This window comes from Phycodurus eques, chromosome 7 (assembly GCF_024500275.1).
Source record: "Phycodurus eques isolate BA_2022a chromosome 7, UOR_Pequ_1.1, whole genome shotgun sequence".
In the NCBI taxonomy this organism is placed as follows: domain Eukaryota; kingdom Metazoa; phylum Chordata; class Actinopteri; order Syngnathiformes; family Syngnathidae; genus Phycodurus; species Phycodurus eques.
In genome coordinates, this window is record NC_084531.1 from 20,939,332 (window position 1) to 21,154,064 (window position 214,733).

General features: G+C 41.2%; 5 protein-coding genes across 14 annotated transcripts; 4 read left to right on the top strand and 1 right to left on the bottom strand.

Annotated features, from left to right (window-relative positions):
• The first annotated feature begins 52,790 nt into the window (after positions 1-52,790).
• ccnl1a (cyclin L1a) lies at positions 52,791-62,983 on the top strand. Of its 4 annotated transcripts, XM_061681048.1 has the most exons (10): positions 52,797-53,102; positions 53,310-53,384; positions 53,676-53,785; positions 56,335-56,455; positions 56,565-56,629; positions 60,006-60,105; positions 60,182-60,286; positions 60,527-60,780; positions 61,586-61,684; positions 61,766-62,983. In XM_061681048.1, the coding sequence occupies exons 1-10, from the start codon at positions 52,863-52,865 to the stop codon at positions 62,205-62,207; spliced, it is 1,611 nt and encodes a 536-aa protein (XP_061537032.1). In that variant the 5' UTR covers positions 52,797-52,862; the 3' UTR covers positions 62,208-62,983. The 4 variants fall into 4 exon arrangements, with proteins under 4 accessions (XP_061537034.1, XP_061537033.1, XP_061537032.1 ...); XM_061681052.1 differs by lacking the exons at positions 52,797-53,102; positions 53,310-53,384; positions 53,676-53,785 and adding an exon at positions 55,164-55,203; XM_061681050.1 differs by lacking the exons at positions 60,182-60,286; positions 60,527-60,780; positions 61,586-61,684; positions 61,766-62,983 and adding an exon at positions 57,028-57,041 and having other exon boundaries at positions 52,791-53,102; positions 60,006-60,096.
• A 4,458-nt stretch (positions 62,984-67,441) lies between these two features.
• On the bottom strand, positions 67,442-159,859 carry veph1 (ventricular zone expressed PH domain-containing 1). 6 transcript variants are annotated; one of them, XM_061682407.1, is made up of 16 exons: positions 159,741-159,859; positions 147,361-147,532; positions 146,961-147,099; positions 146,412-146,630; positions 138,334-138,508; positions 113,619-113,782; positions 111,362-111,571; positions 107,063-107,283; positions 105,167-105,361; positions 102,523-102,905; positions 99,109-99,248; positions 98,829-98,963; positions 89,125-89,242; positions 72,394-72,530; positions 69,227-69,280; positions 67,442-69,135 (listed from the first exon to the last, which is right to left on the bottom strand). In XM_061682407.1, exons 3-16 carry the CDS (start codon positions 147,096-147,098, stop codon positions 68,953-68,955), a joined length of 2,472 nt encoding a protein of 823 aa, XP_061538391.1. In that variant the 5' UTR covers position 147,099; positions 147,361-147,532; positions 159,741-159,859; the 3' UTR covers positions 67,442-68,952. The 6 variants fall into 6 exon arrangements, with proteins under 6 accessions (XP_061538391.1, XP_061538390.1, XP_061538389.1 ...); XM_061682406.1 differs by having other exon boundaries at positions 146,961-147,105; XM_061682405.1 differs by having other exon boundaries at positions 146,961-147,532.
• On the top strand, positions 123,035-132,424 carry ptx3a (pentraxin 3, long a). The gene is made up of 4 exons (XM_061682129.1): positions 123,035-123,339; positions 126,507-126,666; positions 126,881-127,305; positions 130,311-132,424. Exons 1-4 carry the CDS (start codon positions 123,201-123,203, stop codon positions 130,976-130,978), a joined length of 1,392 nt encoding a protein of 463 aa, XP_061538113.1. The 5' UTR covers positions 123,035-123,200; the 3' UTR covers positions 130,979-132,424.
• A 1,504-nt stretch (positions 159,860-161,363) lies between the features above and the next one.
• LOC133405186 (lysosomal amino acid transporter 1 homolog) lies at positions 161,364-173,887 on the top strand. Its single transcript, XM_061681935.1, has 7 exons — positions 161,364-161,960; positions 164,391-164,520; positions 166,472-166,559; positions 167,736-167,845; positions 168,732-168,833; positions 170,921-171,106; positions 171,310-173,887. Exons 1-7 carry the CDS (start codon positions 161,767-161,769, stop codon positions 171,433-171,435), a joined length of 936 nt encoding a protein of 311 aa, XP_061537919.1. The 5' UTR covers positions 161,364-161,766; the 3' UTR covers positions 171,436-173,887.
• Positions 173,888-175,958: 2,071 nt separating this feature from the next.
• LOC133405388 (Golgi integral membrane protein 4-like) lies at positions 175,959-200,928 on the top strand. Of its 2 annotated transcripts, none has more exons than XM_061682270.1 (16): positions 175,959-176,541; positions 185,415-185,489; positions 185,676-185,725; positions 185,924-185,977; positions 186,069-186,219; positions 188,072-188,154; positions 188,490-188,573; positions 192,950-193,114; positions 193,187-193,468; positions 193,698-193,963; positions 194,135-194,211; positions 194,294-194,346; positions 196,973-197,188; positions 197,352-197,420; positions 199,116-199,208; positions 200,078-200,928. In XM_061682270.1, exons 1-16 carry the CDS (start codon positions 176,355-176,357, stop codon positions 200,195-200,197), a joined length of 2,025 nt encoding a protein of 674 aa, XP_061538254.1. In that variant the 5' UTR covers positions 175,959-176,354; the 3' UTR covers positions 200,198-200,928. The 2 variants fall into 2 exon arrangements, with proteins under 2 accessions (XP_061538254.1, XP_061538256.1); XM_061682272.1 differs by having other exon boundaries at positions 193,701-193,963.
• Positions 200,929-214,733: the final 13,805 nt, after the last annotated feature.

The window sequence follows — 214,733 nt, forward strand, 5'->3', positions numbered from 1 at the left end:
CATAAAAAAATGTGTGTGAGCATGTACAAACACACACATACGCAAACACACACATGCATGCACAAACACAAGCAAACACCTTGGGGTGAATTTGATGAGACGCTTGCGAGTGTGAGAGGCAGACTAAATCTACAACAAGTGATGGATGACAAATAGAGAAGTACTCACATGTAACCGGTAAGTAGAGCAAATTACGAACGCTCTCACAGTTTGATTGAATTTTCTGGTTTCCACGAGCAACGGAAGAAACAGCTCACGACGGTCTGCACAGTCTCCACCTCTGTTTGAATGCAGCATGTTAGGTATTCGGTATCAAACAGCCACACACATGCGGTGAGTGTGTGTCTTAGATCATTGGCTTTAAACCAACTTTCACACAGGGAAACTAAGTGCATCAATGTGGTCGGATGTTATTTTCCATGCAGACCGGCGTCCCCCCCAGCGGAGAGCAAAGCAGCGGCTCGAGCACCCACTTTTTTGGGGACGGTGTCGTTTGCAGGGCTCCTTTTGCTGCCTCAGCAATGGTTGCTCAACGTTGCCGTGGGGCCCATGACAACAAGATAAACACAACAGTGTAATCTGTGTTTGCTGTTGACATACACACAATTGCCAATATCACGTTGAAACATAGCAACGGATCCATACAAATGAAACACAGAGACTGATCGCTTCTTTGAATTTTATTTCAGGGTGACCTTCTGCAGGATAACCAGGTTACAAAATAACACGCGATCAAAACATCCAATTTACTTTTCATCTTTCATAAAAATATTTGACCTGTCATGTGAGCTTTTTAGATATACTGTAATGTGCACGTGTGGGTGTTAATTTGCCTGTGTATGGGTGGGGTGAGGCAAGTAGATGGTGCAGATCAAAACAGTCTTAAATCACACACACATGCACGCCCACACCAGCGCAGCAGAGGACACTTTGATATGTGGAAGTGAGGAAGCTTTTATGTCTCTTTTTAATGGCGACAGAAAATGCCACGAGACACACACAAACACACACTTTATCATCACTAAAGCAATTTCCGGGAAATTTATCGCAACCACCTTTTGCCAATTCTCAACCATGCCCTATACCTGGCCCTCAACTTAAACTCTGATCCCAAAAGATTTCTCACTCCATAGTGCGGCTCTACTGCAGTTCAGTAGCTTTTCCTTGAGTGTTGCTGTTGCGGTTCTAACACTTTTTTTTTTTTTTTCGGATTTAAGGATTTTTGTCCAAACCTTTGGTACAATTCCCAATTATACGACCAACTTGAGTGGTGTTCAACTTTATAGCTTGCTATGTTGTAAAAAGTTAAGCTCATACAAAATACAAATACAACTTAACAAAGCTACTTTGAGCAACAGACACAAATGATGATGAAAAGTTTGTGGCTCAACAAGATGAATTATACAATAGAAAAATTCTTATGTGAAACGCAATTGGTGTTAATGGCTTTAAACTTTTCATTTAGCTGTTGATGCATGTGGTTAATCGGACAAGGAGCAGATGGGTGTGCCAAAATTTCAGGGTCAACCAAATTACAATGACGTTAAGGGGTATCGTAATTTAGCACAGATGTAAAAGCATAATAACCAGATGTCATGACACGCATTTTGTACTCAGCTTTGTGCTGAAGATAAGCCTTCCAAAGGAGTTAATCTTTGCAGTTTAAGATGCAGCACAAAACTTAAAACATGTGCACATACAAAACTTTCAAAAATTCCTCCAGTCTCCCAGGGAAGAAAACAATTTCACCCGATTGGCCTCCTTAACTGTGAGGCTTGTCATGCCAGTGTTGTTGATGTGTGAGCGTGACTTGGTGTGTGCACATAACATTTCTTGTGTGACTGTGTGTGTGTATGCTTGACATGTTCCGATGAGGCAGCTGATTTGGGCTGCTGGTAGGGGGTACTCTAATCTGGCACGCACTCACTGGCACTGCGCTACCTAGTTATTCCACAGACTGCCACTGCCTTGGGAACAGGAGCTCAAACTCACAAAGCACAGATTTTCAGACAAATACACGCACATGCATTCATGCAAATATCCCCCCCCCACACACACACACACACTTCTCGAGGCAGTGATCTTTCTGATCTCGCTTTCGGACCGGTGGGGACAGATGGGTGAACAGTGGGAGTCTGGGCTGCCATCACTTGAAAAGCAAAGGCATGCACGCACAAATACACACATTTTAAACTCACTCACACAGACACACACACACACACACACACACACACGCTCACAGGCCAGACTCGGTCAGAAAGTGGCAAACATACAAACAGACAGGCTGTGATGCTCACGCAGGGTAAAACTTGCTCAGTCTCCATCTTTTATACGCAGACATTCACTCTCATAGGGACACAACATCAGTTAAGCCTTTGTTGCACGCATACTTATTTTGTTGTAAACACGTGGTCAGAGTCCAACATGGCCTTTAATTCACACGGCTTCACACATGCACACAAACACGGGATTACTAGAAACACGCACAAATGCTCAAGCCGTTCTCACCCCTGACTAGCTCGATGCACTTCCCTCTACAATATGTATAGCTAGTACATTTTTCTACAGAATACAAATTCATGATAACCTTCTCAAAATTTAGAGCGATGGGTTTATTTGCAAGAAAAAGTACTGTATGCAAATCTTTTGGAATTACTTGGATTTTTGCATAAATTGCTCAAAAAAGGAGATTGGCGATTCATCCAAGTCACAACAATAGATAAACACGGTTTTATTAAACGAATACAGTACCACCAAAACAATCATATGTTTTCATGTTTTTTACTGAACACAACATGTAAAGATCACAGGGTGGAAGAAGTATGTGAAACTTTAGATTTAATAACTGGTGTTGAGCCTCCTTTGGCAACAACAACAACCTCAACCAAATGTTACCTGCAGTTGCAGATCAGAGCTGTACAACGGTCAGGAGAAAGTTTGGACCGTTTACAAAAGAATTTTGAGTTGAGCAATAGTCTTGAGATCTCTGGTATATCTATCTCTATTGACGTCATGCCACAACAACTAAATCGGATTGTTGTCAGGACTCAACAATCTTGAGTACTGTTTGGACAGTATTCAAGGCACTGCAGAAGTCAAAGAACATGACTCTCACAGTACCCCCGCTACAACCCAGCTGTGAGTGAGCAGCAGATACATTACAGCACATCATCTGCAGAGGGTCCAGAGCAGCAGAGCTTTAGCCATGGTCGTAGGTGGGGCGGAACCAGTCTCTCCATTACCTTTATGACATGTGACATCCATCAATGCAACATTCCTGTCATCATTGCGCTCAGGTAATGTGGCTTTCTTCGGTAGCGGTACGAGACAGGATGTTTTCCATAGCACTGGCACCTTAGCCTGCATCAGACTCAGGTTAAAGATCTGACGTAGGATGCCATATTGTAATGTAGTTTTATACTGTGCTCTACTATGCTGATTTTATATATTGTATTACTGTTTGATGTAGTTATATCATATTGATGATTTGTATACATTTTTTTGTGATGATTATTCTTTTTTTTGTGCAAGCACAACCAGGGACAAAGGTTGAAAACTAGCATTAGCTATAAACCCTTTGCACAGCGCATCAGTTGCATATTTTGTTCTGTAACTATGTTCAACTGTATCATCCCTACTCAAATAAAGTCTATTCATTAATTCATATTCAAATTTAAATCAATCACATTGTGGATTATGAGAAACACAAATCAAGTCAAGAGGAAAGCACCCTACCTCTTTATATGAATTACTTTTGATCTTGAATTAACATCACATTTATTTGCAATTATTGTCTTCTTTTAATAATTAAAGTCAGCCATATGCTCGTTTTACCTCATGGGAGTAGTGTCATTACATTTTGATTTAGTTTGTTCTCATGACTGAATTTTCCACATGCCTCTTCTCACCCACATTCTTCCGCATTCTTCTTCCTCAACAGCCTGACAATAACCACGTTTGCAAAAGAGGAGGTGCAACGGGTACTTGGAAATCAAACACAGCAATGTGAATCTCTTAGGATAGAATATACTGAAAATAATAGTACAATGGCGAAAACAGGATGCAGGAAGAGAAATAATGGATTGGCCAGTATAGCGTTTGTATGTTTAGCCTATATAGATGGTTACATGTTAAATATCTTTATTAAATTTGACACATTAACAAACCTTGCCATGGGAAATATGCCTGGTTGTACTTTTAAAAACAATAATTATCTGTTCAAAAGGATACCAACCTGCCACAAAATGTATTAGTATGTATTATAACATGGAAATACAATATTTAAGGTTAGTAACCTGACATATAAATACTGTCATATGTACAGTGTATAGATTTTTTTTTGTGCTGATTATTTAGAATATTTAAGTCTACAATGTCTGCAATGTTATATTATTTGCCTAATTATTTTGGTTAAACATGAAATAATGTTGAGAAGTAGGCGGCTCAAAGCCCATATAAATGGGAGGTTTGTGCGAAGAAGAACATTTGGCATAAAAACTGTGGCAAAAAGCAACGGTTCCACCCTAGGATGCATTATTTCTCAACATTATTTCCTATTGGAATGTTGTTGTTGTTGTTGTTGTTTTTTTTACCCCAAATACAGTAGAACATCGACAAGTGTCAACTTATAGATTGTGTTTGATCTTTGAGGTTCCACAGTTCAGTAATACCCGGAATGTCACTCAGCAGAGCACATAAGTCATCCAAGGCCAACCTGGATGATTTATTTTATTTTTATTTTTAAGTGTGTTACCAGCATAACAAAAATAAAGCCCAGGACTGCATACCTCGGAGTGTTCCTTGACCATGATAGGAAGGTAGTGAACAAATCAGACATCACTCTGCTCAATGACAATAAAAGACTGAGTGGAATAAAATTGGTAAAAAAAAAGAGAATTCTGTTGACTTGACATTGATATCCAGATACTGACAAATGCAAAGACAGGAAAGTAAAGGAGAAGAGACGTGGAGGTAATTTGTGAGGGAGGGGATCAGGGTGTCAACACTGACAGCTGCTAAATAGTTATAAAACATGAATTTTGCAAACACTTGGCTCTTTAATATCTTGACAGATCTGGCCCATATTTGCTCCTGCATTTGGTACTGTCAAGCCTCGTGATTTATGTTGTCTGACATCATAAAACTGGCTCTCGTGACGAGATGTGCCCATGTTCTCCTCCACTTAACACGCATGCACACAAGCTCGCGCCCATTTTCGTCTCGTCTGAAGCAGCCTTCATTTTTGATCACCTTAAACCACAAACTCTGAATAAGAAAGAAGCACTCAACCTTGCTGAGGTCTCCAAAACGGTCGCCTCAGCTTGCACGCGAGACAAAGCCATGTTCAGAATATTCCTGAGCATGCAGCCCTCTGGGTATTTGTGCAAGCGTGTACACCTGTGTGACTTGTGTGCGCGCTTCAACACATTAATTCCTATATGTGTGTGTGTGTGTGTGTGTACATGCATGAAGGAAACTGTGCAGTATGTTCTTAGCTGTGTGTTCCTTCAAATGAGGCCTGAGAATAACAGAATGTTCTCTTCCAGTACTGACTTTTGCAAACTCGAAGTGTGTGTGTGTGTGTGTGTGTGTGTTTGTGTCTAAACTAAGTGAGTGATCTTTCCTGTTTCACAGGAGGCATTTTATCATAACCAAGACACAAATAATAATAATGTAAACCAAAAGTATGTTTATTTTCCGCATACGTACAGTACATTACCTTTATTTTATTTTTTTACTTAATATAAATTTAAAAAATGCTACATGTGCCTTGGAATGGACTGGCTATCAGTCCAGGGTGTATCCGGCCTTTCGCCAAAAGTCAGCTGGGATAAGCGCCAGCTCACCTGCGACCCTTGTGAGGATAAGTTACGGCTGTCATCCAAGCCAGCCGATGTCCCTGTGAGATCTGACACTTAGCTGCCCTCTTTCTTCCGCTAAGCAGGAAAGCAGTGAGGAGGTGCTGTACCCCGTAACGCAGCAACGTTTCACCATACTTAAGTTTGTTTGTAAAATATAAAGTTAACAGACACAAGTAACTCCAACAGGGCATGGACTGAATCATAAACAACAAAAATGGCTGAAACGACCATGACACAATGCGGTGTGACGGCACATTGCTTTCCGCCCCGCTTCTTAGTTATGATTGGGTAGTAAACAGCCTATCATAATTTGTCATGTCACGCAACGGTAAGGGCCACAGCTAAGCGACGTGCTTACGTAGTGGCCATGTTGGTGGCGGCAACGTTCCCATCGGACGGAATGCATGTACATTTAAAATGAGTCATTTCTCAACTGATTTTCATGAAGTCTGCTTTTTTTTGTCAACGTCAAAGCGTGTGCTATTAATAAATTCAATTTGGAAAAAATAACCCAAACATATTTTTACCTGTGAAAGGTTCTGTGAAAGAGTGTTCCTTTATTGTATTTGTACAACATTGTGTGCAACCGAATGGAGCACAATGTGAATGTTATTTCACTTTTCTTGCACTTCCACACACATTGAATGTGCTGACACTTTGCCCGCACTAGCTCTGCGTTGCTGTCGGCACGCAGCTCAATAGGGGCATGTCATATCTCCCTGTTCTTCATACTGTATCTATGGTAAGGGAAGAGAGTTGAGCGGGAGAGGGTAGGAACGAGTGTGAAAACTATTTTGAGCAACTATGTGGAGAAAAACTGGAGAAAGAATTAACTTTTACACAACATATGATTCTGAGTTCTTGCAACAACAACAAAAAAACCACATACAAGACACACAAAACATGTTCTTGTGTGCCTTGAAACACTCTAGCATAGGAAGAAGTTGACGCTGCAATTCCCCAGCAGCATTGTATAAATATTTGCTAAGAATAATGTTGTTGTTTTTAATTGTCACGTGTTAATTAGTCCCTAGTAGTAGTAGTAGTAGACGTTATGTGTGTATTACTGTTCATACAATGTTGGTATATTTAATCAAGCACTGTGAGTGAGTGTCGTGTTGTCACTCAGTTGTATGAATTCTTGGCCAGAGACCATTGATACTACTTTGAAATAAGGATCTTCTTCATCACACAAGCGTTGGTGCTCATTATTTGCCTTTACATGTTTGTCCTTGTGGCACATATCTGATGCCATATTTATCTGGAGATTTATGCAGCCTTCCAGCCTTCCGTAACAAAAGTGTGTGTGTGTTGTCGTGGTCATTATGAATCTGCGGGGGGATGTGTGTGTCCTGTCCCCAGTACCATCTCTGCCCATGTTCAATAATATACAAAAATGCAACATACAGTAACAAAACCAACTGTGCAATGTACATCACCTGGAGTAGTTCAGAATCAATATTTATCTACCTACCTGACAAAAACATGAAAACATAAAGAAAATAATACTCACCAGGGATGCTGATTATTAAATGTATCAGTTTGTGCAGAGCGGTACGTATGAGTTTTGCTAGCCGAAGTTGGCAGTAAACTCTACCCTGACCAACCAGGGCCAGCAAGCTGACTGTGGCAGGATGAATTAGAAATCTGACTGGTTAAAGAAACAATCCCATTACTAATATAGTTTACGTTATATCTACCAGCACTACAGTTTATAAAGGCCCTGGGCAGAATAGATGGCAGACATGGCAGCACATTGAAGCTGAAATCTGATTGGACCAAAAATCCAACATATTGTGGACTGAATGCAGTGCAACAAAAAGAAACGCTACGAGATAAAGATAATGGACCGTTGGGAATAAACGACTACAATTTTGAGAGAAAAAAAAGAATTTACTCTAAGTTGGTAATGTACAGTAGGTTTGCAAATTTCATCATTGTGGGACTAATAAGAGGTTATTTTAGGTCAGTGCTTCTGATAGCGTTTAGGCCAGCAGAGAAAACCTTGCTGTCCCTGACGACCGCCACGGTCAAAGATCCAATCCCCTCTGTAGACAGTCAACTCTGGGTACATCAACAAACATTGAAAATATTTATTGGTTGTTGTTCCTCAAACTGCAGCCACAGACTATACCGCCCCCTTTGGATGAATGATTTGACATCACTATTCATAAAGGGCCAGTTGTCATGCTGTTTTTCCACGCCGTAATGTTTTGAAACGGGGATAGACAATCAAGATCATATTTTGCTAATATGAGTCTGACAGATACATGCATGTCTGAATTGTGTGGCCATAGCAGCCATTTACTCTGAATGATGCTGATTTCAATGAAATATCAATGCATTGTTCGCTCTTATGAAGTAGGTATCATACTTCTTTACAAACCGAAATCAACGTGCAAGGCTTGAGTCGTAACTTGACACTTGTTTAAAAAAAAAAAAGAGATGTCTCAGTTGGCTTATATTTTACAATTATAGTACAAATTGTTAGGACTGTCGCTTGAGTGTATCATGGGTAAAACTTGAGAAAAGAAAAGAGACTGCTGTTTCTTACTTACAGAGGCATTTTGTCACAGAATATACTGTGGCCCGAGGGAACAGTAACCTGTCTTCTGCTCTTAAACACATCACAAACTCCATTGGAGCAACTCAGGATTAAGACCGCTTTGCAAAGAATGTGTTAAGGATTTGGCCCAAGAATTCCTATTGCTTTCTGCAGTTTTTCATAGCGCGACCTCAAATGTATAATGTTGTCAATCTAGCGTTAATTGGTAGCCTAGCGACACAAATTCCTCTTTGCATAACAGAAGCCACAAGGTGTCCGTAATTGTATACCACCTCAAACAGCATTAGTATTGCCTTTTTACTAAGAAATATACAAATCTGTTTTCAAAAATTATACTTAGTGTGTTTTTAATTGCAAATGTATGTGTTTATGTGGGCGGCACGGTGGCCGACTGGTTAGAGCGTCAGCCTCACAGTTCTGAGGACCCGGGTTCAATCCCTCGCCCCGACTGTGTGGAGTTTGCATGTTCTCCCTGTGCCTGCGTGGGTTTTCTCTGGGCACTCCGGTTTCCTCCCACATCCCAAAAAAACATGCATTAATTGGAGACTCTAAATTGCCCGTAGGCATGACTGTGAGTGTGAATGGTTGTCTGTTTGTATGTGCCCTGCGATTGGCTGGCAACCAGTTCAGGGTGTACCCTGCCTCCTGCCCGATGACAGCTGAGATAGGCTCCAGCGCGCCTGCGACCCTACTGAGGATAAGCGGCTCAGAAAATGGATGGATGTGTTTATGTGTTACAGACGTGTGCGTGAAGCAGCAGGAGGCCCTACGAGGGACTCGTTCTGCACTTCTTGTTTTGTGGTTGTGAGTTCACAAATGTCCGGGGTTTTCTTAACCACCTTACAGGGGCTTGGCAGACCTTCAGGTCGCTACTGTTCTCGGGTAAGACTATGTCATCATCTTCAATTAAAAAGCCAGAGCACGCACGAAACATTATAGATGTTTAAATCTGTTTTATTTTTGTCAGTTTTTATTCAGACATTTAGTATTTGTTTTTTTATTTGATTATCAACATATTTATCTAGGCGGCACGGTGGATGACTGGTTAGACATGTTCTCCCCCGTGCCTGCGTGGGTTTTCTCCGGGCACTCCGGTTTCCTCCCACATCCCAAAAACATGCATGAATTGGAGACTCTAAATTGCCTGTAGGTGTGAATGTGAGTGCGAATGGTTGTTTGTTTGTATGTGCCCTGCGATTGGCTGGCAACCAGTTCAGGGTGTACCCTGCCTCCTGCCCGATGTTAGCTGGAATAGGTTCCAGCACACCCGCGACCCTTGTGAGGAGAAGCGGCTCAGAAAATGGATGGATATTTATCTATCTTCAGTCCTACCCCGCTTCAAAGTGGTTCATCCTTCACTCCCGCTATAGCGGGGATTTTGAAGCGATCGTACCTTATGGGTTTTTACAGTACTTTCCGGACAGCACGACTTGAAGAAAATAATTAAAAAGAGAAGAGAAGGTCCTCAAGCATCAGTATGTTGTTGTTCCCACAGAACAGAGAGAACTGTTTGTACGTGTTGCTTTCTGTTCCGCGTGTGTTAAAGTAGAAGATGTTGGAAGGTTTATAAATATTATTACATTTATGCTACTTTCCTTTAGCCTGTCTAATACCTTTAAATGTGTTTGAAGCGTGTGAAAGAGAAAATTTGTCTGTATTATTTATTTTGACATGCAAACTTCTGGTCCTTTCATATTTGAAAACATGTTGAATGACATGGCGGGGGATAATTCGTCAATGGGTTGCAGTGCATCACTTCAGTGATGTAATTACTTACACAGATTGGCCATTGTGTGCATCAGCTATGATGCCATGCTCTTCCAGCATCCAGGTATGGTCAAGCTAAATCAGGGGTGTCAAACTCATTTTTGTCTCGGGCCATGTAGTTATGATTTCCCTCAGAGGGCCATTAGAACAGTGAAACCATATAAATGTTTCATCACCAAATCATATTATTACCATGACAAAACAAATTGAGGGATAACTAGTTTTGAAATCTGGCCCCATAAAAATGATGTGGCGGGCCACCTATGAGCTAAATAAATAGATAAATGGATAGATAGACAGACAGATAGTTCAGTGGTCAGTGCACTCGACTTCCAACCGGAAAGGGATGGGTTTGAGCCCAAGTGGGGCAGTTCTAGATTTATTGACACAAAATCTTCACAACATTATGCCAGGACTCATGTGGTCATGTAATTTTAGCATTTTCTTGCATCCAGTGCTCCGGTTTCCTCCCACATCCCCAATAAAACATACATGGTAGGTTAATTGAAGTCTCTAAATTGCCCGTAGGTTTGACTGTGAGTGCAAATGGTTGTTTGTTTATGTGTGCCCTGCGATTGGTTGGCAACCAGTTCAGGGTGTACCCCGCCTCCTGCCCGATGATAGCTGGGATAGGCTCCAGCACTCCCACGACCCTTGTGAGGATGAGATGCTCAGAAAATGGGTGGATGGATGGATGTATCCAATGCACACAGTTAAGCCAAACGTTTCCTGAACCAACAAAAAAATTACTCATCAGTCTAGACAGCATCTTAATCAAAAATTGGGTCATCATTTAACTTTTGAAGCCATTCGTCTGGATACTGCAAATGACAATCTGAACAGCTTCTATTAATCCATGAATGAAATGAGGAATGGAATGATACTGTTGCATATAATGGCGGAAACATCTTAAAATGTTCAGAGAAACTGATAAATATCTTGATGACTTGGGTTTTCGTAGGGAATTGTCTAACTCAGTTCTTAAGTGTTCATTTATTTATTTTTGGGGTCCACAGCACAGCCTGTTTCTTCCAATAGTTATTAATCCTAGCATTAGTCTTTCTTGTGGGTGGTTGGTGGCCCATAAATTACAGCCATTACTCTGCAAACTTCAGTAATGTTGTCTGATTTAGCCACCAATCTCACAAATAGAAAATTTCTTCAAGATTAGCTGAGCATGCGCAATAGCTAAACAGATTCAGATTTTTTTTTTAACAATAAAAATTACATACACTGTTAAGCATATTAAGACAAACAATAACAATAAAATATGACAAACAAGTGAGTCAGAAATTCTGCTCCACCCTGTATAATATATGAGCAATGTGTGAGTTTTAATTATTTACTTCATTAAAGTTCATAATGTCGTTTTGTTGTTGACAGCCTGAAAAAGAGCCAACCTTCAGCTGACCTCATGGTCTTCTTTTCTGCTGCATGTTCTGAACAGCTGCCAAGTGTGTGTGCGTGTGTGTGTGTGTGTGTGTGTGTGTGTGCGTGTGTGTGTTTGGTAGTGTAGGATCATGTTTTCTGTGGCGTATCCTATTATGTAATTTAACATTCTTGTTGTAGCCTCCCACAAAGTCAGCATAATTATGGTTGGTCAAGGCATTGTTGGGCGAGTTTAGTGTGGAAGAATGTAACTAGAACACACACAGACCTAACCGCATACCCATCAAACACATTTGGGATGAACTTGAACACAGATTGTGAGCCAGGCCGGTCATCCAACACCAGGAATCTCACAAATATTTTTGTCGTCAATTGACGAGAATTTCACACTACAAAATGTTGTGGAAAGGTGTCTCTGAAGAGTGGAAGCTCTTATAACTGCATAGCTGGCACCTACTCCATGTTTTCTTTAATTATTTATTTCCTAAGCGTTATTGCCAGATATCCCAATACGTTTGGTGAATTGGTACTAATTTTCAGCTGTAACTCATTGTACTACTAGTGTATTTACCTTAAAGGAGCTGTGTAAATCATTTATTTTTTTCCCCACTCAGAGGAATAATATCTACCATCTGTCTACACTATGTATCATGTTGCTACATTACTAAGTTGCTTTTCTTTAAAAAAAACAATCATGCAGTCAACTGTTGGCTCAAATGTCCTGATATTGATCAACCACGCATACACCCTTGTCAGTCAACCCATGAGTCTAACCTGATATGGGTGTTTTGGGTTATGGGTGTTGTCAAACGGCAATACCTGTAATATCAGTTTTGTGTGCCATCATAAGAAAGGTGAGGACTATAGCAAAAATGCAGTGGGAACTTGGCTCATGTGAACAGATGCTGTCGTCGGTAATCAGGCGGAGTACAAGAGGGTGGAGGCACCTTGCAGGTTGTGGAATTTACAGAAGATTTATAAAGTAACGTAATGAAAAACCTAATTCTATTTTGAAAAATACATCAGCGGACGAGTAGCACATCCCAAATTAAAAGTGATGAACAGAGTGTTAATACTGTCATTTTTGGCAGATTTTTGGAGTGAGGACAGATGGATGACGTTGAAAGCCCATGGCAGTAGCGTGACTAACGGTGTATGAATCCTTGGTTGTGTGTATGTGTGCGTGACCCATCCCTGAACTGTTGCCATCTGCCAACACTTTGGCCTATCCTTAAACTATATGGTATCTATGTCCTTAAAAGCCATCTTCGTGCGTGCGTGTGTGTGTGTGTGTGTGCGTGCGTGTGTGTGTGCGTGTGTTTATAGTGGCAACAGTATCTCAAAACATTTAATGATGCCAGAAAACTTAAAGCAGCAAATCATTTACGTTCACTTTCACCAGAAGTCTGTATCTGTCTCTGTTCATATTTTGCTGTCCATCTGGCTGCCTTGATAGCCCAAAATCAACACTTGTGAAAGCAACATTATTCTTGACTATCTAACAGTGGTCCTAGCTCCTCCAGGTGTCTAAAATCTGTTTCTGAAGGGACTTTCCTAATGAGTCTACGGTTGAAGCACTTACAGCACCGTGAGAGAGAGCAGACACCCAAAAGTGATGACAATTGCTGGTACAGTTTGTGTGTCCTTTACAGTAACTGTGAACCTTAAGGTAATGCAATCAGATTATATTGTGACAGCAAAACTAGAGTTCTTTTCAAGTATAAATTTAGTACGAGAATACAAATACTTGTGTAGCTTTCTTTTTTTTCTTTTTTTAATTTTTTTTTTTTTTTTTTGTCCTGTTCGGCTGTTAGGTCAAGCAGAATGGAAAATCTGTATCCCTCTAATGCCGGCACAGTTTTATTGTGTTAAAGTGGAGTTTTTAAGATTCCGCTGTGGTATTATAATTGAGGTTTATTGAGAACCAGACGGCGGCACGGTGGCAGACTGGTTAGAGCATCTGCCTCAGAGTTCTGAGGTCCGGGGTTCAATCCCCAGCCCCGCCTGTGTGGAGTTTGCATGTTCTCCCCGTGCCTGCGTGGGTTTTCTCCGGGCACTCCGGTTTCCTCCCACATCCCGAAAACATGCATTAATTGGAGACTCTAAATTGCCCGTAGGTGTGACTGTGAATGCGAATGGTTGTTTGTTTGTATGTGCCCTGCGATTGGCTGGCAACCAGTTCAGGGTGTACCCCGCCTCCTGCCCGATGACAGCTGGGATAAGCTCCAGCACGGCGCGAACCTAGTGAGGAGAAGCGGCTCAGAAAATGGATGGATGTCTATGGCCAAAACATGCCATGAAGTATATAGGACACCCTTGTTTGTTAGCCTCCTTTATTCCAAATGAAAAAAAAAAGAAATTATTGAGACCAAGGTAAATCATGTGAATGTTTTTCCACCATTAATGTGACCTATAACTTCTACAACTCAACTGAAAAAAAAAATTATTTAGAGGGTGGAAGCAAAAATAACTGAGGTAATGTGTTTGCAGAAGTGTGCAGAAGTGTGCACACCCTCTTATATATATATAACTGAGGATGTGGTTTTGGTTAGAATTAACTAATCACATTTAAACACAACTGCTACCATATACATTTGCCTCTGATTAATCCCAGGTTGAGGTCATACTAATGGTGGATATATATTTTTAAATATGATTAATCTTAATCCCTTGTTTTTATATCACAAAAATCTGACATTTGAGCATTGGTGTGTTTATGTGTCTATACATAACATACTTTGACACATCAAAGAAGTATTGATGAGAAAGCCAGACTGGCTGGTTTGCTTTTATTGTAAAGTATTATTGTGCCATAAAGTATTTAGAGACTGAATTCTGTTTTTGTGGGTATTAATGAGTATTTCTGCGGGTACATTGTCCTGCTTTTTGTGTTTGTGTGTGTATTTTGCTTCACCCTGAAGAAGTCTGTCATGTCACAGTGACCAGAAAGCAATTACCATTGCTGCTGTGAGGAGGGCCTTGTTGGCGCCCCTATGCCTGCAGGGAAGGTGAACAAGCCACATTGAAAGAAATGAGAGAGATTAAAGGGAAACAAAGCTATGGTTACGTGTGAGAGGAAAGAGGGAAATAAATACAGAGACATGGTGAACTTAGGAACCATAGGGAGGAAAGTACCGAGGGATGGCGAAGTAAAAGACATGGAAAGAGAGCATGTCAGTTTGACATTGAAGACTCTATAAAGGCAGTGTGCCCTTACCCCGCTGAAGGACCCTCACACACACAATGCTCACAGTAGACACACACACACTCACACTGGCTTGGAAAACAAATACTTACCCACAGTGCACCGTTTACCACCGACTGTCTTTCGTAACAATAAATAAATAGCGGAAACAACCACCTGTTTGGATGCTTTTGCTAAAGTACTACTTGCTCATAGCCTTGGACCAAGTTAATTGAAAGTTCACTTCCAAACTGACCCTCTGCTGTGATGTTCTGACCTCATGAGGTAACAAACACGACTGAAAGCCAACTGTTCGCCCTGCAGCAAAGATCACTCAGATCTGAGTGAGAAATAACAGGATGTCTTTGCAATGTGACCGGACTATGGACTGAATGTTCTGGTCGGGCTCGCTGAACACGCACTGTGTATGCAGAGAAGAGTTTTTCTATCATGTTGACAGTGTTTGGCAAGTTTCTCCCAAAAGTGTTACTTTGAATGACTGGAGGTTTTGTGAGAGCTTTTCCTGGTAGCCTCCAAATGAGTTCCACTTAATAAGGGGGCCAATCTCCACCAAATTCATCCCTCCATTTTCTGAGCCACTTCTCCTCACTAGGGTCGCGGGCGTGCTGGAGCCTATCCCAGCTGTCATCGGGCAGGAGCCAGGGTACACCCTGAACTGGTTGCCAGCCAATCACAGGGCACATACAAACAAACAACCATGCGCACTCACATTCACACCTCCGGGCAATTTAGAGTCTCCAATTAATGCATGTTTTTGGGATATGGGAGGAAACCGGAGTGCCCGGAGAAAACCCACGCAGGCACGGGGAGAACATGCAAACTCCACACAGGCGGGGCTGGGGATTGAACCCGGGTCCTCAGAACTGTAAGGCTGACGCTCTAACCAGTCGCCCACCGTGTCACCTCCACCAAATTCAATATACAAAATACAATTTCACAGAATGTCAAAAGGCTTTTTGGCGACATCTAAAGTGCATGTCTTCCATGCTGCTGCTAATAGACAGAGACAAAACAACTGGAAAAAACATAACCTCTTTTGCTGGGGTAATAATGATCATATGATACCACTGCCATTGACTTATAAATGGCAACTATTACATCTGTAGATTACAAACATGAATAAAATGTACACACCTGAAAAATAAATATTGTTAGACATTTCATTAAAAAAAATTTTTTTTTAAAAAGTGGGAGGTGAGTAGTCTGATTTGGGTTCTGGAGTCATGCTCCACTTGATACATCGTAGTCATACACCAGCTGTGAATCATTATTCGCTCAATACTAGTTGATTAGCTTACCTGAATCAGGTGACACTCTGTGAAAGCAGCGATTGGCTCCTGTCTCTTGACCTCTACAATGAGATTCGTCCAGTGGGAACTTACTGCGACGTTGACTCATTTCTGCTGTAGCGCTGATTGTACCGGATATTGGAAAAAAATACCAGCCTCTGACATTAGTGTCGCGTCCACATTGAACTGCTCTTGGTACACGCTATTTTATTATGCCCCCGACTTCCAAGCAGCGGAGATAAAAGTTGTCTTTGCATCCGGTGCCAATGTGTTGTAACACGCTGAGCATCGCCTCCATAGTAGCAAATACACTTCACTTCTTACCATGCTTCTAGTAAAAGTGTCACGAAGGGAGGACGAGGAGTGGCTAGGCAAAGACGATGTAAAAGTCATGCTAATTGCTAAGCTATCGTAACAAGCATTCGCAAAAAATCAAAATAAGTGATTTGGTGAAACAATACACTTGTCACATAAGTCTGGCTGAAAGTATGAACAACAACAGAACAAGCCAATTTAAACATTTAAACATTTAGAGATATCAATAAAAAAAATAATACACATTCACACATGATGCCACGTCTGAACCGGAAATTAATTGGTACGTCACTGCACATGTCACTTCAGAATGTGGGCAGGTTAAAAGTATATAGTATATAGTATACAGAAAAGTATATAGTATAATACTTTAGACCACTGCTACACTACGGTAAAAAACGCATACCTCGTGCAGCCCTGGGCTCGTCTGATCACTGCTTAATTCACTTAATACCGACGTACAGGCAAGAACTTAAATGTGCGAAGCCTACAGTGAAAACAGTCAAAAAGTGGACCAATCAAGCCAAGATGGAACTTCAAAGCTGTTTAGACTGCACAGACTGGAGTGTCTTTGAAAATTCAGCTGGCAGCCTGGATGAATATACGGACACTGTCACATCCTATATCAGTTTCTGTGAAGAGGTTTGTGTACCAACAAAATCATTTCGGACATTCAACAACAACAAGCCGTGGTTCACTGCTAAACTTAAGCAGCTTCGCCAAGCTAAGGAAGATGCATATCAGAGCGGGGACAGGGCCCTGTATAATCGAGCTAGAAACCAGCTTACTGAAGAAATTAACATTGCAAAGAGGATCTATGCAGCAAAGTTGGAAAAACAGTTTAGCGCGAACGACCCTAAATCAGTCTGGCATGCATTCCAATCGCTGACTAATTACAAGCGACGATCCCCCCAAGCTGAGAACAATAGCACACTAGCCAACGATTTGAATACCTTCTACTACAGATTTGAAAAGGACAGTTTCACACCACACACCCACCCGGCCGCACCCGTGACCACAACCACACCTCTGACTTCTGCGTTAACCATCCATGAACAGGATGTGAGACGCATCTTCAAACAACAGAAGATTAACAAAGCGGCAGGCCCGGACCACGTGTCCGTATCCTGCCTCAAAGTCTGCGCGGACCAGCTCCCTCCAGTCTTCACTCAGATCTTCAACAGATCTTTGGAAATAAGCGAAGTTCCATCCTGTTTCAAACGCTCCACCATCATTCCAGTCCCCAAGAAACCTGCAATCTCTGGTCTGAATGACTACAGGCCTGTCACTTTGACATCTGTGGTCATGAAGTCCTTTGAACGTCTCGTGCTGGGCCACCTCAAGAGTGTCACAGGTCCCCTGCTGGACCCCCTGCAGTTTGCCTACCAAGCGAACAGGTCTGCGGATGATGCAGTCAACATGGGACTGCACTTCATCCTAGAACACCTCGACAGTGCAGGGACCTACGCGAGGATCCTGTTCGTGGATTTCAGCTCAGCGTTCAACACCATCATCCCTGAACTCCTTTCAACCAAGCTTCTCCAGCTCAGCGTCTCACCTGCCATCTGCCAGTGGATTTACAGCTTTCTGACGGGCAGGACACAGCAGGTGAGGCTGGGGGAGGCCACCTCATCCACACACAGCATCAGCACTGGGGCGCCCCAAGGTTGTGTCCTCTCTCCGCTGCTCTTCTCTCTCTACACGAACGACTGCACCTCAGCGAACCCGACTGTCAAGCTCCTGAAGTTTGCAGATGACACCACTGTCATCGGCCTCATCAAGGACGGTGACGAGTCTGCATATCGACAGGAAGCGGAGCGGCTGGAGCTGTGGTGCGGCCGACACAAACTGGAGCTGAACATGCTCAAGACTGTAGAGATGATCATGGATTTCAGGAGGCATCCTTCGCCACAGCTCCCCCTCACGTTGTCCAGCTGCCTTGTGTCAACCGTCGAGACCTTCAAGTTCCTGGGAATTACAATCTCTCAGGACCTGAAGTGGGCGACCAACATCAACTCCGTCCTCAAAAAGGCCCAGCAGAGGATGCACTTCCTGCGGCTTCTGAGAAAGCACGGCCTGCCACCGGAGCTGCTGAGACAGTTCCACACAGCGGTCATCGAATCAGTCCTGTGTTCTTCCATCACAGTCTGGTTTGGTGCTGCTACAAAAAAGGACAAACTCCGACTGCAACGGACAATCAAAACTGCTGAAAGGATTGTCGGTACCCCCCTACCCACCATTGAGGACTTGCACGCTGCCAGAACTTGAGTTCGTTGTCACATTTCTGTGGGGCCAATTATGTATTACTCGTGCACTCACTGTGGTTGTCTCGCCATGCTGCACTATTTCCATATACTGGCCACTCATGCCAGAGTAGCATCTGCTCCATTTGCACACTGATTGAGGAGTATCTGTAACATTTGCACAACCAACATTGTCCCAGATGATCGCACTACTCGCCATTTTGAACCGCATACACTCCTTGAAGTCTCAGCGCCCTTTGCACAATGGTCATTGCACCGGACTATTGCAATATCAGTCATTTGAACTGCTCTAAGTGCTAGAGGACTCTGCATCTTTTTGCACAATTGTTTTTTGTCAATGTCTTCATGTCTCCAAAGTGTTCTGTAAATTGACTGTCTGTTGTACAAGAGCGGCTCCAACTACCGGAGACAAATTCCTTGTGTGTTTTGGACATACTTGGCAAGTAAAGATGATTCTGATTCTGATTCTGATTCTAATTCTGATTATTATTATTATTAATGATAAATGTTTCTAATATAAGATCAACTTTATTAGTCCCACAATGCTCAAATTTGCATTGTTTCAGCAGTAATTGTGGATATACACAGGAAATATAAATATGTAATATAAATAGCATGCAAGAGAAGACGTAATTACATTTCTTCTTCTTACATGTACTTCTTGTACGTGTGCAAGAAGTACATTGCACAAAATAGAAACCAAAACCATTGTCCATCCATCCATCCATTTTCTGAGCCGCTTCTCCTCACTCGGGTCGCGGGCGTGCTGGAGCCTATCCCAGCTGTCATCGGGCAGGAGATGGGGTACACCCTGAACTGGTTGCCAGCCAATCACAGGGCACATACAAACAAACAACCATTAGCGCTCACATTCACACCTACGGACAATTTAGAGTTGTCAATTAACCTACCATGCATGTTTTTGGGATGTGGAAGAAAACCGGATTGCCCGGAGAAAACTCACACAGGCATGGAGAGAACATGCAAACTCTACACAGGCGGGGCCAGGATTTGAACCCCAGTCCTCAGAACTGTGAGGCAGACGCTCTAACCAATCGACCACCGTGCCGCCCAAAACTAGCACCCTCCATCCATCAACATACATGTGTCCGTTGGTGAATGCAAATATCGGTCAGTAGCTATAATTGAATTATATATTTTCTCACGGTAATGAAATTGATTACAATGACATAAATTTAGAAATTACATTTTGTCATCTCATTAAATGTAATAATTACTGACTCGTCAACACTGATTATATGTTGGTTGGTATTATATTGCCTTATGTGCACAGACCTAGAAAGAAATGCATATTATCTTTGTTGAAATAAAGCAAAACAAATTTGCAGAAAAATGTCAAATTATTTTTCTTCTAATTATGTTATGAGTGTATGTTTTTTTTAAGTACAATACTATAGAATATATGCAAATATGTTTGTTTTGGCCAGAAAATATTGGCGTGACTGTTCAGGCTTGGAACTTGAGTGCGTTTCGCTTGCGTGATGTGCACTTCTGCCTGAAGCTGCAGTAAATCCAGTGGAGGCTGACAAGTTGTTGGCCTCACACAAAGCCTAAATGTTGCCGTTAAGCATTTCTCCCAGGTCTTTTTTTTATATACATTTATTTAGTGGCCTGGAAACCAGTTATGCAAAGTACAATGTCAGGGGGGATATTTTACACCAGATAACAAATTAGCTTTTAAAATACTATACATGAGCCCTGTACAAGCATTCAATTAATTTACTCAGCATCATAGTTCTATCAAATGTTTTGTTGGAATATTTCTGTCCTTCAGTGACAAATTGGGAAGTCAGCATCAGGAAGAAACAGTAGCAGCACAGCAGCTACACAACAACAAAGCCTGTCAGACTGTGGTGCGTGTTGTGTTTCGTGGTTTCCCCTCACACTCCCCTCTTCCCCGCACGCTCCCCTCCTTCTACTACCAGCCTCTCCTCCTTTCAGCAAGCTCTCGTCAGCCTCTTCCGGCCTGCTGCTTGTCTTCGCTCCTCTTCCTCACCTTTTGTTTGGTTTGCTTTCATGTTCCTATCTGAAACCTCAGTCTGTCTATTTTGTGCCTGCCTCCATGCTTCGTGTTTGATTTCAGCTGCCTTGTGCCTCTCTTGCAAACAGTTTCTTTCGGTGTCAGCTTTCCTCCTTCGCTCAAGTGTGAAGTAACAATGCCATTGAAAAGTCTGCTTGCTGTACCTGTCAGTCTCTTTCTTCTCTGTCCTCTGTCACTCTGTAAATCATGTGGCATAAAAGCCTCTGGTGACAAGTTTGGTTTTGAGCCAATGTAACCTATATGTTTGTGTGTGTGTGTGTGTGTGTGTGTGTAGGTGTGTGTGTGTGGTGTACGTGTGTGTGTGCGCGCGTGTGTGTTTGAAAGCAGTGCTGAGAGACAAGTTGGCGCATTGCAGCGTGGAATTTCAGAAGGTGAGCGAAGAGAAGCAGCATCTAACTAAGCAGCTGACGTAAGTGTGTACAGAATGTGGTAACGCACAGACTCTCTCATTCACATGAAAAAACATGCACACTTACACAGTTGGTAGCACAGGTGGATCGCAGTATGGGGAATGTGCTGGGTGAAGACCAGGTCATCCCACTGTATACCTTTCCTCAACCAATCAGATGTTTCATATTTCCTTACTTGCCCTGCCTGAACCAGGAAATATTCATATTCTCAGAATTTCTAAGCTGCACCACCTTGAAACCCTCACACAAAGATCTAGCTGAGGGTTTAAAGTTTGATGGGGAAATATACCCCTGTGGCCTTAGAAAATATGCTTCTGCTGATTTATTGCTATGCAAACACATTTTAATGCCCTGACATGCAGATTGAAATAAGAAGACAAACTTAAACTAGAAATCCTGGACCGCTTCATAATGAGAGCTGTCTATTATTTTAGTTGCTGTGATTACTACTGAAACAACACATAGTAGCCCCAGCTCATGTTCCTTATTAATGGCTAAACAATCTCACACTTGGTGAATTCTGCTTCACAATTCCTCCAAGAAGTGAAGGATGATTTCTTTTGAGTCGAAAATGTGATGCAGCACCAATCTGCACCACTACACACGGCAACCACAATAAAGAATATATTTTTGATTAATACTTCGCTGACGGTGTCAATACAAACCTAACATTACAATCTTTGTAAAGAAAGATTAGAGCTTACAGCTCTTATATTGGATATATTTATGTAAAAGTGATCATAATGTGGTTGCTCAGTGCAGCTCATATCTAGAATTTATGATGGTCCAAATTGAGTAGCAATTACATTATAAATGTTCTCACTTGGTATACAAAAAGAACAAAAACAAAAGAAATAACTGATTCTACATGGATACAAAAATTGACTTTATGCAGTATGCTCTCAACTGCTCTTTGAAATACTAGATACTATAAAGTGTTTGACAGACATTTGGAAATGTCCTGAACTATAATAAATAAATCCATCCATTTTCTGAGCCGCTTCTCCTCACTAGGATCGCGGGCGTGCTGGAGCCTATCCCAGCTATCATCGGGCAATTTAGAGTTGTCAATTAATCTACCATGTATGTTTTTGGGATGTGGGAGGAAACCAAAGTGCCCGGAGAAAACCCACGCAGGCACGGGGAGAACATGCAAACTCCTCACAGGCGGGGCCGGGGATAGAACCCAGGTCCCCAGAACTGTGAGGTAGACGCTCTAACCAGTCGCCCACCGTGCCGCCTCATAAATAAATAAATTAATTAATTAAAACAAATACATTAATTTGTACATATATCCCACATTCTCACACACACAGACTGTTTTCAGTCTTGTTTTAGCATTCATAATAATTGAAATGTCAGCCCCTTCAAAAGTGCACTCACAGACACTGGCAAAGAGCCACGGTGGGAGATATTCACTCACACAAACATCCTCCTACATAGTGGGGGAGTAGATGTAAAATGTTACCTCTATCTGCTTATCAAAGCATTAAAGGACTACTTGACCTGACCGACTACAGATGAAGCACTCATTTGGTCACTAATGTTTCCTCCCTCTCCCACTTTAAGTTCACCATCACCTCCTTCTTCTCTCCTACAATTTGTGAATTGTAAGAAAGGTTTTCTGTATTCCTTATCATATTTATTTTCATTCAGGGAGAGGATGTTACACAGGATTTATTTATAGTTCTTGACTATGCACGGCGGCACGGTGGACGACTGGTGAGAGCATCAGCCTCACAGTTCTGAGGACCCGGGTTCAATTCCCGGCCCCGCCTGTGTGGAGTTTGCATGTTCTCCCCATGCCTGCGTAGGTTTTCTCCGGGCACTCCGGTTTCCTCCCACATCCCAAAAACATGCATTAATTGGAGACTCTAAATTGCCCGTAGGTGTGACTGTGAGTACGAATGGTTGTTTGTTTGTATGTGCCCTGCGATTGGCTGGCAACCAGTTCAGGGTGTACCCGCCTCCTGCCCGATGACAGCTGGGATAGGCTCCAGCACGCCCGCGACCCGAGTGAGGAGAAGCGGCTCAGAAAATGGATGGATGGATGGATGGATGACTATGCACATGTATGCCGTTTTGTACGACTTGTATTGTCAGAATGAGTGGTTTTTTCTGTTCTTTCACAATGGAAGATCTAGTTAGACATCTATTATAAAACACACTTATTGTTTAGTTTAAATGTTTTTTTTTCTGTTTCTGTCTTGGATGAGATCAGATTGGACAGTGTATCCTTGTTTCAGAGTACTTGGTGCTTTCTAAAATGGAATACAAATGTAATCAATGTACAGTGGAACTGGCTGTGTGTGTGTGTGTGTGTGTGTGTGTGTGTGTGTGTGTGTGTGTGTGTGTGTGTGTGTGTGTGTGTGTGTGTGGAATGTGCACGCATGTACATCCAAGGGAGGGATCAGAATCTCAGACTGAGAGGATGGTGGGGAGGTTTGCAGCCTCACGCAACCCACCCAGACATATGGACATATGCTATTGGGAGAATCAGCCTTAAGGCCATGTTACATCTTGTGGTCTATGTAGAGGAGGATAAGGAGTGGGTGCACTCAAGTCTGAGACAGTAATTGCATGATAAGGAGTGCATGTGCACGTGAGTGTGAGGACAGCGCCTGGTCCATGTGAGTAGCTCAGCAACCTAATCTCTATATAACAGCACTGTGTACAATATTGAATTTGTGGATTTCTTGAATCCTACTGACCCAATATAGATTACAGCACAACAGTCCATCGAACAACAGTACAGTACTCTGAGGTCCAACACGTTCCGGGACATACTATTTGCGCATAAGCATCTGGACCAAAGCATCTGGAGCAAAAATGCATTGATTGGTTCTTCCTTGGCCCATGCTCCACCACTACAATCTGAATATCTGACATGAAACACTGCAGATACAACCTCCTTGGATGAGGTAATTATTCCTTGATCTGACCCATGTGTGGCAGCCAGTCATGCAAAGTCTAGACTGAAGTCCAGATGGGATGTCTGAGTTGATCGGCTCACCCTGCTTTCACTGTCCGGTTAATACTGATTGGTTACCTGCTTACCAGCCATCGGTGTACGACTGCGTGTGCAGTTTGAAGCCTTACAACCACACTATTCATCACATCAGTCCCGCAGATTCCAAAAAACTTTGAATCCCTGTCAAGATCCCAAAACAAAAGGGGCCACATTGTTTGTGTGTAAGATGTGTTGCCTCGACAACTACCCACCCTTCGACTTCCACCTCCATCAAACATCAGATTTCCCCACCTGTTGCGTTGCTGTGGCGCCAGCCCATTGCCTTGGAAACGCATGCACACATATTTGAGGGGCAGTCTAAGGACAGCGAGCAGCAGCTGTGGAATTTCTCTGATCCTGCATGCAATCTGATCAGCGTGCCAGCGAGCCACTCAAGGGCAATTTGTTTTGTCATGACCACATATACCATGCTTACTCCTCCCTCGCTCGCTTTGTCTCTCTCTCTCTCACACACACACACACACACACACACACACACAGTCATACACTCATCCTTTTCCGTAATTTGTTTTATTCATTCACCTGAATCTTGTATTTGTAGCATGCGTGCAGCTAGTGTGCGCTTGAGCCTCACGCATAATTTGATGATCATCTTTGAACGTAGCTAATGCTACTCACCACAAAACAGCTTTTAGTGGTAATGGATGGCTGCAAATCTTACTGATTTTATTAAAGCATTAGTCAACAGATGAGTATGTCATTAGCAATCCTCTTCTAAGGCCTGGGTGAAATTTTTGTCAGGGAGCTTCCTCGCGTGTATGTGCACATATATCCGATTGGCAGGAGACCATAGCTCATTGTTTCATCAGAAGATGAAGAAAGACGTGGGTCATTCAGCACAGGAGAAGACCAGATTGAACTAATGGATTAGTGGGGGTGGAGGGATGGATACTCATAGAGTGAGATGAGAGATGAAAGAGAAGATGATGAATGAGTGAAGGTCAAGGGAGCAAGAGCAAAGGATAGATGTGATTGATGTGATACAGCATGTTTTCATGAGGACGACGCACACTGACTGTCTGCTTGGCCATGTGCGCTCATGTGTGCGTTTGAGTGTGCTGTGTCTACCACTGGGACTGACTGTTGCATGAAACACCCTATAATCTATTTGTGTGATCTACCACACAAAGACCTGAGCCACAATTCTTGATTGAGACAGATGTGCTACCCACACGCTCCAGCAGGCCACCCCTCACCCCAAGAATATTTATAGTGGAACCTCTGAGGTCAAATATAATCCGTTCTGGAATGTTGGTCGATCAGAAACTATTTTTGCCAAAGGAAATACAGTACCGGAATTACTAATAATCCATTCCAGAGCCAAACTGCCCCAACGTAAGATAATCAAAAACCTTTACATTATTACTTGTTATACAATACAAATAAAAATTAACCACTGTTAATATTAAGAGCTAAACACACAACTTTAATGGTTTGTAATATTGATTGACGAACCCAGAAGTCTATTATGTTGTATTAGCTCTAGCGACAGTGCTCATGTTACTGTTCAAAATTGTGTACAAACAAACAAAAAAATCCTTGTCTCCGTATGCTTATGTCTTCGTCGGTTAACAAATGCTTACTGCTCCTTTAACCCTAACCATATCCATTCGTCAACAACAATCTGCACACCTGTGTGTCTCACGTTTATGAGAAATTCCTCAACTGGATCTAATTACATAGATATTTTTCTTCCCCTTCTCTGATTTCGACAGAGAAGACAGTGTGAAGATAAATGTTTGATTCCTGTGTGCATATGTCATCCACAACAGCTGATGAGCTGTTTTTACAGCAAACCTATAGTTGCAGATATGCGTCTTTCTGCAAACTATAATTTGAGCGACGCTTGCTGTCACTCTGCGATCACGCATGCTAGATTTATCGTGGCCCTAAATTAAATGTGGCATAACCATCAAATGTCTTCACTGAGGCTGGCACTCTGATTCAGTTTTTTGGCACATTCATTTTTTTCATCATGTGTACTAGAGAATATAATATCCTTAGCAAAGCTGGGTAGTTGTAACAAGCTACATTTACTCTGTTTTTAAGTCATTTTGGTGACAAATAAATTATGCTTGTCAGAGTAGTTTTAATGCAACATACTTTTTGAATATTGTTAACAAGAACCACCACTTTTAATATTGCTTGCACAATCTATTTATTTTGGTTTGTCCAAGAGACTTCACATGAAACTGTTTCACCAACCCAATGTTCACGGGCTCCAAACCAATCAAATGGAGCCAGGCAGTCACACAAACGCCCACACCGAAACCAAGTTTTTGAAGTGACTCTTCTACATGAAGCATAGCATGGCAGATCTATGGTTACCAGTGTTGTTCCTATTTTGGTTTGGTTTTTTTGGTTTTTTCGAACAAGTTCATTTTCATTCAAGAGTGCCAGGTTTTGTTCGGGACTTCCAGAAGAAAACACGGCTTAACACGTTATATCATACCGTATGTCGGGGGACAAACGCTGTATTTGGGAAAGCATTCAGTGGGGCCTCGGCCGCCCTTCATGTTTACGTCGTAGCTGGGTGTAAATGGAAGATTACTAGGAAAATTATTATTTGTATCAGAATGCTTGAGTTAAAACACTGTACGATCACACTGTCTTTTTTTATTGTAAGAAAAGATAAGAGGAAATATTTTGTTAATATATATATATATATATATACATGTAGTTATTAACGTCCTTTAATCATCGTTCCTGTCATACTGTGTAGTGTGGTTTTTTTTTTTTTGTTGTTTGTCTTTTTGCACATTAAGGACAGAAGCCCTTTTTTTTTTTTTTTTTTTTTTAATTCCTCATTAAAAAAAATATATATCATTCAATCAACACGTTTTTCCTCATGTTTTTGAGATTATAGGGTGAAAGCTGCAGCTGGCCACTAGTGTGGACTGAATGGGTGGCAACGATGGGGAAATAAAAATGCTAGTATTTTGAGAGTAATCTCCGAGAGCAAACAAAAAAGAACACCTACCTACCGCATATCATGCACTCTTATCTTTGTCTGCCTAAACATGGCCACATTTCAGCCTACAAGAAGTCCAATTCGAACTTGTACTGTTTCACGAGTGTAAACAAAGAAAGTTAATTTAAGACCCTTTCATTGGGCTGAACCTTTACTTTTACTTGATTCATATTATTCTAAAATAACAGTATTCTTCCTCCTAAGTCAACTTTACCCATCAGTGACTCCCTCATGGCGTGTAGCTTAATGATAATAATCATGTTTTTATTTATCCTAACCTTAATACGGCCTGTGATAATATCACATAACTATTTCCTGATCATGTTTCCGCTCGTCTATTTTTTACTGGGTACACCCAATAACTACAAACACAAAAATACTTGTTGCTGTTCCAGCACTGCTCTTCGCTCTTAATTGTACTTTGAAGGCAACATGGCCTCATAGAATTGCAGGTAATACAGAGCAGACTTAAAGCATACCAGTCACCCTTTAGGTAATCCTCCCGGATTTTTCTTTTAATTGCATTTTCTCGTAATTGGATCATCCCTTTTTAAGGATCTCTCGGGACATTTGTTTTTTACTCATCAAAACCGAAAGAGACGAGAGTTGGAAAGGGGCCCAGACGTATATTGTCATTTTTCGAAAGCAAACACCTTGATTTTGATAGTCAAATAAAATTTGTTGTTATTGGAGCAAATTTGGGTATTGGATTTCCCAGTTTTTAAGTCACTACCAGGGCATGTCCTGTTTGCTGAAGATGAGACCATGGAACAGGAAACTCATGTTTGTTCTCCATTTGTACTGTGGCAACCAAGTCTTTTCCCCTTTGCTTAATCAAAATGCATAAGCAGCTGTGACATACGGTATGGTCACATGGGACACACTAGCCATGTACTCATTTGTTTTTATATAGATGTCGGCTTTACTCCTAAATAAGCAGAACATTTGGCTTATCTATATTAACAGTAGCTGTGATATGACAGGTGGGAAGGAAAAAAAAAGAAAGAGATGCAAATGGGTTCAAGATGACACACAGGGAACAAAGCAAGGAAGAGGAAGACTGATAACTGGTGCCAGGCAGCTGTGAGTGTATCTCTGCGACTGCCAATTGTCAGACAAGATTACATGGGACTACAACTGAAACTTTCATGTTAATTTACAGAATGGAAAACAAAGTGACGCATTTGATCCAGTTCAGTGGAGTAAAAGGTACAAATCACTGCACGTATGAAGAGGATGGACTGCGAAAACACGCTGTGTGTTTGTGACCTCAGACATGCAGGCGCCCTCACTCCATATCCTCATTGCGTGTGGCTGCAAGGTCATAGGGCTAGACAGCCAGCTACACACATACACACACACACACACACACACACACACAAACACACACAAACAACAAACACATTAACTGATCATGTCGCCCGAGAGGGGATTCGAGTGGGGAAGCCAACATTGTTAGAGGGTAAGGGTGAAGTCTCTCTAGTCCACATATTGTCATGGCACGCAGAATTTGAGTTCAAACTGATTTGCAATTTACTTTCTCAAGAGCGAGGCAGCAGCTGCACATAAAAGAAAAACACAGGCGCGCACATGCACGCACCACATTCACTTTTCATTTTCACCACTAAGAGGATCTTAAAATCGCTCACGGAAATTGCTTTGCACGGCACTCATCCATCATAGATGTTCATCACAAAAACAGAAGAAATATTGTCATGTGCAATGCTTTGTTGAACTTTTTGTTGTTCCCAGTGGGGAATTTCAAAATGAAGTTTGATATATCCTACATTCAGATGTAGTTGTTGGAGTGATCGTTGAAGTTCCGGCTCAAGTATTTTTGAATGACCCTTGTAAATTCTGAACATGGTTTGCATGCCAAAGAGAGTCTGAAAGATGTCTCCTCCTCAGACCAAGTCAGAACATCGTTCGGAGGAGGTCAAACACACTGATAAACCTTTGTTTTTGTTTTTAAATATGCCACACACAAAAAAAATGCAAATAAAACCTCTTCCAGAGCATTTTTATATCATATTTATTCTTTAACTGTACAGGTTTTAACATTATTAACTGTCATGCAATTGGAGAGTAAAGTTAACCACTTTCTATATTTATACTTAAATAATAAAACGGTCACTATTGAATGACCAATGATGACAGCATAATCCGAACGTGACTCCCGGCACACGCAGTTGTCATATAAATGTAAGAACTATAAAACAAACAATAAAATAAAACTCTTCCTCAACTTTGATCATAATACACAGTGTGTATGTTGATGCTGGAGTTTTATTACTGTTTTGAATTCAAGTATGCTTGCTTGGTCATGGAACTTGTGGCGTGTATTCTCTTCACACGTTCTTTTAACACCACTTATGTTAAGGGCGTTCCTTCTTTTAGATTAAATGTCAAAAACTGGCAAACACGCACAGACCAAATCTTTGATGTTTTATTAAATGAACACTTGAGAGATATACTGACCATTGGTTTGGAAGTTTTGCGAGACTTAGTGGCGTAGTTTTCTGAAATATTTTTGTTCAAATTCTGAATATATTATTTATGTTGATGCTTATCTTGAGTTTACTGAGCCAACAGAAGGATCGAGTGAAAACTGAGAGGCTCAGGCTGAGCAATACTGTATTGTTCACTTTGTTTCTCCAGGGAGCAGACACAACAGAAAGAGCAGCTGCACCAGAAAGACGAGTCCGAGAGGGAGTACAAAGAAAAGCCGATCAGGTATATATTTGCCCTCTCTCCTGTCATGTGTCAAATGATTTATTTCCCTTGGTCTCTTGTCTCCTAATTTCCTACAAACTAATTAGATCCCTGTCTTTTCCCCTGCAAATCATCTGCTTCCTCTACTTCAACGCGTCTCTTCATCTCCTTCCTCGCAGAGAGATGGGGGTGGAAAAGGAGGTGCTTTAGGGGGCGGGGGGTTCAAAGTCAGCCGAGATCAACTCTTGGATCACTGAAGGAGATCATGGCCTCTATGAAGTGCCAGTGAGAAGTGAGTCCTCTGTGAGGCGTGCGCAACAGATGGAGGCACTTCTTTAGTTGGCATAGAGTCATGTTTCTCACACTCCACTGTGCACAGATGCGTGCACGTCAATAAGCAGAGAGCGCCACACCGGCTATGCAAGGAGACACACATCGACCCACATGTGTGCACCCATTCAGAGTCTCTCATCTTTCTGCAGGCGTTGAAGGGATGTGAGCTGTTATATTTGTTCACATGGTATCTTCAGCTATTCTTTTTTTCTAAGCCACTGGAAGCCTGGTGTGTTCAATTAAACTGATTTATTTCTCCACTCAGCAGTCCATGATGCCTCCCCACCCTCATCTGGCATCCTACACAGAGTAACATGTGATAATACTCTACACTGATGGAACAAAGGCTTTAAGAACAGAGGAAGCGGCCCCCTATAGTTGAGCTAATTTAAAGCTGCACAGCACGATTCATCAAAATCCTAGATTCTGTTTTCAACCCTGGTAGCAAAAACGCAGATTCATTACATCTCAAATGGATGGATGGATGTCAAAATAAAACTCAGCACTCTATTAGTCAAACAAACAAATAACATTGATGAGCTGAATTGGATAGTTTATGTATGGACAATAGTTTTGTTTTCTATTTTGTAAAATGCACTTCCTGTACACGTACAAGATGTAAGAAGAAATGTAATTACGTCTTCTCTTGCATGCTAGCTATATTACATTTATATATGTTTAGGCGGCGCGGTGCACGACTGGTTAGAGTGTCTGCCTCACAGTTCTGAGGAGCGGGGTTCAATCCCCGGTCCCGCCTGTGTGGAGTTTGCATGTTCTCCCCGTGGCTGCGTGGGTTTTCTCCGGGCACTCCGGTTTCCTCCCACATCCCAAAAACATGCATTAATTGGGGACTCTAAATTGCCTGGAGGTGTGAATGTGCGTGCGAATGGTTGTTTGTTTGTATGTGCCCTGCGATTGGCTGGCAACCAGTTCAGGGTGTACCCCGCCTCCTGCCCGATGACAGCTGGGATAGGCTCCAGCACTCAGAAAATGGATGGATGTTTTATTTATATTTCTTTTATCCACAATTGCTGCTGAAACGATGCAAATTTCCACATTGTGGGACTAATAAAGGGTATCTTATCTTATAGTACAAATATTTAATACAATAAATACATAAATACAAATATACAATATATTTTTTTGAACCTGCCCACGTTCTGAAGGGAGGTGTGCATTGACGTACTAATTCATTTCTGGTTCAGACGTGGCACCCTGTGTGGGCGTGTATTATTTTATATGTATTATGTTTACATATTTATATATGTTTATTATATTTATATATATTTGTATATTTTTCAATTATTATTTATTTATTATATATTTATTTATGTGTTAATTGGCTTGTTATGTTGATGTTCAAAGTTGGTTACTCTCCGTGAAAACGCGGTTCCAGCCATGCCTATGTGACAAGTGTATTGTTTAACCAAATCACTTATTTCGATGTTCTGCGACGGCTTGTAACGATAGCTTAGCAATTAGCATAGCTTTGAAATCGTCTTTGCCTCTCCACTCGTCGTCCTCTCTCCGTGACACTTTTGTAAGAAGCATGATAAGAAGTAGCTCATTCGCTACCGTGGAGGTGATGATCAGTGACTTAGAATGCATTGACATCAGATGCAAAAAGAACTTTCGCCTCTGCAGCTTGGCAGCCATGTGGCGTAATAAAATAGCGTGCACCAGGCAGCTGTTCAATGTGGATGCACCCGTAATGTCAGATTTCTTTCTCTTTCTTTCTTTCTCTTTCTTTCTTTCTTTTTCTTTCTTTCTTTCATTCTTTCTTTCTTTCTTTCTTTCTTTCTTTCTTTCTTTCTTTCTTTCTGGATTTGTGATTTTATTTTTTCTAATATCCAGAACAATCAGTGTTACGCCTGCAACGAGTCAATGTTCAGTGATTTCCGTAACAAAATACGGAAGTTTCGCAACATTTGGCAGCTCTGCATATGTGTGTGCACAATCATTCATTGATACAGTGCAACTGGCACAAAGTTGAAAACACACATTGCAATAAATAGAAAAACATCGAGAGTAATATAATATAAACATTGACATGGTCAAACGTGGCTAAATAAAAGGTCAGGAATATGTGCGCTTTTCCATCTCTGCTGTCGCGTGTGATGTTAAGGAAGACTCTAAAAAGCTCAGGTATGAATGTGATTGTGAATGGTTGTCTGCCTCTTTGTGGAAATCCAGTGACTGACAGCTTGAATAGGCGTCACCTTCCCCTTGACCCTTAACAGATAAGCCATATAAAAGTACAGTATAAAAACCTTAGTAAATGGAAATGAACGAATGATTTTGGCACTTATTTTGTTGTTGGTCTCTTGGGCGATTGAGGTGAAAGGTCGAGATTGCCGGTCAGGTCGTATATGTTTATGGAGCCTTGCAGCTTCTTCTGACTTTATTGGATCTATTTTCTTCTCATGTCAGAACAAGAACTCTTGATTTTGAATCATGTCTAAATGATAAATGTTTGGGATTTGGGGTCAGATTAGTAGGTACATGCTTTTGTTCTTGGCAAGGTGTTTTTTTTTTTTTTTTTGCTTTATGTCAAAAGTATCTCTTCATTTTATATACTATCTGGCACAAAAAATGTGTTGTTGTAAATCAGCGACACGTAACATGCAAATTCCTGCTCGGGATGCCTGGAAGATGGTGAGAGTATTTTTAACTAAAATTTTAATTATCTTCCTTGTCCGCATCGTTTCTCAATTACAAGCTTGTGAGATGAGTCACAGAGTATGAAACGATATCATCGGTGATTCTTTTTAATTGATGATTCATAACAAATTAAGACTACACATAATTGCCCCTTAGAATTTTGTGGTTAAAACGTGGACATCATTTGCAGTGCAGTCATCCCTCGTTGTCTGTGCTCACACAAAAATGTAATTATCATAAAGCGGAAAAATAGAATGTGCCTCTTGATGAGGTGGCAGCCCCACACACACACTACACACTTGCCTGCCCTTAAAAGCAGCCTGCCGTGTGAGCAAATGAGAGAGTGCTCCCAGATTTTCCCATCATTCCTCCCTATAATCCCCCCAGACCTCCTTCTGAGGGCTGAATTTGCACGATTGCACTCCTCGGAGGGTCAAACACACGCACAGACGCACATGCAAACACAAACACATGCATGCTTGCAGGCTTGACAGTTTGTTTTGTATATTGCTCTTCCTGACATCTACTTTTTTTTTTTAAACAGAATTATATGTTGTAACAGTTCATGTTATGAAGCGAACAAATACACACAAACTTGGTCTGCAGTAGTTTGCTACATTAACAAAAGCAGTCAAAATCCTCACTCAAGAGGATTTTTTTTTTAACTGCAAAAACCTTCAAGTCTCAGCTTTCGTCACACGAATCACAACACACAAGAGTGTGATTATCTCAGTTATGTCCAGAGGTGGGTAGTAACGCGTTACATCTACTCTCTTATTTAAGTAACTTGCCCTTGGGATACATTATACACGTCAGAGTACTTTTAATTCAACATACTTTTAACTTTCTGTCAAATTGGCAAATACGCACAGCGAGCCTTGCAGTTGCACACAAATCAGAATTCGCCGGCATTTGCCACTGCCACAGATGCAGTGACTACGGAAATAGAGCCCAGAGTCTCCGCACCCCCACACAGAAGCAAGGTTTTCAAAGTGACATGTTTACGGTACATGAAGCATGGCAGAAAAAAAGCCGAACACAGCTGACCTCACATTAAATCTATGTTTACCTTACAGACAAAGAAAAAGAATAGCTATTTCGTGTGCTGTCATCTGTGTCTGCCTAAAAATGTCCGCCTTTCAGCCTACAAGTACTCCACCTCGAACTTGAGAAAACGTGTTACGGTTTTCTATGTTACCTCTGCCTGTTGAGCCTTGTGCTGTTTCAAGTGTAAATAAATAAAGTTAATGTAAGGCCACTTCTTGTGGTTGAACTTGCCTTTGTTTGTGTTACTTTATAAAGATTTTATTTATTGTTGTTTTTGTTAAAGTGGCATTTTTGAGCATGTATCTGAAGTTGCACATTCCTATTTTAGATTTTTGCCTATTTGACGTTCATGCTGTGATTTCAAAAAAATAATACATCAGAAGTGACTCACCATTTACTCAGTACATGACTATTTTTTTTACTGATGTACCGTAATTTCTTGTGTGTAATGCGCATTTTTCCCCCCAAAAAATTGTCAAAAGTCAATAGTGCGCATTATACATAGGTAGAGGAGCAAATGGGAAAAACTTGCACATTTTATGAATCTATGCCAGCATCTAGTGGTTATGAAAAAGCTGTACACTTTTATTCCAAAATGCCACCGACACCTAGAGGTTGCGGAAAAGGTGTACACTTTCATTCTAATATGCCACCGCCACCCAGTGGTTATAAAAAGGTGTAGCCTACACTTTCATTCCAATATGACATGGGTAGATATGACTGCATATATGTAGAGTTGTACTCATAAGTTTAAATACCGTGGCAGAATTTGTGAAATATTTATTTATTTATTTTTAAATATGACTGAACACAACAATCCTTAAATTTCTTCATGGTTATGTTTTGTTTAATGATAATGCTTTTCTGAAATGCTTGACTATTTAATTTGTCCCGCCTGTTTGGAGTTTGCATGTTCTCTCCATGCCTGCGTGGGTTTTCCCCGGCTACTCCGGTTTCCTCCCACGTCCCAAAACATGCGTGGTAGGTTGATTCAAGACTTGCCCTTAGGTCTGAATGTGAGTGCGAATGGTTGTTTGTTTATATGTGCCCTGCGGTGTACCCCGCCGCTGGAGTGGATAATATGTCTGCCCCAACTTCGAAGCAATGGAATGTAGATGCTGCTCTTTGTCATACTTAAGGTTATGTTGTCCTCTGAGAGATGCACACGTGTGTACACAAACAGGAGGGTACTCACCTTCTCCTGGAGGTGTGCTCATATTCTTAAGTGCAAGCTGTTGATTGACGCTGAAGTAGAATTGGAACATCCAGTTCCGATATGAACCTAATCAAGGCTATTGTCCAGATATGATGCTGACATGCATTTGCAGCATTTTCTGATTTTACTCATCTCAAATGAACTCATCTGCTTCGATAATAGCATTTCTTAATTGATAAGATTTAACATCTTAACTCCATCTGTCACTTTGTTTTGTTATTTCTCAGCTGTTTTATTTTAAGCTTCCACTTTTCCTGTTTCCCAAACTAGATTTGGCAGGGTTTTTGTTGCCTATTCATTTGTGCAAAAATTGACTCTCTGAAAGGATCATCAAAAATAGGAGCATGTATGAATATTATCAACTACATGAAGTGACTTCTGAAGCCGGATGTACATGTTGTTTGGTCTCATGTGGGTATCTTAAGGCACTTCGTGCAGCTCAGTAATGGTTTTAAAAACAGATGGAAGTCGTATCAAGCGAGGGAATTGGTTATTTACTCCTGCGGCAGTTGCTATTTGAGCCTGGTTTCAAATGTTACTATTGACCTGATGCCACATTCTTTCTCCCGCCATAGCACATTTAAACTATTCTTATTTTATCTTGTTAGTTTATTTAAATCAGTTGTTATCTATGGTACCTTGGGTATTTTCAAGTAAGTAATTTGTACTGCATAATCCTTTAAGAATAAGACACCTGAATGAGTAAATGTATTTATTTTCTGGGACATGTTGACATAGTCTCAGGGAAGAGCCAAGACCAAGATGGAGCAGGACCACATACAGCAGCTGTCATAGAAGGTAATGCTTACACACACCTGCAATATTGGGAAGACAAGGTTCAAGACAATTCACTCGGGTGCTTTTTGACCCATGTTTAAAATTTTTACCCATTAGAAATGAAGTAAGGGAAACAGAAATAATCCAGGATAGAGTCCAACTGTTGCAGTGTAGAATATTACTTGAGTAAAAATCTTAAAGTATTAGGTATATTGCGTGCCTGGCTGTAGACGGACACGACTATTCTTCTGCTTTGTACTCCGCAGTTTAGGCATTAAGTCAAGGAAACATTTTTTTTCTAATTTTGTCCTGTAGGAACGAGTAATGAGGATGTTTAGGAGAAATGTTTTGGGGTAAAAGTATACAGTTTATACTGGAAGTGTAGTTGAGTAAAAGTGAAAGTTGTCAGAAATTTAAATAAAGATGTAAAGTACAGATAAGAAATGTGAAAATTCTGTTTAAGTACAGTACATTACAAGACCGCATTTTAACATCCTTGAGGGTGATATAAATATAAATGTACAACTATGCACTATAATGAATAACCCACTGTTAATATTGATGTATAATCTCTCATAATAATAAAAAGATCATAATATTCAGTCTGTAATGAAAAGGGGTAATGCAAGAAAGACAAATGCACAATGCTAAGAAAATTACTATTTTTTTTAACTGAACCTTAATCTAGTGAGGCAATGGAGAACATTCACATTTGCAATGCTGATCAGGCATGTTGCATGTTGCAGTACATCTCAAACATCTAATTTTTTAAACATCCATCCATCCATTTTCTGAGCCGCTTCTCCTCACTAGGGTCGCGGGCATGCTGGAGCATATCCCAGCTGTCATCGGGCAGGAGGCAGGGTACACCCTGAACTGGTTGCCAGCCAATCGCAGGGCACATAGAAACAAACAACCATTCGCACTCACAGTCATGCCTACGGGCAATTTAGAGTCTCCAATTCATGCATGTTTTTGGGATGTGGGAGGAAACCGGAGTGCCCGGAGAAAACCCACGCAGGCACGGGGAGAACATGCAAACTCCACACAGGCGGGGCCGGGGATTGAACCCGGGTCCTCAGAACTGTGAGGCTGACGCTTTCGGTGTAGGTGAAGAGGCTGATGTTAATGTTTTTTAAACATTATTTTTAAATTATTTTTAAATGTCAAACAAGTGTAAAAATAAATTAACCACTTTAAAACTTAATACACAAAAAGGAACCCCTACAGTCAAGCTGAAGTTTTACTGCTTTGAATCTACTTCTCTTAACTTGCTGTGTATATTCTTCTCATGTTATTCTTTTGATGAGGTTGAATATAAAAAAAAGCACTCCAACATAATGCATTGTATGTGGATAATCCATACTAAATATGGATTGTATATGGATAATCCATAATCCATACATCCATACTAATACTTTATAGTTATAGTTACTCACAGGCCCAGCTTTGAGACTGAGGAAGTAAACCTTTGAGTCTATTGAGAAGATATTTGATATAAACGCTGCATTTGGCAATTGATTTAGCGCGGCCACGGCCGACATTCACGGCAGGCACGTCGCACTAGCGTGAGAACGTGAGGTGCGTTCAGGGACAGTGTAAATGAGAATGAATTTGTTCTTTGGTGGTTTATTTTGTAATACAGTGCATAACTGTAAAATTGATTACTAGGAAAATTATTTCTATCTGAATTATTTAGTTAAAACTCTGTACGATCACATTGTCATGATATAGAAATTATTTTGTTTTGTAATATAAGAATAAGTGGAACGTTTTTATTCTGTAATAAATGAAATCAGCATTTAAAAACAATATTTTAAGTTCACTTGGTGTCACAATACAATTGTATACATTTTGACTGGACACTGAAGCAGGCGGAGGCTGGTGAGGTTTGTGGAGAATGGTTTACTGAGAAGGGATTCAGAGTTGGACCCCTGAGGCATAATGGCGGACCGTCGAGACAGGGGACGTGCGGGAGGCTTGACGGCGTAGAGCACGGAAGGAGCACTGAGGTCAGAAAAATTGCGAGAACTGCCGTATCTTACGTGCGAGTTGAGAGTCGACAGTGGAGTACTGGATCTGGCAGGCTTAAATGCAGGTGATGATGAAGGCTGGCTGACAATAGCTGCGCGTCCGAGGTGGTGCTGATTACTGGGAAGAGAGAGAGAGGGGGCGAGAGGGACGCAAAGCGCCACCCAAGCTCCGACAAAGGAACTGCAGACACTTGACACTTGACACTTGGGTTATATTTGTCTGATATTTACATTTCTTTGATGATCTTAAACATTAAAGTGGCAAAACAATCCAAAAATATAAGAATTTGAGAAGGGGGCCAATACTTTTTCAAGGCACTATAGTTCATTTTTGGAATTGTGAACTTAGTTCAAAATTTGGAATTATAAACCATGAACTGTACTAGTTCATTTTTGGAACGGTGAACTGAACTTTTAGCTAGTTTGCGTACAAAATGAACTTTACCAACAAAAGGGACAATCTTGATTTACACTATGTAGATCATTTTTACGCTATAGAGTCAGACCTACTCAGAGGTGGGTAGTAATGCGTTACATTACCCCGTAGCATTTACTCAAGTAAAATTTTCGATAAGCTGTACTTGTCAGAGTACGTTCAATGCACCGTACTTTTTACTGTTACTTAAGTATTTATGTGAAGAAGGATCGATACTTTTATTCCGTTACAATAATTGACATGCCGTTCGCTACTTTTATTTGTCCATTCTTGCATGTGCGCGTTTATTTTTAGACTCCATCTTCGACTTCCGCATAGGGCGCCGTTGTACCAATCCAACGTAATCACTAATGTCATTTGACTCCAATTCAGACGACACTGGGCAGTCACATGACCGCGCACGTAGCCTTTGCGAGCCAATCAAAATGACTCATTTTGGGGGGGAAAAACAGCTGCGTGAGTGTGTTTACTTTACGGACTCCAAAAAACAACAACTTTGTCATGCGGCTCTTAAATTGTGACTTCCCAAACTTGAATATTTCAGCCCACTTCTAACTTGAGAAAACACCTTGCGATAAATTGCAGATGTTTCTATTGTCTTGGCAGTGGATATGGCAACATTAGCCCTATCCTGTGGTGCCGCACACACACACAATCACTAAGTCTGGTCAGCAAACAGCTTCTTCATGAAGTCATTTTAGTGAATAAAGCAAATCATGTTTCTGTAGGGCCCAATGCATGTGTTGCTGGTTTTTGGGGCAGTTAAACATTGAAATGGTGGCAGGTGTGTGTCGACTCCCATATATTATTATTATTTTATTTTATTTGGATGTTCATGCTCTGATTTAAAAAAAAAAAATTCTGAAGTTACTCACAATTTACTCTTTACTTGAGTCAGTTTTTTCATTGAGTACTTTGTTACTTTTACTTTCAAGTAAATATTTGGATTTTTTACTTTTACTTGAGTCATATTATTCTAAAGTAACAGTACTCTTACTTGAGTACAATATTCGGTTACTCTACCCACCTCTGGACCTACTGTACACCCACACCCAAAACTGATCTGCCTTCCATTAGTCGAACATTATAGATGCCTTTTCTTTCACTGCCAAAAATCATTGAGGTGGTTTTATATCCCAACTAAGAGTTCAAATATAACTTACAAATGTTAGAGACTGAGAATAAAGCAGAGCAACACTGCCAGTTGGGACCATTTGTTTTGACGTGGAACCATAATTAGAGTGGTTCTGCATAAAACAGCAAAGTGTGTATAATTCAGCTCTCACTTGGCTTTCAAATGACCTTGATTAAGCTGCACAAACACATTTCACCGCACAGACAACCCACTTTGTCATGAAATATTTCGGTCCAGGTGATCAAAGGGAAACTAAACACAATTGTCAGATAGATTTAAAAAAGAAAGAAAGAAAACATTGACAGACCTATGTCATCATCATCTCTGACATGAATAACATATAAAGTTTATCCCGGGGGCCATTTATTGTGTCAAGTTATTGTTCAATCTGGGTTTCCTGGCCTACACCCATGGAACAGGAAGTGGTCACTCGGGTACCATTTTTAAACACACCCAGCAGCTGTATATACACATACACGCACACGAGAGCGAGAGAGAGAGCTGTATATACACATTCACACACACGAGAAAGAGAGAGAGAGAGTTAGGATATAAGAACACACAAATTAACCATGCTGCTCACACGCACATTCTCCACATAAAGGGGAAGTGTTGTTTTCTCTTTTGATGCAACTCACGCAAACAGAGCCTTTTTAAACGGTGTCACAAAACCGCAAGCATAACACACTCACTTGCGCGTGCAAAAACTCACACGCTTGTCTTTGTCATTTTTCCTTGACACCCACTCCCGCTATTCTTTTTTGTCACACTTGCATGCATGTACAGTAAATGTGCAAACACAGATGAACAAACGCACAAAGCATCCACAGCCAAATTGGCAGCTTGACTGGTTTTGACTTGCTTTTCAAGATGAGGGCTATATCTTGACATTTGCCTTTCCAAACATCATATGGCTCAGTTTTGATTAGGACTGTCAAATGTTACCCAAAACTGATGATTGTTCCAAAGCATTTTTACAAGGTCAGTCACTCATTATTTATATAATAGGCTATTAAAATAAGGCCACCGGTCTGCCTTGTTTGTTTGTTGTTTTTGCTTTTGTGACATCCTGTTATAACTTCCTGTTTACGTTCCCACAAAGCCTAGAGGCTGTGTGAAAGCTGTTTTTTCCTAAAATCAATAAAAACGGTGTTGGCGATGTGAATGACCAGAATGAATTACATACTACCGGCCTGCCATTCATGTGTTTGGACACGCCGGTGCTGTGGAAAAAAAGTGAGACTCGACAAAATCTGAGACCGGGACGTTTCCAGCAGGCTATCTAGGGGGCGATGTCGGCCATGGCCTGCGTTTGAGAGGTCAACAGCCAAAGAGAAGAAGAATACTTGAGTCAGTACTTGTGTTAAAAGTGTAAACTTGAGCTATTGAAAACTTATGCGTTGGCATTGATGAATTGCTAAATCATCAGTCGCACACACACAAAACGCACACACTCTTTCTCTTTTAATGCACATACACAACCATAGAAATTATACATTAAGAATATTTTTTGTCTTTAAATGGCTTTATATAAAATAGTAAGTGATTATAGATTATTTATTGAAATTGGAAAACATTAACAATTATAGAGGTACGGTGGACGACTGGTTAGATCGTCTGCCTCACAGTTCTGAGGACCGGGGTTCAATCCCCAGCCCCGCCTGTGTGGATTTTGCATGTTCTCCCCGTGCCTGCGTGGGTTTTCTCCGAGCACTCCGGTTTCCTCCCACATCCCAAAAACATGCATGGTAGGTTAATTGAAAACTCTAAATTGCCCGTAGGTGTGAATGTGAGTGTGAATGGTTGTTTGTTTGTATGTGCCCTGCGATTGGCTGGCAACCAGTTCAGGGTGTACCCCGCCTCCTGCCCGATGATAGCTGGGATTGGCTCCAGCACTCCCGCGACCCTTGTGAGGAGAAGCGGCTCAGGAAATGGATGGATGGATGGATGGATAACATTTATAGATTATATTTTTAATGGCTAGAAATATTAACGGTTTTATCTTTATATAGACATATAGTTAAATATTAACGATTATATATCTTTAAATGGTTATATACTGTATAACGATTATAGAATATAAATGACTATATTTATCTCCACGCACAGACACATATCTACTGTATATGTGTATCTATCTATGTATATGGCCATTTAAAGATTAAATTATTAAGCGTTAATGTATTTTTTTCTATAGTTATGTGCTGTATATGCATTAAAAGAGAAAGTGTATGTGTTTGTCTGTGTGTGACTGATAGAGGAAAAGAGTAATTTCCACATTTAGCAATTTATTAATGCATACACGCAGGTTATCAATAGCTCAAGTTTACACTTTAGTGTAAATATGATTACTGGGATTGCCATATAGTTTCGAGGCAGGACACACAGGATGTAACGACCATCCATCATGTGACCATCCCAAATATGTATCACATTTGTACAAAATATAAAAAAAGAGGTTTGTTATGGTTAGGTTTAGGACTAGGGTTGGGGCATAAAGCAGTTTAGGAAGAGTTTAGGTTAGGATTAGGGTGGGTTAGGGTGAGTGGGAAACCTATTAACACCATCCTGCCTAAGTCACATACTTGTTTCCCATCTGGCAGCAGTAGGGCATTCTACAGGGATACAACAGCCAATCATAGTGCAGCAGCGCATGTAATGTTGGCGCAGTGGTTGTCCTGCCTTTGCGAATCCTAATACCGCCCCCTGGATAGCCTGCTGGAAACGTCCTTGTTTCAGATTTTGTCGTTTCTCACTTTTTTCGACAACACCGGCAACTGTCAGAGGCGGGTATAGTAGCCAAATATTTTACTCAAGTAATAGTACTGTTACTATAGAATAATAGGACTCAAGTAAAAGTAAAACAAATAGTCCTCCAAATAATGACTTGAGTAAGAGTAAGAAAGTAAGTAAGTAAAAAACTACTCAAGTACTGAGTAACTAGTGAGTACCTTAAATTTTAAATAAATAAAATTTATTTTTTAAATCTAATAGAATGAAATAAATAAAATATGAAGGTGCAAATTCAGATATTGCTGAACAATATCACCTAATCCAAAACATAAGACACCTTTGTTTTTATAAAACAAAATCTTTGTAAAAAATAAAAAATAAAAAAAATATGGCAAATCCAGCCCCAAGGAATGGTCTAATGCTATATTTTTTTCTACTTTTTTTTCTAACAGCACAATATGACTTGGACTTGACGTTTAACATGTTGCCTTCTTGGCCAGGTCACCATTGCAAAAGAGATGGTATGTTTTAACTGGTCTTTCACTTGGTAAAGTAATGTTTAAATAAAATAAATAAAAATACATCTGGTTGCACAATGATGCACTCCCTCTTATAAATGGCATGTGGCTGTGTTCAGATTAAGTAACAGATCATATTCAAACTCATGTTCAATGGGAGTCCACACACACTTGCCACCATTTCAGTTTTTAAGTGGAAAAAACCACAACACATGCATAGGGGCTTACAGGAACATTATTTACTCTATCCACTAAAATGACTGAATGAAGAGGCTGTTTGCTGACCAGACTTATTGATAAAGTGTGTGTGTTTGTGCGTGTGTGTGAGAGAGAGAGAGAGAGAGAGAGAGAACAGAACGTACCCAAGAAGATGCTAATCACAGTGGATTGGAGCAACAGCGCCCGACGCAGAAGTCGACAACAAAAGTTTAACAATAGCTCGCTCACGCAATTATTGATAAATGAAAGTAGCGAGCGGCATGTACATTATTGTAACGGAGTAAAATTAATGTTTCTCCTTAACACAAATACTCGAGTAAAAGTAAATAGTATACTTCAGAGTATACTACTCTGACAAGTACAATTTATCCAAAATGTTACTTCAGTAAATATAATGGAGTAAATATGGCACGTTCTTACCCACCTTTGGCAACTGCGGTTGAGCTTTTGTCATTGTGTAGTTGACTGCGGCCCTGGAACAGGAGCTTGCCAAGAATACACTGCGGCTGCAGGAGGAGAGAGAGGAGCTTCACAAAGAGGCAGAACTAGAGCTGACAATCCACAGGGAGAAGAACCAGCTGTTGCTCCGACAGTACAAGCAAGACAGCACACCACTTAAGCACGAGATGAAAATCAATATCTCATATTCTTGTAAATGGAATTATAAGAATCTATTATTGTTCATTTTCTCGTTGTAATACTGTATCTACTTACAGCTTTGTTTTGAGAAAGACACTTGTTTTATTTCACAACATATTTTGGGGTTTAATGACTTTCTTTTCCCATGTTGTGTTTCTGTTCACTACCTGGCTGATCACTAATGTCCTTGTGTGATGCGGATTTGTGCAATAAATGTTCGACTGTGTCAATGAAATGCCCATAGCAAAGGCACACTGCCATTGTGTTTGTACCAAGGGAATAAAATGGGGGAAAAGATGCAGGAAAAGAGAAAAGGTTGAGCCACAAAGACCCTGGACACAACACAAAATGAAACCTTGAAAAGTGGACTAGAGAACAATGAAGCAAAACACACACAAGACACTGCTGGGAAATATGTGTTTTTGGACACTCTTCTGGTATTTATTTGAAGTGCATGGGAAATACTCTGGTAAAAATATTTGTCTTTTACATTGAAAGGTTTTAATCATTAAACAATCGAGACGGGTGTTAATTCATTACCAAGTCTCACACAAAGCACTGAACATGCATCGACTAGTTATACTTTCTAGTGCACATTTTGCCTGTTCATATACCTGTATATTTTTGCCAGCCAGCCACACATACACATACATAATACTAGCCAAAGCTGGCAAATGTAAGAAAAAAACAAACATTGTTTCTATGTCCCGCTCGATGAGAAAGAGAGGCATCTGCGAGCAGTGCGGGAGGAGCTGCTGGAGGAGAAAAAGAGTGGCGAGGAAAAGAGAAGGACACTTGGTGAGGAGAGGAGGAGGCTGGAGGAGGTGATGCTTCAGGAGCTACAGCGTTCCAAACGGCAGGTGGCACTACAGCTGAGTCAAGCTCATACAGAATTGCAGCAGATGGCAGAGAGAAATACTGAACTACTTAAAGAGGTTGTTAAAAAAAAGTCAGTCAAAACAAAAACCTAGACTCCGGTTGTGGAAAGTGGAATGTGAGAGTATGTGAATTTTCAACGACTCCCCTCCCCCATTGCCGTCTTTCTCAGTCTGGCTGCCCCAATAGGTCAATCTGTCTGGGGAGAAGATCCCTGACCTTTAACCGCACAATGACATCACCAAAGGCACATGACACGCGAGACAAGACAAACATCAGAACTTGTCTCTGGCTGTGTGTCTTGTGCATGTGAGCATCTGTACGGAAGCATCTGTACATATGAGTTGATTAGTTTATATGACCGGAGTTTGGCATGCACTTGTGCGTTGCCACTGGAATGTGTTTTACAGTGTTGGATAAAAAGCCGTCTGCGTGCGACTTCTATCTAATAGCCCTGTAATCCCGCTCTCACTTGGAGCCCCTAATGATGGCTGTCTCTGCGTACAGCTCGGCTGGCATGCACAAGATCACACACGTAACACATGGCTGGATGTTCGGCACAGGCAGGAAGGAACCTCGCACCCCGCAGCCAAATGCAAGTGTGCCAAATGACGCAAGTGCATCTATGCAGTAACTACATACAATGGTTTTACGTGTGACATGCTGCACATGGTTTTTGTGGGATATAAACTGCACATAGTAACACACGCACATATGCGGAGAATTACAGGGCGATTAAATAAAACCATGCAAAGAGAGTGCATTCTCATGTACTGTATAGTGTTACACTGCACCATTGGGAGTCCCCTCAAAGCTACGAGCAGATGTTGACATATGGTCAAGTTTATATGCTCTATGCACACGAACATACACATCCACACAAAAACTGACTGATTGACGAGTAAAACACTGCCATGCTGCATCATGTGTGATCTCATTATTTCTCATTATTTCAAAGTTTGTACAAGCGTGGCACACAAACTAACTTTTGTGCATATTTTACAGCAAATGATGCAAAATGGTAATCCACGACCAACAGGTAATTCCAAATAAATCAATAATGTCTGACTGCATACAGCAAAGGATATTACTCAACACAAGAGCAGTACCAACAATATTGACTACTCAATAATTAGTGTGGTTTCCATAGCAATGACAGAGACCTTCTTGACTTTATTGAACGTCAGTCCAATGTACAATTGTAACTTATCCTTGCTTTACACATGCATACAGTACAGTGCATTGGACTCTTTGTCAAGACCATTCAAAAGTCATGTTTGTAATTAAACAAGCCAGTGAGCAGCGTTTATGGCTATGTCTCCTATTGCTTTGAAACACATGTAGCGTTATGAGAAAAATATGACATGTAGAAACATTTTTATCTCTGACAAGCTGTCACTTGATGAATTTTAGTTTGTAATCACACTTGATTTAGTGAGAGAAGCTTTGTGACTCCCAATTTGAAGATATAAACAAAATGGTGTTTATTCCAAGTTGTTTTCTTCTTGCCAACCCACTGTAATTATGGAGAGAGTTCGTTGCATACGTAGACGCTTCACTGGTGACCTTATGAAAAGTCTCCACGAAATCATGGACAAGCGTGTTCTATAAGTTTGTTTGATGAATATTTTGCAGTACCTCGCGTGGACGGTGTGCAATGAGTACAATTACAAAAACTGGGCAAAAGTCTCAGTTTTTATCCAATGAGATAATGATGTTGATTTTAATTTTACCGAGAAGGGATTCCAGATACCCAGAAACAAAAAAATGATTTCATCACGAATGACAAATTTCTCATAGGACTCAGGCATATTCTCTCTCTCTACACATACTCTGGTAAAAGAAACTTCTCCATTCAGTGTGTGCTCCTTTGAGAAATGCAAATTCTTAGACATAATCTGTGTGGTTTTCACAAATAACTTAGACACTCACTTTTAATTAAAACATTTTTTTTTTTTTGGATTGACACACATCAAGTCCATCACCTTCATCGGACAGCACTTAAAATATCGGTATCCCTGTTCTGTACCAAACTACTAAAGGTTAATTGAAGTCATTTTTCTCATGTAGAGACATTAAAATTTGGAAGTTTAACCTGAACCAGTGTAATCTTTTGACCTCCGCCAAGGTGTGTGTGCAACGTCTTGTCACTCTACCAGTTTTTGATCATTCAACCTGGAATTGTTGATGGACATATGTTCATGCAAGGTTGTTCCCATTAAATTTTATTATTAACGTGTGTATCAAAATTTTAATACACACATTAACTATATTATGTATAAAAATGTATCAACATGATTTAAATCTCTATTCTATTTAAATGTCTGTACACTGGAAAAAAATGCAATTCGTGTGTACAGTCAAAAGCTATGTTAGGCAGATTTATACAAATTTCATGTAAGTTGTGCATGCAATAGCATCTTGTCCAATTGAACAAGTTTAGAAGCATATACCTGTGTATCTTTTGGTCCCTTGCATTCAAAAGCAATTTGGGATATGAGTGAAATTGATTGAATGATATTATCAAACTTTTCACTCATTTATTTTGCAAGTGACAAAAGTTATTTATTTCATTCTTCCACCAATCTACAGGTGACGCTGCTCCGAGAAACAGTAAGATGAGGATGTCAGGAGAGACTGCATGAAGCTCAGCAGGATCTTCGTGAGCTGCGGAACCTTGCATTTCAACCCTCTGGGTCTACTTCACCTGCACAAACCTCACATGGGAAAAACCATTCCTCTCTTTTCTACATCTCTCGCGCCTCAACTCATCTGAACAAACTGCGGACGCCTCCCCCTCGCGTAGACAAAAATGAAAGACACGCACGTCGACATGGTAGCGTGGGGAAGAGGGCATGTGGCCCAGGCTAAAACTGAACAGCGCAGCGAGTGGCATCAAGCACAAGATGTGTTTGGCGAAGGGCTGGTCGCATTGGAGCTAGTCACAATGTAACTGATGGACATTTGTAGAGTGAGTCACACATCCACAGTAAACATCATGAGGCCTGGAGTGGAGGAGCATGATGTCCCATACCACCTGTGGGCACAAACAAGACAGAAAAAGACATACCTCACATTGAATGCATTGTGTGTTATTGATATCATTCACACTGACTAAGGCCTTTCCTTCCCTGATATTCCTCTCCTTCTTCTCCCATTACATTTGGGATGAATTGAAAGACGGGTGTGAAGAAAGTATATGTGTACATGTGTGTGTGTGAAGGAACTCATTTCTCTTCTCCCTGGCACACATGGAAGCCTTTTGGTTTTCATTCCCTGCGATCTCACTTTTCCACTGCAGCTGGGAGACAGTGCATGGATGGGAGGAGAGGAGGGACGAGAATGATTTTGTCCACTCACTCCCTCGTCTGTGTGGCAGAGTGTCGATCAGCCTGGACCACATTGATTACAGGATGGTGGGAGATTTTGTTCCATTAAATAATAAATAAAATAATATATAATTATATAATGCAACATTATATAACATTATATAATATAATGAAAGGTAATGAAAGAAATGAAACCATTACACTTTTTAATCTGGGGAGATCTTTTTCTGTTGGTTGAACCACCATGTAATTTTCTTTTTAACTAATTTGTAATACATTGTACTTCCTCACAGTTCTGAGGTTCGGGGTTCTAATCTCAGCCTTCCTGTGTGGAGTTTAGGTGTTTTTTTCTTTCTCTGGGTACTCCAGCTTGCTTCTACATCTCCTAATATGCATGCTGTCTTATAAACATATAAAAAGACTTTACAAAGTAACTTGTCTACAGGTGTGAATGTGAGTGAATGTGCATGGTTGTTTGTCTATTTGTGCCCAACAACGATTGACTACCATTTGCGCCGTGTCACCAAGAAGCAGAAGTGCAAAACATATGAATTGTCATGCACAAAATTCCAATTAGGGCCACTTGATGTTACAAAGTTAGCTTTGATGTAAACGTAAAAGTAATCAACCTTGAGCATGACCAGCTCATAGTTGACAAAATTGTACTCAAGGCCCGCACAGTAACTTCCAAGTGTTTTTCTTTTTTTTTTTTTAATAGGGTTTATGTACCTTAGTAGTAGATTTATTTCATCAGTCGGGAAGTTATAAATGAGCAACTAAGCATGCAACTTGCAGTGATGTTTTAACATGATTCTGCTCTGGCACCAGAAATGTATCCCCTCAAAAATTGCTATGAGAGAGCACAGAGGCTTCCATTAACACACACCATTTTATCTTTGCCAAGCACATACACTCACTGGAAATGTGTCAATATGCTTTTAATCTATTTGGTTCACTATCCCGCCGGTGGTGCTGTTAAAAGGCAGTTCTTTCAGTTTCATGTCTAACGCTTGTATTTTTTATCTGATCTCTCTTAGCACTGACTGACTGATTTAAAATTACATTGTTTTCCCCTAGTATAAATGTTTCTCGGCACTACACCAGGGACACTTTTCGACCAACCGTCAACCTTTGGCAAATTGTTGCTCTTTGATGACGAACCCTATAGTGTTTCTTAATCCAGTACTTTATCTTTTATGGCATTTTCCTTTTGGCATGGCTGATTTGTATAGCCCTTGAATTTGTGTCCTTCCTGGTGTGTGCGTGTTAGAGCCCCATGGCGAGTTTGTGACTGATCCATTATGATCTCCTTTAAACAAATTTTTTTGTATGTGTACACACCACATAAGGTTCTGCTACATACAATATCTTTGGATCTCCCCTTAGCGTTAATCTTTTTCAACTTGAAGAAATCATACGTTGAAAATGTGATCTGCTTAGGGTATTTACCATAGCAGGCCAGGCACACACGCATCTCCCTAGAGAATTTGTGCAAGTTGCTTGTAAACACACACACGACAGGGAGTGGTGTGCGTGTGTGTATGTATAACTAAGCCCTTGTTCGTCACTGGGTGTCCCTGAACGCTTTCCTCCTGCGTCGTTATGGTCATACCGGAATTCTGCCATCCCGTAAGCCCTCCCACACCCTATAATTAAAGTCACCCGGGCAACGGCAGGAAGAATGCTCAGTATTCTTGTTGTCGTGGTAACTGCTTGAGTGCGAGAGTGGGAGGCGCTGGTTGTAGGTGTTGGTTAATGATGGGTACAATGAGGCCTCAGTCTGCCACCTCATGTGGTGTGCTAATGAAACAGATATGTGTGTGTGTGTGTGTGTGTGTGTGTGTGTGTGTGTGTGTGTGTGTGTGTGTGTGTGTGTGTGTGTGTGTGTGTGTGTGTGTGTGTGTTATTCCACGTACCCCCTTTGCATGATTAGGACTCTCACAATGCCCTCAAACATACACAATAATGGACATCATGGTAACTGATAGCCCTATCACAACCATCCACTGCCTCACCTCAAATGGTCAATGGTTGTTTTCAAACATACTAAACATAGGCACATAATGACTATATCTGGCAAAATTACATGCAAAATAAAATAGCTTTAACTAGTTGATGTTGATGTTTTCTCTAGATTCGGCTTTGAAGCAAAGCAAAGAAAATTTATATAACGCATTTGATACACGAGGTAACGCAATGTGCTTCACCTGATCAGAAGCAGTTTAAAAATACAGAGAAAAATAACAAGCTGCTTAAAAACATTTTTAAAAAAGAGAACAAATAAAATTTAATACAACAGAGTGCAGGAAAAATCATCCATCCTCCATCCATCCATTTTCTTTAACCGCTGATCCTCACGGGGGTCGCGGGGAAAAATCATTTAAAAGTGGAAATGTTCTAAAACGCATGAGGAAAAAAAGAAGAGTTTTTAATTTGGATTTAAAGACATTGACACTTGGGGCTGACTTCAATTCTATTGGCAATTTATTCCATTTGCCTGCAGCATAGCAGTTAAAAGCTGCCTCAATTTATTCCATTTGCTTTGGAATCTGTGCTTCGTTATCTGATCTGAGTTGGTAGATCTCGGAGCCCTACTGGACTTATATTCCATTGGTGTGTCTTTAATGTATTGAGGACTTAAACCATTTAGTGTTTTTTAGACCAGTAGCAGAATGTTAAAGTCTATTCTAAACATGACTGGGAGCCAGTGGAGAGACATTAGAATTGGAGTAATATGTTACGGTCTTTGTTCTGGTCAGAACCTGAGCTGCAGCATTCTGAATGAGCTTTAGCTGTTTAATGCTCTTTTAGGGGAGTCCAGTCAGAAGACCATTACAATAGTCAAGCCTACTTGAGATAAAAGCATGGATGAGGTTCTCCTGGTCTGCTTGGCACATGTAAGCCTTCACTTTGGATATGTTCTTCAGCTGGTAGAAGGCTTGTTTTAGTGATTGATTTGATATGACTGTTGAAAGTCAGGTCAGAGTCTATCAAAACACCAAGGTTTGCGGACTTGGTCCGTGGTCTTTAAAGAGACTGACTCCAGGTATTTTCTAACAGCAATCCTGTTTTCTTTACTGCAAAAAACAATTATCTCGTGTGTGTGTGTGTGTGTGTGTGTGTGTGTGTGTGTGTGTGTGTGTGTGTGTGTGTGTGTGTGTGTGTGTGTGTGTGTGTGTGTGTGTAGTGTGTGGTTTGATTGAAGAACGTTTTGGCTCATACAGTTATTTATGTTTCAGACAGTGACACAACACCTCGATTGAACTGAACCGAATGCTGAGAAAGGTCAAATGGGATTCCCCCCCACCCCATGCTATTGTCAACATGAATGTTAAAGTCTCCTGTTATGACAAAATAGTTGTAGTCAATACAGATCACTGACAGAAGTGCTGAAAATTCCTCCATACATTTTCCATTGTCCCCTTGAGGTCTATAAATTATTAAAACACTAACCTTTGCATCATTCAAAAGAGCTCAAATCACCCAGTATAATTTCTTAACATTTTTATTTTATGGAGCTTTCAATTAACCTAATGTATGACATTTTTTAAATGAATGAATAAAAAAAGATTACCTGGAGAAACCCTATGTAAACACACGGGAAGCCGAGATTCTAACCCGGAACATCAGAACTGTGAGGCAGACGTGCTGAACCACCAGTGTAACGTGCTGAAATTACTGCAGTCATTGTGATTTCAAATGGTGTCCAATGCTCTAAAACGGGTCGCTAGTTCCCTCTCCAGTCTGTCCGGGACTACTGCAACGCCTTGGGTTAAACAACGTACAGAATATCATACTGTGTTGATCATTTCAGCAGCTAAATCGAACGTTTCATCAGATCATTTGAATACAAACTCGTAGTAGTAATGATACTGAATGAATAATGCCGAAGATATAAACTGTGAAAAATTAATACAATTGTGACGGACAAAATTATAAAATGTTTGTGTGCGTGAGAGAGAGAGAGAGAGAGAGAGAGAGAGAGAGAGAGAGAGAGTGAGCGAATGAGAGAGAGAGAACGCATAGGCGGCGGATGGATATGTTCCAGAAGTAAAGAGTAAAAAGTCTGGAACTTCCCGTAATTTACGTCACTTGAGCAGTTGGGACTTCCGCTTCCTCGTGGTTAAACTTTGTACATTAAGTACAGTGTAAGTGTAAAAAATTTTCCCAGGGTCCATTGTGCTGAGGGCAAAACGAGTGTTTCGGTCATTACGTACTATTCTGTGCTGCTGTTGAGAAATCAAGTTTAAGTCTTTAGACGCATCATAAATGGCGGAATTACGTGATTAAAACCTTTTTTGACAGTGTTGTGTAGGCTACAAGATCTTCAGAATCCTTGCGATAAATTGAAATTAGAATTTTAAAATTAAAAAAATAATAATAATAGAAGAGAATGATCGTTCCCTATGAAATACTGTACAGGCCAAAAATAAAAATTCTCACACCGAGAAAACCAAACAAAAAAGAAAAACAGCAACAAAAGAAATAATCACACAAACCAGAAGAACTTTCACCCCCCCCCCCCCCCCAAAAAAAAAAAAAAGCTCACACAGGAGCGTCCCAAAAATGATTTTATCCATTCGTTTTCTTATCCTCACTCGGGTCGTGGGAGCCTATCCCAGCTGCCTACCACGCATGTTTTTGGGAACAAAACCGGAGTGCCCGGAGAAAACCCACCCGGGCACGCGGTGAACATGCAAACTCCACACAGACTGGGCAGGGATTTGAACCCCGGTCTCAGAACTGCGAGGCAGATGTGCTAACCAGTCGTTCACCGTGCCGGTGAATTGTTTTATTTAACAAAATAATAAAACACTTAAAACACTTAAATGATATTTTTACCCTTTCCTGTATATGCTCTTATACCAACTAGTTTCGCGAAGTACCTTTCATTGTACTTTCTATCGATCGTTCCTGAAGTGGCGAAACTACTTTTTCTCTCGGATGTGCACCAACGTCTGCGCCCAAGAAGCTTTGTGACGTCACATCAGAGTTCGACCGGCGCTGTGTTCCGTTGTCGAGCTGCCTGATTGCTGCCGCCGTTGGGTTTTTTTTTCCCCGAAGGAAGATGGCCGCAGGTCCCCTTTCGGTGTCTTCAACCGCGTCAACAAACAACGATGGCATCCTCATTGGTGACAAACTTTACTCCGAAGTGTACCTTACGATCGACAACTCTCTCATCCCCGAGGAAAGGCTCTCTCCGACACCGTCAATGCTCGACGGCCTCGACCTCCACACGGAAACCGACATACGCATACTGGGATGTGAGCTCATTCAGTCGGCGGGAATTCTTCTCCGTTTGCCGCAGGTGAATAGCCTTAACATTTTGTTCAGGAGTCCAACCGGCCAATGTTTAGTGTGTTAGTTGTCAAGCAAACGCGGCACGGCCTGCTAGCTTTTACCTAGCTTGCTACGTCGCTGGCGTGGGTGAATCAAAATGGCGACCTTCCATTGTGCTCTTTCGAAGTAAAACCCAATTTAGAAAAATAATAATAATGTGTTGTGTTTTCAACAGGTGGCGATGGCGACGGGGCAGGTGCTTTTTCATCGTTTCTTTTACTCCAAGTCCTTCGTCAAGCATAGTTTTGAGGTAAGTTACGTTCCGTCTGGTGATGGCCTTTCGTGCCGTATCATGCGAGCGGAACGTTGGCCTAACGTCGGCGGGCGCCATGTTAAGACGCCTTCAAACGCAGCCTACTTTAACCTATTCTCTTTGTGAATAATTTCCACTACGTGTTATTAAAAATACTGTTATCATCTACATTTGCTTAAAATTGACGGCACCATTGTGTCGTTTTCATATTAGACCCCTTTTCTGGTCTTACTGCCTTGTTTTTCTACGACCCCCTTCTTGCAAACGTTTGCTTCATTTTGCATTTAGATTGTTGCAATGGCTTGTATTACCTTGGCCTCCAAGATTGAAGAAGCACCCAGGCGATTACGAGATGTCATCAACGTTTTCCATCACCTGAAGCAGATCCGAGTCAAAAAGTAAGCGTCATAATTTTAACTGGACACAGCCCCCTTGTACTATCATTTCATATTTTCTTTCATATAAGTATTTCTTTCCCGTTGACAATGTTTCAGTGTATTTGATTTCATGAGGAATTGTTATCTGATTGTGTTTTTTTTTCTGCAAAAGTGCCCTTCTGTTTAACAATGTACTCGTACACTAATTTTAAACATTTCAGTTTTCTCTCTCACTGGTATTTCACAAGTGTACATAGAGGAAACTTTTTAGTAGCAACGTGACAAGTAGCTGCCATCTATGTGGAATTAACAGATAAAACATGGAATCACTTCAAATTATTCTAAAATCCTCTATAGCAAATACATTCCTGAAAAAAAACTTAAGTACATGACATGCTGCCCACACTGGTCATCTTACAAATAATGTTACATTTGTGCTATTTAAATCAAGTTATAGGGCAAGCAAGGCCGTTTTGAAATACAAAGAGACCAGGGCGGCAAAGTAGTCAAGGAGGCCAATAATCAACATTTGCAGTCAGTATTAATTTTGCAGTAACAGGGAAAATGTTTTCGAGTTTTGAAAAAATAAAAAATCCTAACACTTAGGCTAAATTACTTTAAGCTTACGTTTATTAAACAGCTTTTCAGATTTGCAACATGTTAGGGATTTTTTTCCTTTTTTATTTTATTTTTTAAATTTTATTTAAAAAGACTGACATCTTTGTTTTAAAATTCTAACAAAACGTGAAAATGTTGTGTCAAAATGCTAATATAATTGGCCCGTCCGTTGTTTGAAACAGTTATTCTGACTCTTAGTCTTGGAGAACTCCTCAGAATTTCGGCCCATGCGACCATATTGGTGGATATTTTTAACTGAAACATTTAGTTGGAGAAGGGGTTCCCCGAGTAGAAGACAAATTGAAACTGTCGAGATAAAGTGAGAAATAATCGTGTTTAATGTTTTACTCTCGTCTTTTGTGGGTTTGTTTAGTAATTTTATCTATATATATATATATTTTTGGGACCATATTTTCTATAGGCTATATCACACTAAAATGTTCCCTAAAAAGGTCATCGTTTTTGGACACACAAACATGCGCACAACATTTTTTTCGCTGGAAACCTCATTGGATTTTCTAAATTCTTGGTGTGTTGTACTCAAGTTGAAGTGGCCATTCCAACCAGACTCAGCATTTTTGACAAACGTGTCATTTTTGGGAAATCTTGTCACGTTGTTATTTTGAGTTTTGGCTACCCTCCTAAATGTGTTAGCGTTTTTAAATTGGAGAACTGCTTTGGCAGTGTGAGCATTTAAATTTGAATAGAAGTCTGTTCATGGTAATACTATAAGACCTTGGCATTAACTTGGCTTCTTTTTTCCCTTGCAACCAACTAACAGCGACCAGCTACATTTACCGCAGCCTGGGTGATGTGGAATGGTACGTAAGATGAAGCAGTCGGCATGGCAACCATGATCCAAGGGGGCCTATCTCCTCGCCCAGGCCCCTTCCTGTGGGAAACGCCCGTGGTCTGCGCCACCTCGGGGCACTGGGATCGGGGATGACAGGTTGGCCGGAGGTCCTTGGCCCCCTGGGCACCTTGAAGACTTCTGTGGTTCACTCTTAGGCTTTGGGTTATCTGTCCATCAATCTGCCAACCGTTGGGTAATGTAGTTCTCTTTTGACTACTGCTCACCATCCATTTTGATTGTGCGTTTAGCGCAAAAGCCTGTTCACCAGCTGTCGTCTATAGCTATTTTTGAAATATCACCTTGTTCGTTGCAAAACTGAGCCAAATTCTTGTGGTTTAGGTACTAACATAGCTCTGATTATGTCGTTGCCATTTCATGTTTTTTTATGGCTGCATCTTGATGTGCTTGGTCAACTTTTTATATGCAGTATTACACTGTTGAATTTTAGTGTGAAAGAGTCCTTTGTATGAGTGCGTTGGAGACTAGCTCATTCTCAGTTAAATTTGCTGATTTGAGGTAGCTTAAACATTTGTCATGTAACTATTCCCTGATATTGTTGTTATGCTTAACATAGTGTAAGAATACAAGAATTTGAAACAGGCACATGGACTTTTACACACATTACCGATTTATTGTCTCAAATGTTTGCTTTTGAACTAAGATTTCAAGCTTTTCAATGGCACCATTGGATTCATTACATCTTGTCCTACCCAAAGATGTTTTTTGTTAGCTTTACCCCTTTGAAACTGTAGCCATCTTACTTGTGTGAGATGATTTTAAGATTTTCACTGTCCGAAGGAATGTGTGGTTTGAGGTGTTGTGTGCAACGACCATGGATGATATTTCAATGCTATTGACACGCTGTGAATGAGGTTGACAGCTACAGATCCTGTAAGCTTTTATAGAACCACAGGAGTCCTCAAACCCCAGCAGACTGTCAGGCATGCAGTTAAGAAATCAGCTGAGAGTTGGTTGGAATAGGAATAAGAATAGAGTACATTGAAACAGAAGGGCTCTTTTTTGGGGTGGGGGGGGGGGGGTGGGTTTGAGGTTCTCTTGGGAAGGGAAACAATCTTATTTTGATTCCATTTTAAACCAGGACTCCAAGTTCATTGATTCTTGATCAGAACTACTTAAACACCAAAAATCAAGTCATCAAAGCTGAGCGCCGTGTTCTCAAGGAACTGGGCTTCTGTGTCCATGTCAAGCATCCGCACAAGGTGAGTTTAAACCCAACACACAAGTTCCAAACTTGGCAAAACTTACCAGTCTGGTTTTGCAGTAATTCCTCCATGATAACCATTTGCAAACCTTTTTTTTTCTGTCTAGATAATTGTCATGTACTTGCAAGTCCTGGAGTGTGAAAAGAACCAAACGCTGGTCCAGACTGCCTGGTAAGTTTATTTTTTTCCCCCCACCTCACCTTCTGCTACTCCCTCTCTCGTATCAGTGACAAGTTTCAGCAGACAGACAGACAGACGTGGGCTAAAGATGAAAGTTTGAACCCCTTAAAGGCCACCCGATAACTTCGTAGGACATCATTAAGGCTTATTTTTGTGGAAAGCTTCATCTTTCAGATCAGTGCTATTTAAGCACCCTTGTTTTTCTTAAATGCGTTAAAACATTTTGCCCAGGTTTACTCCCATTTGATCCATTGACCTATTGCTGCAATTTGTGTTGTTGCACCCCTGTGATGTCTCACACGTGCACTTATGTGGCCTTGCTGTAAATTGTTGCTGGTGTCAGGGAGCGTGATTTAACTTTGTCCTTTCTCTCTACTCTTTGATTAAAGGGTAGTCCGTGCTGGTAAGTCACATAAAGAACCTCTGAACTCTACCTCCTCCAACCACATGACCTCAGGAAGCCTCTCCCCTTTGGCTGGCAGCCCCTCTCCACACAGCCAGTCGTTGAAGGGGGCGCTCGCTCGGGCCTTTCCCATCAGCCTACATCGTCTTATTTTCTCTTGGCTCGCCACGAGGATTTGTATTTTTCTTTGTGCCAAGGATTTTAGGATTACATTGTTATATATTTTTTCTAGTTTACTTTGAATTACCATTGAGTACAATTACTTTTTGGATGAGATAAAAAGTTAAATAGTATAGTGTGTCATGTCCCCAACTGACGTGTTGTCCAGACATGTCTGTTTTGCAGGCGGATCCAGTTCTCAGGTTTTGCCTCCCAGGACCCGTCTTGCTCTGCAGCAGTCACAATTCAACAGTGTTGGCATGTTGTCTTGTTGGCATAGTTTTGAATGCTAAGCCACAAAAGTATCTTGTGGCTCATGAAATGATGGCTGCTGGAAGTAACTCCAGCACCTGCTGAATAACAGCATTCTTCTTTAAATGAGTAAAACACAAGTTGTATGTACATTGGAGAAAGATTGCGAAGAGGTTTTTGTATTTTCGCTTGGCCCAACATTTTAATTTTGTGGGGTGGGTAAAAAGGTTTGTTCAGTTGCTTGTACCATCTTGCTCCTCTTAGTCAACCTCTTTTCCTTTTTGTTTTAATCCTTTTTGTCTGTCTCCAAGTGATATTGATACTCATGATCTTGCCCAATATACATCCCATTTTTGAATGTCGCCACATTTTGTTTATCCTTGGAAAGATTAAATGTGCATTGTAGCACACTAATTTCACTCAACCCAAGGTAGCAATCCTCGGATCATAGTCTTGTCGCTAAGTGTCTTTGCTGTAAAGCAAGTTAAGGTGACAGTTTGGTCTCGCAAGCTTGTGCACCGCTGACTTTCCCCAAACTAGCTTCTGTGCATGTCAACCTCAAATGCTTTTGCTCCCTTGTCCCTTCAGATCTAACAATCTGAAAGTGGCAACTGGTGTAGATACATTTCCTACATCTACATGTGTGCATGTTCCCCAAGGCATGTCATCATCACCTCGCCTGCTCATAGCAGGCCTTCAGAAGGAAGTGACAAACACTACTCCCATGGATAACCCAGAGAGAAATGGACAAAGTTAAACGCTACAGCACTACGATGTTTCACTTCAACCCCATCTAATGGGGGATCTTAAGCAGCTCAACATTTAATTCAGCTACTGCTATACAATGGTACCTCAAATTTGACTTTCTAAACTAGTGGTTCTCAAATGGAAGTATCCCTCAAAAAATCCTTAGCTCTCGAAGTAACACCTTAATGACCAAAATTGAACTACAGTAATGCAGTAGGCCTAAAGGCTTCTTTATACTCGCGGGAGTGGTGACAGTGCTGATGTCACTGCGGCTATCTTTACGCAGTTTGTCTTTATACTCGAGCGCAACCCACGCGTGCAGTTTTGAAATTGGCGAGGACACCACAGGGTGGAGTTTCCACTGCATTTTTTTGGCCATTTCCGGTAGCCGTTTTTCCTTTCCGTAGCAAGGAACAAAGCAACAATGGCGGCCGTTGAACAGTGCTAGAACAAATGGTCCTAGATGACCAGATGATACGTTTTGATTATGCTGGAAAATCAATTGCGGCGGCGTAGGTTTTATACGGAACCAAGCAGAACGTTGAGTATGTCATCGCAGCATGTGACTAAAACGGACCAATTACGAGAGATGATCTCCGCGGCATTCTACGCGTAGCAACAATTTTGTCGTGTGCGCGTCAAGTGACGCATAGGGGCTGCGCGGCCCAATACAATGCAATGTGGCGTTGTCGGCCTCGCGGGAGTGTAAAGAGGAAAGTGTTCATCAAAAAAACAAGGCAGAGGCTTTGTTCCTGGGAGAAAAAAAAACTATTGTAAACAATTGTTACACACACAATTCAAACATTAACACTGCTCGAATATAGTAAAAACTACTTAAATGGAAGAACTGTTGATGATTTTCATTTTGTTTTCAGTGGACATTTAGGTTTTATTTAATTCAGTGGTTCTTTTGCGTATCAGTAGAGGTGGGCCTGTGTGTCACGAGTGGTACTCGAACCACACTTTAGAATCCAGCCATTCAACTTCCACACTCCATATCCTCGCTAGGAGCCTTTCACAGCTGTCTAGAATGGACTTTGAAAATCACTGTTCTAAACTATATTTGGAATAATTGTTTTTAGAGTCTCCAACATAATTAACTGTTCAGAATTCTTAGTGAAATTTTAACCATAATTTGTCATGAAAGTAAAAAGTTGGCCAGTCTATTAGTTGGGGGAACAATGAATGGCGAGTAACAAATGTCACTACTTTTAACTGACACAAGTATATGTCAAGACGTACCATTTTTAACTTCGTTACAAGCATGACAGCTGGTGTGAGAAACTCATCAGTGTACCTTAACTCCCATCACTCTCCTCAATATTCAAATCAGTCCTTTGTTAGGAAAAAATTGAAAGTCTTGAGGCAATGGGAACACAAATACATAAAATGCAACCAAACAAATCAAAAACATTTTAATGCAACTTATATTATTGTGCTCAGTCATCCCTGACGACTGATTATTAACAGCTATGACACTGAAATACATGGTATTTTCAATGTGAAACTGCTTGCTTCACATTGTGTTGGATATTTGAATATTGTCCTTTCAGGAAAACGTGTCACAAATCAGGAGTTGGTCATTGTTTTGCTGACCAAATGCCCAGAATTGAAATTTTAAAATGATTTTTTTTTTTTTAATAGAAATATTGACCACACTTATAGCGCTGGCCGTTTGAGGTACCACTGTATTCTGCAATAGTTGTTGGGTCAATGTTGAGTCAATGTCCATCTTTTAAGATGTGTTAAAACAATGGGTTTGTGTAGAGAAGATGCTATGTTTTTGTTTGCTCTTTGTCTTTCTAGGAATTACATGAATGACAGCTTGAGGACCAATGTGTTTGTGAGGTTCCAAGCGGAGACCATTGCCTGTGCTTGCATTTTCCTTGCTGCCCGGGCTCTTCAGGTGAGAGGATTTCCAAAAAAAGAAAAACTAACATGCCGCTTTGGAATTTGAAATAACTCTCCTCTTTCTCTCCCAGATCCCCCTGCCCTCCAGACCTCAGTGGTACCTGCTGTTTGGACCAAGTGATGAGGACATTAAAGACGTCTGCATCACCACCCTTAAACTCTACACCAGGAAGAAGGTGAACATTGAACACACATTAACTGCATTGAAACACCAATATTGAACGTTCAATGTCCCAAAATGTGTAATAGAATAGAATCACCTTTTTATTGTGCATGCATGCACATGAAATTTGTTCTCTGCATTTAACCCATCACAGTGAACACATAGACAAGTTAGTGGAACAAACTATTATGCCAATATGGTTTTCCTACCGGGTGATGCACGTGTTGACTGACAGTGTGACCTTTTCCCACAGCCCAACTACGAGCACCTGGAGAAGGAGGTGGACCGGAGGAAAGTGTTCTTGGCCGAAGCTAAGCTGAAGGCAAAAGGGCTGAATCCGGACGGCACCCCAGCATTGGCCACTCTTGGGGGCTTCTCGCCTGCCTCAAAACCCTCTTCTCCAAATGTGGCCAAAGTTGAAGAGAATTCCCCCAACAGCCAGACGGTCAAAGCAGTTAAGAAGGAGCCAGATAGCCGCACTCAGATTGCAAAGAGTCCACACAATGGGTAAGAAAGGTGGTGGCGGCGGCACACTCTTATTTTGATGAAACACAAAGGTAACCAGTCTGCTTTATTGTTATCCATCTGTCCATTTTTCGTACCGCTTATCCTCACTAGGGTCGTGGGTGTGGTGGCGCCTATCCCAGCTGACTCTGGGCGAGAGCAAGGGTTTCACCATAAACTGGTCGCCAGCCATTTGCATGGCACATAGAGACAAACAATCATTCACACTCATGGACAATTTAGTATTAAATTAACCTACCATGCATGTTTTTGGAATGTGGAAGGAAACCGGAGTAGCCGGCGACAACCCTCAAAGACACGGGGAGAACATGCAAACTCCACACAGGCGAGGCCGGATTTGAACCCAGGTCCTCAGAACTGTGAGGCAGATGTGCTAACCAATCTGCACTGTGCCACCATAATAATAATTATTATTCTCCCAATTAATTGCATTTTTAAGGTCACAAACATTTAAGTATAAATATTTACTGTTGAGAGGCTGAAATTGTAAGGATTTGAAAATGTTTAAACTAAACAAGATCTATAACAATGGATTATCAAATTATTACAGATTAATTTAATTGATAACTTTTCGTTTAATCATTGCCCCTCTATCAGCAATTGTTACAATTTTCATAGTGAAGTGATCCGTTATCTGAGAGAACACAGGGTGGTGGCAATGTTTTTGGATGCCGCTGGCATATAGATGAGTAACAGTGCATTTGTAGTGAATTAATCAATTTTTGGCCCAATTATAATTTGCCTGATATCCCCTGACCGTGTATCTTTTTCACCCTCTTCCAAACAGGATGAGGAAGGAGGCGAAGATGGGGCGGAACAGCAGGAGCGGCAGCCGTTCACGATCCAGAACGCGTTCCCGGTCCAGATCTCGCTCCCCTCGCAGACAGTAAGCAAACACGTTGTCATTCAGCACGGCCGAGTAGGCGGGCGTGATGCTCACTGCCCTTTCTTCCGTTTCCTCTTGCAGTTACAACAGCAGGCGCAGTCGCTCGGGGACGTACAGTTCTCGCTCACGATCCCACAGCCGGAGTCCCTCGCCTCGCAGACACCCCCCCTCGCCGCTCCTCCCCCATCTCAAAACAAAGTCCAGCCACCACGGCAACAGTGACTCCAAGAGCGGCGGACGCCACAACAATAGCGGCAGCGGTCACAAGAGGAAACGTTCGCGCTCCCGCACGCCGCTCAAAGCGGACAGGGAGCGGGACCGAGAGAGGGACAGGGACCGAGATCGCGGAGCCTTCGACACGTCTTCGAAGAAACACAAACACGAGCGTGGCGCCGGACATCGAGGAGACAGGAGAGAGAGGGAGCGGTCGCGCTCGTACGACAGGGAAAGGGAGCGAGGTCACAAGGGGAAACATCACAGCGGCGGTGCCGGACATTCAGGACACGGGAGACACAGACGCTGACCCCCTCACGGCATGTCAACAAGACTTTTCCAAATTGTAAATATTTTCAGCCAGCATTGACCTTTGGCGTTTATGCTTTGCTTTCTGGGTTTCCTAAATGCATTCATCATTTGACTCAAATTATGTCATCACGAAACCAATGTTCATTTCCATTAATACAATCGTGATCACGAACAGAAAATGGTCCTCGCGTGGTGGAAGTTTTCTCGCCAGGAGCCATCATGGGGTGTGTCATGTCTTTTGTTCATGTCGCATAATATTTAGCCTCATTGTGGGTGGTGTGTGAGGGCCCCCGACCGTGGCCAGGTGAAATGTCACGTGACGTACCCTCAACTCCTGCTAGCCTGCTGTATCTGGTTCACTTAAGTAGCAGTTATAGGGCAAAGCATCTATTTACAGTGTAAAGTTGGATTGAGATCCACTTGTATAAAGTCAAGGCTTTAATTTTTTAAAGCGAGCTACACAGTGGATAGCTAGGATGAAAATGTCAAAGCGTTCAGGAAAGTGCAGAATGTTGCGGGCAGGTTTTTTATTTTTATTTTTTTCTCCTCTCCAAGGTTTACATTTAGTTTTTCTTTGTTCACATTTTCCAAAGAGCTGTTTTTGCTGTTGACCAGTTAATATTCTTTCCATCACAAAATGCAGACTTAATATTCTTTCCATCACACAATGCAGACTTTATTTGACAATTTGCGACTGTCAACTGGTTACACTGGTTTTTAGTGTAAAAAAAGTCATGGCCAAATTTTTATTCAATAAATGAGTTATAGCACTCAGTTGAGTACTTTTTTTTTTTTTTTTTTTCCTCTCTTCCCCCCCGCAGCTATCACATTTTGAACCTGTGAGGAAATACTGCATGTGCCACCACTTAAAAAGATGGAGGCAAAACCCCTTTATGTGAGTAATATGCAAGTAAGGCGCAAGATGGTGTCAATAGTATCTGCTTCCAATTGGAAAGATGCAATGAGTTTAATTTACGCCGGAGGGCGCCATCGGTCCTCCTGTTATACAGTGAGGTCTGGATGGGGATGTTCAGTATCACGCATTGCACTTAGATTTATTAACCTTTATGTTCTTCAGTGTGTGATGCAAGTATTCTATGTTTGCCGTATAGACAAAAAAACTATTTCTAATTCTTGAGGCAGGTTGCAAATCAAAACTACATTGATTTAAATAAACTGCTGATGTAGGGAAAAACAGGAACCAACAAGACTATGATCTACCTCGACTGGTTGGGTTGATCGTGACAGACGATGAATTAATGACGGGAGTTTGGTATTTGGATAAACCTCTGACGGGCTGTGATTTTGTATTTTAACCACCGTTGTTACATTTGGCATACTGGCAATCCCACTTTATTCTCTGTAGCTCAACATTAATTTCACCCACGTCCAGCAAGATAAAGCAGCTTTTCGTAGTGCTTGGAAAAGCCTTGATGGGCAGTTGTTTTACAGGGGACGTCATCTTCATCTCAGGTCATTGTGGAATACATTTTGTGATGGATTGTGGGGCTCTGTATACTGTATCGTTGCACTTTCAAATTTATGATTCAAGTTTACTTTGTGATCGGATGCAAGGACATTGACCACGTCCTTGGGCACAGCACGTTTATATGTGCCACGGAAAAAAAAACATTGTTGCAAGCATGATTGATTTTGCCATTAAAGATTTTATTGATGAATTATTTTGAGAAAAGGCAATGTTAGACATGCAGCAGGTAAAAAATATAATCAATAATAGTTTAGTCATTTATCAATATTGAAATCAAGGGAAGAACAGGAAGACAATTTCAACTCACTCAGTCGTTACACAATGTAGTTGTGTACAAAATATTAAAATTACCACTTTCAGTATTAAAAATATGTTAGAATGGCGATGATTGTTACTTAGTTTGCAGGTAAGGGGGACATGAAAGCCGCAGAGTCTGCTTCACAGTTCTGGGTTCAAATCTCGGCTCTGGCCTTCTTTTGTGTTTCTGTGCCTGCATGTTTTTTTCTCCACGTACTCCAGTTACATGAATCTTAGTTGTTTTTTTTTTGTGTGTGGGGGGGGGCTGTAAGGTCAAGCAAGAATGGAGGATCTGTGTCCCTTTTATGCCAGAACAGTTTTACTGTGTCAAAGTGGAGTTTTTAAGCTGCCGCTGTGGTTTCTTATTAGTATTATAATGGATAATTGTTGAGAATCTGAGTTGAAGAGAAGAAGGTTTCTAGAGGGGGGTCAGAAAAGAAGACAAAAGACAAAGCACTAACTGTAAACAAGATGAGGAAAGTAAATCCTTACATATCTAGAACAATGACACATTAGACATGAGTGTTGTATGGGGCAGTAGTGCTACACCCTGTGAGGGAAGGACAGGACAAAGACAGGAGAGGAAGCATGCAGGACAATGGTCGTGAACCCGGCTGTACAACTGAAGTGTGGCGGGAGTGGCTATGTAAATTATAAACGTCTATAGGACGAGCTTGTTATTCATGAGTTATTTGTGGCAATAAGTGAGTGGCCCCCACACCCAGCGAAAAACTCCCAGAGTTGAGGGTGGGACGGTGTCCATTGTTTGTTGGAAAGTAGGGCGATAAGGGGGGACCCAGGGAGGAGCCGCGGGGCATGAGAGGTGACTGCCAACGCCAAGCAGTCATCCAGCCCGGGGGAGTGCTCAGAAGCACCGCTATGAAGCTAGTGAGAACCCACCTCCCCCCGTTACCATGACTGCCAAGTCCCCGACTGGCAGTCATTGGCCCTACCCCGTATATCAGTGCCCCCTAGTTGCGTGGTGCATTAACATCTGGAGAGGCCGGGGGGCTGCAGGCCTGCCAGGCACTGCTGCCGAACAGCCAAACCCTCCCCCACCCAAGACCCACCGTGCCCAGAGGTGAATCTGAGTTTAATTGACTAGCAAATTGTAAGTGTGAACATGAGTGTGAATGGTTACTTGTCTGTTTGTCCCCTGTGGTTGACTTGTGAGCAGTCCAGGGTGTACCCCACTCCTCAATGAAGCCATTGGGATGAAATTCAAACGGAGCTTGTCCAACATCAGTGACATCTAACATCACAAAATGTTCTTCTGGATGAATGAACCAAAACATTCCAGTCCATTCTTTTTTTCCACCCATTTTCTTCCATGGCGTATACGGTATATGTCCCGATACTCCACAGACGACGTGCCCTCACCTCCCACGCACACACTTCAGTGAACCCAGATTGCATCTAAAATGATGTGATGTTTCGACCAAAATGATGGCCAAAACTGACTTTGATTGTTGGGAGGAATGAAAGGAAATGGGCAAACAGAGTGCAACATGGGTAATTTGAGCCAATGTTATGTCTGCAGCTAGCATGGTTGCAGCTGTTGCACAAAGATGTGAAATCAAGATACTCATGTGCACTGGAACCACCAGAGTTGAATGCCTCAACAGCGGTCATGTTACTTTTTCTTTAGCTTGTGTGTGTGTGTGTGTGTGTGTGTGTGTGTGTGTGTGTGTGTGTGTGTGTGTGTGTTGAAGAATTGAACCCAGAACCTCTTAACTTTGAGGCGGTCATGCTAACAATTAGTTCCTAACCACCATGCTGTGTTTTACATCGGTTAACCTTTATTTGTACATGTATGACATAAATGTTAAAAGTATCCAAAATGTTTTATGATGGTGACCATTTGAGATGTCGTGTTATGTAACGAAATGGTTTTGGGGTTAGAAGGACTTGGAAGTCAACCAGTACCGTTCTGTTTGATTTTAGAGGATCAACTGTATAAATATTACTCTATATTTAAAAAAAACAGCCTACAGTAATCCCCACTAAATTGCAGTTCACCAATTGCGATCCCACTAAATTGCAAACTTTTCTGTTATACATATACTTGTTTATATGCACTGTGTGTTTTAATAAGTTTGAGATTAAAGTGCGGTATTTTGAAGCTGAACCATGAAACAAATGTTTCGATTTTTTTTATTCCATTATTATTATATATTTTCTGTAAATTTTATGCAATAATTTTTTTGTGTTGAAATATGTTTTCATTGTGTTTAACACTCAGGCCTTGTTTAATTCTACTACACTTTTAGTTTGTTTGTGGCCTTTTTTGGCCATCTACAAACATACTGCAATTTTAAAGACTTTTAAGATGTTTTTTTTTGCTTCCTCTACTACATAAGGTTGTCATTAGAATGAAAAAATAACATTCATGTTATTGTTTTATAACATTTCAATTTCCAGTTTCTTTACACAGTGTTTATAGGTTGTAAAACAACCTCAAAAATGAAATTGTCTCATTACCATTTTTTTTTCTTGTATGACTTTCTACGGCCAACAGAAGGAGTTTCGACTTGTGAAATGAAAATGCAATAGTTCATAATGGTCAGCAGAGGGTATCTCCACTTCTTATAATCTAAATTGCTTCATTCATTTGCTCCATTGGAGTGGAGTGAACCATTTAACACTTCTTTCTGAAACTAAGAATCTGGTAGAAAACAAGAAAAAAAAATAATTAAGTTGAACGAAAGCCACTTTACCTCAACTGAATTATTCATTAAGTAATTAAAAATACAGTTTTCATGAGTTTCAACTGGCCAAAAGTGGCCACGATCGAGCTAAAAGGTGCAACATGATGTAAATAGGACATTTAACGAGCTGACATCGGAAATGACAAAATCAGACAAAAATCCACACCGTTGCAAGCGTCACTACTTTTGTATTAACACACCTAGCCAGCATAGAGGCCTCATGTTTAAAAAGTATACATTTTTTAATATGGTCTCTATATTGCAGATTTCCATTTCCATCCGTGAGTGGGCCTGTTAACATTACATGCATCCACCTGTGCCTGGGAACGACCTTTGCCTGCTTCAGAGAGATCAACATAGTCCAGAAGCTGCTCGGTGAAAATGACAACAAGTTGACGTGTGCTACAGTACAAGACAGGCCGCGACCTGTGAAATGTGAAGCGGGCGCATCCGCAACTAGATTAAAACAAACAAACAAACAAACAAACAAACCTTTCACACAATCAGTCGTCTTAATGAATAGCAACCGCACATTCACTCTACAGTTTTGGAACTCCTGAAAATATCCCACTCCAGACGGCGATTGCGAAAGAAAAGCAACTTGACCACTGTGATGACCCTCATGGGAATTCCCAAAATAGACTACTATTTGTGTGAAAGTAATGTGAGCTGCTCTGTTTGGGGGGGGGGGGGGGGGGGGGGGAAAGAGAAAGCATAACAAACGTAAATATCAAACGTGTCCAAACAATCATTTATACACCTCATACTATATTTATATATTTCAGAGATCTTTTGACATTTGCAATATGCTTTCCTTCCAAGAATGTGACAAGATCTGTAATTGAAATAAGAAACTCATACCGCAAAGCGGGGGTGGACGGGGGTGGCTGGGGGTTCTTGGCTACACTCGGGTGGGCAACGTATGGTCCACGGGCCACATACTCTACCACCTGCTTTGTTTTAACCCGGCCCATCCAGCATTTACATGAATAAGAACACATGCGTTTTATTTGAAATGTAGTAAAGTTGCTCACCACAGCTCACATCAAAAGTGTCACATCAAAATGCAATAATAAAAATATAATTTCTAGAAAATAATACTGTGTACTGAATGAAAGCGTCAGTGGGCCTTATTCATCAACAGAGCAAAATGTGTTGTTAAAGCAGCACTTTTACAAATACAGCATGTTTGCTTCTTCTAGAAACTAAAGGAACATACATAGTGGAGCAAAATAATGTCTTAATAATAATAATGTCCAAAACGCTACAACACACTTCAATAATTCTGATGGAAACATTTTTTTGAATTTATTAATCCAGACAGTATAAACATGAATTTTATCCTGTTAAAACAATTCATTGGCTCCGACCAAACTTGTTGGACATGCGAAATATTTTTTTTTTCCATTTTTTTCATTTGTCTTTTGTGTGAGTTTAAGCGAAATGTGCTTCAAAAGTCAACCCATCCATCAACCAGTTATGGTAAAATTGGTCTGTGCTTGTTTAGTTAGATCTTATGTTTGGTACTTTTGATCAAACTAACATTTCACAACGGTTTTATGAGTTATTTGAAAAAAGCATAGCATTCTTACGTTTTATTCATAATCGTGTATTCATTGTAGAGCATTTAAACAGGACTAAAATGCACTTAAGGAGTTATGGGTGAGGACGACTGTTTCTACAGCGATGACTTCCTGCTGCATTAAATTCACTTGAGAATTAGTGAAGTATTTGTAATTTTTTTTGCAACTTTTTTCATCAATTTGTAACTTCTTTCCTTAGTTTGTGAGGTTTTGCCTACAGGCTCACAGTCTCATATCCTAAATGAGAAATCTGGGAGCCTTGGAATTGTGTGTTTACTGAATGAGTATCATGTGATTCTGTTTTGGCGCGGGTTCAATACCCGGTTAGTGGTCCCAAACCTGAATACAAAAAAAAACTAATCATGCAGGTGACTCACTGTGGCAACTGCTGACTTGGATATGCAACTATAGCAGGGGTCACCAACCTACAATTGTCTACATTTTCAAATGACCACTTCCACAGCAGTCCAATCAGTGGTGAGTTATGGCCCATGGGCACCATGTTGGTGACCTATAGAATGTCGCTGATCAGTTTGCATCCACTAATAATTAAAAAAGTGAAGGAGTGTTCGAACAAAATGAACACATTGACATATTGATTAATGGGGCCCACCGTGTGTGTTTGGAATGTTTCGCTCAGGTGACGGCGAAGGTGGTGCGGTCACGTCACAGGTAGGTGGTGGCCTCTCTGTTCTCGCGCTCTCTGGCCTGAGCCACGGCCACGTTAATGCACTGCAGCCACTCCTCGGCGTGCTTCTCGTCCTGAGCTTTCAGCACGTACGACTTATTGTCCGTGAAGATCTCGAAGGCTCGCGGGAGGCCTCGATCCCGACGCTTCTTGGCCACCACCTGAGGGACAAATTAGTCAGCCTGGTCCCCAAATGTTAAACAAGGCTAAATTGGATTCAGGGGCGCACCGATGGGTAATGCTGAGGCTTACCTTGACGCTTTGCACTTTGTTCATCTCAATGGGAATGTCGTCCAGCTCATCCTTCTGCAAGGGAGTGGGACAAGAAAAATATCTTTGTGCATCACTAACAATGGCATCTTTGTCATTTCTTCATCACACTGATGCATCACCGAACGACTTTAACCACACACCAATTCTTTTTTTTTTTTAATTTATTTATTTTTATTTTTTTATCAACTAAATGTTGAAATTGTTTGATGTGCTGCACCTCTTTGGGTTTGTACAAATTCTTGTGAATGTGTGTGTAATTGTCTGGGGGTGCAAATTACGCATTGACTTTCGTGGGAAGCCTGAAGTTATGTGCAGACACAATGTGTTTGTTGACAATTGCTGTTGTTACCACCACGGGTTTATAGCAGCACACTCATGTACCCATTCATTATTGATTTCCTGGAACATTAAGTACAGTGAATCATCAACAATTACTCATTGGCTACAACATTATGTCCTCCAACACAATCGAAGATGGTGCTTTTCAAACTGCGTCTCCATTCACTGGCACCCCACCAGAGGTCAAAGGTGAGGTGCAGCAGCTGAAAAAAATGGAAATAAAAATAACACACAGTGGAAACCCCAATTTACGAACGGCTCAGTGTTCAAACTATTCCATTTTCGAACCAAAATATTGTCCGATGGTCAAACCTTATCACAGTGTGCGAATGTTTCATTCATCCCTATTGTTCCAGGCGTTGCAGCCATTTTTTGCCGGGCGGAGCAGCCATTGTGGAGAGTTGGCTCGCTCTGAGTCGCTACAGCGTCGCGCTGGGTCGCTACTTTGCTTATTGTGTCATTGTGTGCCTTTTTTCGGTGTTTTTCACCTTTATTCTTACATTTACATAGCGCGTGACAGCATTTCTCAGAGTATCATTTGCGAGAAGGCAAGGCACTCACATGGCAACTTGCTGTCAAGAGAAGAAGCTGCAAGCTAAGAAGTCAATGTAAAAGTGGATTTCATTTTTTGCTCTTCATAATTGCTTGTTAAAGTGTTTTGTGATTTCCGCCGGGCTCTGAATGCACCAGAGTCGTGACGCTGTTTGGGGGCGTGTCGACAGGGCAGCCGCTTACGAATGAGGACAGTTCCGCTTGTTGTTGTTTTTGTTAACTTGGTTAATAAGGAGATTTTTGTGTTCAGTCTTTTGTCGAGGCTGGAACCAGTTATTTATGTTCACATTATTTCTTATGGGAAAATTATGTTCAACATACAAACTTTTCAATTTAGAAACCCTGTTCGAGAACGTTTGTAAATAGAGGTTCCACTGTATATTTTCAAAAACAAAAAGTATCACAGGAAAAATGGATTGATACTTAGAGGCTTGTGAAAACTTTTAAAAGGGAGCATTTTAATATAGCTTTGTTGATGTGTACCTAGCATTTGAGCTGATGAGTATATATTTACACACAATGTTTGTACATAGAAAAAGACACATTTGACCAGCAATTCTCAAATTGGATAACATTCACAATCAATATGGTTCTTGCTCTAATATTGAGAAGCAAAGCCTGAATAATAATTAAAAAAAAGATCTTCTGAGAAGTGTAACCGACGAGATCCTACAGAGCCACTGAGGACCTTCTGTGGATGGAGATGGAAATGGAGCAACATAAAATAACATTTTGTGGAACCTCATCCCCCGTGTGGGAATAGCTCTTTCTCAACACACCAGCAAGAGCTGACAAAGATAAAGCGAGAGCTCAGAACAAAGATGAAAAACCTTTTCCATTTGTGGCTGCTGAAAAAAGTTTGCAATGCTGTTTTGGAATAAAAACAAGAAAGCTTCATTCTCAGCTATTTTTAGAGAATTCCTCCATAGGACACAAACACAACACTGAGCAGTGCGAGGAACATGAAGGAGGTTCCCTCTCTACTTCCATCCATCCATTTTCTGAGCCGCTTCTCCTCACTAGGGTCGCGGGCGTGCTGGAGCCTATCCCAGCTGTCATCGGGCAGGAGGCGGGGTACACCCTGAACTGGTTGCCAGCCAATCGCAGGGCACATACAAACAAACAAACAACCATTCGCACTCACATTCACACCAAAGGCAATTTAGAGTTCTCAATGAACTTACCATGCATGTTTTTGGGATGTGGGAGGAAACCGGAGTGCCTGGAGAAAACTCACGCAGGCACGGGGAGAACATGCAAACTCCACACAGGCGTGTGGAGTTTCAAATTAGAGTACGGTATTACTTAATTATTTCTCAACATATATCTCCTTGACCCTTTTGTATCGTCTGCGAGTCGGAGAACCCCTTGTCCGATTGGCTGGCAAGTTTCTGTTAAAATTATCCATCAATAAGCTTGTACGGGCCGAAATTCCGAGGGGTTCTTCAAGTCGAGACGGCAAAATTACCGTGACATTTCAAATGCTGAAAACTCGACTTAAATAGCGCAAATTGAACATTATTTGTAAGAAGAGGAGTGTGGGAAAGTAGAATAGGTCATGTACTGTACTGTACTTTAGTAATCAATTATTTCTTCATCAATTGATTTGTTACAGAGTAATTTAAAGGCATTTGTAGTGCTCATTCCATGTTTTTCAGATGATGACGACAACTTGTCGTGTTGCTATTGACCAGTTTGGCAGTCAAAACAACTCAGAATTGAATTTTCAAGGATGAAAGTCAAACAAGAAGCCAAGAACCCAAACGGTTTGAAACAACTTGGCAACAGGTGATTAGCGCCCAGTCGTTTTCTATGCTAAAATGTCACTTAAAACATTACATGTTCTGTACAGGACTGAATGCAAAAAAAGCAGATTCAATCCACTGTTAAAATTCAGCAACTTTATAGCTGATGATCTAGTGAGGTTTTGTTGCGAATAAAAAGTGTGTTGCTTAGATGCCTTTTTCCCTTCGATAAACACTGTCCTCTCTATTTGCTACTAGGTCACGGTGATATCTGCTTCCAGTTACACCGGGTGAGAGTGACTCATGTAGTTGCATCATCTCACCTTGCCCTCAGGACTTCCCCCCAGGACCGTGTCCCGAGGCCAAGATGCGCTAGAGTTGGCTTCAGCAGCTTCCTCGCGTGCTGATCACCAGTTGAAATTTCCACTCTTGCACACGGTTTGGTCGCAAATCACACGGCTTAAGAAGAGTGAACAGTGTGTGGGTGCGTCATTTACATCACGAGCGTACCGATTTGCCTCTCCGGAAGAGCAGCTGGTTTCCTGCCAAGGTGAAGTAGCGAGTCTTCCAGCGCTTGATAAACCTCCAGCGGACCTGCTTCTCCTTCAGCTTTCCTTCAATGAGAGGCTGACCCTCCTGATTCACACCTGCAGAGACACACCAAACAGGGTCAGGAACATCTTAGCTCTTTGCTCATATGATTCACACGTCAAACAAAGGTTTTAGGAAAATAATTTGCCTGTAACGTCACGCAAAACCAAGAGGTCAAACCGCAGTCATAGCGCAATATCAAAATGAGACCTCAGTTGAACAAGCAGCTAACTGTCTTTTGCTTTTCTATTGGCTTTTTTGCATTGTCAAAGAAAATGAGAGAGAAAAGAGAAGCATGTACACCAAAAGTTACATTAATTAGGCAGACTCACACAAAGCGAAGGGACTCCAGCGTCACTTTGTGCATTACCACTTGTTATCAAAGAAAGTCAGAGGGAGAGTTCATTTCGTTCATTTTGTTTTACAGTTTTTCCACCCATCCATCCATTTTCTAAAGCACAATAATTAGGGTTGCATAAGAACTGGAGCCTAACCTAGTCTTTGGGCAAGAGGCGGGGCACAGTACGCCCTGGACTCACCCTCACACACTTTGCCCTCGTTTTAGTGTTTTATTTGTTCGTATGTTTTCAACGTTGTTACTGTTGTATTTTTTTGATTGTTTTATTTTTTTATGTTTGATTTTTATTTATGTATATCACTTTGTTTAGCCGCGGTTGTTTTTGAGAGTGCTCTGTAAATATAGTTGAGTTGCATTAGTCCCCAGGCAATTTCAGTGCGCATAAAGACAAGCAACCATTCGCACTAATGGATGATTTACAGTCTTCAATTATCCTAATGAGCTTGTTTTTACGATGTGGGAGGAAGCCAGTGTCCCCGGAGAAGATCCACACCCAGGCATAAGGAGGAAATGCAAACTCCACAGAAGGAAGGCCAGAGTGAAGATCTGCGAACCCCAGAACACCCGAAATGTTAAGCACTCGAACGACGTGCTGCCGAAGTTACGTTAATTAGCATTAATTAAGTAGACTCACATTCAATGCAGAAAGACCAACATCAAAGAAAGTTAAAGTTATGTTTTACAGTGGTTAGCAATCCCTCCACCCATTTTCTCAAATCTTAGAATGTACTGCTTGTCCTTATTAGGGACAATCATAGGGCACATATAGACAACAAAACGTTCATCCTCACGTTCTCCCCTATGGACAATTAAGTTTTTAATGAACCTAACATGCAGGTTTTTGGAAAATGGGAAGAAATCTCAGTACCCAGAGAAAACCTACGCAAGCACTGGGAGAATACACGTGGAGTTTACAAAGGAAGGCTGCAACAGCCAGCCAAGGCTCAAAAACCAAACCTCAGAACTGCAACAACAAGGCAACCAAGCTGCCCTTTGCAGTGGTTAACGACTAAATACTGAGATGGGTGAAGTGTAACACAATAGAATACACAAAACATGCTTCTTTTCTACAGTTTTGCACAACATTCTCATGAAAATATGGTCAGATCTCAGATTCCAGTTTTGATGAATATTGGCCTCCATTTACCAACACTTCTCATGAATACATTCGAAAGGTCCCGTACTTTGGCTATTTAGACCTCCATTGAGTGACTGTCTAAGATGCACTTAGTATGAAAGTATCAATTTCATTTAAAAAAACAACTTGGTTTTTTAATACGAGTGTCCAGAAAGGCCCCTCTGACAGCTACTTCTGTTTGACCCAGTTTTGTATCCGCTTTGTCCATATTTGGCTAAGACCGCCACCTTTCCCCTGATTGGTTGCGTCCGTGTAGAAGTCCCAGTTGTTAGAGCACACGTGTTTGTTATGTTGACAGTGCTGGCTCGGGAGCGGCGAGGTAGGCGAAGATCTTCGCTAGTGATGTAGATAAGCTCGAGAAATTCGAATGACCTGATTTCAGGCCTCTGTGCAGAAAAATGTCGTCAACGATTTTAATTCATATTTGACATGTTTACTGAGGTTTACCATGTAGCCAGACATCCCAAATACTAGAAAAAGCTGTTTTGGTAAAATATGGCACCTTTAAGGCAGCACAGGGGATGGTTAACGGGGTTCAAATCCCGGCCCCGCCTGTGTGGAGTTTGCATATTTTCCCCGTGCCTACGTGGGTTTTCTCCGGGCACTCCGGTTTCCTCTCACATTCCAAAAAAACATGCACGGTAGGTTGATTGAAGACTCTAAATTGCCCATAGGTTTGACTGTGGGTGCGAATGTTTGTTTGTTTCTATGTGCCCTGCGATTGGCTGGCGACCGGTTCAGGGTGAAGATAGCTGGGATAGGCTCCAGCACGCCCGTGACCCTAGTGAGGCTAAGCGGTTAGGAAAATGGATTGATGGATGGGACCTTTAAAAGGTAGTGTCATAAGTAGGCATACGCTTTTGCACACACAGTAGAGTAGGATGACTCATCTATCAGCAGGGGAGCTGGCTTGCTCAAGGACAACACAGCCACATTCTAAACTGCTGTTATACAAAAGGAAGTGGGCTCATCTGGGATTGCGACCTCCTCACACCCAAGCAAAAATCATGACACTAGACCAGTGGGCCAAGTACTGGTTTGTCATTTTGTTTTTAAGCCCTACTTACTTAACCAACTTAAAATCCTGTCAGATATTGTGAAGTTGAGTAAATTGTTGTATTGTATTTTAGAGATCATCATCATCATTTTTTTTATCATTAGTTCACATATTTGATGTATTTGAATAACTTTGGGTCCAGGGAGGAAAAACATTAATTTTGGCCGAAAAATACACAAATGGGGACGGAATCCACTATGCCCGAGTCAGGTGAGCAATTTTAGCACCTGTCCTAGTAAATCTGTTTCCCTGTAAACCAGCTGGTCGAATTCAATAAAGGTAAATGATTATATAGTTTCAGTTAAGCAAATACTACATCCAATCTAGGAAACGTTCATAGGACACACGTGAGAATTGCCTTTCTGAATCCAATGTAGAATATTCTACTTTCTTCCACTCATACTTTAGTTTTGCAGTCTTCTTCTTCTTCTGTGCTCATAACATCAACATTGTTAAGAGATTATACACAGCATGACTGGAGCCAAAACTGGACCAAGAAATCCTAACGCAACGATTTTTGGGTGCACTGACAGAGTATGTGAGAGAAAAGTGCTTTATTCTCCTGGACGTGACAAACATTGGACAACACATAAATTGTGACCATTCGTACTTCCTATCAGGCTACTAGACAAGGACACCATTTGCACAACTGGACACGCTGCAACAGAGTGCAGTGCCGCCTGGTCTGCATCATCCGACAAATATTCCAAGTTCTTGTGGGCAGAAATTAACGTGCTTGACGCATAAATCTTCGGTGCTGTGTCTATCCCTCGCTTTGAAGGAGACACCTGGAAAATTGTCCCAGGATTTATGTGAGCCTCGGGCCATGACTGCGGTGCACAACCTCTTGTACAAGACAAACTGACGTCAAATGACGAGACCAACTCATCAAAAAAACCACACAATTCATCTTGAGTCACAAATGATGTGCGTTCAAATCATAAGTGTGGAAATTTTGCTTTGGTTGCATTTAAATACTATACTGTAAATGAAAAAAAGAACCACTAAGAAAGACTGCAGTCCATATCAGAAAAAAACAGCAGCAATTCCAAACCAGTGTGGTGTGAGAGATCATCAGGGGCGCTGCCAATTTCACTTTGTCTGAATATGATACGTTAATTACATTGTTAATCCATCTATGCCAATGACATATAGTGACAGGCAGAACAATTAAATGCTCTTCCATTAGTTGGCAGCGCATATATGACATTCCAACAGCTTCTTCCCTCTTGCAATCAACTTCTTAAACACCTAACCTACAATTCAATTGCAACATGCTGGCAATTTTTTGTCTTTTTGTCTTGAGTGTGTTGTCACATTTCTGTCGGGCCAATTATATATTACTTGTGCACTCACTGTAGTAGTCTCACCACGCTGCACTATTTGCATATCTGTTGTTGACCAATACTGGCCACTCATGCCAGAGTAGCATCTGCTCCATATGCACACTGACTGAGGAGTATCTGCAACATTTGCACAATCAACATTGTCCCAGACTATCGTACTACTCGCTTGAAGTCTCGGCGCCCTTTGCACAATCGTCATTGCACTGGACTATTGTAATATTAGTCATTCGAACTGCTCTAAGTGGTAGAGGACTCTGCATCTGTTTGCACAATTGTGAAAAAAATAATAATAAATAAAAAAATAAAAACATTTACCGGCATTACCAGCTAACTAGCAACCCTTTATTGCTCAGTGACTGTTTTTCTCAATGTCTTTATGTCTTAAAAGTGGTCTCTGTCAATTGACTGTCTGTTGTTGTACTAGAGCGGCTCCAACTACCGGAGACATACTTGGCAAATAAAGATGACTCTGATTCTGATGCATTATTATTACTTCACATCATAATATGATTGTCCATCTTCCTACAATAACACGTTCACCTTAAACCGTAAACACCCTGATACTAACCCTAACCATTACCCTACTCTAACACCTGTAACACTACATTAACTCCTAACCCCCAATGCTAATCACCTAACCCTAAACTGTTAATACGAACCCTAACTTTCCCCTTACCTGACACCTAATCCTAACACCCCAAGCCCTAACGCCTTGACACTAACCGCTAGCTCTACTCCACCTCCAAACCGAAAAATTACTATTACCCCAAAACTCTATTTTGTTACAAATTCAGGAAGGGAGAACTGTCATGTATGTGTGCATTTCCTGCCCTTCCGCCTTCTTTTAGGTTTAGCTGCTGCTTAGCGTATCACCTACAGTACTGTCTCGTTACCTTTGATTACCTTATACAGGTACATTTAACCTCGTTAACTGCCTCATCGCCAATTCGTTGTCATGTTCCAGCATTCCCTGTTTACGCCATTGACTTAAAGGTTAGACCATGTTTGATTATTGACCTTACCTTTTGCCTCATGTTTTGGATACTGTTGCCAATGCTTACTGATAGCATGTGTACTGAACCTCACCTGTTTTTTTGCCTGGAGTCTTGCATTTTGGTCCTACCGCTCAAGAACTAAGTCTTCAAATAACCTATAAATCCTTAAAATCTCAAATGGGTACAGGTTCGGATGATCAAATCATGTGATCCAAAGCTGTATGTATCTGCCAGTGTGCTAGTACACGTGTGTGAATTCGTGGGTCTTTTGCGGTGAAAGGGTGCTGGAGGAAAACAGGAGCTAAGACGATAAACTATACGTCCTATAACTGACGTGAAACACTCTGTAGCTCATCGTAAAATGTGTACATGTAACTAAGACGCAAACAAGGTGAGCAATAAACGAGAAAAGAGTCAGGATTGTGTGTCAAATAAGCTTCCGAAAAGAGTAAGCGGCTGTAGTGTGCTTTAGTGTGTGGTTATCAGTCAAGCTGACACCAAGACCTTACCACCGTCAGTCAAATCCTGCCATCAAATTAATCACTTCACCATTGTAAATCATCATTAAAAAAATAGGATGATAATATAGTGTGTAAGTATTCTCATGAGCAAATCATTTTAGTTTAGAGGGTCTATTATTATAAATTGTACTTTTACTATTTAAATCCAATGTTGAAGAAATCAGAATAATATCACAAAAGAGTCGAAAAAAATCTGGCAAAAAATAAATAAATAAAAACAAAAAAAAACTGACAGTGATGACATTTATGCAGTCTTCTACTTTCCGTGTTATAGCTGGCAAGATAGCTGGGAGACCTTGTCTGATTATGTAACCCTGGGTGCAGCCTTAAATCAAGGGCATTAAAGTCTAAGACGTGCAAAGTTCTCATTTAAACACACAGTCATAAATCGCTATGCCTTAAGTCCTTGCAACTATTAGATGTGTCATTGATGACAGCAAGATGCCGAGTACAGGGGATCTGTGAAGTTGTGCAAACACTGGGCAGAGTCACATTTGGTGCCGAGGGTCCAAAAGTGTCACAATTTTCTTGACAACGTACCGTATTTGTTTCATTATACGCACCATTCTGATAGAAAATGCCGTGACTAAGCCAAAATGCCAATCAACACGACATACAGTAAAATGAGGGCTTGTTAACGTGTTTCTATAAAATGTCATGTTATATCTAAAAAATAAGTATGCGCTGTGAGAAGAATGTAGAGGCAAGGCAACTTCGAAATTCAAACACAAATAAAAATAATCCAGGGTTGCATGGTGAAGTCAAAGTAAGCATGTCTCCCTCACTGTGCCTGGGTTCAAAGTTTGTGGGTTTTCCCCGAGTATTCCGGCTTCCTGCCACATTCTAAAAACATCCATGTTGGGTTAATTGGAGACTCTGAATGCTTTATTGGTGTGAAAGATTGTTTGTCTATATGTGCCTTGTGATTGGCTGGCAGTCCTGGATGTACCCCACCTAACACCCAAAGTCAGATGGGATAGGATTAATTAGGATGAATTGTTTTTCATAAAATGTATTAATAGAAATATTCCAGGCCATACTGTTGCTTTCATTAAACTTTTTTAACTCTACAGTAGGGCAGTGGGGAAAAAAGGATATGCATCAATGCATCCTTATTATTGTCGAGAGGATGTGAAAAAGTGTGTCGTGAATATAAACTGACAGCAAATTGTGATACATTTTTAACTGATAATAAAGACTAAGTAGCTTAAAGTTTTCTTTAGCTTCAGTAGGAAGTAGCTACAGTACATGACCTGAAGTACCGCAGTAAATTTGGCTACATTTTGGATTTGTCAAGAAATGGAGCGATTCACAAAAGACTCATGCTGGAGTGATGCTACATCACACAACTTCAACATCTTAGTTATGTAAAGAGAAGTTAACCGTTGTTAATCATAAAACATGAACATAAAACCAAGTAATGACAATGCTTACTACACATAACCTCCTGTATTCTTTGTCCCTTCTCACGTTCTTATTTTCTTAACAAGACCCTTTTGTTAAGGCGTACCTTTCAAAAAGGTGTTGCATAAAAATAAAAACAAGTTAATCTTTTGATGCGTGATGATAACAGTTCATACGCTGGAGTTTTAAGCGCACTGGCTCCAGTTTGACCCCACCAAAGTTCCCCTCGTCTTAATTGAAGATGATTCGCGTGTTGTAGTGAGTCACTGAGGTTGATTCTGTGAATTGTTATTGTAAATATGACATTCATCAAAAATATCTATAAAAATACATACAGTATAGACGCCATCAAACTACGGACTTCACCTCTCACTCTGGTTAGAGGAAGACCAAAGACTGACCACAACATCAATAAAGAAACCCCATTTCTCCAAAATTGCCTTCAAACCTTCTATTGCAAAGCAATGGTTTTAGCTGATGACTGACATTTTCATTAAACCAAGACAGGCTTCTGCACACAGGCCAAAAGTGAGTTCCTAAATTAGCCTCAGCCTACCAGTGATCATGATTGCGATATAAAATGAAAACAATGCAGTGAATTTAATACATTATGAGCTCTGTGCAAAGGACTAGGACTACCTCTCTCTATTGTTACAAGCTGAAAGTCCTAACTACCTGTTCTTCCTTAGAAGCTTTAATTAAAATAAAATCCACTGAAAGCATAACATACCTGATAACTGAAAGATAGATTTGCATTCCTGTTGCTGATTCTGTCAAATAACAGTCTTTAATGTTGGGTTTTACAAATAAACTGTGGAAGACTTTGTACTTGTTACAACTAGGGCTGGAGCAGTAAAATATTGAACTGTTCCGTCCGCTCTGAATGGAACAATACGCCCTTATGGAATGCCTGTTTTCGGATTTCCTATTCATTTTGCATAGATGCTTAACAGGCTACTTACTGTGTGTGGGTGCCTGTACAGGCAAATGAAAAGCTTTCTCTGCAAGGTACTGTCCCATGCACTCCATCTCACACTGTTGTATCTTTTCAGTTGAATACAACATTAAGGGAGTGAAAACTGTTGAAACAAACATCAGTGGCTGGAAACGTTGCTTGAAACATGTCCCCTAAGTGTAAGGAAACCACAAGCAATATCACCTAGCATCTCCAGCATAAACAATCTGGTATAATGCTTCCTGGACAGATGACAGTCGAGCGATTCGAGCAGTCAACAACTGCCTATTCAAAATGCTTTTGAACAGAACTACTGTGCCAATTCAGATAAAAACAAGAAGATTACCCATGCAGTTGGAACATTTATTGCTTAAGATTTGCAGACATTTTCTGTGGTTGAAGATGTAGGTTTTCATCACTAAATAAAAAGGCTTGACCCCTGTTAAGTTGTGCCTTGCTCAACATATTCCAACAAAGTTGTGATTTCCAACCTCTATGACAAAGCGTGCAAAGCCATAAAACATGATTTGCCTCAAATACAAAAGCCCACCACAGATAATTGGACCTCCCCGGCAACGGAGAGTTACAGTACTTGAAGATGACAGTTCACTGTTAGACTACTGGAGTGGGGCGGCACGGTGGGCGACTGGTTAGAGCGTCAGCCTCACTGTTCTGAGGACCCGGGTTCAATCCCCGGCCCTGCCTGTGTGGAGTTTGCATGTTCTCCCCGTGCCTGCGTGGGTTTTCTCCTGGGCACTCGGGTTTCCTCCCACATCCCAAAAACATGCATTAATTGGAGACTCTAAATTGCCCGTAGGCATGACTGTGAGTGTGAATGGTTGTTTGTTTGTTTCTATGTGCCCTGCGATTGGCTGGCAACCAGTTAAGGGTGTACCCCGCCTCCTGCCTGATGACAGCTGGGATAGGCTCCAGGACGCCCGCGACCCTAGTGAGGAGAAGCGGCTCAGAAAATGGATGGATGGATGGTAGTGGTAGATGCGGAGCACAGTATTGCAGATTTGGCACCTGTATGAAAAACACACAACTGTGCAAAAGAATTGAGAAATTAGGTGAGTGATAAACGAGTAATATTTCTTGTTTACATTTGTATTTAAATTTTCTTGCATATTGCATACTACTGTACAGTGTATACAAGCAGTCAAGGAATAAGAGTTTACCAATTGAAAGTGTTGTCTTTAAAATTCAGCACACCGATGGTACTGGAATTGTTAACTGCGAAATTAAATTTTTGCTGACAACCAAAAATACAGAGATAATTCTTTTAGCAGACACAAATATGTACTGAACCGAAACCAAAAGTGGCAAAGAGGAAACTGTAGTGACGGAACCTGAAATGGAATATATTGTGATGTATCGGAAAATGGTGTATATACAGTATGTCTAAGTTGGCAGCTCACTACAATATGAAATCCGTTGATGTCATTATTAAAAGAACACCGTTGGACATTTTTACCCTAATTATTTGCAAATTACAGTAACCTATTTGCAAATTACAGTAACTAAATTACAGTACAGTACAGTAACTCAAGTCAATGTTTCTATTCATTCTGGTGCTGATGAGTAATGCCTCGCTCAGACTACAGGATTTTAGCCCAGATATTGGCTCGATCAGCTATCGTGGGCGATTTCCCCAGATCGAGCCCAACATATTTTGTCGGGAATGACAAAACTTCTTGTAGTGTGACATAATCCACGACCAACGACTTGGTCCAACAATAGCTCTACGATGCCAAAATGAAAAGTCTAGCATGTTTGATATTTTGGATAGCTTCCATGTGGTGTGACATATCCATGACATCTCTCCGACAGCGCACCTCAACATCGACCAATAGGATTGTGTATTGTCACCGGTACTTTGCCTCCCATGCTTGCTGTTGTCAACATACTCGGTCGCTGTTGTCAACATTTATTCACGCACACGCATTCGACAGAACGCTGGCTTGTTTATATATAAATATTAGTGCTAGCACTAGCTTTCTAGGCTACATAACATTATGTTGCATGCTTGTATTAAAAGTATGTGAACATACCTCAAGCTCCTCTTGAATGGACAGCCCACTCCCGAGCACCGGTGACGACACCACACTTTTCCTCTTTTTGTCCTTTTTTTCCCCAACACAATACATTGGTGTAATCCATTGTTGTTATCGTTGCCATGGTAACGTGTGTATCCAGTGACACTTTTTCTGGTTCCGCCTCTCTGACAGTGTTTGAGTTGACAAGCTAAAGCCCAGTGATCGTAAAAGACAGTATACGGTGCTATCGGAATCGTATAGTGTTGCCACTGTTTGCCCGAGATACGGCAAGATTTTATGGCAGTAGTCTGACATAGTGCAATCGTGAAAGACCAAATTTGTCTTGTAGCCTGAGCCAGGCATTACACAAGGTAAACAGGAGCTCATTTGGCTTGCAGAAGAAGTGGGCCAGGTAATGTCCATCTTAACTTCACTTAGCAATTAGCAGAACTGACCGGGATCACTCTATTGCACACAACCCACAGTAAGGGTTTCATGAAAAAAAGTGCTACATACATGTAATCCGAGAGTTAAATAAGACACACATTCAATGAACTACGGGTAACATAAACACACATGATCAATGTTACGTTACTCCTTATCGTTCATGAACATTAAGGATAAACATCTTTATTACGGCAACAGTTCAACATATTATGGAGCAATCCATGCTGGGAGCACACAGCTTTTACAATTCTGCTGCATGCAAAATACAGTAACTCTCTGCATGACGTCAACCAACATCCCATGATGCAGTGGAAACTGTAGTTAATTACTGCAAAATAACTTTAAAGTATTTTACTGTACAGTATGTGGTAAATAACTACAATTTACAGAAAGAGTGAAAAAGAATGGAATGTACACTGCAAAGTCTGCTGTTTATGTGAAGAGACTCAGCTCCCAGGGACATACTAAATATCTGCCTCTGCGTATTGTCATCTATTGACTCGTTTTATTATACAGTGGATTTCTTTCTTCTTTCCACTTGTATTACAATTCAGAATATTACATCAGTTTACTGTTGTAATTGATTATTTGCCTTGAAATTCACAAAATGTTTTAAAATACAAAATAAATCAGAGGTTGGACATTTTTCTAAAACTGATTGTGCTCGGCTTTGGAGCAGTTTAGCGTGCCATTTTCTAGTTTTATGTTGGCTATTTTTGGCTATTAAAAACATTCATCCATTTTCAACACCGCTTAGCCTGGTTAGAGTCACAGGGCGCTGGAGCCTATCCCAGCTGACTTCGGGCGAAAGGCGGACTACACCCTGAACTGATCGCCAGTCAGTTGCAGGGAACATATAGACAACCTATTCGCACTCACATTCACACCGTCACTGAGTGGGAACTGAACCCACGCTGCCCGCACAAAAGTCAAACGAATGTACCACTACACCATCAGTGACTGGTATTAAAAACATATGTCAGGTAATTCCTGATCTGACCAGCCCCTTGTGGTTTAGACACCATTTGTCACAGAAACACATAAGCACTTTTTTTTTCCATTTAAAACCAGTGCTTACATTTTTCTGATGCTCCAGATGGATTCCTGTGGAATAGAAACAGAAAGGTGTTTTTAAAGTCGAGTTGTTTCTAGCGTCATGTAGATTTGACATAAGTAAGCCCTGTCACTAGCAATAATATGAATAATATGTGAATAATATACCCCACCTTCACATAGAAAGTTGGACGCAGTTCACTTGGATGACTCATAATGTTTCCCACATTTCCAGTTTTGCACAATGACACAGCTGATTGTGGTACCATTTTATGGACGTGTTGATGTTTCACATATTTATAAACCGCTGGACTCTCTGAGCACTTTATGTTATTGTTAAATTGTGAATCGAGTCCAACATCGTCTGGCATGAAAAGTGGTGATGCATATTAATTGTAAACCTTGTGAAAATATTGATGTTGTGTTTATACATTTGTTAAAACAAAGTGTGCCTTGTTTCCTATCAGCTGCAGTCAACACATTTGCAACAATTCCAGAAAAATATCATCCCCCAAATGCAATATGGAAAACCTTCTGATATGTTCAAGCATATCATTGATAGCTAATGATGCAGTAGGAATTTGAAATTGTAATGCCCAGCCTGAAGGTGGGGACAAATGTCGCGGAGGGACAACAATAATGTGCTAACGGAATACGACAACCGTTGCTCAAAGTGCTAACAAGACTTCACCGTCCTACTGAGTTGAAAAGAGCGGGTTTTTGATTACACATTTTTATGAAACTATATAAACAATGCTTGGTGAAACTCAATCACCTCCTGCCTGCAGGCACATTCCCCTGCCCAGATCACAGGGAGTGAGTGAAAAACACAAAGTTTGAGCACGTTTGACATGAATACACTGTATATTAAAAACATTTATGGGTTTGACAGAGCTTTCTTGTGTACCATCTGCTATCACTTTTCATATAAAAAGCCTTTTGGTAAAACAGAGTCACCCAAGGACACTTGTGGACCTGTAGCTATTTGTGCATGTATGCGCACACGGCGACTCACACACTTGAAATGTGAGGAAACCGCAACGCAGCAGCTTCAATGGATCTTTGTAATGATTCGTCACTTGCTTTTGTTTCGCCATGTGGGTTGGAGCATATTTTAGACAAATCTTTGGTAATTGTTAAAAAATGTTTTCATCTATGTTGTCCTCATTTAATACACATCTATATGGGCACCATGGTTGGGAGTCATTTGTAAAAAAAACTTTGTGGACATCCTGTATATCGCTGGCGTCGGGCGGAATCCTCGTACCTCCAAAACCATTTTTCAGGAGAACCAAGAAACAGCACATTTGTTGAACGCCTTTCGTAGCCGAGTTTGTGCTGGGCATCGTAGGGCATATATAGACAAAACAATCATTCACAGTCACATTGACCAAATTTAGAGCAGGAGTCAACAACCTTTTTGAAACCGAGAGTATCCACTAACTTCTCCACCGTGCTGCCCAAAGTGAACATGTGCAAGAAACTCAAAACCTCTCCAATCCCATCATGCACTATTTGAATTGAGTTCACTGGTTTTAAACAATCATCCCACATTTCGTTTTTGCATCTTCTCCATCACAAATGAATAGTTGGAGAAGGTACATAACAACTGATACGCTTTGATGTGATCATCACGTGTCGTCAACATGTTTGTCCACCAGGGCTTAACTGCATCCACACCTGGCGACTTACCGTACTTCTCACTGTCCCAACCGAAAGTCAAGTTATGAAAAACAGTGCGTACGGGATGCCGCTTGAAAGCTACTCAATAACGACACTTGAATTTCTGTCTCGCTTTCACCTCTTGCTACCTTCTTCCATTAGCCCCCCTGTCTCATCATGCTACATATTTCTTACAGCATGTGTTACTGTAAACTGCCCTCTTACATAACTAATAATGGCTTCCATGTACAACAGGAGAGGGTTACTGAGAGACCTCTAAGGTTGGCTACAATCCATTCCAGCATACTTTTTGACTTTCCATTCTTTGGGATTTGGGGGGAAAAATCCAATAAGAATTATTGGTCATTAGATTAAAGTCAAACTCTCGCTTTATCATAAAACCTTTAAGTCCACTGGCAATTTTTTAGGTACCATTTTACCATTCTTAACTATTTTACAAATGTATACAGTTTTGTACAGTAAAACATGAACAGATGCGGAGACAAAAGTGAAGAAATATTACTGCTAGGGAGAGGAGTCACTACACACAAAGAACTGAAGCAATTTACTTTTGTGGTGTACATTGTATTGTTCTTGATTTTTGTCTTTTTCTTTTGTCAGCCACTGAATAGCCAGGACAGAGATGCATGTACCATTTTCCTTAGTCTCAATTAGTCTCATTTCCCATTAATTGGTCATCATCACATTTCTACATTTTTACTTTTGAAAAAATATAAGTCAATAAAAATAAAACAATATTATTGGGTCAATCTTTGAAATCTATTATTCTCATCTGTTGAGCCACATTAGAAAATACAGTATTTAATGGCCTTATTTTGCAAGACCTTTGATTTTGAAGCATGCGAAGCAAACATGCAACTGTCTAGAGTCTTGGCAGTGAACATTATATTGTGAATTGAAGTTTGTGCTTATGCTTTGAGAAGAGAGGGCAAAACAAATATACTTAAATGTGGAATTTCATACAACCCCAATTCCAATGAAGTTGGGACGTTGTGTTAAACATAAATAAAAACAGAATACAATGATTTGCACATCATGTTCGACCTATATTTAATTGAATACACTACAAAGACTAGATATTTAATGTTCAAACTGATAAACATTATTGTTTTTAGCAAATAAACATTAACTTAGAATGTTATGGCTGCAACACGTTCCAAAAAAGCTGGGACAGGGTCATGTTTACCACTGTGTTAAATCATCTTTTCTTTTAAAAACATTCAACAAACGTTTGGGAATTGAGTACACTAATTGTTGAAGCTTTGTAAGTGGAATTATTTCCCATTCTTGCTTGGTGTACAGCTTTAGCTGTTCAACAGTCCGAGGTCTCCGTTGTCGTATATTACGCTTCATAATGCGCCACACATTTTCAATGGGAGACAGGTCTGGACTGCAGGCAGGCCGCTCTAGTACCCGCACTCTTTTACTACGAAGCCACACTGTTGTAACACGTGCTGAATGTGGTTTGGCATTGTCTTACTGAAATAAGCAGGGGCGTCTATAAAGAAGACGTTGCTTGGTTGGCAGCATATGTTTCTCCAAAACTTGTATGTACCTTTCAGCATTAATGGTGCCTTCACAGATGTGTAAGTTACCCATGCCATTGGCACTAACACAGCCCCATACCATCACAGATGCTGGCTTTTGAAGTTTGCGTCCATAACAGTCCGGATGGTTCTTTTCCTCTTTGGCCCAGAGGACACGACGTCCACAATTTCCCAAAAACAATTTGAAATGTGGACTCGTCGGCCCACAGAACACTTTTCCACTTTGCATCAGTCCATCTTAGATGAGCTCGGGCCCAGAGACACCGGCGGCGTTTCTGGGTGTTGTTGATAAATGGCTTTTGCTTTGCATCATAGAGTTTCAAGTTGCACTAACAGATGTAGCGCCGAACTGTATTTACTGACAGTGGTTTTCTGAAGTGTTCCTGAGCCCATGTGGTGATATCCTTTACACATTGATGTCGTGATATTGATATTATGGAGCGTAGATGATGAAATCCCTAAATTCCTTGCAATTGTACATTTAGGAACATTGTCCTTAAATTGTTCGACTATTTTCTTACACACTTGTTCACAAAGAGGTGAACCTCGCCCCATCTTTGCTTGTGAATGACTGAGCAATTAAGGGAAGCTCCTTTTATACCCAATCATGGCACCCACCTGTTCCCAATTAGCCTGTTCACCTGTGGAATGTTCCAAACAGGTGTTTGATGAGGATTCCTCAACTTTCTCAGTCTTTTTTGCCACCTGTTCCATCTTTTTTGGTACGTGTTGCAGCCATAAAATTCTAAGTTAATGATTATTTGCTAAAAACAATAAAGTTGATCAGTTTGAACATTAAACTCCAAATTCCAAACAGTAGGACCTCACGGGAATTAAACTTTATTGGAGGTTCCACTTATATGTTTCCCCCATTCGTTTTCTCAAACCTAACCTGTCCCTCTCTGATTTTTTTTAGAATTGATGTTACAGCCCTGTCGCTCACATGCATGCGCCTCAGTTCCTCATCTGGCAACATCTAAAGAGAAAAAACACCAAACACCGGAGATATGTTCAAATTGAAGTACATCAAGCTGAGCTGTTGTCAAGAAGGAAGTAAATGTCAGACAAGATTTTTGCTGAGATGAGGTTCTATACTCAATTACTACTATTTCTGTTCTTAGTCTACTGCGCTTTAGATGTGTGGTGCGGTGAAGGAAATCAATGACGGACAGGAAACAGTGACAATTCATCGAAATTCTTCTGTTGACAAGTAATATCCAAAACATATGGTAGTTATGACACTTTCAATCACTAATACTAGTCATCACCAGATGATCACTCCAAGTATACATTATGCACCATAAAGGTTGGTCAACATCAGGTTAAAAAAATAAGGTCAGCTCAAATTGTTATCATGACTGAATGTTATTCAATCCAATCATGTCAAGCATCTTTCTATCCATTTCCATTAGATGTTCCATAAGACTTTTTCCCAGGTGAATTTCGACTTTCTCTAACAAATGGAAATGTGTGACCAATCAATCTAAGAGAAAAAAAATTCATAACTGAAGAAAATTACAGAAAGATGCAATTTATGGCTCAGGGTGAGATCTTAAGTACTAACATACACATTTTGAACATGTTACCAATTCAATCTCCTGTGTCGTATGCAGCGGATGGAAGAACCTGTTGTGATACAAAAAGTAAATAACGATAGTATATATATATAACAACAGCAAACTCATTCTCTCTCTCTCTCTCTCTCTCTCTCTCTCACTCTCACACACACACACACACACACACACACACACACACACACACACACACACACAGATCTTAATGCAATTCAGGGAAGGAGACCCTCGTACAAACATGACATCATCAGGGCTAAGTGGTCTTTGAAAACGGGTCACTGGTCCAAAGTCAACTCATCAGAGATGATTGACTGATTACATAGACCCTTCACAATGAAGACGGCAAGCATTTTCATTACCTGAAATATATTACTATCCCTCAAGGGATTTGAGGTCACCACCACACGGATCATTGGAATAGTTTCAACGATGCATTCCAAAGAAACTGACTACAACTGAGATGGTGAGGAAAGATCTCTGCAGGAAATTATCGCGTGTGTGTGCGTGTGTGTGTATGTGTGTGTGCATACGTGTACCTGTGGCCTTCTCAGGGTTGTTGCACATGAAGCATAACCACCCACCCTCTTCTTCACTGTAGCCAAAAAGGTCAAAGAAGCGAACGTCCTCCAGCTGCATCTGGAGACTGTCCAGGTCCTGAAGAAGCACAGAAGCACAAACAGAAATGACATTTGAACTGAAACCAACTCTATTTTATTTCCAACATGCTACTCAGTAAAAGACGTCATTTAAATGAGGCAGGCAATCTTATAAGAGGACAATACAGCTGGCACACAGCCTTCTAAACACAAGCATTTGGCTCGAGGTAATGATGCATTTTGAATGTCGTTAAAGTACGGACCCATGTGTGTTGTGATGGGAGAAAAATTTAAACCTTGACCCTGCCCATTACAAATCAGTGCAAACATGCATGTGTTAAGAGTTATGCTTCATTCTACTTACACACAAACACACTGTACATATGCTCAAAATAAATTGTTAAAAAAGACAAAAAAAGACAATTGTTAAAACAACAAAACAAGCACAAATACTAAGGACATACCCAACTAGTCCACTCCACAAACATGGATGACACGGTGCGCTGAAAAAACATTGCAATGGAACCTAAATGGTCGAGAGAATTCGACTCGAAGTTTATGGAAAAGTATAAAGTCGCACAAAATCTTAAGAGTTTTTAAGATGTCAAATGACCTCTGCATATCTCACCAGCCCCTCAGATCAAAGAATCAACTGTGGATGTTTTTCTCTTTCTTTGGCCTTTGTTTAGGCTTTTGTGGCATTTTTTGACACCTTGACCAAATAAATGACAAGCCCCAAAAAGGGGTGGTAAGAGAAGAAGTGAGAAGAGACAAAGAATATCCATTGAAAGTTAGAGTTTGCATGTTCTCCTGTTTGCTTGGGTTTTCCTCAATTAGTCCGGCTTTCTCCCACATCCCAAAACATGTCAGGTTAATTAGAGACTCAATTTTCCAGAGGTTTAGCTCTGTATCCTGCGACTTAGTGATGATCAGTCCAGCCCTCTTGCCCAAAGTCAGCTGGGATAGGCTCCAGCTCACCCTCAACCACAGTGAGAACAAGCGGTATAGAAAATGGATGGATGGATGAATTCTGGGCACCTGAACGACCACATCACAAACAGTTTATCTGGCAATTCCGATCCACACATAATGTAAACATGAGTCGAGGAGAGAAAAAACTTACCGGATATCGGGGACCTCAAGGCTAGTGATAGCAATAGAAGTGAATATAGTTATTTGAGGGCAAAACTGTTTATGTATCTATTTCTGGGACATACAGTGTACTATGTGTGGCTGTGGGCTGAAGCAATGTATATAACTTACACATGTTGTGGAAGAGAGGAACTCAGACCATAAGAAAAGAAAAGGCAGGTAAAGATAACTAAACAAATGCTAAGGGTTATAGCAGCTAAAAATCCTTACTTGAAAGTAACAGGTACAACTCCAAAGAAAATAAAAGTTCCAGAAAGCAAACATCTGAACATAAAAGATCGCATGTATATTGTAATGGGAAATAGTCACTAACCAAACACATATGCTTTTGTTTCAACACTCAATTGATGTCAGTGTGGGTATGGGTGTATGTGTCTGTGCCAGGCTAACTCACGCACAGCTGGATGGCCTTAGCGCACCAGATAAAGGTCCTCTAGGCACATTTGAATGACGATTGAAGACGAGAGGAACATATTTAGTTAGACAACAGGATGTGGCCAAGAAGATTGTTGGGCTGTTGGATATCCTCACTTAACCCCATTTGGCATTTCAAGACCACCCCTGGTTCTCGCTGCACCTCCTCCCTGCTTTACTAGTTTTTGTCAGGGTGATGATTGGATGAATATGCTTGGTGTCCTACAGACTGCACATGTGGACCAAGACACGACTTACAGTTTTTTGTCAGTTGCTTTGGTGCATTTCTCAGATCAGAACTGAAATTCTCAAAACTCCGGAGTTGTTCACTCTTCACATCGTGTCGCACATAAAAAAAAAAAAAGTTTCTCATTTCTTGTTCTCACTTGGTCATGTCATCCATCCATCCATCCATTTTCTGAGCCGCTTCTCCTCACTAGGGTCGCGGGCATGCTGGAGACTATCCCAGCTATCATCAAGCAGGAGGCGGGGTACACCCTCAACTGGTTGCCAGCCAATCGCAGGGCACATACAAACAAACAACCATTCGCACTCACATTCACACCTACGGGCAATTTAGAGTCTTCAATAACCTACCATTCATGTTTTTGGGATGTGGGAGGAAACCGGAGTGCCCGGAGATAACCCACGCAGGCACGGGGAGAACATGCAAACTCCACACAGGCGGGGCCGGGGATTGAACCGCGGTCCTCAGAACTGTGAGGCAGACGCTCTAACCAGTCGGATAGTAGCAAGATGGCGCCTACCAGTGTTAAGAGTTATGCTTCATTCTACTTCATTCTACGGTAACACGCTCTCTAGTATTGTTTTTGTTTTTGTGTTTTTCGTCCGTCTTTGGAGACCTTACACGACTCACTTACACAAGGGGAGACCTGCTAACCATCAAGGAGGCTACTCCGGACTTTCTGTCACAAACTTTCGCAAATCCGCTCAGTTTTTTCCCCGAGTTACTCACCGGAGCGGCGTCCGCGGTATTCTGCGAATGGAGACGGAAGCGGCGCCACAGAGGGAAACGGGCCGGCATTCAGGTGAAACTCCGCAAGAGAGGACACAGATTGGCGTTCCCGTCGATCCACCTCACGAATGTACGCTCCCTCCCCAATAAAATGGACGAGCTTCATCTTCTATTAAAGACAAGTAAAGACTTCGGACGTTCCGCGGCCATGTGCTTCACAGAGACCTGGATTTGGGACGCTGTACCCGATGGCGCAGTCATGCTTCCCGGCTTTCACATTCATCGAGCGGACCAGGACATGGAATCATCGGGGAAAACAAAGGGCGGCGCCTCTGTATCAATGAAAAACGGACGTCACGGAGCTCAGCACACACTGCAGCCCGCATTTGGAGTCGCTATTTTTAAACTGTAAACCATTCTACTCGCCACGTGAGTTCGCATCGTTCATACTGGCTGGAGTCTATATACCGCCTCAAGCTAACACGAACGCCGCACTGCTAACGCTCGCCGAACAAGTCAACGAAATTGAAAAAAAACACCTGGACTCACCCCTCATTATTCTCGGGGACTTTAACAAAGCTAAACTCAACCACGAACTCCCTAAATACAAGCAGCACATCGACTGTCCAACCAGGGAAAATAATACTTTAGACCACTGCTACACTACGGTAAAAACGCATACCGTGCTATACCTCGTGCAGCCCTGGGCTCGTCTGATCACTGCTTAATTCACTTAATACCGACGTACAGGCAAGAACTTAACTGCGCGAAGCCTACAGTGAAAACAGTGAAAAAGTGGACCAAAGATGGAACTTCAAAGCTGTTTAGACTGCACAGACTGGAGTGTCTTTGAAAATTCAGCTGGCAGCCTGGATGAATATACGGACACTGTCACATCCTATATCAGTTTCTGTGAAGAGGTTTGTGTACCAACAAAATCATTTCGCACATTCAACAACAACAAGCCGTGGTTCACTGCTAAACTTAAGCAGCTTCGCCAAGCTAAGGAGGACGCATATCAGAGCAGGGACAGGGCCCTGTATAATCGAGCTAGAAACCAGCTGACTAAAGAAATTAACATTGCAAAGAGGATCTATGCAGCAAAGTTGGAAAATCAGTTTAGCGCAAACGACTCTAAATCAGTCTGGCATGCATTCCAATCGCTGACTAATTACAAGCGACGATCCCCCCAAGCTGAGAACAATAGCACACTAGCCAACGACTTGAATACCTTCTACTGCAGATTTGAAAAGGACAGTTTCACACCACACACCCACCCGGCCGCACCCGCGCCCACAATCACACCTCTGACTTCTGCGTTAACCATCCATGAACAGGATGTGAGACGCATCTTCAAACAACAAAAGATTGACAAAGCGGCAGGACCGGACCATGTGTCCCCATCCTGCCTCAAAGTCTGCGCGGACCAGCTCGCTCCAGTCTTCACTCAGATCTTCAATAGATCTCTGGAAATGTGCGAAGTTCCGTCCTGTTTCAAACGCTCCACCATCATTCCAGTCCCCGAGAAACCTGCAATCTCGGGTCTGAATGACTACAGGCCTGTCGCTTTGACATCTGTGGTCATGAAGTCCTTTGAACGTCTCGTGCTGGACCACCTCAAGAGTGTCACAGGTCCCCTGCTGGACCCCCTGCAGTTTGCCTACCAAGCGAACAGGTCTACGGATGATGCAGTCAACATGGGACTGCACTTCATCCTAGAACACCTCGACAGTGCAGGGACCTACGCGAGGATCCTGTTCGTGGACTTCAGCTCAGCGTTCAACACCATCATCCCTAAACTCCTTTCATCCAAGCTTCTCCAGCTCAGCGTCTCACCTGCCATCTGCCAGTGGATTTACAGCTTTCTGACGGGCAGGACACAGCAGGTCAGGCTGGGGGAGGCCACCTCATCCACACGCAGCATCAGCACTGGGGCGCCCCAAGGTTGTGTCCTCTCTCCGCTGCTCTTCTCTCTCTACACGAACGACTGCACCTCAGCGAACCCGACTGTCAAACTCCTGAAGTTTGCAGATGACACCACTGTCATCGGCCTCATCAAGGACGGTGACGAGTCTGCATATCGACAGGAAGCGGAGCGGGTGGAGCTGTGGTGCGGCCAACACAACCTGGAGCTGAACACGCTCAAGACTGTAGAGATGATCGTGGACTTCAGGAGGCATCCTTCGCCACAGCTGCCCCTCAGATTGTCCAGCTGCCTTGTGTCAACCGTCGAGACCTTCAGGTTCCTGGGAATTACAATCTCTTAGGACCTCAAGTGGGCTACCAACATCAACTCCGTCCTCAAAAAGGCCCAGCAGAGGATGTACTTCCTGCGGCTTCTGAGAAAGCACAGCCTGCCACCGGAGCTGCTGAGACAGTTCTACACAGCGGTCATCGAATCAGCCCTGTGTTCTTCCATCACAGTCTGGTTTGGTGCTGCTACAAAAAACGACAAACTTCGACTGCAACAGACAATCAAAACTGCTGAAAGGATTTTCGGTACCCCCCTACCCACTCTTGAGGACTTGCACGCTGCCAGAACTAAGACAAGGGCGTGCAAAATCCTCTCGGACCCTCCGCACCCCGGTCACCAGCTCTTCCAGCTCCTTCCCTCAGGTAGGCGCTACCGATCAATGCAAACTAGAACTAGTAGACATTCCAACAGCTTCTTCCCTCTTGCAATCAACTTCTTAAACAGCTAACCTATAATTCCATCACAACAAGCTGGCAATTTTTTGACTTGAGTTCGTTGTCACATTTCTGTGGGGCCAATTATGTATTACTCGTGCACTCACTGTAGTTGTCTCGCCATGCTGCACTATTTGCATATACTTGGCCACTCATGCCAGAGTAGCATCTGCTCCATTTGCACACTGATTGAGGAGTATCTGTAACATTTGCACAACCAACATTGTCCCAGATTATCGCACTACTCGTCACTTTAAACCGCATACACTCCTTGAAGTCTCAGCGCCCTTTGCACAATGGTCATTGCACCGGACTATTGCAATATTAGTCATTTGAACTGCTCTAAGTAGTAGAGGACTCTGCATCTTTTTGCACAATTGTTTTTTGTCAATGTCTTTATGTCTCCAAAGTGTTCTGTAAATTTACTGTCTGTTGTACTAGAGCGGCTCCAACTACCGGAGACAAATTCCTTGTGTGTTTTGGACATACTTGGCAAATAAAGATGATTCTGATTCTGATTCTGATATAATGGATTTCTGTTGAATAGTCTCATCCCCCACAACATTTAGACATTCATTCATCGCATAAGTCTTTTAATTAAAAATGGTTGAACACGTTGTCATCAGATGTCATCATGTCAAGCATCTTTCTATCAATTTCCATTAGATGTTCCATAAGACTTTTTTCCAGGTGAATCTTGACTTTCTCTAACAAAGGGAAATGTGTGAGCATAAGAGCAACCAGTTTTCTGAAGTAGCGCAAATGTGCTTCTCGTGAACCATCAACTGGCAAGTATAAATATAGCCTGAGCACAACACAATGTTACAATGTCAGACAATGAAAGGATAAGGACAGGGTCAACAGCCAGAGAGAAGAAGACGAGGAAGAGGAGTGAGGCCGTGTGGCAAAGGAGTTGGGAGGCAAAACATAGTAAGAAGCGGAAGAGGCTGAGGACACATGATCGTTCCTGATGACAAAAGAGCCACACTTGTAGACCACATTCTCAATCATGGGCTTAGGTGTAGGAACATTCGAACATCCCTCCAGAGTACGTTGTTATATTGACAACATGACTCAGTAATCTGACTGTCTTAACCCAACACAATGATACAAGGGCTTGTGCATTCTGATGGCACATGTTCATTGATACAGAACTAACAGATGAACTAAGGATTTTGAGCAAGAGACTGGCTTCTGCAGGTGAGCCATGGTTTTGCTATTTGTATTAACAGTTTTTTTTTTTTTTAAATGCAGTTTTGAAAATTTCGAAGATGAGAGAAATGAAAATGTACCAAATGTACTAAAGCGACTGACAAAAAACTGTAAGATACAGTACCTTCTAACATCGAAATCCCAACTGTAGTGATGCCTTTAGATATGAGTGACCTTATGTAGGCGTTTTTTGAGATATCATCATCATCATCACAAGCCTGATTATTTCGCTTTGACTACCGAGCAAAGCGTTGGAAGCCGAGCGCTCTATGGTGGCTCTGAACTCAACTCAGCTGACTTCACAACAAGCAGCCATTTGGCATAGCAAGCAAATCGTCAAAAAAGAGGCTTCAAGCTATTTAATGCCACATCCACTTAAAGGTTACTTTCAAACTAAACATACAACAAAGAGAATTACACGTTGAATATTTAAAACAACCACATAACTTTGCCTTTAAGTTGGCTAGCCTAATACTAACACAAAAAAGTAAATGCCATCAACGGGCTAACAAGTAGCATCTACAGTATGTGGTGGTGTTATAAAGCTTTCAGGAACACACGTAGACAGACAATATAACAATACTCACAGGCATATATTCTTTATCTGATGTGAAAAAAAACACTACTATTACTGCAGATTACAAAGCCACTTACAGTAGTTGAGTGAAACTCTTCTTCGTTTGTTGGCTTGACTGTATTATATTCTAGTACAATAGCACAAAAGTACAATATTATGGAGTGCTATTTTCCTTTTTTTAGATTTTTTTTGGGGGGAGGCTGTAACACATCAATGTCATTTCCATTCATAAAGATACAGTAATTTGAGACTTGAGTGTTTTGAGTTAGGAGCATGGCCACAGGATGTATTAAACTCATATTTCAAAGCACCACTGTATTTATTATACATAATTTTACGACTTTACCCATCCATCCATTATTTATATAAAGTGGGTACGGAAAGTATTAGCCTTATATAGACAGGTGTGTGGCTTTCCTAATCAAGTCGAATCAGTATAATTAAACACAGCTGGACTCCAATGAAGGTGTAGAACCATCTCAAGGATGATCAGAAGAAATGGACGGCACCCGGCACAGCAAAGGGTCTGAATAATTATGGGTGTGTGATATTTCAGTTTTTCTTTTTTAATAAATCTGCAAAAATTTCAATAATTCAGTTTTTTTATTCTGTCAATTTGTGGTGCTGCGTGTACATTAATGAAGGGGGAAAATGAACTTAAATTATTTTAGCAAATGGCTGCAATATAACAAAGAGAGAAAATTTAAGGGGTCTGAATACTTCCTGTACTCACTGTATATGCTGGTCGGCCACTGTACACACACACACACACACACTCGCACACACACACACACACACACACACACACACACACACACACACACACACACATATATATATATATATATATATATATATATATATATATATATATATATATATATATATAAAAAACACACAAGCACAGGGAGAACACGCAAACTTCCCGCAGAAAGTTCAGAGGCATGACTCGGACCTTAAGAAGACATGGTAACCCCTCTCCTTTGGACAAAACATTGTTATCTCAAGTGTGGCTCCACTATTCCTTATTTTCCATCCTGTCTCCTGTCTTCAGCCTTCCTCACACCTCCTCCTCCTCTGCCAAACTTTATCAACAGAGCAGCTATATCAACAAATGTTTCCACTCAGGACACAGGGGGGGGGAAAGGTGAAACAATAATCATTAATTATCTCCTCCATCCCAGACTTCCACTCAGCTCAACTTCCCTTCGTATCTGCCGGCATTCCTCTTTTCCTCTTCCTCTCCTGTCTTTTTGAAATGACTTGAGAAAAGAGATGTTTTTGGGAAAATAACTTAAACTCTTTGCTACCGTTACCCCATTTTAACTAACATCTGTCCCCTTTTCAGATTTTAAAACTCCATCTATCGCCTCTTCCCAGAAGCTTTCATGATGTGTCATAAAATTTCTGAGCTGAATCATAAAAGGCAGAACTTCAATTTCAAAGGCCTTAAACATCGCAACAGTCTCCGATTTAAATCTCTGTCAGGAATAATATTCCTGTCTCACAGGGTCATATTCCTCCCTTTCCTCCCTCTCGCTCTTAATATGTTTTACATTTTGTTAAAACATTTAAAGATTTATTTTTCACACCCCACACACAAAAAGGAACACTTCACACAATGCTTGCAACACATGCATGTTCCCAATAGCTTTCATGGACACACAGTCCTTTCCTTGAGTACACGAGCAGGAGCAATGTGCTGTATCGTGAACATTTAGTAGGAAATTGTACAAAAAGTTCAGCAACATGAGCATCACAAATAGCATATGTCCAAACCACTGTACACGCCCCAAAACCGAGTCAAGTGCAAAAACACTTACAAAATATGGCGGACATAATGACATATGAGGAAAAAAATTAGAAATGCTGCATTTTGTACTACATTCACCGTGTTTTGAGTAGGCATGCATCAAATAAATTGTATCCACTTAAGTGGAAGATCCTCTTCGGTGTGAGAATCAACGACCACTCACAAGTTCGTTGTTTTTGTACAAAGTTCTACATTTGTAAGCGGAATAAATACATAAACCTAAAAAAAAGTTTGGGCTAATCCACTTTCATTGAGGCAAAAATGAATTAAACATAAAGTATCATAAAAGCAGAAGGTCACAATCATAAGTGTCCTGTCCAAGCTTTGATTACATCTGTACTTTGCATTCCGTTATATGTTGGTTTCATCTGTGGGAGTGTGAATATGTGAATGTGTTTATGAAGACTTGAATTTGTGTGGGAGTATGGGAGCGTGTTTAGGCTCCATCTCATAACCACAGCAGCCACAGCTCACACTAAGAAAATGACTGCTGCAATCTTTTCAGAGGAACCATTTGACTTGTTACTTCATGAGGGCACAACTTGCTCCCTCACTTGAAACAAACATGTTTGAAAGTGTTGAATGATAAATGGAGATTTTGCAGCTGACGTCGTCAACGCTGTACATATTTAGTATAATTCATCACCCCCCAAAATAAATAAATAAATAAATAGAATAGCTATAAAATGGCACAATTTTGTCAAAATGTGTTCTTATTGCCCAATTTTTTTCCCAGTACAGCATTTCTGCAGTGTCTGCATTATTTGTGGTGTGTGTTGCAGGAATAACTGCCATAAATCGTAGTGAAATACCTTTCTGTGTGGGGTGGCGTGTTGCGTCATTGCCATGTGGAAGCTGTGAGCTCCTTTGAGTTGTGTGTTCCCCCAAAGAGAAGCCAACCTCTGAACACACTCATCTCCAGAACAAAGCGGAACGTTGGACTTACTCTACAAAAGACAACAATAACAAAGAATAAAGTGAATCTTTGGGTTGACGACAGAATTTCTGACTGGAGTGAAATGTAAAGAGGCCTTTGGAGACTTGTTGGTCGAAGAATTTTGTTCTTAATGATAGCAGGGTGTTTGGGTGCACCTGTAGATGGAGAAGCATGATGTGTATCCAAAGATGAGGCCGGCGGCTGCTCAGGTTAAAACTGGACTTGGCATACAGGCAGTAATGACCCTTCAGTGGACAGGAGAACGACAGCTTGGCCACACAGCCTCTGTTTGATTCTGTAATTAGATACAACAGAACTCAATGACATTGTGTCTTAGTGAGCGCAGGATATGTAAAAGAGCAATTCCACCAACACAGTGATGTCATCCGTCTAATTCTGCTGCATATACACAGATTTTCGGTCCAAATGTATTCTTTTGTTCTAAAAAACGCCATTATCAAGGAGAATATATAAGGCACACAGAGTAAAGCAAATACAGTCCCTTCTCCTGTATCAGGTACACTGAATTATGGTTCTACCAGGCACACTTGTTTGGGTATTTTTGAATGCCCGAAAGGTTACAATCCTCAACTGACGGACCTCAAACGAGCCGAACCACCTTCAAACAGCGTGTTGGTCAAATGAATTCCCAGCATCTCATATTAATTTTCTGCTACAATGCTGTTGGTGTAGTGAATTTAATAAAACATCACTTTTCTATATTGTGCCATTGAGTTGTCTGACATTCTAAATGTCTTGTTTCTGCATTCTCCATGCATGTGTATCAGTGATTGGACTCTAGGGCGCGCGATTGCGTGCAATTATTTGTATAATCTTCTTCCCCCAAGAAGAAGTGCAAACACTTTGTTTTGGTAGGTCAGCCAGCAAAACGATGACATCATCTAACTGAGACCACTGTTCTCATCACAGTTGGAGTTGTTGGACTTGGTTCTTTTCAAGAGACCAAATACTAAGGAAGTGAATGGAAATGTTTGAATTATAATGCTGTGTTTATTTAGGTACATTCATCTTCAGATGTATTCAATTACAAAGACAGAAAAGGATTAGTTTGTTCTTGGAGTTTGTTTCCTGTTATAAATGTGTGCATATGTTGAATGTGTTAGGTAACTCCTGGCTGGTTCTTAGTTCACATTGCATTAAAGGCATAGCAAAAACTCCTGTCAATAAATACACCTTGTCTGCACATGTACTCTTAACTTTTGCATTGCGTGTCTGCTCTTCATCTCCACGTTGGCCAGGGATGAAGGGATAGGCATCCTGTAAATTCAGTGTTGTGGTTGTGCTGTACTGTACAATTACAGCATGTTGTTTTGATGGCCGCTGGTTGGTTAGTCTCTCTCAATTTTCTTAACTCTTGGGGTCTTATGAGGAAACAATGACAGCAGCGACATGGACGAATCTGAACCAGGCAGCATTAACGATGACAGTTACAGATTCAAAGAATCACGATAATCGTCATCCATGATTTATTTAAGAGAATTGAAGTTGTCAGCGACACGAATGATTCGTGGCCAAAGCCGTGTGTCTTGTCCCAGCTTAAAAACTATAAGAATTTTCGATTCAAAATTGGAAAATACACGTAAAAATAAGGTGCATTTCTCTTCTGTAGTTATCATTAGCTTTTCTTTTTAGCTAACATGTTCATCATAATCATGTTGCATGTAACATGATATTTTTTTCTTACTCTCAGCACGAACACTTTGAAAAAAATAAAGAAAGAACTTTTCAACATAACGGGAAACCGTTTTTTTTTCTCATTATGCCAAGTTATCACATAATTGGCAGTAAAAAAAAAAAAAGATATATATATTTTTTTTACTTTTGTTCTTAGGTATACAGTATTTCAGAGTCAACAGTATTTTACTTTTTCCGAAGTATCTGTACTCCACTGTGTGTGTACCTTTGCCATCTCTGCAAATCTCTCTACTAGACAACTATTTTACATCAACAGTGCATCATTTCAGGATTATGGAGGCCACTGTGCCCTTAGAAACCTTAAGTGCAGCATATTATTTTTTTTGTAACCTTGGCCAGATCTGTGCCTTGCCACAATTCTGTGTCTGAGCTCTTCAGGCAGTTCCTTTGACCTAATGATTCACATTTGCTCTGACATGCACTCTGAACTGTAAGGTCTTATATAGACAGGGGTGTGGCTTTCCTAATCAAGTCCAATCAGTATAATCAAACAGTTAGACTCCAATGTAGGTGTAGAACCATTTTAAGGATGATCAGAAGAAATAATGAACAGCACAGAAGTTAAATATATGAGTGTCACAGCAAAGGGTCTGAATTCTTATGGCTGTGTGATATTTCAGTTTTTCTTTATTAATAAATCAGCAAGAATTTCCCCCCCAAAAATTCTGTCAATATGGGGTGATATGTGTACATTAATGAGGGAAAAAATTAACTTAAATGATTTTATCAAATGGCTGCAATATAACAAAGAGTGAAAAATTTAAGGGGGTCTGAAAACTTTCCGTACCCACTGTATATTGTTATATTGGATGTAACCCAATACAACTTACCCTTCTTTCCACCTGTGTCTTTCTTAATACATACCAGCCACAGTTTAATATAACACCCTATTTTTCTTAACATATACAAACATGTGAATTTAGTAGTTTACGTCACATTATAATGAAATGTATGCTGAAAATAAAACCTTTTTTTCCCCCACAGTTCTCACAAGGGAGCTTGTCATAAAAGCGCAGCCATTAATCAGGCATGCAAACAGCACCCCAACATGCCCTTTGCTGGCCCAAAACTCAGATTGGAGGCGAGTAATTTAATATTTGCTGAGCTCTGATGTCAGAGACTCCTTGTTAAAAGCACACACACGTTGAAATGAAATGAAATTTAAGATGAGATGAAATTGCACATTTATGCCCTCTTTACCGCCTCTACTCCTCAACCTTTACCTCCTCTTAACACAAATGTTATTTTGACATTGAATTATTGATGAAGGCAAAAAAAACAAAAACAAACAAAACAAAAAAGCGCAGAAATATCAATGTTTGTGGATTTCTGTATAAAAGAGGTTAATGATTGTCAACATTACTTCAACTGTGTTTACATTTGCTGGCTTGACACTTTCTGTTCTAATTCCTGTTGACAAGCTCATATTTCCATTTTGCTACATGTAGAAATTAATAGATTTAGTTGGACCGTCTATCTGCTGTTCAGTGTTTTTCTTTTGTTACAAACCATTTAATGTGTAAGTGTCAAAACAATTGCTGAAAAAAAGACAATGTATGTGGAATAATTCACTTTACTCACTATTTTAGTTTATAGTATTTCTAGTTTTTAAATTTAGCACACTCTCATGAGGCAAGTCATACAAAGAGGATAGTGAGCCCTAAAACTATTTAAAAAAAGATAAATAAAAAAAAATAAAAACAACTGATAGCTTTGTTACACTAGAGTTTATGAAGGAAATTTAGATGAATGCCCAACCCTATTACAAACCAATCATGTGAAAGTCAATGAATGAAACCTAAAGTGATGCATGTGCGCGTTAAGGTTAATACGGACATCACTGGTCATCTTACCTTCTATTGCACATTGTTCTGGTATGGGGATCTGTTGGACCATGTCCTTACAAAATTCTTGGATCATCTCCAGATTGTCTCTTAAGTGGATGAAGAGTCTGTCAGCTACCCCCGCCTCCTCCTCCACCTTCTCCTCCTCTTTGTTCTTCTGCCCGCTGTGATCTCTCTGTGCCTCTTTGACCCCACTGTCTGGCGCGGGAGTGACGGTGGATGTGGGTGCATTGTCTGTCAGTTTCTTGGCGGGAGGCGTCACTTCCCGGTGTTCTGCTGAATGCTGGCAGGGCAAAGTGCAGGTGATGTTGTCTGGACTCAGCTCCACTCCTTCTCCGTCGTCTGAGTTGATGGACGGCAAGCGTACAGCATGAAGAGCCAGGCTCTTTGACCTATGAGAGACCATAGTGTCACCATGGTTGAGTGTGATTTCAAGCCCAAAACATCCATAAATGTTCCACTTGATCCTTGCTGCAAATAAATCAGACAACACATTGGGTTGTATTTGCTTCTGACACCTTTGAAACACCAGCCATACACTTCGTGTATGCCATTACGTCATGCCTGTTACATTTAAATGTATTGTCCCGCTATTGTTAAAGGAATCCTACTCTATTTAACAATTGGGTTTGTGTGCGTGTGTGTATAGCAGTTTGTAACATTGTCCTTTATTGTTTATCACAGGGATAGATATAGAGACTCTATATATCCATCCATTTTCTGAGCCACTTCTCCTCACTAGGGTCGCGGGGGTGCTGGAGCCTATCCCAGCTGTCATCGGGCAGGAGGCGGGGTACACCCTGAACTGGTTGCCAGCCAATCGCAGGGCACATAGGAACAAACAACCATTCGCACTCACAGTCATGCCTACGGGCAATTTAGAGTCTCCAATTCATGCATGTTTTTGGGATGGATTTGTGGGAGGAAAACCGGAGAGCCCGGAGAAAAACCCACGCAGGCACAGGGAGAACATGCAAACTCCACACAGGCGGGGCCGGGGATTGAACCCGGGTCGTCAGAACTGTGAGGCTGACGATCAAACCAGTCGTCCACCGTGCCGCCTCTATATATATATATATATATATATATATATATATATATAAAAAAAAAAAAAAATATATATATATATATATATATATATATATATATATATATATATATATATATATATATATATATATTTTTTTTTTTAATATATATATATATATATATATATATATATATATATATATATATATATATATATATATATATATAAATACACACACTCTATATATATATATATATATATATATATATATATATATATAAATACACACACTCTATATATATATATATATATATATATAGTGTGTGTGTTTTCTCCCACTTTCTTTGAACACGTTTAAACATAACAAAGTTATGTTGAAAAGTTCTTTCTTTATTTTTTTCAAACCCGTCCTGTTCGGCTGTGCGGTCATGCAGAATGGAGGATCTGTATCCCTATTACTGTAACAGTTTTTGCGTGCAACACTAGGTTTTTTTATACTGTCACTGTGGTTCTTTGTATTATGAGGGATATTTACTGAAAATCTCACCCTTTACACTTCAATGTAAATTTATTTGAAAACATCCATCCATCCATTTTCTGCACCGCTCACCCTCACGAGTGTCACAGGCATGCTGGAGCCTATCCCAGCTATCTTCGGGCAAGAGGCGGAGTACACCCTAAACTGGTCGCCAGCCAATCGCAGGCCACATAGATACAAACAACCATTCGCACTCACATTCACACATACGGACAATTTAGAGTCTTCAATCAACCTACCATGCATGCGAGAGGAAACCAGAGTACTCGGAGATCACATTGTAGTTACAATTTCTCAGCGGGCTGTTATGACAGTGAAACCATATACAGTAAATGTTGAATCACCTCATCATATTATTACATATACACAAAAAAATAGGGGTAACTACTTTTTAAATCAAAAGACAAGGATAATAGTTTGTTCAACTATTGTTCAAGTTAGTGTAAAAAGGGGTTTGGTAACAGGAAAATGCAATATCTCAACATTATTGTTTATTACATATGATAATTTGGAATTTTGGTACAGATTTTAGCAAGAATCATGGAAGTTGGGGCGCATGATTTGCTTCGGCGGGCCACATAAAATGATGTGGCAGGACTTGAGTTGGACACCTGTGCTTTAAGAGGCGGGACCGAGTGGGTGGCATGTGATGTCGGTGAGTCTGTGTGTGAGTGCCTGGGTGTGATCTGCGGCCGAGGGCAGCTCCTACGTGAGTGTGTTTATTGTCTTTATGTGTTTTACTGTTCTCTAGGCGTTCAATAAACAGCTGAGAATAAACAGCTGGGTTCGAGGCGGGGTACACCCTGGACATGTCAATCACAGGGAACATATAGACATAAAGTACTTCTAGAGTTATAAATGACAGAGTCTGCAATTCAACATGCATGCTAGCTATCTGAATGTGGGAGGAAGCAGGAGTACCCCTAAAAAAAAACATGCAACCACAAATACAACATGCAACCTCCACACAGGAAGGCTCACGGATCCTTTTGTGACTGTGAGGCAGATGCTGTAACTGTGTTCCTCAAAACAAAAACCTCTTTCAATTGGATTCAGTGTGTGTTGATTATCACATTCTCCCCCACCTGTTGAATCTCATGTCTCGTTGCTCCTCCGTCATCGCTTGGTTCAGGCTGTATCGCCGCTGGGGGGCGGGAGAGTCCTCCTGCGCCTCCGCCTCACCCCCTGCCAACACCTGCTTCCTCGGCTCAGACCCCCCACCTCCTCCTTCCGCTCCTTGAAGCGATGCATTGGGAGATGGCGAGCAATGGCTATTCTCGCTGGAACACACACAAAAGGGTCAATGTATTTAGTACATGAGATGAAATTGACATTCATTTTAGTTGCCTTCCCTCACATTCTGGCTCACCTTTCAGTATTCTCACATTCTCACACTGGCTTGCTGTAGTTCTCTGTCTGTCACCTTGTACTCCCCCTTTTTTCAGCAGCCCCATTCTCCCCCAGGCTTTTTATGCTTCTTTTTATGCACTGCCAAGTATTCCCACAATCTTGCTCTTTGTTCGTGTCTCAGTTTCCTCTGCCAAAGTAGTTAATAACAATAATTGCTATGTCACTCAGAAGGGCACATACTTCATTTAAGGTTGAACTGTTAACAAAAGAGAGAAAACAAAAACCTAATTTGCATTAGTTTGCTCATATTTGTGTTTGTTTGTTTGTTTTTCTGTATGCTAGCTAGCAGGCTCCTTTCCGGTTAATATGAGAATGAATTTTGAATGATTAAGGGAGAATTAAATGGACAGGAGGCTACCATTTTCATTCTGGAAAGACATGTCCCTTAGGACAGATTTGCCCCCAAATATAATTGGTGGCATCATGATGGTGAGTCGTGAGGTCACAGGTTCGAATCTCAGCTAGTGTGTGAAGTTTGAATGTTCTCCCCATGCTTGCGTGGGTTTTCTGAGTACTTCGGCATCCTCCCAAATCCCCAAAACATGCATGTTAGTTTGATTGAAGACTAAATTGTCCACAGATGTGAATGTGAGTATAAATGGCAGAAAAACAGTCGATATGTGCCCTGCAATTGGCTGGCGACCAGTCCAAGGTATACCCCTTCTCCTGCCCAAAGTTAATTGGTGTAGGCTCTAGCTCACTTATGAACTTGGTATTATGTAGCTTTATAGATGTAATTAGTACTTTCTCAGCACATGGGCCACCCCCAACTAAATTGCATGGAAATTATGAGTCCTGTAGATTTTGTAGTAATGAAAAACAAAACAATTTACCACCCCATTTCACTATCGTGAGAGGAGAGGACCCCAAGCAAAGCCCTCAATCCTGCACATAATGCGTTTCATCCTCCCAAATGCACAAAAACACATGGTGACTTGACATGCATGCATGCTTTTATTATGCAACCCTGTGGGTGGGGTGTTAGATTGTGTTCAATCATTCACAAATTGTCCCTCGATACAAATAAACAATTCACAAACACAAACACAAAAACGAGATGAGGCGGCCTTAACTCTTTTTTGTGTGTGTAAACTACAAACAGACGACAGCATATAGTCACTGCAGACGTATCTATGTCAAAGAGTGAGGAAAGTCAGTTGTCGGAGAAAACCTGAAAACTGACCCAAAAAGGTGGTAGCCTACCTCAAGCCTCCCGGAATGGATATTATCCAAGAGCAATTGGGTTCTTGCTATACCAACTGGATCTTTGACTTAATACATCGTCAGCAGATTGTTTGATTGTTTGGCTGTGGAACAATTATAGATCCAGTACCTTGTGCTTACCCTACAATGGCAATCAATCGCAGTGCACTTACATATAGACTAAGGCTAAGAAGAAAGTATGCACCATCCGAACCAATTCATAAATTCCAATGAAAAAAAGAATATCGAATTTAAAAAAAATCCACTCTTAACACTCCCCACATCACAGGATAATCCTTCAGGAAAATATTTTAAAGACATCATTCCTTTGCATATGGAGAACAAACGACGAGTGTGCCTTTTCTGACCTACGATGTGCAGTGGTACTCTCCTCCAGCCGCCTCCCCAGTAGTCTTGCTATGGCTGTGAACGAATTGCTCAGCCTGTAGAGGTCTTTCCCGTAACCTCCGAGCACAGACGGGTAACGGTCCGTCAGAGCTCGGATTTCCAGCAGCAGCGTGTGGTGAAAAGTGTGATCCATGTTGCCCAGAAGAGACACTAGGTAGCCCAAAGAACTGTGTGCATGTGCCTGAAGATAACGAAGAGCACATTAGTATAAAAATGATTGTCTTCATACAAATCCCATTATAAAAACTTTGAGACCTGGGTCAACTGTTTCTCTGCACCTACAAGGTCTACGTGGATGGATGATCTTGGTATCAAAGTAAAGGGGATACTTTAATGGTTACTGTAGATGTGAACATTTACATATTTACAGTAATGGGTATTTGTAAATAAAGATCTTGACTTCAGGTATTAAGATGCTACATTATTTTTTTTTAAATTGGCATATTTATTCTTTATCAACCATACTTTCAATTGAGTTCATTTTTTGGGAGATAAAACACATTTGTTGAAGACCTCTAAGTACCTTTCTTCTAAACACATATTTGACCCACAGAAAAGGTTCTGAATACTACAGTGCCCTATTTTCCCACTGGCCTCTGTTGTACTCTTTTTTTTTTTTTTTTTTTTTTTAATATTATCCAACACCAAAACAGGCTGGTCACTTTTGTCACACAAAAATAAATTAATAATTATATCTTTTGATGCATGTGTGTTCTGTTCTGGCAGAAGGAAACCCTCATAAGCACTGTCAATCATGCAGCATGATTACCCCCCTGTACTGGATCTAATAACATAGTGTGAGTGGAGTAAAGGTGGTAGGATTCAATGTCAGTGCTCTTGCAATGTTAAATCCAAATAAGGACCCCCCATTTGTTGATTTAAAAAAAGTGGACGAAAGAAGAAAAAAACAGAAGTTTCAAAGCTTGCTCTCTGGACTAATAAACCTTTACACAAGTACTTTGGCAGTCTTCATAAGACAATATTACATCTAATACAAGATATTAACAGGAACATATTGCAACAAAACATCAAACACAGTACCAAAAAAAAAACTGCTTGGCACAATTATTACATCACAGCAGTGGGGGGAAAAGCTCCGACAAAACATGGACTGATAGGTCCTTTGAATCCAGCTATTAAAAACATCTTGTGTTGGAAATAATTTAAAATCAACATACAATCTACAATAATCGAACCATGTTTATTGTTGAGTTTCAGTTTCATAACCTAAAAGAAAAATAGTTTTTTGTTGTTATTGTTGAATCGGCTTCCTTCACTATACCTGAGAGACAAAAATGAGTGATGAATGTTGTTCCTTCATAGTTTGGGCATGTTTCACAAGTTCTCTCTGTGGGATAATAATCTCAAGTGTGGATGCTAAACCCAACTGAAAGACTAAAAGTCAGTGGGTTTCCACACACCATGCCAAGAAGATATTTAGGAGTCTCTGTGGTGTAGCACAAGAAAGAAATAGAAGGTTTTTGGGGTGTAGATTGGAGATACCAAGATGTTATTATTACAACTCAGTGCTGGCTTTATTGTCTTGATATTTTAAATTATAAAAGGGCTATGGTGCTTCCAAAAATGACAACCTAAGCGGGTCTTACATAACGTTCATTTTAGAGCATCCCTGATCATGTGAAGCCTTTACAGATAACACTTAATGCAAAAGTGGGAATAGTTTTGGGAGAAAAAAAACATCCAAAAGAATCAAAATTAAGAGTTTCTTTATTTTTTACATTTGTTTGAACAAATAAATGCTCTATTTAATCATTAGTTTTATTCATCCGTTTACTAAACCACCTGTCCTCATTAGGCTCGCCGCTGAGCTGGAGCCTATCCCGGATGACTTTGGCAAGCACCATGGTACACCCTGGACTGGTTACTAGCCAATCACAGCATTAGTTTTATGCTCTCCAAAAAATTATCCTGGACTGTTAAGAGATAAGGACCAAATTACATGGAGGAATACTGACTGTACCGAAAAGCACGAAAGAACACTAAAACGAATAAATAACACACAAAATATTCTCTTAATAACCTGCTGCATGTGTTTTTCTTTCCTTGTTTCCGTTAATAATTTGCTTCTGATATTCAGTACATTGATGCTTTCTGTTGAGCTGCTATCCTGCAAACCTACAAGCCACACAGAGATATTGTTGTATGGATGTTTTTGACATTTTGATGACACACGACAGTGTGTCTTTGTGTATCAAGAGAAGATGACTTAAAGACAGACACCGAAAACATCTGAATGGCTTCGCTTCCTTTTGTATAATATCCATCCATCCATCCATTTTCTGAGCCGCTTCTCGTCACTAGGGTCGCGGGCGTGCTGGAGCCTATCCCAGCTGTCATCGGGCAGGAGGCGGGGTACACCCTGAACTGGTTGCCAGCCAATCGCAGGGCACATACAAACAAACAACCATTCACACTCACATTCACACCTACAGGCAATTTAGAGTCTCCAATTAATGCATGTTTTTGGGATGTGGGAGGAAACCGTAGTGCCCGGAGAAAACCCACACAGGCACAGGGAGAACATGCAAACTCCACACAGGCGGGACCGGGGATTGAACCCGGGTCCTCAGAACTGTGAGGCTGACGCTCTAACCAGTCGTTCACCGTGCCGCCTTGTATAATATCATGTTTTTTATTTTTCTGATCTTAGTGAGAAGATAGTTGAATGAAGTTGACATGTTCAGCCCAAACAAACAACAAAGCCAGTCACTCAGTACAGATGAAGTCCTTCAGGAGCTCAAGGAAGCCAAAGAAAGTTGTGCAACCAGTAACGGAGAGACGTGTGCATGTGTGTGTGGTCGGGAGGGGGGTCGATACTAACTTACAGGAGGCACTGCCATCACTCGGAGGTCTCTGCAGGGTAATTTCCCAGAAAAATAGGCCTTGTTTTCCAAATGACTACAATGTGAAGAAATACAGGACACTGAGGCCCAAATTATCTGGAACTACGTGTGTGTTTGTGCGTACTAAAGTTGAACTTGCAGTTTGTTGACATAGAAAACATACTAAAGGTGGTGTTCCCCTGTCTCTTTAATAAGTTTGTATGTTTGTGTGCGTGTTTATGTTCATTAAAGGCATACTTTATTTTCACTTTGTGCTAATTTGAAAAACATTAAATGAGCCCCAAAGGAGAAAAGAGAAGCTGTAACCTGCTCATTATTCTCTATCCCTCCCTCTCTCTCGCTCTCTCTCTTTCTCTCCCTCTGTCACACACACACCATATCTGTCTTGTTCAATGAGAAATATTCAGCTCTGTTTCATCCAAGGTAAAGTTTTACTGTTTACACCACTTCTCATGATAAGCCAACCATCACAGCAAATGAGCAGAGCATTCTGCCAAGCAGTGTTACCAACTCCTCATTAAGGAAAGTAGCTATTGGCTGTCCTAAAGGTCGCTAGATGATGTCATAGCCTCATTTTCACAATTGATTTCAATGAACGCTGTCGGAGAGAGGAATAACATTGAAAGGCAGATAAAAAGTTAATTTAAAAATGCTAAGTATGTTTAAAACTGCAAATGTTGAGTCTTAGTTTGTTTTCTTTATATTTCATTCACGAAAGAACCAAACCTATCGACTGACTCATTAACATGAACGATAGGATTGGGACCGAGTCGCAGTTGTGAGACGTTTTTTTTAATTTTGTTTTTTTAATTGCTGTATGTTTCACAAAGATGCAAACTCATGCTCCTCCTTTACTCTACTGAGAGAGATGGCGAACATAGCAGCACCCACTGCTCGTTGAGGACATGAACTGCAAAGTAATAACCTGCTTTCATGTCTCCAACACATAAACTGAACAAATTTTGTGGGGAATCACGGATTGTGTAGTGGTACATTCAACTGACTTCGATGCAGACAGCGTGCGTTCCGTCTCCACACACTGAGAGTGAATGGTTGTCTGTAACTAGTATATGGTACCATGTGACTGACCGGCAAACAGTTCAGGCTGTAGTCCGCCTTTTGCATTCAGCTGGGATACGCTCCTGCTCTCTGTGACACTGAACAGGCTAAGCGGTATAGAAAAATTGATGGGTGGATATTTTGTGAGATTCTTTGTTTACTTGTTTAGTCTAGTCACATTATTTAATTGGAGTTGGTGAAATGGAATCATTCCAAATCAGTATACAAGAAGGCAGCCAGGCCATCAATTCAGTTCACTAGTTTGTACTTCCAAACACTTTCGCTAAGAATCAGTTGTCCATTGTGTGTGCTCTAAGTGTGCGTGTGTATGTGTACCTCACTGATGATGCCCACAGCACCATGGATTTTGGCCACATGACCCAAGAGAGCAGGCCATTGTTGTCCCACAGTCCTGAGCTTTGGCAGACAGCTGACCAGCGAGGAGGGGCTGGCTTGAGACACATTCACCAGAGTGCCTAATATGGCCTCAATTAGAGACTGGTTGCCTAGGTAACTGACGAGGGCAGGCACCTGGGGGCTGAACATCTGAAAAGAGAATTGTATTCATACTTTTACAATGACTCCAACAACGTTGTGGTAGCGTGCATAAGCACCAAGGAGAAGGATGAAAGTCACTTTAAGACGTGGGAAGCCGAGCGAGATGAACAGTCTGGTGACTGATGATAAACAAAGACATGACTGTAGGACCGTCTAGCAACACTCTGGCAATGAACAGTTCCTCATTATCCACAGCTAGACTGGATTGGATCACACAATTGCAGAACACTCCTGCTGCTTCAATTTCAGTCACCTCATATGAATAATCACATTTAAGAACAGTGTTTCAGAACAGCACCAACACCACAGGACTTCTTTTTTAAAAAAATTTTTTATAAACACTGAGCTGGAAAATAGAAAGACACAACACAACATTAGCTCTGTTTTCTGTTATGTGGTATTTTACTCTGATGTTGAACACAATCAAAATCTAGTTAGCTCGACTGCCCATGTATTTTGTATGTAATACAGAGCAGCAGTTATTTGTAGAATTAATGTGTCTAAATAAACTTGACTCATAACACGAAAGCCCCGATTTACCAAAGGTTTGCGGATGCAAAAACAGGCGAAAACTTGTTTGGTCACACAAACAGATGCAGAAGCTGATCTAAAAAAAGGGCACACCCAGGTTTGCATCTGTGAAACAGGTAATATTGCCATGCAGTTCATTTTGCATATTCCAGGAGGGTTGTACGCAAGCATATGAATTTAGCACGCTCAATGTGATATATCAAACCTGAGACGAACTGCAACGGCTGATTTTGAGTCTGTAAATACTACGTATGAACGGCGGGAGCAAACCAGCATACACAGCGGTGCTAGCATCGATCAGGCAAAATGACAGGTGGTGGGGAGAAATTTCCCACTTGTGTAAAAAATTTTTATAATGCCAGAAATAAAAATGAACACGCCGTGTCATCTATTCAGCAATGCAATTTTGGATGAATGATCTAAGAGCTGGCTTCGAGCCAGTTACAAGAAGGGGTCATGCTATTTCACCTGACAAACTCCTTTGAACGCTCATTTCCTTACATCCGGGTCATTTGATTTAAAGTTTTAAACACAATGTTATGCAGGATGGGGTGAACATCCAATGGCCGCACACTCAAAATAGGGCTGGCTTTCCCCAAACTATCAGAGGGATAGATTTCTTTTATGCAACCTTTTGTTTGTCTTCCACTAACACTTCCAATTCCATCATTCCAAACTTCATTCTGTGATTCTGGTGCTCCCTCAATTTTTTCACAGTGAAAACCATCAGAGCTATCTAATGCGCCGAACCCTTTTTTTTTTTTTAAATACGGCAGTGTCCAGCACTTTTACACCTGTTGCCAACAGCGCACATGATCTGGTAGAGTGAGTGAACAACCAATTCAGCCCCTGCTATAAGGGATCTGAGTAAAAGATCGCACTCTTAGATCACACATAACATTCTCACCAACAGCAAGCGCAATCTGTTAGACTGAACACGCAAAGTAGCGCTCATTATTTGCGATCTCAGTAAATCAGGCCTTAATACGAGTTGTGTCAGAAAGGTTCCAGGACCGGCGTTACACACAAATTCAATATCGCAAACTCAAATTACACTTTTCCCCTTCAATGTGGGCCAGATGATCAACCAGGACATCTACTTAGAGATGCTGTAGCATTTGCTTTATTAAGTGCACAAGAAGAGACAAGATTTGTGGCAGGATAACTTGTGGCTGCTTCACCATGAGTGGTCCCCTGCGATGCAATGCGCTGAGCATCTGACAATCGTAGCCGAGAAAACATGGCCGTACTGCAGGAAACTCCCTACTCACCCAACCTAGCTCTGTGTGAATATTTTACTTTTTCCCAAGCTCAAGGGGGTCATGAGAGCATTGCAGAGAAGGCTGGTATACTGTGTTAGACTGCGGGGGAGTCTGCTAGATAGTAAATATTTTATTTCAGTCATAGTGTTGTGTGTTGTTGATGTCTATGCTACAGAGTACTGTTGAAGTTTTAGGCCTCACATTCAGTCATGCAACACACATGAAAATAAATAAAATCTTACCAGCGGATGTTGCTCAGCCACCAGTTGAAGCAGTCTGATCAGGTGTTGCTGTTCTGTGGACTCCAGCTGTGACATCACAGCAGTGAGCTTGCCAAGGTGACGGTGTATGACATCAGGTTGTCTGGGGTAGACTGAAGGGAGCACACGGAGGAGCATGTAGTTGCCTGTGGTCAAACACAGTATGTTTTTTTTTGTGTGTGTGGGCAAAGAACACGTCACATTTTTAATTGGATCATGTTCAAATGTTCAGCGTTTGTAACAGAATTTGAAATCCAGCAATGTAAATCTATACTAGATACCTATGTATGGGCAGTAGTAATGTATCAGATGAATTTTTAACAGTGAACGCAATTGTTCACTGTTTTGCTCATGTGTATGAGGTATAAATCTGAAAGAGTAGTATGTGTTGCTGAAAAGCACTGACTCATATTCTACGTATTGATGCACAATTGTACAAACAAGTATGTAGCACAAGAGCATGCGTTGCATGTAAAAAACATCTTAAAATGATTTAACTCATTGACTCAACAAAGACACGTTGTGGGTGACTTTTCAAGATTCAAACATTTTGGGCTTTTGTGTCCCGTAGAGAATTTACGTTAAAAGGCAGGAAATATAGTACATGTAAAGTCTTACAGTCAACTTTGGGGGTTGAACAGAATATGTCACAGATGCTCCAAGGTCTGCGACAGATTACAACCCAGATGTTTGATTTCCTGTATCTGCTGGGTGACCTTGATAGTGAGCAAAAAGCCCAAAGTTGAATGGAAAGAAATTGAATGAAGAGCAGACAACAAATGTAAGTTAAATAATCTTATAAAACAGCACCATCTGTGGATCAGTGGTGGTTCTGGGAGGGGAGTGCCCCCCTAACACTGTGCCTGAACCCCCCTGTGGGTCTACCTCCATACAATTACTATGCAGTACTGCAGTAACACAGCAACATCAGCAGTGCATGTGCACTAACTGCACACACATAACATTCTCGTCTTCTATAGTCATTATAGAATTACTAGATGGCTAAAGGGTTTAACAAGATTGCTTGGTGATTGTGAATTAGGAACAAGGAACTGATTTGAACTTTTACCCCCTGCTTCAACAATTGTCTTGCAGCCTCACATTCCAATTCATTCAACACAACAACAATCACAACAACAATCCCTGGAAGTTTGAAGAATGACTGGTGGAGCATTGATAGGGAACATCCATCCATCCATTTTCCGTACCGCTTATCCTCACTAGGGTCGCGGGGGTGCTGGAGCCCATCTCAGCTAACTCTGGGCGAAAGGCGGGATACACCCTGGACTAGTTGCTAGCCAATTGCAGGGCACATATAGACGATCAATAATTCACATTCACACCAACGGGCAATTTAGAATCTTCAATTAACCTACCGTGCATGTTTTTGGAATGTGTAAGGAAACCAGAGCACCCGGAGAAAATCCACACATGCAAACTCCACAAAGGCGAGGCCGGATTTGAAGCCGGGTACTCTGAACCGTGAGGTAGATGTGCTAACCGAGGGGTGTCAAACTCAAATTCACGGTGGGCCAAAATTAAAAATTGGGACAACGTCGCAGGCCAAACTCAATATTCAATGAAAAATCACTGCGATGTGCATGTTTCCCTTCTCTGCAGAAATGTAGCCTTAAAATGTATCATTTGACAACAAACTTAAATTTTGCTTAAACACTGAATCTGGAATAAACAAACTTTAATATTATAAACACACCAGAAGTCTAATTTGCAATAAAATACATCAGTGGTATTTGTTTGTATTTAAATAGATAACATGAACTGTTCTGTCTCTCTACTATTTATCTATCTCCAACCACCTTTCTTTTTTATGTAAATCTATTTTCAAAGGCCAACAACAAAACAACCCAAAAAAATAAGAATGTCCTTCAATAAAAAGCCAAACTTGAAACTATTAACAGTCCCTGTCTATGAGTTGATAAAGGGCATTAAAAAAACATGAGTTCAATTATGTTATATTCTTTGTTACAGCCACGTTGCTCCGCACACGACAAGCAGGTCTGTCTTTAATCTTCCGTTCCGCTTATCCTCACTAGGATCGCGGGTGTGCTGGAGCCTATCCAAGCAATCTTCGGCCGAGAGGCGGGGTACACCCTGAACTGGTTGTCAGCCAATCGCAGGGCACATATAAACAAACAACCATTCGTGCACACATTCACACCTAATGGCAATTTAGAGTTTAGTGAACAGATATTCTGCCTCCCACCTGTCTTGGAAGATAACGGTTTTCCATCTTTTGTTTGGCCATTTTTGGGTAGGGGAAGTGTAAATTTGCCCGATGAGACTGGTAGCATAGTTGCTAACGACAGCAACAGAAAGGGAAGGGGCGCTTGCCGGTCTAGACTGATGGGCCAACACACTGGAATTTGTAATATTAGTGGCCCATGTACTATATACTGGCGGACTAGCTCTAATGCACAATTGATATGGTCTTGCGGGCCAAATATAATTACATCATGGGCCAAATTTGGCCCCCGGGCCTGAGTTTGACATATATGTGCTAACCAGTCGGCCACTGTACCACCAGATAGGGAATATGTACAATCCCAAGATTGTCATGAGCCACTTTAGCATTTTTGTTAGTTATTAGATACTGAGCATTATGAGAACTCGTGCTGCCAATTCTCAGACAGCACATGATATTATGCGAAACTATTCATGGCCAAAAACGAATACATAATATGTCTATATGTAACATATTGCCCAGTTGCTTCATGTTTTACAGCAAGGTGATGCATAGACATCAATCATTTCAATGAAGTGCTGCTTTTGTCAAATGTGAAAAAGCTGTGGGAAGGCTGCCCATAAATATTAAGATGATGCATCTGTCATCCTCGTTATGTCAACGTCCCCTACCAGTAAGACCCAGCTCTTCATAAAACCAGACACATAGTGTACAGGGCACGTACAGAGACAAAGCTTTTTATAGCCGTAAGGCTGAAGCTGAAGCATTTATGGGATTCTTTTGAGGAATTTTTAGGGTCCACACAGGAACATGCTGTGGGGGATTTAAAGAGTTATACTATTGGACGCTCACGCATGCACACGTCTAAACACATGGAGAGCATCTGGGAGGATAACATATACAGTGCGAAAACCTTTAGCATCCCCCTTTTGTGTTTAAATCCCAATTTACAATGCAAAAGTAAATCTGCTATGGAAAGTTCACAATGTATGTTGGGGCTTGAGCTGGTGAACTAATGTCCTGGAGATGCCGCTAATGTGTGTTTCAACTATAAAAATGTCTGCTGTTGCATTTAAGACTGGTAGGAGCTAGGGCCAACCTCAAAGTGTAGTCAAATCCAAATGACTGCAATTCGCAAAAACTGTACATAATGTAACTATGCGGCTAACCACTTCTATGGTGGGGAAAAAGGCAACTCTTGCCGGCCTCTGAAGTGCATCACTCTGCGCAATTTTAGCCATTCCCTGGTAAATTTAAATTCACTTCAGAGGGTCTATTTTAAAAAAATGCAAAATTTAATATTAATTACTGTATATAACAATTATAGAAACAATAAACATATCTAAAAAGAGGTTACAAAGTCTGTGATTACATCTCTGTGGGTCCACCAATTTTTGTGTGATGCTAGATGACTGCTTGTGGGTGAAGTTGCAGCACAGCGACGAGACTTCTCAGGTTTCAAGAAAGCATCGTGTGTTCTCGGAATCCTCATTCTAAAATGCTAACAAGTACCGTAATATAATTCTCTTTTCACTTGTGCTTGTAACTTCAAAAAACATAATATGTTCATCTTTCATGCCTGTTCATTTACTTTACATGGGTGCAATGAAGGGAAATCTAGTCATTAAGCTTCAACTGTGCAAAATCATTGTCATGGCTAAACACATTTCTGACAATTCACCCAATTGTTATACAACAGGTGGCTTACTGACAATCCCTTCTCGTTCACCCTGTACACTGATCAACTAACAGTGACTCACAACACCTGAAATCAGTACTGATAAAATGTGAGTCAACCCAAAATCAGGCAAGAAATTGGCTTAACACGCAATCACATATGCCCTGCATTACTCGCGTGTCGAATTTGATGTTGCAGCCCCAATTGACACAACGCAAACTATCATCCCGACAGACTAAAACAGTCACATACTGTGTAACATTTCTATACCACTTGTGGTCCCCAGGTGAGCTGGAGTCTATCCCAGCTGACTTTGGGTGCGACGTGGACCCTTCCTGGTCGCCAAGAAAAATTTAGACAAAGGTGACATATTTATATACTATAATTACATAATGGGAAAGAAAAAAATTTAAATTACTGTGGTAAACAGTAAACCACTAAATGACAAAATCAGTAAGTTATAATTGTGCATGCAAACCATTGCAGAAGTCTAAAAATGTGATTTATGAAGCAATGCACTGTAGGTGTCCACTGCATGTGTTCTTCTGTCAGACCACAGCTGCATGTTTGGGCTTCTCTGCTTATTTTTGAAATATTAAAAATAAACACTGTCTTTAACACTTTAATGTACAATACCTTCTCAAGCTTGTTTCCAAGCCGCTTGACATGGATCATTAATTAGGATTCTTTGTATCAACTTTAAACTTCACCCACCCTCTTTGATTGTTTTGTTATGCAAGAGGAATATTTGCTAAATACAGTAAAACCTTGGAAGTTTGTAAACATACAATAACCGACAAGGGCAAAATGACAACATATCAATGCACAAAATTAAAATGGAACTAAAGTCTAGAAGTTTGGGGTTGTACAATTCGGAATTTGAACAAATTTGTTGGGGGAAATACACCTCTAAATCGCACTAGGCGTAATGTCAATTAAGCCATCCCATCGTGCCAGACCTCAGTTCACTGAGCATCAAAACATTAACGCTGGGTTGTTGTTGTTTTGCGACATTGCAATAGAATGACTCAACTGGGCTGTTATGAACATTAGCAGAGAAGAAAACTGTCCAGGATGTTATGTAATTTACTGTAAGGGAAGATTCCAACAGCATCACTTGTTCTAGGTAAGGTATTTTTTTTTTTTTTTTTTTTTTGTATGACACCAAAAATGTCACTTAAAACATTGCCTGAACAGTTAATAAACATTTTATGATGATGAAAGTTTGACCTGGGAACAGAATTCTATTTGCATTCTTTTGTTTTGTCAAAAAAATCCCAAAATATTTGTCAACCAATGTTCTGTGTGATTACTTCCAGGGTAATATTGTTCCAAATAAGAAAATAAGATTTTGTAATGTTTTATGTACATTTAGGTCTTTGCATTATGTTTTTCAATTTAACATGCACTGGATAAAGCTTTGGTCTTCCCAGGGAAATTATGATTGACATTCTTTTTCTGGTTGTGTCTTTCTTTCCTGACTGCTACTGATAATAAATTCCACACAATTATTATTTGAGACGAGGTCAGCATGTTATAGGCCAATGACTGTTTTTTTTATTGTTTTTTTTTTTTTTTTACTATTAACACAAAAGAGGTCTGTGAGCAAGTGTTTGCTAGCTTGTACCACACATGCGTATACTTTGCTTGTCTGTCCCAGAAGTCATATATCATGTCACTTAAACACCTCAGCTATGTGAAGGCGGGAGTAACTGTCACGTGAAGGCACAGGGAAGAAACATCTCCCATAAAGCCCATAATTTTCAAGATGCTGTGCATTTTTGTTGTATGTTGATCCTCCTGTCACAAGTGAGCACACCCCTCACATTTTGCAAATACTGTATATCATTATATCTTTTCATAGGACAAAACTGAAGAAATGACATTTTGCTACAATGCAGTCAGCATGCAGCTTGTATAACAGTTTAAATTTACTTTCCCTTCAAAATAAGTCAACACACAGCCATTAATCCCTAAACCACTGGCAAGAAAAGTACACCCCTTAATGAAAATGTCCAAATTGTGTCCAAAGTATCAATATTTTGTGTGGCCACCATTATTTTCCAGCAGTCCCTTAACCCTCTAAGATGGTTTAAATCAGTAGGGTTTAGGTCTGGGCTGGGCAACTAGTAATAGTAATGTCATAGTTCAACAATACAGAAAAATATCACACCTTTCTGATGGTCATTTTTGTTTTACATAAATTCTTCACAGTACTATGTGGATTAATGAAAGAGGGTGAAGGTAGTAGAGTTCACCAGAGTTTCCCAGGTTGCCACTGGAATCCTATTCCACTCCGCCATAACAACATTCCAGAGCTGGTGGATGTTGGAGACCTTTTGCTACTTCACATTCTGTTCAAGGATACCCCACAGATGCTCAGTAGAGTTTAGGTCTGGGCTGGTTGTTTGCTAGGTGTTTGAGGTCGTTATGATGTTGGAATACTACGTGTTCGTGTTTCGTGTTTCCTCAACGAACTTCAGCGCCCCAGTGCTGGCAACACTCATCCACATACCCACAACCATGCGTGACTATAAGCAAGAAAAGTAATGATTTTATTTTTTTAAATCTGTTCGAGTCAAAGTAGTGTCACCATTAAAACTTTATTTACCATATATGCATTTTTAAGTAACATTGACATGAATTACTGTAATTTAGGTATAAAATACAATTGTAACATTTTGTATTCATCTATTTATCTATCTATCTGTACAGCCATATGAATAAAACCACTATTCCACCCAGATAATGAGCAGGTAGAATACGCAAACAGACACAATGAAAAAGAAACACAGGAATGCAGCACAGAGCAATCAAATCCTTAAATCCCATGAGGAAGTCATTAGGTCAATCCGCTGGACCGAACACACAAAAGCATATATGCAAACACACACCCAGTCCCTAATTGTGTGATCTACACATGTAATCAAAATCATAAGCACACTTGTTGAGGCACAGAAGTGAGGGCGCAGAAAATAGTGAAGCCATTTAAAAATCCATTTAGAAAACTGCCTCTTTCACACACGTACACAGAAACTCTGCATGGGGTAAAAATCAATCCCTCTCTCCTCTTCCATTACCTGTTTCCCCCTCTCCCTGTGTTTGACTCACAGCAGCAGCGGTAATACAGTATCTGATTACGACATACAGGCTACCTCCAACGACGCATTACTCACTGCCTTTCCATGATCACTCACAGGCTGGGGTACTGCTCCCATTTCAACGGCACAAAGAGCTTTTTAAGAAAGTTTTGGACTTTGGTTTATGCGCTGGTGTTATTCTTATGCAACCATTTTAAAATGCAGCATCACAGATTAAATAAAGTGTACAACAAGGATATAGTCACAGAGGACTTGTTTTAAGCAGGCCAAAAAAAAGGGGGCGGGGGGGTTAATCAAGGCTAATGGTACAGTTATCTTCAGTTACTCTTAATGTACAATAATTCTGCTATATTGCTGTAAAAAATACTCCACCATTGAGAATTCTACAGAAAATGCCAAAGGGAGAGCATTCGACCCATCCCACCATGCAAAAACTGTTACAAAACTCCAAAACCATTTAACCCACAAATCCATCCATCCATCCATTTTCTGAGCCGCTTCTCCTCACTAGGGTCGCGGTCGTGCTGGAGCATATCCCAGCTGTTATCGGGCGGGAGGCGGGGTACACCCTGAACTGGTTGCCAGCCAATCGCAGGGCACATAGAAACAAACAACCATTCGCACTCACAGTCATGCCTACGGGCAATTTAGAGTCTCCAATAAATGCATGTTTTTGGGATGTGGGAGGAAACCGGAGTGCCCGGAGAAACCCTACGCAGGCACGGGGAGAACATGCAAACTCCACACAGGCGGGGCCGGGGATTGAACCCGGGTCCTCAGAACTGTGAGGCTGACGTTCTAACCAGTCGGCCACCGTGCCGCCCCCACAAATTCAAATATTTAATAATATACATTTATTCCATGCTTGCATCATAATTTTTGATAAATTTATTACGGCCATTGGATAACTTTATAAAAACTGAAATGGAAAAATGGTCCTTACCCGTTACTGTAAAATGTTATTACAACACGAGTGAAAGTAGGTGAGTTCGAACATAATCCTTTTTGGGATGCTGATCGACTTCCAATTGGTTTGCATTTTGACACAATTTTCCCAAGAAATAATAATAAACTTGTCTCATCTTTTTTCTGCTGTGTGGCAGCATCTGTGTCTCCACACTCCACACTAAGCAGCAGGGAGAAGGGGGAAGTTACGATCACACAGCACAGTGAGCACACAAACTCAAGCAGGGGAGAGCCAAGTCAGCGCACAAGAGTATTGTTATATAATGAGAGACCACATCAAGCTAAGGTGAAAAAAAATGAGCGTGTATTAAAGTTAACAGATGTAGTTCAAGGGCAGATTTCAGAACGATGTTAATGAATGTGTCACTGTCTACTGCAACTAGTAATAGTAATGTAATACTTCAACAATACAGAAAAATACGGTAGTACACCTTTCTGATGGTCATTTGTGTTTTGATTTTACATTAATTTTTCAAGTAGTATGTGAATTAATGAAGCAATATAATAATGCATATTACATATAATGCATCATTTGTTTTTTATTTGAAAAGACAAAAAAAAAAAATAAAAATGAGGAGCCACTTTGGAGATAAAGGAGTTTGACTCTTTTTAGGGAGCCGAGCCTGAAGAATTCATCAGGACTAGTGACGATAAGCGGCATAGAAAATGGATGTATGGATCAATCTGTTTCACTTCCTAAGTTTCACTGTCACCATGATAAAACCTGTAATAAATAATGTAATATTAATGGTTAGATGTGTAAAAAAATATCTTAACCACTGTTAGTAGAACAATAAAGTGTTTGTGTGACTTATGAGACTTACTTTTCTCCAAAATATTTTTTGTAAAATTAAAAAATTTGAGATCCCACTGTACATTAATTCCTACAGAATTTGTATTAACGTCTGAGTTATTACGTACAGTTTTGGCCCAAACTCAACTAGAAAGTATTTACAATCTGTCTTCTGATCTGACTGCACTATTTCATAATCATATTATTATCAGTAGTAATGAAGATGATGTGGGTCAAAGTGCTGTCTGTATCATCTCAAAGGCATACCTACTTACGATTAACAACCACCCCATAAACGGATGCAAAACCTGTATTTATGCTTCATAATAGCTTTGCCGTGTTTTGGATTTATGTGCACGTCAATAGCTTATAGACAAATATAGTATAATCAATGGGTAGCTCTCCTAAAAAGTTCAGTTGACTGATTGAAAAGAGTGAGTTGTGCGTGAGTTGCAACCAACAAGCCCCCTTCTTTAACTCTGTATCTGGCTAGAGTAGACAACACTGCTCGGATTCCTGCCAAGGATTGCTCAGCATTTAGCAAGAAAAAATGGGAGCGGTAGAGAGCAGGAGAAGGGGGGTTGGGGGATTGTTGGGGGAGGGACAAATGTTGCATGAGGTATCAGGGAGGGAGCGCTTAAAAAAGAGAGTGGTGGACCGGAGAAAGTGAGAGACCAGAGGGAACCACGGTGAATGACAGAGCATTTCCTCACATGCACAAAACATAGACAGAAACACAAGGAGGCAAGCCATTTTCCTCACACATCTATTTTATTCTTCCACTACTGCACTCTCACGCACACATACACACATTCAGAGCAGAATGTTGCACTGGAGGCTCCCCCTGGCAGTGGGTGTGTGGTCGATGTGTGTGTGTCTTACTCTGACCTATGAGGACGATATCGAAGTCAACTACGCCGACACCTACTACAATGAAATCACAGAGGAGGAGACACCAGAACGTAAGTGTTACACTGTGACAAATGCATTATAGATATTAATGTTTCCCAGTTGGGATTCAATTTGATTTTGGTTATTAATAATAATTCTTTCTATGGATTTTTTGTTTTTGTGATGCCACCATGGAACGGTACAAGTAGTGGTAAAACGGAAGAGTGTAACAATAACCATCAATCAGGAAACTTAACTTAAACCTCATACCTAGTGACAAAGCAATCACAAAGCTGAAGATGTGTTCTCATCATGCATTTCGACAGATAGACAGACATACAACACTTCATGAATTCTAGCAATACCTATGAAATGCCACTAGGTGACAGGGTTACCTCCCTGCTGCCTTGCCGTTACCTTTCTGTCAAGCGTCTTCAAAGGGTGAGTATTTTTACTTCACTTAAGTTGCATTAGATAGAGACTTCTCTATCTATATAATACTTGAGAGTTTGGAGTGTTAAAATGTCCCTTAAAAAATTGCTGCTAAATTTAATTGAGCCTGAATCAAATTTAAAAAAGAAAAGGAGAAAAATGCTTGTTTGAAATAAGAACAACTTGGAAGTCAAACAGATTGTGCTCAACTTTGGGGGTTAAACTGCTGTGTATTGGCTGCGAGAAATCTGTTAGTTGCTTAATACTTCATTGCATGCATGTAAGTGGACTTGGAATTAAAACTTGTAAGTAATTCAACAGCTTGAACCAAAATATATCAAATAGCCCTAAAAACAGAAAAATCGACTCTCAGATGTCAGAAAGTAATGCTGTGTGCGTGTTCGTGTATGCGTGTGTGTGCGTGCATGCGTGTGCACGTGTGCGTGCATGCACGTGTGTGTGTGTGCGCGCGTGTATGTGTGCACATGGAGTCACTCAACTCGCATTTTGCATGTTTGTTGATTTAAACCTAGCTGGAGGTCTATTTGCACCGCTAACAGTTAAACAGCAGCAAAGTTCGCCCAAGGAACCACCTAGTTTTTATCAAGCTGTCTGAATATCATTATAGTGTACTATGAGACGACCAGTAGGGTGCGTAATGATAAGAAAAAAATAGTCGCAGAAAAAGAAAACAGTAATTTTAAGAAAGAAAGTGAAGGACACTGAGAGGGGTTGCCTGAAGGAAGACACTGACTGCTAAAAAAAAAAAAAAACAGTCAATATGAGCGAGCGACCATGGAACAGTTCATTTAACCTTTTATAGGCGTTCCAACAATTTCCCCTATAATAAATTATGGAAAAACAAATGTATTCCTGTGGAGCAGGGACTGGGCCCGACCGCTAATAGCTAAACTCCATGGATAATTGAAGCCCATTATAATTAGATCGCTAGATAGCTAGATAGTGCAAGATGTGGCGTTAAATAAGAGTAAGGAATTGATGCAAACTTCCAACAATAGATATAGATAGATAGATAGATAGTTTTATTACAAACAGGGATAGGCTAATAAGCGTTTTCTACGGGAAATGGGGTCCCCCCCCCAAAAAAAAAAGTGGGATAAAAAGAGAAAAAAGAGGTGAATCCACAAGTGGCAAACAGCGAACATGCTGGGGTCCACTGTAATTCTTACCAGGGTCAAACATAGGCATCATATAACCTTATATTTGATGCTCACTGATTAGAGGTCTTTATTTCTCAGATGACATCATTCCTGATAGTGGTTTGAACACCTGATTGCACTGTAATACAATTCTTATACAGTATTTCTTTCTCTGATTGGTTGGGGTTTACTGTCTCAGCCCCCTAAGTCATGTAATGATTGCTGAACATCCAAATTATGTAATTTCATTCACATACCCACTGAAATCCTCTAGAAATGTTTATCTGACCTACTTTTGTAAGTTACTTTAAGCAGCCAGAGCATAATGCCTCAAGGGTGGTTGTTTTTTTTTTCTCTCCATGTAGGAATTCGCCACCCTGAAACGTACCTTTGTCCTATAACTACAGAAACCAGATTCTCTCAAGGTCGATTTGGAGTTAGAAATGAATGGTGACTCTTGAGTGGGCACTCCTTAGGAGACATGGAAAAACTGTTGGGTGTAGTAATAATAGTAATTGCTAATCAAAACAGTTCCCAGTTGTCTTAACATGTCTGTGACGTGCTTTCTTCAAAACACCCCAAGGACCAAGAATTAAAGTACAATTTAGACCTTCAGGTTTGTCCCACTTATCAGAAGTTAATGCTGATATTGGTGTTAGCAAACATTATTATCTGTGCATAGCTGCATTCTGCTTAGCTATTGGATTTGACATAATGTTTCCCTATAGTCTGTCCATCGTTTGAAAATGGCATATCCTTGCCTAGCCAAAGGGTATTGTGTTATAATTAGCTGCAGCTTCCAATTACCAAGCGTGTGTAGTTTTACACTTGATGGGTAGGCAGGCACCTTTGTAACTTTTACAGCTTTGTGAGTTCCAAATGCTTTCCATAGTCATGTTGACCTTGGTCCATTTAGCACTCATACTTTTGCTCAACAGATCTGAACCACACCAGAGTTTGTTTGCAAGACCACCTCTTAAAGCTGCCTGGGTCCATTCATTTGGTGCGCCCCAGGGTTTGGATGAGGACCAGAATTCGTTTTAACCAAAGAAAATACCCTCAATGTCAGACCATGCACTGAGGTCATTCCCAACATCCGAGTGCTTTGGTACCCAGCAGTATAAAAATGACACATATTCTTTATATTCTACTTCCAGGTCATTTTTGTCCTTCACTATTAAGTTCTTGGCGCACGGTGGACGACTGGTTACAGCGTCTGCCTCACAGTTCTGAGGACCGGGGTTCAATCCCCGGCCCTGCCTGTGTGGAGTTTGCATGTTCTCCCCGTGCCTGGGTGGGTTTTCTCCGGGCACTCAGGTTTCCTCCCACATCCCCCCAAAAAAACATGCATGGTAGGTTAATTGAAGACTCTAAATTGCCCGTAGGTGTGAATGTGAGTTCGAATGGTTGTTTGTTTATATGTGCCATGCGATTGGCTGGCATCCAGTTCAGGGTGTACCCCGCCTCCTGCCCGATGATAGCTGGAATAGGATCTGCGACCCTTGTGAGGATAAGCGGCTCAGATAATGGATGGATGGATGTTTTGTTCTTGCAGATAGAAAAAAAAAGACATTTCGCTAGAAAATTAACAGCAAGAATTTGTCATGATAACTACGTTGTTCTTTCTCCTTCCACTATGTCTTTAGCCACACCGAGTGCGACCCCCTGTAGTTCTCCAGACCTCACAAAGTGGGACAAAATCTTCTCAATGCTGGAGAACAGCCAGATGAGGGAGAACATGCTTCTCCAGTATGCTGATGACATTGTCAAAGTGGAGATGGGGTCTCTGCGTGGGGAAATACTCAGGTCAGTTGGATGACTGAATGAGATGTTTATACAACAATGGTCCAGCTGACAACAACCATCCAGGTCCTGTTGACTAATATGATATTTTACAATTTCCAAAGATCTTAGCAGAAACTGTCACATGAGTCATCCAGAAATTATGATATCATTATATTTAGTCATAATGGATCGTTGGTTACTCCATTTGATCCTTGATGTTGGTTCCGTTGGCTAGGTTTGTGGCCCAGTATGGGGGTTCTTGTGGGGTTGCAGTGGAGACAGCAGGAAGGAGGATGGCCTTGCAGCTGGAAGGACGCCTAAGGGAATCCCTTGAAAGACTAAAATTTGGAGATTACATTCCCACTGCTGGTGGTAATTCTGTTGGGAATTCAAACAATCTGGAGGCAATGCTACAACAGCTTCTCTCCACCGCACGAATCCAAGCGACCCGGCTTGGCAAGCTGGAAAGCAGCTGCTTCAGCAACCCAGGAAGTGCGAAGGCAACATCGCAACTTTCACAGGGAGGAAGCACTGACCATAGAGAGCAGGAGGTCACAACACAAGAGGTCGTTTTGGAGGGGGCCTTGGCCGTGCTGCAGCAGACAAGAATGGAGCTCCAGGAGGTGCTGAGTTCATCACGGCACAGATACCTGCCTGGAGGTAAACTATTGTCTGACCTTTATCTCATAGAACCCCAGAATCTGTGTTATCTTCTCTCTCTTTGGATTTGTCTTTTTTTTTTTTTTTTTTTTTTTTTGCTTGTTACCCAAATTTATATCAACTGTGTTGACACATTTAGGTCATACTTCATGTCCAGGAATGAGACCACCCTCGCTTATCTGCAGTCAATGACTATAGATCAACTGACAGTCAATGACTGTCAGTTGATCTACAGTGGGAACAGAAGGTAATCAGACCCCCTTAAATGTTTCACTCTTTGTTATATTGCAGTCCATTTGCTAAAATCATTTAAGTTCATTTTTTCCTCATTAAATGTACACACGACACCCCATATTGACAGAAAAAAAACTAAATTGTTGACATTTTTGCAGATTTATTAAAAAAGAAAAACTGAAATATCACACAGCCATAAGTATTCAGACCCTTTGCTGTGTCAGGTGCTGTCCATTTCTTCTGATCATCCTTGAGATGGTTCTACACTTTCATTGGAGTCCAGCTGTGTTTGATTATACTGATTGGACTTTATTAGCAAAGCCACACACCTGTCTATATAAGACCTTACAGCTCACAGTGTATGTCAGAGCAAATGAGAATCATGAGGTCAAAGGAACTGCCTGAAGGGATCAGAGACAGAATTGTGGCAAGGCACGGACCTGGCCAAGGTTACAAAAACATTTCTACTGCACTTAAGGTTCCTAAGAGCACAGTGGCCTCCATAATCCTTAAATGGAAGACGTTTGGGACGACCAGAACCCTTCCTAGAGCTGGCCATCCGGCCAAACTGAGCAATCAGGGAGAAGAAGAGCCTTGGTGAGAGAGGTAAAAAAGAACCCAAAGATCACTGTGGAAAAGCTCCAGAGATGCAGTCGGGAGATGGGAGAAAGTCAACCATCACTGCAGCCCTCCAGCAGTCGGGGCTTTACCGCAGAGTGGCCTGACTGAAGCCTCTCCTCAATGCAAGACACATGAAAGCCTGCATGGAGTTTGCTTAAAATAAAAAATAAAAATAAAAAACAAACACCTGAAGACTCCAAGATGGTGAGAAATAAGATTTTCTGGTCTGATGAGACCAAGATAGAACTTTTTAGCCTTAATTCTAAGAGATATGTGTCGAGAAAACCAGACACTGCTCATCACCTGCCCAATACAGTCCCAACAGCTAAGCATGGTGGTTGCAGCATCATGCTGTGGGGATGTTTTTCAGCTGCAGGGACAGGACGACTGGTTACAATCGAAGGAAAGATGAATGCCAAGTACAGGGAACTTGGCCACAAGTTCTGTTCAGAAGTTCTTGGATGAAAACCTTCTCCAAAGTGCTCAGGACCTCAGACTGGGCCGAAGGTTCACCTTCCATCAAGACAATGACCCTAAGCACACAGCTAAAATAATGAAGGAGTGGCTTCAAAACTCCGTGACTGTTCTTGAATGACCCAGCCAGAGCCCTGACTTAAACCCTATTGAGCATATCTGGAGAGACCTGACTGTCCACCAACGTTGGCTGTCCACCAACGTTCACCATCCAACCTGACAGAACTGGAGAGGATCTGCAAGGAGGAATGGCAGAGGATCCCCAAATCCAGGTGTAAAATCTTGTTGCATCATTCCCAAAAAGAAGGCTGTGTGATATTTCAGTTTTTCTTTTTGAATAAATCTGCAAAAGTTTCAACAATTCTGTTTTTTTCTGTCAATAAGGGGTGCCGTGTGTACATTAATGAGGGAAAAAATGAAGTTAAATGATTTTAGCAAAAGGTTGCAATATAACAAAGAGTGAAACATTTAAGGGGGTCTGAATACTTTCCGTACCCAGTGTAAACCTTTACAAGGTACTCTACATCTTTACATCACTTAACTTATTTCTGGTATAAAAACATAGCATACGCATATATACACAGTGCACACTCAAAAATTACAAGCTTCATCCCAAAACACAAGCTTCAAGCTTACAAGCTTCATCCCAAAACACAAAACACAAATAGCTCTCAAATGGTTTCAGTCCCAACTTTCGTTTCTTGGTCATCTCTGAGATAAACACTGATAAAAAACTTGCCTTTTCTGCTTGACACCATTATTTCCTCAAATTATTCAATTTGAATTAATTAAAAGACTGAGAGACCACACATACATTCACTTACACGCAGAGGGAGATGCGATTACCAGACAATCGTCATAAACCCACACCACAAACCCTGGGGATGAACAGAAACAGATGGGAACCAATCATGAGAATACCCAGTCTGTCCAAAATCTCTATTTTCACCAATATTTAATGAGTGGCAGAAACCAAGGAGAGAAGGCCCATCTAAATTTGGATTTTAGTAATAACATAAGCCTGGTAATTGATAGGATAAAAGGAGATCATAATTATATATCTCTCCAAATAATGTGTTAACTCTTTTTACTTGGCAAATGGTTGTATCTCTGAGAATGTACATCAAAATACATTCTTTTCCCCTCTCTTGGCGCCCTCATCTGTCCTTGCTCATGACGGGCACTTAACATGGGCTCACATTGGCGGGCTATGACCAGTTTTGGGTGGCTGCTGGGTCCTGCGTTGGGCCCTGTTGATGGGAGGGGACCCCAGGCTCTCCGAGAATGGTGGGGGGATTGGCAGCGGGAGGGCTCGCTAAATTGTGTTTTGGGGGGCGGTGGTCCGGTGCCCGTTCTCCTCCCTTTGAGACTGGTCGGGGCGTTTCGGTCGGGCTCGGGACCTCCCTGGGTCCTGGGGGGATCGGTGGCCTCCCCCTGGTTGGGTCCCCTGCTGGATGGGCTCGCTGACTTTTTTTTTTTTTTTATTACTTTATTGCATGTGAAGATTACCCTTAGTAGGGTGTGACAAAGACTTTCTGCTTCATGGAATTGTTCTTTGTTCCCCTCTGCATTAATCCCTTTTTAACTGTCAAAAAGTACTATGTGAAAATGACCTAATATCATAAGATGATTGATTCATTCTTTCATGATCTCCATTACACCCTCCTGTCACACAGGTAATGAGATGGCAATCCTCTTCCCCATGCGTTCCCGTCGCATCTACACTTCAGTGATACCGGATGTCCCTCTTTCACTATCCTCCTTCACTGTTTGCCTGTGGGTGAAGCCAGTCACAGTCTCCAATAAAACTGTTCTCTTCTCTTACGGCAACCGTCGTAACCCCTATGAGATCCAGCTCTTGCTCAGCCACACCTCAGCCCTGTTTACCATAGGAGGAGAGACTCACCTGGTGGAGGCAAGGGGTGTGGTCAAGCCAAAAGGTCCACCAGAATGGATCCACCTATGCGGGTCTTGGTCCTCTGAGCAGGGCCTGGCATCCTTGTGGGTAGGTGGAAAAAAGGTTGCTTCCACACCTGGAGTGGCAGAAGGACACATCCTACCAGACGGAGGCTCACTCCAGCTGGGACAGGAAAGGAATGGCTGCTGCCCTCTGACCCCGAGTAGCAGCGGCAACGGGGTGCCAGGGTTTGAAGCAGGGTTCGATCCCAAGCTGGCATTTGCGGGAACGATGGCAGGAGTGAATATGTGGGACAAAGTGCTGCCGGAGGAGAAGATTGTCCAGCTGGCTTTGAAAGAGGGCCTTGGCTGCGAGCAGAGGGGGAACATAGTGGCGTGGGGTGTGACGGAGATGGTTCCACATGGAGGCGCTCAATTTATCAACTAAAATCCACTCTATGACATTCATCAGCATTGTCCTTGCCGATCACAAACTTTGTAATCTGCTTTCATGCTAAAACTGAGAAAACTTATCTTTCTGCAAATACTTCGTTTATTTTTTTTACCACAATTTCAACTGAGGCCATATCTCACACACGCTGCTTGCTGCGACACACAAACATTGTCAACCATTCATCTTGGAAAACGTGTTTCGTAGCAGGAAATGTGCTGCAAGCTATGTTTACCAAAGACCTAATTAGGGTGAAAGAAAGAGTCCATTGTGAAAGTGAGCAAGTTCTGAGCCAATAAATAAAAGAACTCAGCAGATACAGGAGAGGGTAATCAGTGGTCAAAAAGAATTTCAATGTTTTAATTGTAGACCCTTGAATTTCCTTTTAAAGTTACTCATTCATTCATTCATTTTCCGTACCGCTTATCCTCACTAGGGTCACAGGTGTACTGGCTCCTATCCCAGCTGACTTCGGGCGAGATGCGGGGTACACCATGAACTGGTCGCCAGCCTATCGCAGGGCACGTAGAAACAGACAAACATTCACACTCACATTCACACATACGGACAATTTAGAGTCTTCAATCAACCTACTATGCATGTTTTTGGGATGTGGGAGGCAACTGGAGTACCCGGAGAAAACGCACAGGCATGGGGAGAACATGCAAACTCCACACAGGTGAGGCCCGGATTAGAACCTGCAACCTCAGAACTGATGTGCTAACCAGTCGTCCACCGTCCCGCGTCTAGTTTTATCATACACAGCAAACGTTGTTAATTGCATCATTATCATCTTTTGGCATTTGAAACTTGGTATTTGCTTTCCTAAACTAAGTATCATACTGAGCAATTCTTAGATTATTCCCATTTGACTAAAAGAGGTACCATATACAGTAAAGAGCTTTGCGATGTTGAGCCATGTGATCTAGCCAATACTTGTGACTGAAAACTGCTGTGCATGCTTCCTGTCAGAAAGCCAACTCTAGAAATAACTTTAAATTGCAGAAGCTGAATAAGCAATATTGCGTTTTCTTTCCCTTTTCACCTCCCTAAGATGGAAACTCTGTCAATACCTTACAATGCTTTGTACTCATCAACATGTTTACATTCATATTAGTCATTTTATGTCTGCTTTGTCAGCTGTCCATTATTTTTTACACATACTGTAATATGTTTATCTTTTTTTTTTTGCATTGCAAAGTTACATTGTTATATTTGTCATTTGAGGTGGAAATGTTTTTATATAAGTGAGGGCAATGTTTACAATGTCTGGTCTTTTGTCAATTAAATTGTCTTGTATATATAATACTGTATATTGATTGAATTTGGTGTCCCTGGCAATGTCAACTGGTCAAAATGAATGTATTTTGTACATAAATGTATTTTGCATAAGATAGTTGGTTGAACGCAGAGTGTGGTATGAATAAACCTATAATACCGTAATTGTTTTATTTCTGAAAATTTGTTTTTCTTTTTTGGTTAAAAGATGGGTTTTCAAAAGATGAAGACAAAAATTCAGTAAGCAAAGGAAAACATATAGTATAAAAATTTATTTATCCATCCATTCATTTTCTATACCACTTATCCTCATGAGGGGCACAGATGATGTGTTCTCGGCCCCACAAGACAAAGTAGCATTCAGTAGATGCATGTTTCTCAGCTGGGTGGTCAAGAAGACATACTGCTTGCTAGATGAAATTTTTAAAACTTGACTTAAGATCAGGTTTTTCTCAGAGGAGGAATGTACCCCACCGCAACGACATCTAAGAGTCGCCACAGCAATACCACTCAATGTTTGTGTGACTCTTCTGAGACATACAATATGTGACTCACCAGATAAATTGACATTTCAAGTGAAATTTAAAACCCCAATGAAACACTCATGCTTGTCTAACCAAGATATCACACACCATCATTCACCTCACCCATTACATCAGCACACTTTCTGAACACAATGCAGGTGGGAGACACATACGTGTGTAGAGGTCATCGGTTTTTGCTTTTGAGCTGCATGTTTCCAATCCTGTGTTTGCATTCCACTATTTACATTCAGTTCCAAGGATGGTTGACTCGTTAAAAAGCAACATAATCGTGAAATACGTCAAAGTGAGGTTTATGTACTGCAACGGCACAAAAAGAAAAAAAAAATTCGGAGCTGGATATTTTAAAGCCTTCAAAGTTGTCTCCTGTGTGGTTGTGTCATATACTTATTGGTTTTAAAAAGGACCACCATCAGTTTGTCACCCCCTGGCGAACTGTATCAGTGGGTTTTGTGCAATTTTATAGAATAGACAAGATCTTTTTGGCATTGCTATTGCTTCACTTTCATTTCTAACTCAGCTTTCTTACAGTTTAAAGCATTACAGTGTTATCCCAGGGTCAAGAACTTCAGCACTACCACATCACAACTGATGAACCATTCACTTGATACAGCACAAATAAAATGTAAATAGAATACATTGAAATAAAAAAGCCATGACAGACCAGCCCCCATGGGCCTTCTCTCGTACTTTCTCTTCGGATCTGGTGAGCTGACTTTGGCATGCAGTGCTTGCATAAAAGTAAAATCATACAATACCAGAGGGTATTTCCACTTAAACATATTTGGTTTTAAATTTCATTTAACGTATTACTTAAACACATAATTTTCATAAATCATTACCTTGAAAAATCACATGGTTTTACCGTCTGATTTTTGAACACAGCGTCGGGACTGAACATCCATCCATCCATCCATCCATCCATCCATTTTCAACACCGCTTATCCTGGTTAGGGTCGCGGGGCGCTGGAACCTATCCCATCTGACTTCGGGCAAAAGGCAGACTAAACCCTGAACTGGTCGCCAGTCAGTCGCAGGGCGGGACTGAACAATGTGTCCAAAAATAATTTCCATTTTCATTCTTTCATCTTCCGTTCCGCTTCTCCTCACTAGGGTCGCGGGCGTGCTGGAGCCTATCCCAGCAATCTTCAGGCGAGAGGCGGGGTACACCCTGAACTGGTCGCCAGCCAATCGCAAGGCATATAGAAACAAACAACCATTTGTCACTTAAAATCCGGTTGACAGAGTCTGGTATTTCCAGAATTGGCCGCTGTGGTTTACTGGCGCTGTGGCGCAATGCAGGCAGAGAATGGGACTGACGTATTTCCGTGTCACAGATATAAAATATGACTAGATCCAATTACAAAAGACGTGCCTCCACTGGCTACGTGGTGACCATGCTGAATATGTGGTATTGACGGGCTCTCATGATGGTTTGATCTATTGTCTATTGTTCTATTGTGGGTATAGGACTGACAGAGACAGAGAGCGGCAACGCTCTGAGGAATACAAAACAAGTCTTTGGAGTCTGCAACACACACACACACACTCACACACACACACACACACACACACACATATATATATATATATATATATATATATATATATATATTTTTTTTTTTTTTTCTTTACCGCTTCTCCTCATTAGGGTCGTGGGCTGCTGGAGCCTATCCCAGCTATCTTCGGGCGGGAGGCACACCCTGAACCGGTTGCCAGCCAATCGCAGGGCACATAGAAACAAACAACCATTCGCACTCACATTCACACCTACGGGTAATTTAGAGTCCTCAATCAACCTACCACGTATGTTTTTGGGATGTGGGAGGAAACCGGAGTGCCCGGAGAAAACCCACCCAGGCACGGGTAGAACATGGAAACTCCACACAGGCGAGCGAGCGAGAGACATGGCTCTGAGGAATAGTCTTTGGAAAATATATATATATATATATATATAGCGGTTGAAAATAAAATATATTTAACACGGCATCATTTCTCTCACTAAATATATTTCCATTTCTCTCACTAAATATATTTCCAAAGGTGCTATTGACCACAAAATTTCACCTGCTACATACATACAAAGAAAGTAGAACAGATAAGCTCAGAGATTTTGATGTGAAATGACACAGGGAAAAAGTATTGAACACATGAAGGGAGGTGCAAAAAGGCATGGAAAGACACCTAAAATCTATCAATAATCAAACAGCAATCCATCCTCTTGTCAGTGCAAATGAATATCAGCTGGTTCAGTCCTAATTGATGGCCTACAAAAAGGTCTCATTGACAAGGTGTGAGTCAAGACACACCTCATGATGGGTAAGAGCAGAGAACTGTCTCAAGACCATCGCAAACTAAGGGCTACATATACTTGCGCGGACGGCGACCGCGCTGACGTCACTGCGGCTGTACCTCACGTAGTTTGCCTTTATACTAGAGCGCAACCCACGTGCGCTGTTTTGAAAGTGCGCTGCAGTTCTCCTCCAAGTCGGGGGTGTCGCTACGGCTGGTATTGGATAGGACTCCACAGGGTGGAGTTGCCTCTGCATTTTTTTTTGCCATTTCCGGTAGCCGTTTTTGCTTTCCTTTGAGTAATGAGGAACAAAGCAACAACAATGGCGACCGTGACAGAACAAATGGACCTAGATGACCAGATGATACATTTAATTATACTGCAAAATCGATCGAGAAGGCGGTGACGTAGATGGTATGTAGAACCAAGGAGAACGCTGAGTACGTCATCTCAGCATTTGACGAAAACGGACCAATCACGAGAGATGATCTCCGCGGCGATCGACGCGCAGCAACTATTTTTGTCCGCTGCGCGGCAACCTACACAGAGGTGCTGCGCAGGGCAATTCGTCGGTCACGAGATGCAATGTGGGCGTTGTCGGCCTCGCGACCGCGGGTCTATAAAGAGGCCTTAATTGTTGCAAAACATAAAGATGGCATTGGTTACATGCGCATATCTAAGCTCCTGAATGTTCCAGTGAGCACGGTTGGGGACAAAATACATAAGTGGAAAGCCAATCATACCACCATAAATTTGCCTAAATAAGGTGCTCCTTGCAAGATTTCTGACAGAGGAGTGCAAAGAATAATCAGACGAGTTGTCCAAGAGCCAGGGTCCACCTGTGGAGAGTTTCAAAAAGACCTGGAATTAGCAGGTACTGTTGTCACAAGCAAAACAGTGAATAATGCACTCCACTGCCATGGCCTGTATGCACGCTCACCATGCAAGATCCCAGTGCTGAAAAAAAGAAGCATGTCAGAGCTTGTTTAATGTTTGCTGAACAACATTTGGACAAGCCAGTTAAATACTGAGAGAATATAGTCTGGTCGGATGAGAGCAAAATTGAACTGTTTGGATGCCATAATGCACACCATGTTTGGAGAAAAAATGGCACTGCACATCACCCTAAAAACACCATATGAACAGTGAAGTTCGGAGGTGGGAACATGATGGTGTGGGGCTGCTTTTCACCAAATGGTACTGGTAAACTGCACATTATTGAAGGAAGGATGAATTGAATGGGCAAATGTACCGATACATTCTTGACAAAAATCTGCTGCCATCTATGAGGATGATGAAAATGAAACGGTGAAACGGGGGTAAACATTACAGCAGGATAATGTTCCAAAACATAATGCCAAGGAAACTCTCAATTGGTTTCAAAGAAAAGAAAAGAAAGGCTTCATGTCCTTTGGAAATACTTGTACAAGTTGTATATTTAACTACAAAAATGGTGACATGTTAAATACTTATTTCAGCCACTGTGTGTGTCTTTACACGATCAGGATTTTTGGGCCCGATCACCATTCAGCAAGTTTAAAAAAAAACAATAACCGATCACCGATCCGATCACAAGATGGAGCAATGTGTCTATTTACATGACTTGTTCATTTATTGTATATACTTGTGTATTGTATACTGTATCCATCCATCCATCCATTTTCTGTACAGCTTATCCTCACAAGGCTTGCGGGCGTGCTGGAGCCCATACCAGCTTAAATTATTCTTCTAGCATTTTAGACAAAAGTTAAAACACCAATGACCTCTAGGGGGCATTCATGGATTGGCCACTGACATAAATTTAGGTCAAATCAACATTAAAACATGACAGAAATAATGGGTGCTAACTTACTGTAATTAAATTACTTTATTGTAATTAAATTACTTTAATAAATACTGTTAATGACATGCTTACTCTAACTTTCTCACTGTCCCAGCTATATGGACGGGCGTTGTCCAGAGTTTGAGTCAGTTTAACTTATCTTTTTTTTCCCTTTGTTTGTTTCGCCCCACGCTGCGTTGCTTGAACGCGGCATGCTCCTCGTGTACATTCTTCAGGTGCGCGATCAAATTTGTTGTGTTGAAGCATTTAGATGACGCTCCCCATAATGTACTTCAGTTGTGCACAGACTGCAAATAATTTACATGTTGTTTGTCTGAGACACCGCAAAATAGTCCCACACCGACGACGTGTTTTATCACCAACAAGTTTGAAAAAACTTTCTTGGCTGTCAGATAGTTACTGCGCAACAAGACACCTACCTTTTGGATTTATATGTGACGAAGACGCGGAGTTAAATGTCTTGTGCTGACCCGATCGATGACGTCATTGATCGGATCGCCGACTTATGACATTAAAGCCGATCAGCATATAATGCTAATTATCGGCCGATACCGATAACACCGAGCAGATCGGCGTAAAGTCTAATATATATATATACGTATATATATATATATATATTACAGTGGAACCACTTTTTATGTGTGTGTATATGTTATGTGGCCACATACACCCATATTGCTGTACAGTGTGTCTGTGTGTGTGTGGGGGTGTGAGCGCAAGCATGCGCAAGAGGGAGAGAGAGACAGGACAGAGACAGAGGAAGAGACAGAGAGATTATAGCATGGCACGTACCTCAAAAGATGCATGTTATGCAGTTACTTATGACCATAAAATAGGGCTAATGTTGCCTTATGCACTGCCAAAACAATAGGCACATCTGCAACTTACCGCAAGCTGTTTTCTCAATTTAGAGTTGAGCTGAAATATCCATGATTGAGCGGACACAACACTACATCACCATAATCATCATCTGCATCATAAAGGTGTCGTTTTTCGGAGTCGGTAGTGTAAACACTCGCACGGCTGTTTTTTCCCCCAAAATGAGTCACCCGGCAAAGGCTTTGTGTGCGGTCACCTGACTGCCTTGTGCAGTCTGATTGGTGAATTGGAGTAAAGGTATTGATTCTTCTTAACATAAATACTCAGGTAAAAAGTAAAACGTATGGTGCATACAAACTACTCTGACAAGTACAATTTATCCAAAATGTTACTTGAGTAAATGTAACAGAGTAAATGTAACGCATTACGACCCACCTCTGATTCTCGTGTAATTTGTTTGTTGTTTTCTACACCTACATACCAACGATAATCAAAGTGTGGTTTAGTGTCAATTTGCCAGTGTAGCTAGTAGGACATTTGCATTCTGATCTGTATAATACTATGAGTATTGTCCAACCTGCAAGCACGCTGAGCGTTATGGCCTCCGTATGTTCAGCCAGCAGATCGACCTCGACAATAGCAGCCAGCGAGAGATAACTGGACATGTTCCTGCTCAACTCTCTGTTCCCTCTATGCAGGAAGCGCACCGCCACTGGGACAGCCAACACCATGACTGATGGACATGTGTAATTCTGCGAAAAAAGACAGAGGAGAATTAGGGAACAAGCAATTGAATGATCACGTCGACTACAGCAATAATGTTTTGAACTTGGCAAACACATTGTATACAAGAGAGTGCAGACCTCGACCGAGGCTTAAACATTTTTTCACCTGTGAAAAAAATAGTGAAGGGTTATTTAGGGATGCACCGAAAATTCGGTCACTGAAAATGTTCGGCCAAAAACGGCCCAAAAGTGCATTTTCGGTTTTGGTCGAAAGATTTTTGTCGTTGATACAACACTGCTAAAAGAGGATGTTATGATGACGCAAGCGAAAACTGCGGCCAGTACGCAGTTGTGTACACTATATTGCACACAAAAGCTACCTACAAGCTACGGCTGGCTACCTACAATGCGGAGCCAAAAGATCGCTTTGTGTCAGCATATAATGCAGCATACAGTAACTGTCCTGTGGTAATGTTATTTACAGAATTTTAAAAATATGGAAATCCACAAAAATCATTCTGGAAGTTAATTTCTTTAGCTTGTCAGCTCCGCAGCCATAGACACGCCCACGACCCTAGTGATGATAAGAGGTACAGAAAATGGATGGATGGATGATCTGAAAATAATGAAGAGAACAGCTTGGTTTAGTATTAAAGCATATGATGGACAACAGCTAAATTTGTATGCATGTGCTTGGAATTTCTTTAGGTAAGAAAAATAATATTTCCAAGTAGCAGTCATCGAATCAGTCCTATGTTCATCCATCACAGTTTGGTTTGGTGCTGCTACAAAAAAGGACAAACTCTGACTTCAACGGACAATCAAAACTGCTGAAAAGATTGTCGGTACCCCCCTACCCACCCTTGAGGACTTGCACGCTGCCAGAACTAAGACAAGAGCGTGCAAAATCCTCTTGGACCCTCCACATCCTGGTCACCAGCTCTTCCAGCTCCTTCCCTCAGGTAGGCGCTACCGATCAATGCAAACTAGAACTAGCAGACATTCCAACAGCTTCTTCCCTCTTGCCATCAACTTCTTAAACACCTAACCTATAATTCCATCGCAACATGCTGCCAATTTTTTTGTCTTGCGTTTGTTGTCACATTTCTGTCATGCAATTATACATTACTCGTGCACTCACTGTAGTAGTCTCGCCATGCTGCACTATTTGCATAACTGTTGTTGACTAATACTGGTCACTCATGCCAGAGTAGCATCTGCACCACTTGCACAATCAACATTGTCCCAGATTATCGCACTACTAGTCACGTTAAACTGCATACACTCCTTGAAGTCTCGGCACCCTTTGCACAATGGTCATATCACCAGACTATTGCTATATTAGTTGACTCTGCATCTTTTTGCACAATTGTCAAAAAAATAAAAAAGGCATTACCAGATAACTAACAACCCTTTATTGCTGGGTGACTTTTTTTCTCAATTTCTTTATGTCTCAAAAGTGTTCTCTGTCAATTGACTGTCTGTTGTCGTACGAGAGTGGCTCCAACTACCGGAGACAAATTCCTCGTGTGTTTACTTGGCAAAATAATGATGATTCTGATTCTGATGCTGTTATCAATGTGTGGATGAGCTCTAAAATATAATTGAAACATAAATTTGGAAGACTAACTACTACAACTACAAAACAGTACTTCCACTCCCACTACTCATACTATTAATACTAATTCAAATACTAACACGAACTTATTATTATAAAAATATTAATATTTTGATATTTGAAACTGATGTATCCCGAAACTGGCAGGGTTGCACAACAATAAGCCTATGTCAGTGAAACAAATCATCACCTCCTTGGCAGAAGTAACCATATGGTAAAGTTCCTTAAGCTATCAATGGTACTGCATTATACAATGCATTAAACACACAGAAAGAGGGTGTTGCATTTTAGCGTAGATGTATAAATTAGTGCTACAGCTATAGGCCGATACACTGACTGTCTTCGTTTGTCCACTGAGGAGACAGGAATAGGCCTTTCTGTGCTTTGTCATTACCTTAAAATTCTATGTTTACCTCGTCTTTTGTGAGCAAGGTCTTTTTGACACTACTGTATAGCACTAAATACAACAGGCAATCTGAGCAATCATACTGAAACAGTCATAAAAGAGTGGACAGATAGTGGTTAGAGTTGTAGTTGACCGCCTAACTCCCACAAGAGCAAGCAGCAGGTGGACAGAGATGTAGTAGCGCCCTCAATAGGTGAGACGGATGAGGCTATGGAAATGAAAATGTGTTTGTGATGATACAGAGAGCATAGCGAGATTTCCACCAATCCGTCACTGATGCATAAACCCACTTGGTGACATGATATAGAAAATGTGACCATTATTCCTGAAAATTAAACAAGGTTTTGCAGTGCGTGGAAATTTTTCTCCATTTATCCAGATCTGCGAGAGGGCCTGATTTAACATCTCTGTACTTACTTATCCCAATGGTGTATGATGGGCTTGCGGTGTTGAATTAGTTCTGCAAACCAAACACATCCAAACATGCATTCATGAACCTTGCTTGGTACACTGGGACACAGTCATGCTGGAACAGTAAAGGGCAGTTCCCACAACATTGGAAGCTAGAACTATATACCTTTTGTCATAATCCATCCATCCATTTTCTGAGCCGCTTCTCCTCACTAGGGTCGCAGGCGTGCTGGAGCCTATCCCAGCTATCATCCCAGTACACCCAGTACACCCTGAATTGGTTGCCAGCCAATCGCAGGGCACATAGAAACAAACAACCGTTCGCACTCACAGTCATGCCTACGGGCAATTCCGAGTCTCCAATTAATGCATGTTTTTGGGATGTGGGAGGAAACTGGAGTGCCCGGAGAAAACCCACGCAGGCACGGGGAGAACATGCAAAGTCCACACAGGCGGGGCTGGGGATTGAACCCGGGTCCTCAGAACTGTGAGGCTGAAGCTCTTACCAGTCGTCCACCGTGCCGCCCCCTTTTGTCATAATGTATATTTTAAATTGATTTATATTAGTGATTCCCAAACACTTTGCCATGGGACATTAGTGTGCCATGAGAGTTCATCAGGTGTGTCGCGAGAAATTACACAATTTCAGTTAACTGATCCAGAAATGACTATTTAAGACCCCATGTACGACTTCAAATCCTTCAAGTATATCAGCTATGTGGTGAAGCCCAGATTTCACACTGGGTGAGTAAATTGAGACATGATTATCACTGTTTCAGTATACATACTGTTTGTGACATTTTTGTTTGGTGGTGTGCTTTGAGATTTCTCTAAAATAAAATACGTGAAGACTAAATTTCACACAAAAAAATTAGGTATGAATGTATCATGTATTTCTCTATATGCACCTCTCAACCAAAGTCAGCTGAGATAGGCTCCAGTTAGCCGTGACCATAATAAGGAGAAGTGGTGTAAAAGAAGGAAGGATGAATACTATCTACAACCATTTGTGAATAAGTTGACTATATTTTTTGTGTACTGTACTGTATGCGACTCATATTGCTTCTGCTTTCACTCTTACCTCTAGTCACCACAAGATGACACTGTAGACAACACTTTTAATAACGCTTTCATAATACAGTACCGGCGACTGGTTAGCACATCTACCTCACAGTTCTGAGGACCAGGGTTCAAACCCGGCCTCGCCTGTGTGGAGTTTTTATGTTCTCCCTGTGCCTGCGTGGGTTTTCTCAGAGTACTCCGGTTTCCTCCCAAATTCCAAAAACATGCATGGTAGGTTAATGGTAGACTCTAAATTGCCCGTAGGTGTGAATGTGAGTGCGAATGGTTGTTTGTTTATATGTCCCCGGTGATTGGCTGGCGACCAGTTCAGAGTGTACCCCGGCACTCGCCCAGAATCAGCTGGGATAGGCTCCAGCAAACACCCGCGACTCTAGTGAAGATAAGCGGTACGGTTGGATGGATGGATAATATAGTACCATCTTACATGGGCAAATATGTGCACCTTTAAATGTAAGAAAGTTAACTGTTATGTACTGTATGTTTGATCTTTAAAAACAGATTACTCTTACATACACTGCCAGTCAAAAGTTTGGATACACTTTATAGTGTCATTGAATGAAAAACTCTCCGAGCTTTTTATTCATTATTCATTATTTTTTTTTTTCAAATAATTTATTTATTTAATTTGACTCGTTATCATCCCTCAAGGCGGCACGGTGGACGACTGCTTAGCACATCCGCCTCACAGTTCTGAGGACCGAGGTTCAAATCCTGGCCCCGCCTGTGTGGAGTTTGCATGTTCTCCTCGTGCCTGCGTGGGTTTTCTACGGGCACTCCGGTTTCCTCCCACATCCCAAAAACATGCATGGTAGGTTGATTGAGGACTCTAAATTGCCCTTAGGTGTGAGTGTGTGCACGAATGGTTGTTTGTTTATATGTGCCCTGCGATTGGCTGGCGACCAGTTCAGAATGTACCCCACCTCTCGCCCGAAGTTAGCTGGGATAGGCTCCAGCACGCGCACGACCCTTATGAGGATAAAGCGGTACAGAAAATGGATGGATCATCCCTCAAGAGGAAATTCAATTCACACATGGATTATATACTTTGTGTTAAACATCACACACAGAGCCAGATCTCACACATGACATGCAGGCATGCAGGGTGCAAGAGGCACAGAACTCTGGTGGTAAGGCTGATGCCTTGCTCAAGGCCACGTCGACAGTAGCCAACAAGCAGACTAGCCTCTCTCCAACAACTAGTTGCCATTTTTACATTAACGTCAGCAGCGAGACTCAAACACGTGACCCTTTGGCTCCAAAAGCCAAAGGGTCCTTACAGATGAGCTACTGCCGCCATACTGGACTGGTAGTGTCAATTATTCTGAATGTTGCAGTAGAAATATAATTCTTACTAAATTATTATTATTACAAAAATATATTTTCTTAAATGTACATATGCATTCTGTGTGATAGAAATACTGTGATTGGCTGCCGAACAGTCCAGGGTGTACCCCGCCTCTCGCCTAAATTTAGTCAGCTGTGATAAACTCCAGCACACCCGCAACCCTAATGAGGATGAGGGGTCAAGGAAATGGATGGATGAATCACATACATAGACATGCGCTTTGGATTTGTAAAAATAAATGAATAAACCACAAATATTAGATCACACAGAAAGCTACATTTCTTACAGTTCTAAATGGTATCTCTTTCAAAGAGTGGTACAACATCCAATGAAACATTTAACTCATTGTGTTTTAAATTAACCTTCACCCCCAGTAGTAACTTCATACTGGAGGTCAGACACTGCTGACAGTGACGCAGTAGATCACAAACCACTTTAGTGTGAGTACAGTATATGGAAGGTGAAACCTATTATTGTAATGTGTGTGTGGTGTGTGTGTGTGCGCGCACGTGTCTGTGTATGTGTGGGTGCATATGTGTGTGCGTGTGTGTGTGTTGCATCTGCTGTGCCATCAATGCCTGACTTAATGTTCGGTGTTTAGTTGTGTCTGCCTCTCAGTGGGGTGAGAGGGGCATTCGAGCATCTGTGGATCAAACGACAGGAAGTCAAGGTAAGAACAGAAGGAGAAAAGAGAAGAGACAGATGGTCAGAGGGTAAAGAAAATGAAAGAGCAGGGCAAGCGAGAGAAGAAAAGATGCCACGATAACTATTGGGATTTTAGACAGCACATCCAGGAGCTGCTGTCAACTTTTATGTGTGTGTGTGAATGTGTGCGTGCGTGTCCTTAAGACGCCGCCTCATTACAAGGGTATTAAGCACATTCCATTTTCCACAGGGAATATGGGGGGAAGAACAGAAGAGAGAAAATCCAACTAACGTTACATCATTTAGTTGTGAAGAATGGTGTGGGAATGGACAGGCCCAATGGCCACACCACTTGGGTATGACCCACAAGATGGCCCTCTTTTTATATATCTCATTTTCATGAGGTTATCGAGCCAACCATCCATCCATTTTCTATATCACTCTCCTGTTCAAGGTCACAGGGAGCTGGAACATATCCCTGCTTTGGGCGAAAGGCACGCTACACCTTGAACTGGTTGCAAGTCAATCACAGAGACAGACAACCATTCACACTGTCACTGAATGGGAATTAAACAGATTCTCTCTGCTCGGAATTTAGACTTCAGGTTAATTCAAGACTCTAAATTGTCTTTTGGTGTGAATGTGAGTGTGAATGGTTGTTTGTCTACGCAGTGGATATAAAACGTCTACACACCCCTCTTCAAATGCCAGGCTTTTGTGATATTAAAACAATTGACCAAAGTAAAGAATTTCAAACCTTTTTTCACCATTAATGGGACCTAGAACCTTTACAACTCCATCCATCCATCCGTCCATTTTCTGAGCCGCTTATCCTCACTAGGGTCGCGGGAGTGCTGGAGCCTATCCCAGCCATCATCGGGCAGGATGCGGGGTACACCGTGAACTGGTTGCCAGCCAATCGCAGGGCACACATAAACAAACAACCATTCGCACTCACATTCACACCTATGGGCAATTTAGAGTTTTCAATCAACCTACCACGGATTTTTTTTGGGATGTGGGAGGAAACCGGAGTGCCCGGAGAAAACCCACGCAGGCACGGGGAGAACATGCAAACTCCACACAGGCGAGGCTGGGAATTGAACCCCAGTCCTCAGAACTGTGAGGCAGACGCTCTAACCAGTCGTCCACCGTGCCGCCCCTTTACAACTCAATTGAAAAACAAATAATCTTCAAAGTGGAAAAATAACAAATGAAAATGCACAATAACCTAGCTGCAGAAATATACACACCCTCATGCAAATACTTCATTGCAGCAATTTTGGCTTTTATTAGAGCATTAAGTCTTTTTGGGTAAGACACATCTTGATGTGACAATATTTGCCCACTCTTCTTTGCAAAAACACTCCAAATCTGTCAGATTGCAAGGGGATCTCCTGTGCACAGGCCTTTTCAAATCATCCACAGATGTTTGATCAGATTCAGGTCTGGACTCATTCCAAAACCTTAATCTTCTGGTGCAGTCATTCTTTTGTTGATTTGTGTTATTGTCATGCTGAAGAGCTGAAGATCTTTAGTATCACTTATCCTCACAAGGGTCGCGGGTGTGCTGGAGTCTATTCCAGCTGACTTCAGGTGAGAGGAAGGGTTCAGTCTTGACCAGTCGCCAGCCAATCACAGGAAATTATTTATTTTGGTCTAATTTTTTAATATAACAAAAACCTGGCATTTGAACATAGGTGTGTAGACTTTTTATATCCACTGTATGTGCCGTGCAATTGGCTGGAGACCATTCCAGAGTGCACCCTGCCTTCCGCCTAAAGTCGAAGGGTTCCACCTCACCCGTGACCCTAATATGGACAAGCAGTAAAGAAAATGGATGGATTGATAAATACTGTATTTGCAAAATGAAAGTGTTTAAATTAAATAGTTTCAGTTAAATATTGTTAATTTTGTTGTTGAGTGGATATGGCTGACATCTACAAGATGCAATGGATTTTATTCCATAAATTCTGCCTAGCAGCAAGATGATGATTTAACCAGGAAACATAATCTGGGCATTTCTGATGCTCTACATTGCTGTCTGCTATATAGTTTTAAATGTATCAGTTGTGAATTTTTATAATGAATATACAAATACATTTGCATTTGGTTGTATGATTTAAAGAAATCCAGTTGAAAGAAATCTCAAATTGAGTACAATACAGATTCAGTATTGCAGTTTTCCTGGTAAGTAGCCTACCTAAGGAGAAATGTATGATGTGTGATTAATTTCAGATAATTACTGATGAAAGCATATAATTTCATTAAGTCATTATGCTAAACTTACCTCGACAAATTTTGTTGAGGGAGCAAGTGAGAGCACACTGCATAATCGAATGTATAGCTAACGCGTGTGTGCGTGTGTGTGTGTGTGTGTGTCTGTGTGTGTATGTTTGTGTGTGTTTGTGCATGTGTGTACCTGCAGGATGCAGCTTGTAATGTCGGAGGCTATCTTGGTGTGCGGCGTGTCCTCGGTGCTGTCACCTTGAGGCGTGAGGTTATGTTCCAGACACGACTCCCACAGCCCTACCAGGGCCGTGCTGTGCCTCTCGATTGAGCTCGTCTCCCTGATGGCGGTGGTGATCCGCGTGATACAAATCTCTACGACTGCCTGGTCATTGTCATTGGTCAAATAATCCTGTATGAGACACATACTGTATATATATTAAGGTGACCATTTAGAAGACAAACAATATGAAATCAAGAAGAGGTTAAAAATATCACAATGTGCTTTAAATTTACAGATAAGAACTTTGTGATTAGTATGTACCCAATCACATTCACACAATGTTTTTCCATCAATGGATTTTAGATTTTACCTGAAAATTTTGGTCATGCTATATTCTGAATGTTACATTCTCAGGGAAATTAAATTTTAAATTTGACACTCGATTAAAATTTGGGAATGGTAGTGGTCTGTTAAGTGTACAATTAATACATAGAGCTGATATGTGGCATGTCTACTAACTGGTGAGCAGGAGATGGACTTGATCTGGTCCAGAGCCTGTGACAAGCAGTCTTCGATCGCAGCATCCTCCAGAGAAAACAGATCACCGGCTCTGGACAAATCCCTTTGGCCCAGCACCTGACTGAAGAGCTGGTGCATCCTGGTCCTTGTAGAGAATGCCTTTATTACCCGTTGGTAGGCAAAATTTAAAATCCCCTAATATAAAATGAGTATATCCCCAACATAATAGATGAGCAATAACTCAAATCTGATGAAATTCCAATGTAAACCTTTTTGTTAACGCTTGGTTTCAGGGGACCCTTCAAATAGTTCCAGCGTGATCCCAAGGGAAAAGACAACAAAGTACATTTACTTTGAAAAATCACAGTTGTGGTTTTGCCATCATAAGGGGTAGTGGTACCTCAGGGATCTTTAGTTGTTTCTAAATAAATCTTCATCCCTGGTGACCAGGATCAGGTAAGGCGGAAAAAAAGAGGATCAACTTGGCCCGATGTTTTTCTGGGTCTGCATGAGGCCTGTTACCATGGAAACAAAGCATATTCCAGGGAACGTAGTGGTTTCACAAGAGAGTCCTGATAGAGAAAGGGAGGAAACAATCACTATCTGCAAATGCTGGGACATTAAATATGTATGTTTTCTTCAATGCATTAATTTGCATTAAAATACAGTAAGCTATAAAAAGACATACTAGGTCAATCACTTCACTTATAAGAGGAATAATGCTACATTTTAAATACCAACAAAATCAAATGCCATCCATAAAAGTAAGCGATTACTCCAGAAGACACAATGTTTTAGGATAATTGTAATAAGTACTCTTGCAGTCCAAAGACCTAATAGGGGAAAAGACTCCTTCACTGTCACCTTCTCCAATTCTTCACCAAGGGCAAGTTATTTTATCATATAATTGCATTTCCCCTGTATGCTACAATGCCACTCCAAGTTGCAGACTGTAAACCTCCCCAAAGTCTAAGCAATTTAATTTGTATGAGAACCAAACAACACACCATGTCTGCATTTGTAAAAATGTTATGTTAAATTAAATAACAAAACTACAAATGTGGGAGACAAATCCTGGACAAGCCATCACATTTAAAAAGTTCTATCGAGGAAATGTGTGAGAGTTTTTGCATAACTTACTCGTAAACAATGACAGGCAAATGGAAATTCCTTAGTGGGAGTAATAAATAGACTGCTTTTTTTATTTTTGTCTTGTGATCGTGCACACACACACACACACACACGCACACACGCTCTGACAATTAGAGTCTTTTTTTAAATAAGCCACCCATTGTGTCTGCTGGTTGTGATCATGAATTAGTTTGCTTCGAGCGCTAACTCCAGACCTATAAGCAGATGTATCTGTGTCACAACCAGTAATCTACACTTGGTTCCCTCTACAGGCAAACACCATCTCATACTCTTCATCTCATCATACTGGCGCAAGACCAAACTACACTAAAGAAAGGCACAAAGAAGAGCACTTTGGATAGCTAGCTGCTGGGGTTGGCTATGGAAAGCCGCCCATGTTGCCTGGGTAACTACATCAGGAATTCTTGCTGGTCCGTCAGGCCTGTAATACCGAAACAGTCAAAAAAAATAAAAATAAATAAATAAAAATAAAAAAAGACAAGGCTCTATCTCTCACAGAAACATTCTTTATCGGTACTGCAATATAGTCTGTGTATTTGGTGCATTTAGTTATGCAAAATAAAATTGTAATTATTTAACAGAACCAGTTTCTGCATGAATGAATGTGTGTATAGTTTATTAGAGAGCTTGCCTTTTTCTGTCAGGTTTGTGAGCTTTGATGAGTTCCAGATTAAAAACTAATTAAAGTAAGAAGCACAACCAAAGCACAACCTTTGCTTGTACTTATGTTCCGAGTGCAAGGGACTTACTAATTTACCATTATATGTGTTTTTATATTTATGTATAGAAAAACATTATGTATATAATATTTGTATATATTTTATATTTTTCCCATCAACGTAGTACTGTAAATATCTGACCGCCAATAAAGTTATTTTAAGAAAAAAAAAAGATTTTAAGAAAAAAAAAAAACATGTCAGAGGTGTGGGACAGACAACACGTCTGAGACAGACAAAACATAGTGCCTGGATCAGAGTACAAGACAAGTTTGATCTTTCACAATTGCACTATGTCAGACTACTGCAATAAAATCTTGTATTGTGACACCACCGCATCCCGTCTTTTACGATTACTGGGCTTTATCTTGTCAACTCGAAAGCGGCCGGATGCACTCGTTACCATGGCGACGACAACAACAATGGATCACGTTGTGTATTATAAGAACAAAATGGGAGAAAACATGTACTGGTGGTCACCGGTGCTCAGGAGGGGAATTTAATTCAAGGAATGCTTGATGTATGTTCAGGTACATTTAATACGATACCGCTCGCAAGCAGGCAACAAAACGTTATGTAGCATAGCTAGCTAGTGCTAGCACTAACGCTTGTACTTAAACATGCCGGCATTCTGTCTAATCATGCTCTAAAGTTTCGGTGTGTTTGAAGTAATTTAATTACAATAAAATAATTTAATTACAGTAGGTTAGCACCAATTATTTCTGTCATGTTGTAATGTTTTGGACATACTTGGCAAATAAAGATGATTCTGATTCTGATTCTGATGTTGGTTTGACCTGACTGATTACAATACATGACCTGAATAGAGAATACTTTTGAAGATATTCAGTACACAGAACACAAGTATATACAGTAAATGAACAAGTCATTTACTTGTAAATTGACACACTGCTCCATCTTGTGATCGGATCGGTGATCGGTTATCGTTTTTTTAAACTCGCTGATCAGTGATCGGCCCCAAAAATCCCGATCGTGTAGAGTCTCATTAAGATATCAACTCACAGGTTCTTACAGGTGTATGGACTCTATAAAAGCTCCCACCGCACCACTCATCAGTAGCGCTGCCTTGCTCATTTCCCACATCCTGTCCTGTCCTGCCCTGCCCTTTTCTGTCCTCTCTCATCTTGTGCTGTTGTTTATTTGTTGCACATCCTCACCAGCTGTCCAACCCGCGTTCCACAAACACAATTTGACTTTTCTTACAGGTGTATGGACACTATAAAAGCTCCCACCGCACCACTCATCAGTAGCGCTGCCTTGCTCATTTCCCACATCCTGTCCTGTCCTGCCCTGCCCTTTTCTGTCCTCTCTCATCTTGTGTTGTTGTTTATTTGTTGCACATCCTCACCAGCTGTCCAACCCGCGTTCCACAAACACAATTTGACTTTGTAACGTTACTAACTATTATCTAACTATTTTTCTGCTGTGGTTCGCACCCCTATTCCCATTGTCCGTTCTGTCCCTCTGTCTATCCCCTAAAACCCTTTTCTGTCTGGCTGCATTTTCAATAAACATCTGAATGTGACTGATTCCATCATACGATATGTCCTATTTGACATGCTTAAGCATAATTGTATTCCCAGTGATTTTGGTTAGTACCAAGAAAACCATGGAAAATGGCTAGATATCAGCTCTTAAACAATTTTTTGTTGTCATCATTATATTTGTCGAAACAAATGTACCTTTAATTGTACCAGGCATTAAAACTGAAAAAGAAACTGTAGCAACAAGGGTAGTCTAATAATTTTTTTCATGACTGTATGTAGCACTAGGATAGGATCTCTTTAGATTGTGCAAGTGTTCCTAATGAAGTGGCCAGGGAGTGTGCATTTAACTGTCACTTAAACGACTGCGTGACATGTAGAAGAATGTCAGTTTTTAAACTATTTAAACTATCTGCTTGTTACAATTAATCACCAGGCTCCAGCTGAGCGAGCGCAGGAATGCAACCTTTAAACACAAGCAAATTCCAGTGCAACACTCACATTTTCATGCCTTAGAATTAAAAAATTACTTACAGTAACTTGATCATTTTATGTTTTTTTTTTTTTTTTTAATGTAGAGTTACAGCCAGTCATGTTTCAGCATCAGGGCTACACAAAATAAATCCCGCAGTCAAATGCATGCTAAACTAAGAAGCAATGAGTGAGCCACGAGGTGAGGTGTGAGTGGGATGGTTGGTGCATGCTGGGGGGCCATGTGAGAGTGAGAGGGTTAGTGAGAACAATTCGACTTAAGGGTCTACGCTCTCTTTCTGTTCATGTGGCCCACTGGCTTTACTATACTGTCACTCAGCACACTGCCGAGAAAGGAGAACACTGGTTCTTTTGTACCACCGATAAAACAGACCCCTCCCTCCTACACCGCCCGATGTCTGCACATCTCTGTTCATTCAGCACAGTCCAACTGTGCAATGTGCACCTGCATAGCCTGTGAAACATCTTCCACACATACAAAATACTTTAAGGATGATGTTGGGTATACACATACGATGTTGGATAACCCCCCCATTTCACATATCCATGACACATTCAATCTTTAGGTGGACATGATGTAATATTCTAAAGGATTGTGAGTCCAACCTATTGCCTATAATGCTTTAGTGGTTACTCTCACTTGCCATAGTCAGAGAGGCATTCATTTCACAATGTTTAATAATGTTGTTTTTGGTTTTATATAGAACTGCAAAGTGCAATTAGTCAGCTTTTTTGTGTACATCAGAAATAGCTTTATGTATGCAGGCCAATTCTGTGCCACTGGAAACTACAACCACAATAAAAGATAAACATATCAACAAATATATTTCATGTATACCTCTCTGAAATTCCTAATAATAAATTTTGGAAGGCTAGGGTCTAGGAAGAACCTGATTAGGCAGAGGTATTCCACCCTTGTTGAAATGGCTCTTCATCTAAAACCAGTTTCTAGACCGCTTACCCTGTTCCGGGTCGCAATCGCAGGGCACATGTAAAGAGTGACAACCATTAACACTCACTTTTACAACCTCACTGAGTGGGAGTTGAACCAGACAGGCAACTTAATCACTACACCATGAGTGTCTTCATCCAAAATCATTCAGTTTTTCAGGCAATTATCCCTTGCATGTGGGAAGAATATTGCACATTGTTGTTTTACACTGGGGCTCTGCCAAATGTACATGCTGTAATATGGTCACCTGAAGTCAAACATTATGCCACATGTTGCTGATTATTGGAAGGTTAGAGGCCAACCTGAGAAATATGCAGACCTTGGTTAATATAAAAGCAAATTTGTTAACGAGCCTTTGCTGCACATGCAATTTTCCACAAAAGCATGTTATTCTAATATAATTCACAATGTGAAATAAGCAGTCATCCTATACAACAGTACAGTGCTGTAAATACAAAAGTCAGCATGCCAAATTATATTTATGAATAAACTACAACTGAGTTTAAGGGCAAACACATTAGGTCCATATATTCCTTGGTAAACAATATATATATATATATATATATATATATATATATATAATTGCAATTACTACAGGGCAATCCTTCAAACTTGTTCAAACATTCAAATGTCAAATTGGGTTACATTTGACAGAGTTAGGTATAAAATGCAGGTGTAAAATTTATGAGATTCCACTCCCTGGTCAAGTGGCGGGGTACACCCTGAATTAGTTGCCAGCCAATTGCAGTCATCTAAACCAAATTTCAAGTTATCAGTTTAGAATCATATGACTGACCCAAGATGCTCCCATATTTGAACTAGAATGGCACTTAGTAGGTCACAAACCCGCACCAAGGCAAAACAGTACCAGAATTCTGGATCAAGTCTATCCTCCAAAAGTTAATTTATCACTTGTATTTCATCTTATTTTAGCTTCTTCCACCTGCAGAAATTATCTTATAACACTGCTAAGGTGGGGTGTAACATGGGTGGAAAGGATTTGGATTTAAGAGAGCTGGAATACCTGACAATAACAAAACTGACACATCCAGGCAGACAACCGGAGTACCTGGATAAACTAGAACAAGCACAAAAAGAACACACAAACACCACATAGAAAGGCTACAGCCCAAGAGTTGAACCCTACTTATACCACTTACCCACTGCACTACGCTGGCACTTTTTCATCCCAAAGTCTACATTAGACCTTTATAACCAAAACACAAGCATAATTAGTCATAATGACATCCTGAAAACACTTTTCATATTAATCAGTGACTAATAATATGTTCAGGGGCTGGCTCTAAAACTTTCCCAAACTGGGCTGTGACTGATGCAATTGATTACAAGAACTGATACAAAGAAAAAGTCACAAAAAGCCAGCCTTAAAGACTCCTCACAGCAATTTGTCTGGATGTGATGTGAGACAAAAGGGAAAGTTCTCCATTATTTATGTTCTCAATTTGCTGCTGTGAACAATTGTGAATTATATGTCTATAAGAGCTGTAGAAAATAGCTCCAATAAAACTTAGACTGAGGATAAGGCAAATAAATTGGGAAATAGTTGTCTTTCTCTCCCTGAGCTATTCTAACAGTCTACCCATTAGTAGTACCCTTCTGGGATTAGTCTTTGTGACTATTAAACAATATGTGCTCTGCATGCCTTGACTTTACTGTACAAAACCAAAGGGGTGGTAAATTTTAAATGAAACTGCTCAATATTCTGCGGTTTCATCTTCAAAATGAGAACATTGTATCACATTTTTGGAAAAATACTATTGACTACTAGATTTACAATATGTTCCAAATTATTAAGCAGTTGCTGTTTTTTTCTAGGAAATGCAGTATTTTATTCATCAAAACTACCACAATGACAATAGGATTTGTAAATTCAAAATTCAGTGTTCCAAATTATCATGCCCAACGGTTTTGGTTCATATTTTTATACTATGGCAGGCCAATATCTTCAGGCACCCTAAAAGGGGCCAACCATATTACTCTCAATTAGTCCACCAACTATCCACAACTCAATCCATTTGGACCATCCAAAGTAACATGGCATTCATCAGTGAATAAATCTGTTTGAAAATTAGTCTTCATGTACGTATTACAGACAAACTTTCCTTACTACGCCTCTGTTATGAACAGATGCATATGCTTACACACAAAGTATTTTAAAGTACGATACGTTCCTTTATGTTTTCTTCAAATGTCCAGTGTATTCATTCCTTTTGGACTTTTTCACACTTTTCATCGGCAGGAAGATTATTCTTTTTCCCATATATGCATGAAAATTATGACTTGCTTTAATAATGGGAAATTATTTCCTCCTTTAATTGGGCTAACATAAAGTTATTATCAAAACAGTTTGAGACTGATATCAGTGACATAAAGAGGCAGGACAAAAAAAATGTAATGAGAAATTGAAACAATGCGGAGGAGAAGGCTGTACTGGATAATGTCTCCTTGGTCTGAGGGGTGCGTGGAGAACATTTTCTATCATTTATTTGACATTTAATGAACATTACTAAGCCAAAAAGCCCAGTTTCATTAGCCGCACTTCTATTTTTAAGTGCTTACGTGACTGCTATAACAGAGAGCCTAATCATCTCTAATGGATTTATGTCACCTGACATGTTCTTTACACTAGAAACAGTATATGGCCTCCAGCTCCATTGTTATCATATACTGTTTGATATCTTGCCTTTAATGGACCACTGGGCTCAATTCAATTACCCAAATAAATTAAACTTGGTTGTTTCAAAATGTAAGTGTGGGAAGAGGTTTCTCCTTGCACTCTTCATGTTGAGAGGATTTCCACATTAGAGAGGGAAAGCTGGGGTGGAACGGCATCTCACATTCACATACATTTTCTGAAGCATTCATTATTCATGAACTCCCTGCTTACTTTCGCAGCCAAAACTCACAGTCTCGCACTGTGGAGCGCAACATAAGCATGTTCACATTTTATCAAACTGTGAGCAGAAAGAATTTCCTTTCAAGTACTCACAATAAAATTTGTATGTTTCTAAGTTCAGCAACATTAACATAATACAGAAACTCTGAAACTCTGTGATGCCTTACAGTTCACAATTGGTAGGCGTACTGTATATTTCCAGGGTCAAAATGCCATCCATCCATCGATCCATTTTTTACCGCTTAGCCAAGGTCAGTAGCTTTAGCAGGGATGCCCAGACTTCCATCTCCCCAGCCACTTCATCCAGCTCATCCGTGGGGATCCCGAGACGTTCCCGGCCCAGCCGGGAGAAATAGTCTCTCCAGCGTGTCCTGGGTCGTCCCCGCAGTCTCCTCCCAGTGGGACGTGCCCGGAACACCTCACCAGGGAGGCGTCTGGGAGGCATCCAAATCAGACGCCCCAGCCACCTCATCTCATCTGGCTCCTCTCGATGCGGAGGAGCAGCGACTCAACTCTGAGATCCTCCCGGATGACCGAGCTTCTCACTCTATCTCTACGGGAGAGCCCGGACACCCTGCGAAGGAAACTCATTTCGGCCGCTTGTATCCGGGATCTTGTTCTTTCGGTCGACCCACAGCTCGTGACCATAGGTGAGGGTAGGAACGTAGATCGACCAGTAAATTGAGAGCTTCGCCTTTTGGCTTAGCTCCTTCTTCACCACAGCGGACCGATACAAAGTCCGCATCACTGCAGACGCTGCACCGATCCGCCTGTCGATCTCCAATTCCATTCTTCCCTCACTTGTGAACAAGACCCCAAGATACTTGAACTCCTCCACTTGGGGCAGGATCTCATCACCGATCGTTTGAGCATCATCATCGCAATGTGCACAACAGTCACATCGCAATTGGTGTATTAATTTGCAGTCAATGAACTGCAATATTAGTGACCAGCAGAGGGACCTGGTTGAATAATGAGATTAGCCCCGATGTTACAATAAATTATAAACCATCAAACAACACACACGGAGCCACCCACAGTGTTATTTACTTTTTTTTTTTTTTTTTGTATGATAACTATTAATGAGGACACGGGAAACAATAACATGGCTGCATTTACTGTATCTCTCTTCAGAATGTCACTAGCGAATGCATGTCGCAACTGATTACACTTGTGGGGAGGGAGGAGAGCCACGGCATTATGGAAGGGACAAACTTCAGGAGTACACAACAACGTGTTTTGCTTAAACTAATGCACTCAAGATAGAAGTACTAATGCATATGCTATAGGTGTAAAATAACAGATTGATTAAAAACAAATTAATAGTGTTGAATGTGCTAATGATTTTCCATTATACTGTGCACAGTTTTTCTAGAGAGGAAAAAATAAATAAATGTGAGCTGGTTTTCATGTAACGTGTATGTTATCTTGTATTTTTCAACATCGCAATATCACAGGGTTAAAGAAAGGCGCAATGTAATGTTTTTTCCAATATCGTGCACCCCTAGTCAAAACTAATTTGGGTATAAAAATATGCCCAATTGTACAAAAGTCAAATCATTCAGGCAGTAGAAAGGGTGGACACACACTGACCACAACATTGGGGAAACTTACTAATTCCAATGAGATCCCATCAAAGGAAAAAAAAAAATAACAAAATAATAATACTGAAGGGAGTTCTGATTGACAAAACAGAGAGGTATTAATGTAGCTATTGGGGTTCAGCAGTGCAGGTGGTGTCTTCGTAAGATTTGTTTCAAATATGTTTGTTTATGCCACTGTAATAAATTGAGTTCACATCTGTTTCAAACAAAACTGAGTATTATTCACCCAAAAGGTAAAAATTGTGTGTGTGTGTGTGTGTGTGTGTGTGTGTGTGTGTGTGTGTGTGTGAGAGAGAGTCTGAGTTTTTGTTTATTTGTGAGTTAGCAGAATTGAACCAGAGCAACTGTAGTGCACTTTGCAACGGTAAAATAACTTATTTTTACAATGTTTCTATGTAACGATGTTGTAAACTGACATGCAAGAGGTGCGTTTGCCGTAGCGCATATATTGCAGTTCATTACGCCATTAGCATATATAACTGAAGGGTTTTTACAAAAGGACACTTATTTATTTATTGTTTACATTTTTTACTAATAGCAGTGTTTAGCTTACTGTTTAGCTTTATGTCACCTATGGTCAGCCCAGGTCAACTAAATATTATGCAATGTTTGATATTTGTATTATTTATATATTACTACTTACAGTAATGCCTTGTTAATCCCACGGGTTATGCTCCGGACAAACCGCACAATCGATGAAATCTTTAAATTCGCGACCAAGTACGTATATAAACAAACAAGTCCACGAAAAAACAATTGATTGCTGAAGTACATGAGCTATTCTACTGCCCACACTGCTCCTCTCACCGATAATGTTCCATTTGCGCAAGTTAAATCAAGTTTTTAGGGCAAATGATGCCGTTAGAAATTGTAATTTTGATGCGTTGACATCTCGTAATTTTGCCTTGTACAAGCGATTAGTGGATATTTTTAACTGAAACTTGTTGTAGAAGGGATTACACGAGTAGCAGAAGACATGAGATATGAGATATGTTGAGAAATTAGTTTTACTGTTTTACTCTAGGCGGCACGATGGACGACTGGTTAGCACATCTGCCTCACAGTTCTGAGGACCAGGGTTCAAACCCCTGCCCCACCTGTGTGGAGTGTGCATGTTCTCCCTGTGCCTGCGTGGGTTTTCTCCGGGTACTCCGGTTTCCTCCCAAATTCCCAAAACATGGATGGTAGGTTAATGGAAGACTCTAAATTGCCCGTAGGTGTTAATGTGAGTCTGAATGGTTGTTTGTTTATATCTGCCCTTCAATTGGCTGGCGACCAGTTCGGGGTGTACCCCACTTCTCGCCCAAAGGTAGCTGGGATAGGTTCCATGACGCCCATGACCCTAATGAGGATAAGTGGTACGGAAAATGGATGAGATGGAGGCGACATCACACAGATGTTCCCCAAAAAGCCAATTTTTCTGACACAAAAAAAAAAAACTAAATTCCTCCTAAACCCATCATCCAATTTTCAGCTCCAGCACGCCCCCGACCCTAGTGAGGATAAGCGGTACAGAAAATTGATGGATGGATGTTTTACTCCAATTTGAAGGCATTTTTGACCAGATTTTCCAGAGGGTGGCACGGTTGACAACTGGTTAGCACATCTGCCTTACAGTATTAAGGACCCGGGTTGAAATCTGGCCTCTCCTGTGTGGAGTTTGCATGTTCTTCCTGTGCCTGTGTGTATTTTCTACAGGTACTCCAGTTTCCTCCCACATCCCAAAAACATGCATGGTAGGTTAATTGAAAACTCTTAATTGCCCATAGGTGTGAATGTGACTGCGAATGGTTGTTTGTTTATATGTGCCCTGCGATTGGCTGGCGACCAACTCAGGGTGTACACCAACTCTCGCTCGAAGGTAGCTGGGATAGGTTCCAGGACGCCCATGACCCTAATGAGGATAAGTGGTACAGAAAATGGATGAGATGGAGGCGACATCACACAGATGTTCCCCAAAAAGCCAATTTTTCTGACACAAAAAAAAAAAAAACTAAATTCCTCCTAAACCCATCATCCAATTTTCAAAATTCTTGCTGCGTTGTACTCAGATTGAAGTGGCCATTCCAAACAGACTCAGCATTTTGACAAGACTGTCATTTTTGACAAATCTTGTCATGTTGCTACTATGAGTATGCTCTGTTGAGTTACGTGGAAGTGAATGTATGAAGACGTACTGTTGGCTGGCAATTTTCTGGCTATAGCATTAGCCACTGTGGTGTACAGTGACAGTTTCAGTTGAGGCTACTGGCCGGTGTGATAAAAATGTGCTTGTAAATTACTGTATTTTGTTACTATTTGTTTAAAGAAGCGATTAAGAGCAATTGGCAAATTATAGCCAGGCCTACGCACTACTGCAGGGTTACCAATCTTTTTGAAACTGAGAGCTACTTCTTGGGTACCGTGAAGGGCTACCAGTTCAATACACACGTCTGAAATAACAAGGTACCTTAATTATGTGTTATTAATAATAATTACATTTATATATGCCAAGACGCTGATCATGTCAATGAGTTCCCACAATAATTGTCAAAAACTATTTAACAATGTAGGAAATACATGAATACCGTATTATATGCAGAAATCTTTTCTAATGATTACTTCTACAACACTGCTAAAAAAAAAATCACAATGTTCCATCACTAGTGAGCTAGTTTTAGAACAGGTCCATTGGCTACTCATGTGGTTCTTGGGGGCAACGTGGAGGCCCCGGGTAACATGTTGGTGACCCCTGCTCTACTGAGTATCATATCACCATTGCTTGATACAGCTCTTATAAGATCGTGCTGGTTTATCTAATAATGTGAATGGCGTGTACACACGAACAAGTGAATGAAGGAATTTGCTCCAAGTTGCATGTTGAGGCTCAAGAGGGATTTACTGTAGTGGTGAAGTGGTCAATAGATGAGCTTGAAGGGTAACACAACAAGGAAAGGTAAAGGTCAAGGTAGGTGTCTTACAAACTATTAGTTCCACTATCTCACAAGTCTTTGACCTTGAAGAGTGTCCTCCTCGATCAATGTCTGCCTTCACACAGTAGGACTTCAGCATTAGCAGTGGGGGAAAAAAACAAACTGAACAATGTGAGTAATGCGACTGAACTCGCCTCTAAACTAAAAGCACATTCCACTGGAATTAGGCGCCAAGAGGGCGACGACTGGATGGAGGCAAAGCAGGTGTAATACAACTGAATACACTCTCCTATTGTCGTTTTGATTTCGGCACTGATTCACAAGTTGCTCTCATTGCCCCTTGACTCCAGGAATGCTTTGAATTGTAACCCACAAACGCCTTGGTATGCAGTTAACTTTCCCGAAATCAAGGTATCGGCGACATTCACGTATTTGCTCCCGTACCGCCGCGTCTCGAATGACAGCAAGCCGAGCAACAAGACAACCTGATTCCCCCTTTCCTAACACCCTCGTAGCGTCGTGCCCCTTACCTGTGGAAGAACACACAGACCGTGGATGAATGAGCAGTTTAGCTGGGCTCAGCGGCTCCCAAGCAAGATAAAAAGGGACACACAACACATTTTTACCCCGACCAGTCTTCGTACAAGGCTTCAAGTTCCCCCACTGAGAAGCCCATTCCGTCTACGTCGGCTACTATTGGAAAGCGCGCCATCGTGTGGTGAAAAAGAGTACAGCCCGCAACAGGTGGACGGGTGGGGGGGATGGGGGCGGGGGCAGTCTGTGATGATGCTTTCAAGGACGTCTGAAAGACTCCGACATCTATGACACAATTTTAGGAAACATGATGATTTTTTTCCCCCAGAGGTGGCAGTTGTACTCACATTCTGTACCGAAGTCGAAGAACATATATTTAAAAAAAAAAAAAAAAAAAAAAATCTTAAAAAGTTGAAATACTGATTCAACTCCTGACCTTACAATGGATAAAGTAAAGTAATATAACGGACAGGTTACCAGACTCAAGAAAACCCAACTATTTGTATACAAAAATTTTAGAAGTCAATTTTAAATAATTCAGGTATGCTTGTGTGCCTTTTAAGAGTTACTGTAAACGACGTGGATGGACATGTTTGGATGGTACCTTCAAGGGGTGTTGTTAGTCTGAGTCAAAAACGCAAACCAGTGGTTCATTTCACAGTAAATACACTAACGTTAATTTGAGATTCCGGTTCACCTGTAGATTTACCTCGACCATTGAACCATTTCACAGCAAAGCGATACACTTAAATTAGAGAGCAGGCTTGAATGTATCTTTAGACATCAGACACTGTAGTCCCCAACATTACTAACACAAACTAGTGGGCCATTTCACTCTCAGAGGAGACAAGCTTAGATGTCATGGGACAGGTTTGGACGCTGCTTTTAAGAACCACACAGAGTCTAGTTATGGGTCCAAAACTATGGCTCGTTTCGCAATAAGGAAATACACTTGTGAGAGAATCACTTTTCCAATCATCATCTCTACAAAACAGTGGACCATTTCACAATCAAGGGCCAAAGTGAAAAGCGGAGGGACAGGTTCGGATGATGTCTTTAAGAACCACAGAGAGTCTGTAAGTGATGGGCCCAAAACAATGGCTCGTTTCACAGTAGAGAGACAAACCTTTATGGGAGAACCAGGTTTCCAGGTAAATCAATTATGCACAAAACCAGTTGATGGCAGTATTTCCCCAGGTATCGTTTATGTGAGTGACACAATTATACACCATCCGATGAGTGACAGTTTCTGCCTTCAAATTAAGACAAAAATGGCACGTCTTAAAACCTTCACTTTCAGTTAGATATACGGTATAAATATATCTTCCATATATAAAATAAAAAATTTCCGAGCACAGTTTTATATGTAATGGTCATTTGTTACATCTTGTAATAAAAACGAGTCAATTTATTTTTTTTCCATAACGACAATACAATAATAATAATAATAATAGGACATTTGTCAACCACAGTTTTTATTCTGAAAATGTAACCGGATATTTTGCTGTCACTTTAAATGCCTTGACACATGATGGAACGCAGCAGAATTGCTCTTTTTTTTTTTTTTTTTTTTTTTTTTTAGAGTTAGACCACCATTTGTTCGCTATTGGCGACTATTAGTTACAACATCGTGCGAGGAATTTTAAAGAAAACAATCTGTAGTCTCCATCGTGTTTATTTTTGGTCAGACGAGCGGGACTCTCTCCATTTTAGCTAACGAGAATAATTTTCTAAACGGTAAAATCCGAGATGGCATCAGAGGTCGATATGGAATTAGCTATACAATTGGCCCCCGTGAGTGACCTGAAAATCCTGCTTTTTAGGAACAGTCCTTCACCTTTAATCCCTTTAGGATTCGTAAAGTGACATCAGTGTCGGCGAAGTAGCTGGAAGACCAGCACGAATCAGGGTGAAGTTGCGTCCAAGTTTTACCTTTCAACCCACGCCTTTTTTCAATTAGCATATTAGATTACCGTTTTCGGGGGAAGAGCCGGCAACGCCGAGTTGAGTTGAGGGCATCCCATGGCCATCGCACGTTTTCCCGGGAAGAGTGTGGACGCTAACTGGAGCTCCCCGACGGTGGACCGATTTTTGTGCGTAAACGGGACGCCGTGGATTCTTTACCTGCTAGAGGAGTGTGTGGATAACGTCTGGGAGTACAGCAGCGTTGTGGTCGGGCTCGTTTCTATGTGCTGCATTCTGCTATCCTGTTTGCCGTGAGTAGATTTGTAGTCTGTCTGTCTGTCTGCCTATCTATCGATCTATCGATCTATCTAATCCATTGTAAACCACTGTAACATTATACACAGTTTCGAAAGTATGCCCTAATATAAAGGGGGGAATAAATTTAAAGACCCTGTCAAGTGAATTAAAGTGCAATTTTGCTCAACATTTCATCATTTGAGGAGCACATTTCTAATTTTGGGGAGCAATTTTTTGCAGGTTACCGGTAAATGCACAATTATTAAAGGTGCCATATTTTACCAAACCAACATTTTCTCATATAGTGAAGATCTCCGCCTACCTCTCCACTCCCGAGCCAGAGCTGTCAACACAACAAACACGTGCTCTCACAAGTGGGTCTTCTACACAGAGGCAACCAATGCACGCAATGAGATACACACGTGCCGTAACAAAGAAATTCAAAGTCACGATCGAATGTTGTTATTATATATGCCAGAGTATTGTTACATTGCTTGTTTGTATGTTTATACAGCGTTTGTGTACTAATATTAATTATTTTGAGAGCTATAAGTGACGCAAGTTTGATACTAATTTGTGTTAGATCGTCAGTGAAACTAACTCTGTGATGTAATATAAACATTCAATAGGTGTAATTATTTTCTGTTCTGTTAAGTTTTCCAGTACAATACAAAAGAGAAAACAAGACTTTTTGCTTAACAACGTACGAGTTTCCTTTTTTATATAATCAACTATTTTTATTTCCTAAATTCATATTGTGCATACAAGATCAGGCTTTAATTTAAAATAATAATTAACAGCCTTTGTGCATCTTCTCTTAAGCAGCTATCATTTTAACATTTTTTGACATATTAAAATATTAGGTTCATGGCTCATGGCATCTCAGGGCAATTTTTGGAATTGTTCAATCTGTTCAAATTAAAATGAAGAAATCTCGAGAGGAAACAAATATTTCCTTCATCTGACTTTACACAAACCCTCTTCTGATTGGTTACATGATCAATTTTACTCAAAAAAAAAGATATATTTTCCTCAGAAATATCTCGATAAATGTTAATATCATTGTTTTTTGTTTTGTTTTGTTTTGTTTTTTTAAATGCCTCTGAAATCATAAAAATAAGGCCCGCCCTCGAGCTGCAAGACTGCGTGGTTGGTCCACTGAAGATGACCCCTTCAGCTGTCAGTCAACTACTGGCTGAATAATGTGTGCCTGTGAGGTTATTCTTAATAAATAGTTAACTTTCCCGTGTTTGTATTAATTGGGGACTAACAGACACAACAACTCTGAGCGAGAGTTGTTGTGTTTTAAACAACGTCGCCGCGGTGGAGCTAGCTGTTTAGCGTCTAAGCTTGTTAGCTCGGAGGCTAGTGAACATAATAAACAGTTAGCTTCCCAGTGTGTGTGTGTGTTAATTGGGGACTATACACAAAAAAAATCAGAGCAAGGTGCTAACTTTTCATACGACGTCACCATGGTGGAGTGAGCTATGTAGCTGTTTGGAAAATCGGTCACCACAACAGTCTCCGCGGTAAAACTGTGATTCCCAGTTCTGCGTTTCAATGTGTTTTTTGAGACGCAAAAAGCAAATTTTAACTAACAAACTGCGATGCGAGACCACTTAATTCGTAGTTGGGAGACCAGCATGAATCTACCCTCCCCCCACGAGAAAAATTTCTGACGCTGAAGCGTGCAAATAGATTGCTATCCCTCGACCCGGAAAATGCATCGTCTCTGGATGCCACACTTTACAGAACAGCTCGGTGTCATTACTGTGTTTAAATTCCCAAGTGTTATGTAGTTTGTGTTATACAAAGCGTTGTGCGTGTATAACTACCAGGAAGCATGTGCTCAAAATGAAATGTCCGTCATGTAATGTGAGCCACAGGCTCAATGACGTGTTCCGCTCAGTGCGTTAATAAACGATTGACTTTCTCTCCATGACGTCAGCTCCTGGTAGCCTGTTAGCTCACAACTAGTTGGTGGCTAGCGCCTTTTGTCAGTGCGTGGAAAGCCCTGCATCCGCCTGGGATATATTCCAGCCACCGGAAGCTTTGAGCAGATAGATTTTCACATCTCAAACACAAAGGGATGTGTAGGCATAAAAAATATTTTACACGTAGTGGTATGTGATTGACAGCTGACAGTTGAGCGGAGAGAGATTTTGAAGCCTCATTTTATATACTTGGCAATTGTTTTAATCATTCGAATTTGGCAGGATTGTTAACAACACTGCTGTGTCAAATTTACACAACATTTTCACGCTACAGGGACTTTAAAAACAGATTCTTTCGACTTTAACTAAAGGGAGGCTGCATACCAATAGTGGTGGTAACACACTGACAATCACTAATCTATACTATACCATGTATCTACAGTATATCTATAATTTTCGAGTATTTGGCTGTCTTATCTTGGTTTTTGTATCCGCCTTTCTTTCTGTTAGTCAGGTCCATGAATCCTATCTCAATGGTAAAGTGGATGAGGCCATGTCTTTTGGCTTCCTCCTCTTCCTCTTCAGTGCTGACATCACCAATTTTGCAGGCTGCTACCTCACCAGACAGTTGCCAATTCAGGTTAACAGACACACACACACACACACACACACATGCATACACACACTTGAAATGATATATATATTTTTTTCCCTCGCTAATGACTTGGATTATCTGTGTCTTGTACAAAACAACTGCAAGAGAAATGCTGCACATTCACGCAACACAACGGAGGTCTGGCAGGCCATAGAGGGTGCGACCTCCGGTACAGACCAGTCCTGTGAGACCAGGGGATGCCTTTCATAGATATTATATACACCGGTGCCCTGTAGCAGCTCAACTAACCGACGTGCCGATGTGGCGGCCATATTGGGGAGGTCGTCGTTCCCATAGAAGGCAATGCATTGACACTGAAATTAGTTGTTACTTGCTCATTTCTCAACAGATTTCCATGAGCTTTACTGTTTTGTAAACACCAAAGCATATGATATCAATATGCAACATTTGATAAAGGGAAAAAAATAAATAACATTTAAAAAAATATGTATTTGAAATGGACTCTCATTTCCGTAGTCTTATTTGTACGACGTTCAACCCTATGTAGCACAATGTGCCAACATCCTTGGTCTTTTGGTTTTCTCGCCATCCACATACGTGGAATGTGCTGACGACTTTGACCTCCCGAGTTTAGCATCACCGTCGGCAAGGAGCTCAAAATGGGCGTGTCCTATCTACCTATACATACAGTACTTGTGGTGCCGCTGGTCTCACAGGACTGGTTCATTCCAGAGGTCGCGCCCCTGAGTGGCCTGGCGGACTTGTCTCTTGCATATGACCGTTTGCAGTGCATTTGCCCCTGTCGGCCCCTTGACATACTACCAAAAGCCAAGAGTCTCAAACTTGTGTTACAGTACAATTTCTTTCAGACAGAGTACAAGTACTTACATTTGGGTACCTGCCAATATGATGTACTGATGCTTGATAATGCCATTGTTTTGTGATGAAAATATGTTTTATTTTAATTCAAAAAAAAATCAAAATTGTTGAACACTGCACAACTTAACATCTTGTCATTAATGACATTAACTGCATGTTTTTCTAACAGTCCTGCCACCTACAGTATTTAACTTAAATGTTGCCTGTAATATAAGGCATTTCCGTTCTAGAATAAAACTGGCAGGGAAAGTGACAGATTCTCACATCTTTGCTTCTTTTTACTTTGGATTCTGTTATAAAAAGGTGAGAGTCAGGTTCGTTTTTATGAAGAGAAGCTTCTCTGCATCATCTGCTGTAAATCTGTATCTGTTTTCAGCCAGGTTTTCTCCATTTTAGGCACAGAAAGTGCCATCCAATGAAAACCCGTTAATCTCTGGGGCTTACGGGCATGCATGCGTCGGGCGGAGAAGGTGGGGAATGGACATGCCACAGTGCATCACCAGCAGGCTCGGCCTACTCTGCCCCGGCTTTGTGATGGGAGCACGGCTGGATCGACTGTAGTCGTTCTATGGCAGGCTGGTAAAGTGGTATCGGCGCCGTAGTATCGGAGCAATTTTACAAGTAGGAGTACTGACATAAAGTATCGATACCGATTCTGGTAGTGGTGCATTCACTCGGGTCGCGGGTGTGCTGGAGCCTATCCCAGCTGTCATCGGGCAGGAGGCGGGTTACACCCTGAACTGGTTGCCAGCCAATCGCAGGGCACAAAGGAACAAACAAATTCATGCATGATTTTGGGATGTGGGAGGAAACCGGAGTGCCCGGAGAAAACCCACGCAGGCACGGGGAGAACATGCAAACTCCACACAGGCGGGGCCGGGGATTGAACCCGGGTCCTCAGAACTGTGAGGCTGACGCTCTAACCAGTCGTCCACCGTGCCGCCATCCCTAGTTTTTTTTTTTTTTTTTTTTTTTTTCATACTTTTGTTTGAACGTTTAAAGTGGAATTGGTGAAGAGTTTAAATCAACGCATCTGCAGTTGTCCCAGTCCATCACTACACTTGACTGAACATGTTTTCTTCTGTTGTCTTCACAGGTGGTTGCAGTGATTTTCTACATCTTTTCAGACCTGATTCTCATCTCACAGTTTATTTATTATAAGATAAAGAACAACTTGAACAGAGGTAAGTGGGGTGATATTTTGTGTGAAATTGAGGTGGTTAGCAACCAATTCGAAGACCACAATAAATAATGAAAGATGTACAGTTGTTGTTGCAACCAACCAGGGGTCATCACAGCGAATCACTCGCATAATTGTTTTGGCAGTTTTTACGCCGAAAATGCAGTTCACCTCCAAGTCGGGGGTGTCGCTACGGCTGATATTGGCTAGGACACCACAGGATGGAATTTCCTCTGCATATTTTGGACATTTCCGGTAGCCGTTTCTTTCCTCTCCGTAGCAAGGAACAAAACAACAACAATGGCGACCTGTGGAACAGTGTCTGCTAGAACAAATGGAACAAATAGTCTTTCTATTCTTTCGAGTCTAAAGGACTCTGCATCTTTTTGCACAATTGTCAAAAATCAAAATGCACCGGCATTACCAGATAACTAGCAACACTTTACTGCTCAGTGACTGTTTTTTTTTGTCAATGTCTTTATGTCTCAAAAGTGGTCTCTGTCAATTGACTGTCTGTTGTCGTGCTAGAGCGGTTCCAACTACCGGAGACAAATTCCTTGTGTGTTTTTTGGACATACTTGGCAAATAAAGATGATTCTGACCTAGATGACCAAATGATACGTTTAATTATGCTGCAAAATCGATCAAGAAGGCAGCGGCGTAGATGGTATGTAGAACCAAGGGGCACGCTGAGTACGTCATCACTGCATGTGACTAAAACGGAGAGATGGTCTCCGCAGCATTCTACGCACAGCAACAATTTTTGCCGTGTGCGTGTCAAGTGACACAGTGGGGCCGCACGGGCCAATTCATCGGTCATGTGATGCAATGCGGGCGTTGTCGGCGAGCGTGGGAGTATAAAGAGGCCTTGACAGTGATGAAAGGATGTACAGTACAGTATTTATGGTTATCGACTATTGCTTCTGCTATTAGTACGACTATGTTGCTCATATCGTGTCTTGTTTGAGTATTTTCCGAACACTGTACTTTAAATTCAAGTATTTACATATTTATGACTGATGCCGCCTTTTTCTATCAAATTTAAATGTGACTGTAAAGGCCTTTACTCATTTAGTCTCACTTAATTTTAATGTAAAGTAAATGGTTTGTTTGCCTTTTAATTTTTACTTTTGTGCTTTTCTACTGTCTAATCTTTGCATTGTATTTTTGTGTGTTCTAGAGAACCCTGTGTTGAAATGGCTGTGCTGCCTGTGGTGTGGCGCTGGAACACTACTCCTTCTGGTTTTACCCAAACTCATCATAGACAATATTAAAACCTCAGAATCTCTTGTAGGTTAATTTTCAGGAAATGGTTTAACATTGTTGTTGTCTGATATTATTGCATGTGACTTTTTATGAAGAATAAATAGTTACATCTGTTTATATTGATCATGAAGGCACGGTGACCGACTGGTTAGAGCATCTGCCTCACAGTTCTGAGGACCGGGGTTCAATCCCCGGCCCCGCCTGTGTGGAGTTTGCATGTTTCCTGCGTGGGTTTTCTCCAGGCACTCCGGTTTCCTCCCACATCCCAAAAACATGCATGGTAGGTTGATTGAAGACTCTAAATTGCCCGTAGGTGTGAATTTGAGTGCGAATGGTTGTTTGTTTTCATGTGCCCTGCGATTGGCTGGCAACCAGCTCACGGTGTACCCCGCCTCCTGCCCGATGATAGCTGGGATAGGCTCCAGCACTCCCGTGACCCTTGTGAGGATAAGCGGCTCAGAAAATGGATGGATGGATGGATATATTGATCATCAGCTAAAAATATAAAATTCATAATACAAGGTTGTTGGCACTTTATTAAAACAAATTGATGGCCTTTGTTTTTAATGTTGAAAATTGTATGAGTTTTTGCTAGACCTTAAATCAAAGTAAATGGTTATGGGGAGCTCTCTAGCAAAAGTGTGTTTTAAATTGACATTCCTAGCAGCCAAATTAATATACTTAAAAACATTATAATTGAAGTTGTTTTAGTTGGTTGTTTCGTTTCAAAAATTTGACAATACATGGAATAGAATACAACTCTCATTATTACGTTAAACATTGCCAAATTGTCACACTGGACTTCCGAATTACAGAGCTTTTATTGAACAGCAATGTTATGCTGTTTTTGTCAAATGTATGACAAAGTGAAATTACAGTAAAATTAATCATACTTTTATGTTTTTCTCAGACACCAACTTCATCTAAATCATTGGAGGTTTCTGGCTATATATGTGGATACCTTGCCACTGTCTTCTACCTCTCATCCCGCTTCCCACAGCTCTATAAAAATGTAAGTGACACTTTCTTGTTGTCCGCAATATGTGTGGAGTTTCCCATGAGAAACCTTGGGCTGGCCAACTCTCCTCAGACGTAATCTCCAGGACTACCTATTAATACACGGGGCCTGTGAGTAAGATTTTGTATCACAATGAGAACCAGACGTTGGAGGACAATAGTCATGTTGTTCTGAAGAATCATCCTGGCTCAACTGTGGCTGTTAATAATTCAAGAGTCATCATCATTCACTTAGAGAAACATGGAGGCAAGCACTCCAGACTCCCCAATCAGAAAATACAAACACGATGCTCTTTCCTGTCATAGTATGCATTCAAAAGACCACCAGCTTGGTGAAACATTTTCAATACTTGGGGTTAAAATTGTTACTAAACCACTGAATTGAGTAATCACTTCAACTGAAACTACAACATTTAGGGAATTTGAATCTGTTTCCTATCAATATTTTACAACCCCAATTTCAATGAAGTTGGGACATTGTGTTAAACATAAATAAAAACAGAATACAATTATTTGGAAATAATGTTCAACCTATATTTAATTGAATACATTACAAATACAAAAATATTTAATGTTCAAACTGATAAACTTTATTGTTTTTAGCAAATAATCATTAACTTAGAATTTTATGGCTGAAACACGTTCCAAAAAAGATGGGACAGGGTCAAGTTTACCACTGTGTTACATCACCTTTTCTTTTAACAACATTAAATAAACGTTTGGGAACTGAGGACACTTAATTGTTGAACCTTTTTAGGTGGAATTCTTTCCCATTCTTGCTTGATGGACAGCTTCAGCTATTCAACAGTCCGGGCTCTGCGTTGTCGTATTTTACGCTTCATAATGCGCCATACATTTTCAATGGGAGACTGGACTGCAGGCAGAGACTGGACTGCAGGCAGGCCAGTCTAGTACCCGCACTCTTTTACAACGAATCAACGCTGTTGTAACACGTGCAGAATGCGGTTTGACATTGTCTTGCTGAAATAAGCAGGGCGTCCATGAAGAATACGTTGCTTGGATGGCAGCATATGTTTCTCCAAACATATGCTTTCAGCATTAATGGTGCCTTCACAGATGTGTAAGTTACCCATGTCAATGGCACTAAGACAGCTCCATAGAACACTTTTCCACTTTGCATCAGTCCATCTTAGATGAGCTCGGGGCCAGAGAAGCCAGTGTCGTTTGTGGATGTTGTTGATAAATGGCTTTTGCTGTGCATAGTAGAGTTTCAAGTTGCACTTACGGATGTAGCGCCAAACTGTATTTACTGACATTGGTTTTCTGAAGTGTTCCTGAGCCCATGTGGTGATGTCCTTTTCACATTGATCTCGGTTTTTGATGCAGTGCCGCCTGAGGGATCGAAGGTCATGGGCATTCAATGTTGGTTTTCGGCCTACCCACTTACATGCAATGATTTCTCCAGATTCTCTGAACCTTTTGATGATGTTATGGACTGTAGATGATGAAATCCATATATTCCTTGAAATTGTACATTGAAGAACATTGTCCTTAAACTGTTAAACTTCTTCACAAAGAGGTGAACCTCGCCCCATCTTTGCTTGTGAATGACTGAGCAATTCAGGGAAGCTCCTTTTATACCCAATCATGGCACCCACCTGTTCACCTGTGGGATGTTCCAAACAGGTGTTTGATGAGCATTCATCAACTTTCTCAGTGTTTTTTGCCACCTGTCCCAGCTTTTTTGGAACGTGTTGCAGCCATAAAAACAAAAACTGATAAACTTGATTGTTTTTCGCATTATTTGGTAAAAACAATGATGTTTATCAGTTTGAACATTAAATATCTTGTCTTTGTAGTGTATTCAATTAAATATCAGAATCATCTTTATTTGCCATGTATGTCCAAAAAACACACGAGGAATTTGTCTCCTGTAGTTGGAGCCGCTCTAGTATGACAAATATAGGTTAAAATATAGCATTGTTTTTCTCTTTAGTTTCTAAAAAAAAAGGTGTTTTTGTGTTCTCTTTACTGACATGTGATTTCGGACAAACGTATTGGGTCTCCAGGATATTACACATGAGCTCAATATACTCTCTGCATTAACCACTTATTTTCCAGTTTCAAAGGCAGTCTACTGAGGGCACCTCCTACCTGCTGTTTGTACTGGCCATGATGGGCAATGGGACCTATAGCTTGAGCATCATAATGGTCCTACCGGCACTAAAGGACTCCAAAAAGAATTTCATCTTCAAGCATCTGGCCTGGCTCATCGGCAGTATGGGAGTCCTGATTCTGGACTTCTTTGTATCCTTAACATCACAAGTAGAGGTGCATGTCATCTGTCTTATGTTATAGTCTTGTTAACCTCATCTTCCATCTATCAGGCAGTTATTGGCACAGCATGACATCGGAAAAATTAACTCGGAGTGAATGTGTTGTCAGGTCATGTATTGAACATTTAATTAATTTTGATGAATTACTGAAAGAACCTTGACCTTGTTGACCAGGTAACAATCCAGTATGTTGTGTACAGGAAGAATAACTCTGGCAGAAGACATACACCACTCGCTGCACTGGAAGTAGAGCCTCTGATGTATGAGGAAGATGAGCTGTCAGTCTTGGAGCAAACTTGAGCCACCCAGTCACCATTTTTCTGCACATTGTTTGAATTCACTGTGTGGACTTTTATATTTGACTTTTTGTTTGCCTACTTTAACATGACTTGATGGTATTGACTTTGAAAACAGCACAATCCAGTCAGGTGTTACATTGTGATATAAAGAAGGAAATGCTCACGCTTCAAGGCTTAATTTAATACTGACTTAATAGTTAGGGTAATATTTTGTACATACTGTCGGGCCGATGGAGATATTTATTTTGTTAGAATGACGACTAGTTGTGGAGTTGGCTGCACTTACATCCCCAAATCTAAAAATGTGATTGAGAAGTGCAAAGCACATTCAAGCCCCTACAAAGACAGCATGGCTTCTGTTTTCCCCCATGGAGGCAGATTGACATCGCCAAGCTGCCGAAGTACACTTGTCCGTTAGTGTGCAGATACGTGTCACGAAACACAAATACCCTTCTACCCCTCGTCAAATTAACATGACAATCAATTATGTTTTGCTTATTTGAAGCTAACACTTCAAGCACTAGGTGTGGATCTGGATTTTCGTCTCGCGCGCCAAGACGCGGGCAGAGAAACTCTGTGTGGAGGCAATTATGTAAAGTACCCTGCGATTGGCTGGCAACCAGTTAAGGGTGTACCCCGCCTCCTGCCCGATGATAGCTGGGATAGGCTCCAGCACTCCCGCGACCCTAGTGAGGAGAAGCGGCTCAGAAAATGGATGGATGGATGGAGGCCGATAACGTACTTAGTTGATTACATTCAAGCTTGATGTGTGTGACATGATACTGTATGTCCCCTTTAATTGTCCAATCCACAGCCCTGCAGGGACACAGTTGCATAAAATCTGCAGATTTCTATTACAATACTATATTATGTGATATACTGTAGTTCTCACTTTATTTATTTGATCATTCTGCTTGACAACAGTCTATTTCAGCATCAACTTCTAGGATAGTTTAAATTTTTGATTAATTATTCCTCTTGAGGCGGCACGGTGAACGACTGGTTAGAGCGTCTGCCTCAAAGTTCTGAGGACCTCGGTTCAATCCCCGGCCCCACCTGTGTGGAGTTTGCATGTTCTTTGCGTGCCTGTGTGGGTTTTCTCCGGGCACTCGGGTTTCCTCCCGCATCCCAAAAAACATGCATGGTAGGTTAATTGAAGACTCTACATTGCCCGTAGGTGTGAATGTGAGTGTGGATGGTTGTTTCTTTGTTTGTATGTGCCCTGCGATTGGTTGGCAACCAGTTCAGGGTGTCCCCCGCCTCCTGCTCGAAGATAGCTGGGATAGGCTCCAGCACTCCCGTGACCCTTGTGAGCATAACCGGCTCAGAAAATGGATGTTATTGCATGTGACTTTTGATGAAGAATATTATTGCAGGTGACTTTTGATGAAGAATAAATAGTTACATCTGTTTATATTGATCATGAAGGCACGATGACCGACTGGTTAGAGCGTCTGCCTCACAGTTCTGAGGACCGGGGTTCAATCCCCGGCCCCGCCTCTGTGGAGTTTGCATGTTTCCTGCGTGGGTTTTCTCCAGGCACTCCGGTTTCCTCCCACATCCCAAAAACATGCATGGTAGGTTGATTGAAGACTCTAAATTGCCCGTAGGTGTGAATTTGAGCGCGAATGGTTGTTTGTTTTCATGTGCCCTGCGATTGGCTGGCAACCAGTTCACGGTGTACCCCGCCTCCTGCCCGATGATAGCTGGGATAGGCTCCAGCACTCCCGTGATATATTGATCATCAGCTAAAAATATTAAATTAATAATACAAGGTTGTTGGCACTTTATTAAAACAAATTGATGCCATTTGTTTTTAATGTTAATTTAGTATTTAGTTTTCTGTGGCCCTGTTTGCCTCTTTTGAGCTTTTGAAAATAAGCCCTTTTTGAGATTTGTCATGCTTTGCCTGCCTGCTTTGCTGTTCTGGGGTCCAACATGTCGCAAACCTTGACGTTTACTTTCTATTTGATCTTTTGTCATAGAAAACCGGTTGTGTCTGCTTTATTTAAATTGGAATTGGCAGTGTACTTTTTCACATGGGGTGTGTGGCATATAGTGGAAAGTTGTTATTAAATAACTAGATACTTTGCTTACATATGCAATGAGAACAAACTTTTTAACTTTGTATTTGTTTTGAATAAAAATTTCTGTATTTATTGTGCTGTAGGCCATTTTTTCTGGCATCTGGCTGATGTTGGCAGAGTATGCAAATAATTCATGCTAAAATATTTGCTTTAGCATCTTCCTGTGAGTTTAGGATAGCAAACAAAAGAAGATCACATGCAGTTTTACAAAGAAACAGCCCAAATAATTATGCAGTGGTCCTTTACATCACTGCAAACTGAAGCCACAATAATAATGGTCATCCAGCTGTGGTCAGTCACAAAAAAGCATTTTTTTTCTTTTATGGTACATATTTTTCATACAATATAAAAGACATTTGAAGTGTGCCAATGGACTTGGACATCCATCAACCTTCTCTTTGGTCTTCTTCTAGTTCTCTTGCCTGGCAGCTCCATCCTCATAATCCTTCTACCAATATCCTCACTATTTCTCCTCTGGACATGTCCAAACCATCAAAGTCTGCTCTCTCTAACTTTGTCTCCAAAACATCTAACCTTGGGTGTCCCTCTCGTGAGCTCATTTCTCATTTTATCCAACCTGGTCACTCCTGGAGCGAACCTCAACTCTGTCATAGGCTTTCTCTAGATCCACACAGACACAATGGAGCGCCTTCTGACCTTCTCTGTACTTTTCCATCAACATTCTCAAGGCAAATAAAACATCTGTGGTACTCTTTCTAGGCATGAAACCATACTGTTGCTCGCAAATACTCACTTCTGTCCCACAACTCTGCACATCACCCTTGTTCTTAAAAACGGGCACCAGCACACTTCTCCTCCATTCTTCAGGTATCTTCTCACCCGCTAGAATTCTATTGAACAAGCTGGTCAAAAACTGCCACCTCTCCTAGATGCTTCCATACTTCCACAGGAATGTCATCAGGACCAACTGCCTTTCGATTTTTCATCCTCTTTCATGCCTTTCTAACTTCCCCCTTACTAATCATTGGTCCACCACACTTGCCTCTTCTACTCTTCCTTCCCTCTCATTCTCCTCATTCATCAACTCCTCAGTGTATTCTTTCCATCTCTCTAGCACACTACTGGCACCAGTCAACATATTTCCATCTCTATCCTTAATCACCCTAATATACTCCACATCCTTCCCATCTCTATCCCTCTGTCTGGCCAACCAGTATAGATCCTTTTCTCCTTCTTTAGTGTCCAACCTGGCATACATGTCATCATATGTCTCTTGTTTGGCCTTTGCCACATCTACCTTTGACCTATGTCACATCTCAATGTATTCCTTTCGCCTCTCCTCGGTCCTTTCAGTGTCCCAATTCTTCTTCGCTAACCTTTTTCCTTGTATGATTTCCTGTACTGTGAGGATCAACCACCAAGTCTCCTCTCCTTTCCTGCCAGAAGATACACCAAGTACTCTCCTGCCTGCCTCTCTGATCACCTTGGCTGTAGTGGTCCAGTCTTCTGGAAGCTCCTCCTCTCCACAGAGAGCCTGTCTCATCTTTTCCCGAAAAGCCGCACAACACTCTTCCTGTCTCAGCTTCCACCACATAGTTTTCTGGTCTGCCTTTGTCTTCCTAATCTTCCTCCCCACCACCAGATCATTTTACACACCACCATCCTATGCTGTCTAGCCACACTGCCCCCTACCACTATTTTACAGTCTGTAACCTCCTTCAGATTACATAGTCCGCACAAAATGTAATCCACCTGCATGCTTGTACCGCCACTCTTGTAGGTCACCCTATGTTCCTGCCTCTTCTGGAAAAAAGTGTCCACTACAGCCATTTCCATCCTATTTGCAAAGTCTCCCACCATCTGTCCCTCCAAGTTCCTTTCCTGGATGCATACATACATATATACATACATACATACATACATACATGCATAAACACACACACACACATTCATACTACCACTTCTTCGTCACCCCTATTTCCTTCACCAACATGTCCATTAAAATCTGCACTAATCACGACTCGCTCTCTGTCTGGGATGCGCAGAACTACTTTGCGCCTTCCAGAATTTCACCTCTTGGTCATATCCTACCTGTAGAGCATAGCCACAAATCACATTATACATAACACCCACAATTTCAAGTTTCAACCTCATCACTCGATCTGATACTCTTTTCATCTCCAAGACATTCTAAGATAACTACTTTTAAAATAACCCCTACTCAATTTAAATGAGTTTGACACGCCTGCTAACCCCTCGCTTATCATTAAACATGATGCAGTCAGCAAATAGATTGACAAGGCTTTGAAATAACTGATTTAATTAGTACAAAACCTGTCGGCACGATTGCAATGAAAAGGCAGTTTTATTTTTCATTGACATCTCTTGCTACCAATCGGTGACAGGTATTCCTCGAGGGGCGGGACTATGAAATAATGGTTCCTCGTGGGGCGGGACTTCCTGTTTAGTTGCGGTTGGATGGCAGGCATCTACCGGGTTGACACGTAACTGAAGTTAAAGGTGCCATGCAGGCCTTGTTGGAGATATCGGACTTGACTTTTTTCGTAAAACTACTATAGGTATCGTCGGAGTAAAAAAAAGAGGAAGGGGCGAGTTTAGTTTGTATCGCTACATCTCGGCAAATTGCCCCACAGTAGTCAAAGTGGAAATCTGAGCGACCACAAATTTGGAGTGAAGCGAAGAAGAACGCCGCGAGTGTTACCGTGCCGAAAGTAATGTTTGCGTCAACTAGTCTCGTCTGCGTGAAAATGTCTCTGGAGTGAGGGGTGACGTTGCGAGTTGAGTCGGGAAGTTTCTAGCGGCAGAGACGGAGCTTACTCGCTCGGGCGGTGGGGAGGGGCGCGGGTCCAACATGGGAAACGGTGTGTGCTCGCGGAGGCAACGGAGGATTTTCCAGTGTCTGCTACTCGTCACAGTGGTCTGCGGAATGATGTACGGCGGCATGGTGTCGTACGAGACGCATAAGGACCTGAAGAGGACACAAACAATGGCGCTGAAATACCAGCAACACCAAGAGTCTCTGTCGGCTCAGCTCCAAGGTAAACACAGTGACGGTGTCATGATTGACTCCCCTTGCCCATGACATGTTGTCTCATCAAACTCTGTTAAACTGTGTGGCTTTCAGTTTTTCCACGCGATTTGTGCCCGTCGACGCTCACCCATTAAAACACAATTTGGAACTTTAGATTGATGCCAAACTTGCGGTGAATACGGCGTAAAGCTGACAGAACACGTTAACTGCAAACCAGAAAAAGTGGTCCCATTCCATCTCATATTGACATCACATACTGCTCTACAGCAACAAGCGGACCACAAATATACAAAAAGTACATTATTATAGACCGAAATAGTAGGCATAAGGAAGTCAATTAACTCGCACCTCAGCTTTAAGTATACAGTTTTTGTAGTGCTTTGTGCCCGTCAACACTGATCTGTTAAAACACAATTTGGAACAAAAGAATAATGACGAACGTGAGTTCAGTTCGGTGTGAAGCATTACAGAACACTAAAACCGAAAACCAGAAAAAGTTGTCCCACTTTCTCTTACCTAACATCACGGCAACAATAGTAGACCGAAAATATACATGAAGTACATTATTATAGACGTAAATAGTATGCATAGGGAAGTTGTAGCAATTCAGCTGTAAGTATACTGTAGTCTGACGGTGTTTAACTCCAAGACAGTCCATGACCTCTGTCCCAGGGTGCTGTTTAATCTCGTGACTGACCAGGTTAGGTTTTAGCAAACAGCTCAACTGCCAGCTAAATTGATTGTCTGTTTTTTGCCCTCAGAGGTCGGTGGGCTTTACAGGACACACACACACACACACGTACGTCTTGTTTGTGCTCTGCAACTACACAAGTTTGCTATATCTTGAAGTCATAAGGGCAACCAAAGCATCTGCTACTGTCTGCCTTAAAGCAGGAGGAGCAACATGATTTGAAGGATACAATTCTGTAATTCACCCCCCCCCGGCCCCGCCCCCACCCCACACACACACTATTTAAAACAGTTCCCAGATGTATTCATAACATGTCTGTGATATGCTTTCGTCAAAATACCCGAAGGATTGAAGAGTTATTGCATACATTATACACCACATTGTTTTGTCTTGCTGTAATCAGCTGGTTGTAGGGGCTGGCTCTGTCTCATGCAAATGAACTAGTCCTCATCCCGCCCCATTTACTGACAGGTCAATGGCAAGTCCCGCTTTTAAGTGTGGAAGAGACATGATGACCTGTAAAGAGAATGAAAGCATTTTAACTGGTGGAGGAGCCATTTAATACACTCTACTGTGCGTATGTAGTGCATGGACACATCACCAAACACAAATACCCCCCTAGGCACCACCACTACATTCACAACTTCACTGAACAAATGCATCACAACAAGTGCTGCTTATCAGAAGCTAACATCTTTAATAGCTAACATTGATCTGTGCATCCAGCATTGTGCTTATTTAACCATAACATCCCCTAACTCACATCCACACAAACACACACACATATGAAATTGTTACATAACAGTAGGGCGGAAATGTAGAACGGCTCACTCACAGAAAACCTTTTCAGAAATGGCAGATAACGAAAGATATGCTTGGTTTTCACACTTGATGGGTGGGGACTGACTGGCAATCAGAGAGCTGACTACTTGTATACAAACTTTACAAAGTCTGTTTTCCGTAGCATGTACCATTTAAAGCAGGGGTGCCCAAACTTTTTGGCTCAGGGGCCACATTGCCGTAAAAAAATTGTCATGCGGGCCAGCATTAATTTTACATGCTACCGACGAGGGGAATGCTTTTTTGTATTTTTATTTTACTGTTTTACTATGCGGTCTGCTGCTAGGTAGATCTTATAACTGCCTGACCTGGATAAATGAAGGTTAAAATAAAAATTAATGAAATGCAAAATAAAGTATTTTTATGAAATTTGACTCAAACTCAAACTTTATTCATCAGAATCAACAAACAACATGTTTGCATTAATGTGAAGGGTGATACTGAGATCTTGACTGCAGTAAATGGGGCAGGTCTGGCTCAAAAGCGGTGGTTTTAATGCGCAAGATGTCACGCAGGTGGGAGTCACTTCGTCTTGTCCTCACGCGGTTCTTATTCGTGTTCATGACTGAGAATGTCTTCTCACACAAGTATGTCGAGCCAAACAAGCTCAACATTTTCTTAGCAAATGTACGAATCTCTTGGAACCTGTCTTTATCCAGCTGCTGGTAAAAGTTGACAAGAGGGAGTTGTTGGTACCGGCTGCGACACTCTGTGTCACACTGCAGCTCAATGAGCTCCAGCTGCAGGTGGGCTGGAATGTCACTGAGATCCACGGAAACGGTTTGGCACATAGAACTTTTTGGTGAATAATACAATGGAGTTTTATAGCTTTACCTCCTTCTTCGGTTTCTTTGTTACACACTCGGGTTGATAATCCACTGTGCTCGCCAACCATGGCAGGTGCGCCATCCGTAATAATCCCCGTGATTTTATTCCACTTTAATTTTATGTCATGTACGGCGGAACAAACAGAAGCAAATAAATCTTTCCCTCTTGTTTGGTCCTTAAGGCTCTGAAGGTCAAATAGCTCTTCACGCATGTTAATTTCACTGTCCACTCCTCTAAAAAAAATCAGTAACTGAGCGCTGTCGGATGCATCCGTGCTTTCGTCACAGGCTCACGAAAAAAATTCAATCTCCACTCCTTTTGCGTCCAACTGTCTCTTAATATCAGAAGAAACTTATTCGATCCTTCGTGACACAGTGCTACGAGCCAGGAAAACATTGGCGAACTGTTGCTTTTTCTCAGTACAAATGTTCTCCACCATTTTCATCACACAGTGTATAATAAATTCACCCTCAGTAAAAGGTTTGCAGTGCTTGGCAATCAGCGTTGCCACCTCATAGCTTACGTTTGTTGTATTTTCATTCGACTCACTGGCTCTTGTGAAAAAGTGTTGCTGTGCCGTTAAACCAGCTTCCAGTTGCTTCCATTTTTCACTGCGTTCGTTCCCAGTTAACTTGTCGTAATTAGCATGTTCCGTCTGGTCGTGCCTCTTTATATTGAACTCCTTGAACACAGCCACAGTCTCTTGGCAAATTAGGCAGATGCAGTTGTTTCTAAACTCAGTGAAAAAATATTCAGACTTCCATTTGTCCTGGAAACGTCGGCCCTGGCTATCAACTTTCCTTTTCTTACTTCCAGTTGCCATTTTAGAAATGGGCAAAACACAGATCATGCGCAAAACGGCCCCGTGAGAGTTCAGCCACAAGTTTACTGCCATCCTGTGGTGAAATATAAAATTGCGCGTGTATTTTGTACTGCCGTGCCACATATTATACACAGAGGCTTCGGGCCAGTGGAAATATGAACACGGGCCGGATTTGGCCCGGGGGCCGGACTTTGGGCATGTCTGATTTAAAGCCAAGGACTATGGTGGAAAGTTCAAGGGTCTTCGATTAAACTGGCTCAAATCAAACATGGTGGCTTGATCTTCTATGAATTGACCTTTTCATAATGCAGAAAGGTTATTGACTACTGCTGACTTTTACTGAAAACAATTACAAAAACTTGTTGGTTTTGGAATATGCAACCCAAAAAACAGTGGGACCAGGATGTAACCAGGGGGGCTGGAGGTAGTTTTTATCCATCCATCCATCCATTTTCTGAGCCTCTTCTCCTCACTAGGGTCGCAGGCGTGCTGGAGCCTATCCCAGCTATCATCGGGCAGGAGGCGGGGTACACCCTGAACTGTTTGCCAGCCAATCACAGGGCACATACAAACAAACAACCATTCGCACTCACATTCACACCTGCGGGCAATTTAGAGTCGTCAATTAACCTACCATGCATGTTTTTGGGATGTGGGAGGAAATCGGAGTGCCCGGAGAAAACCCACGCAGGCACGGGGAGAACATCCAAACTCCACACAGCGGGGCCGGGGATTGAACCCTGGTCCTCAGAACTGTGGGGCAGACAGTCTAACCAGTCGTCCACCGTGCCGCAGGTAGTTTTCAAGTAATCAAATTTGATTTTTATTTTGTTGGACAATGACATCTTAATTTGGAATAGTACAATGTTAACCATGTCTGAATTTCCACCACGTGATGTCTGTTTTGAGTCATCCGCTATGTTATAATATAAATTACGGCCAGCATTCTGACACCCTTGGAATCAAACTACCTCATCTTCTTTTCGACTGACACTTAGGGCTGGATATTGTTAAGAACGTCACGATTCGATTTTGATTCTTTACGTTACGATTCAATTCGACTTGGATTCTTTAGGGTGTGATTCAATTCGATATTATCGTACATTGATTCAGTAAGAGTACGTATTTTCATGCCCATGTGAAAATGTTTTATGCTTCCTCAAATGTTTGAGGAATAAAATGTCTGAAAATAAAACATTTGCACAATAATAGCATATTATTTTGTGCATATGAAGTACAAAAGTAAAAGCAAAAACACTGATAGTTATGTATAAGCACAGAGAAATTAAAGTACATGTAAAATAATATTTCTTCTTGAAATTCTGATTGTTGCCAATTTTAATTCGAGTGTGAGCTTTGTCCATACAATACGACCTGCCAATCCACATCAACTCAAGAATTTTGCCTTCAGTGTTATTCCTTTCATGCTAATATGTCATTCGTTTAAAATTAACAGTTGGGAAACAGACTTTCCTGACCTGAATTCATCAATACTCAATTGTTTTGGACTATGTACACCTGAAACCAAACATACTGTATGTGTTTGGGTTTAATTATTTATTAGCATTTTCTTTACCTCACCCACAGCTTTGAACCACAATGTGTACTGGGATGAAAACATTCTTTTTTTGTTTTTTGTTTGTTTGTTTGTTTTAGTTATATTTTTTTATGTTTCATGTACTCACTTTGCAGAATGTCTCTGAGAGTGCAGCCTTGTTTGTGTTAGTTTCCATTTCAAGACAATGGACCATTTTACAGACTCTTTATGGCCTGGCACTGTGCCACAGGTTCTCTGAGACAGGAAGGCCTAATAGAATACTATGTCCATTAGGCCAACTCCAATAGTAGTAGCGTCACTGAATTGATGGTGTGTAAATGGGGCAGCTGGAGCTAAGGGGCAACTCATTCACTGGTATTATTGACACAATTCTGTTCCATTACAGAGTGCTGAATAGTTGTAAAGAATATTTCTGTGCAAACAATTTTAAAGTGGTGGCATGATAATAAAAGTTTTTTGCAAAAACGCGTTTAGAAGTGATGAGGTGAGAGGTAGACTTCATTGACCTAACATCTAACAAGATAAAAAAGTGCTTCATACCTGTTTTTTTTTTTTTTACTTGATGTCCATGAATTCCAGTTGATTGATGTTTTCTGTGTCCTAAATTTAGAGTTTATGTCTGAGGATAAGTAGTGTCAACAATGAATGGATGGCATCTCAGAGCAAAAAAAAAAAAAAAAAAAACACCGGCGCTTCCTTGATTTCTAACATGGCTCTTTACGAACATGCTCAATGCAAATTTGCACTCAAACATTCAGGCAACCAGTGCTGATATCTTCCTGGTCTGATTGGCAGTATTCTCTCAATAGATCTAATCATTCTCTATCTAAACCAGCAGAGCTGCATTGTAAAGGTCATCTCCATAGAGTGTTGCCTTGTTTCACACTTTGCTAATGCACTTTCATCAGGCTGTGTTGGAAATTGGTCTGAAACCAAGACAGGGATTGCTAATTCTTCCACAGCACTCTGTGTACGTGCACGTTTTGGAAGACACTTTGTACTCGTAATTACACTTTGTGCTAGTAATTAAATCCATCCACAGGGACTGGTGATGTATGAGGTGTCAAAAAAGTTCCAAGACTGGCCCCTTTGCGGGTTGAGGGGGCCCGGCCCTCCCTTTCTCGGTGTGCCGGCACAGCAACTCCTTAAACCAGTTGACTAACATGCATGTGATATGGTCTTTATTCACTAATATGTTCCATAGACATAGGTATAGGCTTGAATTGCTTGTGCTGCGATGCGACCACTACCAATAACACAGGTTGTATTAAGATATCAACTCAGAGGTTCTTACAGGTGTTTAGACACTATAAAAGCATCCCACCGCACCACTCATCAGTAGCACTGCCTTGTTCATTTCCCACATCCTGTACTGCCCTTTTCTGTCGTCTCTCATTTTGTCCTATTGTTTAGCTGTTGCATGTCCTCACTGTGTGTGTGTGTGTGTGTGTGTGTCGTCCCCCGTCCACATACCTGTATAAGAAAGTGATTTGACTTTGTAATGTTAGTTGTAGTCAAATATCTAGACTATCGTTCTATAGTTCGCACCCCTATTCCCCTTGTCCGTTCTGTCTGTCCCTGTCCCCTAAAACCCTTTTCTGTCCGGCTGCATTTTCAATGGGCATCAGAGTAATTAACAAAAATAATTCAAAAAAATAAACAGAGGGAGTATTTCAAACTCCCCTATTACACAGCAAAACTGTTCCAGCACAAAAGGCATACAGATCCACCATTTTGCATGGCCATGCAGATGAACAGGACAGGTTAAAAAAAAAAAAAAAAAAAAAGTTTCAGGACTGGTGTCACGAAAGATATTTCAAACAAAACTTCAAATTACGAGTTATCGTCTTTAGTGTGGGCCAGATGATCACTCAGCACATCTACAAAGTGATCCTGCAACATTTGCCTCGTTCAGTATGTGAGAAGAGTTTAGGCTGCCATGACGACGCTTCTGCTCACAATGCCCTGAACATCTGACAATTGTGGCAGAGTAGAACATCGTTAATGCTGGAGCAACATCCCTACTCACCCCACCTATTTACGTGAGTTATTTTCTCTCTTTACTGAGCTCAAGAGGGTCTTCAAGTGGACCAATTTTGAAGAAAAAGTTGAGATCGAGATGTCCGTGACGACGGAGCTGTGGTGGATTCCTAAAGAATCCTTCCAGGAGTGCATGCAGATGTGGCAGAAAGGGCTGGGGAAAAAAATGTGCGTTGGACCCCAGGGGAATTACTTCAAAGGGGAAAACTTGTATGTTGCAGTTTGGATTTGAAATACTGGTATATCCTTTGTGACACCAGTCCTGGAACGTTTCAGACACATCATGTGAACGGTACAGCAGTGGTCCCCACCCTTTTTTGCGCCATGACCCAGTTTCATGTAAAGCAATATTTGGAAAAATCAGCCTAGTAGCAAATAAAAACAAATAAGATTAAAAATACAACTCACCATCAAACATGAAAGTAGTTGTTGTCAGTAGGGGGAGACCTGCTCTTGTTTCTCTTCAACAAGCCGGAGACAATGACACTCGAGTGTGCCACTTATGTCCAGTCTACTCTGTAATTTTGTTTTGGTTGTCGTCATTGCACAAAATCGCTCTTCACAAAGATGGGATGTTGGAAATAGAAGCAAAGGTATTCAGTGCCTTCTTGTTTTCAAGGCCTCATTTGCGGGTCTGTCGCTAGATGTGAAGATCACAAGGAGCGGTAAACTCATAGAAGTTGTCGTCTGTCTTATCGTTTCGCCTTTTTCCTGTTACAAAGAAGCTCAACAAAGATTATTATTATTATTTTTATTTTTTTTTGCTGGCTTGTAGCGGCACGGTGACCGACTGGTTAGAGCGTCTGCCTTACAGTTCTGAGGAATAGGGTTCAGTCCCCGGCCCCGCCTGTGTGTAGTTTGCATGTTCTTCCCGTGCCTGTGTGGGTTTTCTCCAGGCACTCTGGTTTCCTCCCACATCCCAAAAACATGGCTTAATTGACAACTCAAATTGCCCGTAGGTATGAATGTGCGTGGGACTGGTTGTTTGTTTGTATGTGCCCTGTGATTGGCTGGCGACCAGTTCAGGGTGTGCCCCGCCTCCTGCCCGATGATGGCTGGGATGGGCTCCAGCACGCCCGCGACCCGAGTGAGGTGAAGCGGCTCAGAAAATGGATGGAAGGATGGATGCTAGCTTGTGGGCTTACCTTCATACTATCATGTCATATGTTACTTACAGAGGCACAAGTGGATGAACCAGATTTTCAAAATTAAACAACTTTCAGATTATGATACTGAAAATAAAATAATATAGTGATTCGGTCTGTGTGGCACAGTACCAAATGGCCCACACATTCAACTGCTAGTGTATGTGTGTAAAAATTTTAGTTTTAATGTTGGCTTCCTGTTTCGCTCTGCAGTGTAATTAGTACTCGACTTGCCTACCAATCTGTCAGTTTTTGACAAACCATACGACCTGAGGGAAGCACTTCAAAATAATTAATGTCAAATTCTTCAGCATGCCAAATGTTTGTAAATTCTAATGCTAATCTTCCATCTTGAAAACATGCTTGATATGCTTTACCAAATTTTAGAGGTTGTCCCTTCTTCATTGTATAGTAATGCATCATGGGTGGTTTTTCCCCAATGTGTTGTATATTGCTGTATTGTGATACTTTTGTTGTCGCTGGCAAAATATTGTGATAATATTGTATTGTGAGTGAATGTGATTCCCACCCCTCCGATGAATAGGGATAAAAGGAAATTGCAAATGGTGTTAGTGTGTTTTAATTTCCCATATGTGTATTGTGCTAGATGTCCATGTAATGTATTTGCATCCATAAACATCCTTTGGCTATAGGAAGCATCGTGCTAACTGTGGAAATGTAATCTTCTGCGCTCAGAGGACGCTTGGAACCACTGTCCCACAGTGGAAGTGTGTTCTATGTCATACAAGAGAAAACTAAGTTATATGAAGTATGTTTGTACTTTTAACATTTTACAATTTCTTGACTTGGCAATCAGGAAAAATTGCCATATAGTGAAAAGTCTGCCCTGTCAATAATCGATAAAAAATGCTTAGTTAGAATGTCTCGGTTGAACTCCTCTGCTTTGTAATGACATTACAATGTATTTCTCCTCTTACGATGTTCACATTTGTAGTGGTGTATGAGCATCGCTCAAGACTGGAGAAGTCTCTTCAGAAGGAGAGGTTAGAGCACAAAAAGGCCAAAGAAGGTGAGACATCTTATTTGATGCACTTTCAGTTCCGTCTCATTCTGATCTCACTCAAACTTCATACCTCATGTGGAATTACAAATATTGATAGTTATTCTAACCTGCATCTGTTTTAAAATTCACTGCATTCACTTTTTAAACAAGTTTGTTATTTTATTAAACAAGAAAAGCTTTTCTCTGTTCCAGATTACCTGGTGTTTAAACTTGAGTCACAGCAGTCACTGAACAAGGAGAAGGTACTTTAGTTCTCATTGAGCATCTCAACCTTATTAATTTTCCTCTTTTATTTAATTATTTTTTATCATTTATTTTGTATTCTACTGCCTCCCTTTATTCAATGTGTGTGGTATGTCTCCCAATAGCAGTGTCACTAGTAACCCTGGACAATAAAGAGAAGTGCATTTTTACAATATTTTGTTTGTGTGCTCACACAGCAAGATTCCGGCAGCAAACTGAGCTCGCTGCACGTGCAACATCAGATGCTCAAGGTTCTGATTCGCTTTGTCCCAACAAACACAGACATGTCATGTAAAATAAAATAATGACCATATGTTTGCACTGATCTTTGCTGTCTCTCAGAACCAGCATGACGACCTGAAGAAGCAGTATTATGATCTGCAGGAGCAGCATCAAATGCAGGGAAATGATCACAGTCGACTGCTAGATGAGCACAGAGAGCGCTACGAAAAAATGCAGCAGATCAAAGACAAGGAGGTGGCCCAGCTGAAAGGTGCTGATTTTGGTCAAACAAATAATTGGAAAATACGAATGTATTTTGCAAGTACATTTAGGTCTTTTTTTTCCCCCACACGTTATTCTTTTATCACAGTGACATCACACTTTCAATATCCCTACTTTGTCTCCATCTTGTGACGTAATTAGAAACTACATGTGATCAGGATTACAATTGATTAGTTTTACACATGCAGAATAGTGGTTGGCATTTCTGCCTCACAGACAGGAGATCCGGGTCTGAACATCTCTGTGATGAATTAGCATTTTCACCCTGTTCTTGCAGGGGTTTTCTTCAGGTACTTCAGTTTCCTCCCACATCCCCAAAACATGCATGCATAAATTGACCATAGATGTTTGTGTGAAAGGTTGTTTTTCTGTATGTGCCTTCTGATTGACTGGTGACCAGTCTAGGGTGTCACCCACCTTTTGCACAAAGTCAGTTGGGATAGGCTCAATGAGGTCAAGAAAATGGATATATGGAAGGTTTTCCAGAGTTAAACCCAACATTTAAAAATGCAATTTTAATTTTTTAATTATTTTTTTTTTAGTTATTTTTTATAAAAAATTTTTTTTAAATACACATTTTGACAAGTTTCCTTATCCAAAATGATTCATACTCTTTCCTAATTCAGGCATGTCCAATGTTCCACTATTTGTAGTTGATTAGAATTCACTAGATCAGGGGTCATTAAACTTTTTGAAACCGTGAGCTACTTCTTTGTGGTGATTATGCGGGCTACCAATTTGAGCCGCACTTCTGAAACAAATTTTTTTCTCAAATTACCTTTAATTGTTTCTTGTTAATAAATAATGATACATATATATGGAAAGAGACAAATCATGTTATGATTTCTCAAAGCGGTTAACACTGTTTAAATACGGCTGGAAACATTGAGGAAACCATATTTTGATTTTTAAGAAGGCGGCACGGTGAATGACTGGTTAGAGAGTCTGCCTCATAGTTCTGAGGTCAAATCCAGGCCCCGCCTGTGTGGAGTTTGCATGTTCTCTCCGTGCCTGCGTGAGTTTTCTCCGGGTACTCCGGTTTCCTCCCATATCCCAAAAACATGCATGGTAGGTTGATTGAAGACCCTAAATTTCCCTTAGATGTGAATGTGAGTCTGAATGGTTGTTTGTTTATATGTGCCCTGCGATTGGCTGGCAACCAGTTCCCAAACAACCAGTCCCACGCACATTCATACCTACGGCCTCTCGCCCGAAGATGGCTGGGATAGGCTCCAGCACACCCGCGACCCTTGTGAGGATAAAGCGGTACAGAAAATGGATGGATATCTCACACTTTTTTTGCCACTTTGGTAAATAAAAATTAATTGTAACTCAAAAGTGTATGAATCATTTTAGGCTTAAATCTATACTGTAACACTCAGTTTAGATTGAACCAATCCTTTTAGACCATCTTTTTTTTTTTTGCTGCAGCAGTTATGCTTGTTAACACATTAATCATAATCAGGATAATAATTGTAAGAATTCCCCTCCATACCCCTTATCCTCACTAGGGTCGTGGGCATGCTGGATCCTATCCCAGCAGGGGATCATAGGGCACAGATAAACAAACAACCATTTGCACTAACATTCACACCTACGGGCAATTTAGAGTCTTCAATCAACCTACCATGCATGTTTTTGGGATGTGAAAGGAAACCGAAGTGCCTGTAGAAAACCCACGCAGGGACGGGGAGACCGATGTGAGGCCGATGTGCTAACTGGTCAGCCACCGTGCCACCCGTAAGCAATGCATCTATTATTTAAAAATACAAATATTGTATAGGGCATTTTTTTTTATTTGATTCATGCTCCTTGTTAATGCCTGCTGTTTCTACCTGCAGAAAATGTATATAACCTCAGAGAGGAAAATAAGCAGCTAAGGAAAGCCCACCATGACATTCACATGCAACTGCAGGATGCTCAGGTGTGATTTATCTACTTATTAGACTTAATGCTTCCTTCTTCTTAATCAGTTGTTGGGCTTTTAAATATATAGTGTGTGTAGTTTGTTATGTAGTTGATTTTAGGTACTGGGATAGTAAAAATAATTCGGCTCGTAAAAGAAGTTGGTGGGGTTTCATTCAAAATTTACGTGAAAATAGGCTTTTTCGGTCAAGTTAAATATTGCCTGCCTTTGAATTTATGTTGTTTAAATGCACAACTTCGCAATAATCTTTTAAATCTGTTATGCTTTTTTTGTCTTGTGTCTGTAACGGGCAAGTGTTAATGGCATCTATTGTGTTGCATTTGTGTGTTCAGGTGAGGCATCAAGACCTGAAGACATCACACGATCAGATCGCACTGACACTAGAAGATCACAAGAATGCGCTAGCGGCAGCTCAGGTAGGCAAACAGTTTAATGGGGTTCTTCCAACCTCCAGTATAAAAAAACACAGAATGTAAATAAGACTTGTGATTGCTGCTGTGTTCATAATATATACTAGTCCAAGGATTTAACTGAAGAGCAGCTTTGTATGGATCTCCTTGAAAGTGAGCTATTAATGAATGGTGACAAAGTGACTAGGAAGGATGTTGTTGTTGTTGTTTTTTTAAAGGCTTTCTCTCTGCAGTTTTTGGCAATGTGCTGTAAAAGTCTAATCATCCTTAATCCTTCTGATTCAACGTCACAATTTTTCAGACACCCCTCTCACCAGGGGTTTGATTTAGTCAGAACAGCACTTCTAACTGATATGAAATGACAATCGTCCATTAATAAAGTAGAGAAACTTTTAACTTTTCCTCAACCAAACCTGCTTGGTAAGAATAAAAAGTAATGTTCCTCATTTTAAATGGATATAAAAAAAACTGTTAAACATGTTTAAAAATCCTGTGATTGGCTGGCGCCCAGGCCAGCATGTAGCCACTTACCCAAAGTCAGCTTCAGCTCACCTGTGACCATGATGAGGATAAGCAGGATGGAAAATAGATGGCTGGATGCTTGATTATATTTCAGGTATTAGTTTTAGGTATTCATATTGCCAAACTCTAAATATGTAGTACATTTAAAAAATATATTTGTATTCTTATAAATGTATTCCTTTTTTGTCGTGATAATCTTGTAAAAATTATTTTTGTAAAATTCCAACTAATTTCTCATAACATAGTACTTTTTTTATATTCATTTTGAAAGGTTTTAACAGCAACATGCCTGCATATATTTGCTGTTTTTTAAACTGATCACATTATCCAGCACAAAATGCAGCCCTATGGGTGGCACAAGTCAGTGCAAACTGTAGGCCGGTCCCAAGCCCGGATAAATGCAGAGGGTTGCGTCATGAAGGGCATCCGGCTTAAAACCTTGCCAAACAAATATGAGCGTTCATCCAAAGAATTCCATACCGGATCGGTCGTGGCCCGGGTTAACAACGTCCGCCACCGGCGCCGTCAACCTGCGGGGCGCCGTTGGAAATTCAGCTACTGTGGGTTGAAGTCAAAGAAGAAGAGGTGGAAAGCGGGTTCTTCGGCAGAAAGAGAAGAGGAAAACACAGAGCCTAGAACTGAATGTGGGGACTTTGAATGTTGGGACTATGACAGGAAAATCTCGGGAGTTGGTTGACATGATGATTAGGAGAAAGATTGATATATTGTGTGTCCAGGAGACCAGGTGGAAAGGCAGTAAGGCTAGAAGTTTAGGGGCAGGGTTTAAATTATTTTACCATGGTGTAGATGGGAAGAGAAATGGAGTCGGGGTTATTTTGAAAGAAGAGTTGGCTAAGAATGTCTTGGAGGTGAAAAGAGTATCAGATCGAGTGATGAGGCTGAAATTTGAAATTGAGGGTGTTATGTGATTAATGGCTATGCCCCACAGGTAGGATGTGACCTAGAGGTGAAAGAGAAATTCTGGAAGGAGCTAGATGATGTAGTTCTGAGCATCCCAGACAGAGAGAGAGTCGTAATTGGTGCAGATTGTAATGGACATGTTGGTGAAGGTAATAGGGGTGATGAAGAAGTGATGGGTAAGTACGGCATCCAGGAAAGGAACGGAACAGATGGTGGTAGACTTTGCAACAAGGATGCAAATGGCTGTAGTGAACACTTTTTTTCAGAAGAGGCACGAACATAGGGTGACCTACAAGAGCGGAGGTAGAAGCACACAGGTGGATTACATCTTCTGCAGACGATGAAATCTGAAGGAGGTTACCAACTGTAAGGTAGTGGTAGGGGAGAGTGTGGCTAGACAGCATAGGATGGTGGTGTGTAAGATGACTCTGGTGGTGGGGAGGACAATTAGGAAGACAAAGGCAGAGAAGAGAACCATGTGGTGGAAGCTGAGACAGGACGAGTGTTGTGCAGCTTTTCGGGAAGAGGTGATACAGGCTCTCGGTGGACGGCAGGAGCTTCCAGAAGACTGGACCACTGCAGCCAAGGTGATCAGAGAAGCAGGCAGGAGAGTACTTGGTGTATCTTCTGGCAGGAAACGAGAGAAGGAGACTTGGTGGTGGAACCTCACAGTACAGGAAATCATACAAGGAAAAAGGTTAGCTAAGAAGAAGTGGGACACTGAGAGGACCGAGGAGAGGCGAAAGGAATACATTGAGATGCGACACAGGGCAAAGGTAGAGGTGGCAAAGGCAAAACAAGAGGCATATGATGACATGTATGGCAGGTTGGACACTAAAGAAGGAGAAAAGGATCTATACAGGCTGGCCAGACAGAGGGATAGAGATGGGAAGGATGTGCAGCAGGTTAGGGTGATTAAGGATAGAGATGGAAATACGTTGACTGGTGCCAGCAGTGTGCTTGCTAGATGGAAAGAATACTTCGAGGAGTTGATGAATGAGGAAAATGATAGAGAAGGGAGAGTAGAAGAGGTAAGTGCGGTGGACCAGGAAGTGGCAATGATTAGTAAGGGGGAAGTTAGAAAGGCATTAAAGAGGATGAAAAATGGAAAGGCAGTTGGTCCTGATGACATTCCTGTGGAGGTATGGAAGCATCTAGGAGATGTGGCTGTGAGGTTTTTGACCAGCTTGTTCAATAGAATTCTAGTGCGTGAGAAGATGCCTGAGGAATGGAGGAAAAGTGTACTGGTGCCCATTTTTAAGAACAAAGGTGATGTGCATAGCTGTGGCAACTATAGAGGAATAAAGTTGATGAGCCACACAATGAAGTTATGGGAAAGAGTAGTGGAGGCTAGACTCAGGACAGAAGTGAGTATTTGCGAGCAACAGTATGGTTTCATGCCTAGAAAGAGTACCACAGATGCATTAGTTGCCTTGAGGATGTTGATGGAAAAGTACAGAGAAGGTCAGAAGGCGCTCCATTGTGTCTGTGTGGATCTAGAGAAAGCCTATGACAGAGTACCCAGAGAGGAACTGTGGCACTGCATGCGGACGTCTGGAGTGGCAGAGAAGTATGTTAGAATAATACAGGACATGTACGAGGGCAGCAGAACAGCGGTGAGGTGTGCTGTAGGTGTGACAGAAGAATTTAAGGTGGACGTGGGACTGCATCAGGGATCAGCCCTGAGCCCCTTCCTTTTTGCAGTGGTGATGGATAGGCTGACAGATGATGCTAGACTGGAATCCCCGTGGACCATGATGTTTGCAGATGACATTGTGATCTGCAGTGAAAGCAGGGAGCAGCTAGAGGAACAGTTAGAAAGATGGAGGCATGTACTGGAAAGAAGAGGAATGAAGATTAGCCGAAGTAAAACAGAATATATGTGCATGAATGAGAGGGCTGGTGGGGGAAGAATGAGGCTACAGGGAGAAGCGATAGCAAGGGTGGAGGACTTTAAATACTTGGGGTCAACCGTCCAGAGCAATGGTGAGTGTGGTCAGGAAGTGAAGAAACGGGTCAAAGCAGGTTGGAACGGGTGGAGGAAGGTGTCAGGTGTGTTATGTGACAGAAGAGTCTCTGCTAGGATGAAGGGCAAAGTTTATAAAACAGTAGTGAGGCCAGCCATGATGTATGGATTAGAGACAGTGGCACTGAAGAGACAACAGGAAGCAGAGCTGGAGGTGGCGGAAATGAAGATGTTAAGGTTCGCTCTTGGAGTGACCAGGTTGGATAAAATTAGAAATGAGCTCATCAGAGGGACAGCCAAGGTTCGATGTTTTGGAGACAAAGTTAGAGAGCTCAGACTTCAATGGTTTGGACACGTCCAGAGGAGAAATAGTGAGTATATTGGAAGAAGGATGATGAGGATGGAGCTGCCAGGCAAGAGAGCTCGAGGAAGACCAAAGAGAAGGTTGATGGATGTCGTGAGGGAAGACATGATGGCAGTTGGTATTCGAGAGGAGGATGCAGGAGATAGGCTTACATGGAAAAGGATGACGCGCTGTGGCAACCCCTAACGGGACAAGCCGAAAGGAAAAGAAGAAGATTATCCAGCACAAGTGATTGGCAAATGCTCTTAGTTCCTCAAGCAAACACTGAACATCATAAATGAAAACTAAGTACAATTGTACCCATTGGAGTGGACAGTTAAAATCCATGATCGCACAATATACTGTACTGATTTTGAATGCCATTGTTTTTTTTAACTGTTTCACAACAATTGGGGTTGTATTTTAAGTGCTTAATCTTAACATTGTTTGTTGAGCCCAATTTTTTTCTCATAATAGTGTGACTTTATATTTGAAACTTTAATCTCACATTTTTATTCATTTACAGAGTGGCTTTATTATTCATTTGGACTAAGGAACATCACTCTATTCTCTCGTGATATTTATCTACTGTATATTTTACCTCCTGTGGTCTTGTGCCTGCTATTCTAGATGCAAGTGAATGAATACAAAGAGATGAAGGAATCCCTGAACAAGGCACAAAACTTGAGACAGCCTGAGCAAAACACTGTGCTCCAGCAACCAGATCCCAAGTCACAGCAGGCAAATAAGGAGATTCCTGTCCTCAAAGAGGATCGCCAGGAGACTGAGTCCAGGGTAACATGATCGTTTTTTTTCTCTTGACTTACCCAAATAAAATTCTGTGTTCACATCAAAATGTTGTCTCAGTTGGACCAGCAAGCAGAGGAGGAGGCCCACGCTCAGTCCAAGGTCCAGTCTCACCCTACAGTGTCGCAGCACACTTTGTCAGAGAAGGAGGAGGATGGAGATGCAGAGAGGAAGAGGGAGCTGGCTGAGGAGGAGATGGCCCAAGCAGGACAGCCTCAAAAGCTAGAGGAGGAGGACCCGGATCAGCAGCTGGAGGAGCAACGGGAAGAAGAGGAAGGAGAGTCAGAACTGGACCAGCCAGATGAGAATGCGTTGGACAGCCAGCGACATCAGCTGCAACATGTCAGAATCAGTTTACTTATCTGAACTTCATAATTCTGAACATATTTTAATGTCCTTAAATTACATCCCTTTTAAAACAAAGCCACCACACAAAACAATCAAATAGATTTTATACCAGAGGGAAAGTTGTTTAGAAGTTTCATTCTTTTTTCATCTTTCCCCAAGGAGAAATTATATACCTGTGTCTCTTAATATTATCAGATTAAAATAAATATTATTTGTTGTCTAGAAGGAAGTCCAGCCACAGCAAGAGGCGCATGATCAGATGGAGGGCGCCAAGTCCGCTTACGAGCAGCAGAAGGAGCAGCAGCGCCTGGAGGCTCGGAAGGCTGAAGAGCGCCGGGTGATCCAGATGCGACAGGATTCCCTGCAGTCCCAGAGAGTGAAGCTTCTGAGGGAGAGGGAGGCCAAGCTGAAGGAAGAGCAGGAGAGGGAGAAGCAGCAGCATCAGGAGGCAGACCGACGGGAGCAGCTGCTAAGAGAGGAGCACCAAAGGTCAGATGAAATCACAGTGAGGTGCATGCAGTGAGTGAAGTACTGTAAAGACGTATAGCTACTGAGTTTGCAGCGGACGTGTTCCCAGGAAATTACCTTTCTTTATACACACCCTCCTTTAAAAATTTTTGGAGTTCTGAGATGAGCTGTCTGTTCTGTCTTTTTTCTCAGGAAGAAGGTTGAGTATGAAAACATGGACCATAATATAGATCAACAAAAACAAGAGCATCACAATGACAATGAAGATGGTAAAGCGGCACGTTCTTGCTGTCCATCCATGTGTCTGTCACCAAGTTGGAGGAGCTTATTTGTTTCATTTTTTGTTCACAGAGAAACATTCTCTCTTGTTACACGAGGACATGAAGGTGCCTCAACATCAGCAGGTGACTCCTTTATACTTCTTGTTTCTCCTCACTTGTCTGGCCTCTCTTTAGCTTGCTAGCTCACACCAATGTATCATTTATGTTTCCATATTTGAGAATCTATTAACTATAACCTACCAACATATAGTGGCCCTCTGTAGCGTACAGACATCTAATAACTACTCATGCAGTGTCGCTTTTGTGTTTGTTTGTCAGGGCATTTTATGGCATATGGGGAAAATTTACATCTTGACTACAATAGGAAATGGAAAAAAGTCCTCTAGCAAAAGTAAAAAAATTGCAGTGTGCCGTTTTTGTTTATGGGTCCATCTGTTTGTTACGCCACTTTGACACGTTACACGGCCTGTCTTCAAAGCCTTCCATTCAATCATAAACCCATTAAAAAGAAATTTATTTATTAATAATTAACCTCCAAAGTTATACACAATCCATAATGCTGGTTGACTTCTTTCATTTCAAAACAAATTTTACTGTAGGAAACTGAAATGGAAGGAAATGTGATCTGTGTTCCAAAGTTTTTTCCTAGTTTTTTCAGAATGTCACATTCCTACTTTACACAACAACTACATTAGATGCAGTAGATGGGACTCCACCATGTGCATTCTAGGATAGAGAGACCTATTCTATTATGAGAAAGAGCAACAAAAAATAAAAAATATAAGTGTGTGTGTGTATATGTGTGTGTGTATATATATATATATATATATATATATATATAATACAACCTTAATTCCAATGAAGTTGGGACGTTGTGTTTAATCATGTTCAACCTATATTTAATTGAATACACTACAAAGGCAAGATATTTAATGTTCAAACTGATAAACTTGATTGTTTTTAGCAAATAATCATGAACTTTGAATTTTATGGCTGCAACACGTTCCAAAAAAGCTAGGACAGGTGGCAAAAAAGACAGTAAGTTGAGGAATGCTCATCAAACACCTGTTTGGAACATCCCACAGGTGAACAGGCTAATTGGGAACAGGTGGGTGCCATGATTGGGTATAAGATGAGCTTCCCTGAATTGCTCAGTCATTCACAAGCAAAGATGGGGCGAGGTTCAAGTGCGTGAGAAAATAGTCGGAACAGTTTAAGGAGAATGTTCCTCAATGTACAATTGCAAGGAATATAGGGATTTCGTCATCTACGGTCCATAATATCATCAAAAGGTTCAGAGAATCTGGAAAAATCACTGCATGTAAGCGGCCGAAAACCGACATTGAATGCCCGTGACCTTCGATCCCTCAGGCGACACTGCATCAAAAACCGACATCAATGTGTAAAGGATATCACCGCATGGGCTCAGGAACACTTCAGAAAACCAATGTCAGTAAATACAGTTTGGCACTACATCCGTAAGTGAAACTTGAAACTCTACTATGCAAAGCAAAAGCCATTTATCAACAACACCCAGAAATGCTGCCGGCTTCTCTGGGCCCAAGCTCATCTAAGATGGACTGATGAAAAGTGGAAAAGTGTTCTGTGGTCCGACGAGTCCACATTTCAAATTGTTTTTGGAAATTGTGGATGTCGTGTCCTCCGGGCCAAAGAACCAACCGGACTGTTATGGGCACAAAGTTTAAAAGCCATAATCTGTGATGGTTTGGGGCTGTGTTAGTGCTAATGGCATGGGTAACTTACACATCTGTGTAGGCACCATTAATGCTGAAAGGTACATACAGATTTTGGAGAAACATATGTTGCCATCCAAGCAACATCTTTTTCATGGATGCCCCTGCTTATTTCAGCAAGACAATGCCGTGTTACAACAGTGTGGCTTCATAGTAAAAGAGTGCGGGTACGAGACTGGCCTGCCTGCAGTCCAGACCTTTCTTCCATTGAAAACGTGTGGCGCATTATGAAGCGTAAAATACGACAACGGAAACCCTGGACTGTTGAACAGCTGAAGCTGTGCATCAAGCAAGAATGGGAAAGAATTCCACCTACAAAGCTTGAACAATTATTTGTTTGTATGTTTTTATTCATGTTTAACACAACGTCCCAACTTCATTGGAATTGGGGTTGTGTGTGTGTGTATATATATATATATATATATATATAATATTCTTATTTGTGTGTATTCTCTCTCGCTCTCTCTCTCTCTCTATCTATCTATCTATCTATCTCTCTCTATATATATATATATAGTATTCTACAAGTCCTCACTTACGGTAGTACGAATGCCAAAGTTATACAAAGACTACGTGTAACCCAAAGGACCATGGAACGCCTAATGTGGAAAATAAGCATTTGAAAATATACGGCGAAGACCTAAAAGTAGATGGACAGATGAAATCATTAAACACACCGGGATACACTGGTAACAAATTGCAAAATGTCGTAGTAGTTGGAAACCTGAAGAAGAGGCCTTCATCCTACAGTGGATAGATAATGGCTGATGATGATATATAATATGGATGTGTGTGTATATTCCATGCGCATTTACAGTATAGCCAGATTACTGAAATGTCATGTCAAAGTTCCATGTAAATTGTAGTTTTGGGTTATTCCTGCCATCTAACAAACAACACCTTTCGCCTCTTTGCTTTCACTCATTGCAGATGTAACACATCCAAGATTCAAAATTTTGTGTGTGTTGCTCTCTGCCTTTTTTTTCCTACCTCAGGGTGCCATCGGTGGTGGCGAGCTGGACCCTGAGGATGACCCCAACAACCAGGGAGAGGACGAGTTCGAAGAAGCAGAAGAAGACCAGTCACATCACCGGGTTACTGAGGATGAAGAGGTGGTGGAGGAGGAAGAAGAGGAGGAGGTGGCAGCGCACGCTCAGCACGTAGACTCACACCAAGGCCCCGAGCATCCTGCTGTGGAGGACGAGTTGGTGGTGAGTGTGTGCACTCGGAAGAAGGAATGGAATACATCCAGAGAGCACTGATGTGACGTACAGTATTTAGTAATGCCTTAAAGGGCAACATGATGGTGATGACATTGATCCAAGTGGCCATTTTACATCATCTTAGTGCACTTCTGTTTGTGTGTCTGTCCAGATTGCTGGAAACCCGGATCAACAGGAAGACAATCTAGATGACCAGTACCAAGAGGAAGCTGAGGAGGAGGTGTGCGACACCACCATTTGTTGCACGATGTGTATAACTCTGACAGATTGGCATAATTATCAGTGATTTTAAGGGCACTCTAGTTTGTGGTCTGTAGAAGAAGAATGTCACGTTAGTTGAGCTACAGCCATGCAGACCTCCACTATGGCACTACTCCCATAAATGCCATCCGATCCGGTTGTTGCTTGATGCAACTGTACTTATACTTGAGCCGATAGCAAAACTCAACTTTACTCAACTTTATTTATAAAGCACTTTAAATACAACAAATACAACCACTTGAAAACAAAGTGATATACACGGATAAGAATCACACTTTAAGAACTAAAAACAATTAAAAATAAAACTTTAAAACAAACAAGAGTAAAAGCAATAAAAAAGATGCTGAGTCTTAAGCCGGGTTGAAAGCCAGTGAATTAAACTGAGTTTTAAGATGGGTTTTTAAAAATGGACAGTGAGGGAGGCATTCTCTGATGTGCAGGGGGAAGTCATTCCATAACGTGGGACCAATGACAGAAAAAGGCCTCATCCCCTTTGAGCTTCAGCCTTAACCTCTGTACCTGTTCCTCCCCGTAGTTTAAACTGTGCTTCGTAAGCGCGTCTCTTCGTAGGTGCCATTTTCGGGGGTCCTTAGCTAAACCGATGTTGTTTTACACAATTCACATACTGGCGCTATATACCTACTGGGGGCGTGCCTTTAACGTCCTCCTTCACGCGCACCCTTCTCCCTTTAACGGCTGCATGCTGTCCTCAGTCACGTCTACCTTTCGTCTATATAAGCAGCGTGTCGGCAGGAAACGCTCCCAGTCAGTCAAGCGGAGCGCTCATCACACAACAACATTTATAGATTTTGGAACTCGGTGCACACATAAGGCGCGCCGCATCATAAGGCGCCCCGTCCATTTTGGAGAAAATGTAAGACTTTTAAGTGCGCCTTATGGTTGCGAAAATACGGTACGAGAAGCTGAGTTTGATTACTGTGCCAATTTGCCAATCCAATTTAAAATAACTGTCCATTTTAAAACCTAATTTTGAGACTGTTGCCTTTGTGTATTGTGTCAAACGGCCGATGTCAACAAGTGAGGATTTACAAGAGCCACTTGGACCAAGCACAGTCAGTTCAGTTTTCTTTTCATTAAATTTTAAAAGTTCAAGGCCGTCTAGGTTGAATATCTTTGAGACATAAGAGTGGTTTTACTGAGAGAGCTTCTTTTTCAGAGGGACATAAATCTGTTGTCAGCCTAACAGTGAAAGGAAAAAGGCAGCAGATATAAGGAAAAGAGGAGTGCCCCCAAGATTGAACCTTGTGGAACTCCGTAAGACAGTGGAGCCGAGCGGGACTCAGAACTACCTAGGCTCAAACACACAGTTCTGTTTTCCAGATGGGATTTAAATCAGTCTAGAATGCTACTGCTAATGCCTACAGAGTACTGTAACTGGGCCACAAGGATACTGTGGTCTACTGTATCAAATACTTTCAACCAAAAGATGCAAGCGTGCACGCTAATTGAACCTGACCAAATGTGCACACCATTTTTCTGATTGTTAATTTTGTGTTTAGCCAAATGCCCAACCCTAATAGTGTCAAGGAATCCATCCCTCTTATTTACGTTCTTGTGAAATGGTTTATCTTATCGAATTGAGTGATGCCACTTCTTCATGAATCAGTTATGTTGTGCCTTTCTTACCTTGAAGGCTCAGGAGGACATTGCTGGGGGGGAGAAGAAGGGAGAGGACCAAGTTGAGGAGGATGGAGAGGACACATACAATGAGGAGAACATGGAACAGGTGGGTTACTTGGTATACTGTATAATGTTTTGTTTTGTTGGGTGAGGGAGTTGATGAATAGCTAAATGTAGTAACAACACAGCCTGCAAAAGCTCAATGTAGCGTTTGACATAAATTCAATACACTGCTTATTAAAATGAAACTCAAAGAGAAACATTCTCACAATATATTCATACTGAGAGACCTTTCTAATATTGGTGGCCCTATTTAGCTTCATGTCAGCATGTACAGCATGTAATATTGAAACACAGAAAACACATAGAAACCACTGCAAAATACAACCAACAATGAGTGTAATGGAGCATTCCAGAGCAAAAAGGGGGAAAAAAAGAAATCGGAGAACAAAAGAAACATCTCACAGGCGTTGATGAAAAGAGGTTTGGAGGAAGAGAGAGAAAGTTACCAAGAAGTTGGACAAGACGTTTATAGAGTGGATTTATTCCGTGTGGGACAAACACAACTGAGGAGTAGAGAAAAAAATTAGATGGGAGGGGGGGAAAAGCAGAGTTGTACCCCTAAGTAAGTGATGGACTACAGAGTATCATGCATATTTTTATATATAAATTAAGTGTCATAAGTGTCTTACCCCTACGGCTGGTACTGTGCATTAAATTAAATACACATCCTTGGCCACTGTAGAGGAAATGGGGTCTCTCTTACTGTGTCTTATTATCTTAAGGGCAGATTTTTTAATTTCACGTTCAATTTTGCTGGTGCTCCAATTTGTGATTGGTAAGCATATACTGTAATTGTCTGTTACAAAAACAGTGAGTGTGGAAGTTGTCAGCCTCTGGGTATCCTGCTTAACTGTTGCAATATGGCAGCTGCTTGTAAAAATGTTAGTGACAGTGAAGTGCTCTTGTATGCAGGGACCACACAAGGAGGAGGCTCACGGCAAAGACATAGAGGAAGAGAATTATGAGGAAGAGGATGCTGAGGAAGAGGGACCCGGTCGAGAGAAGGGAACCATTCAACGGGCAGAAATGTAAGACGGAAATAAACACTGAGAGGTTCTTCTTCCTCGTTCCTAAAAAGGAAGCCAACAGCCATCCAGTCAAGACTCCAAGAAGGACGATTGGGATAGGACGTCCGGAGATGGAGAAGGCTTGTGGCAGAACTGATCCGCTTTCACTGTGCAATTGGACAGAATGTGGAGATGGTTTTATATGCTGTACGTTGTTGTTGTTTTCATATTCACAGCATCTGTTTTAAATGCACACCTGCATAGAATGTACTTTCATCAAGATGACCATGTCAAGGAAGAAAAGATAAATTAGTATTCTTTGGATAAAAAAGGCAACAGTTAAATGTACATCTGGGATTCCAATCAATCAAGTGCTTGTTTTTTTTTTTATTTATTGTTGATTGATTGTGACACCTTTGACAATCAAACAAGGTGCAACTCATGACTGAGTTTGTCATGCCGACGTGTGCCTTTCTATTCCTATGGGTCTTCTAAGTCATTTTGCAGTTCTGACTCCATAATATAGAAAAAAAGAGAGGTCATCGTTAGCATGTGAACTAGCAAATTCTGCTTTATGCAATGTTAACTAGTCAATGATTTCAACAAATTCATGCAATTTTTATTACAATCTACAGTAAAATATGTGCTATTTGTATATTTTTCAACTGTATTTGAAACAAAAGTGTGGTTTTAATGAATCATGTTTTGTCAACTTAATCTTGTATGTGGAATAAAGAAGATTTCAGTTGTGTATAATTTATTTGTTCTGTTAATTGATTTTAATTAGTCTTCTTCGTTTCCTTTCGGCTTATCCCGTTAGGGGGTCGCCACAGCGTGTCATCGTCTTCCATGTAGGGTTATATCCTGCATCCTGTCCAACACCAACAACCCTCATGTCTTCCCTCACTACATCTATCAGCCTTCTCTTTGGTCTTCCTCAGACTCTCTTACCTGGCAGTTCCATCCTGATCAGCCTTCTACCAATATACTCACATCTCTCCTGTGGACATGTCCAAACCATCGAAGTCTGCGCTCTCTTACTTTGTCTCCAAAACATCTCACCGTGGCTGTCCCTCTGATAAGCTCGTTTCAAATTTTATCCAACCTGGTCACTCCTGGATAGAACCTTAACATCTTCATTTCCGCCACCTCCAGGTCTGCTTCCTGTTGTCTCTTCAGTGCCACTGTCTCTAATCCGTACATCATCTTTGCCCTTCATCCTAGCAGAGACTCTTCTGTCACATAACACACCTGACACCTTCCACTACCTATTCTAACCTCCTTGGACCTGTTTCCTTACCTTACCACACTGATCATTGCTCTGGACTGTTGACCACAAGTATTTAAAGTCCTCCACCCCCGCTATCTCTTCTCCCTGTAGCCTCACTCTTCCACCGCCACCCCCCTCATTCATGCACATGTATTCTGTTTTACTTCGACTAATCACATTCTTCCAATCCCCATCCCTCTGTCTGGTCAACCTGTATAGATCTTTTTTTCCTTTAGTGTCCAACCTAGCATACATGTCATCATATGCTTCGTTTGGCCGTTGCCACCTATACCTTCGCCCTATGTCACATCTCCATGTATTCCTTTCTTCTGTCTCCTTTGTCCTCTCAGTGTCCCACTTCTTCTTAGCTAACATCTTTCCCTGTATGATTTCCTGTACTTTGAGGTTCCATCACCAAGTCTCCTTCTCTCCTTTCCTGCCAGAAGATACACCAAGTACTCTCCTGCCTGTCTCTCTGATCACCTTGGGTGTAGTGGTCCAGTCTTCTCGACGCTCCTCCTATCCACAGAGAGCCTGTCTCACCTCTTATCGAAAAGCTACACAACACTCCTCCTTTCTCAACTTCCACATGGTTCTCTGCTCTGCCTTTGTCTTCTTAATCTTCCTCCCCACCACCAAAGTAATCCTACACACCACCATCCTATGCTGTCGAGCCACACTCTCCCCTACCACTACCTTACAGTTAGTAACGTCCTTCAGATTACATCGTCTGTACAAGATGTAATCCACCTGCGTGCTTCTACCTCTGCTGTTGTAGGTCATGCATGTTCCTGCCTCTTCTGGAAGAAAGTGTTCACTACAGCCATTTCCATCCTTTTTGCAAAGTCTACCACTATCTGTCCCTCCAAGTTCCTTTCATGGATGCTGAACTTACCCATCACTTCTTTATCACCCCTGTTTCCTTCACCAACATGTCTATTACAATCTGCACCAATCACGACTCTCTCCCTGTCTGGGATGCTCAAAACTACTTTGTCTAGCTCCTTCCAGATTTTCTCTTTCACCTCTAGGTCACATCCTACCTGTGGGACATAGCCACTAATCCAGTGATTCTCAACCAGTGTGCCAGGGCACACACATTTTATGTAATTGCTCAAAAAATTATTGATTTACAAGAAATAATGTATCTGTGTTCATCTATTTATGCCAGTGAGGCTGCATTAATTAATTTAATTAGTCATAAATGTCATTTAAAATATAGTATATTTGATAGTATAGTATATTTTGTTCTACATGATGGAATTTGTTTTTCTATTTTTATTGATTGAATGTGTCAAATAAGCAAAGCCAATACTATATACTGTAATGTATGCTGATTATGGTGATACCATATTGTGAGAAAAATGTGTCTGTTTTACACTAATTTCTCTCTGAACAAGATCCTACTAAATTCTGTTGTGACCAGGTTCAGCTCCAAGCTGTGATGTTGCTTACCCATGATGTTCAGAAATGTTTTTTGTAAAACAGCTCCAGATTTGAAAAGTACTCCCTGCTAATCACAAGCCCATCTTCCTGACCTAAACCCTTGTGTTCTGCATTCATCGACCCGAAACAGTGTTAATGGTTAATGGTCTCTCCCCCACCAACATGGAGACTTTATTCTTTGCACAGATAACACATACACACTTGAATCCATGCCAATGAGGCATGTAAGTGGTAGTTTGTGTCTGCTTTATTGTTTTCTAGTAAGATATTGGCTACCTCAGCTTGATGTTCAAGTAGGTTGGCTGTACTTATTGGATGTTGTCACGTTGTCCAGCTGCCTTGTGTCAACCGTCGAAACCTTCAAGTTCCTGGGAATTACAGTCTCTCAGGACCTGAAGTGGGCGACCAACATCAACTCCGTCCTCAAAAAGGCCCTGCAGAGGATATACTTCCTGCGGCTTCTGAGAAAGCACGGCCTGTCACGGGAGCTGCTGAGGCAGTTCTACACAGCGGTCATCGAATCAGTCCTGTGTTCTTCCATCACAGTCTGGTTTGGTGCTGCTACAAAAAAGGACAAACTCCGACTGCAACGGACAATCAAAACTGCTGAAAGGATTGTCGGTACCCCCCTACCCACCATTGAGGACTTGCACGCTGCCAGAACTAAGACAAGAGCGTGCAAAATCCTCTCGGACCCTCCGCACCCCGGTCACCAGCTCTTCCAGCTCCTTCCCTCAGGTCGGCGCTACCGATCAATGCAAACTAGAACTAGCAGACATTCCAACAGCTTCTTCCCTCTTGCGATCAACTTCTTGAACACCTAACCTACAATTCCATTACAACATGCTGGCAATTTTTTGACTTGAGTTCGTTGTCACATTTCTGTGGGGCCAATTGTGTATTACTCGTGCACTCACTGTAGTTGTCTCGCCATGCTGCACTATTTGCATATACTGGCCACTCATGCCAGAGTAGCATCTGCTCCATTTGCACACTGATTGAGGAGTATCTGTAACATTTGCACAACCAACATTGTCCCAGATGATCATACTACTCGTCACTTTAAACCGCATACACTCCTTGAAGTCTCTGCGCCCTTTGCACAATGGTCATTGCACTGGACTATTGCAATATTAGTCATTTGAACTGCTCTAAGTGCTAGAGGACTCTGCATCTTTTTGCACAATTGTAAAAAAAAAAAATAATGTACCGGCATTACCAGCTAACTAGCAACCCTTTATTGCTCAGTGACTGTTTTTCTCAATGTCTTTATGTCTTAAAAGTGGTCTCTGTCAATTGACTGTCTGTTGTCGTACTCGAGCGGCTCCAACTACCGGAAACAAATTCCTTGTGTGTTTTTGGACATACTTGGCAAATAAAGATGATTCTGATGTACTCATATAGGTTTGGTGAATTAACAGGTAAGCGTTATGTTGTAATTATTATAATAGAGCAGATATGGATAAATTAATTCCAGTGTGGTGTGAATGATTGTTTGTGTTCCCCCACGCAAAGTGTACCTACTCTCACACTAAGTCATCTGGAAAATTTTCCACTTACCCACAACCATAATGAGGACAAGCAGTATAGAAAATGCATGGATGAATGAAAAATTCCTGTGCAGAGGGGATACAACAGTATATTTACAGTTTGACACACTTTAAACAAGACTTGACCATATATGGTTGAATCTCCAACAAACTGTATTTTGGGTACGTGATTTATTTTTGGCAATATTATGGCACTTAAGGTAATTTTGTTTTTCTTCTGCTGTGAGTCAGTAGATGTGAGTCAACACAGTACATATTCATCCATGGAAAATGTCACAAAATGTTGCACATCCTTGTGATTCGTGGGAAGCGTAGTCCATTGTGGAGATGGTCTGCTGGCAGCATCGGGACTCCGTCCAGAATCTCCAGGTTTGGCAAGCAGGAGAACACACTGCGTGAAGGCAGACAACAGAGGAGTTGAAGAAGAGTGCATGATAGGTGCACGCTGCCTTTACTGTGCAGCAACCACTGACAAAAGTATTCGGACACGAGACCAATGTAACTTCAGGGAGTAAAAATTAAACATGTATTTTGTCCTACACCTATTGCAGGAATAATATGAAAAAGATAATTTCTCGGCATTTATGACAGCAACTTTTGCCACATTATAGTTGAGTAAATAAACTCCCCTGGCCACTATGCTGTATGAGGACACATGGTAACAGATTCTGAAATGTGTGTTGTTTGAGCTCTCTACCATGCACGGTAGTCCCGACTGAAGGTCACTGGATTGAGGGTCAAGTTTAGGGATCGCAGAGGACTGTTGCTCAATACATCCAATCCTGCCAGGGAGCTGATGGCATTCTCGGACAAGCAAAGTTGCTCCACGGCCGGAAGTTTTGGCAACTTTTGTAAAGACACTAGATGGTTCTGGTGCAGATTTAATATCCTGCACCTGAAAAGACACCAGAAAGGAAAATTGTATTGGCTTTATTTTGCATGATTGATGCTCCTTGTTACCTTGGCAGACAGACAGAACTCAGGTTGCTGAGAGAGTTGTTGACCAGCTGTAGTTTCTGCACGCGGATCAACCTGCGGAGGATGCGGAGGAAGTTTTCTTGCTGAAAAGCGTCCCCTAAATCCTGGTAGGAAAGATTCAGCTCCTATGAGGAGGCAGAAGTTAGAAGGGAAGAACTATCTTTAATTCTCTTTCATAAAAGACAAACATGTCAAAACTCACCAGACAGTTTTCCCAATTCTCTTGTCTCCTCTCTTCCCAACTCTGCGTCTCCTCCTCTTTCCTCCTCTTCCTCCTCCATCTCTCCACGCCGGCTGAATCTGCCTCTCTTTGAAAGAGGTCCTCATCAGATGGCCCTTTGGGTGCCAGCAAATATATATATTTTTTTTAATCCATCGACCTCATTGTAAAAACAATGACAGTTAGAACAGTTGATCCAATGTCAGCCTATCCTAACCATGACCGAGAGGTAGTGTACACCCCACTGGTCGCCAGTTAATATTTTATTTTATTGAACTACACCAAATGACAAAACATAACACCCTACAAATTGAATGGGGGGTGGGGCTGTGATTCTGGGCTAGAGACTTTTTCCCTGCTTAAGCTCCTGCCCATGTGACCCAACCCCAGATAAGTGGATGAAAATAGATGGATTGACAGTGACATTAAATATTCACAAGCCCCAATATGAGCAACACCAAAATCTCAGTATGATGCAGTGCAGGTTGGTATACACCACTGCGAAGTACTACCACAGTTATGTCATTATGAGGCACACCTTCTCGGACCCTTGGGCAGGTCAGCTGATCTCCGGTGAGGTCACACTGCGGCAGGTGATGCCACGAGGCAAACCGGAAGCGACTGGATGGAAGCTGTGGGCAAAGGAGAAAGCATGTGGTGGAGTGAGGCATGAAATGGCTAAACATTGTCATCCTCTAATCGGGAATGTCACATCTCTGATTCATCATCAAACTATATATTTTCCAAGTGGTTTAATCCAGCATTACTGTAAAGCTTCCACTTAAAATATGCATGCACTGTTCGTAAATGCAAGAATGTTATGACTCAGACCCAGTCGTTGGTGATAAAGCAAATAATGGACAGAGTAAAAGTGATGAAAAAGTGCCAAGCAGTGAGTGTTTAGCCCCAGTTAGTAGTTTCATTCGCATCTTCTCGCAAAATGTAATCAAAGTCCATTCATTGATCTGATGTCTTTTCAGCTGGGACATAACAGTGGAAAGAAGGCGGCGCGATAATAAATAGGGGAAGTAATGGCACACGGTAGTTTAATGAACCATACCATACATAAATGCCCATTAGTGCAGCATTGTGCTTGTTACCTGATGTTACCTCAGGACAAATGTTCTATCACTGACTTCATTTAGGCCGATTATACACAAGACACTCCTATAAAAGCATGGATTTAAACAACAGATTGCATATATTTTTTTAATCAAATTATCTTGGGGCTGCACGGTGACCTGACTGGTTAGCACATCTGCCTCACAGTTCTGAGGACCTGGGTTCAAATCCGGCGTCGCCTGTGTGGAGTTTGCATGTTCTCCCTGTGCCAGTGTGGGTTTTCTCCAGGTACTCCGGTTTCCTCCCACGTCCCAAAAACATGCATGGTAGGTTAATTGGAAACTCTAAATTTCCCGGAGGCGTAAATGTGAGGGCAAATGGTTGTTTGCTCTGCAATTGGCTGGCGACCAGTTCTCGATAAGAGTCAGCTGGGACAGGCTCCAGCACGACCGCGACCCTAGTGAGGATAAGTGGTATGGGAAATGATTGATTGATTGAAATTATCTCAGCTGGTCAGCATGGTGAGTTCGTGGTTAGCACATCTGCCTTGCAGTTCAGTGGTGCTTGGTTTGAATATCTTAGCACCCTTAAAACATAACTAGGGTTCATTGTAATTATAATGTATTTTTATTAACTTTGGGAGGCAGACAAAGTGTGATTCACATTGATCTATACTTCACAGTTTTAATGTACACTGGCCAGTGAGCGCACCGCTGGTACGAAATGTCCCAAATTTACTACTACTACTACTACTATTTATTAAATGTCCCATTAAGGAAAACAACTTATTTGATGAAGCACTTTGTTGTAAAAGTTCAACTTTTTATGAGGTATACTCTCAGTAATACGATGTGTGCTATCATGTCTTGTAATTTGTTATTGGCTACAAATGTTCTCCGCATCCAATCTATCGACATTCCAATGAAATAGAATATGTCACTATTTGGCCAGGTGCTTAATGGAATCCTTTGTCACTCCCGCATTGACCTGTTCAACCTCGTGGTGAAACTTTACACTGTCCTCTGTCGCTGCACACACAAAGATTAGCCTGCTCCACTTTGATGCTGCTTCATACTGACAGCATGACCAAACTATCACAAATACAAAATAAACACACTTCTCAATTTCTCAAGCACACAGCATACAGAATATGTAATTCATGTCCTTGGTTAACAGAGACATATTATGTATCCCCCCCAATTTCTAACAGTTCCCCCCCACTTAACATGTCTGTGACAAGCGGTCAACAAAATACCTCAACGTTCAAGAATTATAGACCTTTTTAAATGTTTGCACTTTGCCCACTGTGTCAAAGTGACTATTTCGCTATGGAACTTCGTTTAGTCTAGCGGACTTAGTCATTGGCTAAGATAGTCAATGTGGGGGTGGATATTATGTTAATTAGCCCCAGTGTTTCATAACAGTGGGGCAGAAGTGGAGAACAGCTTGCTCACAGACATATTTTCAAAAATAGGCACCAAATATTTACTTGGTAGTTTAATTTTGCAGTTGATGAGTGGGGAAGGCACTCGAGAGACCCAAATACGTATTTCTATACAAACACTAAAAAGTACATTTTCTATAGTATGTGCCCTTTACGTTAAGCGATGGGCAACAATCACCTAAGTAGACCACAAACTGCTATAATATACGATTAGAAGTAATCTCTCTCAGCGTTTCATGTGTTTGTTTTTTTTCTTTTTTTGTTTTTTGTTTTACTTGAAAAAATAACTACCTCGCTAGGTAGTTGCGCATCTGTTGGAGCACCCGCACGTCAACGTTGCCAAGACTCTATCCCGCTCATGTCACATACATGCAGCAAGGGTGGGAATTAATTAATTGAACAAAAATAACAACAATCTCTTTTTGATTTTGATTAAAATAAAACTAAGCAGTCATGAGCAGTTGAGCAGGAATCATGAAAAAATAAATAAAAAGTACATTTAAGTTTAGATGCACAAATTGACAATCCTGACATTCACGTTATATTAAAAACATCATCATTAAAAACACTGCTCATGTTTTTAATACCTGTGTGTGTATCCATATTACTTTGGGAGAGATACCAAAGTCATATATCATGGTATTGATATTTTGTCCCACGCGTATTTTGCAGTTACTTTTTGCTCGGTAGAGTTCATTGAGCTGCACAATAGACACAGACTAGAAATATTATTCCATCACTATTAGACTTATGAGACATCAGAGACATTCATTATAGCAATTGAATCACTGTGTATTAAATGTAAAATATAATATTATTGAAGTTTACTAAAAGACTTCATCCGTTATTGTTTTTGCTTAAGAAAAAGATATAGTAAAGAATTAACTTGGTGTCAAATAATTAGCCCTGTGATGTACATAACTGTGTATTGTACTGTACTAAGAATATTTTTCTCAGTAAGGATGAAGTTGGGAGGATGTGAAGGGAAAGAGAAAACTATAAAGATGGAAGCAAAAATGGGAAGGGAGTACATCAGACTGAATGAATGATTTCTATGTGCATGTGCGGGTATGTGTGTCAGTCACTTACAGGCGTCGATCCAAGTCCAGAATCAGGACTCCGGTGCACGGAGGCAGGCAAGTGTGCCACACCGAGCTTGGAGTAGTGGGACAAATGGGATTTGGGGAGGCTATCGCTGAGAGTGTTCACACCTGAAGAACTGAAGGGAAGAGGAGGAAAAGGAGCACATGATGTTGTTTGTAACAGAAGCTCTGGTGTGTACTGAGAACCTGACCACCAGCCGAGTGGTTGAGTTACAACCTGGGACACCTGAGCAGGTCTGCGACTGGTTTATAATAGTCTGTGTGCCCCTCTATAATTGATTCAATACAAAGGACTAAATGAACCAGTTTGAGCTTTAGTTATCTGCTAACATTGCCCTGCTAGGGTTGATGAGGAATAATTTTAAGTTGACATCTCATTTATTTAGTTTTTTTTAGGGTGAAGAGTCATCTTTGTCCTAAAAGAACCCCTGGAACTCTTTGAAGGCATTATATAAATCCATCCATCCATCCCGCCATCCATTTTCCATATCGCTTACCCTCACGAGGGTCGCGGCTGTAATGGTGCCTATCTCAGGTAACTCTGGGCGAGAGGCGTGGTACACCCTGAACTGGTTGCCAGCCAATCGCGGGGCAAATATAAACAAACAACCATTAGCCCTCACATTCACACTTACAGAAAATTTAGAGTCTTCAATTAACCTACCATGCATGTTTTTGAAATGTGGGAGGAAACTGGAGTGGCCAGAGCTGTGAGGCGGATGTGCTAACCAGTCCGCCACCGTGCCACCCTATATAAATCTAAGTGATTATTTTTCCATCCATCCATTTTCTGAGCCGCTTCTCCTCACTCGGGTCGTGGGCGTGCTGGAGCCTATCCCAGCTGTCATCGGGCAGGAGGCGGGGTACACCCTGAACTGGTTGCCAGCCAATCGCAGGGCACATACAAACAGACAACCATTCACACTCACATGCACACCTACGGGCAATTTAGAGTCTCCAATTTATGCATGTTTTTTGGGATGTGGGAGGAAACCGGAGTGCCCGGAGAGAACATGCAAACTCCACACAGTCGGGGCCGGGGATTGAACCCGGGTCCTCAGAACTATGAGGCTGACGCTCTAATCAGTCGGCCTCCGTGCCGCCGTGATTATTTTTATTTTTATATTTATTCATTTTATCCCATCAGGTTACAACACCTTTAGGTACACCTGCACTATTAGACACATTATAACATGGTGACCCAATCATGTAGCCAAATAAGGAGACCAAAATACAGTATACTGATGCATTCCAGTTATACACCACGGTGAATTACAAAAAAAAAGAAAAATCTATTGTTAAATTAATACTTCTCAAGCAGTGTCAATCAAAACTGTATATTTTTGGAAAACATTGGATAAGGCCAAATTATGGGAGTTTGCCTATTGCCTTACATTGGATGAGGTAAATTGAATATTTATCCATGAACAAATAACAAAATTAAAGTTACTTCTACCTTACACACAAATAAATACAACTGGCATTGGAGTAATGCAGCATTTCTACATTGCATATATTTAATTTGTGGCATAACTGGGCTATTTTAAGTTTGTCACATGCCTCATATACAGTATTTGTTCTAATGTCAAAATATAAAGTCATGACTTCCCTGTTTAAGTAATATTAACAGAGAAACAAAGTGACTTCAGGTTACACTTAAACAAGTGTTAGCTGATGTTTGGAGCAAAACAATGGTCTCACCTTTCAGACATGTCCCAATCTTGTGCTGGTGAACTCTGCTTGCCTTTAACAACGTATAGCGAGCGGTTCCATCGGGCTGTGGGAAGGTGCGGCCGTGTCCCATGGAGGCCGAATTCTCGTGTTGGTGTTCACGGAGAGCAAATGTTCTGCTGCTCTTGAGCTGCCTCTGTCAGGTGAGACGCTCGCAGTGCTACAGGACTGTGTGTATGTTGCCTAGCAACCGTGTGCAAGTTAGAAAGGCAGTCAACATTACAAGGTTGGAGGAGCACACTTTGTCATGGTGAAATATTATCTAATTTGACACTTTGATTACCCTAACTAGGGAGAGATAAGTGTGACTTAATAGAAGTAAAATGTTTTGTTTGTCCTGAGTTGCCTTGTTTGTTATATAATGGCCTGCTGCTGCCTCATGTCTCATGTTACTGCAGCCCTCCTTTGCTGTGAATTTGTGTCCACTCCTTTAACATTCTTGTGGTTTAAGCTGCTCACGTACAGGGCATTCACAAAAATAATTGTTGAAGTGTACAACAAGACTTCATCCATCCATTTTCTAAATTGTCAATTCTCATTGTGGGTGAAATGGAACCTATCCCAGCTGACAACAAATGGGTGGTGAATAAGTGAGCAATGAAGGGAAATATGGATAAAAGGTGTTACACATGGACAGTTTAAAAAAAAAAAAAAAAGTCTTCTGAAAATGTGTTTATTAATGCCTACAAGACTCTAACACAAAGTCAACATTTATGTTGTTCCTCAGGGATTTATAACACTCCCACTTTTATTTTCAATAGAAGTGGTTCCCGTTGGATATGCACAAATCTGATGTTACTTTGGGTCGCAGGCGAGCTGGAGCCAATCAGAGTTGACTTTGGGTAAGAGTAGTGGTCAGCAGCCAATCGCAGGGTGAATATACTGTAGACAAACAACCTTTCACACTTACACCTATGGAGAATTTAGAGGCTTCAGTAAACCTAACATGCATGTTTTTGGAACGTGGGAGTCAGCCAGGAGTGCCTGGAGGACAAAAACAAAAGGGACACTGGGAGAACATGCACACACCAAAGCACAGAGTGCAGGAACTGAGATTCAGCCACTCGATTGTGAGGCATAAACACGAATCACGAGGTCACCGGTGCTACTTATCACAACTTTTTTAAAAGTTTTTTTTTTTTCATCTGTTAGTTAATAAGAGTTACATTTGTTTTATAAATCATTTGTAATATTACTCTTATTGAGCATGGGTGGATTTCCACCACCCATGGTTGAAGTCATCACAAAGCTCAGCGTATGAGGCGCCATATTAATATTGGGCAAGCAATACCTCTCCAATTTTCGCCGAATTTGATCAAAGCAGAAATATTAAAGATACCAAAAAGTTGTTGTAAAATTACCGTTAATTGTGTGGCAAACCAACTGAAGAATCTCCTTCATAGGCTGAATTGAATTAGATCCATGGGAGCCTAAATCTGTTCACACTTAGGTCTGCTCAGCTCAATTTTAAAAAAGTGGAATTAATCTTCCATTCATATTATTTGGATGCTTTAATGGACAATCCTGATTATACATTGATTTCCTCTCACAGCTATGTAACCACCCATGTCTATTTTGCAATTGAGTATAAAAGATGGGTGCATGGTGGAATAGCAGTTAGTGTATCTGCCTCTCGTCTACCAGCCTTCATGTGTCAAGTTTTCTTTCCATGATTGTGTGTGTGTGTGTGTGTGCGTGTTTCCCCCCCCATAATACGGCTTCCTCCTACAAACCAGAAATAAGCACGTTAGGTTATTTGAAGACTCCAAATGGTCTGTAGGCAGTGTTGTACCTGAACGAGTTCAATGAACAAAAGTACATGAACTCGTTCATATTTTGTGCAAATGTGAACTGAACTTAGTTCATTTCTGCCTGATGAACATCATTGAGAAGGCGCTGATTTTGACGTCAAATAACTTAAAAAAAGGTTTTCGAATGAAAGTTCATTTTCATTCACGACTGCCAGGTTTTGTTTAGGACTTTCAGGAAAACCCATCTAAAACACACTATATACGAGCCTTCATATGTCGGCGGATAAACGATGCATTTGACAACCGATTCAGTGCGGGCGCCATTCATGGCAGGCAATTACTTTATTTCTCGACTGTTCTGGAACTTCTTTGGATCCTGTCATTTTGTTGCAGCTTTTTTAGATCTTTTATCTGACCTTATTTTGTCGGGACAGATTCTGTTTAAGTGATTTCTTGATTGAGCAGGTCAGGAGGCAATCAGGCTTGGGTGTGATCAGTGAAAATTAGCCAAAAATTGTGATTAACCACTATTAATTCATGAATTAACAAGGGTAGTAATTACTTTTTCACACTGGGCAAAGTAACTTTGAACAGGTTTTTGTTCCTTAATAAATGAAATCACTATTTAAAAACAGCATTTTAAGTTTACTTGGGTTATATTTGTCTGATATTTACAATTGTTTGATGATCTTAAAAAAAGTGGGGAAACTATGCAAAAATATAATAATATATATATATATAAATATATTAAATTGTTCACTCTTTGTAATATTGCAGCCATTTGTAAAAATAATTTGAGTTCTTTTGTTTCCACATTAATGTACACAGAGCACCCCATATTGGCAGAAAAAAAACATTGTTGAAATTGTTTGCAGATTGGCGGACGACTGGTTAGAGTGTCAGCCTCACAGTTCTGAGGACCCAGGTTCAATCCCCGGCCCCACCTGTGTGGAGTTTGCATGTTCTCCCCGTGCCTGCGTGGGTTTTCTCCGGGGACTCCGGTTTCCTCCCACATTCCAAAAACATGCATTAATTGGATACTCTAAATTGCCCGTAGGTGTGAATGTGAGTGCGAATGGTTGTTTGTTTGTTTGTATGTGCCCTGCGATTGGCTGGCAACCAGTTCAGGGTGTACCCCGCCTCCTGCCCGATGACAGCTGGGATAGGCTCCAGCACGCCCGCGACCCTAGTGAGGAGAAGCGGCTCAGAAAATGGATGGATGGATGGAATTTCTATATTGGTCTCATCAGACCAGAGATTCTTATTTCTCACCATCTTGGAGCCCTTCAGGTGTTTTTTAGCAAACTCCATGCGGCTTCCGTCGCGCAACTCTGCCATGAAGCCCCGACTGGTGGAGGGCTGCAGTGATGATTGATTTTCGAGTACTTTCTCCCATGTCCTAACTGCATCCCTGGAGCTCAGCCACTGTGATCTTTGGGTTCTTCTTTACCTCTCTCACCAAGGCTCTTCTCCCCCGATTGCTCAGTTTGGTCAGACGGCCAGCTCTAGGAAGGGTTCTGGTTGTCCAAAACGTATTCCATTTCAGGATCATGGAGGCCAGTGAGCTGTAAGGTCTTATATAGACAGGTGTGTGGCTTTCCTAATCAAGTCCAATCAGTATAATCCAACACAGCTGGACTCCAATGAAGGTATGGAACAATTTTAAGGATGATCAGAAGAAATGGACAGCACCTGAGTTAAATATATGAGTGTCACAGTGAAGGGTCTGAATACTTATGGCTGTGTGATATTTTAGTTTTTGTTTTTTAATAAATCAGCAAAGATTTCAAAAATTCAGTTTTTTTCCCATGTCAATATGGGGTGCTGTATTAATGAGGAAAAAAATTAACTTAAATGATTTTAACAAATGTCTGGAATATAACAAAGAGTGAAAGTTTTAAGGGGGTCTGAAAACTTTCCATACCCACTGTATGTGTGAATGGTTGTTTGTCTCTATGTGCCCTAGATTGACTGCCGACCAGTCCAGGGTATACTCTAGTGCAAAG

Coding starts and splice junctions, on each gene's coding strand:
- ccnl1a (XM_061681048.1), top strand. CDS start 52,863: ATGGCCGCAGGTCCCCTTTCGGTGTCTTCAACCGCGTCAACAAACAAC. Junction 53,786..56,334: donor AAGCAGATCCGAGTCAAAAA/GTAAGCGTCATA, acceptor ATTTTAAACCAG/GACTCCAAGTTCATTGATTC. Junction 60,287..60,526: donor AACTCTACACCAGGAAGAAG/GTGAACATTGAA, acceptor CTTTTCCCACAG/CCCAACTACGAGCACCTGGA.
- LOC133405388 (XM_061682270.1), top strand. CDS start 176,355: ATGGGAAACGGTGTGTGCTCGCGGAGGCAACGGAGGATTTTCCAGTGT. Junction 185,490..185,675: donor GCACAAAAAGGCCAAAGAAG/GTGAGACATCTT, acceptor TCTCTGTTCCAG/ATTACCTGGTGTTTAAACTT. Junction 185,978..186,068: donor TGCAACATCAGATGCTCAAG/GTTCTGATTCGC, acceptor GCTGTCTCTCAG/AACCAGCATGACGACCTGAA.
- ptx3a (XM_061682129.1), top strand. CDS start 123,201: ATGTTGCACTGGAGGCTCCCCCTGGCAGTGGGTGTGTGGTCGATGTGT. Junction 123,340..126,506: donor AGAGGAGGAGACACCAGAAC/GTAAGTGTTACA, acceptor CTATGTCTTTAG/CCACACCGAGTGCGACCCCC. Junction 127,306..130,310: donor GCACAGATACCTGCCTGGAG/GTAAACTATTGT, acceptor CCTGTCACACAG/GTAATGAGATGGCAATCCTC.
- LOC133405186 (XM_061681935.1), top strand. CDS start 161,767: ATGGCCATCGCACGTTTTCCCGGGAAGAGTGTGGACGCTAACTGGAGC. Junction 164,521..166,471: donor CCAGACAGTTGCCAATTCAG/GTTAACAGACAC, acceptor TTGTCTTCACAG/GTGGTTGCAGTGATTTTCTA. Junction 167,846..168,731: donor TTAAAACCTCAGAATCTCTT/GTAGGTTAATTT, acceptor TGTTTTTCTCAG/ACACCAACTTCATCTAAATC.
- veph1 (XM_061682407.1), bottom strand. CDS start 147,098: ATGCACCAGCTCTTCAGTCAGGTGCTGGGCCAAAGGGATTTGTCCAGA. Junction 107,284..111,361: donor CTGTGGGCATCATCAGTGAG/GTACACATACAC, acceptor CGTTATCTTCAG/GCACATGCACACAGTTCTTT. Junction 105,362..107,062: donor AGTACCACTGCACATCGTAG/GTCAGAAAAGGC, acceptor TGTGTGTTCCAG/CGAGAATAGCCATTGCTCGC.